General features: G+C 42.8%; 3 protein-coding genes across 4 annotated transcripts; all 3 read left to right on the top strand.

Moving 5' to 3' along the window:
- The first annotated feature begins 18,355 nt into the window (after positions 1–18,355).
- LOC115145289 (prothymosin alpha-A-like) lies at positions 18,356–22,450 on the top strand. 2 transcript variants are annotated; one of them, XM_029686747.2, is made up of 5 exons: positions 18,356–18,529; positions 21,034–21,102; positions 21,397–21,487; positions 21,683–21,759; positions 21,843–22,450. In XM_029686747.2, the coding sequence occupies exons 1-5, from the start codon at positions 18,485–18,487 to the stop codon at positions 21,882–21,884; spliced, it is 324 nt and encodes a 107-aa protein (XP_029542607.1). In that variant the 5' UTR covers positions 18,356–18,484; the 3' UTR covers positions 21,885–22,450. The 2 variants fall into 2 exon arrangements, with proteins under 2 accessions (XP_029542607.1, XP_029542606.1); XM_029686746.2 differs by lacking the exon at positions 18,356–18,529 and adding an exon at positions 19,816–20,293.
- A 43,272-nt stretch (positions 22,451–65,722) lies between these two features.
- On the top strand, positions 65,723–270,888 carry LOC115145287 (discs large homolog 1-like protein). The gene is made up of 21 exons (XM_029686743.2): positions 65,723–65,883; positions 84,166–84,471; positions 152,753–152,806; positions 169,745–169,795; positions 176,999–177,123; positions 180,777–180,946; positions 181,579–181,715; positions 190,476–190,620; positions 191,668–191,794; positions 198,755–198,911; positions 199,063–199,165; positions 239,482–239,596; positions 254,445–254,621; positions 256,275–256,332; positions 263,453–263,474; positions 265,447–265,497; positions 268,771–268,872; positions 269,217–269,389; positions 269,467–269,576; positions 269,735–269,826; positions 270,651–270,888. Exons 1-21 carry the CDS (start codon positions 65,782–65,784, stop codon positions 270,755–270,757), a joined length of 2,484 nt encoding a protein of 827 aa, XP_029542603.2. The 5' UTR covers positions 65,723–65,781; the 3' UTR covers positions 270,758–270,888.
- On the top strand, positions 133,703–138,716 carry LOC135561301 (myb-like protein I). Its single transcript, XM_065002740.1, has 2 exons — positions 133,703–134,419; positions 138,522–138,716. Exons 1-2 carry the CDS (start codon positions 133,703–133,705, stop codon positions 138,714–138,716), a joined length of 912 nt encoding a protein of 303 aa, XP_064858812.1.
- Positions 270,889–288,358: the final 17,470 nt, after the last annotated feature.

Here is a 288,358-nt window from a genome sequence, read left to right as displayed (position 1 = left end):
AAGAAACCAAGGGCAGTAGCCTGTTAATGTTGATAAAGTCCTTTAATTCCACTATGAGGGGAGTCTGTCAGTTCTCAATTCTACCTACCCGTCCCTCTTAGTTTAAGCAGAGGAGTGAGCCTGGCTCTCTGGTGCTGTGGCCTTAAACGCTTCACTCACTCATAGTACACAGGGGCGCCACCTAGGCCCTCAGCATGGAAATCCACATTTTTTGACGGACTCGAATAAACTTTCTGCTTAGATGCATTGTCTTTATCTGTTATTCTGTCCTTTGTATTGGTCTACAACAAAGACCGGATTCATGTTACACAATGATTCTGAAGGTAGCCTACAACACGAAACAAAACTTTTATGAGAGTGACCTAAATTCACTTGAATCCGAATCCTGTCAACAAAAATCATTAGAAGTTGTTGTTAGGTCATTGTGAGTAATATAGTTTTACAAAATGTTTTGTTCAGGTTAGGAGGCTTGCTAGGTTGTCCCCCTATTGGGCCTACCCTGTGCCTGTGAGATCAGTGGTAGGCTTACTATGGATAAAAGTTGCCCTTAGGTACAGATCTACACTCTTAGAAAAAAATAGCTGTTTAGAACCCAAAAGGGTTCTTTGGCTGTCCCCATAGGAGAACGCTTTGAATCAAATCAAAATCAAATCAAATCAAATTGATTTATATAGCCCTTCGTACATCAGCTGATATCTCAAAGTGCTGTACAGAAACCCAGCCTAAAACCCCAAACAGCAAGCAATGCAGGTGTAGAAGCACGGTGGCTAGGAAAAACTCCCTAGAAAGGCCAAAACCTAGGAAGAAACCTAGAGAGGAACCAGGCTATGTGGGGTGGCCAGTCCTCTTCTGGCTGTGCCGGGTGGAGATTATAACAGAACATGGCCAAGATGTTCAAATGTTCATAAATGACCAGCATGGTCTAATAATAATAAGGCAGAACAGTTGAAACTGGAGCAGCAGCACGGCCAGGTGGACTGGGGACAGCAAGGAGTCATCATGTCAGGTAGACCTGAGCCATGGTCCTAGGGCTCAGGTCCTCCGAGAGAGAGAAAGAAAGAGAGAAAGAGAGAATTAGAGAGAGCACACTTAAATTCACACAGGACACCGAATAGGACAGGAGAAGTACTCCAGATATAACAAACTGACCCTAGCCCCCCGACACATAAACTACTGCAGCATAAATACTGGAGGCTGAGACTGAGACAGGAGGGGTCAGGAGACACTGTGGCCCCATCCGAGGACACCCCGGACAGGGCCAAATAGGAAGGATATAACCCCACCCACTTTGCCAAAGCACAGCCCCCACACCACTAGAGGGCTTTCTTCAACCACCAACTTACCATCCTGAGACAAGGTTGAGTACAGCCCACAAAGATCTCTGCCACGGCACGACCCAAGGAGGGGGGGGGGCGCCAACCCGGACAGGATGATCACATCAGTGACTCAACCCACTCAGGTGACGCACCCCTCCCAGGGACGGTATGAGAGAGCCCCAGTAGTAAGCCAGTGACCCAGCCCCTGTAATAGGGTTAGAGGCAGAGAATCCCAGTGGAAAGAGGGGAACCGGCCAGACAGAGACAAGGGCGGTTCGTTGCTCCAGAGCCTTTCCGTTCACCTTCCCACTCCTGGGCCAGACTACACTCAATCATATGACCCACTGAAGAGATGAGTCTTCAGTAAAGACTTAAAGGTTGAGACCGAGTTTGTGTCTCTGACATGGGTAGGCAGACCGTTCCATAAAAATTGAGCTCTATAGGAGAAAGCCCTGCCTCCAGCTGTTTGCTTAGAAGTTCTAGGGACAATTAGGAGGCCTGCGTCTTGTGACCGTAGCGTACGTGTAGGTATGAGCAAGCCCAAGTAATGCTTTGTAGGTTAGCAGTAAAACCTTGAAATCAGGCCTTGCTTTGACAGGACGCCAGTGTAGGTAGGCTAGCACTGGAGTAATATGATCACATTTTGGGTTCTAGTCAGGATTCTAGCAGCCGTATTTAGCACTAACTGAAGTTTATTTAGTGCTTTATCCGGGTAGCCGGAAAGTAGAGCATTGCAGTAGTCTAACCTAGAAGTGACAAAAGCATGGATAAATGTTTCTGCATCAATTTTGGACAGAAAGTTTCTGATTTTTGCAATGTTACGTAGATGGAAAAAAGCTGTCCTTGAAATGGTCTTGATATGTTCTTCAAAAGAGAGATCAGGGTCCAGAGTAATGCCGAGGTCCTTCACAGTTTTATTTGAGACGACTGTACAACCATTAAGATTAATTGTCAGATTCAACAGAAGATCTCTTTGTTTGAAGAACCCTTTTTGGTTCCAGGTAGAACCCTTTTGAGTTCCATGTAGAACCCTTTACATAGAGGCTTCTACATTGAACCCAAAATAGTTCTACCTTGAAGAACAGCCGAAGAACCCTTTTGGAACCCTTTTTTCTAAGAGTGTAGGATCAACATAAAACTGACCTTCGATCAGTATCTTGGGGGAGCATCAGTGATACAAAGCGGGTTGATGGGAACAAAGGCCTTTCGTTGTGTCATTTGTGTCACACTGAATTAGACCTGGACAAAGGGGCCAGAGGCCTAGAAGCACACTGAATACTGCCTGAAGATGAATGGGGTATCATCACTCACAAACATACCCCCATGCACACGCGCAAACTCACGCACACACTCCTTAATGAGTGAAAACCTATTGAAATAATGCACCCACTAAACAAAAGCTTGGCTGATATGTATTGACCAATAGGATAACCAGTCTCATGGCATTTTGATTCCGTACTCTACCTACATGACATCTGTAGGTATATGTACAAATGTGTACAATTGTTCTGGTACTAAGTACAAGTGTGGGGGGAAAAAATTGCATGAAGCAGTACGGGACCACAAACAAACTTGAATCATCACCTTTCTTGTCTTTACATCTTTAAACGCATCTAAAGCAAAGGTAACCAGCAGTAAGTTGTCATATTTCACAAGAATAGATTGGATTTCATGAAATATTAGCATCTCACAATGAACTTTAACACAAACAACCACGTCTGAACAGTATACACTGAGTACACCAAACATTGGGAACACTTTCCTAATATTGCCCTCAGAAACAGCCTCAATTCGCCGGGGCATGGAATACAAGGTGTTGAAAGCATTCCATAGGGACGCTGGCCCATGTTGACTCCAATGTTTCCCACAGTTGTGTCAAGTAGGCTGGATGTCCTTTGGGTGGTGGACCATTCTTGATACACATGGGAAACTGTTGAGGGTGAAAAACCCAGCAGCGTTGCAGTTCTTGACACACTCAAACCGGTGCACCTGGCACCAACTACCATACTACCATACCCCATTCAAAGGCACTTAAATATTTTGTCTTTCCCATTCACTTTCTGAATGCCACACATACACAATCCATGTCTCAATTGTCTCAAGGCTTAAAATTCCTTTTTTTAACCTGTCTCCTCCCCTTCGTCTACACTGACTGATGTGGATTTAACAGGTGCCATCAATAAGGGATCATAGCTTTCACCTGGATTCCCCTGGTCAGTCTATGTTATGGAAAGATCATGTGTTCCTAATGTTTGTACACTCAGTGCAACCTCTACGTAACATTAGGTCACCCTCACAGGAACATTCCCTTGATGTTTGGCCCATTTCACACTCAAAACCTTAGTGGAAGAAGACACCTGGAGTGCGTTTGCTATCTCATGAGCTCCTTCCATTACATCGAAGGACACCATTTCCCCTGGATCAATATCCAATCTATCTAGGTCAAACATTACATTTACATTACATTTAAGTCATTTAGCAGACGCTCTTATTCAGAGCGACTTACAAATTGGTGCATTCACCTTATGACATCCAGTGGAACAGTCGTGCATCTAAATCTTTTAAGGGGGGGGTGAGAGGGATTACTTTATCCTATCCTAGGTATTCCTTAAAGAGGTGGGGTTTCAGGTGTCTCCGGAAGGTGGTGATTGACTCCGCTGTCCTGGCGTCGTGAGGGAGTTTGTTCCACCATTGGGGGGCCAGAGCAGCGAACAGTTTTGACTGGGCTGAGCGGGAACTGTACTTCCTCAGTGGTAGGGAGGCGAGCAGGCCAGAGGTGGATGAACGCAGTGCCCTTGTTTGGGTGTAGGGCCTGATCAGAGCCTGGAGGTACTGAGGTGCCGTTCCCCTCACAGCTCCGTAGGCAAGCACCATGGTCTTGTAGCGGATGCGAGCTTCAACTGGAAGCCAGTGGAGAGAGCGGAGGAGCGGGGTGACGTGAGAGAACTTGGGAAGGTTGAACACCAGACGGGCTGCGGCGTTCTGGATGAGTTGTAGGGGTTTAATGGCACAGGCAGGGAGCCCAGCCAACAGCGAGTTGCAGTAATCCAGACGGGAGATGACAAGTGCCTGGATTAGGACCTGCGCCGCTTCCTGTGTGAGGCAGGGTCGTACTCTGCGGATGTTGTAGAGCATGAACCTACAGGAACGGGCCACCGCCTTGATGTTAGTTGAGAACGACAGGGTGTTGTCCAGGATCACGCCAAGGTTCTTAGCGCTCTGGGAGGAGGACACAATGGAGTTGTCAACCGTGATGGCGAGATCATGGAACGGGCAGTCCTTCCCGGGAGGAAGAGCAGCTCCGTCTTGCCGAGGTTCAGCTTGAGGTGGTGATCCGTCATCCACACTGATATGTCTGCCAGACATGCAGAGATGCGATTCACCACCTGGTCATCAGAAGGGGGAAAGGAGAAGATTAATTGTGTGTCGTCTGCATAGCAATGATAGGAGAGACCATGTGAGGTTATGACAGAGCCAAGTGACTTGGTGTATAGCGAGAATAGGAGAGGGCCTAGAACAGAGCCCTGGGGGACACCAGTGGTGAGAGCACGTGGTGTGGAGACGGATTCTCGCCACGCCACCTGGTAGGAGCGACCTGTCAGGTAGGACGCAATCAAGCGTGGGCCGCGCCGGAGATGCCCAACTCGGAGAGGGTGGAGAGGAGGATCTGATGGTTCACAGTATCGAAGGCAGCCGATAGGTCTAGAAGGATGAGAGCAGAGGAGAGAGAGTTAGCTTTAGCAGTGCGGAGCGCCTCCGTGATACAGAGAAGAGCAGTCTCAGTTGAATGACTAGTCTTGAAACCTGACTGATTTGGATCAAGAAGGTCATTCTGAGAGAGATAGCGGGAGAGCTGGCCAAGGACGGCACATTCAAGAGTTTTGGAGAGAAAAGAAAGAAGGGATACTGGTCTGTAGTTGTTGACATCGGAGGGATCGAGTGTAGGTTTTTTCAGAAGGGGTGCAACTCTCGCTCTCTTGAAGACGGAAGGGACGTAGCCAGCGGTCAGGGATGAGTTGATGAGCGAGGTGAGGTAAGGGAGAAGGTCTCCGGAAATGGTCTGGAGAAGAGAGGAGGGGATAGGGTCAAGCGGGCAGGTTGTTGGGCGGCCGGCCGTCACAAGACGCGAGATTTCATCTGGAGAGAGAGGGGAGAAAGAGGTCAGAGCACAGGGTAGGGCAGTGTGAGCAGAACCAGCGGTGTCGTTTGACTTAGCAAACGAGGATCGGATGTCGTCGAACTTCTTTTCAAAATGGTTGACGAAGTCATCTGCAGAGAGGGAGGAGGGGGAGGGGAGGAGGATTCAGGAGGGAGGAGAAGGTTGCAAAGAGCTTCCTAGGGTTAGAGGCAGATGCTTGGAATTTAGAGTGGTAGAAAGTGGCTTTAGCAGCAGAGAGAGAAGAGGAAAATGTAGAGAGGAGGGAGTGAAAGGATGTCAGGTCCGCAGGGAGGCGAGTTTTCCTCCATTTCCGCTCGGCTGCCCGGAGCCCTGTTCTGTGAGCTCGCAATGAGTCGTCGAGCCACGGAGCGGGAGGGGAGGACCGAGCCGGCCTGGAGGATAGGGGACATAGAGAGTCAAAGGATGCAGAAAGGGAGGAGAGGAGGGTTGAGGAGGCAGAATCAGGAGATAGGTTGGAGAAGGTTTGAGCAGAGGGAAGAGATGATAGGATGGAAGAGGAGAGAGTAGCGGGGAGAGAGAGCGAAGGTTGGGACGGCGCGATACCATCCGAGTAGGGGCAGTGTGGGAAGTGTTGGATGAGAGCGAGAGGGAAAAGGATACAAGGTAGTGGTCGGAGACTTGGAGGGGAGTTGCAATGAGGTTAGTGGAAGAACAGCATCTAGTAAAGATGAGGTCGAGCGTATTTCCTGCCTTGTGAGTAGGGGGAAGGTGAGAGGGTGAGGTCAAAGAGGAGAGGAGTGGAAAGAAGGAGGCAGAGAGGAATGAGTCAAAGGTAGACGTGGGGAGGTTAAAGTCGCCCAGAACTGTGAGAGGTGAGCCGTCCTCAGGAAAGGAGCTTATCAAGGCATCAAGCTCATTGATGAACTCTCCGAGGGAACCTGGAGGCGATAAATGATAAGGATGTTAAGCTTGAAAAGGCTGGTAACTGTGACAGCATGGAATTCAAAGGAGGCGATAGACAGATGGGTAAGGGGAGAAAGAGAGAATGACCACTTGGGAGAGATGAGGATCCCGGTGCCACCACCCCGCTGACCAGAAGCTCTCGGGGTGTGCGAGAACACGTGGGCAGACGAAGAGAGAGCAGTAGGAGTAGCAGTGTTGTCTGTGGTGATCCATGTTTCCGTCAGTGCCAAGAAGTCGAGGGACTGGAGGGAGGCATAGGCTGAGATGAACTCTGCCTTGTTGGCCGCAGATCGGCAGTTCCAGAGGCTACCGGAGACCTGGAACTCCACGTGGGTCGTGCGCGCTGGGACCACCAGATTAGGGTGGCCGCGGCCACGCGGTGTGGAGCGTTTGTATGGTCTGTGCAGAGAGGAGAGAACAGGGATAGACAGACACATAGTTGACAGGCTACACAAGAGGCTACGCTAATGCAAAGGAGATTGGAATGACAAGTGGACTACACGTCTCGAGTGTTCAGAAAGTTAAGCTTACGTAGCAAGAATCTTATTGACTAAAATGATTAAAATGATACAGTACTGCTGAAGTAGGCTAGCTGGCAGAGGCTGCGTTGTTGACTATGTAGGCTAGCTGGCAGTGGCTGCGTTGTTGACACTACACTAATCAAGTCGTTCCGTTGAGTGTAATAGTTTCTACTGTGCTGCTATTCGGGGCTAGCTGGCTAGCTAGCAGTGTTGATTACGTTACGTTGCGTTAAAAGAACGACAATAGCTGGCTAGCTAACCTAGGAAATCGCTCTAGACTACACAATTATCTTTGATACAAAGACGGCTATGTAGCTAGCTACGATCAAACAAATCAAGCCGTTGTACTGTAATGAAATGAAATGAAAAATGTGATACTACCTGTGGAGCGAAGCGAAATGCGACCGGATTGTTGAGTGCGGAAGTTCTGTTCGGTAGACGTTGGCTAGCTGTTGGCTAGCTAGCAGTGTCTCCTACGTTAAGGACGACAAATAGCTGGCTAGCTAACCTCGGTAAATTAAGATAATCACTCTAAAACTACACACTCTAAACTACACAATTATCTTGGATACGAAGACAGCAAAGACAACTATGTAGCTAGCTAACACTACACTAATCAAGTCGTTCAGTTGAGTGTAATAGTTGTGCTGCTAATCGGTAGACGGTGGACTAGCTAACGGTGGACGTTAGCTAGCTGGCTAGCTGCAGGGCAGTGTAGACTGCGTTAGGACGACGAAATACGATAATTACGCAATTATCTATGATACAAAGACGGCTATGTAGCTAGCTAAGAAGAAATTGCTAAGATTAGACAAATCAAACCGTTGTACTATAATGAAATGTAATGAAATGTAATACTACCTGCGGACCGAGTGCAGATGCGACCGCTCGCTCCAACCCGGAAGTACGTTTGCTAGTTGTATGCCATGTGACTTTGGTGTGTCTTGGCCAATGTTTTAGTGATGTATTAAAGCTTTTCTGTAGTTACATTTTATTTTATTGTGTTTTACTTTGTTGCGCATATACCAGCTATGGAGAATTGGGCTGATTTTCTTAATATATCTCAGATAACGCACCATAGAATTATGCCTGGGTAACAACCTATTTCCAGGAAACAAATACTTAAGCAATCTGTGGTGTTCGGCAATCAAGTGCTTCAAATAGACTGTAAAACCATCTGATAACACTAGAGAAAATACAATGTTGACTATTCGAAGCAACAAAAACAGCAAATATCAGTGTTGATCATTTGGAGACACCAAGTCAGCAAAGATAAGTGATAGATTGCATAGTAGACACCAAGACTGAACGTCATTTAAGGCCAAATCATTGTAACCCTGAAGTAACTTCACTGCAGGGGGTCTGTTGTTTCTTTCCAGAAACCATAGTTGAAGCTCGATATTCTCATGTCAATCTCTTTTTAGGTTAAATGCTCGTTTTGCAAGTGCTGTAGTAGAAATTTAAACTCATGCCCAACACCCTCCAAGATGTCATGCATGATATCAACTGAAAAATTCTGACTTGCATGAACATAACTGTAATTAATTACATTTTTGAACACCCATCACATCTAAGAGTTTCAAAGTCGTCATAGAGGAGCTGAGCTTGTTTTGCACATTTCTCTTTTGAGAATAGAGCATGATTCTCAATGAACGCTCCATCATTTAAGTCTTTCTTTGGGACCATCCACAGGCTGGAACATTTAGTGTATGTGTGCATTTTTATAAAGACTCTAACGTCAGCAAAATGGGTATGTACATACATTCATCTGTAACAATAACCTGGTTATATGTTACAGTGGTTCTATTTGCGCTGCATGTCAAATCTTGTGCCAAGAACATATTCAACTGGATCCACAGTTCCCACTTCTCTGAGAAATATTTAAACCTTTTGGTTTCAGAATTCAATACACTGATAGGATTTTCCATTTTCCAAACAGATCTGTTTAATGCAACATTCTGGCCCTCAGCTCTGCTACCCTGGATTCACCTTAGTTGTTTCAACGTCGTAGATTGTCATTTGTAGAAAAGTGTACATGTTTGCCAGACTCTGACTGTATGAGGTACTGAATACAAAGTGAGCTTTGAAAAACTAATTAAAACAGCCCAGTGAGCCTATAGGGCTGTTGGGCTGCAAGCATATAGGGCTGTTGACTTCCGGTGATGCCATCCAAATGCTGCTGGATGCTGGTCCCTGCCTATTAGACAATAATATATTGTTAGAACACCTACTACTTATTCTCACAAGCCAGACAGTTTTTTCCTCCTAACATTGTAATATTTCTTGCTTTACACACAATAGTGCTCACCCATTAGATGTTTTACTTTTCTATGATCGCTCATGATCACTCTGACCACAAAACAAAGCACATATCTGATCCTTCCAGGAATATGAGCTACAGTATACAGCCTCACTATCGTGGAACAATCTGCTCCCTCTAAGGCAGGCACACAAGCCAGGGGCCTCCTGAGTGGTGCAGAAGTCTAAGGCACTGCGTCGCAGTGCTTGAGACGTCACAACAGACCCAGGTTCGTTCTCAGGCTGTGTCACAACCGGCCGTGACCGGGAGTCCCATAGGGCGGCGCACCAATGTGTATGTTTCCTCAGAAACATTGGTGCAGCTGGCTTCCGGGTTATGCAGGCGGGTGTTCAGGAGTGTGGTTTGGTGTGTCATGTTTCGGAGGATGCATGACTTGACCTTTGCCTCTCCCGAGCCCGCTGGGGAGTTGTAGCAATGAGATAAGATTGTAATTGGATCGCATTTGGATATCATGAAATTGGAGAAAATTCTCCTCTCCTCCAGGACTCCCCAGCCACTGAGGTGAGACACAGACAGATGGAGACAAACACACAGACCCACATACTGTATAAACACACACAGGCAGACAGGCACACACACACACCCACACACACTCACGCAGCCAGAGCCTCTTCCTGACTACCACGTGATATGATCAAGATATTGGTGGATCATGGGTAAACCATTAAGTTTTAAAAACATTAAGATCAATGTTTTGTCTTCATGTATTATTGGAAATCTTATTGCCAATCCCCCATGACATGTGAATGCAGTATATGCAAGAGGAATAGTTTCCTTGTTTCCGTACCTGGCCGACCCCAAAAGCAAAACTGACTATGTGATTATGAAATAAATCTGGGTCCCAATTCACTCTCTACCACTTCTCCTTAGCCCTAAACCATTGATGTTTGCAGATTTGAAGGATGTGGAAAGGTGTAAGTAGTGTACTTGGAGCTTTCTGTGATGTGGTGAGGTTGGACCCAGGTGCAGAGAAGAGACCAGACGAAGAATCAGTCGTTAAGGATATACATAATACTTTATTGGAAAATGGTAGCCGCAGGATCACAGTACACTTGCAAAACGACAAACACTAAGTCTCAAACTCACTCCGGAAACGAATACACACGGTAAACGATTCAAGCTCCTGCAAAGGACAACAGAAAACACACCTCTTTTTACAGGGAAATCAGAATAGGACACACCTGAGTGTCGTTAATGTTTCTAGGACGGTCTCTGCCGCAATGTGGTGACAGGTGGAACCATGACAGTACCCCTCATTCTAGGAGTGGCTCCAGCCACAGAGCCAGGGTGAGCACCACTTAGTTGGTTGAAGTCCCGAACAAGTCCCGCATCCAGGATGTCCCGGGCAAGCACCCAAGCCCTCTCCTCGGGCGTAGCCCTCCCAGCAGTCCACCAGGTACTACAGGGTGCCTGCCTGGGACCCGATGAGCCTCCAACAGACGCCGGACAGTGTAGGCCGGGCGACCATCAACAAGTCGAGGGGCGGAGGGGCAGGTGTGGGGAGAGAGAAGGGACTGGTCCTTACCAGTTTGAGACGGGAGATGAGGAAGGATGGACAGACCCTCATAGACCTGGGAAGCTGGACACGAGATAGGTGACCGGGTTGATGCGACTCAGGATCTTGAATGGTCCTATATAGCGGGAAGTGATATTCCGCGAGTCCACCTTTAAGGGTAGATCACAGGTAGACAGCCACACTCTTTGACCCGGTTGGGGGAGCCTGGTGTTGGTGTCAGGTAGAGGAGCAGATCAAGGAGGATCGGGCTCTGATCCAGGTGCGACGACATCGTCTAATGAACGCCTCGGCTGATGGCACCCCCGCTTCGGCCTCTTGTTCAGGAAAGGGGGGGGGGGGGGGTGAACTGACACTCGAACGGTGACAGAGTTCACCAGTGTGTTGTGAGCATACTCTGCTCAGACGAGGAACTTGCTCCAGTTGCTGGCCTGGGTGGAGACAAAACAGCGGAGGAACTGCTCCAGCTCCTGGTTGGCCTGGTCCACTTGCCCATTCGACTGTGGGTGGAACCCCGAGGAGAGACTCACCGACGCCCCCAACAGGAATCAGAAGGCTTTCCAATACCGTGTGACGAACTGGGGCCCACGATCCGAGACAATGTCCTGCGGAAGTCTGTGTAGTCGATAGACATGGGTAATCATGAGACCAGCGGTCTCCTTCGCTTAGGGAAACATGGGTCAGGCGATGAAATGGGCTGCCTTGGAAAACCGATCGACAACCATCAGAATAGTGGTAAGCCCTTGGGATGGGGGTAACCCTGTGATAAAGTCTACGGACAGGTGGGACCAGGGCCGGCTGGGGATTGGCAGAGGTTGGAGCAACCTGAGGACTTAGGACTCAGGTTTCCCTCTCCACCCCTCAAGGGCCCACTTACCTGCCAAGAGCTCCCGGTTGCCTTTATCGTAGTTAAGTTCCGCTGGCGAGAACCGCTTGGGGAGAAAGGCACATGGGTGCAGTTTCTTGTCCCACTCTTTCTGCTGAGAAAGGACCACCCAAGAGTGTGCAAATCTGTCATCAAGGCAAAGGGTGGCTACTTTGAAGAATCTCAAATATAATATATATTTTGATTTGTTTAACACCTTTTTTGGTTACTACATGATTCCATATGTGTTATTTCATAGTTTTGATATCTTCACTATTATTTTACAATGTAGAAAATAGTACAAATAAAGAAAATCCTGGAATGAGTAGGTGTGTCCAAACTTTTGACTGGTACTGTATGTATACACTGAACAAAAAAATTAACTTAAGATGTAGTGTTTTTCCCATGTTTCATGAGCTGAAATAAAATATCCCAGAAATGTTCCATTCGCACAAGAAGCGTAATTCTCTAAAATGTTGTGAACAAATTGCTTGCTGTTAGAGAAAATGTTTATTTTGCCAAGATAATCTATCCACCTGACAGGTGTAGCATATCAATAAGCTGATTAAACAGCATGATCATTACATAGATGCACCTTGTGATGTGTACAATAAAAGGCCACTCTAAAATGTGCAGTTTTGTCATACAACACAATGCCACAAATGTCTCAAGTTTTGAGGGAGTGTGCAATTGGCATTCTGACTGCAGGAATGTCCACCAGAGCTTTTGTCAGAGAATTGAACGTTAATCCCTCTACCATAAGCCACTTGTAATGGTGTTTTAGAGAATTTGGTAGTATGTCTAACCGGCCTCACAACCACATGTAATCAAGCCAGCCCAGGACCTCCACATCTGGCTTCTTCACCTTCGTAATTGTCTGAGACCAGCTACGCGGACAGCTGATGACACTGTGGGATTTCTTGATTGGCAGTGCCCACAAAAGATGAGAAATGAACCTAAACCACATCGTGAGCTACACTCACATATCTGAAATTACATGATGAATTGATGTTTACTGACCATGAAAAGCATGCAGTTAGGCCTACTTGCTAAATAACTCTGACAATAGAGCTAAATGTGCGCAATTGTTTTGCATGAAATGATCTGAAATTTGTAGTTGACTATGCTTTTCAAGAGATGATATATTACAACCAAATAGTTAACATTTGTTCAACAATTACCTTGATAACGGCACGCAGTTGTCAATGGTTTTAGTGGTGCTGGGGTCTCTTTGCCCCCCAGTAGGTAAATCGAACGCTCTGCAGCTTATTGTAACATTTTATTGATAACGACTTATACAGGCTTTATGACCATGTTTTCACAAATGTTCACACATTTGATATAATTAGGGGACAATATCTGGAAGTAAAGTGAAAGGGGCGGTTATTTTCACAGGGTAGCAATGGCATAATTCTCCAGAACCTGTCAGTCACCTGTATCAGACTCTTGATTTTCTTTAATCCTTGCACCTCTTATGTGAAATGTCTCTAGCAATCCAATAAAATACTACAGTCAGTCAACATCCACAAAACGACACCTTCCGAAAAGTATGGAGGATTGTCTACAAACATAAACAGTTGAAGTCTGAAGTTCACATACACTTAGGTTGGAGTCATTAAAACTTGTTTTTCAACCACTACACAAATCTACTTTGTGCATGACACAAGTAATTTTTCCAACAATTGTTTACAGACAGATTATTCACTCATTGTATAACAATTCCAGTGGGTCAGAAGTGTACATAAACTAAGTTGACTTTTCCTTTAATCAGCTTGGAAAATTCCAGAAAATTATGTCATGGCTTTAGAAGCTTCTGATAGGCCAATTGACATCATTTGAGTAAATTGGAGGCGTAGCTGTGGATGTATTTCAAGGTCTTTCTTCAAACTCAGTGCCTCTTTGCTTGACATCATGGGAAAATCAAAAGAAATCAGCCAAGACCTCAGACAAAAAGCTATAGACCTCCACAAGTCTGGTTCATCCTTGTACAAACAATAGTATGCAAGTATAAACACCATGGAGGAGACGGGAAGGAGACGTGTTCTGCCTCCTAGAGATTAATGTACTTTTGTGCAAAAAATGCAAAACAATCCCAGAACAACAGCAAAGGACCTTGTGAAGATGCTGTTGTTGTTGGGTTGCTTGCTGCAGCAGGGACTGGTGCACTTCACAAAATAGATGGCATCATGAGGGAGGAGAAATGATGTGGATATATTGAAGCAACATCTCAAGACATCAGTCAGGAAGCTTGGTCGGAAATGGGTCTTCCAAATGGACAATGACCCCATGCATACTTCCAAAGTTGTGGCAAAATGGCTTAAGGACAACAAAGTCAAGGTATTGGAGTGGCCGTCACAAAGCCCTGACCTCAATCCTATAGAAAATTTGTGGGCAGAACAGAAAAAGCGTGTGTGAGCAAGGAGGTCTACAAACCTGACTCAGTTACACCAGCTCTGTCAGGAGGAATGGGCCAAAATTCACCCAACTTCTTGTGGGAAGCTTGTGGAAGGCTATCCGAAACGTTTGACCAAAGTTAAACAATTTAAAGGCAATGCAACCAAATACTAATTGAGTGTATGCAAACTTCTGACCCACTGGGAATGCGATGAATGAAATAAAAGCTGAAATAAATCATTCTCCCTACTATTATTCTGACATTTCACATTCTTAAATTAAAGTGGTGATCCTAACTGACCTAAAACAGGGAATTCTTACTTGGATTAGATGTCAAGAATTGTGAAAAACTGAGTTTAAATGTATTTGGCTAAGGTGTATGTAAACTTCCGACTTCAACTGTACAATCAAAATTTTATGAAATCAAATAGACATAGTAGAGAAAGAAAGCTCATCGTGAATACTGTGTGTGTGTGTGTGTGTGTGTGTGTTTGCGTGCGTGTGTGTTTCTGAACAGTTTTCCTATGGGTTTCCAGTTGATTCTCATCCATTCACATCGACAGAATAATATAGACAGTAATACAGGACATAAAATGGCCACTAACTAGCCAGAAGTACATATAATAATATTTTTTTATAAATAGTTATATGGATGATCACACAAGCATGTGTTGTTTGTTGTAGGTGTTTCTATAATCTCATTTCTCTGAAAGAATATTCTGATGAAGGCTTTCATTTCAGATAGATAGCACACACACACAACTGCTGATAACACTTTGAGACAGAGAGTACGCAAACACTTTCTTATCAGTTGTTTGTTATTTATTGTTTGTCTATAGTATATGGTTTTGGCTGTGTGGAGTAGTCATTATGTAATCTGTTGTTGTTTCTTGTTGTTGTCCGTATAGTCATACTCAGTAACAATTACCCCTTGGTGACAAATCAAATGTATTGAATTGTTTTTTATTTTCAGGAGGCTGTTGCATACTGCTCACCATTGCAAAAATGTGTTATTAATGTGTAATAGTCAGATGAAGACAGAATTTGCAACTGGATCATTTCTAGAGTGCCCTGAAATTACTGAACACATCAAACCCAATACTGCTGCAGAACACGAACAGCTACAATTACGTTGATTACTGTAAAGCAATGCTGTGTAGGTGAGAAAGCCTATGCAGATTCTGTCTGCCCAAAACAATCTTTCAATATGCTTTGTAGATGCTTAAATCAAAACTATAAGATAGCGGCAAATGAAGAACTCACATCTTTCGGTCAATCTTGCATTGCTATTTTGCCATCTGTTTGAGGAGCTCCTCCAGTGTATTGAGTGTTCCACTAGAGGGCGAAGTGGAGAGAGGAGAGAGTAACTGTGGTAACAATAGCACAGAAAGATGAGACAGTAACTCTTTAAGGACACTTTGATGTTAAATATGACAGGCAGGCAGCCCATTGACAATCCCACAGCTTTTCTTTATGTTGTTCTACCACAGATAGTAATTCCATGTGTGCAGCATATCCAGAATGGTCACGTAATTGCCTCACATGAATTACATCGTTCTATGGAGTGTTTACAGAAATTAATCTAGAATGTCATCTAGGAACTCCAGGGCATGGAGCGATACTGTAATAACACTTCAGTGGTTATCCATTTACAGAGAAGGGTGTGTGTGGGGTGTGGGTGTGTGTGTGCGCGCGTGTGTGTGTGCGCGCGCGCGTGTGTGTGTGTGTGTGTGTGTGTGTGTGTGTGTGTGTGTGTGTGTGTGTGTGTGTGTGTGTGTGTGTGTGTGTGTGTGTGTGTGCGCGTGTGTGTGCGTGTGTGTGGGTGTGTACTGTATGTACTGTGTATGTGCCTGTGTGAGATAAGATCCCATCTCTGTAACAGGACAACACACATGTTCCATCCAGGACTGGATCCTCTCTGAAAGTCACAGCATGTCGAGTCCATAGGGGCCTCCTTAGGAAGAGATGTTTTCATTTCTACAACGTAACACACAGCAACCTGACACAAATGCCCTACAATTCCTTACAAATGTAACACATGCTTGCTTTGATCATTGAATACATACCACACATTAGTGCACATTTACAGCATGTAAGATTGAAAACATGCAGTCAAACACACAAAACTTTTTTCCATTCCCTTTTTCCTATTTTATTCACGACAGAAAATAACAACCACAATTATTGTTATGTGCAAATGCCTAATAAATATGACCCTAGGTACGTACAGCTGTTGCAACTAACTACTGACATCAGTGCCCTATGTCATTGGGATCATACTATATGGTGCATAGCCCAACTGTCTCAATAGGCCATTTAAAATAGATTCTTTATTCAAAATCATGAATTAACATATGTCAGCATCTAGTAACTTTGTGCTATCCAGTACTGCGGGTTTTAAATAAATAATTCCACACTCTCCAGGTTTTGCAAACACCCCTAGTGGAGTACTACATTTGATTGAAAGTCGGACTATCCAATCCATGGGGGCAAAGCGTCAGGTTTATGTTTGCTCCAGTTCATCTACCAATGAGGTTAGTTCTTTTACAATCACGACGACATATGGCACTTGGAAAAGGCCATCTTGGTGAGGTAAGTATCTCCTTTTATTTCAATGGCGCACTCATGCATAAAAGGAATCACTATGCAGCACTTTTACATTTGTTTTCTGACAATGTGCTAGATTTTTTTCTTTTTTTCTATATCTTTATAGTCCTTGACTCCTTGGTGTAGTAGGCTATAGGTTAAACTCATTATGACCTCATTTTTTCTTTGTGCCAAATGTCTGCACAGTGTGCATAAAGTATGTGCATAAAGTAGCATTAAAATTAATTTCCTGACTGGTTGCTATTTCTAAACAACGGATCCTCCAACAAATATGCTCTAAACATCTTTCTGAAGTAAATCTTGGTGGCGTCGACCTTCACTCACACAAACACACAATAATGTCTGAGCCGGGAAAGGGAAGCTTTTACCCGCGGAAAAGGGCGCATTTCGGTTTCCAGAGCGCGTGCGCGAGAGAGAGAGAGACATAGAGAGAAGAGAGAGGGAGGGGCGTAGATAGAGAAGGGGAGGGGTGCGGAGAGAGAAAGAGAGAGAGAGAGAGAGAGAGAAGAGGGAGAGAGGGAGGGGCATAGATAGAGAAGAGGAGGGGTGCGGAGAGAGAGAGAGAGAGAGAGAAGAGAGAAGAGAGAGAGAGGGAGGGAGGGGCATAGATAGAGAAGAGGAGGGGTGCGGAGAGAGAGAGAGAGAGAGAGAGATTTCTTCATTACATTATTTAGGCTACATTTATTCATATACAGAATATAAAGATAAGTATTTTAGCAAACTAGACCGTCTATCAGTCAAATGAAAGTGCAAGCAGGGTCAACCATCAACACCTCATATAATAAACATTACATAACCTTTTTAAGTAATGATTGATGTGTTATTACATATAACAACTGCGGATGTGTGTGTTACATGTTGCCCAATGCAGTAGTCTAGAACTGAATCCATCTGTCCACTATTGGACATATCCTATGTGGGAGTTGCAATTGAATATTGGCATATATTACATACTGACCCGAGAATCGTTCACTTTGACAAATGCCTGTTCACACCACTACCATCCAGATGGCGAGGTGCATCAAAGCTGGGACCGAGAGACTGAAAAACAGCTTCTATCTCAAGGCCATCAGACTGCTAAACAGCAATCACTAACTCAGAGAGGCTGCTGCCTACATTGAGACCCAATCACTGGCAACTTTAATAAATGGATCACTAGTCACTTTAAACAATGCCACTTTAAATAATGCAACTTTAATCATGTTTACATATCTTACATTACTCATATAAAATGTATATACTGTATTTTATACCATCTATTGCACCTTGTCTATGTCGCTCCACCATCCCTCATCCATATATTTATATGTACATATTCTCATTCACCCTTTTAGATTTGTGTGTATTAGGTCGTTGTTGGGAAATTGTTAGATTACTTGTTAGATATTACTGCACTGTCAGAACTAGAAGCACAAGCATTTCGCTACACTCGCATTAACATCTGTTAACCATGTGTATGTGACCAATACCATTTGATTTGATGTAATCTTGTGTTGACAGATAGTAGCCTATGCTATGGGGGTCATCGATCCCAGCGCGGTGGGGCGGACAACTACTCGTCAAAGCAATGATTCGGAGAGACTGGTTAGGGGGCGTGAGCGCCTCTCTGAAAATACTGTCCATTGTTCCCCTCGGACCAATCCGGGCTAGAAATGTTCCTAAATATGGACCAATCATAACGCACTGGTCGTCCCCCGACTCCACCCAGAACTGTATATTATAGGTTCCCCTATCGAGCCATATGCCACTGGCACTATTGGCTATCTTTTTTTCTTTTACAGTGGTCGGACTGAGTGGATTGTAATCATTATTTATAAATATTTTTTATGATCTCAACATTTGTTACATTAGGCTAAGACAGAAACATGGCTGACGCAAAAGTCGAAACTAGTACGGAGATCTCTGCCAAGGTAAGTGGACGGCAATTTGTGACCTGAGTGATGAATAAATGACAACTTCTACACTTTCTTTCATTTAAATATATTCCGGACTAAAGATTTTGAATGGAGAACAACTATCGGAAGCTGGAACAAGTGTTCAGCCGAGCTTCATTAAACCTAACTGGCTTTGGATGTGTCTTCTGTTGCGGATATTGGAATAGAAACAGTTTTATTGGAGATCTCTGTTATATTAGATCAAATGTAGGCAAACAATATTTTGAAAGTTGCACTCACTCACTAGTCTATTGAAACATACACGCCAAGCGATGCCTTTTTTTGCCCGGAGTATAACAGTCTGCGCGCGGTTCTTTGTTTATGCTAACGTGTCCGTCCTCTTGAACACCGATTTTCTGCTCTTTTGAATAACTCAATCACACACGCACGTCTGGTTTACCATTTCGATTAATTACCTTTGTTTACATCTAATATCATAGGCTACATTGCAGTTACCGGACGCAATCGCGGCTGCTACAGTGACTATTGATCTGTTCTCCGATTTTGTTCCACGCACCGGTCTGTCATAACTTGCTACTTGAATATATACCATTGTTTTTGGATGTGGTTTCATGGAGTATATGATATTGATATAGAAGTTTACTAGGAATGGCTCGGGCATAAAAGCATCGCGCCTTTTAGAATACAGAATGAGGTGAAAGGGATTTAAACAGCGCGTAAATGTTTAACAACGTAACCAACATAAAACAATGATACCCGACCTAAGTACGAGATGATATAGAGAGGGAGGTTTAAGACCGTAATTATTTTTGCATAACTGCAAACGGAGTAATGATAGCTGCTCCTGTATTAAAGCTCAGTGTTAATTTTGAGTGATTTACGGCTGTATTGACATGGATAAGCCATCCGATGTGTTCATTCCAGGCTTGTCTGCGCGCAATGTGACAGTGCCTCGATAGGAGCTCCGGAGCCTTCCGGTTTAAGAGCATCAGTTGAGTGTAATATGTGGGCTTTGGTGGCGCCAATAACGATAGGAATAACCAGTGTCAGACGTGAGTGCGAGCGAAAAGTTGAACTGTGTCCATTCTCTCTCTCTCTCTCTCTCTCTCTCTCTCTCTCTCTCTCTCTCTCTCTCTCTCACTCACTCACACACACCAGCTCCTTTACAGCGTAACCCTATTTAGAGAGAGAGAGAGAGAGAAAGAGCGAGAGAGAGGGGGCGGGGGGCGTTCACGACAAAAACCAACACTGCACTGCCTCTTGAAGGCATAGTTTCTACCTGCTGAACCAATGGCGCGCTACTTCTTACATTGAACAATTTTAGTAATTTAGCAGACACTCTTATCCAGAACGAATAACAGTAGTGAGGTTTCGTACTTTCTTCCCGTACTGGCTTACATTGAACAATTTTAGTAATTTAGCAGACACTCTTATCCAGAACGAATAACAGTAGTGAGGTTTCGTACTTTCTTCCCGTACTGGTCCCCCGTAGGAATCGAACCCAAAACCATGGTCTACCAACTGAGCCGCTAGTATGTTGATGTCTCTCTGTTAGCCTATCGGATGAAAAGTATGCTTAGTTTCCTTCGCTGTTGGAGCGGCGGCGCCGCTGTGCGTAGTTGCCTATAGGTAGGCTACAATACAATATTGGCATGTAAATGTATTGTTGAAGATGGAGGGTACAGGGAGATAGATGTAGTTGCTTACCGGCGTATGGGCTCATCATTACTCAGACTAAAGAATACATGTCCTTATAGGAAGATGTTAAAACTAATGACGGTAAGAAAATCTTTATTTTATTTTGGCCACTAAAAAGGGCTATTGGAAAAAGTGTTTTTGTCCTTCAAGTGAAAGGCCTAAACATAGCCTGCAACACCAACACCCGATCAGAATGTTTTTTGATTGATTACAAACCTTATTGTCTTCATTTGTAGAATGGAAAGTCAATCAAACGCATATCCATTCAATGCGCTATTGTCTCACTTCCCTGCAGTTAATTTAGTCAGCCTCCTTCTGGTAGTGTTCGTTTGCACGCTCTTATTGGCTGTGTTAAAATAACCTACCAGGGTTCAACGGGAATTGTAGTCTTTTTCCGGGCGTGTCTTCATAGCATCCCATTAGATGGGTCCTTGACTGAACTACAGTTATCGTTGAACTCAATTCCATCATGGTGTCAGGATGCAACACTTCTATTAGATCTCCAAAAGTTGGCGGGGAGTAAGAGCAGAAAAGCAACCAATAGGTTTAGGATCAAAGTGTTGCATTTCAAATGAAAAACGAAAGCATTCACATGTTTAGGTGAGGTTGGAGGGAGAGAGGGTGTGTATGTGTGTGTGTGTGTGCGTGTGACAACCTTCTCAACCTTCCGCTCATTTAGGTACAAGTCATCAAAACCACAATCAACTCTAGAAATAAATCTGAAGGCGTGAAACCTTGATTGAACCTGTGATAGATATTTTATCCAACATGTGACAAACAACACGACTTAAACATAGTCTCTCATTTTCACTTTTCCCTAGGACCTAAAAGAGAAGAAGCTTGTTGAAGAGGCAGAAAATGGAAAAGAGACCCCAGCCAATGGAAAAGCTGTAAGACTTCACCTTTAAGACTTTACCTTTTACCTTTAATAGACCCTTTTCCACATTTTACCTTTACGATGGAACTATCAGCTTCTTTTACACCTGTTCTCACCTGTCTTCTTCATTATCCTTATAAAAAGGTATTTGTAGAAGTAAATCTGAGGCAACTCATGTTTTCTTTTGTTTTTATTACTAACAAGATATCATCTGGTTATTACTTTCACTTCGAAATAATAGTGTCATCCAACATTTATTCTTCCCTGGAGACAAACATATCGGATGCATTGTATTGTTTTTCCACAGGAGGCTGAGGAGAATGGTGATCAAGACAATGATCTAGAGGAGGATGATGATGATGTGGGAGAGGAGGAGGATGAGGAAGATGATGCTGAGGGTAAGCGATCTGGTATTTCACAACGCTAAGATGACAGAGTATCCATTACATGTTGACATATGCACCTAGTGGCAGTGATGTGTATTTGCCTGTACTAGTCTGAGGCAGTCTGCCTGAGAAATTGTTTTGTTGGAGCGCCCTCTATGTGTCATAAACTGTAACTGCAAGAATCTAAACCTGCCTTCCTCTCTGAAGTTGATGAAGAAGATGAGGACGATGAGGTCGAGGGTCGTGCAGGCAAGAGGGTGGCAGAAGATGACGATGATGACGAGGTAATGCAACAACTTGAATCTATCTATTGCATTTACATGTAGAAACTGAAATGACTGATCACATATTGACTTGTTCTTTGCAGGATGATGTTGGAACAAAGAAGCAGAAAACCGCCAATGATTAAGAGTTGTGTGTTCAACCCCCTGGAAGCTGCTGCAACCTCTCTCCTTAAGCGCCAAACGTTTTGGAGGGAAACTGTGGTCATCATCAAGTAGAGTTCAACGTCCGTGTACACACACACAAAACTGCAATTTTTTTTAGAAAACCCAAGACTTCAAAGTTCTACCTTCTTAACAAGATACAGTACTTTAAAATGAGAATTTGTTTGTATTTTTATTTACATTTTATATTTTTGTACATATTGTTAGGAGGTCAGCCATTTTTCGACAGTGATCTCTGGTTACCAAACGGTGCTTTGAAGTTGATGCTTTTCTATGAAATAGACTTTACTTGTGGTTTGACCATGCCATGCTATCTCAACACAAACCTGTACACATTTCAGAAAACAATTCAATTTAAAGCATTCCAGTAACTTTGTAATTGTACTTTAGTTGTACCATACAAAGTTGGTTTGTATGAGATGGCAAGGCCAAAGAAAATAGGTTTATTTTCTGTCTGTTAAATGGCTGTCTGTTATGGTCTGTGTAATGTATGTGTGAATTTCTTGTATGACAATAAACCTGAATTTTATTTTGTGAGTTCTTATTTTCTTCTGATTCGTTTATTTTTTTTGTCTTGTATTTTTGACCCATCATAGATGGGGTTTCATAATGTTACAGTCAGCCACTTCAACTAGGAAAATCATCATGCAGCTTTTGGCTCTATAATCAATAATCTATAAAAGGATCGTTTTCAGACATGCTGTTCATTTGTTTTATTGGCCTGTTAGAACTGTATATCAATGTAAATGACTCATGCCTTGGCTTAAAGACTTCAAGATCTGGTCAATTATATTGCATTTAATAAATTTACCTGAGTGAATCCTTTTCCTTCCGATACACATTTCTTTGAACACCAAATATCACACATCAATACAAAAATACAGGAAGTGCTAATTGTCCAGTTCCACATGCATGCTCTTATGGGTTAATTTCGAGGAAATAACCAGGGAAATATTTTATGACCATTATTAGCCCAATGGACTGTATCTTTTCATTTGACATTAGAAGAGTAGATGTTGAAATCAAAAGAAACCTAACAGTATTAATCTGCTCAATGTATAAACTTCCATGTAATTACATCAATCAATTACCGTACTATGACATGATAATAACCAGACAAACACAAATATAATACAACTTCATTGTCCTCCCTCACAAGTTACATAATCACACATACATTATGTTAAAAACAGTACTACTACAGCTCATTCCTTTGCCTGCCACGTGTCTAGAGTCACTGTGGTTGCGCTTTATGTGGTAACATGGTTTCAGGTGGGATATAAACAGACATAAAACCGCTTCCTGTCACATTGTGCAGTAGTCAGGTGTTTCTGAGAGCTGTGGAGAGTCAGAGTGGAAATTGCAGCTGTTGGTTCTGTGGTTTTCCTGTGGGGCTATTAAGAACTTAAGCACAGACACAAACTAACAACCTCACTCCTTGACGAAAGCCATGCCGAAACGAGTCAGAGTTTTAAAAGTTGTTCCACTGAACATGCCATAGCAATAAAGGAACTTTGAAGAGCGCTATGAAGAGTGCCTTGGTTCTCCTTTTTTTCTATTGCAGAGCGAGAGAAGCAGCTATGCAATGCTAATAATAAGCCGTCAACCAGAGAGCAGAAAGAAACTGTTGCGGTTCCTCCTCCAATGCTGCTACTGCCTCCTCAACAAGTGGAAAAACGAGATGTTTTTCTATTTCGGGAAAACATCTCGCTAATGTTTTCTGTTTCCTTCTAGACGGCTGTGTCGACATAACTCATCTTTGATAAATAGCCTTGGAGGTTGTGGATTAATGAAGTATCTACCTATTCAGAATATCAACATAGGCTAAGATGTCAAAATTGTAAGGTGTAAAGCAGAAGGGAACAGTCTTTATTATGTATTGTGGAATACATGCAATATTATTCAATGGGGGGTACTGCTACGGAAAATTGTTGTTCAAATTAGACTACTACACATTCTGATCTAAATTATTTTAAATCAGAAACAGATTGGCGTGGATTAAACATTCATCTAATGAAGCATCATATACATATATATATATATATATATATATATATATATATACACCCTTTACCTTGATGACAGCTTTGCACTCTATTGGCATTCTCTCAACCAGCTTCACCTGGAATGTTTTCCCAACAGTCTTGAAGGAGTTGCCACCAGTGTCATCAGACCAAAGGACTAATGTCCATTGCTCGTGTTACTTGGCCCAAGCAAGTCTCTTCTTCTTGTTGGTGTCCTTTAGTAGTGGTTTCTTTGCAACAATTCGACCATGAAGGCCTGATTTACTCAGTCTCCTCTGAACAGTTGATGTTGAGATGTGTCTGTTACTTGAAGTCTGTGAAGCATTTATTTGGGCTGCAATTTCTGAGGCTGGTAACTTGAACGAACTCATCCTCTGCGGCTGTCAGGATTTGGCCAGGGTTGTTCCGGTTTTTGGTCACTAGATGCCCCCATTGTGCTTTTTGACCTTTTGTTTTCCCTTGATCCCCATTATTATTTGCACCTGTGCCTCGTTTCCCCTGATTGTATTTAAACCCTTAGTTTTCCTCAGTTCTTTGCTCTGTGTTTGTATGTTAGCACCCAGCCCTAGTATTCTGTGAACTCTTGTTGATCCCGGTGGACTCTCTTGTGGAATTCTGTTTTTTGTTCTTGTTTGTTTATTTATTTTTGAGTATCTTTTGAGGCTTTTTGTGCTATACCTTCCACCTTGTGGATTTACCTTTTTTTGTCTTGGAGGATTACCTTTGTTCTTGTGGAATTCCTTTTGAGGTTGTGGAGTTACATGTTTTCCTGAAGGACTTCACTTTTTACTTCATTAAATACACCGTCTCAAGTACTGCTGTGTCTGCCTCATCTTCTGGGTTCTGCCGACTATTCGTGGCTCAGTTGGTTAAGTGACTGTTTCTCACTCCGGAGACCCGGGTTCGTAACCGGGTCCTGACAGCGGCAGAGGTAACTCTGGGTCTTCCTGTCCTGTGGCGGTCCTCATGAGAGCCAGTTTCATAACGCGTCATGTTTTTTACGACTGCACTTTAAGAAACTTTCAAATTCTTGAAATCTTCCTGAATGACTGACCTTCATGTCTTAGAGTAATGATGGACTGTCGTTTCTCTTTGCTTATTTGAGCTGTTCTTGCCATAATATGGATTTTTACCAAATAGGGCTATCTTCTGTATACCAACCCTCCCTTGTCACAACACAACTGACTGGCTCAAACGCATTAAGAAGGAAAGAAACTCCACAAATTAAATTTGTGTTAGTCCAGTTAGTTACACATATGTGTGCGTGTGTGTGTATGCATATGTTTGTACGTTTGTGTGTCAGCTAGAGAGTGCTAAAAAAAGCAGTCAACTAGTCAGTGTGAGGCTGAAGGTTAGTGGCTCGCTGGTTCACAGATTAACACTGTATTTCCTCATGCATGCCAAGACACTGTACCACACGCACGCACGCACGCACGCACGCACTCACACAAACGCACGCACGCACTCACACAAACGCACGCACTCACACAAACACACGCAATGCAATGCTATCCTGTTCTACATATTTTGCTATGTCACAGTGATATTGTAGCTAGAGTGAGTTTTTGTACTGATGAGTGCAAACATATTTCAAACCTGATCCCTCATTGCTTTCCCAATAAAAAAGACAATGAAAAGCAAATGACACTGCTACCCTCACCAACATATGATTTGAAACACATCAATGTAGCTACACCAACATTTAGCTAACTCAAATTGCACACTCTAATAGTTCTCTAGCTCCATAACCCCAAATTACACACATAGTAGAATGTACTCCATTTACCGTAATTCACCCAAATTACACAGACCATTTCAGTTACTCACAAATCAACAAGTTCTTCCCAGAGCTGTCTGTCCGGCAGGGTGGAAAAGCTGCACATGGAAGAGAGTTGGGTGGAAAAGCTGCACATGGAAGAGAGTTGAATGCAGCCACTAAGTCACCAGTATTTTTGCTGCTGTGTTTAAGTATTGTTTCGAACCGGGCATCAGGCATGCACCAGGATCCAGAGCAGTGAACAAGTCCAAAAGGTTTGTTTGGCTCCTATGTTCTGTAACGATCTCTTCCTTTCAGTCTAGCGAACCCTACTGTGTCCTCTGATTGAACATAATGTTTGTGCCGCACATCCAAATGGAATGCCTTTGTTCTAGAAATCTCTCAATATCTCACCTCTCACTTTCTCTCTCTCTCTCTGTGTATGCAGAGGGAGCAGTATAATGTGTGTCTGTTCTGAACCCAGGATTTAGTTCCCTGGCAGACAGACAGAAGAGAGAGAGAGAGAGAGAGAAACACTCTTCACAGCACCTCCCAGAGAGCCACAATGCATGGTACTGTATTTCATACCCCTCTACTGCCACCTGGTGCTAAGGGGTACTGCTGCTCCATTTGACATTGCAGCCACCTTGGTAGAGCTGTCTTCTGTAGACTGCCTTATGAATAATAATCAACCAGTGCATCACCATAGCCCAAAATATATAAGATGCAATAGAAAATGGTAAGATTAGAGTATAAATGACTTTTTATTGCCTAAAGCCTTCCTCAAACCGTCTTTATCCCTCACTATGTTTGCCTTTTCTTATCTTATTGACAGCCAATGAGCCTACTGTTAGCCAGGTAGGGGAGAGTGGGTTATGTTGAGCCATTTTTTACTTTCAGAATCACTACATAAAGGGAAATATAGTATTCTTTCTAACAAAGATATATACATATCATTCAAGATGTTGTGAATCCCTGGAAATAATCAGAATTCACGTAAAAAATAAGTTTTGAAAAAATAGCTTGTCCAAAAAAAAAGGGGTCTATTGGCACGACCTACCCCGGATATGAGGTAAGTTAAGCATAGGGACAGGGTAAGTTGATCAGCTTTGGGGTAAGTGGGTGGTGGTGTCCTGTGACAGTGGATGATGGTGCTGGTAGGTCAAAGTTTAATTCATGGAATGGGGGTGTGGTATATTGTATATCTTAAATGTATGCCTACATTCAGACATAGATCTGTCTGTTCAATATCACTTACCCTTACATTTCTTGACCAGTTGTCTGGGACAGGGATGTTGTTTTGATGTGTCAATTCGTAGGAAAGTTCTCTGCATTTGAAGCTACTAAGCCCATTAAACTGGTCCGCAAGATTCTTAGCAAGCTCAGACTCCGTGTCATCAGATAAAAACTTGTGAGCCTCTGCTACTCTATCAAAGCCTCTCTTTCACACAGGTACATGTTTGTTTTGTTTTGTCTTTTAATTTTTTTGTTGTTACATATATTCAAATGGACTTCTTCCCTTCTCTCACTTCCTTGACTGCTCTCTCAAGAACCTCAGGGGGGTATAGACGCCTGCTTGTTTTATGTTTGTATACACGGGGCATGATGTCAACTTTCCCTGCTATGCGGAAGACACAGCTGTACATTTCAATGAAACATGGTAAAGCCCCACAATTGCCTACCCTGGAAGCCAATATTAATTTAACCTTTATTTAACTTGGCAAGTCAGTTAAGAACAAATTCTTTTTTACAATGACGGCCTACCCCGGCCAAACCCTAACAACGCTGGGCCAATTGTGCGACGCCCTATGGGACTCCCAATCACGGCCGTTCGTGATACAGCCTGGAATCGAACCAGGGTCTGTAGTGACACCTCAAGCACTGAGATGCAGTGCCTTAGACCACTGCGCCACTCGGGAGCCCAAAAGTGGATTGCGGAAGTTGAAGTGGATAGAGTCAAATGTACTTATAAACTTGGACAAAACATAGATAATAGTTCTACGTCCCAAGAAACAAAGAGATCTGCTAGACCCTGATCTCTCTTTTGATGAACATATCAACAATATTAGAGGGCAGCCTTTTTCCATCTTCATAACACTGAAAAAATCAGAAACCTTTTGTCCAAAAATGCAGAAAAGTGAATCCATGCTTTTGTCACTTCTAGATTAGACTAATGCAATGCTCTACTCTCCGGCTACCCAGATAAAACACACACAAAAATTAAGTTAGTGCTAAATACAGCTGTAGAATCCTGACTAGAGCCCCAAAATTGTATCATATTACTCCAGAGCTAGCCTCACTTCACTGGCTTCCTGTTAAGGCAAGGGCTGATTTCAAGGATTTACTGCTAACTTACAAACCATTACGTGGACTTGCTCCTACCTATCTCTCTAATTTGGTCCTGCCGTACATACTTACACGTACAGTTGTGGCCAAAAGTTTAGAGAATGACACAAATATTAATTTCCAATAAGTTTGTTGCTTCAGTATCTTTATATATTTTTGTCAGATGTTACTATGGAATACTGAAGTATAATTACAAGCATTTCATAACTGTCAAAGGCTTTTATTGACAATTACATGAAGTTGATGCAAATAATCAATATTTGCAGTGCTGACCCTTCTTTTTCAAGACCTCTAGCAATCCACCCTGGCATGATGTCAATTAACTTCTGGGCCACATCCTGACTGATGGCATTGCATTATCAATGCTTGGAGTTTGTCAGAATTTGTGGGTTTTTGTTTGTCCACCCGCCTCTTGAGGATTGACCACAAGTTCTCAATGGGATTAAGGTCTGGGGAGTTTCCTGGCCATGGACCCAAAATATCGATGTTTTGTTCCCCGAGCCACTTAGTTATCACTTTTGCCTTATGGCAACGTGCTCCATCATGCTGGAAAAGGCATTGTTCGTCACCAAACGGTTCCTGGATAGTTGGGTTAAGTTGCTCTCGGGGGATGTGTTGGTACCATTCTTTATTCAGGGCTGTGTTCTTGGGCAAAATTGTGAGTGAGCCCACTCCCTTGGCTGAGAAGCAACCTCACACATGAATGGTCTCAGGATGCTTTACTGTTGGTATGACACAGGACTGATGGTAGCACTCACCTTGTCTTCTCCGGACAGGCTTTTTTCCGGATGCCCCAAGCAATCGGAAAGGGGATTCATCAGAGAAAATGACTTTATACCAGTCCTCAGCACTCCAATCCCTGTACCCTTTGCAGAATATCAGTCTGTCCCTGATGTTTTTCCTAGAGAGAAGTGGCTTCTTTGATGCCCTTCTTGACACCAGGCCATCCTCCAAAAGTCTTTGCCTCACTGTGCGTGCAGATGCACTCACACCTGCCTGCTGCCATTCCTGAGCAAGCTCTGTACTGGTGGTGCCCCGATCCCACAGCTGAATCAACTTTAGGAGACAATTGACCAGCACTTGCTGGACTTTCTTGGGTGCCATGAAGCCTTCTTCACAACAATTGAACCACTCTCCTTGAGGTTCTTGATGATCCAATAAATGGTTGATTCAGGTGCAATCTTACTGGCAGCAATATCCCTGCCTGTAAAGCCCATTTTGTGCAAAGCAATGATGATGGAACGTGTTTCCTTGTAGGTAACCATGGTTGACAGAGGAAGAACAATGATACCAAGCACCAACCTCATTTTGAAGCTTCCAGTCTGTTATTCAAACTCAATCAGCATGACAGAGTGATCTCCAGCTTTGTCCTCATCAACACTCACACCTGTGTTAACGAGAGAATCACTGACATGATGTCAGCTGGTCCTTTTGTGGCAGGGCTGAAATGCAGTGGAAATGTTTTTTGGGGATTCAGTTTTTTGGGGATTCAGATGTTTTTTGCAAATTCAGTTCATTTGCATGACAAAGAGCAACTTTGCAATTAATTGCAATTCATCTGATCACTCTTCATAACATCTGGAGTATATGCAAATTGCCATCATACAAACTGAGGCAGCAGACTTTGTGAAAATTAATATTTGTGTCATTCTCAAAACTTTTGGCCACGACTGTATATATAAAATGCTTTTTATTTTTTATATTTGTTTACCTCTTGGGCCACCTATGGGCTTTGGCCCAGCCCCTGACTCACACAATTGACCAGTCACATTTATTTATTATGCAGTTTATTGAAAAATATCTATCTATCAGTTAACCAATCAAGGTAGGGCCCTCTAGTTACCCACGTGGGCCCCCTACCTCTTCTCCTCCCCCACCTGATGATCAGCAGAGCAGCAGCAGGCAGCAACAGCCTGTTGCAACAGCCTGTCTACCCTTATTGATAGCAGGCACCTAAGTCCTCCTGTGGTTGGCGGTTGCAGTAAAAAATACAAAATATATACTACTATAAAACTGCATTTTTTTTCTCTTTGCCCAGTAAGATGTTGTTATGATAATGTTATCTGGCTTAGGGCTGGCTAATGCTACCACTATTTTTCCCCCCTTTTTTCTATTTTGATGATTTTGAACCCCTGCACAGATGAAAACACTCTCTTGGATGAAACAATTCATCAGTCATCTCCCCCATCCTCACCTACAGGTCCTCCTGGCTGGCTGAGTTAGTACTGTATAGCTTATTTGAGCCAATGCAAACACAACACTATTTGGGATATCTAGTTTATTCTGTATACTCACTCGCCTTTGAAAGTGGTCCCACAAAGGATTCTGTTTATAGTATCTGTAGGCTATCCAGTGCCTAAAAACAACATCTAGACGTATCTACTAGACATACACAAAATTGTATATATTTCACTTCCATGCTATGCAAAGATAAGTAGCATACATGTTTCTAAACTATTGCACCTGTTACTGAAATGGTTGTTCCAGTTTAGATGTTAGGTAGTCTCATTTATTCATCTTTCTAACCCTGGCAGTCATTCTGAAAGCAGATTGTGGGTTTGCATCTATTTCAAGTTACAAAACATCCCCAGTCAAGCTGGATTCCAAACAGACATCACTTTGCAAGCCAGCATAATGTGACTTGATGCTGGTTTTGCGGGTGACCAGCATATAATGGTGACCAGCTTATGTGTCCAAAACACAACGAAGGCGTGTCTCCAGCGAAAACACAACAAAGGCTGGTCTTCAACGAAAACACAATGAAGGCGTGTCTCCAGTGAAAACACAACAAAGGCTGGTCTCCAGCGAAAACACAACAAAGGCTGGTCTTCAACGAAAACACAATGAAGGCGTGTCTCCAGTGAAAACACAACAAAGGCTGGTCTCCAGCGAAAACACAACAAAGGCTGGTCTTCAACGAAAACACAACAAAGGCTGGTCTCCAGCGAAAACACAACAAAGGCTGGTCTCCAGCGAAAACACAACAAAGGCTGGTCTCCAGCGAAAACACAACAAAGGCTGGTCTCCAGCGAAAACACAACAAAGGCTGGTCTTCAGCGAAAACACAACAAAGGCTGGTCTTCAACGAAAACACAACAAAGGCTGGTCTCCAGCGAAAACACAACAAAGGCTGGTCTTCAACGAAAACACAACAAAGGCTGGTCTTCAGCGAAAACACAACAAAGGCTGGTCTCCAGCGAAAACTCAACAAAGGCTGGTCTTCAGCGAAAACACAACAAAGGCTGGTCTTCAACAAAAACACAACAAAGGCTGGTCTCCAGCGAAAACACAACAAAGGCTGGTCTTCAACGAAAACACAACAAAGGCTGGTCTCCAGCGAAAACACAACAAAGGCTGGTCTTCAGCGAAAACACAACAAAGGCTGGTCTTCAGCGAAAACACAACAAAGGCTGGTCTTCAGCGAAAACACAACAAAGGCTGGTCTTCAGCGAAAACACAACAAAGGCTGGTCTTCAACGAAAACACAACAAAGGCTGGTCTCCAGCGAAAACACAACAAAGGCTGGTCTTCAACGAAAACACAACAAAGGCTGGTCTCCAGCGAAAACACAATGAAGGCAGGTCTCCAGCGAAAACACAACAAAGGCTGGTCTTCAACGAAAACACAACAAAGGTTGGTCTCCAGCGAAAACACAACGATGACTGGTCTCCAGACCATGCTGGTCTATGCTGTTTCTTTTCTGCAGGGACCCCTGACCTAGACACTAAGTCTACTGACATGAAAACAATAGGTAGTCAACAACAGTGACATGACAGCCTGACAATCATAAAAGAGACATTACTATTGGAAATATGATCATTTCCTTATGCAGTATGTTCTCGTGGGAAGAAGGGAGGATGTAATGGTTGCTTTTGTGGAAGAAAGGTAATATTTAAAAAATCGTCCTGTGTAGAAGTATTTTGCCCCAGAATCTGTGGTTTTTGGTGGTGTTTTGGATAACATTTGTAAAGAAGGCCCTCTATGGTAGGCATCCATCCATTGTTGGATTGTCATGTCCTTCCTGAGAAGTATTAAGGGCCTGAGGGAAATTTAGGTTATCTTTTTTGTTCACTGGGGTTTGTGTAGACTTTGTAACAACAGCATAAAAACAAGATATCCTAGATTGTATGATGCATCCCTTCCAGTGAGTGTATAATGTGTGAGAGCTGGAGGTGGAGGTGGTGCCGATATGATACACATGCAGCAACAGTAGTAGGCCTTTTAACCGCCACGCTGTGTAGGCCTAGGCTTTCCTCTCTGCATCTGATAAGCACCATCTGACACGGGGAGGGAAACATGTCACAAAACTGCCCACGCAGCACAGCCCTTCACTTCCTGTTTGTCATCAGGGTTATTCGGAGATCAGTTAGCTCCCTTTGAAGAAAAAAGGTCAGTTTTGGTCTGTTAGCGGTGAGTGACACAGAAATAAACACATTGGCGTTTGGATACCATCCTCATTAAAACATGAAATAAAGTGACAGGGGTATGTATTAAAAAAAATGAGGATAATGGAGCCTACGGTCTTGTCAGGGGGGTGCGAAGCATCAGGAGTCAGGTGCAAAATTGTGGTCTTTATTTACAGGTGCAGAAGGTGAATAAAGCTGGATCCAAAATATGTTGATGAACAACACTGAAATAGACTTTCAAAATAGTAACCAAATAACCTAAATGTCCAATTAACTGAAGCTACAGGCTTCTAAGGCAAAGCAACTTTAAAATAGGCAGAGCACCTAGCCTATAACTTTTTACAGTGTCAATCATTCCTCATGCAGATGAGTCTAAGAGAGCACAAGGACAACATGTCACTCCTGCCTAAGCTCTCCTGAACATCCGCATACTGACTTCCGGCGCCGACAGAGATGGCCGCCTGGCTTCGCGTTCCTAGGAAACTATGCAGTTTTTTGTTTTTTTTACGTGTTAATTCTTACATTAGTACCCAAGGTCATCTTAGGTTTCATTACATACAGTCGAGAAGAACTACTGAATATAAGATCAGCGTCAACTCACCATCAGTACAACCAAGAATATGTTTTCCGCGACGCGGATCCTGTGTTCTGCCTTACAAACAGGACAACGGAATGGATCGCATGCATCGACCCAAGAAAACGACTCAGAAAAAGAGGGAAACGTAGCGGTCTTCTGGTCAGACTCCGGACAAGGGCACATCGCGCACCACTCCCCAGCATTCTTCTTGCCAATGTCCAGTCTCTTGACAACAAGGTTGATGAAATCCGAGCAAGGGTAGCATTCCAGAGGGACATCAGAGACTGCAACATTCTCTGCTTCACGGAAACATGGCTTACTGGGAAGACGCTATCCGATGCGGTGCAGCCAACGGGTTTCTCCACGCATCGCGCCGACAGAAACAAACATCTTTCTAGTAAGAAGAGTGGCGGGGGCGTATGCCTCATGACTAACGAGACATGGTGTGATGAAGGAAACATACAGGAACTCAAATCCTTCTGTTCACCTGATTTAGAATTCCTCACAATCAAATGTAGACCGCATTATCTTCCAAGAGAATTCTCTTCGATTATAATCACAGCCGTATATATCCCTCCCCAAGCAGACACATCGATGGCTCTGAACAAACTTTATTTAACTCTTTGCAAACTGGAAACCATTTATCCGGAGGCTGCATTCATTGTAGCTGGGGATTTTAACAAAGCTAATCTGAAAACAAGACTCCCTAAATTTTATCAGCATATCGATTGCGCAACCAGGGGTGGTAAAACCTTGGATCATTGTTACTCTAACTTCCGCGACGCATATAAGGCCCTGCCCCGCCCCCCTTTCGGAAAAGCTGACCACGACTCCATTTTGTTGATCCCTGACTACAGGCAGAAACTTAAACAAGAGGCTCCCACGCTGAGGTCTGTCCAACGCTGGTCAGACCAAGCTGACTCCACACTCCAAGACTGCTTCCATCACGTGGACTGGGACATGTTTCGTATTGCGTCAGATAAAAATATTGACGAATACGCTGATTCGGTGTGCGAGTTCATTAGAACGTGCGTTGAAGATGTCGTTCCCATAGCAACAATAAAAACATTCCCTAACCAGAAACCGTGGATTGATGGCAGCATTTGCGTGAAACTGAAAGCGCGAACCACTGCTTTTAATCAGGGCAAGGTGTCTGGCAACATGACCGAATACAAACAGTGCAGCTATTCCCTCCGCAAGGCTATTAAACAAGCTAAGCGTCAGTACAGAGACAAAGTAGAATCTCAATTCAACGGCTCAGACACAAGAGGCATGTGGCAGGGTCTACAGTCAATCACGGACTACAAGAAGAAACCCAGCCCAGTCACGGACCAGGATGTCTTGCTCCCAGGCAGACTAAATAACTTTTTTGCCCGCTTTGAGGACAATACAGTGCCACTGACACGGCCTGTAACGAAAACATGCGGTCTCTCCTTCACTGCAGCCGAGGTGAGTAAGACATTTAAACGTGTTAACCCTCGCAAGGCTGCAGGCCCAGACGGCATCCCCAGCCGCGCCCTCAGAGCATGCGCAGACCAGCTGGCCGGTGTGTTTACGGACATATTCAATCAATCCCTATACCAGTCTGCTGTTCCCACATGCTTCAAGAGGGCCACCATTGTTCCTGTTCCCAAGAAAGCTAAGGTAACTGAGCTAAACGACTTCCGCCCCGTAGCACTCACTTCCGTCATCATGAAGTGCTTTGAGAGACTAGTCAAGGACCATATCACCTCCACCCTACCTGACACCCTAGACCCACTCCAATTTGCTTACCGCCCAAATAGGTCCACAGACGATGCAATCTCAACCACACTGCACACTGCCCTAACCCACCTGGACAAGAGGAATACCTATGTGAGAATGCTGTTCATCGACTACAGCTCGGCATTCAACACCATAGTACCCTCCAAGCTCGTCATCAAGCTCGACCCCGCCCTGTGCAACTGGGTACTGGACTTCCTGACGGGCCGCCCCCAGGTGGTGAGGGTAGGCAACAACATCTCCTCCCCGCTGATCCTCAACACGGGGGCCCCACAAGGGTGCGTTCTGAGCCCTCTCCTGTACTCCCTGTTCACCCACGACTGCGTGGCCACGCACGCCTCCAACTCAATCATCAAGTTTGCGGATGACACAACAGTGGTAGGCTTGATTACCAACAACGACGAGACGGCCTACAGGGAGGAGGTGAGGGCCCTCGGAGTGTGGTGTCAGGAAAATAACCTCACACTCAACGTCAACAAAACTAAGGAGATGATTGTGGACTTCAGGAAACAGCAGAGGGAACACCCCCCTATCCACATCGATGGAACAGTAGTGGAGAGGGTAGCAAGTTTTAAGTTCCTCGGCATACACATCACAGACAAACTGAATTGGTCCACTCACACTGACAGCGTCGTGAAGAAGGCGCAGCAGCGCCTCTTCAACCTCAGGAGGCTGAAGAAATTCGGCTTGTCACCAAAAGCACTCACAAACTTCTACAGATGCACAATCGAGAGCATCCTGTCGGGCTGTATCACCGCCTGGTATGGCAACTGCTCTGCCCTCAACCGTAAGGCTCTCTAGAGGGTAGTGAGGTCTGCACAACGCATCACCGGGGGCAAACTACCTGCCCTCCGGGACACCTACACCACCCGATGTTACAGGAAGGCCATAAAGATCATCAAGGACATCAACCACCCGAACCACTGCCTGTTCACCCCGCTATCTTCCAGAAGGCGAGGTCAGTACAGGTGCATCAAAGCTGGGACCGAGAGACTGAAAAACAGCTTCTATCTCAAGGCCATCAGACTGTTAAACAGCCACCACTAACATTGAGTGGCTGCTGCCAACACACTGTCATTGACACTGACCCAACTCCAGCCACTTTAATAATGGGAATTGATGGGAAATTATGTAAATATATCACTAGCCACTTTAAACAATGCTACCTTATATAATGTTACTTACCCTACATTATTTATCTCATATGCATACGTATATACTGTACTCTACATCATCGACTGCATCCTTATGTAATACATGTATCACTAGCCACTTTAACTATGCCACTTGTTTACTTTGTCTACATACTCATCTCATATGTATATACTGTATATACTGTACTGTACCATCTACTGTATGCTGCTCTGTACCATCACTCATTCATATATCCTTATGTACATATTCTTTATCCCCTTACACTGTGTATAAGACAGTAGTTTTGGAATTCTTAGTTAGATTACTTGTTGGTTATCACTGCATTGTCGGAACTAGAAGCACAAGCATTTCGCTACACTCGCATTAACATCTGCTAACCATGTGTATGTGTGACAAATAAAATTTGATTTGATTTGACTAGAGCAGGGCTGTTCAATTCCGGTCCTGGAGGGCCGAAACGCTTCTGTTCTTTTTCTTCTAGCTGGTAGTTAATTGCACTCACTTGATGTCCCAGGTCAGAATTAGTCCCTTATTAGAAGGAGAGGAGGAAAACCAGAAATGTTTTGGCCCTTCAGGACCGACATTGAACAGCACTGGACTAGAGCAACCTGAAGGAAAAAAAGCCCAACCCCTAACACTGGGATAATCCAAAATCCACTTAAACAGGTGTTTCATCATAATATTCCACTCAATAATCAATCATTTTTACTCATTTCAATATCAATGGCCAATACATAATACACTACATGGCCACAAGTATGTAAACACCTGCTCATCGAAAATCTCATTCCAAAATCAAATATGTAGTTGGTCCCACGTTTGCTGCTTTAACATCCTCCACTCTTCCGGGAAGGCTTTCCACTAGATGTTGGAACATTGCTGTAGGGACTTGTTTCCATTCAGCCACAAGAGCATTAGTGAGGTCGGGCACTGATGTTGGGCGATTAGGCCTGGCTCGCAGTCGGCGTTCCAATTCATCCCAAAGGTGTTCGATGGGTTTGAGGTCAGGGCTCTATGCAGGCCAGTCAAGTTCTTCCACACCGATCACAACAAACCATTTCTGTATGGAACTCGCTTTGTGCAATGGGTTATTGTCATGCTGAAACAGGTAAGGGCCTTCCCCAAACTGTTGCCACAAAGTTGGAAGCACAGAATTGTCTATAATGTCATTGCATGCTGTAGCGTTCAGATTTCCCTTCAGTGGAGCTAAGGGGCCTTGCCCGAACCATGAAAAACAGCCACAGACCACATCCACCAAACTTTACAGTTGGCACTATGCATTCGGGCAGGTAACATTCTCCTGGCATCCGCCAAACCCAGATTTGTCCGCCGGACTCCCAGATGATGAAGCATGATTCAGAGAACGCGTTTACACTGCTCCAGAGTACAAAGGCGACAAGCTTTACACCACTCCAGCCGACGCTTGGCATTGCGCGTGGTGATCTTAGGCATGTGTGCGGCTGCTCGGCCATGGAAACCCATTTCATGAAGCTCCGGACAAACAGTTATTGTGCTGATGGTGCTTCCAGAGGCAGTTTGGAACTCGGTAGTGAGTGTTGCAACCGAGGACAGATGCTTTTTACACGCTATGCGCTTCATCACTCGGCATACCCATTCTGTGAGCTTGTGTGGCCTACCACTTGGCGGCTGAGCCGCTGTTGCTCCTAGATATTTCCACTTCACAACAGCAGTACTTACAGTTGACCAGGGCAGCTCTATTAGGCCAGCAATTTGACAAACTGACTTGTTGGAAAGGTGGCATGCTATGGTGGTGCCACGTTGAAAGTCACTGAGCTCTTCAGAATGGCTTCTACTGTTAATGTTTCTCTAGGGAGATTGCATGGCTGTGTGCTCGATTTTATACACCTGTCAGCAACAGGTATGGCTGAAATAGCTGAATCCACTACTTTGAAGGGGTGTCCACATACTTTTTTGTATATTCAGGCAGGTAACCTCGAGGTTAGAGCGTTGTGCCAGTACCTGAAAGGTCACTGGTTCGAAATCCCAGAGCTGACAAAGTGAAGAACTGTTGCTGGGCCCTTGAGCAAAGCACTTAACCACAATTGCTCCAGGGGTGCTGTACAATGGTGACCCTGTCCATGACCCCACTCCCTGCGGGTGTCTAAGGGGAAGTTGGGATATGCAAAAACACATTTCAATCACATACGTGTGTGACAGGACAAATATAATCACCCACCCAAATTAATATTATTTATACATCATATAATCCAGAATATCAGGTCATAATTGAAACGTAAAGATATTAAGAAAACACAAACACCCAACATAGAAGATTTTCATTACTATGCTCACTCACCTGCTGGATGTCTATGGACATGACCGGCGCTCCCTTATCAGTCCACGGCGGTGAGTACAGGTCGGCGTCACAAAGTAACTTTCAACTATACACAATGTTACAATTTTGTATCGCCTGTGATCTTTTATGTAACAAATGTAATGCATGTTAAAGGCTCTATAACAACAGGATTATGCTTACTATACACACAAGCAAATGACTCACAGAAATGTTAGCAAACATTTTCAATATGTGTTTGGCACCAATGAGGGGTTAGCAATGGAGTGAAATGTCCCACGTGACAAGCACTCTTCAGTCAAGTCTGACTGTTACAGTCATCATCATTAGGCCTGGGATTAAATACACCCACTCTCACTGATCAGAAGACTTTGATAGAGATGTCTTTGTTGTTTCTTACTTAGAGTAAGTCCATGTGTGCAGTGCACCTGTCCTAGTGTAGAACATAAAAAAAATACTATTGTAATGCTCATAAGTGTTATTCAGATCCTCTTTAGCAGTGTCATATAGCCCTGGTCCAACTGGCACATTCACTATGAGGAACACAAAATAAATGCTTGACATGAGAAAGGTGTGTGTGTGTGTGCACAACTGCATCTATGTGTTTGAGAGTGCGTGTTTGTGTGTCACATGGAAGGACATGAGAAAGGTGTGTGTGTGTCTGTGCACAACTGCATCTATGTGTTTGAGAGTGCGTGTTTGTGTGTCACACGGAAGGACATGAGAAAGGTAGAAAGGAGTGATTCATAATTTGACAGGTCCTTTGTGACTAGAGACTTGGCCTCTAGGTTGAAAAGAGAAAAGAGGAGGGTCGTCTAAGCTTTCCATTCAAAGACAGAGGCTGACATATGACTGGACTGAATAGTCTTGAGATTTCTGTATGCCTCTTAAGCGGTTGCAAAGGTATACAATACTGTGTCACATTGACTGGCAGCTCTCTCTTTGAAAGGTGTTGCGTGATGTGTTTCTGTCACCATGTGCAAACAACATGCAAACATGTTTTCAATATGGATCAGATGATGGGGATTGGAAGTGTTCACTATGCTTATATAGGTGGGTTTGTTGTGTTCTGTGGTGTTATGACTATGCTGTTATGGGTTATATTATGTCATGCATTTATATCAATGTTTGTGTGATGGCCTGCCCTGGATCCATGCCAAGGGATATAGTGTTTAATTAACTCTAATAACTGAGCTCTGCATAGCTAAACTCAGGCTAGTTGTCTGGGAAAACCGTGGCTCTGTCAGTCTTGGCTCTGTCATGTTGTTGGTTTTACTGGCATTTGTCTCCCTCTTGTGGTCAATGGTATGTTTCAGTGAAACTTATCATCAGTCACAGTCCATAAACTGTCCAATCAGCTAATATACAGCTCTGACAGACATATGTACCTCACCAGGCATGCTACTAGAGGTCTCTTCACAGTCTCTAAATCCAAAACGAAGTGAAGGCAACGCACAGTATTATATATAGCAATGATTGCATGGAACTCTGCCATCTCAAATCACTTAAGCAAACAGCAAAATGAGCTTAAAAAAACCAAAACAAGCAGCCCAAAATACAACGCCTCTTCCCTTACTGACCTAAATAACTTATAGACCTATTATGTACTGATATATGTGTATGTGTGTAGCTGGTGGGGACTGCTGGGTATGAATGTGGTGTAGGGGAATGAAAATGGAGATGTAAGACAAGTTGATGAGGTAGAACCATTAAGTTTCAACCATTAAGTTGAAACTTTAGCGGGAGGAAACTCAACACGATTCAAGGTTGCTGCGTTCACGGTAGGGAATCTAACGGGAGTGATAGACCTACTTCGGTGCAACTCCATATGATTCAAGGCAAGGGTGAATTTGTGGTAGACAGGGTAAATTTTTTGGGGACATTTTAAAACGCATTTCCTGCTATTCTACACAGTTTGACATGATTTATTATTCCTCTCTTACGGGGTATTTTAAGGGGTACAGTTGAAGTCGGAAGTTTACATATTCTAAGGTAGTCATTAAAACTTGTTTTTCAACCACTCAACAAATTTCTTGTTAACAAACTATAGTTCTGGCAAGTCGGTTAGGAAATCTACTTCACACACCAGCATCACTGGCATGTTTTAGAAACCATTTCAACTGACTCTAGTTTGTAGATTTCTTAACCATTCGTGACATCCGGCTTACCGTGGCTCTCTTTGGCATAAAATGTTAATTTTGTCATGAGTGGTTTTATACACTTTTGGGAGAAGAGGCGGTTCATGACGCTGAGGTAATGTCTGTGCTCACGTGGGCGTGGCCACTGACTTAGTTAAGTCTTCATATGAACACAATTTTCTCATTTAGAAGGTTAACATCACATTACATCTTTTCACAAATAGTTTCATATTTAATCATATAGGTTTCACAAAATTTAGATGTAAACCCCATAATTGAGAAGTGTACACAACGAAAGACACAGTAATGCGTGTTTCCTGTCCTTCATGAGATCACCAAATGAAACAAACTCGACATGACTTAAATGTCCACGGACCATTTCAACTGCTTGGTATACAGAAATATGTTCAATTATTCAACCTTTTAATGTCCCAAGTGTCTCTCTGTGTTCCACAGTTACATTCTAATCTCAAACACTACAGAGCATAGAGGCAGCGTATTTTATGACCACAATAAAGTGGCCCCCTCCCCCTCTCCCTCTGTGGGAGAGAGAGAGAGAAGGCGCTGTGGAGCGGACCCACTGCAACCCGATCCTTCAGATCTTCACAGGAGAGTTATGACAGTAGGGTACAGCGGAGGTAAGCCCAGGCACTGAGTGATGATAAGAGAGGTTGTATCTCTGGATAAGATGGTTATAATGGGTGAGGTCACCGCATGTGTGGGAGGTATCAGAGGTATAATGAGTGGAACTAGGGGCTCCATTGTAAACTTAAACAATGATAACTAACCTAAACAACAGTATACAAGGCATATTGACCTATGAGAGAGACATACAGCGAGGCATAAAGTAATCCCAGGTGTTAATTTGGAGAGCTAGCTAAAACAACAATGGGTGAGACAACAACACCTAATCAGCTAAAACAACAACAGGTAAAATGGAGATGAATGTGCAGAGAGGGTCGGTGAACTACACACAGGGTCTGAGTTTGCGGCTGGGGTCGACAGATAAACAAATAAATAAACAGAATGGAGTACCGTGATTAATGGACAGTCCAGCAGGCATCAGCTATGTAGCCAAGTGATCATAGGGTAAAGGGGGCAGCAATAGATGGAACAGGGAAGCCGCGGAGTAGTCGCTACTGTGATAGCACGCGGGCGACACGGCGTTTAAAGTTAGTAGCCCGGGGCTAGTAGAAGCGGATGCTCCGACGGAGGCCGGTTGAAGGCACAGCGGATGGAGTATTCGTCGGCAGACCATATCCATATATCCATCGGGGAAGTCCGGTGCCACACGGTTACAGATGTCTCTTACTATATGCTTCACATTCTCACCCTGGTCCTCGGGGACACCGTAAAGCCGTAGCCCCCACCTTCTCTGGTATCGCTCTGCTTCCAGATCACCCGCTAGCGGAACCCCAGTCCTAGACAGGTATTAAGCATTTTGAAGTTTGGTCATTTTTTTGTTGATACTATTAGAACTCTGTTATAATGGTGGCAATAGCTGTATCGAACTCTGTCATGATTTGGAAAACTATTTAGAGTCATTAATACGTATACAAAACAAAATGTCAAAGAAATGTATTCCCTACATGTCTGTATTTGAATTGAAATAATATGGATTCAGGTTTTTTGGGGGGGGGTTCTCCTCTTATTTCTTTGTGGAATCCCTCTGGCTGTTCTGTTTAATGTTTTGCATGTTACTGCTTCATAAAAAAATATAAAAAATAAAAAAACATCTGCATGGCACCAATCGTGTCAAGCCTGCCCTATCTGTCACAAAGCTGTCCACTGTTGCTTTGGAAGTGTTAAAGGATGACATTAAAGGAAGCAGTACAATTTTATTTTCCAGATGAGACTTGTTCAGATGGCAAACACACTTTACTGCAATGGTACCAACTCCTCGGTTGGAATGATCCTAACCTACGGATCCACTGGAGATCTACCAGACAGTGTTGAAATACTTGTAATGATTGTTGTTCATGGTGAATTTGCTTTTACTTCCAAGTGTCAGAATGCTTGGTATAATGAGCACTTTACAGGGTTTGAGCTGTAATCCACACAGAAGCTTAAACGTCATTGAGCGAAAGGAATTGGCAGACATCTACCCACTAACAGCATACGCTGTAGGCCAAAAGCACATGGTAACCCTGACGCATTATATTTGCCTGCAATATTAGGTAAATATATTTTTTAATTAAATAGTTTTAAATGTGGTGATGCTCCAAATACTCAACTAGTCTGAAGAAGGCCAGTTGTATTGCTTCTTTATTTAGCTCAACAGTTTTCAGCTGTGCTAACATAATTGCAAAAGGGTTTTCTAATGATCAATTAGCCTTTAAAATTATAAACTTGGATTAGCCAACACAGTTGTGCACTGGGGCCTTCACACTCCTCTTCCTATTCTGGTTAGAGCCTGTTTGCGCTGTTCTGTGAAGGGAGTAGTACACAGCGTTGTACGAGATCTTCAGTTTCTTGGCAATTTCTCGCATGGAATAGCCTTCATTTCTCAGAACAAGAATAGACTCACAAGTTTCAGAAGAAGGTCCTTTGTTTCTGGCCATTTTGAGCCTGTAATTGAACCCACAAATGCTGATGCTCCAGATACTCAACTAGTCTAAAGTAAGGCAGTTTAAATTTTTCTTTAAACAGCACAACAGTTTTCAGCTGTGCCAACATAATTGCAAAAGGGTTTTCTAATGATCAATTAGTCTTTTAAAATGATGTACTTGGATTAGCTAACACAACGTGCCATTGAAACACAGGAGTGATGGTTGCTGATAATGTGCCTCTATACGCCTATGTATATATTCCATAAAAAACCTGCCGTTTCCAGCTACAAAAGTCATTTACAACATTAACAATGTCTACACTGTATTTGTGATCAATTGTCAATTCCTGTTTAAAAAACAGCTTTGTTTAACATTTTACTCCATATACACTACTGGATATCTGAGATTATTTGTCAGATGCAAGCTATCTGGATGTCACTTTACCTAAAGAGGCAAGGTGGAGTTATACCCAGAATGTTTATACCTGTCAAAATAATATGTCCATACGGGCTTCACTAGTGCATATGGAGTCAGGTTTAAGGGACAATTTGGCATATATTTTATAACAATATGTGCAATATATGTTTTGAAAATGTTTTCATTATTTTAAAACCGTTTGAATGAGGTTATATTTTGCGAGACAGTCTACAGAGGTGAAAGCTCTGGGTGTGTAGTGCCTGGAAAACAACCTCTCACTCAACGTCAACAAAACAAAGGAGATGACCGTGGACTTCAGGAAACAGCAAAAGGTGCACCCCCTATCTACATCGACGGAGTACAGTGGAGAAGGTGGAAAGCTTCAAGTTCTTTGGCGTACACATCACTGACAAACTGAAATGGATCACCCGCACAGACAGTGTGGTGAAGAAGGCACAACAGAGCCTGAAGAAGGCGCAACAGAGCCTCTTCAACCTCAGGAGGCTAAAGAAATGTGGCTTGTCACCTAAAACCCTCACAAACATTTACAGAGGCACAATTAAAAGCATCCTGTTGGGCTGTATCACCACCTGGTACGTTCAACTGCACCGCCCGCAATGGCAACTGCACCGCCCGCAACCGCAAGGCCCTCCAGAGGGTGGTGCGGTCTTCCCAACACATTAACGGGGGCAAGCTACCCGCCCTCCAGGACACCTACAGCACCCGATGTCACAGGAAGGCCAAAAAGTTCATTGAGGACATCAACCAGCCGAGCCACTGCATGTTCACCCCGCTATCATCCAGAAGGCGAGGTCAGTACAGGTGCATCAAAGCAGGGACCGAGAGACTGAAAAACAGCTTCTATCTCAAGGCCATCAGACTGTTAAACAGCCATCACTAGCACAATAGAGGCTGCTGCCTATAGGCATAGACTATAAATCACTGGCCACTAAGGAATGGAACACTAATCACTTTAATATTGTTTACATATCTTGCATTACTCATCTCATATGTATATACTGTATTCTATACTATTCTACGATATCTTAGTCCCTTAATGTTTACATATCTGGTATTACTCATCTCATATGTATATACTGTTTTCTATACTATTCCACTGTATCTTAGTCCGTTCCGCTCTGACATCGGTCGTCCATATGTATATAGTCTTATTTACTTTGCTGATGCAAAAAGTTACCAAAATGCTTTTAAGTAGAAGGGGCACAATATTTTTGTGTGTGTTCTTGTACACTGTACTTGTCTATTAATGTTATGTATTAAGTCATATTTGTGTGGACCCCAGGAAGAGTAGCTGCTGTTTAGCAGTAGCTAATGGGGATCCTAATAAAAATACTAAGTACTAAATGAAGGCCTTAGTGTCTGTTGGTTCTCTTTTCTCTTCACGCAGGGCTGTTAGTGTCTTTGCTGTAAATTATTCCATAAAGGTACAGGGTGTCACTAAGACCTGATAAGTGAGGGTGGGGGGAGGTAGTAGCTTCTGGTCAGCGGGGTGGTGGCACCGGGATCCTCATCTCTCCCAAGTGGTCATTCTCTCTTTCTCCCCTTACCCATCTGTCTATCGCCTCCTTTGAATTCCATGCTGTCACAGTTACCAGCCCTTTCAAGCTTAACATCCTTATCATTTATCGCCCTCCAGGTTCCCTCGGAGAGTTCATCAATGAGCTTGATGCCTTGATAAGCTCCTTTCCTGAGGACGGCTCACCTCTCACAGTTCTGGGCGACTTTAACCTCCCCACGCCTACCTTTGACTCATTCCTCTCTGCCTCCTTCTTTCCACTCCTCTCCTCTTTTGACCTCACCCTCTCACCTTCCCCCCCTACTCACAAGGCAGGAAATACGCTCGACCTCATCTTTACTAGATGCTGTTCTTCCACTAACCTCGTTGCAACTCCCCTCCAAGTCTCCGACCACTACCTTGTATCCTTTTCCCTCTCGCTCTCATCCAACACTTCCCACACTGCCCCTACTCGGATGGTATCGCGCCGTCCCAACCTTCGCTCTCTCTCCCCCGCTACTCTCTCCTCTTCCATCCTATCATCTCTTCCCTCTGCTCAAACCTTCTCCAACCTATCTCCTGATTCTGCCTCCTCAACCCTCCTCTCCTCCCTTTCTGCATCCTTTGACTCTCTATGTCCCCTATCCTCCAGGCCGGCTCGGTCCTCCCCTCCCGCTCCGTGGCTCGACGACTCATTGCGAGCTCACAGAACAGGGCTCCGGGCAGCCGAGCGGAAATGGAGGAAAACTCGCCTCCCTGCGGACCTGACATCTTTTCACTCCCTCCTCTCTACATTTTCCTCTTCTCTCTCTGCTGCTAAAGCCACTTTCTACCACTCTAAATTCCAAGCATCTGCCTCTAACCCTAGGAAGCTCTTTGCAACCTTCTCCTCCCTCCTGAATCCTCCCCCTCCCCCCCCCTCCTCCCTCTCTGCAGATGACTTCGTCAACCATTTTGAAAAGAAGGTCGACGACATCCGATCCTCGTTTGCTAAGTCAAACGACACCGCTGGTTCTGCTCACACTGCCCTACCCTGTGCTCTGACCTCTTTCTCCCCTCTCTCTCCAGATGAAATCTCGCGTCTTGTGACGGCCGGCCGCCCAACAACCTGCCCGCTTGACCCTATCCCCTCCTCTCTTCTCCAGACCATTTCCGGAGACCTTCTCCCTTACCTCACCTCGCTCATCAACTCATCCCTGACCGCTGGCTACGTCCCCTCCGTCTTCAAGAGAGCGAGAGTTGCACCCCTTCTGAAAAAACCTACACTCGATCCCTCCGATGTCAACAACTACAGACCAGTATCCCTTCTTTCTTTTCTCTCCAAAACTCTTGAACGTGCCGTCCTTGGCCAGCTCTCCCGCTATCTCTCTCAGAATGACCTTCTTGATCCAAATCAGTCAGGTTTCAAGACTAGTCATTCAACTGAGACTGCTCTTCTCTGTATCACGGAGGCGCTCCGCACTGCTAAAGCTAACTCTCTCTCCTCTGCTCTCATCCTTCTAGACCTATCGGCTGCCTTCGATACTGTGAACCATCAGATCCTCCTCTCCACCCTCTCCGAGTTGGGCATCTCCGGCGCGGCCCACGCTTGGATTGCGTCCTACCTGACAGGTCGCTCCTACCAGGTGGCGTGGCGAGAATCCGTCTCCACACCACGTGCTCTCACCACTGGTGTCCCCCAGGGCTCTGTTCTAGGCCCTCTCCTATTCTCGCTATACACCAAGTCACTTGGCTCTGTCATAACCTCACATGGTCTCTCCTATCATTGCTATGCAGACGACACACAATTAATCTTCTCCTTTCCCCCTTCTGATGACCAGGTGGCGAATCGCATCTCTGCATGTCTGGCAGACATATCCGTGTGGATGACGGATCACCACCTCAAGCTGAACCTCGGCAAGACGGAGCTGCTCTTCCTCCCGGGGAAGGACTGCCCGTTCCATGATCTCGCCATCACGGTTGACAACTCCATTGTGTCCTCCTCCCAGAGCGCTAAGAACCTTGGCGTGATCCTGGACAACACCCTGTCGTTCTCAACTAACATCAAGGCGGTGGCCCGTTCCTGTAGGTTCATGCTCTACAACATCCGCAGAGTACGACCCTGCCTCACACAGGAAGCGGCGCAGGTCCTAATCCAGGCACTTGTCATCTCCCGTCTGGATTACTGCAACTCGCTGTTGGCTGGGCTCCCTGCCTGTGCCATTAAACCCCTACAACTCATCCAGAACGCCGCAGCCCGTCTGGTGTTCAACCTTCCCAAGTTCTCTCACGTCACCCCGCTCCTCCGCTCCCTCCACTGGCTTCCAGTTGAAGCTCGCATCCGCTACAAGACCATGGTGCTTGCCTACGGAGCTGTGAGGGGAACGGCACCTCAGTACCTCCAGGCTCTGATCAGGCCCTACACCCAAACAAGGGCACTGCGTTCATCCACCTCTGGCCTGCTCGCCTCCCTACCACTGAGGAAGTACAGTTTCCGCTCAGCCCAGTCAAAACTGTTCGCTGCTCTGGCCCCCCAATGGTGGAACAAACTCCCTCACGACGCCAGGACAGCGGAGTCAATCACCACCTTCCGGAGACACCTGAAACCCCACCTCTTTAAGGAATACCTAGGATAGGATAAAGTAATCCCTCTCACCCCCCCTCCCCCTTAAAAGATTTAGATGCACTACTGTTCCACTGGATGTCATAAGGTGAATGCACCAATTTGTAAGTCGCTCTGGATAAGAGTGTCTGCTAAATGACTTAAATGTAATGTAAATGTTGATCTGGAGTGAATCTCTTTGGATGGATTACATAAGGAAGTTGACGAGTGTTAATATTCTGTCCCAAATTGCCTGACAATATCAGAATCTTATTCCCGGGGTACTTCCCCTAGACCAGAATGCTACCACGCATCAGGTAGATGGGATAGCTCGCTGCCTTGTCCTCTTTCACTGGAAGTCTGCAAAGCCGCCCTCCTTTATGCAGTGTGTTAAGTAGGTGATGTCATTTCTGTTCTAGTGGCCATTTCATCTAATATTTCCATTGTTTTTGTTTCTATTACTGTTTGTTTCTGTTTTTCATTCCTATTTAACTTACTTTTATAGATTCTTTGGAGGGTGGGTGGTTTGGGGGGAGGGAGGGAGGGGATGGACAGATGGATGGGAGAATGAGGGTTGGGGTTGTTCTGTTTTTGTTGTTATATCTGAAAATCTATAAGGTGAAAAAATAAAAAATAAAAATCTTTCTCCCAAATACAGATAAATACAGAATACAGATACAGATAACTACAGATAAATACAGATAACTGCTAAAATAAAGGAAACACCATCATAAAGTGTCTTAATAGGGCGTCGGGCCACCACGAGCCGCCAGAACAGCTTCAATGCACCCTGGCATAGATTCTACATTCAAATGTCTGGAACTCTATTGGAGAGATGCGAAGCCACTCTACCACATGAAATTCCATAATTTGGTGTTTTGTTAATGATGGTGGAAAACGCCGCCCCAGAATCTCTCATAAGTGTTGATTTGGGTTGAGATCTGGTGACTGAGACACACACACACACACTCACACACCCTTTAAACACCTTATGCTCTTATTACACCGGCCAAACCCTAACCCGGGTGACGCTGGGCCAATTGTGCGCCGCCCTATGGGACTCCAAATCACGGCCGATTGTCATGTATGACATACAGCCTGGAAACAAACCAGGGTCTGTAGTGATCCCTCTAGCACTGAGATGCAGTGCCTTAGACCGCTGTGTCACTCGGGAAGCAATGCTTTCAATGGACTTTGTATCCCTCATTTAATCAAGTGTGTATTTTGGCATTTACCTGTAGATTGTGATTTGACTGTTTCACTACACTGCTTTCTGTAATGTGTACTATCTTCCAGTAGATGTCAGCACATTATTACTGTTAGCCAGTACACGCATCAAATGACAACTCAAGTGTGTGTGCATGTGTTCTACTCAGGGCCGGCTCTAACCTTATGGGGGTCCTAAGTGGGATTTGTTTGGTTGGGGGTGGGTGGCACAGCAGAATGGCTTTCCAAGAGGTGTTGAGTGTTCCTGAATGGTCCAATCTCCATCCTGATTTAAATCTGCAAAACAAAATTAAATGTTATCCCTTTTTAGATTTAATTTTAAGGAAGCAAAATGTGTAGACATTGTGTGTAGGTAGACATTCAATAGCACCTGTGTGTAGGTTACAGTATAATGTGTTGTGGGCTGTTGGGTCAGGAAGCTTATAGTGGCTGCTGATCTTAGATTCCCCCAAAGCACACTTCACTGTAAGTAGCTCAGTGTCAAAGAGCACTGCCTGAGAGAGACCACTTTATCTGACATTCTATAGTGACACATGTGTGTGTGCGCACGCACACACAAACACACACTAAAGGCTTTGGATTAGGTTACTTTATACAACTGTCTCATTGTAAATGCATGGGGAAGTTTGGAACTGTAGGATTATAGGTTAATCCTTTATTGTCTGTTCCCCAATCCCATCACCTCTTCCTCTCTGATTACTCTAATAGCTCTATAATAAGCTCTAAATAAAGCTTTGTGATGGTGAATAATAGTGGTCCAATTCCCTTTACTATATGTATTTTCACTTCACCACATGGCTTTGTGTTTGTGCTTCTCTCAGAGGAAGCGGAGGTGTTGTAGTTGGCTGGTTCTCCTCTCTGCTCTGCTCTCTCAGTGGTTATACGGCTGTGTTGTAAAGGCTGATATTGTTCTGAGGTCAACCGATTATGATTTTTCAAAGCCGATACCGGAGATGCCGATTATTGGAGGGCCAAAAAAGCCGATACCGATTAACTTCTTAAGGTATAGGGGGCAGCATTTTCACTTTTGGATAAATAGCGTGTCCAATTTCAACTTCCTGCTACTCATGCCAAGAATATAAGATATGCATATTATTAGTAGATTTGGATAGGAAACACTCTGAAGTTTCTAAAACTGTTTGAATCATGTCTGTGAGAATAACAGAACTTATGTAGCAGGCAAAAAAAAACGATCAGAATTTAAATTTTTTGAGGTCTCTGTCTGTTCAATGAGGAGGTCTCATTGGCAAACGATATTTCTTAGGCACTTGTTTTCAGTTCCTACCGCTTTCACTGGATGTCACCAGTCTTTGGAATTTGGTTGAGGTTATTCCTCTGTGCAATGAAGAAGTACGGCCATCTTGGAAAAAGGTAACGCTGTTGAGAGTGCGCAAGACTTGAAAATTAACATTAGTTTCCTCTCGTCCTCTATTGAAAACAGATAGACCCGTCTTCAATTTGATCGATTATTAACGTTTAAAAATACCTAAAGTTGTATTACAAAAGCAGTTTGAAATGTTTTGGCAAAGTTTACAGGCAACATTTGAGATATTTTGTAGTGATGTTGCGCAATTTGGAAGCAGTTTTTTTTGACTGGAGGGAGACTCTGGAAGCGCTGGACAGGCAGGAGAACCTGGAGGGAGGAGACAGAGAGACAGCCTGGTCCTCGGAGGAAGCACAGGATAGACCAGGCCATGGAGGCGCACTGGAGGTCTCGAATTAAGGGCGTGCACAACCCGTCCTGGCTGGATGGTGACTTTGCCCCTGCACGTGCGGGGCGCAGGCACAGCACTGGGCTGTGCAGACGCACTGGAGACACAGTGCGCTGAGCCGGCTTCATCCCTCCTGGCTCGATGCCAACTCTAGCCTTGCCAATTCAAGGAGCTGCGATGTAACGTACCGTGCTGTGAACGTGCACTGGAGACACCGTGCGCTCCACCGCATAACACGGTGCCTGACCAGTATGACGCCCCACCTGGTAAGCACGGGGAGTTGGCTCAGGTCTCCTACCTGACTCCGCCAATCTCCTCGTGTACCCCCAGTCTCCTCCCATGTGTAGGATCCCTTGCCGTCCAGAATGTCCTCACGTGTCCATTCCTCCTTATAGCGCTGCTCCTCCTTAACATGCTGCTCGGTCCTTTGGTGGTGGGTAGTTCTGTAACGATTGTCATTGGGAGAAGAAGAAGAGGACCCAAGAGCAGCGTGGTACATATTCATAATGACTTTAATAAAGATGAATACTGGAACAAAAACAGCAAACCGACAAACGAACAATTCTGCAAGGTGCAACAAAAACAGGCAACATTTTCACAAAAACCATAAAACCATTCAAATAAAATCATTTACCTTTGAAGATCTTCGGATGTTTTCAATGAGGAGACTCTCAGTTAGATAGGAAATGTTCAGTTTTTCCTGAAAGATGATTTGTTTAGGATAAATCGCTCCATTTTGTGCATCACGTTTAGCTATTAAAAAAACCTGTATCCAGGATTGTGTAAATCTATCCGCAAGCTCATTAGCATAACACAATGTTAACTATTCATGAAAATCGCAAATGAAATGAAATCAATATGCTAGCTCTCAAGCTTAGCCTTTTGTTAACAACACTGTCATCTCAGATTTTAACCTCTTAAGTCGACCCTCTACTTTTTTGAACATTCTGTTAAAAATCGCGCAACATTTCAGCGCCCTGCTACTCATGCCAGGAATATAGTATATGCATTTGCTTAGTCTGTGTGGATAGAAAACACTCAGACGTTTATAAAACTGGTTAAATCACTGCTGTGGCTTTACCAGAACGGCATTTACATCGAAAAGCACAGGAAAAACTGATCACTGAAAATGGGAAAATATATCCATGCGCTACTTGAACCCATTGATAAAGGTGAACCACAATTAATTGACTGAGGTTGCAGTACCTACAGCTTCCACACGGTGTCTAGAGTCTTGTCATTTCCCTTCGAGTTTCTTCTTGGTCAAACACATGCAGGGCACCGTATCTCCTCGGGTCTAGGACCGGATATTTTCGTTGAGTTTCTAGCCGGACATTTTTCCAGACAGACAGCTAATGATCTTTACATCGCCTCCTGATGAATTTTATCGCTTATTAACGTTTACTAATACCTAAAGTTGCATTACAAACATATTTCGAAGTGTTTGTGAAAGTTTATCGTCGACTTTTTGAATTAAAAAAAATGACGTTACGTTTTGAAACAATGTTTTTTTCGTTTATCACACAGTCTACATATAACGATATCTAGGCTTTATATGGACCGATTTAATCGAAATAAAGACCCAAATAGTGTTTATGGGACATCTAGGAGTGCCAACAAAGAAGATGGTGAAAGGTAATGAATGTTTTCTATTTTATTGTGCGGTTTGTGTAACGACGAAATGCTAATTATTTTGTTTACGTCCCCTGTGGGTCTTTTGGGGTGTTACATGCTATCAGATAATAGCTTCTCATGCTTTCGCCGAAAAGCATTTTAAAAATCTGACTTGTTGCCTGGATTCACAACGAGTGTAGCTTTAATTCGATACCCTGCATGTGTATTTTAATGAACTTTTGAGTTTTAACTAATACTATTAGCATTTAGCGTAGCGCATTTGCATTTCCAGAGCTCTAGTTGGGACGCAAGCATCCCGAGTAGAAGCAAGAGGTTAAAAAATATGCTTCTCAACCATAGCAAAACTAGCATTTGTGTAACAGTATTGATAGCTATTGATAGCTAGCATTAGCATTTAGCGTTAGCATCAGCAGGCAACATTTTCACAAAAACCAGAAAAACATTCAAATAAATCATTTACCTTTGAAGAACTTCGGATGTTTTCAATGAGGAGACTCTCAGTTAGATAGCAAATGTTCCGTTTTTCCTGAAAGATTATTTGTTTAGGAAAAATCGGTCCGTTTTCTGCGTCATGTTTGGCTACCAAAAAAAAACGAAAATTCAGTTATAAAAACGCCGAACTTTTTCCAAAATAACTCCATAATATCGACTGAAACATGGCAAACGTTGTTTAGAATCAATCCTCAAGGTGTTTTTCTACATATCTCTTCGATGATATATCGTTCGTGGAAGTGTGCTTTCCCCTCTGAATCGCATGGGAAAATGGCTGCAGCTGAAAATTACGCACCAATTTAGACAAAGGACACCGGGCGGACCCCTGGCAAATGTAGTCTTATGGCCAATCTTCCAATGATATGCCTACAAATACGTCACAATGCTGCAGACATCTTGGACGAACGGCAGAGAGCATAAGCTCGTTCATGGCACATTCACAGCCATATAAGGAGACGATGGAAAAACAGAGCCTCAAAAATTATGCTCATTTCCTGTTTGAGGTTTCATCTTGGTTTCGCCTGTAGCATGAGTTCTGTGGCACTCACAGATAATATCTTTGCAGTTTTGAAAACGTCAGAGTGTTTTCTTTCCAAAGCTGCCAATTATATGCATAGTCGAGCATCTTTTCGTGACAAAATATTGCGCTTAAAACGGGAACGTTTTTTTATCCAATAATGAAATAGCGCCCCCATAGCTTCAACAGGTTAATGCAACCGCTGTGTCACATTTTTTTTAACGTTACGGAAAAAGCCTAACATTGCAATAATCTGAGACAGCGCTCAGACGTAACAATATTTCTCCGCCATGTTGGAGTCAACAGAAATACAAAATTACAACATAAATATTCCCTTACCTTTGATGATCTTTCATCAGAATGTAGTGCAAGGAGTCCTAGTTCAACAATAAATTGTTTTGTTTCATAATGTTCAATTCTAGTGTCCAAGTAGCAGCATTTGCTACCACTTTCAGCTCAAATGCCCAAAAAATGACTTCTGGTCCAGGATAACTTTGCATCAAAACTTCCAAATGACATATTACAGGTCGAAGAAACTGGTCAAACTAAGTGCAGAATCAATCTTCAGGATGTTATAATCATATAGATCCAATAGCATTCCAACCGGATCATTCGTTTTTATCTGGGGCTGATTGGAACAGCTGAGGCACTTAAAGGCAAACGCGCCTCAACAAAATGGAATCCTTTTGCGACACCAACTACTTTCCTACCCATTAGGTCAAAGTTCACAGCAAATGCTCCATTACACTTTCTACTGAATGAGGATATCTAGTGGAAGACGTTGGAAGTATTTCCAGATCCATAACTTGTTGGGAAGGGAGGGGGCGATGACGTCAAAGTTGCCCCAACTTTCAGGGTTTCAAAACTTGTTTGGAAGATTGCCTGCCCTGTGAGTTATGTTATACTCACAGACATAATTCAAACGGTTTTAGAAACTTCAGAGTGTTTTCTATCCAATATTAATAATAATATGCATATATGAACAATTTAGGACAGATTTTGATGCAGTTCACTATGGGCACGCAATTCATCCAAAGTGGAAATACTGCCCCCTATCTCTAACTGGTAATGCTAGCTAGAAACTTACCTTGGCTTCTTACTGCATTCGCATAACAGGCAGGCTCCCCGTGAGGCAGGTGGTTAGAGCGTTGGACTAGTTAACCGTAAGGTTGCAAGATTGAATCCCTGAGCTGACAAGGTAAAAATCTGTCGTTCTGCCCCTGAACAAGGCAGTTAACCCACTGAACAAGGCAGTTAACCCACTAGGCCGTCATTGAAAATAAGAATGTGTTCTTAACTGACTTGCCAAGTTAAATATTTTTTTTAAATTGGTGTCCAAAAATACTGATTTCCGATTGTTTTGAAAACTTGAAATCGGCCCTAATTGGCCATTCCGATTAATCGGTCGACCTCAAGTTCTGACTGTCAAGTAGCACCCACCAGCAACACTACTGTGTTTTAGACCTTGACTACAGTGTTAGTGTGTGTGCGCGTGCATGCATGTGTGTGTGTGTGCTTGGAAATGAGTGTGCTCTTCCCCACCCTCTTGTAAGCCCAGCACTGTGGCCATAGAGTCCTCGGAGGGATTAAGTGCTGTGTTGTGTTGGTGTCTGTTGATTGGAGCCTTCTAGACTGTGCATTAGGGTGGGATGGGAACAAAAGACACAAAAGCAGATCAGAACAAGGTGGAGCCATTCACCAGGCTATTACCACATCATAAATTATTTATTTACATCATCATGTAAGTCAGTGATTCTCAACTGGGGGGTCGTGACGCCCATGGGGGTCTCGGGAGGATTTTATGGGGTCGCTGGACTTATTTTGAAAGGATACAGCTGCGGCGCTGCTTATTGTTGCTGACTTTACATGTGCAGTGCGTCCGCATTGGTGAAATTTCAGACTCCAAGGCTTTTTGCGCTTCACTCACTCACTGACCAATACAATAACGTTCTCGCAGAGTAAACTCATGGACAACTTTTTAAAATGTGCAGCTCCATCTTCATCTACTGCTGTTTCCAATGTCAACAACAAGGCAGACAACTCGGTCCTTGTCAAGAAGAAAAAATTACGACCCTCACTTCATCAAATATGGTTTTACATAGGCTCGTTCGTAAATTGAAAACGGATGAATTTATGAATTTGTGAACTAGTTTTGGCCATTTAACATTAAACATCCAGAATCTGTGTTAACTGGATGAAAACTAGAATCTGTGTGAACTAGTTCAAACCATTTATGATATAGTATAAGACAGTAAGGTGCACCTGTAATTGTTTTAAACCTGTACCCCATTTTATAAGTATTGAAATATGGAAATGTATGAGTTGGATTATCCTAGGAACTAACCATGAGATAGAAATTAGAAAATATTCCTGCAGGTTAAAATATTATTGAAAAACAACTAATAACATTGTGTGACTGTGATATGAGAGTTGCATGAATGTGGAATTGAGTCTTAATCTGAAGTTTGGATAGTAACATATAGAAATATGCTTAATCAGATGATTGAAATTTGGATAATAAGCTTTGATATAACGTTATCTTGGGGTTCCATTCCTTCACTGCCCATCATAGAATATCACAGGGTGGTAATGAGAGCAGGATTATATTTTAGAAAGCAGCGGAAGGTCTATAGTTCCTGAGAGGCTTGAATTTTGCCGTGGTCTCTGGGAGGTTAGAGAATCGTTGAAGATCCCATGACTGGCCGGTCATTGTCCGGGAAACAAAAGGTACATTTTTTTAGTTCAGATGGCAGCATGTTTGGAGAGCTGCTTCGTAGCTGTGAAGTCCTTTAAAAAACAAATGGAATGGTTGTCGTTAGTACCTAAGGATTTCTTATGTTTTCTATGGATTCTGTGAAGATATGAAAATATGATGAATTGTATGTGTGTATAATCAATTACTAGAGATTTGATAAAGTAATATTGGGAATATAATTAGATACAATTTAAACCACCCATACGTAGCCGTACGTAGGTTTTGAGTTGGTATCTTTAATGGATTATTTTTTATAAAGGTGAGGTTTAAGCAACCCCTCACTCATGCTGCCAAACATACCCTCGTAAAACTGACTATCCTGACGATTCTTGACTTCGGCGATGTCATTTATAAAATAGCCTCCAACACTCTACAAATTGGATGTAGTCTATCACAGTGCCATCCGTTTTGTCACCAAAGCCCCATATACTACCCACCATTGCGACCTGTATGCTCTCGTTGGCTGGCCTTCGCACATATTCATCGCCAAACCTACTGGCTCCAGGTCATCTATAAGTCTTTGCTAGGTAAAGCACCGCCTTATCTCAGCTCACTGATCCCCATAGCAACACCAACCCGTAGCACACACTCCAGCAGGTATATTTCACTGGTCATCCCCAAAGCCAACACCTCTTTGGCCGCCTTTCCTACCAGTTCTCAGCTGCCAATGACTGGAACGAATTGCAAAAATCGCTGAAGTTGGAGACATTCTTAACCTTGTTTGAAGTCAGCAGGTCACATGACCAAGGAGCTATTGACATTTTTAAGTTTGAAAAATTCATGTAAAAACGTGTGAGATGAAAATTGACAAACTAAAGGGTGTGCAATATAGATGGGTAATCAGGGGACATTCTGAACCTTGTTTGAAGTCAGTAGGTCACATGACCAATGAGCTATTGAAATGTTTAATTTTGAAAAATTAATGTAAAATTGAGTGAGATGAAAATGGATGGCTAGTCAGTGGATATTCTGAAACTTGTTTGAAGTCAGTAGGTCACATGACCAGGAAGATATTGAAATTTAAAAGTTTGAAAAATGTATGTAAATAAATACGTGTGAGATGAAAATGGACAAACTAAAGGGTGTGCAATATAGATGGGTAATCAGGGGACATTCTGAACCTTGTTTGAAGTCAGTAGGTCACATGACCAATGAGCTATTGAAATGTTTAATTTTGAAAAATTAATGTAAAATTGAGTGAGATGAAAATGGACAAACTAAAGGATGTGCAATGTCTAGTGTTTGAAGTCAGTAGGTCATATGACCAAAGAGCTTTCAAATTCAAAAATGTAAATAAATAGTTTAAAATAGTGTGAGATGTAAATCGACAAAAAGAAATGTGTGCAATATGTGTCTATGCCATCGGGTTTGCCTCAACCAGTTTTGAAAGTTTTAGGAGTAATTGTTAAAGAGCAGGACAAGCCGAGCAGGACAACTTCCTGTGAAACTGGAGAGCGCGCAATTCAAATAAACAATCATAAAAATGATGGATATTAAACATTTAGGTACATATACAGTGTATCACAAAAGTGAGTACACCCCTCACATTTTTGTAAATATTTGAGTATATCTTTTCATGTGACAACACTGAAGAAAGGACCCTTTGCTACAATATAAAGTAGTGAGTGTACAGCTTGTATAACAGTGTAAATTTGCTGTCCCCTCAAAATAACTCAACACACAGCCATTAATGTCTAAACCGCTGGCATTTACAGTAGCTATTACAAGGAAAACATGCCATGCGATTTTTTGAGGACGGCGCCCCACATTATAATATTTTTCCACCAGCACAGGTTTTTATAAATTCACAAATAGCGATTAAATATTACATTATTTTTTGAAAATCTAAAACTGATATTTCTTAATCATTTTGTTAGTTGCATGCCTGAAACCTTGAAAATAGACTGCTGACACCCTGTGGAAGCCATAGGAATTGCATCCTGGGAGCTAATTTTCAGTATGCCCTTATTACTTGCCTTTGTAAGAGCATGGTCTCTCCAAAAAGAAAATTCTGGTTGGTTTTTCTTTGGATTTTCTCCTTCCATATCTATTGTGTTATATTCTCCTGCATTTGAATTGTTTTCTTTCCAATGGCCAATGGTACCAATTACAGTGGGGCAAAAAAGTATTTAGTCAGCCACCAATTGTGCAAGTTCTCCCACTTAAAAAGATGAGAGAGGCCTGTAATTTTCATCATAGGTACACTTCAACTATGACAGACAAAATGAGAAAAAAAACAGAAAATCACATTGTAGGATTTTTTAATGAATTTATTTGCAAATTATGGTGGAAAATAAGTATTTGGTCACCTACAAACAAGCAAGATTTCTGGCTCTCACAGACCTGTAACTTCTTCTTTAAGAGGGTCCTCTTGTCCTCCGCTCATTACCTGTATTAATGGCACCTGTTTGAACTTGTTATCAGTATAAAAGACACCTGTCCACAACCTCAAACAGTCACACTCCAAACTCCACTATGGCCAAGACCAAAGAGCTGTCAAAGGACACCAGAAACAGAATTGTAGACCTGCACCAGGCTGGGAAGAGTGAATCTGCAATAGGTACGCAGCTTGGTTTGAAGAAATCAACTGTGGGAGCAATTATTAGGAAATGGAAGACATACAAGACCACTGATAATCTCCCTTGATCTAGGGCTCCACGCAAGATCTCACCCCGTGGGGTCAAAATGATCACAAGAACGGTGAGCAAAAATCCCAGAACCACATGGGGGGACCTAGTGAATGACCTGCAGAGATCTGGGACCAAAGTAAAAAAGCCTACCATCAGTAACACACTACGCCGCCAGGGACTCAAATCTTGCAGTGCCTAGACGTGTCCCCCTGCTTAAGCCAGTACATGTCCAGGCCCATCTGAAGTTTGCTAGAGAGCATTTGGATGATCCAGAAGAAGATTGGGAGAATGTCATATGGTCAGATGAAACCAAAATATAACTTTTTGGTAAAAACTCAACTCGTTGTGTTTGGAGGACAAAGAATGCTGAGTTTCATCCAAAGAACACCATACCTACTGTGAAGCATGGGGGTAGAAACATCATGCTTTGGGGCTGTTATTCTGCAAAGGGACCAGGACGACTGATCCGTGTAAAGAAAAGAATGAATGGGGCCATGTATCGTGCAAGGGCATTGAAGATGAAACGTGGCTGGGTCTTTCAGCATGACAATGATCCCGAACACACCGCCCGGGCAACAAAGGAGTGGCTTCGTAAGAAGCACTTCAAGGTCCTGGAGTAGCCTAGCCAGTCTCCAGATCTCAACCCCATAGAAAATCTTTGGAGGGAGTTGAAAGTCCGTGTTGCCCAGCAACAGCCCCAAAACATCACTGCTCTAGAGGAGATCTGCATGGAGGAATGGGACAAAATACCAGAAACAGTGTGTGAAAACCTTGTGAAGACTTACAGAAAACGTTTGACCTCTGTCATTGCCAACAAAGGGTATATAACAAAGTATTGAGATAAACTTTTGTTATTGACCAAATACTTTTTTTCCACCATAATTTGCAAATACATGCATTAAAAATCCTGGGAATGTGATGAAAGAAATAAAGAAATAAAAGCTGAAATAAATCATTCTCTCAACTATTATTCTGACATTTCACATTCTCAAAATAAAGTGGTGATCCTAACTGACCTAAGACAGGGAATTGTTACTTTGATTAAATGTCAGGAATTGTGAAAAACTGAGTTTAAATGTATTTGGCTGAGGTGTATGTAAACTTTCGACTTCAACTGAATAATCAACTTCCTCCATATCCTGTAGTTTGAAGAAACTAAATTGAATTAAATAATATCCTAAAAATGCTCACCCAGCTGTCACTATTCATGTCAATCTCAATCTATCCAACAATGTCACCAACTCACCAAGATTCTTAATCCCACATGCGTTGTATTAGGTTCATTCTCTGATCCTTTGATGTCAGTTCATACTGCAAAAGCTTTGATTGGTTGGAGAACGTCCTCTGGAAGTCACCACAATTACATTGTAGGTTTATGGAAGGGGGTGAGGAGCACGAGCCTCCTAAGCTTTGTATTGAAGTCAATGTAGTCAGAGGATGGGAAAATAGCTGTCCTCCCGCTATACCGTGGTGATACCCTAGAGGTGCTGTTGAGACTACTGTAGAACATTGCAAAACAGTGTGTTTTAATCAGGTTTTTGGTGATGTGAATATATTTTGTATAGTTTTATCTAAAAAGGATAACTTTTTAAATGTTTTTTATTATTCTTTTATTTTTCTGAAATTCATTGAGTAGGATGGTCCTCCACTTCCTTCTCTGAGGCTTCCACTAACCAACCACACACAGACACTACACTCACTCACAGCAGTAAATGGATAGGAGAGTGATCTAGAATTACTTCTCATTCACTCAGTCACTCGCCCACTGAGGGAGGGGAGATAAGAGGGAAAGGAAGTGGCAGGAAAGAAGAGAAGAAAAGGAGAGAAGAAAAGAGAGGGAATGAGAGGTCTTTGTTACACCCATTTCTCTTCCACTGGGTAATTCATAATTCAATGCTATGTAGGATAATACTGCATAATTTAAAATAATTCTATATATTCAAGTCTTCACAATACAGCCATAGAAAGGCAATGATCAAAGTTCTGCTTGATGAACTTACATGCTAAATGTATGGAACTCTTGACTAATGTGTGGCTTTTTCACTAAACCATTTAGTACTCAACATTTTATAGATTTGTCAAAGTGAAGCATGTCCTCAATTATATGGAATTTTACAGCCAGGCTTTAAGCAACCTTGACAAACTTTCTGTCCATCCTTTGCTCTCCTTCTGCATGTGGAAATAGACAAACTTCACAGGGACATTTCTGCTGAGTAAGAAGATTATAAACCCTGTGAGGTACAGGAGAGGAAGTTGTGCTGAGATGGACTGAACTAACTCCTTCCTATTTTTCTGAGATGGTGGAAGATTTCTCTGAGATGTATCTCTTTGAAGATGTTATTTCTCCTTCTCTCTCTCTAATTTTATATATCTGTCTCTCTATGTCTCTCTCTCTCCCTGGCTGTGTATCTGTGGTGGCATCAATGTGGCTCAGCACTCTGTGATCTAGATAGAAGCTGATTGGTTGACAGGCCCAGAGCAGCGATTGGGATCTCCCCACACCTGCTTCCTATCTTCTAGCACTGTCATCAGAAAGAGGAGGACTGTATGCTGTGTATGTCTGTGCTGAATACACAAACACACACACACACACACACACACACACACACACACACACACACACACACACACACACACACACACACACACACACACACACACACACACACACACACACCCCTCTGAATGTAGCTTTGCCTTGTAACTTTAATTTCCCCCTCACTCAATATCCAAACTTATACATACAAACAACAACTTACAGGATGCACACAATGACTACAACGCATCTGCCTAGACCCCGCATGCTCACACTCACACCCCCATCCCTAGTGCCAACATTATTGTTTCCCACTTTTTGCCCATGGTATTTCAATAAGAAATCATTTGATTGTTCCATTGTGTTAAATGATGCCTGATTCATTGATTTCCACGTTTTTAGTTTATGTTTTGTCATGACGTGGCCCTTTTTTGGGTATAGCTAGTGGCTTCCTCCTCCCCCTCTCTCTCCTACATCCAGGTACTGTTATCTCAGGTCATACATTCCTGGAGGAGACTCTCTCCCCCTGGCCATGCAGAAAGAGACACAGAGAGAACAAAGGATTTCTAATTTGAACTCCAATATCACCAAAATAATTATTTGATACTCTATGTCCACTCATGAGAAGGTGGGAATGGTCTGTGGACACTTAAGGGACAGGGTATGATGAGTGTGTTTCCTTTGGTGACCTCAGAGAGGACAGGAAACACACATGACTATATCGCTGAATATGTACATTTCTCAATTAGGGGTTTGCATCTACTTGTATAAAATGAATGAGTAAAGATAAAACTATTTGTGAAATGATGTTACATCATGGAAATGATCTGGCATCATGGAACAGCCCTTTTCTACTGTTACAAATAAAAAAAACTCCTGAAGAAATCCTCTTCAGAACATGCTTACTTCGGTCAGCTAAAGGGGCAAAGGTTTGAGTAGAGACCAAAAAAACCTCAGTGTCTGCTAAGGTTACCATGGTTGTTGAATTCCTAACCATACCATGTGGAGCATTGGCTACACAGGTGGAAATGGTTCAACTCTGAGACTATCATTTCCGACAGAATAAGAGCAAATCTTAGATACTTATTACTAGTTTGCAGCTAGAAATTATGTCAACCTGGGACGCGAAGACCAACACCCGCCGGAACAACTATTTTATGAGAACATACTCTGAAGGATACATTCTAACCACCTATGACTTCAGGGAAGCAGCGAGAGAGACGCTCTGATGAACGGACTCTCCGCAGACTGCCGATTCCAACAGAGATCATGACGACACACTGGGCGTAAATATATATTGATTGCAGTTATTCCCGAATGAGTGAGCGTTCATGTGCAAAGGATTAGCATTTCAATGAATATAATTATCAACTGTGTAGTGACTCCTTTTGTCTTTCCCGCCCTTTTCAGTCCACACCCACTTCTCTTTTGTCCGCCAAGCCGTCATATCGGTTTAGCCCACTAGGGAACCTCCCCTATCATTTCCTTGTAATCATATCTACTGTGTTGTTTGTTTATGCATTTCTGTGATTATTTAGTTAGTTAGTAAATAAATGATTAAGACAAATGGTGTATGGATGACTCATAGTAAAGGCTGGGTTCGTGCAGATATCCAACAATTTACGACGTTTGGAATAAGACTAACGTGAGGTAAAGAATAATTCATTCATTAGAAGACTAATTTATCAAATATTAAAATATCTGATGAGTTATATTAGGAAAATTATAACTATGTAATCTGAAGATTTTCCTTGGTGCCCCGACTTCCTAGTTAATTACATTTACATGATTAGTTTAATCACATAATAATAATTACAGAGAATTGATTTGATAAAATAACAGTCTTCACTTTACTGATGCCAAAGACATGACAGTTTTTTTCAAGATGAGTGATGAGAAGAGAATCGTCCAGCCCATTCGATATCACCCCCATATGCCTTGAAATATGCATTGAGATGGATTAAAAGTAAGTTTACATTATAATACTTCTAACAGCCAACGCTCTAGCTCCGCCCACAACTTCTGGAGTTTATAGCATTCCCAGAATGCGTGGATTATTGAGTCATTATTTGTTTTACAATAAAGACAAGACATACCGTTGTATTGTATGATTTGTGGATTTTTTTCTCTTGTATAATATATTCTATACATTAGTTTATCCTGGACTAAACATACATTTTTTTTACTGTAATTTCGTTAGTTATGCTCCAACTTTTCCTCCATCTTGTGCCAACCTCAGTCATTTTTCAGTCTTTGTTCTAATAGTTCATATTTCTTCTAAGAGATTGTGAGTTGGATATGCTCTCAACAAGGTTTTGTACAGTTGAAGTCGGAAGTTTACATACACTTAGGTTGGAGTCATTAAAACTCATTTTTCAACCACTCCACAAATTTCTTGTCAACAAACTATAGTTTTGGCAAGTCGGTTAGGACATCTACTTTGTGCATGACACAAGTCATTTTTCCAACAATTGTTTACAGACAGATTATTTCACTTCTAATTCACTGTATCACAATTCCAGTGGGTCAGAAGTTTACATACACTAAGCTGACTGTGCCTTTAAACAGCTTGGAAAATTCCAGAAAATGAGGTCATGGCTTTAGAAGCTTCTGATAGGCTAATTGAAATCATTTGAATCAATTGGAGGTGTACCTGTGGATGTATTTCAAACCCTACCTTCAAACTCAGTGCCTCTTTTCTTGACATCCCCAAGCATACTTCCAAAGTTGTGGCAAAATGGCTTAAGGACAACAAAGTCAAGGTATTGGAGTGGCCATCACAAAGCCCTGACCTCAATCCGATAGAAAATGTGTGGGCAGAACTGGAAAAGTGTGTGCAAACAAGGAGGCCTACAAACCTGACTCAGTTACACCAGCTCTGTCAGGAGGAATGGGCCAAAATTCACCCAACTTATTGTGGGAAGCTTGTGGAAGGCTACCTGAAACGTTTGACTTAAGTTAAACAATTCAAAGGCAATGCTACCAAATACTAATTGAGTGCATGTAAACTTCTGACCCACTGGGAATATGATGAAAGAAATAAAAGCTGAAATAAATAATTCTCTGAACTATTATTCTGACATTTCACATTCTTAAAATAACTGACCCAGGACAGGGACTTTTTACTATGATTAAATGTCAGGAATTGTGAAAAACTGAGTTTAAATGTATTTGGCTGAGGTGTATGTAAACTTCCAACTTCAACTGTATGTTCTCATTTAAAAAATGATGCCATTAGACAATGTACAGTGGGGCAAAAAAGTATTTAGTCAGCCACCAATTGTGCAAGTTCTCCCACTTAAAAATATGAGAGAGGCCTGTAATTTTCATCATAGGTACACTTCAACTATGACAGACAAAATGAGAAAAAAAATCCAGAAAATCACATTGTAGGATTTTTAATGAATTTATTTGCAAATTATGGTGGAAAATAAGTATATCGCCCAGCCCCATGTAGAAATAAAAATGTTCAGCCTCTTTGGAGGCTCCTTAAGTCTTGTAACTTTCTGCAGGGTTTAACTCCAAGGTGCTCTGCTGGCATGTACTTGCACATTTCCGTAACTTGAGTTATTCTGGCTAAGGCTAGGTCTAGGTTTAGCTCCCTAGGGGTAGCTGAACATGTTTAACTACACCAAGGTTGTGTGCACAATTTGTTTGGGTCTACTATATCTTTGCAGTCCTCTCCCTTTCCCTCTCCATCCTTCTCTTTCTCCTTTCTACTCTTCGGGCTTCCAGTGTGTGCTATAGGGAGAGGTTCATTTCACTATGAGTGTGCTGGTTTGATATGCTCTTGGGCAGCAGCGGGTTGTGAGTGGATAGGTTTCCCTTGACTGCTGAGATCACATCTCCCTTTCCTGGGTAACTTTCTCCTCTCCTCGCTTGTTCAGTTTGTTTGTTTGGTCAGTCCTGTCCACTGGTCTGTGTAATGAGCCCCTTCCCCTCATCTACCCTCTCTCCTCTCTGTTCCTCTCCTCTGTTGTTCAGTATGTTTGTTTGGTCAGTCCTGTCCACTGGGCTGTGTAATAAGCCCCTCCCCCTCATATATAGTCTCTCTCTCTCTCTTTGCTTGCTGCCCATGTTTGTGTTTTTGTGTGTGTGTGTGTGTGTGTGTGTGTGTGTGTGTGTGTGTGTGTGTGAGTGCACAAGTCATGGCAGAGCCTCCACTGCAGCAGGTGGAGAGGTTGTGATGGAATGAGTGGAAACGCAGGATGAGCGAGAACACACACGGTCCCCCGCACCTCCTTCCACATCCATCCCCCCGGCCCAGGGCTCTCTTTCGCTCTCCCTCTCTCCGCCACCATGGTTCTTCCCTCTCTCTCTCTCTCTGAGCTCATTGATCTGACTGCCTCAACGCAAAGCACGAGTCAGCCGAGCAGAGAGCGAGGGAATGAGAGAGAAGTAGAGTGAGAGGCACAGACACAGCCTTTGATAGCTGAGCTGTGAGCTGGGCTCACAGAGAGAGAACTGGGACTGCTGTGCTGTGTACTAAGTAAGGAGAGAGACGGGGGAGACGGAAGGACAGAGACTGACGGAGGGAGGGAGAGAACGAGAGACTGCCTCTACCTTTGACTGCCTACAAGGATTAGGAGGATGGTGGTTGTGATGAAGAAGAGACAGGGGGAGCAGGCTGGAGGCAGGAAGAGCCAGGACTGACAGACCGAAAGAGTGACAGACTGACAGTTGTACAGAGGGTTCCTGGCTCGGGGGTGGGGAGGGTGGGGGTGGGGGGTGGGGGTGTGCAGAGAGAGAGAGAGAGATAGAGAGAGAGATAGAGAGAGAGAAACCATGATGGAGGTGCCCAGGCACTGACAACACTATGACACCCAGCATCAAGCACTCGGATTGTTTTACACCAATGTTGTGCCACTGTAAAGTAGCATGCACCAACAGCACCATCTCGCTTATGTTCGGATGCAAGGTAGGAGACACACACACACACACACACACACACACACACACACACACACACACACACACACACACACACACACACACACACACACACACACACACACACACACACACACACACACACACACACACACACTGTCTGAATACTCTCAGTAATGTAGGGAAACATGGATGAATGGTGGTCAGTATTTGTTTAAATGTGTGTGTGAGTAAGAGGGAGTCTCTGTGTAATGTACTGTAATAGTCAGCCAGATGCAATCTGTGTGTAATATTTGCCATGTGTGTAAAAGAGAAGAGAGAAAGAGATAAAAGGAACGAGAGAAAGGGAAAGAGAGAGAGGGAGAAAAAGATTGTGTGACAGAGGGAGAAAGAGAAATGGAGGAAGAGTTGACCCAAACAGAGCTGTGTTAACCCAAACAGAGCTGACGCACATGCTCCAACAACTCTCGTTAGGCTGCTCAGTCTGTGAGCAGAAGGAATCACCGTGTGTGTGTGTGTGTGTGTGTGTCTGTGTGTGCATGTATGTGTGTGTGTGTGTGTTAAGACCCTCATAGCTTTTAAGATCACATCAAGCATAAATAATGTTTGTATTTCCTTTCTGTGCCTTCACACACGCACACACTAGTGATGTGCTCACTTTAAGAAGCTCACATTGTTAATCTGGTTGGAGTTTAGTCATGTTTTTCTGGCCACGCTAGACTGAAGCTGAATCCTGACACACTGACATATGACAGCCTCTGTGTGTGTGTGTGTGTGTGTGATTAGCTGTTTTTGAGTCTGCTGCATCAAGTCAAGCAGACACAGAGAATGTATCACTCGCAATGTCCTCGCCAAACCAAGTACGCATGTACTGTAGGATGCTTGCTGCATCATAATTAACATGTCATAATATTGATGCACATAAAGCATGCTACCATGCCGTCAGTAGCGCCTCTTAAAATCATCCAAAACAATTATTCTCCATCTTATATGTTTTGCTGCCTTCCTATCGTTCTGTCTGTCTCCTATTTCTGTACATGTTTGTGCTTTTGTGTGTGTGTCCTCCGTGTGTTGTCATCCGCTTTAGAAAACTCACACAGTAAACCAAACAGCTACTTCAGCTGATTACGCAACAACCTCTCGCTCTGTTCCTCTCCTCTGGGGGGTTCCCTGCCTCCCCCATCCCTCCTCCTCACCCCTCTCACTGTCTTATGTCATAACACTCCAGCTAAAGCACTCTGGCTAAAGGCATCAGCATGGTTCAGTTTGGCTGGCGCCTAGCTGAACTTGGCTAGGCGAACCAAACGAGTGTGCTCACATACTCCCTTAAAAGACCTTTGCTTGAGAAATGAGAAAAAGCAGCAGTGGTACTGTTTGTCCATTTTGAGATGCTGTTGCCAATATACACTTCCTTAAAATAGTCAGAAATAATCAAAGATAACTCAAGAAATCGGTCATTAACCTGTTGAGTGTAGGGGGCAGTATTTTGATGTTTGGATGAAACACATACCCAAATGAAACTGCCTATTTCTCAGGTACAGAATCTAGAATATGCATATAATTGTCAGATTAGGATAGAAAACTCTCTAAAGTTTCCCAAACTGTCAAAATATTGTCTGTGAGTATAACAGAACTGATATTTGCAGGCAAAAACCTGAGGAAAATCCAACCAGGAAGTGCCTAAGAGAAACGAATCTCCCTGTTCCATTGCATGCCTTCCCTCTATTTAAAGGGATATCAACCAGATTCCTTTCCCTATGGCTTCCACATGGTATGAACAGTCTTTAGACACAGTTTCAGGCTTTTATTCTGAAAAATTAGCGAGAACGATCACATCGCGTCAGTGGATGGTTGGGTGCCAGCAGAGTTTTGCTTGGAGCAGACATTTTCTCTCTCTCTCTCTCTCCTATTGAATTGATTGATTATTAAAAACGTTTGACATGTTTCTACGAACTTTACGGATACTATTTGGAATTTTCGTCTGCCCCGTCGTGACCGCTCGAGCCTGTGGATTTCTGAACATAACGCGCCAACCAAATGGAAGTATTTTGGATATAAAAATAATCTTCATGGAACAAAAGGAACATTTATTGTGTAACTGAGAGTCTCGTGAGTGCAAACATCCGAAGATCATCATAGGTATTCGATTCATTTTATTGCTTTTCTGACTTTCGTGACCAATCTACTTTGCTGCTAGCTGTTTGTAATGTTTTGTCTACATAAACGCTTGGTATGCTTTTGCCGAAAAGCTTTTTTGAAATCTGACACGCCAGGTGGATTAACAACAAGCTAAACTGTGTTTTGCTATATTGCACTTGTGATTTCATGATTATTATTATTTTTTTTGTCATTTAATTTGAATTTGGCGCTCTGCAATTCAGCAGATGTTGACTAAAATGATCCCGCTAAAGGGATGGGTGTGCCAAGATGTTAATTTGGACTTTTTTGCCAAGGAGATCTTAGTTGCATAATTTTACATCCAACTAAGATTGTTCGTGCAGTATTTGTCATTGAAAAAAATTGCATGAAAACGAGTTGTCTCTCGTTGAACGACAACGAAGACTTTATTGACGAATCCCTACTATTGACCAATCACAGACGGAGGGGCACAGACCTTTGCTACTGACTTCAGCTTGTCTCAACTATCGAACTATCGAAAAAACCCTTTACTGTAGTCCAAAACAAACAAAAAACATCACAATGTGGTCATAATATATGCACAAACTCTTCTGAACTGTTTCTGCTGGGAAGCATGCGGATGCCTTAATTAACACACTCGCCTAGCTCTACACTGGAGAAAATTATCTCTCAGAAGTGTTAGTAGGAAGGCAGGCCAGTACAGTGGACTGGTGGTTTTATTTATGTGAGTCTAACTCTTTGTTTCCCAACTGTTTCAGTGAAGAAAGGACCTCCCATGGCAGAGTGATTACCAGAGCTGTGTGGGTAGGATCAATTCAGTGTTAGTCTTGGTCTCTGAAATCTAACTGGTAGGGTAGAGCTGAGCAAGGCAGTGTAGTGCAGACCAGAGTACATGTTCATGTAATGCTCTGTACGTAATTGGCTGCTGGGTTGGCGTATGTACATGGGAAGGCTCAGGCTGGGTTGGTGTATAAGGGAAGGCTCAGGTTGGGAGTTTGGCTTTTAGAGGAAACCTGAATATGGAATTGCTGAAGACAAGTAACTTAATTAATAGATGAGCCGAGAGACGAAACTCTTCTGTCTGGGTGTCCTCTGTCTGCTGCTGGAGGTTTCTAACTAAATCACAATTATTCAGTGACTGCAGGTTTACTCTTCCCTCTTCCTCCTCCTCCCATCTCATTGCTGTCAGTGTGTAGAGAGATTGGGAGGGGAGCTACTGCTCAGAGCGAACAGAGCTGGAGATGAATAACAGCGCAGAGAGACGAGACAGTTCGATCCATTGCCCATTTCTTACGTTCCACCAACTCCTCCATAGCTCTACAGGAAACAGACTGAGGCCATTCACTGAAACCAACTTACTGAACTGGGGTGTATGCAGAAAAAAGCTGTGTGTGCCTGCGTCCGTGCGTACGTGTGTGCATACGCATGTATGTACAGAACGTGCATATGCATGTACAGTTGAAGTCGGAAGTCTACATACACCTTAGCCAAATACACTTAAACTCAGTATTTCAAAATTCCTGACATTTAATCCTAGTAAAAATACGCTAGTTGGGATCACCACTTTATTTTAAGAATGTGAAATGTCAGAATAATAGTATAGAGAATTATTTATTTCAGCTTTTATTTCATCACATTCCCAGCGGGTCAGAATTTGACATACACTCAATTAGTATGTGGTAGCATTGCCTTTAAATCAGGGGTGTCAAACATACGGCCCGCGGGCCGGAACCGGCCCCCAAGGAGGTTCGATCAGGCCCGCAGGATAATTTGAAAGTGGAAAAAATGCATAAAAGACATGGAATTAATATTTTTAATTCGCTGCAATTCATGGATTATCCGCTAAGGGGCGCACTCTTTCCATCAGAGTAGAAGACAAGCCGCTTCACTGAGACAGACTGAAAACAGCAGACGGTATCAATGCGCCATCTGCTGCTTGTTACGACGTTGTTAATACCTTGGTCTCTACCTCTCCGCTACACCCTCATTAGCCAAAATGTCGTTATCCAAACGGAGAAAAGTAGATAAGGAGTGTAGAATTTTCAAAGAAAAATGGACCACGTCCTATTTATTTACAGAGATGCACGGAAAACCTTCGTGCTTGGTGTGTTTGCAACAAGTTTCGGTATTGAAGGAATATAATATTCGACGCCACTACGAGACTCATCACAGCGAAAAATATGACGGCTTGCAAGGACAACTGAGAAGAGATAAGATTAACGAATTGCTGGCGGGTCTGAGGAAACAGCAGTCAACTTTCATCCAGAGCCGAGAAGTCAGTGAAGCAGCGGTAAAAGCCAGCTACCTAATTGCTAGCGAAATAGCATTAGCATCGAAGCCGTATTCCGACGGTGACTTTGTTAAACGATGCATGATGAAGGCGGCTGAACTTGTATGTCCCGAGAAGCGACAAGCTTTTGCCAATATTAGCCTGACGAGGAATACTATAGCAGAGAGGATTTCGGAACTATCGGCAGATTTAGACAGTCAATTGAAACAGAGAGTCAAGTCATTTATTGCATTTTCCGTGGCAATTGACGAGCACTGACATCACAGACGTGGCCCAACTGGCCATATTTATTCGAGGAGTTGATGAGACATTGACTGTTACTGAAGAGTTTCTTGAGTTGGTGCCAATGATGGACACCACAACAGCCGAGGACATTTTCGGCTCTGTCGTTGCTGCATTGGACAGAGTTGGAGTGGACTGGTCCCGCTGTCAGCCTGGCTACAGACGGCGCGCCATCCATGGTCGGAAAGAAAGCAGGTGTCGCGACAAAGTTCAAAGACAAAGTACAAGCCCTTAATGGAGGAGATCGTTTCTGGACATTTCACTGTATTTTGCACCAGGAGGCATTGTGTTGCAAGTCGCTGAAAATGGACCACGTCATGGAGGTGGTTGTTCGCACTGTAAATTTCATCCGGTCCAGAGGTCTGAACCATCGTCAGTTTGACAAACTTCTCAGCGACAGCAACATTACCCACAGCCTGCCATACCACACTGAAGTGAGATGGTTAAGCCGAGGCGCTGTGCTGAGGCATTTCTTTGATCTACGAGAGGAAATCGGACAGTGCATGGAGAAAAAGGAAAACCGGTGTTGGAATTACAATCTCAGGAATGGCTACGGGACCTTGCATTCTTGGTTGATATTACTGAACACTTGAACAATCTGAACAAAATGTTGCAAGGCCGCAAAAAGTTGTCACACAGTTTTCTGACAACATACATGCATTTAAGTTGAAGCTGACTTTGTGGGAGATGCAACTGGCAAATGGCAACCCTGCTCATTTCCCCTGTCTGAGAGATGTGTGTGTGACCAGACCTGATGCGGACATGAAACGGTACAAAGACAAAATTGCAGGACTACTGCGGGAGTTTGAGAAACGTTTTCAGGTATTTGGTGAACTTGAGACAGAATTTTCAGTTTTTCGCTCACCTTTCACAGTTAAAGCTTCTGATCTGCCGGTCGAAATTCAGCTAGAGATAATTGATTTGCAGTGTGATGCAGATTTGAAGGGCAAATTTGCCTCTGTAGGTCTGGACAGATTTTATCAGTATCTACTACCAGGGTACCCCAAATTAACAGCCCTGGCTGCTAAAATTTTGTGCATGTTTGGGACAACCTACCTTTGTGAACAAATTTTCTCAGTGATGAATATCAATAAAACAAAAATGCGTTCAAGGCTCACAAACAAGCACTTAAATGACATTCTGAAAGTGACAGCTAGTCAGGACATGACACCTGGTGTTGATGCACTTGTACAGGCCAAAAGATGCCAAGTTTCAGGAACAAATACAAGTCCAGACTAGACTAACACCTTTAAAATGCTGCCTTAGATACTGTTTGCATTGAAAGAATACAGCTCTGTGAAGATGAATCCTTACTGTGGTGATTTAAAAAATTTGCACTTTAATGTTAGTCAGCAGCTTCAAAACAAAAGTTGTGTGATGGAATTCTACTGTTCATACAACTCCATACATTTTCAATTTCGTGGAGCAGTGTAGCAGAGTATGGTATAATTTTAATGGTCCGGCCCACTTGACATCTCCCTAGGCCGTATGTGGCCCACGATGCGAAATGAGTTTGACACCCCTGCTTTAAATGGTTTAATTTGGGTCAAACGTTTCAGTTAGCCTTCCACAAGCTTCCCACAATAAGTTGGTTGAATATTGGCCCATTCCTCCTGACAGAGCTGGTGTAACTGAGTCAGGTTTGTAGGCCTCCTTGCTCGCACACGCTTTTCCAGTTCTGCCCACACATTTTCTATAGGATTGAGGTCAGGGCCATTTAAGGATCAGGGCCACTTTTTTTCAATTTTCGCCTAAAATGACATACCCACATCTAACTGCCTGTAGCTCAGGACCTGAAGCAAGGATATGCATATTCTTGATACCATTTGAAAGGAAACACTTTGAAGTTTGTGGAAATGTGAAATTAATGTAGGAGAATATAATGCATTAAGATAATACAAAGAAAAAAACAACTGTTGCTTTTTTTGTTCCATCATCTTTGAAATGCAAGAGAAAGGCAATTATCTGATTTAGGACTAGGCACAATTTAGATGTTGGCCACTAGGTTACAGCAGTGTATGTGCAACGTTTTAGACTGATCCAATGAACCATTGTATTTCTGTTCAAAATGTTGTATCAAGTCTTTTTTCTTCTTCTTTTTTTCACCTTTATTTAACTAGGCAAGTCAGTTAAGAACAAATTCTTATTTTCAATGACGGCCTAGAAACAGTGGGTTAACTGCCTGTTCAGGGGCAGAACGATTTGTACCTTGTCAGCTCGGGGATATAACCTTGCAACCTTTCGGTTACTAGTCCAACGCTCTAACCACTAGGATACCCTGCCACCCCAGTCTGCCCAAATATGCCTAATTAGTCAATATATACATGTTTCATGTTTCTTTAAGAGCTTGAGGCCATTCTACTGCCAATGTTTGTCTATGAAGATTGCATGGCTGTATGCTCGATTTTATACACCTGTCAGCAACGGATGTGGCTGAAATAGCCGAATTTGAAGGAGTGTATAGTGTAGCTGCCATCTGATGGGCCTACCTACCGTACTGTACAGATCCCCCAGCATGCGTGTGCAATGGCAGAGTGGTACAACCTGCCATGTGGCATCCTGTCAAACAGCTAACCACCCACTCAGATGCTCTCAGGTTGTAGCTATAGCAAACCATGATACAAACTGAGCAGGCTACAAACAGACGTACCATTTCTATTCTGTCCTTTGTGAGTCTAGCTGGGCTTGTTTTGCCAGGCTATGTGACTGTGTGTGAGAGGCGGGGGCAGAAATAGGCAGGGTTTGCACGTGTGTATGTGTGTGTGTATGAGAGAGAGAGAGCTGAGGGGGGCGTCCCATAGCCAGAAGGGTACTGAAGGCCTCTCTCTCCTCTCTCTCAATCTCCAGTCAGGCAGCCCAAACCAGCCCTGGCACAATGACTCAAAACCTCACACATCATGTCTGCTCCAGTCGTTACACTCTACTGCATGACACTAATTTACATAAGAGCCTGAGCCTCCCACTCAAACATAGGTATATTTATGGCTTGTTTCCCCGGTCCTCGAGGTACAGCACACAAAACAAGTGAGTGAGTGAGAGAAATCCGGAGAGAGGAGTGAGAGGAGAGGAGGAAAAGTGAAAATGTATAGAGAAGGAGAAGATAAGAGAATGAGATGATTAGCAGCATCTGATGTGAGGCTCATTACGGAAGCCAAGAGACAAGGGGTTTTGCTCGCCTGAGATAGAGTATCTCATGATAAGCTGTAGATCACACTATTTACCAAGAGTTTTCATCTTTATTTTTCGTAACTGTCGACATATTACCACAAATGGATGCTGGCACTAAGACCGCACTCAATGAGCTTCATATGGCCATAAGCAAACAGGAAAATACTCATCCAGAGGTTGGCGCTCCTAGTGGTCGGGGACTTTAATGCAGGGAAACTCAAATCTGTTTGACATAATTTCTACCAGCATGTTAAATGTGCAATCAGAAGGAAAAACAACTCTAGACCACTTTTACTCCACACACAGAGACATGTACAAAGCTCTCCCTCGCCCTCCATTTGGCATATCTGACCATACAGTAGTTCTATATTCCTGATTCCTGCTTACAAAGAAAAACGAAAGCATGAAGCACCAGTGACTAGGTCAATAAGAAAGTGGTCAGATGAAGCAGATGCTAAGCTACAGGACTCTTTTGCTAGCACAGACTAGAATATGTTCTGGGAATCATCCGATGACATTGAGGAGTACATCACATCACTCACTGGCTTCATCAATAAGTGCATTGATGATGTCATCCCCACAGTCACCGTACGTACCCCAACCAGAAGCCATGGATTACAGACAACATCTGTACTGAGCTAAAGGGAGCTGCCGCTTTCAAGGAGTGGGACTCTAACCAAGTAGCTTATAAGAAATCCTGCTATGCCCTCTGACGAACCATTAAACAGGCAAAGGGTCAATACAGGACTAAGATTGAATCGTACTACACCGACTCCGACGCTCATCGGATGTAGCAGGGCTGGCAAACTATTACAGACTACAAAGGGAGGCACAGCCGCGAGCTGCTCAGTGACACGAGTCTACCAGACGAGATAAACTACTTCTATGCTCGCTTCGAGGCATTTAAAACTGAAGCATGCATGAGAGCATCAGCAGTTATGGACGACTGTGTGATCACGCTCTCCGTAGACGATGTGAGTAAGAACTTTAAACAGGTCAACATTCACAAGGCCGCAGGGCCAGACGGATTACCAGGATGTGTACTCTGAGCATGCGCTGACCAACCGGCATGTGTCTTCACTGATATTTTCAAACTGTCCCTAACTGAGTCTGTAATACCAACATGTTTCAAACAGACCACCATAGTCACAGTTGCCGATGACACAACAGCCTGATCACCAACAATGATGAAACAGACTATAGCAGGGGTGTGCAACTCCAGTCCTCGGGGGTCTGATTGGTGTCACACTTTTCTCCATCCATAGCAAACACAGCTGATTAATCAAATTGCATTCTAAACTGAAGATAATGATCAGGTGATTATTGGAGTCAGGTGTGTGTTAGCTGGGGTTGGGGTAAAACTGTGAAACCAATCGGGCCCCAGAGGACTGGAATTGCCCACCCCTGACCTATAGGGAGGAGGTCAGAGACCTGGCTGTGAGGTGCCAGGACAACAACCTCTCCCTCAACATGATCAAGACAAAGGAGATGATTGTGGAAAAGGAGATAATCTCATCGACGGGGCAGCAGTGAAGCAGGTTGAGAACTTCAAGTTCCTTGGTGTCCACACCACCAACAAACTATCATGTCGTGAAGAGTCGTGAAGAGGGCACGACAAAGCCTATTCCACCTCAGGAGACTGAAAAGATTTGGCATGGGTCCTCAGATCCGCAAAGGGTTCTACAGCTGCACCATCGAGAGCATCCTGATGGGTTGTCTCACTGCCTGGTATGGCAACTGCTCGGCCTCCAACCGCAAGGCACTACAGAGGGTAGTGCATATGGCCCAGTACATCACTCACTAGGGACAAGCTTCCCGCCATCCAGGACCTCTATTCCAGGCGGTGTCAGAGGAAGGCCCTAAAAATTGTCAAAGACCCCAGCCGCCCTAGTTATAGACTGTTCTCTCTGCTATCGTACGGCAAGCGGTAGTCTAGGCTTCTCAACAGCTTCTACCCCATACGACTTTTGAACTGCTAATCAAAAGGCTACCCAGACCACTCTTATATGCTGTTGCTACTCTCTGTTTATTATCTATGCATGGTCACTTTAACTCTACCTACATGTACATATTACCTCGATTACCTCGACTAACTGGTGCCCTCGCACATTGACTCTGTACTGGTACCCCCAATATATAGCCTCTTATTTTGTTTTAACTCATCAATTTTTTACTTAACACGTTTTTCTTCTTAACTTCTTAGCATTGTTGGTTAAGGGCTTGTAAATAAGCATTTCACTGTATGGTGTTGTATGTGACAAATAACTTTTGATTTGATTTGACAAAAATGACATTCTAGACGATTCTGCGCTCCCAACTTTGTGGCAATAGTTTGGAGAAGGGCCTTTCCTGTTTCAGCATGACAATCGCCCCATGCAGAAAGCGAGGTCCATACAGAAATGGTTTGTCGAGATCGGTGACCTCACCCCATCGAACACCTTTGGGATGAATTGGAACGCCTACTGCGAGCCAGGTCTAATAGCCCAACATCAGTGCCCAAACGCACTAATGCTCTTATGGCTGAATGGAAGTCCCCACAGCAATGTTCCAACATCTAGTGGAAAGTTGACCAAACTGCAGTCAGGTCAAGACCCTGGTGAGGACAACGAGCATGCAGATGAGCTTCCCTGAGACGGTTTCTGACAGTTTGTGCAAAAGTTATTTGGTTGTGCAAACCCAGTTTCATCAACTGTCCAGGTGGCTGGTCTCAGACAATCCACCAGGTGAAGAAGCCAGATGTGGAGGTCCTGGGCTGGCGTGGATACAAGTGGTCTGAGGTGTTGAAACTGAGTGGACTTCCCTAAATTCTCTAAAATTATGTTGGAGGAGACTTATGGAAGAGAAATGAACATTAAATTGTCTGGCAACAGCTCTGGTCGACATTCCTGCAGTCAGCATGCCAATTGCATGCTCCCTCAACTTAAGACATCTGTGGCATTGTGTTGTGTGACAAAATGTTGAAGGAATTTAATTCCTCTGTTTTAATTCCCAATCAAAATTAAACACTCTGTCAATTCATAAGGATTTGTATGACCCTTATTTTATAGGAATGGACAGAGTCCCGGTCTTAAAGTCAAGTAACAGTCTTTATTCAAGAGAGTACTGAGTTCATACACATTTTACCTCAGGTTATAAACTGAAAATGACGTCAGTGTTTTCTAAATGTTCCGTCTCTTCTTGACACTGGTAGAAAGGCCCTATAGTTCTCAAGCCTTCCCTCCTCGCCTAGAGCCAAGGTCAGTCAGTGTAGATAAGCTAGACAGTCTGGAGATTGTTCATTAATTTGTACAAAGGAACAGACCGCCATTGTTCTAACTTTTGCCCACGTTCACACACACACATTATTTTCACTACTGGGATCAAGAATGAAAACTCATACATATACAGTAACATTTAGTATTCTGATTAGTACATGTATAGTAACATAATAGTATTTGGATTAGTCAGTCCTGATTGAAATGTATACATAATTAGTCATCATTGATAACAATTCCCTTAACACAAAACTGCACAATTTTGAGTGTCCTTTTATTGTCCCCAGCACAAGGTGCACCTTTTTAATGATCATTATTGTTTAATCAGCTTCTTGATATGCAACACCTGTCAGGTGGATGGATTACCTTTGCAAATGATAAATGCTCATTTAACATCTTGACGCACCCATCCCGTTAAGCGGGATCATTTTCATCAACATCCGCTGAATTGCAGAGCTCCAAATTCAAATTGAATTACTAAAAATATTTAATTGTCATGAAATCACAAGTGCAATATAGCAAAACACAGCTTAGCTTGTTGTTAATCCACCGGGCATGTCAGATTTCAAAATAGCTTTTCGGCAAAAGCATACCAAACGTTTATGTAAGGACATCTCTCTCAGCAGACAAAACATTACAAACAGCTAGCAGCAAAGTAGATTGGTCACGAAATTCAGAAAAGCAATAAAATGAATTGCTTACCTTTGATGATCTTCGGATGTTTGCACTCACGAGACTCCCAGTTACACAATAAATGTTCCTTTAGTTCCATAAAGATTATTTTATATCCAATTGGTCCATTTGGTTTGCGCGTTATGTTCAGAAATCCACAGCTTGAGCGGTCACGACGGGGCAGACAAAAATTACAAATAGTATCCGGAAAATTTGTAGAAACATGTCAAATGTTTTTTATAATCAATCCTCAGGTTGTTTTTACAATATATAATCGATAATATTTCAACCGGACTGTAGCTTCTTCAATAGGAGAGAGAGAGAAAATGTCTGCTCCACTCTGTTGGCGCATGCAAAACGCTGCTGGCACCCAGCCATCCAATGACGCGATGTGATCTTTCTCGCTCATTTTTCAGAATAAAAGCCTGAAACTATGTCTAAAGACTTCACACCATGAGGAAGCCATAGGAAAAGGAATCTGGTTGATATCCCTTTAAATGTAGGGAAAACATGCAATGGAACAGAGAGCTTTCAGGAAAAATAGCACTTCCTGGTTGGATTTTCCTCAGGTTTTTGCCTGCAATATCAGTTCTGTTATACTCACAGACAATATTTTGACAGTTTTGGAAACTTTAGAGTGTTTTCTATCCTAATCTGACAATTATATGCATATTCTAGATTATGGCCTGAGAAATAGGCAGTTTCATTTGGGTACGATTTTCATCAAAACATCAAAATACTGCCCCCTACACTCAACAAGTTAACAGGGATTCAAGCAAATTTGCGCACAACATTTGAGATAAATAAGCTTTTGATGCATATGGAACATCTCTAGGATCTTTTATTTCATCTCATGAAACATGGGACTAACACTTTACATGTTAAGTTTATATTTTGGTTCAGTATATATATTTTTGAACGACTCTTCAGGTTTGTTTGAGTGCCTTGTCAATGAAGTCCCTCTTTTCTCTCTTGTCCTTCGAGCACATATTCATTAGGCCTAGTTGATAAGTGAGCGTAGTTTGCGACCAATGTTTTATATTAATACACTAGATGACTAACAGGGGGTGCTGTTTTTAAACCCCCATGCCTCCATCTTGGGATTCTCCCACCATTGTAAAGAATTATTTTGTATGCTATAGAAATGTATTTATTAAATGGATACTTTGGGATTTTGGCAATTAAGCCCTTTATCTAATTCCATAGAGTCAATGAACTCATGGATACCATTTTTATGTCTGCATTCAGTATGAAGGAAGTTATAGGTAGTTTCGCAAGCCAATGCTAATTAGCCGTCGCGCAATGACTGGAAGTCTATGGTATCTACTAGCATGCTTTGCACTAATGCTATATATGTATATAGAAAAAGATTTTCTTTAAAGTATAGTTTTTTTTAAAGTTCGAACGTTACTGTCCCCACTTCAACAACAAAATGTTTAAATACATGTAATTTTGATTTAATTGAAGTACTGTATAATTCCATTAATTCCTATGGAGGACTGCTCCTTCTGAGGAGTGCCAATACGTCCGACCAGTGGCTTCAAAGCCTCTCATTGGCAAATACATAGCATCAGCAAGCCAGGGTTCGTGTACATCATTGTTTGCAATTCATCAATTAATTAATTAATTCAGTCATGAGAATGCATGTTTACGCCTATGCCAGGCAGTGTGATAGTTTAATAAATCAACTCCAGCACCCCTGATGAATAGAAGCGTGAGAACTTCCCATTCCATTCTCTCTCATCTAATCCTTAAGGCATCCATCCGCATGCTTCCCATCGGTCTTCGGCAGAGAGTTTTTTCGGCTGTTCGTGCACATTTTTTTTTCTTGAAGCAAGTCAAAGTTCGGTAGCTGGAGTCTTTGCCCATTTGTCGGTGATTGGTCAACTGTAGGAATTCTTCAATTAAGTGTTTATTGTCATTCAACGAGAGATCGTTTTCATGCATATTTTTCACTTGAGTAATACTGATGTAAAATTGCGCGACTAAGATCTCCTCTGCAAAAAAATCAAACATTTATGACAGATTTCTTAAGTTATCTTTGACTAATTTGGACTATTTTGAGGAAGTGTATACCAGCTACGACGTCTGACGATGGACAAACAGCACTATTTTGTCTCATTTTTCAAGTGAAGATATTTTAAGGAAGTATGTGAGCACACTCGATCGGTTCGGGCTAGGTGCCAGCCAGACTGAAGCATGCGGAAGGCTTTAATCTGGCTAACATGTAATGCTCAGCTTCTGGCTCAGCTCCTGACTTCAGTCTGCAATGAGTCGGCACAATGCATTGATAATGAAGGGGGCTGTGCTTTTACTGTTTGGCTCTCCGCTGTCATTCTCACTCAAACACCCACAGCAACACACAGCCCCTGAGCCCCACCCCTTTACATTACAACGGTTGAATTTTCAAATCCAAACAAATCCAAAAATTACATTTTTTTTTCAGCTAGGTTATGCACACACTCTTTCAAACACAGATGTACAGTCTAACACAGTGGTATTTCCACTTTTTCAGCAGGGACACACCACCCCATATCTCTTCCACACAACCACACATTTTTACATCAACAAATAACCTTCAATTAATTACATTTTCATCTCTCTATTCAAAATGAAGAGAACCAATGAATACATTTACTCAATAGCATTTTATTTTTCAATGTTTTTTTTATGATACTTTTTTTATGTGCAGAACCCACTGCAATTGCCAGCGACTCCAACTTTGAATGCCTCTGCTCTAAAAATGGAATGAACATTATCTCACAAAGCTACAGTATCAGGAGCACCAGTCTGCTTGTGATAATGATGAAGCAGAATGTAAACAGCTCAACTGAGCATACACATTCCCATTCGAACATCAAGTAATTTAGCAGTAGTACACATCCCAGAACTAATGTACTGTATCTTTGTGGGGTGTGTGAATATACCAGGGCATATTACTGCTGTTTGTGCCCTCTGCTCTAAACCGGATTAGTACTGTGAGCTCACTGAGTCTTATTTTTAGATGATTGACAGGGCTGGGAGGAGGGGAGAAGAGGAAACTGGAATGGGTTGACCCAGGAAGCAAATACAATACTTCTACTTACATCCTCTACCATTTGTATACGCTTTTCCTTAATGGCATGCTACATAAGTGTATTTTTAAATGTTTTGGATGGCCATGTTCCCGTTGCATTTTGAATGTTCTCACAATCAAATGGGAGCCAGCCAAAATGGTTCTGATTGGGTTGTTTCTTATTAGCTGGCATAGCTAATCTGCATAGTAAATTGCATGTCTGTTGTCCATCTAAGCACAAATGGTGTAGTCTTTGGTTAGAGTGCCTTCTATTGACCCCATGAAGCCAGAGTAGCCTTCTGAGGGGTCAGTTGGTTAAAGGTCAGACAGAGTGGATAAATTGCAGTATGGCTAGAGGAGAGGGATGGGATGGCACATACTTCCTGAGGCTGGCAGCTGAGTTGACACCGCAGCCGTAAACGGACTGCATTAAGAGTGTGTTTGAGTGTGTATGTAGGGGAATTTTAAATAATTTCACTATTTTATATCATTTCCTAAGATGTTTTGGGATATCCGGATAGTTGATAGCGTGTTTTTTGTAACTTTGTTTATACTTGGACACTTGTTTGATGCGCAGCCTGCGCAACTCGAGAGAGACGGTGTGCGCTCCAGAATGGTGGGGGATGGGCAGGGGGCAGTGGTGTGTGTGACACCGGAGGGAGAGAGAGAAAAAGTAGCCACTGACTTCCGCTACAAACTTGTAAATGCAACAGGTTATCTCCACTACATGACCAAAAGTATGTGTACACCTGCTTATCGAACATCTCATTCAGAAATCATGGGCTTTCATTTCGAGTTGGTCCCCCGTTTTTTGCTATAACAGGCTCCACTCTTCTGGAAATACTTTCCACTAGATGTTGGAACATTGCTGTGTGGGCTTGCTTTCATTCAGCCACCAGAGCACTGGTGAGGTCGGGAACTGATGTTGGGCGATTAGGCCTGGATTGCAGTCGGCATTCCAATTCATCCCAAAGGTGTTCAACGGGGTTGAGGTCAGGGCTCTGTTCAAGCCAGTCAAATTATTCCACACAGATCTCGACAAACCATTTCTCTATGGACCTCACTTTGTGCACACTGGCATTGTCATGCTGAAACAGGAACGGGCCTTCCCCAAACTGTTACTACAAGTTGGAAGCAGAGAATCGTCTAGAATGTCATTGTATGTTGTAGCATTAAGATTTCCCTTCACTTGGAACTAAGGGGCCTTTCCACTGCTTCCACTGTTTCCACTGCTCCAGAGTCCAATGGCGGTGAGCTTTACACCACTCCAGCCGACACTTGGCATTTAGCATGGTGATTTTAGGTTTGTGTGCAGCTGCTCGGCCATGGAAACCCATTTCATGAAGCTTCCAACGAACAGTTCTTGTGCTGACGTTGCTTCCAGAGTCAGTTTGGAACTCGGTAGTGAGTTTTGCAAATGAAGAAAATACAATTTTCACGCTCTATGCACTTCAGCACTCAGCAGTCTCGTTCCGTGTGACGAACTGACTTGTTGGAAATTCTACTTGTTGCCATTCTATGACGGTGCCACGTTGAAAGACACTGAGCTCTTCAGTAAGGCCATTCTGCTGACAATGTTTGTCTATGGAGATTGTATGGCTTTAGGCTCAATTTTATACACCTGTCAGCAACAGGTGTGGCTCAAATAGCCAAATCCACTCATTTGAAGGAGGGTTAACATACAATACTTTTGTGTGTATATAGTATATCATCCCATCTGACAGTGCCTATCTTTACTGCATCAAATCTATTTAAACATGCTAGTTAAGATAGCCAGTTACCAAGACTAGCTGAGGGTATTTTGCTGCGCTCCCCATCCTTGTCTACAACAACTCCATTCAGATTAAACAACAGCCTACCTGTCGGTTGCTCGTTGTAGCCTACTCCTTTTCATTTAGCTAACTTAATTCCGTAATTGTAGTCCATCTTGCCATGCCAAGAGTTTGCAAAGGGTGGCTACGTTGAAGAACATCAAATATCAAATATGTTTTGATTAAAAGAAAAATGGGTTACTACATGATTCCATATGTGTTATTTCATCGTTTTAATGTCTTCGCTATTAATCTACAATGTAGAAAATAGTAAAAATAAAGAAAAACCCTTGAATGAGTAGGTGTCAGTTTGGACACTACTCATTCATTCAAGGGTTTTTCTTTCTTTTTACTGTTTACTGACTGTTACTGTTGATAATTGTATTTAATTGAGACAAAGCCTTTTCATTGTAAAAAAAAAAAAAAATTCTCAAATGAATACTATCTCAAGTATTCGTAAACTAACGTCCGTTCAGATATTCAAATATTAGAATAACCGTGCCCATCCCTAGCAATTGCTGATTTTGCTATTGTTCCTGGAATGTGCTTGCTAAAAACAAGCACCTTATAGTTGAAGGTTATTTTCTTGAGTCCTGAAAGTGCATTGAAAATATTTTGTAACTGTGCATACTTTGGAGAGATGTGTGACCACCTGGAGACACCAGTTTAGACCCCTTATTGACAAATGCTGCGAAAATAATGTTTGGATGATTTGGATGATGAACTGTTGCGTCCTCACCTTTTGTTCTGATAATTTCCCCATAATCTCCAAAGTGCTCCCTTTCAATTGCCACCATGGTTATGCCTATGCTTCTCATATTTCTTCTGTTTGAAGCATTTCAATTTGACCCTGTTCACATATGCCAATTCTCAAGAGTGTAAAGGGTTAAAAATCGCAATACTGCTGATTTCCATTTCTCCCTGGTAGTTAATTCATTGGCCAATCACTGGTCACTGATTGCCCAGAGAGTCCAAATAACTGGTGTTTTTTCCATGGTCTGAATAAATCCCACTACCTGTCTGGTAGTCCTGTAGCGGTGCTGTGTTGGTTGATTGGGTGGCTATGTGCTGTCCCAGTGAGAGGCAGTGGTCAAAGTGAAAGGGAAGGGTTTTAGATGTGATCATGCTGTGTATTTTCTCAGCAACATTATTTTATTATTATTTGTTATGGCTATATCATCATGGAACAATGGGAAACACTCCTAAAGCTATTAGCGCCACACTGGTCCTACACCTGGGCTGCCCTACAGATAAAAAAAACACACACACACACACACACACACACACACACACACACACACACACACACACACACACACACACACACACACAGAGAGAGAGAGACACACACACACCTCACACAGCGTGTATGCTCAGCGTGATGGAACAAAGTCTGTTTGATCTTCATACAGTTCTAGCTGAGTGACATTAAGCCCATTTAGAAGTGCTTAGTCCTCTTCCACTGTGACCTGAAAACTAACAGAAACCTGTCCCTCTCCCCTCTTTCCCCTTCACTTCTCTATTTTATCTTTGCCTCTCACTCCCTTTTTATCTCTTCCTTTCCTCTCACTATCCCATCTCTTGCCCTCTTCTCTCTGTCTTCCCCCTCTCTCTCCCCCCTTCATCTACCACTCTGCAGAAGTACAGGATTCAGGATGAAGATAGTTCAACCCCCCAGCAGGACCATGGTCAGTCCCAGGCCTGTCCTCAGCACCCCTACCCTGGCTTGGAGGGCAGTGAGAGGGAGCTGCCGGGTAGCCACCACGGGACCCTCCGCAGCCACCATGGAACCCTGGACAGGCACCACCACAACAGGGGAGAGAGAGAGGGCACGGAGGGCAGGGGAGAGGGACTGCCAGAGCTGGCCCAGGTAGCAGAGAAGAAACTGTCCCGAATAGAGAACGTTCACGGATACGTCTCCCATGCACACATCTCCCCTACGAAGGTAGGACACAGCTATGTACTGTACATGTGTGAAATGTTAACACAGAGAAACATGCAATACATTATTGCATGCAACATGAATGTGAAACGTAGCCTTTGTTGATGTACTGTATGACCCTGCTCCCCCTCCGTCCTCTTCTTCTTTCTCTTTATCTGGTCTCCACTTTCCTATTTACACACACTGTATCTTATCCCACACTCTTAGCACACACTCATACACAATATCATAATGGAATCCCCCTGCAGTGCTTGCATCAACACACAAAGCATAAGAGGAATGAGAAATTCTTCCATGACTGTTTAAACACATCTCAATGTTTGCATAGACTCCCCCCAGCAAACCGGGAACATTCCCAGAACATTAGCTAAGATTATAGTTAAGGTTTTATCAGATAATGGTTTTGACAACAATATATTGTTTTATGTTTTTTAATTTAAATATTCTCTTTTTTGTGCTGAATTTTACCCCTTTTTCTCCCCAATTTCGTGGTATCCAATTGTTTTAGTAGCTACTATCTTGTCTCATCGCTACAACTTCCGTACAGGCTCGGGAGAGACGAAGGTTGAAAGTCATGCATCCTCTGATACACAACCCAACCAAGCCGCACTGCTTCTTAACACAGCGCGCATCCAACCCGGAAGCCAGCCGCACCAATGTGTCGGAGGAAACTGTATTGTAGACTGTATTGAAGTCCCACTACAAGGTGTGAAAGATACACATGGCATTTTAATTTGATTCATATGATACTGAAAAGCATTTAATCATACAAACACAAGTTTTACCATTCATTTGTTGACAAACTGCACATTATTTCATGGTCCTCTGGGCCTCTGTACGCCTATGTAGACATTCCAGAAAAAATCAGACATTTCCCGGTACAATAGTAATTTACAACATTAACAATGTCTACACTGTATTTCTGATCAATTTGATGTTATTTTAATGGAAAAATAAATAGCTTTTCTTTAAAAAACAAGGACATTTCTAAGTGACCCCAAACTTTTGAATGGTAGTGCACATAGCAAGGCTGCCTTTCCCCTGGCCTTTTACCAGACCACCCAAAAATGGGGGAGTAGTAGTTCACAAATTGATTTTATCATGCAGAAAAAACATGAAGATGACAAAATTAAAATTAAATAATGTGCAGATTGTCAACATCTGTGTAAAAAAAAAATTGGTTGTGCTTGTGTGATTAAATGCTGTTCAAATGTCCTATGAAGGTGAATTGCCATTAAATCTGGAGAGAAACATAATAGGGATGTATTCCAACCTGCCTTGCTATGCTTTAGGGAGCTACAAATGTGCATGCTGAGAATGTTGTCGTAATATTTGGTAAAACGTATGTTCTTGCAATGTTCTGAGGACCTCCAAGACAATGTAAAATGTATATTGCGTGACCATCAATCAAATATGCTATGAACATCATAAAAACTGACTTTTTTGGAAATTGTGCAACATTGTGGGAATGTTCTGTGCAATGATGTGAATGTCACAATAATATTCTTGCAACATCCCAGACAACTCCCATAACTTAATTAACCTTAACCTTTAAAGAACCTGGACCAGGTGTTATGTCAACATTCTTACAGCATTATAGGAATGTCCTGTGCAACATAACTTAAACATTTTATGAAGATCACCACAACTGAGCATATTTTGTGTTTCGTGAACCTATCTCTTGTAATATACCCACACTGTTCCCACAACCAAATTACATGATATGGGAACATTTAAAAAAAAAACGAAAAACTCAGTAAGGCTGTTCTGTCAACATTCTTGCAACATCAAAGGAATGTTTTGTGCAACCTGATACAAGCGTTATCTGAATGTCAGCACAACTGGACAGTTTTAGTGTTGTGGGAACCTATCTCTTGTCATATCCCAACAATGTTGACATATCCTAAAGACACGTTCTGGGACCTGTTAAAGAACCGCCAAAATGTGTTCTGGGAATGTTCTTGTAACATCAGGTGAATGTTTTTTAACACCCTAAACGAAACATCGTAGAATCATCCGCACAACTGAAAAAAAAATTGTATTGGTATTTGTATTTATTAAAGATCCCCATTAGCTGCTGCCAAGGCAGTTATTTAAACAACTTATTATGGCTGCAATCCCGTTAAAATTAACGGGATCGATATGACAACAGCCAGTGAATGTGCAGGGCGTCAAATTCAAAACAACAGAAATCTCATAATTAAAATTACTCAAACATTTTATACCGTTTTAAAGGTAATCTTGTTGTTAATCCCACCACAGTGTCCGATTTCAAACAGGCTTTACAGCGAAAGCACCACAAACGATTATGTTAGGTCACCACCAACTCACAGAAAAACACAGCCATTTTTCCAGCCAAAGAGAGGAGTCACAAAAAGCACAAATAGAGATAAAATGAATTGCTAACCTTTGATGATCTTCATCAGATGACACTCATAGGACTTCATGTTACACAATACATGTATGTTTTGTTTGATAAAGTTCATATTTATATAAAAAAAATCTGAGTATACATTGGCGCGTTACGTTCACTAGTTCCAAAAACATCCAGTAATTTTGCATAGCCACATCAATTTAACAGAAATACTCATCATAAATGTTGATGAAAATACAAGTTATACACATGGAATTATAGATATACCTCTCCTTAATGAAACCACTGTGTCAGATTTCAAAAAAACTTTACGGAAAAAGCAAACCATGCAATAATCTGAGACGGCGCTCAGAATATTTTTTATTTTATTCGCCATGTTGGAGTCAACAGAAATCAGAAACATAACATTATAAATATTCCTTTACCTTTGATGATCTTCATCAGAATGCACTCCCAGGAATCCTAGTTCCACAATAAATGCTTGATTTGTTCGATAATGTCCATTATTTATGTGCAAGTAGCTACTTTTGTTAGAGCTTAGTAAGTATACAAATCCAAACGCTTGTGCAGGTCGAGCATAACGTCGGACAAAAACTTCAAAAAGTATTTGGGGGCTGGGTCGAAAGGGGCTGGGGCTGGGTTGAAAATCGACCAACCACAGATTTCTCACTTCCTGTTTGGATTTCTTCTCAGGGTTTTGCCTGCCATATGAGTTCTGTTATACTCACAGACATCATTCAAACAGTTTTAGAAACTTCAGAGTGTTTTCTATCCAATACTAATAATAATATGCATATATTAGCAACTGGGACTGATGAGCAGGCCGTTTACTCTGGGCACCTCTGGGCACGTTTTCATCCAAGCTACTCAATACTGCCCCTGCAGCCATAAGAAGTAACATTTAAGGAAGTTATATACACTTAAAAATATCACATGACATAACATTTCATAACACTTTTCACAAAACATTAAATGTGTTCACTCAGGCCACTACTCTACTAACACATATCTACAATGCAAAATCCATTTGTAAGTGTGTGTAGAGTGGGTGTATTATCATGTGTATGTGTAAGTGTGTGTCTGTGCCTGTGTGTGTCTCTTTACAGTCCCCGCTTATCCATAAGGTGTATTTTAATCTGTTTAAAAATAAATCTGATTCAACTGCTTGCATCCGTTATGAAGAGACCGCTAGTGGCATGTCTTGTGGGGTATACATGGGTGTCATAGCTGTGTGCTAGTTGTTTAAACAGATACCTCGTGCATTCAGCATGTCAACATTTCTTATAAAAACAAGTTGTGTTGAAGTCAATCTCTCCTCCACTTTGAGCCATAAGCAATTTGCAGGCATATGCACATTTAAGGACTAGCCGTTCTGCCCTGTTCTGAGCCAATTTTATGAGGTCCCTCTTTGTGACTGAACAGTAGTCCAGGTGTGAGAAAACTAGGGCCTGTAGGACCTGCCTTGTTGATAGTGTTGTTATAAAGGCAGTGCAGCGCTTTATTATAGACAGACTTCTCCCTATCTTAGCTACTATTGTATCTACATGTTTTGACCATGACAGTTTACAATCCAGGCTTACTCCAAGCAGTATAATCACCTCAACTTGCTCAATTTCCACATTATTTATTACAATATTTAGTTGGGGTTTAGTGAATGATTTGTCACAAATAAAATGCTTTTAGTTTTGGAAATATTTAGGACTAACTTATTACTTGCCACCCATTCTGAAACTAACTGCAGCTCTTTGTTAAGTGTTGCAGTGATTCCAGTCGCTGAAGTAGCTGATGTGTATAGTGTTGAGTCATCTGCATACATGGACACATTGGCTTTACTCAAAGCCATTGGCATATCATTAGTATAGATTGAAAAGAGTAAGGGGCCTAGACAGCTGCCCTGGGGAATTTCTGATTATACCTGTATTATCTTTGAGAGGCTTCCATTAAAGAACACCCTCTGTGTTCTGTTAGACAGGTAACTCTTTGTCCACAATATAGCCAGGGGTATAAAGCCATAACACATACTTTTTTTCCAGTAGCAGACTATGATCGATAATGTCAAAATCCACACTGAAGTCTAACAAAACAGCTCCCACAATCTTTTCATCATACATTTCTCTGTCAATCATCAGTCATTTGTGTAAGTGCTGGGCTTTTTGAATATCCTACCCTATGGGGCTTCTGAGTGGTGCAGTGGTCTAAGGCACTGCATCTCAGTGCTGGAAGTGTCACTACAGACACCCTGGTTCAAATCCAAGCTGTATCACAACCAGCTGTGATTGGGCGGCCCAGGTTTGACCGGTGTATATATATATAATATATATATATATATATATATATAAGCATGCTGGAAGTCTGTTGTCAATTTATTTACTGTAAAATACCATTGTATCTGGTCAAACACCATTTTTTCCAAAGGTTTACTAAGGGTTGGTAACAGGCTGATTGGTCGGCTATTTGAGCCAATAAAGGGGCCTTTAAGCTGTCATTGTAAATAAGAATTTGTTCTTAAATGACTTGCCTAGTTAAATAAAGGTTAAATAAAAAAATACATGTTGATGATTTCATTCCTGTGCTGTTTGTAAGTACCCTGGTAGGGTGATTGATAACCTGAACCAGGTTGCAGGCACTGGCAACAGTTTTAAGCTTTTTCTTGAGTGGGCAGCTTGATGAAAGCCAGTCAATATTTAAGATCACCCAGAAAATAAACCTCTATGTTGATATCACATACATTATCAAGCATTTCACACGTTATCCAGATACGGACTGTTAGCACTTGGTGGTCTATAGCAGCTTCCCACAAGAACGGGCTTTAGGTGAGGCAGATGAACCTGTAGCCATGTTACAACCGTATTTAACATTTTGTGATGTACCCACAATGTTCCCAACAGACCGTTCCCACAACCTAATGAAATATTCTGGGAACCTTTGAAAAACACATTAAATATGTTCTAGGAACGTTCTTGCAACATCAGGTGAATGTTTTATACAAATATTATATAATCGCAAGCATGACTGGACAGTTTTTGTGTAAAGAGAACATTTGCCTTGACCTAACGAATGTTATGGGAACTTTCAAAAATACAGTTTTGGTAAGCTGGGCAGGTATTACACATAGTAGACAGCCATGGTAAGAACCAGAGATAGAAACAAGCAGTAGCGTATATGTATTCACTTGTTAGTGTGTTTACCATAGACTGTATTGTGTTTACATACTCTGTTGACTATGGTCTCTCTGGAAACATTTAGTCTTCAAGCCAAACCCTTTTAGATTCCAGGTAGAACCCTTTCGGTTTCTATGTAGCTGGAAACAAAAAGGGTTCTTCAAAGGGTTCTCCTATGGGGACGGCCAGAGAATCTATTTAGGTTCTAGATAGCACCTTTCTTTCTAAGACTGTGGTGTTGTGTGAGGTTCATTGTCAATAATGGATGCCTTCTCCCACCTAGTGGATCATTCCCGACACTGCAGCTGTGTGGACAATACTTCTATGCAAGTGAAATACTTTGCTGAATCCCATATCGACCACTAGCACCTTGGCGCATGTAGTAGCTCGGTCAAGGTTGGATAGGTAAAGGAAATATAATAATAGCTCCACCTGGCCTTTTGAATTCTGGCTATATTCATTAAACTATTGACACAGACACTAAACATTGAAGTTCTGTACTAGATTTTAGCCATCAAGCTAATTCAGTAAACATACTGTCAGTGTTTTTATCAAGTAAACTATTCAATGATGCCTTTGACTATTTTTAAAGATTAATTGTGACTCGTGTTTTGTTCAGTCTGTGGTCTGTGTGTCTCTCTGTGTGGTTATTTTGGTGGGGCCGTAGCTGGTGTGTTTGTGTGTCACAATATCATCACAGTGGTCTGCTTGGCTCTGTAGGCCCTAACAGATGGAGCAGCCATCTTGTTTCTCTCCAGGACTCTGGTACTGCAGAGCTCTGGACCCAAACGTACCTCATGTACTGGCCAACACAACACACACACAGAGAAGCATAGGAACAACTCTGTCATTTGGGACACACATTTTGCTACGGGGGTCAGGGGACCAAATCTTAAATGCTAATTTCTAGTGACTTTTGAGAAAAGGATACAGACAAATATTAACTTACAAATGGGCAAATTTACAAGGCTAAGGGTGGCATTGCAGAGGGTCACTTACTCTGGTACAGTCCAATCAGTCTTAGGGCCATGGCCATTCATATTGTACTGAATTTCAGTGTGACTGTGAATGTGGATATATTCAATTAACCTTTTCACATGTGAGTTCCAAATACACTACCATTCAAAAGTTTGGGGTCACTTAGAAATGTCCTCGTTTTTGAAAGAAAAGCAGTTTTTTTTGTCCATTAAAATAACATCAAATTGATCAGAAATACAGTGTAGACATTGTTAATGTTGCAAATGACTGTTGTAGCTGGAAACGTCCGATTCTTTCTGGAATGTCTACACAGGCTTACAAAGGCCCATTATCAGCAATCATCACTCCTGTGTTCCAATGGCATGTTGTGTTAGCTATTCCAAGTTTATAATTTTTAAAAGCTAATTGATTAGAAAACCGTTTGAAATTATGTTAGCACAGATGAAAACTGTTGTGCTGATTAGAGAAGCATAAAAGCTGGCCTTCTTTAGACTAGTTGAGTATCTGGAGCATCAGCATTTGTGGGTTTGATTACAGGTTCAAAATGGCCAGAAACAAAGCACTTTCTTCTGAAACTTGTCAGTCTATTCTTGTTCAGAGAAACCTTTTGGTTACTTGTCTAACGCTCTAACCACTAGGCTACCCTGCCGCCCCTATTAGCTGGCAGTCGTGAACTATGTGGCCATTGAGGACAACAGTGTCGATCACATGGGGGAAAATCTTATACCAGTTGTGTGGGCGCATTCCACAAAACTGTTTATCATGTCCACCTTATTCACTGCCCCCATTTGGAGTTTATAGTCAAGCACAAAGTCCGGTTTGATCTTTCTCTCACTTGTCAGGTGGTTCACCTTCCATGTGACCAACATGGTTGCTGTATGGACAGTGGAGAGGATATGGACATCTAGTTTGTCATGCCACTTTACTGCCAGCTGTTGACCGTTCTCCTTGAACTCCACCTCCAGTCTCTGTGTCTTCTTGCTTCCAAATTCTAGCATCCCATTCCTTTTTCGGCTAGACTGTGCCACAGGCCCCTGTGCTGTTGGAGAGCAGATGCTGGAAAAGTGTGGGACTGCTGTACCAATTTTCCACATACAAAGTGTGTCCCTTCACGAGACGAGGAGCCAGTAAGCTCATCACCAAGCCCCTCATAATGTTAGATGTCAGTGGTGGACCCTGTGTAGACTAGACTATAATGACCTGGACAGATCCTGTTTTCACAAGACACATAACAAAGAACTAACAAACCTGGCCTTTTGGAGGGAATGTATAGATGGAACTCCAGCAAACCCTTCCATAACATGAGGGACTTGTCAATGAATAGGTCCTTGTATAGCACAAAGTGGCGGCAGCGTAGCCTAGTGGTTAGTGTTGGACTAGTAACCGGAGGTTTGCTATAGTTCAAACCCCCGAGCTGACAAGGTTCAAATCTGTCGTTCTGCCCATGAACAGGCAGTTAACCCACTGTTCCTAGGCTTTCATTGAAAATAAGAATTAGTTCTTAACTGACTTGCCTAGTTTAATAAAGGTAAAAAAGACCCGACCAAATGCTTTCCATGAGAAGGACTGTTACCAGGAAGTTATACATTTTGCTGATTGTGGTTGTCACCCATTTAGCAAGCTTCCCCCTCATTCCTGACTCTCTCTTCTCCTGTAGCTACAAGGCATAGCGATTGGTCTCCTCCTCTATTTCTCCCACCAGCTCCTCTGTCAGAAAAAGTTTGAAGCACTCTGCCTCAACGGGCGATGACAAGGGGTTTGCACTCCAGACTGGGACTCCTCAAAGCCAACAGCAGGGCCAGGAGGGGTGAAATGACTAGCGGCCTTCCAGCTACCTCCGTTCCCTGTATTTCACCCACTGTTGGTCTGCCTCCATCACCAGCATCTTCAGAGAGACCTGGGACTTTGTTGGTGGGCAAGGGGTCCTCCGATTCAGGGTTCTCAATGGCCACAAGGTTTGGGGGGGCAGTTCTTCACTGTCACTGTCAGAATCTGATTCCTCACATTCATACCCAGAATTTCAGCATTTGTGAGTTGTCTCCTTTTGAAACATTGCTAATGATACAGCTTAGCCCATTAGCTACATACATAAAACAACAACACTCGCGTAACCTCTGACCCTCACTCGGAGCCATTCAGTGCTGTTGTTATATGTATGTAGCTAATGGGCTAAGCTTTATCATTGACTGCCGGCACGTGCCAATTGTATCAATAAATGATCAGAAAATGGTTTGTGTGGTAATCATTTATTTATTTACTGTTTTATTGACATGTTTTCAAGTATTGGTGTTGACAAATAATGCATTCTGATTCTTGCATAGATTGTAATGGACACATACTGTATGATGTGTGTAAAACATTTTTTTTTTTTTAGGTTGTACTGATTATGATGAGTTAATGCTAAGGTAATTGCCAACTATGTGTGGAGCCATGTTTGTTGAGATTATACAAAGATGTTGTAGCAAAACGAGGTGAAGGGAAGGTTCACTCGTCTTTTGAGTAAGAACTGAATGATTCCACAAGTGAATGATTGTACACGACACACCCCCTTTAACATGCAAACTGCAAACAGACCCAACTCATTTTGTCGCCTCTTCTTTGGTTGAAGCGGAAAAAATAACAAGGCGGTTTGCACAAACTCTGGGATTACTTTAGACTTTTAGAAAGTGTTTTACTCAATTATTTCGTTCACTGGTGAGCTCACCCGTAATGTGATGAATTGTAAATAGTAATTGCTATTAGCGAATTCATATTATGGTTTCTGTCAGTAGAGAGTTAGCTAACTATAACCGCTTGTGTTATCGCACTCTTTCCTCAGTTAGCACTTGGACTAATGTAGCCTGCATTTTCCGATTTGGATGAGAATTGTGTTAAGCTGGTCCAACTTCTGTGAATGTCTGAACATTGTATCCAAAAATAAACTGATCACATTGAGGACATAAAGTTGTAAGGACTGTGTTTGTGCAAATTGTTTCTGTGAAAATAAAGTGTGGCCAGCTCGAACGCTGATCGTTGCGTCAATCGTATTGAGTAAATTGTTCTAATCACACCGGTTTGAGCATATGGTGCAGTGACCACCGTAGAATGCTCAAACCCTGTGCTCATATCTGCCAAAGGGTTAAACAACCACTTTGTACTCTCTCTGCTACTGTATGATTAATTTCCTAGTATTTTTCTCACTTCCCCCATATCAGGTTGTTACTACTACTGCTGCTCTACATACCGTATGGTTTAAAACTTATACTATTTTCAACTTATAATACAGTTATTATACTGTAATAATAACTAGCAACATACACAGCGAAAAACAGTTGTGCGGGCCACAAAAAAATCTGATCTCATCATGAGGGGCTGCAGTGGCTCTCCGGTCTGGGTAAAGTACCCACATCCATAGGGCGTAGAGAAAATGTTGCAGTTATAAATCAAGTTTGCTGCAATTTCTACACATTTTGCCATGTGGTGGAGAGAAACATGTGCCGTTTTACAGCTAATTTCCTGCAATTCTACACATTTTGCCATGGGTTGGAGTAAAATGTTTAATATGATATCTGAGTGAGAGTGACTAACAAAATCAATGGACCCCACCTTCCCCCAAGAAATGTTATTTGAGAGTATTGAAGTCTATCTGCTAATTTCATAGCTGATATGTCTCTTAAAAAATATATCAAATTAAATTCTAACATATTTGCAGGAAGTGGTTGTGTAAATTGTAAAGGCTATGTGGATACTCTGAGTGCATTTCCATTGGGATGCATTGTGCACATACATATCACACATTCATTTTCCTGGTGGCTCAACGCACATTTCTCATTCAACAAACGTTTCAGTTGGTTTAAAGCTCTCTCCATCTCAGGACTTGCACTCACTTTCATACCTGTTTGAGTGGCTACATGCTTTCGCTTTCATACCTATGGCCTGGAAATGCTTATTCCATTCACCATCACATTGTCTCTGTTCATCTTGCACACTCGATTCAATCTGTGTGGTTTTTTGCATGGAGATCAGTGTGTGTGTGTGTGTGTGTGTGTGTGTGTGTGTGTGTGTGTGTGTGTGTGTGTGTGTGTGTGTGTGTGTGTGTGTGTGCGTGTGCGTGTGTGAGTGGAGTTCATATGGTCTCTTTGAGCTCGGTGTTCTACACAAGGGAGAAAATCTGGCTTCTCTCAGTGCTGTGTTCATAGTATTGTCTTCAGCAGGCCTGGGCAAAGGCTGGCCCGGGGGCCATAGGCGTCCCGTGACCTGATTCGATACGGGCCCGCGGAATCATGCTCAGATCACAAGGAATTTGCGATAGTAAAGTTTTGAAAAACACATTTGTTATTCAAATTAAAAGCCCAAAGAATACCTGCCTTTGTGTAATGATTTAACACCCACCACTTGTGGAACATTTATTATGAAGTCACGTATAAATAACAACTGCACAAGGACAGACAGTGACTGACAGGCTGACACACACATCACAGTTACAAATAGTAGCTAGCTAGAAATGGGCAAAAATCAGTTTTTCAAAGATTTCTAAGAAATGGAAAGTAGACAATGAATGTAGGGTGTTCCAGCAAGAGTGGACATCCAAATATTTCTGTATTGAGGTATCAGGGAAAGCTGTGTGCTTAGTGTGCAAAGAGAGCATCGCTGTCTTGAAAGACTACAACTTGTCCTGACACTTCTAGACGAAGCAATGCAAAGAAATATAGGAATATGTCTTCTGAGCAGAGGGCAAGTGCATCGAAAGAGTTGCTTTCTCACTTGCAAAAGCAGCAAGGACTTTTCACAAAACTTCATTCAGCAAACGGCATAATTGCAGGAGCTAGCTATGTACTGTCCCACAAAATTGCTAAACATAGCAAGTCATTTGCTGAGGGTGAATTCACTAAAGAATGTTTAATTGACTCTGTAGCAAAACTTTGCCCCGACAAGAAAGATCTGTTTGAAAAAGTTTATCCTGTCAAGACGAACAGTGACACAGGGTGTTGAGGACATCACAAAGAATATGGAACAACAGAAAGACAAGGTGAAGGATTTCACCTATTTCTCCTTGGCCCTGGATGAGAGCAGTGATGCACATGACACGGCACAGTTGGTGATATTCTTACGAGACATAACCCCAGACGTTAAAATCACAGAGGAGCTTGCTTCAGTGCAGTCAATGAAGAGCACAACCACAGGGAAAGATTTATTGAAGGAGGTTAATAAGTGTGTGGCAAAGCTGGGACTGAGTTTTGAAAAGTTATCCAGTGTGACCACTGAAGGGTGCCCAAACTTGAAAGGAAAAAACATTGGTCTTTTAAAATGGATACAAGATCAAGTACCTGAGCTGAACCCAGATTTTTTTATTTTTTTCCTGCGTTACATTATTCATCAGGAGGTGCTCTGTAAATGTGTTTTTAAAATGAGCCATGTTGTGGATACGGTCACTAAAGTGGTAAACTTCATTAGAGCAAAATCTGTAACTTTTGGAAGAGACAGAGTCGGGCCATGCAGATCTCCTCTACCACACAAACGTGAGATACCCTCAACAAGATAAACAAGATAAACCATGGTTGGCTGATTTTGCCTTCACCGTGGACATCATCACACTCCATGAATGAACTGAATTCCAAACTACAAAGGAAGGGCCTTTTTGCACATCAGATGTACAGCCTTGTCAAAGCTGTCAAGGGAAAATTACTCCTCCTGACCCGCCAAGTAGAAGCCAACAATCTCACCCACCACCTCAAAACTGAGTCATGATCAGAAGATGTTTGTACTGTTTGGGTCAACCTATGTAAACTCAGAAAAAAAAGAAACGTCCTCTCACTTAACATGTGTAAGTATTTGTATGAACATAACCAGATTCAACAACTGAGACATAACTGAACAGGTTCCACAGACATGTGACTAACATAAATGGAATAATATGTCCCTGAACAAAGGGGGAGGGTCAAAATCAAAAGTAACAGTCAATGCAGCTGGTGGCCACACCAGATACTAAGTACTGCAGTGCATCTCCTCCTCATGGACTGCACCAGATTTGCCAGTTCTTGCTGTGAGATGTTACTCCACTCTTCCACCAAGGCACAGGCAAGTTCCTGGACATTTCTGGGGGGAATGGCCCTAGCCCTCACGCTCCGATTCAACAGGTCCCAGACGTGCTCAATAGGATTGAGATCTGGGCTCTTCGCTGGCCATGGCAGAACACTGGACATTCCTGCCTTGCAGGAAATCATGCACAGAATGAGCAGTATGGCTGGTGGCATTGTCATGCTGGAGGGTCATGTCAGGATGAGCCTGCAGGAAGGGTACCACATGAGGGAGGAGGACATCTTCCCTGTAACGCACAGCGTTGAGATTGGCTGTAATGACAACAAGCTCAGTCCGATGATGCTGTGACACATCTCCCCAGACCATGATGGACTATCCACCTCCAAATTGATCCTGCTCCAGAGTACAGGCCTTGGTGTAATGCTCATTACTTCGACGATAAACACGAATCTGACCATCACCCTTAGTGAGACAAAACCACGACACGTCAGTGAAGAGCACTTTTTGCCAGTCCTGTCTGGTCCAGCGACGGTGGGTTTGTGCCCACAGGCGACATTGTGCCGGTGATGTCGGGTGAGAACCTGCTTTACAACAGGCCTACAAGCCCTCAGTCCAGCCTCTCTCCGCCTATTGCGGACAGTCTGAGCACTGATGGAGGGATTGTGCATTCCTGGTGTAACTCAGGTAGTGGTTGTTGCCATCCTGTACCTGTCCACAGGTGTGATGTTCGGATGTACCGATGCTGTGCAGGTGTTGTTACACGTGGTCTGCCACTGCGAGGACGATCAGCTGTCCATCCTGTCTCCCTGTAGTGTTGGCTTAGGCGTCTCACTGTGCGTACATTGCAATTTATTGCCCTGGCCACATCTGCAGTCCTCATGCCTCCTTGCAGCATGCCTAAGGCACGTTCATATACGTCAGTAGAAAGGCCTCTTTAGTGTCCTAAGTTTTCATAACTGTGACCTTAATTGCCTACCGTCTGTAAGCTGTTAGTGTCTTAATGAACATGCACCTGTGGAACGGTTGTTAATTGTTTATGGTTCATTGAACCAGTGTTTAAACGCTTTACAATGAAGATCTGTGAAATTATTTGGATTTTTCTTTTTTTGCTGAGTCTATGTGAACAGACATTTTCAGTGATGAAATATAAAACATGTCAAGGCACAGATCAAATCTTACTGACTCTCACCTCTCAGCAATCCTGCGCATAGCAACGTCAGGAACTATACCTGACTTCTCTGTTCTAGTCAATGCCCATCAGAGACTTCACTCCTCACACTGATTGAGTAGTTTTAAATGTAATATTGAACTCTCTCTTTCTTGTGTTTTTGTGCATACCTGTTAACAAGAGTTCTGTCCGTGGTGCTGAATGCACAGTGTACTTTTCCCTCCGTGTTGTTCACTGCATGTTTAATTATGAAAATACCTACCAAAAGGAGGACATGGATGTGGTTTATTTCTGTGCATGTTAAAAAAAGTTAAATAAGTAGCATATATGGACATGATTTGCAGTAGATATATCTGTCAACATAGTCATACACATGATGTATAATCCTGTAATATGATTCTGGCCCGCAATGGCAAAAATATACTCTTTAGTGGCCCTCCATGGAAAATAATTGCCCAGGCATGGCCTACAGTATCCATCTGAGCAATGAACTCAAAGCAGAGCAGGCAGCATCCTGGCTCGTGTCGATTTCATCTCATCATACTGATCTTCATACTGGCTGGCTGCTCTATGCATGTGGCCCTCTTTCAGTTGTCTCTGTATGTATGTGTAGACTCATTGCAGTAACAGGTTGAGTCCCTGTCCTCTTTACTGTAGGTAGTGTCGTTGGAGTGTGTCTTCGACGCTGGGTCACCTGTAGGCTATGAGGTGGTCCCTTTTCCTGATTTCTCTACACTACCAACCACGCCCTTCTACAGGTAACACCCACCTACCAACCACACAGTTAGTTCGCCCCGGAATGATAGCATCACTGTCAATTCTGCTTCTCCATTTTGCTTTGTTTTTCTATTCAGTTTGTTCTTTCATTCGTTAATGATGACATTTCTACTGTAGCTCTTCTATTCTCAGTATTCCTGCAAAATGTTGCTGTAACATTTTGAAAGCTCTAGGTGGCACGGTTGCCATAGAGAGTTTGCCAGCTTTCAGATAGATAGAGCAATGTTATTTCTGTTTACATGGATGTTCTGGCTTTGGATTGCTCATTTGTGTGGCTTTGTCATCATGTAGCTGGCTGTGCTGTCAGCTACATCCCGCCACAAAGAGTCACTAGAGCGCGATGAGCAAGTAAAGCCCCCCCCCCCAGCCAAACCTTCCCCTAACCCAGACGACGCTGGGCCAATGGTGTGCCGCCCTATGGTACTCCCGGTCAAGGCCAGTTGTGACACAGCCTGGGATCAAAACTCGGGCCTGTATTGATGCAGTGCTTTAGACTGCTGCCCCACTTGGGGGGCCTTCAAAGTCATTTTCATCCAGGAAGTAGCCTAAGCTTTGCGTCATGAAAAATGTCCTCCTTGGAAATAGACCGATAAGCTGTTTGGCTGATGGTGATGATTTCAGCGAACCGGTAATTTTTGTACGATTTGTATTGCATGTTCCCTTCCCCTACCCATCAGTAGCCATCTCCTGTCCAGTGAGCCTAGTATATGTAATAGTAGAGGAGTCAGAGCTGTGATAATAGGACTGATGGCTCGTTCAGCTCAATAAGTACATTAATTCTCTTCAACTGCTCCATGTAATGCAGACTGGTGGAGGACACATTTCAGCAGCGCACCACCCTGAATTCCAACGAATTCCCTCCTATTCAACAGCCCTCTCTCTCTCTTTTTGCCCTCTCTCTCATTCTATGTTGTGCTCTGGGTCTGAGCCTATTAGGAGATGGTACTGATGGGCTGGGTGCTATGCAGAGTACAGAGAGAGCACTTAGTGATCCCAGCACCTCTCTCTGTGTCATTAAGCTATTAGGAACGCCAAAAAGATGGGCCAGTGCCTAATCAAGACCATAAGGAGAACCAAGGGACTGCAGCGGACCTTACTGGTAGGTAGGGAGGATGTATCTACTGTTTTATTGGTAGGTAAGGAGTGTGTCTGTGTCGTAGTGAGACTAACAGCTTGTCATTGACTGACACTCTTAGCTGATGAACTGTCCAGTGTTCACTGCCCACTTACTCTATATGCATGCAGTGAACACGTGGTTTCCAGGCCAGACCTCTTTGTTTTTTTTTCAACCACTGTGAATGAGCAAACCACAGTGGTGTTTGTAGCTGGGTTTGTTGACCGCTGTATGGAGGTTTGTTGAGTGTTTATGTGCTAGAACTGCTTTTAATAGTCTGTTTTCTGCTCTAAAAGACTACTTCTATGAAGCAGGCATGTTTGGTTTTGGAAACCACATTGTTACATTCTTATAGGAATGGTCATGCTTTTGCTAAATGTAAAGCAGATTTGTTTTAGCGTCATGACGATGCATTGGTTTAGCTCCCTGTCCTGCTCTCACAACATGAGAACGCTCTCTCTGCTTTTCTAACAACACACACCCACACTATACGCCAGGAGTACCACACACACACATCCCAATCCTTCCACAGTAACACAATGCTCCCATAGCACACAGACCTCAGCCCACTACCGTGGGTGTGATGCTTCTGCTGGACATACAGACCGAGACAGATAGACAGAGCTGTGCTGCAATGCTACGTGAGCTGAGCTGCAGTAAGTAAGTAGCCCTCTGAATGAATTCTAGAGAGCTAAATAAACCCAGTTCAGTGTGCCTATCTGTCTCTGAGGTATGCATGTTGATGGTGAAGAACCAGTAATAGCAGCAGGAAGTGAGGCTTGACTGGGTGATGGATACTGTTCCCGTGCTTCAGTGGCGATGACGTGATGCTTCAGCTAGTGATTGATTAGAAGCGAGAGAGAGAGAGATAGATGTTATAGAGCCACTATTTTTTACATGCTCAATTTACACTGAGTGTACAAAACTTTAGGAATACCTGCTCTTTCCATGACGTAGCGCAAGGGAATCCAGGTCAAAGCTATGTTCCCTTATTAATGTCACTTGTTAAATCCACTTCAATCTGTGTAGATGAAAGGGAGGAGACAGGTTAAAGAAGGATTTTTTTAGAAGGATCTTGAGACATGGAATGTGTATGTGCGCCATTCAGACGGTGAATGGGCAAGACAAAAGATGTGTGCTTTTGAACGGGGTATGGTAGTAGGTGCCATGTGCACAGGTTTGTGTGTTAAGAGATGCAACGCTGCTGGGTTTTTCACGCTCAACAGTTGTTTCCCGTGTGCATAAAGAATGGTCCACCACCCAGAGTATATTTACGGTATTATTGTTTTCACTCATAGAATTCCAACATTTTATTCACACTCCAAGTATTTGTATTCATTCAAATGTACTTGCTTCATTAAAATGAGAGCTTTGTCTTGAAGCGAAACCATTTCAGCACCCTGCAATATTATCAGTGAATAAGTGCATGGTATTTCCATGAACCCATAAATCCTTCCATGAACCCATAAATCATTATTAATACGGTAATCCCACCACCATAGCATGGACCCAAGGCTTTTCCCAAGTCATCTAACTGAGCATCCACCTTTGATTTATATAAATGTTTGTGAGGTGAGAGACAAATGATTGGTGTGAACAAGAGCTCTGATGTTGACTGACATTAGCTAATAAGGTGACAACGATGTACGCTGGGTGTAGCGGAGTAGCAGTTATGATAAGGTTAGGTTTGGAAAGTTTTTTTTCACCTGGTCAGACAGCTGTCGTGTACTGAAGTCCACAAGCGAAGGGAAAAGATGACGGGAGGAGACTGCGTAGATGCGAGAAGGAATTATACAACTAACAAAGTGATGATGCTGTTTTTATGTGGCTGCTATGAAAGTGAACTGTGTGTGCGGGTGATCAGAGGTGTATTTATTCCGCTGATTCTGTTTCTTAAACGTTTCTTAAATGAAAGCAAACAGGGCTAAACCTACCTGAATCTGTTTAATAGAAATTCTTGTTTGCAAATCTTTGGACTAATAATTACACGCTAGATGAGCTAGATGTAAGTAAGAGTGTTCAAGGCAGTGTTGAATGTGTCACTGTCTGCCACCTTGATTACTCCAATTTGTCTCTCGACCTGAGCACCTACTTCATAAACTAGAATTCATAGGCTAGGTTGTAGCAACCTCATGATGACTAAAGGGGAAAATGTTAGTATCATGTAGTATCCTAAACCTATCAATGTTACATTGAGCTGGGTGAATGGAATATAAGAGACAGTCACCCAATATGCTGTAATAGAAACGAGGCCATGCTCATAAAAAAATAATTGTCCTCCCTAATCTTAAACAACCCCGACTGCCACTGCTCTCGAGGAAGGCTCACCTCCGGAGGTCGCGCTCGAGACGTAAGCAATGTGGACGTTTACATTACAGTGATGTCACTCGTGAATATCTTGTGAATCTCCTTAACACTCGTCAATGTGAAAAGAGCCTAAGGCTGTAGACTGTTGCGCAGACCATTCACCAGGCAGGCTGTATTGCAGTGTTGGGCTGGGTTACATGGAACAGGAGATTGGAAGGTTCAACCTTACTGGTGTGCTGTACCGGAGTGCACGTTTCTCTGTTGGGATCACCTTGGAAATCTGACCAATTCGTATGCTAAAGCAATGGGTTACAGTCAAAACATGTTCATTATGTTGCACCTCCTTGGTTGCGCAGATACAATGTAGTTACACAGTTTACGTGGGGTACTTACACCGTGAACATAATTTGGCCAGCTTCCTTATTATTGTGCTGTATCTGCAACATGGATCAAAATCCTGCAGTAACAGGAAATATGAATTATTAGTGGATTCTAATTCATGGATATTTTTGTAGCGGTTGATACATGTCAAGTATGACATGTCCAAAGTGGAAATTCCAAAAATCAGAAGCCTTTTTAACATGTACTAACACACAGGCGTGATCTTTCTACAGTAGCCCCTGCACCGTACGCTCAAACCGGTGTGAATAGAACGCTTATTTAGAACGTCCAGTTTCGATTGACGCAACAGTCAGCGTTTGAGCTGGCAACACAGAAACATTTTGCACAAACACAGTCCTTACAACATTGTGTCCTGAATGTGACCAGTTTATTTTGGGATGTTCAGACATTCACAGAAGTGGTGACAGCATAACACAATTCGAAATAATTCTGCCGATGGGTAGTTTGTGCAGTGTTTATTTTTTGGGATCAACCAAGGATAAGAGACAAGATGAGTCAAATAAAATAAAAATGTTATTGGTCAAATACATATGGTTAGCCAATGTTAATAAACAAACTAGGCACATTTGGGCAGTCAAGATACAACATTTTGAACAGAAATACAATGGTTCATTGGATCAGTCTAAACTATGCACATACACTGATGCCATCTAGTGACCAAAATCTAAATTACACCTGGGCTGGAATAATACATTACATCCTTTCTCTTGCATTTCAAACATGGTACGAAAAAAATACAAAAGAAAGCTTTTTCTTTTTATATTATCTTTTACCAGTTCTAGTGTGTTATATTCAACTAGATTCCTTTCACATTTCCAGAAAGTTCAAAGTGTTTCCTTTCAAATGGTACCAAGAATATGCATATCCTTGCTTCAGTGCCTGAGCTACAGGCAGTTCGATTTGGATATGTAATTTTAGGCAAGAATTGAAAAAAGGGGCTAATCCTTAAGATGTTTTAATGTGAGCTTCCTGACAGTGCAGTAATATCTAACAATTCCCCAACAACTACCTAATACACACAAATCTATAGGGATGGAATAAGAATATGTACATAAATATATGGATGAGCGGCATAGGCAAGGTGCAATAGATGGTATACAGATATGAGATGAGAAAATGTAAGAGATGTTAACATTATTAAAGTGACTAGTGATCCATTTATTAAAAAGTGGCCAGTAATTTGAGTTTCTGTAGACAGAAGCTTCTCTGAGTTAGTGATTTGTGTTTAGCAGTCTGATGGCCTTGAGATAGTGTTTTTCAGTCTCTCTGTCCCAGCTTTGATGCACCTCGCCTTCTGGATGGTGGAGGGGTGAAAAGGAAGTGGCTCGGGGGGTTGTTGTCCTTGATGATCTTACTCAAAAGATGAGTGAATCATCCCTCACCTCATTTTGTTATAACATCTTTGGTCTGACAAACGTTTTCACTCAGAATGCATTGTATAATGTCAACAAACATGGCGCCACACATAGCTGGCAAATAGTTTAGCATTAGCTCATCATAATCAGTACATACAACCTTCAAAAAAGTATTTTACACAGATAATGTGTGTCCATTCCAATCAATGCAAGAATCAGAATGCATAATTTGTCACAAGCACTTGAAAACGTGAATAAAACTATTTAAAAAAATATGCTGCATACATACGGTATGCTAGAGGAGAAACGACCACACGATATACAGAAATAAGGCACTTACTTTTGATTGGAACACACACACACCCATGTCCAAAGTTGCCAGGGGGAAAATGTTTGTGCTAGACTGCGCAAATATCTGCATACTTGATCTGGGAAAACACTGGGGAGGTGCTTAGGCTCTCATCGAAAAGAGAAGTTTGTATGGTTTAGTAAAGCCTCTAACATAAATTGTTTGCAACAGTGAAATGGGCTACTTCTATGTGAATTAATGAGGAGGCGCAACACACCTCAATTCAAACTGTTGTTAGAAAATAAAACTTGTTAGAAAATAATTTCAAAACGACAAGTTGAAATATAGCCTATAGATAATTAGCAGGGAGCGTTTTGGATTGATGGCAGCATGGGTTAACTGTCCTGTTGAGTAACAATCACATTTTGGAACAATCCCATTCTGCAACAGGGAGATACAATTTTACTTTGCATAGACACTGAGTATACCAAACAATAGGAACACCTTCCTAATATTGAGTTGTAAATACCCGCATTTTGCCACAAGAACAACCTCAATTTGTCGTGGCATGGAATCTACAAGGTGCCGAAAGCATTCGTCAGGGTTGCTGGCCCATGTTGACTCCAATGCTTCCCACAGTTGTCAAGTTGGCTGGATGTCCTTTGGGTGATGGACCATTCTTGATACACACAGGAAACTGTTGAGCTTGAAAAACCCAGCAGCGTTGTAGTTCTTGACAGAAACCGGTGCGCCTGGCACCTACTACCATACCCCGTTCAAAGGCACTTACATTTTTTTGTCTTGCCCATTCACACTTTGAATGGCACACATACACAATCCATGTCTCAAGGCTTAACAATCATTCTTTAACCCGTCTCCTCTCCTTCATCTACACCTGATTGAAGTGGATTTAACAAGTGACATCAATAAGGGATCATAGCTTTCACCTGGTCAATCTATGTCTTAATGTTTTGTATACTCAGTGTATATCTCTGTCAGTGCTTACAGTGGAGAGCTGAGCTGAGATAAATACTTTTTACTCAGTCGGAAACACTCAGCGGTCTACAGCATCACTCTCATCAAATAAACATGCCCTGTGTACTTATTTAATTGGCAACGCATTATTTAACGGCTCCAATGTTTATAAGGTCAAGTAAGGAGGATGCAGAGATAGACTGTGTGTCAGAGTTTTGACAGCTGCGCTGTCTGCCTGAGTACAGTATGTAACTGATCATTTAGGTACAGGAAAGTGTAACGGCATGTATGCCTGTGTGTCATTCAAGTGTATTGTGTACTGGGCACGGATGGTCATGCATACTGTGTGTAAAAGGTTTCTAGAAAAGCCTCCTGTATCATAGAGGGAAGGACTGGGAGGTAGACTCCAATGACACCACCTGTAGCTGTGGTTATCAATGTGCTAGTAACATTTTTCGAGAACACATTAATCTAGCAACATTTTACCTCATATCCATGTACTGTAGCAGTGTATGGACCCAATCAGTGGCGATTTTAGCATGTCAATATAGATGGGGCAACCCCCCCCCCAAAAAAGATGTGATGTACTAAACAATGCTTTGGTAAAAAAAAAATAATAATAATAATAATGGTACCCACAAACTGTTAGGGCCTACATAAACCTGTCCCAACACCTTACTGCTACACCTGGCCATCAGCTGAGCCTTGTCTGAAAGCGAAACAGTTAATTCAGCCTCATTTGCTGCCTTTGAACAAATCATAGCTGATATGGCTGACTTGCTTAAACAAATGTGGTTTCTACTGACAATTGAGACGTACAAACTATGGCATAAGGGGAAGACGAGCGGATAAGAGGCCATCCTTCATTTTGATTAAGACATTAATGAGCGAATTAGGACCGACGTCGTCAATATATCTATTTGATCAGCACATTTGAAATGTACAGCGACAGGATTAAGAACATGGGTCATTCTTATGGTATTCTCCCTGTACACCCAAGTCAGAACCGCAGTATAAATAAAGCGGACATATACAGTGCATTCGGAAAGTATTCAAACCCCTGGACTTTTCCACATTTTGTTACGTTACAGTCTTATTCTATAATGGATACAATTATTATTTTTCCTCATAATGCCCCATAATGACAAAGTTAAAAAATCTTTTTGCAAATATATTAAAAAAATAAAAAATGTAATGGATATATTGGAATTAGTGGAACAGGCTTAAATATCCTGACCAAGTGAGGTATATACATGGTGTAGGGCTCAATCAAGCTAGTCGTCTTGACTACTTTCTTATGTCATTCTTGTTGGCACCAAAAGATTTTGATAGGGGATAGAATGCAGTCGTGCCATCAGATTAACTGTCCATAAAAGCCCAGAGATCATCTTCAAATGTATGTGTGTGGCAAGGTTATTATAGTAAACGAAAACTGAAAGTAAGTTAAAAAAAAGTTAACAACTATTTAGTCAATTGAAATAAAAAATATTAGTCGTTTTAGTTTTTTTCTTCTAATCTCTTTTCAAAAATCGAATGGGGTTTTCAAGTAAAACATTTTCGAATGGGTTTTTCGAACTTCTGAATCTGGTGGGTAAATCCTGCCAGTAGATGCCGATGTTTCAAATAGGCCTAGCTTGTGCATCACTATCACTAGCTAACAGGGAAGAAATCCGAGTGCGAGCACAGAGCGGGACTGGGCCAAGCTAGAACAGCTTGTGAAGTTCCTAGTGCCATTCGCAATCCATACCGACCAACTTGCTGACCAGTGACTGGACCAAGCTAGAGCAGCTTGTGAAGTTGCTGGAGCCATTCGCAACCCACACCGGACTTCAAACTGACAGCCAGTCAGCACTTGCTGGATTCATCGGGTTGGCATCTTGGTTACAGCGTCACCTCTCCAGTTCTGGCATACAAAGATGGCTGTTTATCCAAATCTGTGCCCTGTTTGTGGAGAGAATATTCTCTGTCGGTGGGCAACTCTCATCATGCTTGAGAAACCGAATGACCACCCCTCTGGAACGCAGAGTTTTCTTGAAGATTAAACAAGATTTTCTGGTTTGGTTATTAAACAGATTTCTTGTGTTTTTATTAAACCGATTTGAAGGGGTTAGTCAGTGATACAAAATATTACATAACATGTCAAATGTGCCATGACTTCATTTGTTGTTTCCAATTTTTCTGTGAGATAAAAGTGAAGGTACTTGATTCTTCCTCCATCTACTACTAAAGTTAAAAAGCATTGGATTGGTGTAAACATGGGCAAGAGAGTTTCCTTCCACCATATGTATTACTGGCCCCCAGTGGCAAGAAGTGACATCAACCAAAAAAGAACTATAGGCCTACAACCCAGGCTACTTTCTGTCCCTAACACTAAAAATAAATAATATAAAAACAAAATATACATGTTTTTATCAAACTGAAACTAAATAAAAACGAGTAAATCTAGTCTGAAAACTAACTTAAACTAAACTGATTTTCAAATAAAAATCAAAAAACGAATAGAAATAAAAACAAATATTGAATCATATTATCATCCTACCCACAATCCATAGGAATATAAAGAAATATGTAGGACATGACCTGCAGGATGGTTTGCCATATTCACCATAAAAAACTCCACACACAGGCCAATTATGTGTCTAAAGGCAAGTCTGTTTGTGACACCCCTTTCACAGACTTTCTTTTACAACCAGACAACCTACACAGAACTGTATAAATGGAAATTGATCACCCCACAACCCCAATTCCCCACCAGTCATACAGGAAGGATACTGACATTATCACTGCAACTTGCCCAGAATGACCAGTTAGCTGTGCAAACTGGTCAGGCCCCAGAACTACAACCACCCTGTTAAAATACACTAATTTCCCGGTCACCTCAAATACTTATAATCAACATTGCACACTTAGTTTTAGTGTGGAGAAGAGGGCTGTACATACAGTATACACTCCTAGAGAAGCAGACTGTTGTATTACGGTTGCTTTCCTATAACTTGGTTACGCTACTGTGTGATTGTGTTGTAAGAGGCCTGTTATTATATTTTGTGGAATTGCCCGTTGTTGATAAGTGTGTGAATGAGATTAAAACATGAACACACATTGAAAAGCTAGTTGGTTTAGGCAATTCAAACACAACAGAGGCATGGCAGTGCAACTTCCTAGATATACCAAGAACCTTATGAAACCCTTTTAAATACAGAATGACACAATACAAAATGAACATGGGCTACTTATATGCAGGCAAAGGTGTTTGAGTGTAATCATGTTGGCCATATTGGATTCAGAATACAATTGATTTACGCTAAAAGTCTTTATAGGCATGAGTGTTTTACACAATTCATTTTTACAATTGATTTAACCTCCATCAAATGTTATTATGGTAGCCGTATTGGATTTGAGACCGTATTGGATTTTAGGCTAAATATAAAGATAATTGGCCCCCTGACTTAATTGCAAGACTAGGGTCTAAATATACAAAATCATTTAAAGAACCTTGGACCACTAACATTTGTATTTCGATGCTGGAGCCCACTTGTTTTTCTTAGAGTGTATTACAATAGCCACAACATTTTAAAAATGGTGTAACTGTATGCATTTTTTTTAGGCAAAATGCATCAACAGCACTGAATGAGAGTTGTCTATTGAACGGTAACCAAAAACAAAAGTTAACATTCATCATAGATATTCATAGTTGATATTTCAGTCAATTGTATGTGTTTACAAGTCTATATATTACAAAAAAAATGCAATATTAGATTTTAGCAATACCAGAGCAATATTTGCAATATTGGCTTATATTGGCTTATATTGGCTTATATGAGTTTATGAAGGCTCTTACAATATTCAATGATTACATTTCTCTAACACAGGTTACAGGCTACAGTACATGCCTGCATCACCAAGCTAGAACATTAGGCAAAATTAAGAGGTGAAAATAGACCAAATTATTGAACACCGTTTGGGTCTTTGCATGTCAAAAAAGATGCACGTCATATAACACTATTTGACGCGTTAAATAAGCTTTTAATTTGACACGTAAAATAACACAATTCTATTCTAGAATATTGTGTGCTGAATTTGCACGTGCAAGCCAAGCGCCAACGCTACTAGCAGTAGCACTGTCTTGTGAAGGTGGCGTGGTGGTCCTTTGTGGGAGAATTTCGTCATCAAAGTCTGGCATTCTCTGGATTTATGGTGGGGACGAAAAAACACACAGCCATTCCATTGAATAGCAGACTAACGTTAGTGGTTGCTTTGCAATGATTTCAGTTAGCCACTGATTCCTTCCAAACGATTCATTTTTGAATTTGTTGTGTAATATTTATGTCCAATGGCCGATGAGCACCGATAAGTTTTATCTATAATTGATCTTAATTATTTATCTTCATATGGAAAGGATTAAAAAGGATTTACCAGTAGATTGTCGACTTGATTCATGATGACAGCTAGCTAGGACTTTGAAGTAAAATGTTGACATGATCAGTCCAATCAAAGCTACTGTACATATAACGTGATTTGACGTAATTTTATCTGTGGCCAATGACCTTGAGTCTTCTTGGAAGGGCTCTTGTAATATAACTCTATGGCATGACCCAAAGGGCTGACATTTTTTATGTCTACCCTTACTAAGGACTTAAACTTGGCGATGATGTACTGTCCCCATGAGTGACAAAACACTGAGTCGTTCACGGCTCAATGCTCCTATTTTCTACTGGCTCGTCCCACCACCACAGAAAGCAATGAGTTAGGCATAAACACCTGCATTTTGGAGCTGCCTTACTCAAGAAAACAAAAAAGAGACCATGCAGCTTTATTAGCTTAATGATATATATATATATATTTTTACATTGTTTGCAAACTGATATGTGAAACATATTAATGCCAAAATAACATGCAAATGTAATCAGGTAGTAACCAAAAACTGTTAAACAAATCTAAATACAGTATATTTTTTATTTGAGATTCTTCAAATAGCCACCCTTTGCCTTGATGACAGCTTTGCACACTTTTGGCATTCTCTTAACTAGCTTCACCTGGAATGCTCTTCCAACAATCTTGAAAGAGTTCCTACATATGCTGAGCACTTGTTGGCTGCTTTTCCATCCAAAACATCTCAATTTGGTTGAACTCGGAGGATTGTGGTGGCCAGGTCATCTGATACAGCATTCAATCACTTCCCTTCTTGGTAAAATAGCCCTTACACAGCCTGGAGGTGTGTTGGGTCATTGTCCTGTTGAAAAATAAATGATAGTCCCACTAAGCCCAAAACAGATGGGATGGCGTATCGCTGCAGAATGCTGTGGTTAAGTGTGCCTTAATGTAAATAAATCACAGACAGTGTCACCAGCAAAGCACCCCTACACCATGCTTAAGGTGGGAAATACACATGCACATCATCTGTTCACCCACACCATGTCTCACAAAGACACGGCGGTTGGAACCAAAAATCTCAGATTTGGACTCCTGACCAAAGAAAAAAATTCCACAGTTCTAATGTCCATTGCTCGTGTTTCTTGGCCCAAGCAAGTCTCTTCTTCTTATTGGTGTATTTAGTAGTAATTTCTTCGCAGCAATTTGACCATGAAGGGCTGATTCACACAGTCTCTTCTGAACAGTTGATGTTGAGATGTGTCTGTACTTGAACTCTGTGAAGCATTTATTTGGGCTGCAATTTCTGAGGCTTGTAACTCTAATGAACTTGTCCTCTGCAGCAGAGGTAACTCTGGGTCTACCATTCCTGTGGCGGTCCTCATGAGAGCCAGTTTCATTATAGCGCTTGATGGTTTTTGTGACTGCACTTGAAGAAACTTTCCATATTGACTGACCTTCATGTCTTAAACTAATGATGGACTGTCGTTAAGCTGTTCTTGCCATAAAATGGACTTGGCCTTTTACCAAATAGGGCTATCTTCTGTTTACCCCCCTACCTTGTCACAACACAACTGATTGGCTCAAACGCATTAAGAAGGAAAAAAGTTCCACAAATTAACTTTTAAGATGGCACACCTGTTAATTTAAATGCATTCCGGATGACTACCTCATGAAACTGGTTGGAAAATGCCAAGTGTGTGCAAAGCTGTTATCAAGGCAAAGGGTGGCTATTTGAAGAATCTCAAATATAAAACATATTTTGATTTGTTTAACACTTTTTTGGTTACTACCTGATTCCACATGTGTTATTTCACTACTCCATATGTGTTATGTCTTTACTATTATTCTACAATGTAGAAAATCGTAAAAATGAACAAAAACCCTTGAATGAGTAGGTGTTCTAAAACTTTTGACCGGTTGTGTATATATTTCAGTGTTCTGTAACTCATGGGGACAGTACGTCCACGCCAAGTTTAAGTCCTCAGTAAGGGTAGAAATTGAAAATGTCAGCCCTTTGGCTTATGCCATAGAGTTATATTATAAGTGCCCTCCCAAGAAGGCTCAATGTCATTGGCCACAGATAAAATGACGTCAAATCACATTATACTGTAGCTTTGATTGGACTGATCATTATCCTTTTTGGGAGGGGGGGCTAAAACTGTGGGGCTCAAAACAGGTGGGTCTCTGCCCCACCTGCCCTGAATGACGGGTCGCCACTGTGCTTTCTTCTACCTCGGGTAGGGGTATCTCAAAAGTTTGGGAGACTTGCCACTATCATAAAGTAACTCCCATGCTGTCAAGATCTCCCCTGGAAACGTGATATTTTAGCCTTACAAATAGATAAACATGTCTTAGTTAGCTAGCTACATTGATATGAAATTGCCCATCTCAGCCATTTGATCCCTGGTTAATCGAATGAGGGTATTATTTTAGAAAGACATAAGTATTTGGTTATTATTGTAATATTGCAGGGTGCCAACCTTCCTCTAGGAGAGCTACTTGGTGTACAGGCTTTTGCTCCATAGTATTTGACTTTGTGGGGGGTTAAGTGCCTTGCTCAATGCCACAATGGCAGGAGATATGATACATGGGATCAGCAGCAGCTTTCCATTGTCAATACCAGTGATAATAATGCATTTTTATTTTGAAGTGTTTCCTTGCATCATACAACACCATTTTCAGTAACTTTTTTGACTTATGGTGTTACAGACCATTGTTAATTGTTGGACAAGTGACTTGAGCTATGTCCTAAGAACAAGTGGCAAGCCTTGAGATGCATTTATTTACAGTACAGCTACAGCGAGGCTGATCTGATAATCCAGACCTGACTGTAGGTGTCTGTACATGTGAATACAGACAGCACAGTGATATGTGGAAGAGGAGTCCTATTTATACTCTCCCCCCCTCTTTGCTGTGCTCTGGATAATATATTTAGAGCAGGAGGAGCAGGAAAGGAGGCAGGGAGGAGGCAGGAGCTTTGTTGGTGAGGTTGCGGCTCTATTTGATGTGAAAGCTGATTTGCCATGGAGCTGGTCCCCAGGGAGTAGGAGCACAAGCTGTGACAATAGCTCTTACCACATTTGACACCTGTGGCGCAGGCTCCGGCTCTGAATGGAGAAGCAGAAGGATGCTTCTACTAATTCAGTGTGAGAAGAGTAAGAGGAGAAGAAGATAGGGAATCAACAGGCTTTCGCACAGACGTGGATCGTGAGTGTGTCTCTCCTTTTTTCTATCTCATATTGGCACAGCCTGTTGTTTTTCCATTCTGGATCGACGGCAGCAGTGTGTGTGTGTGGGAGACCAGGGAGCTGCAGTGTCTGAAAACACCTAGACTCACCATCACGCAGGACCAAAAGTCAACGTTTACCACAACTGGACTGGCTAACGGCTTATACTTCCTTCCTGAATGAAACACACTCACCTGGAAAGTGTCCGCGGCATCTCACTGACTCTCTTCTTCTTATCTTCTCCATCTGTCTCCATCTGTCTCCCCCTTCTGGACCTGCTAAGCATGTTTAGAAAGAGGTGTTGGGTTTCAGCGCTATGCAATTGGTCTGCTGGCAGGGGCGTCAACAGCTTCCGTAATCAAGCGAGGCTTGGGTTCTACGCCTGGACAATGGACCTGGAGTGGGCCCAATCAATGACTGCTCTCTGTGAAAGCTTTCCTGTGGCCACAAAGGTTTCTGATGAGTTGCAATAGAGTTAAACTCTTCTGGGACTAAGTTAGAGGAAGGAGGGTGGTGAGTAGAGGAGGAAGAGGAGAGGAGTAGAAAACCCAGCCCTCAGATCAGAGCTCGGGATGGATCTCTCTGTCTCTCTCTCTTCCCTCCCTCTATCTATATTTAATGTACGTGTGTAGGTTTAGAGGGGGAGTTTCAGAGATGTTCTTCTGCTCCTAAGGAGGTGCTGTGATTGAGTCCTGGTCATTTGATTGCACTTTACTGGAGGTCCACTTTACAACCAGGAAGCAAGGGAGAGGGAAGGAAAGAGAGCGAGAGGAAGAAATACAGAGAGAGCTCCCTACTCTGTCTCCAAGACTTGAGGTAATCAAGCCTATTTCCTGACTTTTCGACCGGCCCACTCTCCTGTGCTGTCATTCTTGAAAGGGAAGGAGACTCTATTTCTGGGGAGTTTGGGGGGGGGGGGGGTGCGATCTGTCTTTTTCGGTCCAGACTGCCTTCCCAGCTAGGGAAAGAAAGATGCCAATGGGGATGTTTGTCTGTCTGTAGGTTGCAAACTAATGGATTACCCTTTGGACTTTTACTCTCTCTTATTGCTCAATAGGATGCAGTGAGTAATCTTATCCTTGCCCTCACAGCCCCCCACCTCCTCCTCCTCTTGTTCTTTCTCTCCTCTCCTCTGTGGCTGCCCGGTTCAATTGCTCCATAGGCCAGCTGTTCTCTTGTTCCTGGCCCTGAGGGAAGAGAAGAAAAGAGGGGATTGTTATTCCTCTTCTTCATTCCTTCCTCTGCTCGCTCACTCCAAAGATGAATTTCATCTTCGGTAACAACACTCAGTTCCCACGGGGTGGGCGAAGCAGTGGGGGCGGGGGCCAGGGAGGGCCCAAGAAACAGAAGCAGGGGCCCAAGAAATGCTCCTCAGAAGAACTGCACTCAGGACACAATACGGGCTCACCTTCCTCCTCCTCCTTTTCCTCATCTCGCTGGCAGCAGCTCATCACCTTCATCTCAAAGAGAAACGCCTTCAGTGAATGTATCACGGCTGGAGGCACACAGGTAATACCAGCTCACATACCTGTACATGTACACCTGTAGTACCAACAGTGATACTGTAAATGTGATCGCAATGTGGAATCCCTGCTTTTATTGACTGGTAATACTCAGTGTTGTGGACAAGGCAAGGGACGATTCTGGTGTGTTCAATTGTTTGGGCTTGATATTTGCTGTGTAGACTGTGGTCTTTGCTACTTGTGTGGCAAACAAGGTGTCTATTTCTATTCCTCAAAGTTACTATGGTAGCTACTGAGAACTCTCAAAGCATGTAGACCAAAAATGCAGAACGTTTCCAAAAGCTGTAAGCTGTAAGCTGAAAGTGTAAAATAAGATGTCTGTTTCCTCAGTCTTCGAGAGAGGGATGTAGTAGAGCTGTCAGTGCTGGGAGCAGTGGCGAGAGCCCCACCCTTGATTGTCCACAAGGGTTCCAACAAGTCTTCTACTGTTGTTCTCCTCTGCCATTGTTCGGTATCCGGTGACTACAGAGTTATTTTTCCATTCATTCGCTCTGGAAGATGCCTCTTTGAAGATAGGCTAGCCAGCCGTGTCGATGGTTCCCAGTTGTGTGATGAGAATAGCATAATACGATGGTTTGAGGAGAGTAGTAGAACGGCTAATCAGCCATACCAGTGATTGTCCGGGAGGTGAGTTTGTCTCTACCTCATGTTGAGAGTCAGAGGTCAGACCACTTTAAATGTATTTTCCGGTCTTATATGCTCATTGTTAACCCATCATTTTATACAGTTTGTTGAAAAGGGCGGTTCCGTCAGGCTAACACGCTCTCTCACCTCACTCAGGGGCGTGACTTGTCAGTGTGCAACGTTAATGTAAAACAATGATCTTTTATGGCTTTTAAAATCATGTCCCTCTATTAACAAAAACACTTTAATAATTTTTCATACTTCGCATGGGATGGACACTTCATACATGTCATTATACTTTCCAAGTTACAGTTGTCATGTCTCCAGTATAATTAAATTAGATGGCATTCTATTTTATCAAATTGATTACCTAACGTTTAATTGATTACGCGATTGAATTAAACCATGCAACAACTAAACCATTAATAACCTGGGGCACCACAGAAACATTAGTTTATATAGAGCAGCTATGTCCCGAATCCACTCTTAAAAATCTGAAGGTCTTTTATATCAATAGCAGTCAATCATGAATTATTCTTTACCTTCTATCAGTCTCATCTCAACGTCGTAAAATTCTTGGTTATCTGCACGAAACCTAGCATAAATTATGAATCAGCAATATAACAATTGGCTTAATTATTTATTTACTAACTAATCAAATCACAGAAATACATAACAAACAGTAGATATTATTACTAACAATGGTACAGTGCCCTGCAAAAGTATTCATCCCCCTTGGTATTTTTCCTATTTTGTTGCATTACAACCTGTAATTTAAATAGATTTTTAATTGGATTTCATGTAATGGACATTCACAAAAAAAGTCCAAATTGGTGAAGTGAAAAAAAAAAAAAGTGTTTTTTTTTGTGTGTGTGTTTGTGTGTGTTTTTTTTTAACTGAAAATTGGTGCGTGCATATGTATTCACCCCCTTTGCTATGAAGCCCCTAAATTATATCTGGTGCAACCAATTACCTTCAGAAGTCACAGAATTAGTTAAATAAAGTCCACCTGTGTGCAATCTAATTGTCACATGATCTCAGTAAATATACACCTGTTCTGAAAGGCCCCAGAGTCTGCAACACCACAAAGCAAGGGGCACCACCAAGCAAGCGGCACCATGAAGACCAAGGAGACCAAAGTACAGATCAGGGTTGGGTTATAAAAAAAAATATCCAAAACATTGAACATCCCACGGAGCACCATTAAATCCATTATTAAAAAATGTAAAGAATATGGCATCACAACAAACCTGCCCACCAAGAGAGGGCCGCCCACCAAAACTCATGGATCAGGCAAGGAGGGCATTAATCAGAGAGGCAACAAAGAGACCAAAGATAACCCCAAAGGAGCTGCAAAGCTCCACAGCAGAGATTGGAGAATCTGTCCATAATACCAGTTTAAGCCATACACTCCACACAGCTGGGCTTTAAAGAAGAGTGACCAGAAAAAAAAGCCATTGCTTAAAGTAAAAAATAAGCAAACACATTTGGTGTTTGCCAAAAGGCATGTGGGAGACTCCCCAAACATATGGAAGAAGGTACTCTGGTCAGCTGAGATTAAAATGGACCTTTTTGGCCATCAAGGAAAATGCTATGTCTGGCGCAAACCCAACACCTCCCATCACCCAGAGAACACTGTCCCCAAAGTGAAGCGGTGGGGATGTTTTTCATCGGCAGGGTGTGTGAAAAGGGACAGAATTGAAGGAATGATGCATGGCGCTAAATACAGGGAAATTCTCAAGGCAGACCTGTTTCAGTCTTCCAGAGATTTGAGACTGGGACGGAGGTTCACCTTCCAGCAGGACAATGACCTTAAGCAGACTGCTAAAGTAACACTTGAGTGGTTTAAGGGGAAACATTTAAATGTCTTGGAATGGCTTAGTCTAAGCCCAGACCTCAATCCAATTGAGAATCTGTGGTGTGACTTAAAGAGTGCTGTACACCAGCGGAACCCATCCAACTTGAAGGAGCTGGAGCAGTTTTGCCTTGAAGAATGGGCAAAAATCCCAGTGGCTAGATGTGCCAAGCTTATAGAGACATTCCCCAAGAGACTTGTAGCTGTAATTGCTGCAAAAGGTGGCTCTACAAAGTATTGACTTTGTGGGGGTGAATAGTTATGCACGCTCAAGTTCAGTTTTTTTGTCTTGTTTGTTTCACAATAAAACATATTTTTATCTTCAAAGTGGCATGTTATGTAAATCAAATTATACAATTCCAGGTTGTAAGGCAACAAAATAGGAAAAATGGGGGGTGAATACTTTCGCAAGCCACTGTATGTTAGAAATATTATTACAGTATTCGCTTTAGAATGTGTTCGAGTTTCTACGGGAAAAGCCTGTTGCAACAAGACATTCCTCTGGTGTGCATTGGAGAGGGAGAGCTGGATGTCAGTGCTTTCTGTGGTGGTGGTGTAGGGGTTGGTAACGTTCTCTAGTTGCGCCATGATTGGCTCAGTGTTCTGTCACTCATGGGGACATTACATCACCGCAAAATCTACGGGGAGCGCTGCCTTAGAGTTACATTAGAAGTGCCCCTCCAAGAAGGCTCAAGGTCATCGGCCACAGATACAGTTAATTCAAATCACGTTATATCTACCGTAGCTTTGATTGGACTGATCATGTCAACATCATACTTTCAAAATCTTTGCTAACAAGCTAGCAGTCAGCATCATGAATCAAGTCGACAATCTACTGGCAAATTCTTTTCAATCCTTGTCATATGAAGAGACATTTTTAAGAGAAATTATAGATCATACGTATCAGTTCTCATCAGCCATTGGACATAAACATTACACAAGTTGGAAATCGCTAATTTAACAATTAGTTTTGCACGCCAGCAAAGCCACTACACAACACTAAACAATACATTAATTGCACTATAACGGCAACAAGCGGGGCCCACAAACTGTTTGGGCCAACATAAAGCTGTCCCAACAGCAGAGCTTTATTTCCAGCACAATGGAGTAAATCCTTACCACCACTACACATAGCTATCAGCGGAGCATTGTCTGGCAGCCAAACCTCGTTTACTGCAAATTTTGTCATCAAATAAAAAGGTTTACAATTCCGAGTTGGATGATCATTTAAAACTTATTCTCCCAGTCTGACATCCCAGTTGCAATGCGTGCGGTTAGCCACTGCCACCAATTCCTTCCAAACAACTCATTGTTGAATTTGCGATTTCCAAATTGTTGTGTAATGTTTATGTCCAATGGCCGATGAGCACCGATACATTTTATCTATATTTTCTCTTCATTATTTCTCTTCATATGACAACGATTAAAAAGTATTTGCTAGTAGATTTGATTCATGAATCATGATGATGACTGCTAGCTAAGATTGTGAAAGTAAGATTTTGACATGATCAGTCCAATCAAAGTTACTGGGCATATAACGTGATTTGTCATTTCTGTGGACAATGAACTTGAGCCTTCTTGGAAGGGCACGTTTAATCTAAGTCTATGGCAGGACACAGGAGGCCTCCCATTCTTGATGTCTACCTTTACTACAGGCGGGCGACATAGTCTCCCATGAGTGACAGAACACTGACTGCTGGCCTGCCCCAAAACCACATAAAGCACTGAGCTAGGCTGAAACAAGTGCATTTTGGAGCTGCCTGTTGGTATGCAGCTTTATTAACTCAATGATATATCTTTTTTTTTACATTGTTTGCAAACTGATATGTGACACATATTAACGCCAAAATAGGCAAGCCCACCCTCTGAAGTTTACATGCACCTTAGCCGAATGCATTTAAACTCAGTATTTCACAATTCCTGACATTTAATCATAGTAAAAATTCCCTGTCTTAGGTCAGTTAGGATCACCACTTTATTTTAAGAATGTGAAATGTCAGAATAATAGTTGAGAGAATGATTTATTTCAGCTTTCATTTCTTTTATCACATTCCCAGTGGGTCAGAAGTTTACATACACTCAATTAGTATTTGGTAGCATTTCCTTTAAATTGTTTAACTTGTGTCAAACGTTTCAGGTAGCCTTCCACAAGGTTCCCACAATAAGTTGGGTGAATTTTGGCCCATTCCTACTGACAGAGCTGGTGTAACCCAGTCAGGATTGTAGACCTCCTTGCTCGCACACGCTTTTTCAGTTCTGCCCACACATTTTCTATGGGATTGAGGTTAGTGCTTTGTGATGGCCACTCCCACACCTTGACTTTATTGTCCTTAAGCTATTTTGCCACAACATTGGAAGGATGCTTGGGGTCATTGTCCATTTGGAAGACCCATTTGCGACCAAGCTTTAACTTCCTGACTGATGTCTTGAGATGTTGCTTCAATATATCCACATCATTTTCCTACCTCATGATGTCGTCTAATTTGTGAAGTGCTCCAGTCCCTCCTGCAGCAAAGCATCCCCACAACATGATGCTGCCACCCCCATGCTTCATGGTTGGGATGATGTTCTACGGTTTGCAAGTCTCCCCTTTTTTCCTCCAAACATAACGATGGCCATTATGGCCAAACAGTTCTATTTTTGTTTCATCAGACCAGAGGACATTTCTCCAAAAAGTATGATCTTTGTCCCCATGTGCAGTTGCAAACCATGGTCTGGCTTTTATATGGTGGTTTTGGAGAAGTCGCTTCTTCCTTGCTGAGTGGCCTTTCAGGTTATGTCGATATAGGACTCGTTTTACTGTGGATATGGATACTTTTGTACCCGTTTCCTCCAGCATCTTCACAAGGTCCTTTGCTGTTGTTCTGGGATTGATTTGCACTTTTCGCACCATCTCTAGGAGACAGAACGCGTCTCCTTCCTGAGCGGTATGACAGCTGCTTGGTCCCATGGTGTTTATACTTGCATACTATTGTTTTTACAGATGAACTTGGTACCTTCAGGCATTTGGAAATTGCTCCCAAGGATGAACCAGACTTGTGGAGGGCTTGGCTGATTTCTTTTGATTTTCCCATGATGTCAAGCAAAGGCACTGTGTTTGAAGGTAGGCCTTGAAATTCAACCACAGGTGCACCTCAAATTGACTCAAATGATGTCAATTAGCCTATCAGAAGCTTCTAAAGCCATGACAGCATTTTCTGGAATTTTCCAAGCTGTTTAAAGGCAGTCAACTTAGTGTATGTAAACTTATGACCCATTGGAATTGTGATACAGTGAATTATAAGTGAAATAATCTGTCTGTAAACAATTGTTGGAAAAATGACTTGTGTCATGCACAAAGTAGATGTCCTTAACCGACTTGCCAAAACTATAGTTTGTTAACAAGAAATGTGTGTAATGTTTGAAAAACAAGTTTTAATGACTCCAACTGTCACGTCCTGACCTTAGTATTCTTTGTTGTTTTTATTATTTTGGTTAGGTCAGGGTGTGACATGGGTGATGTATGTGTTTTTGCCCCTGTCTAGGGGTTTTGTTTGTCTATGGTTAGTTGCCTGTGTCAGCACTATTTTTATATAGCTTCACGTTCGTTTTGTTGTTTTGTAAGTTAAGTTTCTTTGTTTCATTAAAGAAGATGTATTCTCATCACGCTGTGCCTTGGTCTCATCCATTCAACGAACGTGACACCATCCTAAGTATATGTAAACTTCAGACTTCAAATGTAAGTATGAAGATGTTAATCTTCATATCCCTTAAAAATAGACATGTAAAAATATGCTGGGGATGAGCACGCACATCTTCAAGTTGTGCCCATATTGGATTTAACTATATGTTGCAAATAAAAGTAGTGAGTTGATACAATTCCAAGCCTGAAAGATAAAAGACTTAGGAAGATGTAAAACAATCCTTTTTATTCTATACAATTTATTTGCCCATATAAGTTCTGTTATGACCGAGTATACTGTTTTAAAGAATGTCTTTGGTGGGTAATTGGTTATACCAAAAATAAATACAAAACTTTGGTATGCATGCCATTCTAAAGAAGTACGTTTTCCCATTTGATTAGATCTGCTTTCATATTGTTGAGTAATGGACTAAAGTTGTTTTTATGTATTTGTTGTTTGTCACTTATTAAGCATTTAATTATTTAGTATGTTTTGTGGTCCACTGAAAGGTTTGCTGTAGATTGTGAGTTATTATTTTTTGTTTAATTATTGCTATCATAACTCAAGGCGAGACCCAAATGCAGAGACACAGGAGGCAGATGGAGTCTTAAATATTTAATAATCCAAAAAGGAGTAGACAAGAGAATGGTTCGTGGACAGGCAAAAGGTCAAAACCAGATCAGAGTCCAGGAGGTACAGAACATAGTGTCAGGCAGGCTCGAGGTCAAGGCAGGCAGAATGGTCAGGCAGGCGGGTACAGAGTCCAGAAACAGGCAAGGGTCAAAACCAGGAGGACTAGAAAATGAGAAATAGCAAAAGCAGGAGAACGAGGAAAAACACTGGTTGACTTGGACATACAAGATGAACTGGCACAGAGAGGCAGGAAACACAGGGATAAATACACTGGGGAAAACAAGAAACACCTGGAGGGGATGGAGACAATAACAGATCAATAACAGATCAGTGTGTGACAATTGCCATTATTTTGGTTTTGATTTTATATCATGAGATTGTATAGTATTCTGAAAATATTTTTAGCCAAGGGGAGAATTGAGTTTTCAATATTGGTCAGGTATATCAGGAGATCTGCAAATAAGTTCAGTTTATATTCATGTTTACCATACATTTGGGTCCTGTCTACTTCTTTCTGCAAGCGGTTCAATTGCCAGTGCAAACAGGAGGGGGGAGAGTGGACACCCCTGTCTTGTGTCGCTGTCTAAAGCAATTTCATATTTCGATTACATTTATTATTTAGCTGGAAAGTTGAAAGCTTACAGTTTTGAATAGAAAAAGCTATTCAAGACAGTCATAAGGCTTTTCGGCATCAACAGCTATTATTGATAAATCTATATCTAGTTTTTTTGAGTATTGTATTATACTGAAACATGTCCTTGTATTTATTTGTAAGCATAAACCCAGTCTGGCAAGACTTTTGCCATTCTATTTCTTATAATTATATTTGTCACATTTTATTAAACTTATGGGTGGGTTTCTAATCAGCTGGGGACTCCAGATTTTTCTGGTTTTAATATAACTGAAATAATAGTTTGATACATGGAACTAGGAAGTACTGAATTGAGTGACGTGTGTTGTCATTTATGTAAATAGGGGGGCTACTTTGTCATGAAATAAAAGATCCTAGAAATTTGTGACCCAATTCATGAAACTAGGCGTATGTCGCAGCAGAGCCGTTTGAACGTAAAACAGCAGCACATCTTGCCCTACAATGCACATAGAGGGTTAATGTCAACAGTATGGATGTCACTCTCTCTTTGCTCAATGCAAAGTAGAAATTGACTGCATCAATTCTTGTTTTTGTGAGAAATATTATTCCGTTAAATTCTAAAATTGTCTGTACAATCAGCTTACATATAGGTCTGATGGACATATCCCACCAGACATGCCATCAGGGGTCTCTTTACAGTCCCAAAGTCTATAATGAATTCAAGGCAATATAAATCATTATATAGAACCATGATCACATGGAACTCCCTTCCATCTCAAATTAATCAAGTGAACAGCAACATTTGATAAAAAAAACTATAAAACAACACAACGCCTCGTCCCTATATGGCCTAGTCAACCTAGTTTTAAGGCATATGTATACATATGTATTAGGATCTTAATTTGAGCCAATTTGATACAGCAGGGAAATAATCCTGCAGAAACAGAAAATGTGATATGTGGATTATAATTCATGGTATTTTTTTGTAAAGGGTTGAATACATTTTTTGTTAGGGAAAATCAAGTCTGACATTTAGAAGCCTTTTTAAACCTGGAATATTTGGTATTTTATTAGGATCCCCATTTAGCTGTTGCAAAAGCAGCTGCTACTCTTCCTGGGGTCCACACAAAATATGAAACATGACATAATACAAAACATTAATAGACAAGAACAACTCAAGGACATATATTTTTTTTAAAGGCACACGTAGCCAAATGTCAATGCATACACACAATGTCACGTTCTTTCAAAATCGAACCCAGAAGCAGACCAGGACAAGGAGAGTAGGAAGAAGGTGAGTATTTATTTACAAGTGAATGTGAATGGGTAGATATATCCAGGTGGCGTAGCGGGCAGCGGTGGTGAGTTGATGGGAGTAAATAGGTGGATCCAATTGGGTAGCGGAATCCTCCGACGACCAGGCGGGAATGGGGTAAATGATCCGGGCGAGTAACTGAAGACAGAACAAACGGAGGTAAGTATAAGGCAAGCAATACGTAAAAAACCACAAAACAAATTCTATCCAACTTGAGGCTGATACTATGGCACAACATACTGTTCATGGCTAACGATCCGGCAGGGAATGGATGTCAGGTCAGAGCTTTTGAAGGGGAGAGGTGATGATCAGGACAGGTGTGCAGATTACTGATGGGATACAGGTGCGGGTGAACATCGATCTCCCAACAAGCTAATTCGCCCGGCAACCAGACAGGGTGCATTCCAGGACACCGGAAACACACTCCAGGACAGAAACACAGGCAAACACAGACTCAGGAAGCGGGATTCGTGACACACAAACTATCTAGGTCAAATAGGGGAGAGGCGTTGTGCCATGATGTGTTGCTTTATCTGTTTTTTTTAAACCAGGTTTACTCTTTGTTTGAGCAATATGAGATGGATGGAGTTCCATGCAATAATGGCTCTATGTAAAACTACATTTTCTTGAATTTGTTCTGGATTTGGGGACTGTGAAAATACCCCTGGTGTGGGGGGAAGCTTGCAATTCCCGCTGTGCAGGAAAATTCTCAGCAACAAAATAGTGATCAAATTAATATCCGACATCTGTATGTAGTAAGGTATGTATGTGTCTAAGTCTGTAATGTTTAGGGTAGTGTTTGTAAAATGTATGTAAAGTATTTTTGTCAGTAATGTATTTTTCATTATTTGTTGGAGCCCAGAAGACTAGCTGTCGCCATTGCCGTCGCCTAACGGGGATCCTAATAAAATCTCAATTTTCTTCCATTACACACTGATGGACAGAGATTCCCTTCATTACACACAGATAGCAGATGAATTGACTGAATGTTTGTGTTGACTTTTCACCTGGACAAGACAAGACCAGGAGTAACTACAAGCTTGATTTGTCTTTTAATGTTTCGGCAAACTCATTGTCATCAAGATCTGTTGAGCAAAATGTTGGTATAAAGATGCTTGAGGGTGTTCAAGAATAGGCCTACTAGTGAGCTGAAGGGGCTGCTCCCTGTGTGCTGATGTACTGATGCACAGGGCCTGCTGTCTGTATGCTGATTTACTGATGCCACAGCCTGCTGTCTGTGCGTGTGGTAGTCAGTGCTAGCAGCACTCAGTGCTCTTTTATCCTCTGAGAAAAGATGTAATCTTAATGGACTGGGCCTGGTGCTTCTTCCCAAGGTGTTATACAGGGCACTTAGCATTAACATAAATGCATCCTCACAGTCTTTTACTGAGGGAGGAAAGATGGAGAGGGATGGATGGAGACTTTTGAGAGAGGGAAGGATGGAGAAGGGTACAGGGAAGAAGAGTTTACTGTAGTGCTCACGTGTGTGTCTGTGTGTGTGTGTGCAGGTTGGTGCATGCAGTGTGTGAGTGTGTGTGTGTCTGCATGGAGCATGCTCTATACTTCTAGATCTCCTGTAAATCAATTATTTGTACAGGACTACAAAATGTACAGAGCTGTATGGTCATGCAGTATTGAATGATATGTCCATTGTGTAGAAAACTTGAAACTATAGTACTTTTTAATGTAATATTTAGTGCATCTCTTCTAGTGTGAGCTTTCTCATGTAACGTGGACTGTTGTGTTGGAGATTTATGTCTCTCTATAAGTGGTGGACTGGAGTGGAGTAATGTTAAATAGCAGAGAGGTAAATGGCTCTCTGTATCATGGTTGGGCACTGTAATAATGCGTGAGGGCATGAACATCTCTGGGGAGGAAACTTGTACACAAACTACAGAGTGTTTCTTAACAGACTATCGTGTAAAACGGAGGTAAAACACAGGCGAATTGCTTTGGTGGATCCTTCCCCAAACATGGAAGGGTCTTGAATATTAGGGATATAGGGATCCTTTCATATGAACCTGGTGGAGAGAAAGTAGTTTATTCTAGTGAAACTCTCCTCTCTCTCTATCCCAGAAGGAATCCCCTTTACGCCCCTGTATCTGTCTCAGGCGATGGGTCTAGTGTGTAGCCTACCTGAGGGAATATATTACATTCTGTGTGCACGTGTGCACACGTGGGTGTGCTGGAGTTCGTGTATAAGCATTAGCATCTCTAGCTACTGTTCATGACCATATCTCTCCACTGTCAGGGCTAGTGTATTTCCAGAGGCCCTGTGAATGGTGGCAGCTAATTTATAAGTCATTTGTAGTTTCAAAAGAGCAAAGGCTTAGTCTTTGTGAGCTCCTTTCAGCAACATGTCCATTATGCTCCAATGACAGCACCTCCTCTCCTCGCATGCTCTAGTTACAACAGCTCTTTATCACTCTATCACTCAGGTTCATATTCAAGGATCCAGTGGTTGGAACCGGTTCAGGGAACAGAAATGGAACCTGGAACGAAAGCAATCCATACTGTTCCGGAACAGAACCTTTATTTTAAAAGCATGGGAACTGCGTAATAACATTATTTTATGTTCCAGGCAATTTTCTAGTCCCACAAAAAAATGCAACAAAGCTCCTATGCAAAGCCCTGACTCAGTCAAGTTAGCTAGAGAAAAATGGGTAAGCTTTTTCGCTATCTAGCTCAAAGGACATTAAATGTTCCTCCATAGAAGCCGCTCCTCCGAGGTATAATTCTGTGGACCTAATTCAGATGATGCATGTCATAACAAGATGCCCAGTGCTTTAAGCTTCCTCAACCCTCTCTATCTCTCTCCCCACTCGCAAAATGTCAGTCGCATCTTGCGCCATAGGCTACACTTGTCTGTCCATCACGCATGTAAAAACTAGCTTGCCTGCTCTATCTGCACTAATTTGTGAAGTAATTGAATGAGGAACATGTAACTGTTGATTTCACAGGTTACAAAAGGAACAAAAAGGAACCATATAAACCTGGAAATAATTGTGGTTCTGTTCAGAATTTTGGTCAGAGGACAAACCATTCACAGAGACAAACTGATATCTTTCGGACAAATAAGATCTAAACCAGGCCAGAACTTGTCCTTGTAGACCAATTTGGGTTTCCAATCTCTCCAAATGAATGTGGTGATCGATGGTATCAAAAGCAGCACTAATGTCTAGGAGCACGAGGGCAGATGCAGAGCCTCGGTCTGATGCCATTTACCACCTTCACAAGTGCAGTCTCAGTGCGATGATGGGGTCTAAAACCAGACTGAAGCATTTCATATACATTGTTTGTCTTCAGGAAGGCAGTGAGTTGCTGCGCAACAGCCTTTTCTAAAAATGTTGAGAGGAATGGAAGATTCAATATAGGCCGATAGTTTTTTATATTTTCTGGGTCAAGGTTTAGCTTTTTCAAGAGGGGCTTTATTACTGCCACTTTTAGTGAGTTTGGTACACATCCGGTGGATAGAGAGCCGTTTATTATGTGTCAACATAGGAGGGCCAAGCACAGGAAGCAGCTCTTTCAGTAGTTTAGTTGGAATAGGGTCCAGTATGCAGCTTGAAGGTTTAGAGGCCATGATTATTTTCATCATTGTGTCAAGAGATATAGTACCAAAACACTTGAGTGTCTCTCTTGATCCTGGGTCTTTGGCAGAGTTGTGCAGACTCAGGACAACTGAGCTTTTAAGGAATACGCAGATTTAAAGAGGAGTCCGTAATTTGCTTTCTAATAATCATTATATTTTCCTCAAAGAAGTTCATGAATTTATTACTGCTGAAGTGAAAGCCATCCTCTCTTGGGGAATGCTGCTTTTTAGTTAGCTTTGCGACAGTATCAAAAAGGAATTTCGGATTGTTCTTATTTTCCTCAATTAAGTTGGAAAAATAGGATGATCGAGCAGCAGTAAGGGCTCTTCGATACTGCACGGTACTGTCTTTCCAAGCTAGTCGGAAGACTTCCAGTTTGGTGTGGCGCCATTTCCGTTCCAATTTTCAGGAAGCTTGCTTCAGAGCTCGGGTATTTTCTGTATACCAGGGTGCTAGTTTCTTATGAGAAATGTTTTTAGTTTTTAGGGGTGCAACTGCATCTAGGGTATTGCGCAAGGTTAAATTGAGTTCCTCCGTTAGGTGGTTAACTGATTTTTGTCCTCTGGCGTCCTTGGGTAGACAGAGGGAGTCTGGAAGGGCATCAAGGAATCTTTGTGTTGTCTGTGAATTTATAGCATGACTTTTGATGCTCCTTGGTTGGTGTCTGAGCAGATTATTTGTTGCGATTGCAAACAGAAGAAAATGGTGGTCCGATAGTCCAGAATTATGAGGAAAAACATTAAGATCCACAACATTTATTCCATGGGACAAAACTAGGTCCAGCGTATGACTGTGACAGTGAGTAGGTCCAGAGACATGTTGGACAAAACCCACTGAGTCGATGATGGCTCCGAATGCCTTTTGGAGTGGGTCTGTGGACTTTTCCATGTGAATATTTAAGTCACCAAAGATTAGAATATTATCTGCTATGACTACAAGGACCGATAGGAATTCAGGGAAATCAATGAGGAACGCTGTATATGGCCCAGGAGGCCTGTAAACAGTAGCTATAAAAAGTGATTGAGTAGGCTGCATAGATTTCATGACTAGAAGCTCAAAGGAGGAAAACGTCATTTTTTTTAGTAAATTGAAATGTGCTATCGTAAATGTTAGCTACACCTCCGCCTTTGTGGGATGCACGGGGGATATGGTCACTAGTGTAGCCAGGAGGCGAGGCCTAATTTAACACAGTAAATTCATCAGGCTTAAGCCATGTTTCAGTCAGGCCAATCACATCAATATTATGATCAGTGATTAGTTCATTGACTATAATTGCCTGAAGTAAGGGATCTAACATTAAGTAGCCCTATTTTGAGATGTGAGGTATCATGATCTCTTTCAATGATGACAGGAATGGAGGAGGTCTTTATCCTAGTGAGATTGCTAAGGCGAACACCGCCATGTTTAGTTTTGCCCAACCTAGGTCGAGGCACAGACACGGTCTCAATGGGGATAGCTGAGCTGACTACACTGACTGTGCTAGTGGCAGACTCCACTGTGCTGGCAGGCTGGCTAACATCTTGCTGCCTGGCCTGCAGGAGCTAGAGGAGTTAGAGACCTGTCTATGTTGGTAGATAAGATGAGAGCACCCCTCCAGCTAGGATGTAGTCCGTCACTCCTCAGCAGGTCAGGCTTGGTCCTGTTTGTGGGTGAGTCCCAGAAAGAGGGCCAATTATCTACAAATTCTATCTTTTGGGAGGGACAGAAAACAGTTTTCAACCAGCGATTGAGTTGTGAGACTCTGCTGTAGAGCTCATCACTCCCCCTAACTGGGAGGGAGCCAGAGACAATTACTCGATGCCGACATCTTTCTAGCCGATTTACACGCTGAAGCTATGTTGCACTTGGTGATCTCTGACTGTTTCATCCTAACATTGTTGGTGCCGACGTGGATAACAATATCTCTACACTCGCCAGTTTTAGCTTTAGCCAGCACCATCTTCAGATTAGCCTTAACGTCGGTAGCCCTGCCCCCTGGTAAACAGTGTATGATCGCTGGATGATTCGTTTTAAGTCTAATACTGCGGGTAATGGAGTCGCCAATGACTAGAGTTTTCAATTTGTCAGAGCTAATGGTGGGAAGCTTTGGCGTCTCCGACCCCGTAAAATATCAACAACAACTAAGAAGGGAGGAAGGGTCAGTGCAGAACGGACAGTTTGTGGTTGTATCACTGTGTCACTCTCACTGTGTGGGACGGAGACTCACTCTACCTCGCACATCAACTCTCCCACACGCACCACATACACATGCTCTCACTCTTTCCCATATAATCTCCTTGAATTCTCAGTACCAAGTTATTTCCACCAAGGCATTGCCATACTCTCAGAGAACTACCTCATGCCCAAAGGAGAGTACCTTTGCCCTTACCTAGGCAGGCCTAGATACCGTTGCCTCCAGTTTACTGTACATTGGATATATTACATTTACTGTGCCAGCACAATTCTACTCTGTGCAAACCTAGAACCCTGATCAGAATTGAGTTACAGTTGGCTCTCGATAAAGTTACAATATCACTTCTCCCAGTCAATCAGGGCAATGGGACTGGAGTAAGTGATGTATATGAAAGCTCTTCAGATTATGTGGAGATTCTCCTGGATCTATCAAAGGCTGATAACGAAAGTCATCAGGTAGCAGAAGTGGCCTTAGCCCTAGTTGATCGTCTTGACTCAGATGGTAATGTACCTGTAATGTAATATTGTAGTAATCTCATTAATTTCCATATACACTGAAACAGGGAGGGGGAGAAAGAGGGGGGCGGCAGGTAGCCTAGTGGTTAGAGAGTTAGGCTGGGAACCGAAAGGTTGCTAGATTGAATCCCCGAGCTGACAAGGTAAAAAATCTGTCGTTCTGCCCCTGAACAAGGCAGTTCCTAGGCTGTCATTGTAAATAAGAATTTGTTCTTAACTGACCTTTTAGTTACTAGCCCACTGTTCAACCTTTTGGTTACTAGCCCAACGCTCTAACCACTAGGCTACCTGCCGCACGCACTGGGTAGAAGTTGCCTATAGGCATAGATCTAGGATTAGTTTAGCCTTTCTGAATCTTAACCTTAACCATTCGGCAAGGGAAGCACAAAACTGATCTTAGATCAGTGTCTCTGAGAAGCTTCATCCTTATAGGCTAGTGTGAGTGCCGGTCCTTGTGGGCCTGAAGAGCCCCCTGGTGTTTAGTCTTGGTATGCTTTCTCCAGTGACTGCTAATGGGAGAGCCATTACTACAGTGGTTCGTTCCCAAAGAGAGAGTCCCAGCACATACAGCATAATGCTACATTGTGGGCAGTAATATTGGGTTGGTCACAAGACAATCTGAAAGGCCTCAGATGGTTCACAGTGCATGGAAGTTTGAAAACACTAAACCATACAGCCCCCTGTACATGACGTCACATAAAGTGCTACAGAAACCATCCAGGGGGGGGGTGGTTGGGTTGGGTTATCCCAATACTTTACAAGGTGCTTTGAGACCTTGGGTGAAAATGCTGTGTAAATGCAGTCCATTATTTGTTATTACCCATTCCTGTAGTAAGTGTATCTCTCCCTCGCTTGCCGTGCCTTTGTGTTAGGTTAATCTTTACACAGATTCACATGAAGATGTTATTTTCAGTCATTGTATTTGAAGGGTTCCTGTACAGTACTTCCAGTATATCTGACACACTTTGTCCATTTCTTTCTCTTTCTCCCCCCTCCCTTTCTTTTTAATGCAATTACTGGTCTTTCAGGGCTGTCCTTTGTCAGAGTGGTGTTTTTAGCGGTGAGATGCTAAGCTATTCTTCGTAGCCACTTTAACTGGCAGAATAAAATAGCCTATAGGGTTAGTACTTCACCTACAGTAGAGACTTCTTGCTCTTCCCCTTCTCTCTCTCACTTCCCCCGATTTGCAGTCCTCCCCTTTGTCTCTCTGTTTCACTCACTCTCATCTCTCTTTCTCACTCAGTCTTATTCTTTCTTACTCTGGGTTACAGTCCTCATTTCTTTCTCAGTGCCCTCAGCACTAGTGTTAGCTCTTTATAAAGACTCATGTACTCGCCTGTCTATGTGTCTCTCTGTGCATTACAATGGAACAAGTGAACAGTTCAAATTGCTCTGGTGAGGGCTAGCCATGATACACATTAATGCCATCTGCTTGCGAAAGTATTCACCCCATTGGAATTTTGTTGCCTTTACAACCTGGAAATAAAATAGATTTTTTGGGGAGGGTTTGTAATCATTTGACTTACACAACATGCCTACCACTTTGAAGATGCAAAATAGTTTTTATTGTGAAACAAACAAGACGAAAAAAACAGAACTTGAGCGTGCATAACTATTCACCCCCCCAAAGTCAATAGCTTGTAGAGCCACCTTTTGCAGCAATTACAGCTGCATGTCACTTGGGGAATGTCTCCATAAGCTTGGCACATCTAGCCACTGGGATTTTTGCCCATTCTTCAAGGCAAAGCTGCTCCAAGTTGGATGGGTTCCACTGGTGTACAGAAATCTTTAAGTCATACCACAGATTCTCAATTGGATTGAGGTTTGGGCTTTGACTAAGCCATTCAAAGACATTTAAATGTTTCCCCTTAAACCACTCGAGTGTTTCTTTAGCAGTATTCTTTGGGTCATTTTCCTGCTAGAAGGTGAACCTCCATCCCAGTCTCAAATCTCTGGAAGACTGTGAAACAGGTTTCCCTCAAGAATTTCCCTGTATTTAGCGCCATCCATCATTCCTTCAATTCTGACCAGTTTCCCAGTCCCTGTTGATGAAAAACATCCCCACATCATGATGCTGCCACCACCATACTTCACTGTGGGGATGGTGTTCTATGGTTTGTGCCAGACATAGCGTTTTCCTTGATGGCCAAAAAAGTCAATTTTAGTCTCATCTGACCAGAGTACCTTCTTCCATATGCTTGGGAACTCTCCCACATGCCTTTTGTCGAACACCAAACGTGTTTGCTTATTTTGTTCTTTAAGCAATGTCTTTTTTATGGGCAGTCTTCCGTAAATCCTAGCTCTGTGGAGTGCACTGCTTAAAGTGGTCCTATGGACAGATACACAAATCTCCGCTGTGGAGCTTTGCAGCTCCTTCAGGGTCATCTTTGGTCTCTTTGATGCCTCTCTGATTTAATGCCCTCCTTGCCTGGTCCTGCCTGAGTTTTGGTGGGTGGCATTCTCTTGGCAGGTTTGTTATGGTGCCATATTCTTTCCATTTTTTAATAATGGATTTAATGGTGCTAAGTGGTATGTTCAAAGTTTCGGATGTTTTTTTATAACCCAGCCCTGATCTTTACTTCTCCACAACTTTGTCCCTGACCTGTTTGGAGAGCTCCTTGGTCTTCATGGTGCCGCTTGCTTGGTGGTGTTGCAGACTCTGGGGCCTTTCAGAAAAGGTGTATATGTACTGAGATCATGTGACAATTAAATAAAGTCCACCTGTGTGCAATCTAACTAATTATGTGACTTCTAAAGGTAATTGGTTGCACCAGATCTTATGTAGGGGCTTCATAGCAAAGGGGTGAATATGCACGCATAACTTTTCAATGTTTTATTTCTTTTGATTTTTTTTAAACACTTTTTTTTTCATTTCACTTCAACAATTTGGAATATTTTGTGCATGTCCATTACATGAACTCCAAAGAAAGAAAGAAATTACAGGTTGTAATGCAACAAAAGAGGAAAAACACCAAGGGGGATGAATACTTTTGCAAGGCACTGTAGAGTATTAGTATAAGACTGCTAGAAGGGCACAGTGCTATATATCATTTTAATAAACATGAATGCCAAGTCTTTGCTTTGGTCATATGACCCGAGGTATTGTTTGTCCCATAGATGCTTGGGATTTACAAATATTAAATGCACATTGAGGAAATGTACCACATCGTGTATCTAATGTTTCTCTATATCGAATGGTGTACCCTTTAGAGATATGTGACCCAATATATGCAGAATTAGTACAGAGTGTAGGTCAGGAATAACTTATAGAGTTTCATTCTCTGTACAGTATGTACAGTACCACATTCATGATAACACACTTCTGTGCTCTTAGCGCCCGCTGTAGCGTGTTGTCTCTGTGTCGTCATACAGGGTAGACCCACAGCTGGTCATGACTGGTCACCTGTTGCCTTCCCATCCTGTTAAACACTATTGTATCTAGCTAAATAAACCTCTCTCTTAAGGATGGATGTCAGGAGGACAGACACACTGGAGAAACTGTGGGCTCTTCTTCTTCACACACACACACACACACACACACACACACACACACTGTTAAACTTCCCGTACTTTATAAGCGTTCACTGGTCCGCAGTGTGGGGGGGGGGGGGTGCAATAGCGCAGTCTCCACTGCTTCGAAATGAATATAGGGGAAACACTGCTAATGTTTTCATGAAAAGATAAACAAAAGCCTGTGAATGTAGATGTGAGTTTGACAGGTAACTATGGAGGGTCAGCCAATGTCCACCGACGAGTCCTGATCCCCATATCACAGTCCCACATTGATTATTCATGCCTGTGTGCTGTCATGTGCAGTGCCCACTGGATCTCATTAATTGGTGAGAGAGGGAGAGGGAAAGAGGGGTGAGAGGCAGGGAGATAGAGCAAGAGAGATGGAGAGGCAGAGATGCTGAGCGATCTGAGAGGGAAGCAGTGCAGAAGAGAAAGAGAGAGAGAGAGTGAGTGGAGAGAGGGGGCTGTAGCCAGAAGATAAGACTGTAGACTGGATATATCTGTGCTGTAGCCAGAGGATAAGACTGGACACTGGATATCTCTGCTGTACTGCTGTGCTGTGGTCTCTCTCACCGGTAGCACGCTATACACCGCTTGCTACGTGAGACCGAAGAGGAAGACCAGGCTTTCACCTGTACCTACTCCTCATCTCCATCTCCAACTCTACCATTGCTACATCTTTTCTTGGACCTACCTTGGACCTTTGTCTAAGCCCCAGCCATGATCACCTACTATCATAATCACGAGTACTGCTGCGGAAGCCCTGAGGGTTGCAGTCCCAGCCCAGGAAAGGTGGTCTCTGGGCGTGGTAGGTCGCCTGGCAACCAGGCCCTGGGGAACCAGAACCAGCCCCGGGTCCAACACACCCAACAGAGGCTCCAGCAGACCCAGAGCCAGCTGGGTCTAATCCACAGACAGCAACAACACCTCCAACAACAGCAGATCCTGCTCCAACAGCAGCTCCAACAACCACAGATGCAGATTCAACACCTCCAACAGCTACAGCACCAACAACAGCCACAGATTCATCACCACCAGCAGCTCCAACAGCAGGCACTACAACACGACCAACAACAACAACAGATAGACCACCATCAACTACAACAACAACAGCAGCAGCTACAGCGTCAGCAGCATCATTATCAACACTACCACCATCATCCTCACCAGATGGAGCAGACGCCCAACAGCCCTCCGTTGAACCTCCACCCGCTGCTCTTGCAACCGCTCCCCCTACAGAGCCCCCAGAGAAACTATAGCTCCTGCACGCTGCCCGCCTCCATGTCTAAGAGCCGGGGCAAGTTCACCAACCTGAGGGACAGCGTAAGGAAGAGTCCTACCAAGAGCACGGCCAAGGTCCGGGCCACACACAGGCAGAGTGGCTGGTGGTCCGATGACACCCCATGGGCCACACTGTCACTGGAGAAACCACCCCAGGTATGTGTGTGTGCACAGGGGACCAACGTGGGAGAAGCCCTGTAGGTACACTACCGTTCAGAAGTTTGGGGTTACTTAGAAATGTCCTTGTTTTTAAAAGTAAAGCAAATTTTTTGTCCATTAAAATAACATCAAATTGATCAGAAATACAGTGCAAACATTGTTAATGTTGAAAATGACTATCGTAGCTGGAAATGGCTGATTTTTTTATGGAATATCTATATAGGCGTACAGAGGCCATTATCAGCAACCATCACTCCTGTATTCCAATGAAAACGTTGTGTTAGCTAATCCAAGTTTATCACTTTAAAAGGCGAATTGATCATTGGAAAACCCTTTTGTCCTTCTTTAGACTAGTTGAGTATCTGGAGCATCAGCATTTGTGGGTTCGATTACAGGCTCAAAATGGCCAGAAACAAAGAACTTTCTTCTGAAACTCGGCAGTCTATTCTTGTTCAGAGAAATGAAGGCTATTCTATGCGAGAAATTGCCAAGAAATGGAAGATCTCGTACAACGCCGTGTACTACTCCCTTGACAGAACAGCACAAACTGGCTCTAACCAGAATAGGAAGAGACGAGGGAGGTCCCGGTGCACCACTTAGCAACAGGACAAGTACATTAGTGTCTAGTTTGAGAAAAAGAAGCCTCACAACTGGCAGCTTCATTAAATAGTACCTGAAAAACACCAGTCTCAACAGTGAAGAGGCGACTCCGGGATGCTGGCCTTCTAGGCAGAGTTGCAAAGAAATAGCCATATCTCAGACTGGCCAATAAAAATAAAATATTAAGATGGGCAAAATAACACAGACACTGGGCAGAGGAACGCTCCTCAGATCAGCCTCCATTTGCCGGGGCAAGGACTCCACAGGGATGATGGCCCACGTTGACTCCAATGCTTTCCACAATTGTGTTAAGTTCGTTGGGTGTCCTTTTGGTGGTGAACCATTCTTGATACACATGGGAAACTGTTGAGGGTGAAAAACCCAGCAGCGTTGCAGTTCTTGGCACAAACCGGTACGCATGGCACCTACTACTATACCCCGTTCATAGGCACTTACATTTTTTGTCTTGCCCAATCACCCTCTGAATGGCACACATACACAATCCATGTCTCAATTGTCTCAAGGCTTAAAAACCTTCTTTAACCTGTCTCCTCCCCTTCATCTACACTGATGGAAATGGATTTACCAAGTGACATCAATAAGGGATCATAGCTTTCACCTAGAGTCACCTGGTCTATGTCAAATGTTTTGTATACTCAGCATTTGTGCTAGAAGTTTCCTTCAATTACAGATCTAGGGTGGGTGGAAGGCAGGGGGATATCCTACTGTGTCAGTATCAGGGGCAACCTCTGTCTATCCCAGTTTAAGCATTACTGAAGGCCTTCCAGTCTGTAAACCAGATCTTGAATGGAAGTTAATAATGGAGATTAATGGAACATCAGCTAGGTTTGTGTTCTCGTCCAAGGCACTTAAATGTGAAGTTCAGTTCAACTTGTTTGGGATGTTGAGACAGTAGTAAGAGCTGCAGGCTCTATTTCTGGACTGGGCTCCCTGATCAAAGATAACAATCCATGCTCATTTTTGTGCTGTCATGCCGGCTAGGCAATGTTGTAACAATACAGCTCCATAACTAAAGTGTTATGTAGCGACCTCACCGTGAGGCGTGTATCAGGGGGCGTGTCAGGGGGGATCAGAGGGCTTTCATCTAGGAGGGCTGACACAGTGGCCTCCAGCCACAGGAAGTTAAGTGTGGCCTCAACCTGGCTCAGCCCAGTCCAGCTCAACTTAGCTCAGCACAGCGTGTGTGTTTAAAGTGCCTCCACCCCTTTCTCTCAGGGGGCCCTGGGCTCTCAGCATTAGGAATCTGCTGAGCAATAGTAAAAGAGTAATGCTGTGTGTGTGCGCATGTGACGTGTGTGTGTGTACTGTACTGTATGTGTTTGTGTGTGTGTCTGTCTACAAATCAAATCAAATTTCATTTGTCACAACCACATGGTTAGCAGATGTTAATGCGAGTGTAGCGAAATGCTTGTGCTTCTAGTTCCGACCTTGCAGTAATATCTAACAAGTAATCTTACCATTTCACAACATCTACCTTAATAATTAATAAGAAATTAATAAGAATTAATAAGAATATGTACATAAAAATAGATGGCTGAGCGATGGCTGAACGGCATAGGCAAGATGCAGTAGATGGTATAGAGTACAGTATATACATATGAGATGAGTAATGTAGGGTATGTAAACATATAAAGTGGCATTGTTTAAAGTGGCTAGTAATACATTTATTACAGCCAATTTTTTATTATTAAAGTGGCTAGAGATTTGAGTCAGTATGTTAGTGATGGCTGTTTAATTCTCCCGGATCCGGGAGAATTGTCATCAACTACACTAATTAGCATAGCGCAACAGTCAAAAAATATTACTAGAAAATATTCATATTCATGAAATCACAAGTGAAATATAGTGAAACACAGCTTAGCCTTTTGTTAATCACCCTGTCATCTCAGATTTTGAAATTATGCTTTACACTCAAAGCAAGACAAGCGTTTGTGCAAGTTTATCGATAGCCTAGCATAGCATTATGTCCAGCTAGCAGTAGGTAACTTGGTCACGAAAATCCAAAAAGCAATCAAATTAATCGTTTACCTTTGATGATCTTCGGATGTTTTCACTCACGAGACTCCCAGTTAGACAGCAAATGTTCCTTTTGTTCCATAAAGATTATTGTTATACCCAAAATACCTCCGTTTGTTGGTCACGTTATGTTGAGAAATCCACCGGAAATAGCGGTCACGACAACGCCGGGAAAAAAAACATCAAAATTATATACATAATATCGACAGAAACATGGCAAACGTTTTTTATAATCAATCCTCAAGGTGTTTTTCAAATAACTATTCGATGGGACAATTGGCTTTTCAGTAGGAGCGAGAGTAAAAATATTCATATTCATGAAATCACAAGTGAAATATAGTGAAACACAGCTTAGCCTTTTGTTAATCACCCTGTCATCTCAGATTTTCAAAATATGCTTTTCAACCATAGCTACACAAGCATTTGTGTAAGAGTATTGATAGCTAGCATAGCATTAAGCCTAGCATTCAGCAGGCAACATTTTCACAAAAACAAGAAAAGCATTCAAATAAAATAATTTACCTTTGAAGAACTTCGGATGTTTTCAATGAGGAGACTCTCAGTTAGATAGCAAATGTTCAGTTTCTCCAAAAAGATGATTTGTGTAGGAGAAATCGCTCCGTTTTGCTCATCACGTTTGGCTAAGAAAAACCCCGGAAAATTCAGTCATTACAACGCCAAACTTTTTTCCAAATTAACTCCATAATATCGACAAAAACATGGTGTTATGCAGGTGAGTGAGGACCCAAAAGCGGTTTAACAAAAACAGAGTCCTTTAATGTCAAAACACAGGGAAGACATAGATCCTCTTCAGATGTATAGAATGGCAAAATAGACAACCCGCAGAGAGGGCGACAAATAAATCATAAAGTCCTTCTGATCTTTACAGAAGAGTCTTAGCATTCTTAACAGCAGAGGAGAATAGCAGGGTTAGCGGCGACAGACTGCTGGTCTCTCTGGGTAGGCGCGGGTTGTAGAGGACAGAGGTACCTGATCACACGTAGCATCAGATGAACAGGCAGATTCCGACAGGACGAGACAAGGGTGAAGCAAACGAGACGATAGTTTGGTTCTGGCATGAGAAACTCAAACGAGAATCTGACAAAGACAGAAGCAGGAACAGAGAGAGAAATAGAGACCTAATCAGAGGGAAAAAGGGAACAGGTGGGAAAAGGGTGAACGAGGTAGTTAGAGAAGATGAGGAACAGCTGGGGGAAGGAAAGGAAGAGAAGGTAACCTAATACGACCAGCAGGGGGAGACGGAGTGAAGAGAAAGAACAGGAACAAGACATAATATGACAATACATGACAGTACCCCCCCCACTCACCGAGCGCCTCCTGGCGCACTCGAGGAGGAAACCTGGCGGCAACGGAGGAAATCATCGATCAGCGAACGGTCCAGCACGTCCCGAGAGGGAACCCAACTCCTTTCCTCAGGACCATACCCCTCCCAATCCACTAGGTACTGATGACCACGGCCCCGAGGACGCATGTCCAAAATCTTACGGACCCTGTAGATAGGTGCGCCTTCGACAAGGATGGGGGAGACGAGCGGGGCGCGAAGAACGGGCTTAACGCAGGAGACATGGAAGACCGGGTGGACGCGACGAAGATATCGCTGGAGAAAAGTCGCACTGCGACAGGATTAATGATCTGAGAAATACGGAACGGACCAATGAACCGCGGGGTCAACTTGCGAGAAGCTGTCTTAAGGGGAAGGTTTTGAGTGGAGAGCCATACTCTCTGACCGCGACAATATCTAGGACTCTTAGTTCTACGCTTATTAGCGGCTCTCACAGTCTGCGCCCTATAACGGCAAAGTGCAGACCTGACCCTCTTCCAGGTGCGCTCACAACGTTGGACAAAAGCCTGAGCGGAGGGGACGCTGGACTCGGCGAGCTGAGACGAGAACAGCGAAGGCTGGTACCCGAGGCTACTCTGAAAAGGAGATAGCCCGGTCGCAGACGAAGGAAGCGAAGTTGTGGGCGTATTCTGCCCAGGGGAGCTGTTCTGACCAAGACGCAGGGTTACGAAAAGAAAGACTGCGTAAGATGCGACCAATAGTCTGATTGGCCCGTTCTGCTTGACCGTTAGACTGGGGTGAAAGCCGGAAGAGAGACTGACGGAAGCCCCAATCAAACGGCAAAACTCCTCCAAAATTGAGACGTGAATTGCGGACCCCTGTCCGAAACGACGTCTGACGGAAGGCCATGAATTCTGAAAACATTCTCGATGATGATTTGTGCCGTTTCTTTAGCAGAAGGGAGCTTAGCGAGAGGAATAAAATGAGCCGCCTTAGAGAACCTATCGACAACCGTAAGAATAACAGTCTTCCCCGCTGACGAAGGCAGTCCGGTGATAAAGTCTAAGGCGATGTGAGACCACGGTCGAGAGGGAATGGGAAGCGGTCTGAGACGGCCGGCAGGAGGGGAGTTACCTGACTTAGTCTGCGCGCAGACCGAACAAGCAGCCACGAAACGACGCGTGTCACGCTCCCGAGTGGGCCACCAAAAACGCTGGCGAATGGAAGCAAGCGTACCCCGAATGCCGGGGTGGCCGGCTAACTTGGCAGAGTGAGCCCACTGAAGAACGGCCAGACGAGTAGGAACGGGAACGAAAAGAAGGTTCCTAGGACAAGCGCGCGGCGACAGAGTGTGAGTGAGTGCTTGCTTTACCTGCCTCTCAATTCCCCAGACAGTCAACCCGACAACACGCCCCTCAGGGAGAATCCCCTCGGGGTCGGTGGAGGCTACTGAAGAACTGAAGAGACGAAGAGAGATAAAGCATCAGGCTTGGTGTTCTTAGAGCCCGGACGATAAGAAATTACGAACTCGAAACGAGCGAAAAACAGCGCCCAACGAGCCTGGCGCGCATTAAGTCGTTTGGCAGAACGGATGTACTCAAGGTTCCTATGGTCAGTCCAAACGACAAAAGGAACGGTCGCCCCCTCCAACCACTGTCGCCATTCGCCTAGGGCTAAGCGGATGGCGAGCAGTTCGCGGTTTCCCACATCATAGTTACATTCCGACGGCGACAGGCGATGAGAAAAATACGCGCAAGGGTGGACCTTGTCGTCAGAAAGGGAGCGCTGAGAAAGAATGGCTCCCACGCCCACCTCTGACGCGTCAACCTCGACAACGAACTGTCTAGAGACGTCAGGTGTAACAAGGATAGGTGCGGATGTAAAACGATTCTTGAGGAGTTCAAAAGCTCCCTGGGCGGAAACGGACCACTTAAAGCACGTCTTGACAGAAGTAAGGGCTGTGAGAGGAGCTGCCACCTGACCGAAATTACGGATGAAACGACGATAGAAATTCGCGAAGCCGAGAAAGCGCTGCAGCTCGACGCGTGACTTAGGGGCGGGCCAATCGATGACAGCTTGGACCTTAGCGGGATCCATCTTAATGCCTTCAGCGGAAATAACAGAACCGAGAAATGTGACGGAGGAGGCATGAAAAGAGCACTTCTCAGCCTTCACATAAAGACAATTCTCTAAAAGGCGCTGGAGGACACGTCGAACGTGCTGAACATGAATCTGGAGTGACGGTGAAAAAATCAGGATATCGTCAAGGTAAACGAAAACAAAGATGTTCAGCATGTCTCTCAGGACGTCATTCACTAATGCCTGAAAGACAGCTGGAGCGTTAGCGAGGCCGAAAGGAAGAACCCGGTATTCAAAGTGCCCTAACGGAGTGTTAAACGCTGTTTTCCACTCGTCCCCCTCCCTGATGCGCACGAGATGGTAAGCGTTACGAAGGTCCAACTTAGTGAAAAACCTGGCTCCCTGCAGGATCTCGAAGGCTGAAGACATAAGAGGAAGCAGATAACGATTCTTAACTGTTATGTCATTCAGCCCTCGATAATCTATGCAGGGGCGCAGGGACCCGTCCTTCTTCTTAACAAAAAAACCCCCCCGCTCCGGCGGGAGAGGAGGAGGGGACTATGGTACCAGCGTCGAGAGCTACAGACAAATAATCTTCGAGAGCCTTACGTTCGGGAGCCGACAGAGAGTATAGTCTACCCCGGGGGGGGAGTGGTTCCCGGAAGGAGATCAATACTACAATCATACGACCGGTGCGGAGGAAGAGAGGTGGCCCTGGACCGACTGAACACCGTGCGCAGATCGTGATATTCCTCCGGCACCCCCGTCAAATCACCAGGCTCCTCCTGTGAAGAAGAGACAGAGGAAACAGGAGGGATTAGCAGACATTAAACATTTCACATGACAAGAGACGTTCCAGGAGAGGATAGAATTACTAGACCAATTAATAGAAGGATTATGACAAACTAGCCAGGGATGGCCCAAAACAACAGGTGTAAAAGGTGAACGAAAAATTTAAAAAGAAATGGTTTCGCTATGATTACCAGAGACAGTGAGGGTTAAAGGTAGCGTTTCACGCTGAATCCTGGGGAGAGAACTACCATCCAAAGCGAACAAGGCCGTGGGCTCCCTAACTGTCTGAGAGGAATGTCATGTTCCCGAGCCCAGGTCTCGTCCATAAAACAGCCCTCCGCCCCAGAGTCTATCAAGGCACTGCAGGAAGCTGACGAACCGGTCCAGCGTAGATTGACCGACAAGGTAGTGCAGGATCTTGAAGGAGAGACCAGAGTAGTAGCGCTCACCAGTAGCCCTCCGCTTACTGATGAGCTCTGGCTTTTACTGGACATGAAGTGACAAAATGACCAGCGGAACCGCAATAGAGACAGAGGCGGTTGGTGATTCTCCGTTCCCTCTCCTTAGTCGAGATGCGGATACCCCCCAGCTGCATAGGCTCAGCACCCGAGCCGGCGGAGGAAGATGGTAGTGATGCGGAGAGGGGGGCAATGGAGAACGCGAGCTCCTTTCCACGAGCTCGGTGACGAAGATCAACCCGTCGCTCTATGCGAATAGCGAGTTCAATCAAGGAATACACGCTGGAAGGAACCTCCCGGGAGAGAATCTCATCCTTTACCTCCGCGCGGAGACCCTCCAGAAAATGAGCGAGCAAAGCCGGCTCGTTCCAGTCACTGGAGGCCGCAAGAGTGCGAAACTCAATAGAGTAATCTGTTATGGATCGATTACCTTGACATAGGGAAGACAGGACCCTGGAAGCTTCCTCCCCAAAAACAGAACGATCAAAAACCCGTATCATCTCCTCCTTAAAGTCCTGATACTGGTTAGTACACTCAGCCCTCGCCTCCCAGATTGCCGTGCCCCAATCACGAGCCCGTCCAGTAAGGAGAGATATGACGTAGGCGATATGAGCTGTGCTCCTGGAGTAAGTGTTGGGCTGGAGAGAAAACACAATATCACACTGGGTGAGGAACGAGCGGCATTCAGTGGGCTCCCCAGAGTAACACGGCGGGTTATTGATTCTGGGCTCCGGAGATTGGGAAGCCCTGGAAGTGGCCGGTGGATCGAGGCGGAGATGGTGAATCTGTTTTGTGAGGTCGGAGACTTGGGCGGCCAGGGTCTCAACGGCATGTCGAGCAGCAGACAATTCCTGCTCGTGTCTGCCTAGCATCGCTCCCTGGATCTCGACGGCTGAGTGGAGAGGATCCGAAGTCGCTGGGTCCATTCTTGGTCAGATTCTTCTGTTATGCAGGTGAGTGAGGACCCAAAAGCGGTTTAACAAAAACAGAGTCCTTTAATGTCAAAACACAGGAAGACATAGATCCTCTTCAGATGTATAGAATGGCAAAATAGACAACCCGCAGAGAGGGCGACAAATAAATCATAAAGTCCTTCTGATCTTTACAGAAGAGTCCCCTTCTTAGCAGCAGAGGAGAATAGCAGGGTTAGCGGCGACAGACTGCTGGTCTCTCTGGGTAGGCGCGGGTTGTAGAGGACAGAGGTACCTGATCACACGTAGCATCAGATGAACAGGCAGATTCCGACAGGACGAGACAAGGGTGAAGCAAACGAGACGATAGTTTGGTTCTGGCATGAGAAACTCAAACGAGAATCTGACAAAGACAGAAGCAGGAACAGAGAGAGAAATAGAGACCTAATCAGAGGGAAAAAGGGAACAGGTGGGAAAAGGGTGAACGAGGTAGTTAGAGAAGATGAGGAACAGCTGGGGGAAGGAAAGGAAGAGAAGGTAACCTAATACGACCAGCAGGGGGAGACGGAGTGAAGAGAAAGAACAGGAACAAGACATAATATGACAATACATGACACATGGCAAACGTTGTTTAGATTCTCTCACGTCACCCCGCTCCTCCGCTCTCTCCACTGGCTTCCAGTTGAAGCTCGCATCCGCTACAAGACCATGGTGCTTGCCTACGGAGCTGTGAGGGGAACGGCACCTCAGTACCTCCAGGCTCTGATCAGGCCCTACACCCAAACAAGGGCACTGCGTTCATCCACCTCTGGTCTGCTCGCCTCCCTACCACTGAGGAAGTACAGTTCCCGCTCAGCCCAGTCAAAACTGTTCGCTGCTCTGGCCCCCCAATGGTGGAACAAATTCCCTCACGACGCCAGGACAGCGGAGTCAATCACCACCTTCCGGAGACACCTGAAACCCCACCTCTTTAAGGAATACCTAGGATAGGATAAAGTAATCCTTCTCACCCCCCTTAAAAGACCTAGATGCACTATTGTAAAGTGGCTGTTCCACTGGATGTCATAAGGTGAAAGCACCAATTTGTAAGTCGCTCTGGATAAGAGCGTCTGCTAAATGACTTAAATGTAAATGTAAATGTAATGTAGAATCAATCCTCAAGGTGTTTTTCACATATCTATTCGATGATAAGTCATTCGTGGCAGTTTGGTTTCTCCTCTGAAGCAAATGGTAAAATACACGCAGCTGGAGATTACGCAATAATTGCAACGGAGAACACCAACCGGAGCACCTGGTAAATGGAGTCTCTTATGGTCAATCTTCCAATGATATGCCTACAAATACGTCACAATGCTGCAGACACCTTGGGGAAATGACAGAAAGTGTAGGCTCATTCCTTGCGCATTCACAGCCATATAAAGAGACATTGGAACAAAGCACATTTCAAATCTGGGGCATTTCCTGTTTGAAATTTCATCTTGGTTTCGCCTGTAGCATCAGTTCTGTGGCACTCACAGATAATATCTTTGCAGATTTGGAAACGTCAGAGTGTTTTCTTTCCAAAGCTGTCAATTATATGCATAGTCGAGCATCTTTTCGTGACAAAATATCTTGTTTAAAACGGGAATGTTTTTTTTATCCAAAAATTAAAAGAGCGCCCCCTATATCGAAGAAGTTCAATGCTGAGCTGTAGTTGATGAACAGCATTCTTACATAGGTATTGTCCAGATGGGTTAGGGCAGTGTGCAGTGTGATTGTGATTGCGTCGTCTGTGGACCTATTGGGGCGGTGAGCAAATTGGAGTGGGTCTAGAGTGTCAAGTAGGGTGGAGGTGATATGGTCTCCCAAAGGACTTCATGAAGACGGAAGTGTGTGTGTGTGTGTGTGTGTGTGTGTGTGTGTGTGTGTGTGTGTGTGTGTGTGTGTGTGTGTGAGACACTACTAAGCTCCACTCATCATCATCATCATCATTATATACTGCAGTCATGCTGGGTTACAGCTAGAGCATGGTCACTTTTGTCAATGTCATGAAAATCGCAAATGAAATGAAATAAATATATTCAAACACAAGCTTAGCCTTTTGTTAACAACACTGTCATCTCAGATTTTCAAAATATGCTTTACAGCCAACGCTAGACAAGCATTTGTGTAAATTTATCATGGCATAATGCTATGCTAGGCTCTGCTGGCAGCAGGCAACATTTTCACGAAAATAAGAAAAGCAACCAAATTAAATCATTTACCTTTGAAGAACTTCAGATGCTTTCACTCAGGAGACTAACTTGGTTAGATAGCAAATGTTCCTTTTTTCCAAAAATATTATTTTTGTAGGCGAAATAGCTCCCGTTTCTTCATCATGCATGACTGATGAGAAATCGACCGGAAAATGCTACAACTATAACGCCAAACGCCAAACGTCAAAATTTGATCCATAATATCGACAGAAACACGGCAAACGTTGGTTAGGATCCATCCTCAAGGTGTTTTTAACATATATATTCGATAATATATCCATCGAGGCAATTGGTTTCTCATAAGAAACAATTGGAAAAATGGCTACCTCAGTATTTTACGCAAGGTTTTCTGCAGGAGACACCATGTTATATATCATGTTATATACATGCTATATATGGTCCCTTACAGCCATTCTTCAATGGAAATGCCTAAAAAGACGTCACAATGCTGTAGACACGTTGGGGAATACGTGGAAAACGTAAGCTCATTCGTAGCTCATTCACAGCCATATAAGAAGTCATTGGCATGAGGCGGTTTTAAAAAATGCGGCACTTCCTGGTTGGATTTTTATCTGGGTTTCGCCTGTAAAATCAGTTCTGTGGCACATCAGTTCTGTGGAAATGGCAGAGTGTCTTCTTTCCAAAGCTGTCAATTATATGCATAGTCGAGCATGTTTTCGTGACAAAATATCTTGTTTAAAATGGGAACGTTTTTCATCCAAAAATGTAAATAGCGCCCCCTAAATCCAAGAGGTTAATTGGTGCCAGTCCAGATGGACTTGTCAGTTCGGATTGCTGTGGAATCAGCTGTGTGGGAATCAAATGTCCTTTCTGACAGAAGAAACATCCTGTCAAACCAGGAGACGAGCATGGAGGAGTGAAATGTCTGGAAGCAGGAGATGATGGGATCCTTACCTTTAAAAACACACACACACACAACTACTACTACTACTGCTACTACTACATTCAATGCCAGATGAACACATGCAATGCCTTGTATGCAGACTATGTTGTTTGAACTGAAGCTGACATTTATATGGAAAGAATAGAGAGATGCTGAATTCCTTGAGAGGAATGCACTGATTGTTGACCACATTTAAAAAAATATATATATTTCACCTTTATTAGGCAAGGCAAGTCAGTTAAGAACAAATTCTTATTTACAATGACAGCCTACCCCAGCAAAACATGGACAGCACTGGGCCAATTGTGCGCTGCCCAATGGGACTCCCAAACACAGCTGGATGTGATACAGCCTGGATTTGAACTAGGGACTGTAGTGACGCCTCCTGCACTGAGATGCAGTGCCTTAGACCGCTGTGCCACTCGGTAGCCCCACTTCTTTATAGGGACATTTCTGAAATGTTCAACTTCATATTCATCAACTCTAGCACCACCCCAACATCAACATACGGTGCATTCGGAAAGTATTCAGACCCCTTCCCTTTTTCCAAAAATGTTTACGTTACAGCCTTATTCTAAAATAGATTCAATATTTTTATTTCCTCATCAATCTACACACCATAATGACAAAGCGAAAACGTTTTTTTTCTTTTACATTTTTGCAACAAAAAAATAATCAACTTAAATACCTTACATAAGTATTCAGATCCTTTGCTTTGAGACTCGGAATTGAGCTCAGGTGCATCCTGTTTACATAGATCATCCTTGAGATGTTTCCAAAACTTGATTGGAGTCCACCTATGGCAAATTCAGTTGATTGAACATGGTTTGGAAAGGCACAAACCTGGCTATATAAGGTCCCAAAGTTGCAATGCATGTCAGAGCAAAAACCAGGCCATGAGGTCGAAGGAATTGTCCATAGAGCTCTGAGACAGGATTGTGTCGAGGCACAGATCTGGGGAAGGCTACCAAAAAGTGTCTGCAGCATTGTAGGTCCTCAAGAACACAGTGGCCTCCATCATTCTTAAATGGAAGAAGTTTGGAACCACCAACACTCTTCTGAGAGCTGGCCGCCCAGCCAAACTGTACAATAGTGGTCCTTGGCCAGGGAGGTGACCAAGAACCCTATGGTCACTCTGACAGACTTCCAGAGTTCCTCTGTGGAGATGGCAGAACAGTCCAGAAGGAAAACCATCTCTGCAGAACTCCACCAATCAGGCCTTTATGGTAGAGTGGCCAGACAATCGATAATATATCAACCGCAAATGTCTTTCACAGTAGGAGAGGGAAAAGAAATGGCTGTCCGAATTCTGTTGCGCCAGCAAAACTCATGTGACCACTTGACGCGATGTTATCGTTCTGGCTAATTTTTCAAAATAAAAGCCTGAAACTATGTCTGAAGACTGTTGACACCTTAAGGAAGCGATAGGAAAAGGAATCTGGTTCATATCCCTTTAAATCCAGCAAAGGGAGGCTATGTAACATGGAGTTTTCAAAATAGAAGCCACTTCCTGTTTTCATTTTCCTCAGGGTTTCACCTGCAATATCAGTTCTGTTATACTCACAGACAATATTTTGACAGTTTTGGAAACTTTGGAGTGTTTTCTATCCAATACAAATAATAATATGCCTATATTAGCAACTGAGACTGAGGAGCTGGCCATTTACAATGGGTACCTCTTCATCCAAGCTACTCAATACTGCCCCTGCAGCCATAAGAAGTTAAGGATCTGACCTTTTTTTAAATTTTTTGCCTAAAATGACATACCCAAATCTAACTGCCTGTAGCTCAGGACCTGAAGCAAGGATATGCATATGCTTGATACCAGACACAACAGGGGTTCAAACTGTATAACCCAGTTCTTACATTTTAATATAAAAATGGATTTTATCAAACAAAACTATGCTACATTTTATATCTTGTACCCTCAGGATGACAAAGTAGAGCAAGATTACTGAATGTAAGTACATTATTTACCTTGCCATGAAAATTGTTTTGCTGTTGTGCACTCTCCTCAAACATTAGCATTGTATTTTGTCACAGTAATAGCTATTGTAAATTGGACAGTTAGATTAACAATAATTTAAGTTTTCTGCCCATATAAGACATGTCTATGTCCTGGGAAATGTTCTTGTTAGTTACAATGTCATGCTAATCACATTAGCGCATGTTAGCTCAACCGTCCTGATTTAAGATTTAAGTCCTGATCTGGAGATTACAAATGGCTGTGGTCTAAACTAGCTAATTTAACAGACAATATTTGCTTAGAATTCTGTGGCATTATTTTATAGTATGAAGAATACAATTTAACAAACCTGAATAAAATAGTAACAATATTTTCTCCAAACGATTTGCGGCTATTCTGTGATGAGCGGTTAACAAAAGAAATAGGCATTCCTATATGCTTAATTTAGAGTTATTAATGTAACTTTAGTTGTTCTACAAACGTTGGACTGTATGTTATATTTTTAATACATGGTAAGGATACATGATGTGACTCTGTTGATTTGAAAAACATTAGCTTGAAAGGCATGAACTCTGCTTAGGCTGTACATACTTTATTATTCTCTCATTCACAATTTGACAAGCATAATGCCTTGATAATGCCTTGAACTTCACAGCAGCATCCCCTTTTAGTGGCCGTAATGCACCCTAAAAAAATCCATGCCTTTTGTGGCCAGTGGCCATTGAGCCCTTGGCCCGGAGAGTTGCGTTGTGCCCTTCTCCCTGAGTGCACCACATGGCTCTCCATCACGTCTTTCTCACAGGCTACAAGTGAAGACCGAGACATGTCTGGTTAGACTGTAAACTCTCCTTCCAGACTCACATTAAGCATCTCCAATCCAAAATTAAATCTAGAATCGGCTTCCTATTTTCGCAAACAAAGCCTCCTTCACTCATGCTGCCAAACATACCCTCATAAAAACGGACTATCCTACCGATCCTTGACTTCGGCGATGTCATTTACAAAATAGCCCCCAACACTCTACTCAGCAAACTGGATGTAGTCTATCACAGTGCCATCCGTTTTGTCACAAAAGCCCCATACACTACCCACCACTGCGACCTGTATGCTCTCGTTGGCGGGCCCTCACTACATATCCGTCGCCAAACCCACTGGCTCCAGGTCATCTATAAGTCTTTGCTAGGTAAAGCCCCACCTTATCTCAGCTCACTGGTCACCATAGCAACACCCACCCATAGCACGCGCTCCAGCAGGTATATTGCATTGGTCATCCCCAAAGCCAACACTTCCTTTGGCCGCATTTCATTCCAGTTCTCTGCTGCCAATGACTGGAACAAATTGCAAAAATCTCTGAAGCTGGAGACACATATCTCCCTCACTAACTTTAAGCATCAGCTGTCAGAGCAGCTTACCAATCACTGTACCTATACACAGCCAATCTGTAAATAGCACACCCAACTACCTCATCGCCATATTATTACTTACCCTCTTGCTCTTTTGCACCCCAGTATCTCTACTTGCACATCATCATCTGCACAACTATCACTCCATGGTTAATGCTAAATTGTAAATATTTCACCTCTATGGCATCTTTATTGCCTACCTCCCTACTCTTCTACATTTGCACACACTGTACATAGATTTTTCTATTTTTCTTTTCTATTGTGTTATTGACTGTATGTTTGTTTATGTAACTCTGTGTTGTTTTTGTCGCACTGCTTTGCTTTATCTTGGCCAGGTCGTAGTGGTAAATGAGAACTTGTTTTCAACTGGCCTACCTGGTTAAATAAAGGTTAAATATATATTTTTAAGCTATAAGCACAAATGTTCCATTAGCGGGAAAACACCATTATCAAAAGTGACCGCAAATGTGATTATGCATATAATGCTTTACTATAAAGGTGCATTTTTATGGTGAAAATTAGTGGTGTAGAGCCTAACATTGGATTAATGTGTTTAATTTTAAGAAGTTATTTTGCCACTTTAGTTGTGATACAAACCTTGTCAAAACATATAGGCCTATCAGCTAGGCTACATGAGGTGTGCAACTATGATTTTAAACAATTGCAAACAGAAGGCATTGTTTCTTGCCTAATGCTGGGCATCATTCACAAGTGATAATATATCATTCAAGTGATAGGCTAATATCATCACCCGTCAGACTATTCTTGATTTAATTTTGTCTTTATAAATACTAAATATATGTGTGACATTTATTTTGATTTAGAATGGAAAATTATCATGAACCTGTCTTAAAACAGGGACAGCGGGAAAAAATATATGTCATCTATGCACTTAAATAGCGAATGGATGAGTGCTGAGTACCAGGCAGTTAGCAAGTTTGGTAGGCTACCAATTACCATCAGCTGCATCAGAGCTTGCAGAAGCCTAATTACCTTGACTAAATGGTCACGTAGAATTTGACTGCCTTCCTGACTTCCTGACAGCTCTAGTCACGCCAAGGTTCTTTGCACTCTGGAAAAGGGGACACTGTGGAATTTTCAACCGTTATAGAGAGGTCTTGGAGTGGGCAGGCCTTCCCAGGGACGAAAAGCAGCTCTGTTTTGTGGGAGTTGAGCTTGAGGTGGTGGGCCGATATCAAAGCTGAGATGTCTGACAGGCATGCAGAGATGAGTGTCGCCACCTGACTTTCAGAAGGGAGGAAGGTGAAGAGTAGTTAAGTGACATCCACATAGCAATGATAGAATAGACCATGTGAGTATATGATGGAGCCGAGTGACTAGGTGTATAGAGAGAAGAGGAGAGAGACTGGTACTGAGCCCTGAGGGACACCAGTAGTGAGAGCATGTGGTGCAAACACAGATCCTCCCAGATAGGATGCAATCAAAGAGTGTGCAGAGCCTCAGACACCCAGCTCTGAGAGGGTGGGGGCAGGAACGGTTGGTTCACGATGTCAAAGGCAGTGGATAGAACTAGGAATATGAGAACAGAGGAGAGAGAGTCAGCTTTGGCAGTGTGGAGAGCCTCCATGACACAGAGAAGAGCAGTCTCGGTTGACTGACCCATCGTTCTGAGAGAGATAACGAGAGAGTTTGTCAGAGACAGCATGGTTGAGTGTTTCGGAAATACAATAAAGGGATGCTGGTCTGTAGTTTTTGACATTAGCGTGGTCGAGTGTTCATCTGAAGAGAGGGGAGAAAGAGTTCAAAGCATAGGGTAGTTCTGTGTGAGTGGGACTAGTGGACTCAATAGGCATGAGGAGCGTCAATAGTGAATGAGGAGCGGATGTAGTTAGCCTTCTTCTCAAAGTGGTTGACAAAGTTGTCCGCAGAGAGGGAGGGGGAGGGGTGGAGGATTAAGGCGGGAGGATCTTACTAGGGACATGGAAATTAGTTTCCTAGGGTTAGAGGCAGAAGCTTGAAATTTAGAGTGACACAAAGTGGCTTTTGCACTGGATACAGAGGAAGAGAAGGTAAGCTGCCCGCAGCCCTGTTCTATAAGCTCGCAGAGAGTCATTCAGCCATGGAGCATGAGGGGAGGGTCGACCCGGCCGGGAGGAAAGGGGAGAGTGCGAGTCATGGGATACGGAAAGGGAGGAAAGTCATGTTGAAGACGCAGAATCAGGAGACAGGAGGGGGAATGATTCAGCAGAAGGGAGAGATGATAGGATAGAAGAGGAGAGAGTAGTGGGGGAGAGAGAACAAAGATTGTGACAGCGCACATAACCATCTGGGTAGGGGCTGATTGGCTAGGGTTGGAGGAGAGGGAGACAGAAAAGGAAACAAAGTAGTGATCAGAGACCTGGAAGGGGGTTGTAGTGAGATTAGTAGGAAAACAGCCTCCAGCAAAGATGAGGTCAATTGTATTGCCTGCCTTGTGAGTGGGAGGAGACTGGGAAACGGTGAGGTCAGAAGAGGCAAGGATGTTCACATCGTTCTTAGTACTCGGTCAGTAACACAGTAGTAAATACTGACTGCATCCTCAGTCGCACAGAACAACATACCAAATCCCCAAACTCTTATCAATAGATGCCCTTTGACATCCTCTCTGACGATAGGTGGTTCAGCCCATTCTTCTCTCTCCATTTTCTCCTCTCATCCCCCTCTCCATAATCTACGCACACATTTGAGCCCTCAGCAGCTGCCACTAGACAATCCTCCCTCACTACCACATTATCATCACTCAGAACATTATCATATTTTCTCTCTTTCAACTTCTCTCACCTCTCTCTCTCTCTCTCTCTCTCTCTCTCTCTCTCTCACAAACACCCTATCTATCTCTTCCTCCCTCCCTTCTTGCCCTTCATCATGTGATGTGTTGTGTGTAGTTGTGTATTGTGTGTATTCTGCCTGTGTGTCTATGTGTTGTACCCTGACGCTCAACCTCCATTGCCATTGTTTAGCAGCCAGATGTGGTGGTCCCGCCCCCTGCCCCCCGTACCCATAATCCCTGTGATCCTTATACCAGCTGAGACCATTCCTGCCATCGCTCCACCCTTCTCTCCACCCGTACCCTGGTCACCCATGTCACAGGTCATACTCTCTTCTTTTTTTCTCTCCTCTTATCTGTTACTGTTTTTTTTTTTTTACACCCCTCCCATTTGGATTCTGTTTTGGTGGGGGTGGTGGAGTTTGAAGGATGAGTGTTTCTGGAGAGATATTCAGCTTCGGGTGGTTGTTTTTACCTCCAGACCTGTAGGAGAGATCAGCCCAGTGAAGCGCCAGAAGGAGTTGTCTGTTATTAAGGCTGTAGTTGGGGGTGTTTGGGTCGACGCCATAGCTGTAGGCTTCAAGCTTCAGGAGTTCGGCACAACAGAACACCATGACATGTCGCATATGGACCCATTCTGCCGTGATAATCTCTAGCCGATGCTTTCAAAATGTTCTACCAAAACATGCGGAGAGTAAGTGATTATTTTGTCTCACAAGTTTTGGGGGGGGCTTTTGCCAAATGTATTTGTTTTTTGTTGTTGTCTGAAGCTTTTGCAACATACTACCAGGGTAATCGCGAGGTGAAAAAAAAAAGTATTTTCTCACTAAATATTTTGAAAAACAAAACTGGGTTAATTTTGTTTTTCTGTTGCAGGCAAACCCACCTCCAGTGATGGTCAACACAGACAGTTTGGACACCCTCGCATACGTAAGTCTACATTTCTTTTCACATGCACAGAAAAACACTGAACTGAAATTAGCCACAAATAAATGTATGTAGTTCTGTCCTTGAGCTGTTCTTGTCTATTAATGTTCTGTATTATGTAATGTTTTGTGTTGGACCCCAGGAAGAGTAGCTGCTGCTTTTGCAACAGCTAATGGGGATCCTAATAAAATGCAAAACCAAATGGTTATTAGAGAACTGTTATTTAATTACCATGTTACCATGTAATGTCGACGACGTAGGCTATGTACCAGGAAATAATGGACTACAAATAGAGTGTAACCATCCTGTCCTTTGTTTATGAAGCACAACGTAGTTGCTGTTAAAGCGAAATACCATGTCAAAGTTATAATCTATAATTGTTACCAGCCAGAGCTAGAAATCAAAGATGCACGCTACCGACGTTAACTATTATGTCTGGTTTATCTACTGGGTGATTTGAACCTCTCTTTGTACAGTATGCAGCAACAACATTGTACTGTATATTTTTCATTATAATTACTTTCTGTTAAATTTCAATTGCCAGGCAAAGTGAGCCTCCCGAATGTTTAGAATAGTGTATTTATCTGGGCTGGGGAAATGCCTTCCATTGAGATTGTTTATTGAGATTACAAGCCAATTTTTTTATTTTACCTTTATTTAACCAGGCAAGTCAGTTAAGAACAAATTCTTATTTTCAATGACGGCCTAGGAACAGCGGGTTAACTGCCTGTTTAGGGGCAGAACGACAGATTTGTACCTTGTCAGCTCGGGGGTTTGAACTTGCAACCTTCCGGTTACTAGTCCAACGCTCTAACCACTAGGCTACCCTGCCGCCCCAAATAAGGATGTGTGAAACTGAACTTGAACAGAGAATTTGCTTAGCTTCCCACAAACTTCAGACCATGCTTACACACAGTTTCTAGTGGTTGAAGTATTGCATTGCAAGCAGGTAAGTAGCCTAGTATTTTGTGCAAATAGACAGGAATGCATTTGGTATTTAAAGGCCTTAGAGTCACATCAGGGAGCTTAAAGCCTGGGTTACAGGATCACACCCAAACAGCCCAAATCATGGACAGAGCCTTGTGTAACACTGGCATGCTGGGGTTGGTTGGGAGATTAATTGTTGGGTGTTTATTTATTTTCCTTTTGCAACTTTAATTTAGGAACTCTAAACCTCTAATCCCTCCCCAGCACCGTCTGTGTGTATTATTTTATCCCTAACATTGTTATTCAACCAAACTGATTGAAAGAAAAAGTGGAAAAGGAAGTTTCTACTACACCAAATGTCTTTAATTGGTCCTAATTTGGAGCCTATATTGCTACCCTGGCAGAGAGAGAGGGAGCAAGAGAGTGAGAGAGAAAAACAGAGCGATGTTTCTGAGATTTACTCTAATTTGGGGCCGTATGGCTACCCTGGGAGAGAGCGAGCGAGAGAGGAAGGCCTTAGAGAGAGAAGGGGGGATTGTAAAAGGGAAGGGGGTACCTAATCAGTTGTCCAACTGAATGTATTCAACTGAGATGTGTCTTCTGCATTTAACCCAACCCCTCTGAATCAGCTGCCTTAATCGACATGCACATTTTCAGTTCCCTGGGACAGTGGGTTAACTGCCTTGCTCAGGGGAAGAACGACAGATTTTTACTTTGTCAGCTTGGGAGTTCGATCCAGCAACCTTCTGGTTGGTGGCCCAAAACTCGAAAGACACTAAACATAAAGGTGCATCTGGGTCTATAAGGGCACAGGGCGAGACCAAGATGCAGACACGGGAGGCAGATGGTTCGAGTCTCTGATATTTATTATAATCCAAGGGGCAGGCAAGAGAATGGTCGTGGACAGGTGAAAGATCATAACAAGGTCAGAGTCCAGGAGGTACACAGTGGCAGGCAGGCTCGAGGTCAGGGCAGGCAGTATGGTCAGGCAGGCGGGTTCAGAGTCAAGGCAGGCAAGGGTCAAAACCAGGAGGACTAGCAAAAGAGAGATAAGAAAAAGCAGGCGCATGGAAAAAACCGCTGGTTGACAAGACAAGACGAACTGGCAACAAACAAACAGGGTTTCACTGGAATAAATACCCAGGTACTAATGGGGAAAACGGGTTACACCTGGAGGTGGGTGGAGACAATCACAAAGACAGGTGAAACAGATCAGGGCGTGACAGGATCATTCTCACAAATTCTCAAGTGTAGTTTTTAATAAATTTCCCTTTGGATCACTGAGATTAGGATCTGTACTAATCTATTTCTTAATTATTTATGTTTTTTGATGAGACATTATGCATGTTAACACAATTTCTTCAACTACCCACTCAAAAATTATCGTTGCCGCAACAATTTTCAACAACATAATGAACAAATAAATGGTTGACATTGCGCCCCTAATGAAGAGGCCTGAGTAAAAAAATTAAATAAAATGTAATTATTAATATTTATTTCATAATTTATATCATTACCATAACACAACCTTTAAAAAAAATGTTTTGTCACATTCACTTGTGTATACATCTTATCTATTTGATTTATCTATACATAAAGAACAAAGGTCACACTACCAAATTAAGCCCAAAAGCGTTCTTTTAATATTTCTTAAATATTGGTGCATTACGGTAATGATAAACAGGTTTCGGTAATGAGTGTTGCATAGTTTGCCATTGAAAAACTGTACTCATCTCAGAGATTCAGTATCCCAACAAATCATCAAAGTGTGCAATTAATTAATCCCAAATTATTTGTGGCTTGAAGTAAATTAAATGGGGTTTATAGACCCCATATTTCACTGTTTTACAAAAAATCTATACAATAGGTTTAAGAAATGTTCTTAGTAATTAAATAAAGTTACCACTACAGCACACCCATTGACTATATATTAGAATTATCGTATTATCATTGCCAAAATGAACGCTCTCATTACCAAAATCGACCTAAAAAGAACATAGTAATGAGAAATGTGTGTTTCGGTAATGAGAGGCCATTAGCTCAATCTGCAGACAGCCATTATACTCTAGGTGACCGTTTTAATACTCATCATTGCATCCTGTATCAAAAGGTTGGCTGGTCCTCATTAAAGTCCTGTTGATCACTTCACTATTCCCTTTTTGTTTACAAAGCTCTACTACACAAACTTCTGACTTACCTAAGTTCATTGTTGAAGACTAAAAACATAACCAACCCTGTGAACGGGTTTGGTAAGTTATCTCTTGAGGTTCCTCGGGTCTCCACCGAATTAGCTAAATCTGTTTTTAGTTTTAATGAGCCTCACTGCTGGAACAATTTGCAGAACTCATCACAATTAGATGTTGTGGTGCTGCCGCTTAGGCAGTTTAGGGTGTTAAATAAGGACCTATAGCAGTAGCTGAGGACTATAAGTGTTTTTTTTAAATGTTGTGTTTTGTGTTGATTGCTGTTTAACATTGTGTTGGTTGTTGTATTGTTGTGATCAGGGCACCCTTGAGAATGGGACCATGGTCTTAATGGGGTTTCCCCTGAAAAAATAAATAATAATATGAGTCAGCAAACAATTGACCACATCACTAAAGCCCATTCATGCCTCCATGTTATTGTTCTCTGACTTTTTTCCAAATGGAGCTTTTTAGCCATTTCGGCTTTTTAGCCATTTTAGCCCTCAACACAAGGGGGTGTTGAGAATAAGAACCTCATTCTGAAGGCATATAAGCGAATACATTAACTGGTGGTCATCTAAGAACTACTACTCTAGATGATGCATGATGGGTGAATAAAACTCAATTGAATTACTGATTTTTACGTAATACATGTAATACATTAATGTAAACTTCAACTAGAATTTTAAAAAATATATGATTTACGGACAAACTGCAACAACATATTTATATATGTTTATATAAATATTTATATAAAATACAACATATATGTGTTTTTTACAAACAGGTTTTTCTAATTTATTAAAGTAAAATTGTATAACGTGACCAGAGAATTTAATCCGGACGCATTTCGGTAATGAGAATTTGGGGTAAAAAATGTACAAGAATACTATTTCGCACATCAGATGGGAGCCCCCACCACCGAGAGGTCTAAGGTTTCCACGGTTATTTCGCTGCTGACTGAGGGGCATTGGAATGGGAGAGAGGAGAGGAGGAGCTCGAGTCTTATGAGGGGTTCATGGATCTGTTTAAATGTATTTTTGATCATCCCGCGAAGGGAAGAGAGGGAGGTGAGCATCTGCTTCAGCTCTAGCACAGGAATCAGACACCTGCTGAGTATGTGCATACCTTCCGGACAGTAGCAGCTTCCAGTGGATGGAATGAGCCAGCGCTAAGCACGTTATTTAGAAGAGGTCTGGGCAAGGAGGGCCATCCATCTGGAAAACCTCCTCCGGGTGCGTCGGCATCTTCATCGCTTTTCTCCCTCCTTCGGCGAGTGTTCGGGATCAGAGGCTGAACCCATGGAGGTAGGGATGACATAACTCCCCGCGGCGGAATGACGCAGACGGATACAGCTGGGTCTCTGTCTGTACTGTGGCCAGGTAAGGCACAAGCGCCAGCGGTGTCGCAGAGGGACGATCACGGGATGTTAGATCCCCTGGACCAGGAGTGAGTATTCCATCTACTGCTCTTCCTGTTAGACTCTTTGTAGTACCCATCACTTTGGCTGACTGTCCCTCATGCCCTGTGTCTACAGCTCTAGTGGATTCAAGGTCTCTACTGTCGGCCTTTAGGATCTGGAACCATCACACACATCACCCAACCACTCACCTTCACCGTGGAGCCCAATCACCAGGAAAACATCCCCTTCACATCACCAGTGCACCAGTTCACAAGATCATTCTCGGAGTACCTTAGTTTCAGCTCCATAACCCTACCATCTCATGGTCGAGGATGAGAATCACCGACTGGTCACCTGAATACCGGAGGACCTGCCTCAGAATGGTTCCACGTCGGTTGAGAGTCGTGGTTGTTCTCCAGTCCAACAATCCCAGAGGAATAGCAGAATCTAAGGGTGGTATTCTCAAGACCCGTGCTACCTGTTTCCCTCTTCATCGCCCCTGTGACTGTGCATTGACCTGTTTTCCGGTGCTACACCTAAATGCAGACGTATCTACCCTCTGGCGGTGGCTGAGACCCAGACCATGGAGAAGTACAGTTTAAGTCTGAAGTTTACATACACCTTAGCCAAATACATTTAAACTCAGTTTTTCACAATTCCTGACTTTTAATCCTAGTAAAAATTCCCTGTCTTAGGTCAGTTAGGATCACCACTTTATTTTAAGAATGTGAAATGTCAGAAAAATAGTAGAGAGAATTATTTATTTCAGCTTTTATTTTTTTCATCACATTCCCAGTGGATCAGTTTACATACACTAAATTAGCATTTGGTAGCATTGCCTTTAAATTGTTTAACTTGGGTCAAACGTTTAGGGTAGCCTTCCACAAGCTTCCCACAATAAGTTGGGTGAATTTTGGCCCATTCCTCCTGACAGAGCTGGTCTCCTTGCTTGTACACACTTCTTCAGTTCTGTCCACAAATGTTCTATAGGATTGAGGTCAGGGCTTTGTGATGACCACTCCAACACCTTGATTTTGTTGTCCTTAAGCCATTTTGCCACAACTTTGGAAGTATGCTTGGGGTCCATTTGGAAGACCCATGTGCGACCAAGCTTTAACGGATGTCTTCAATATATCCACCTAATTTTCGTTCCTTGTGATGTCATAAGCGGCTCCTGCCGCTTCCCGTGCCTCAGCGACCTTGGTCCCATCTATCCATTGACTTTGTTACTGATCTTCCTCCTTCTGATGGTTTCACCACCATTCTGGTGGTAGTGGATAGATTTTCCAAGTCATGTCGATTCATCCATTTTCCTGGTCTTCCCATTGATCTCCAGGTCGCTGAGGCACTCTTCCAGCAGGTCTTCCGGCATTATGGCCTTCCGGAGGACATTGTCTCGGACCATGGCCTCCAATTCACATATGGCGGGCCTTCTTGGAGAAGCTTGGGGTCATGGTTAGTCTCACACCCAGGTATCAGCCTCAGTCTAACGGGCAGGAGGAGAGGATGAATCAGGAGCTAGGGAGGTACCTGAGGAGTCACTGTCAGGACCTGCAGGGTGAGTGGGCACGTTTCCTTCCTTGGGCCGAGTACATCCAGAATTCTCTACGTAACTCCTCCACTGGGTTGAACCCCGTCCAGAGTGTTTTGGGTTTACAGACGGCCCTGGCCCCATGGACACCAGGCCAGACCATGGCTCCTGTGGTAGATGAGTGGTGCCGGCGCGTGGAGGAGGTGTGGAACAATGTGCATGTGAGAATCCAGAGTGCCGTCAATCGTCAGAAGGAACAGGCAGACCGTCACAGCAGTGGGGGATCGTGTTTAGCTCCCACTCCGCCTGCCCTGCAAGAAACTGAGCCCCTGGTTTGTGGGGCCATTCATGGTTCTCCGGAGGGTCAATGAGGTGACATACATACCCTCTTTTTATGTTTATTTTTATTTTACCTTATTTAACCAGGCAGGCCAGTTGAGAGCAAGTTCTCATTTACAACTGCGACCTGGCCAAGATAGAGCAAAGCAGTGTGACACAAACAACACAGTTACACATGGGATAAACAAACGTACAGTCAATAAAACAACAGAAAAGTCTATATACACAGTGTGGAAATGTAGTAAGATTAGGAAGGTATGGCAATAAATAGGCCATAGTTGTGAAATAATTATAATTTAGCATTAACACTGGAAGTGATTGATGTGCAGAAGATGAATGTGCAAGTAGCGACACTGGGGTGCACCGGAGCAAAAACATGAATAACAATATGGGGATGAGGTAGTTGGGTGGATTATTTACAGATGGGCTATGTACAGGTGCAATGATCTGTAAGCTGCTCTGACAGCTGATGCTTAAAGTTGGTGAGGGTGATATACATTTCCAGCTTCAGTTATTTTTGCAATTCGTTCCGGTCATTGGCAGCAGAGAACTGGAAGGAATGGCGGCCAAAGTAGGAGTTGGCTTTGGGGGTGACTAGTGCAATATACCTGCTTGAGCACGTGCTACGTGTGAGTGCTGCTATGGTGACCAGTGAGCTGAGATAATGCGGGGCTTTACCTAGCAAGGACTTATAGATGACCTGGAGCCAGTGGATTTGGTGACAAATATGAAGCGAGGGCCAGCCAACGAGAGCATACAGGTCACAGTGGTGTGTATTATATGAAGCTTTGGTAACAAAACGGATGGGACTGTGATAGACTACATCCAATTTGCTGAGTAGAGTGTTGGAGGTTATTTTGTAAATGACATCGCCAAAGTCATGGATCGGTAGGATGGTCAGCTTTACGAGGGTATGTTTGGCAGCATGAGTGAAGGATGCTTTGTTGAGAAATAGGAAGACGATTCTAGATTTAATTTTGGATTAGAGATGTGTAATGTGAGCTCTGAAGAAGAGTTTACAGTCCAACCAGACACCTAGGTATTTGTAGTTGTCCACATATTCTAAGTCAGAACTGTCCAGAGTAGTGATGCTGGATGGGTGGGCAGGTGCGGGCAGCGATCGGTTGAAGAGCATGCATTTAGTTTGCTTGCATTTAAGAGTGGTTGGAGGCCACGAAAGGAGTGTTGTATGGCATTGAAGCTCATCTGGAGGGTTGTGTCCAGAGAAGGGCCAGAAGTATACCGAATGGTGTCGTCTGCGTAGAGGTGGATCAGAGAATCACCAATACGGAGAATCACCAATACGGCTGCACAGTATTGTCTTTTATCAATGACGGTTATGATATCGTGTAGGACATTGAGCGTGGCTGAGGTGCACCCATCACCAGCTCGGGAAACCAGATTGCATAGCGGAGAAGGTACGGTGGGATTCGAAATGGTCGGTGATCTGTTTGTTAAAACCTCTTGTAACTACCCATCCCGGATTCAGGAGAATTGTCATCAACTGACACTAAGTAGCATAACGCAAAGTACAAAAAATCTTACTAGAAAATATTCATATTCATGAAATCACAAGTGAAATATATTCAAACACAGCTTAGCCTTTTGTTAATCACCCTGTCATTTCAGATTTTGAAAATATGCTTTACAGCCAAAGCAAGACAAGTATTTGTGTAAGTTTATCGATAGCCTAGCATAGCATTATGCCTAGCTAGCAGCAGGCATTCTGATCACGAAAATCAGAAAAGCAATCAAATTAAATCGTTTACCTTTGATGAGCTTCGGAAGTTTTCACTCACGAGACTCCCAGTTAGATAGCAAATGTTCCTTTTTTCCAGAAAAATTATTTTTGTAGCCAAAAATTTGTTCTTCACGTTTGGCTGAGAAAACGACCGGAAATTGCGGTCACGACAACGCCGATATTCCAAATTAGCTTCATAATATCGAAAGAAACATGGCAAACGTTGTTTATAATCAATCCTCAAGGTGTTTTTCAAATATCTATTCGATAATATATCATCCGGGACAGAGCTTTTTTCAGTAAGACCGGGTGGAAAAATGGCTACCTTTGTCTTTTGCGCGAGAAATACACAAAGAGCCATCAGGTGGACACTGACGCAATGTTGTCGCTCACGCTCATTTTTCAAAATAAAAGCCTGAAACTATGTCTTGTGATACTAGACACATTACGGAAGCCATAGAAAAGGGAATTTCGTTGAAATGCCATTCACTGCTCAATAGGGAAGCATAGGAAGGGACTCTTATTTAGAAACCGCTGCGTTCCTGATTGGATTTTTCTCATTCTTTTGCCTGCAATATCAGTTCTGTTATACTCACAGACAATATATTTACAGTTTTGGAAACTTTAGAGTGTTTTCTATCCTAAGCTATCAATTATATGCATATTCTATTTTCTGGTCCTGAACAATAGCATTGGGAACGTTATTAAAAAAAGACCCCTAGATTCAACAGGTTAACTTGGCTTTCGAAGACTTTAGAAAGGCAGGGTAGGATAGATATAGGTCTGTACCATTTTGGGTCTAGAATATCACCCCCTTTGAAGAGGGGGATGACCCTGGAAGCTTTCCAATCTTTAGAGATCTCAGACGATACGAAAGAGAGGTTGAACAGGCTAGAAAAAGGGGTTGCAACAATTGTGGCAGATAACTTTAGAAAGAGAGGGTCCAGATTGTCTAGCACAGCTAAATTGTAGGGGTCCAAATTTTGCATCTCTTTCGGAACATCAGCTATCTGGATTTGGAGGAGAGAGAAATGGGGGAGGCTTGGGCAAGTTGCAATGGGGGGTGCAGAGCTGTTTACCAGGGTAGGGGTAGCTAGGTGGAAAGCATGGACAGCTGTAGAAAAATGCTTATTGAAATTCTTGATTATCGTAGATTTATTGGTGGTGACAGTGTTTCCTATCCTCAGTGCAGTGGGCAGCTGGGAGGAGGTGGTCTTATTCTCCATGGACATTACAGTGTCCCAGACATTTTTGGAGTTTGTGCTACAGGATGCAAATTTCTGTTTGAAAATGCTAGCCTTTGCTTTCCTAACTGCATGTGTATATTTGTTCCTTTCTTCCCTGAAGTTTTGCATATCACGGGGACTATTCGATGCTAATGCAGTACGCCACAGGATGTTTTTGTGCTGGTCAAGGGCAGTCAGATATGGAGTGAACCAAAGGCTATATCTGTTCTTAGTTCATTTCTTTTTTGAACAGGGCATGCTTATTTAATATCGTGAGGAAAGCACTTTGAAAGAATAACAAGGCATCCTCTACTGATGGAATGAGGTCAATATCCTTCCAGGATACCCAGGCCAGATTGATTAGAAAGGCCTGATCGCTGAAGTGTTTTAGGGAGTGTTTGGCAGTGATGAGGGGTGGTCGTTTGACCGCGGACCCATTACGGATGCAGGCAATGAGGCAGTGATGGCTGAGATCCTGGTTGAAGACAGTAGAGGTGTATTTAGAGGGCAGGTTGGTAAGGATGATATCTATGAGGGTGCCCATGTTTACGGATATAGGGTTGTACATGGTAGGTTCCATGATAATTTGTGTGAGATTGAGGGCATCTAGCTTAGATTGTAGGACGGCCGGGGTGTCCCAGTTTAGATCACCTAACAGTACAACCTCTGAAGATAAATGGGGGCAATTAATTCACATATGGTGTCCAGGGCACAGCTGGGGGCCGAGGGGGGGTCTATAACAAGCAGCAACAGTGAGAGACTTGTTTCTGGAAAGGTGGATTTTTAAAAGTAGAAGCTCGAATTGTTTGGGCACGGACCTGGATAGCATGACAGAACTCTGCAGGCTATCTCTGCAGTAGATTGCAACTCCTCCCTCTTTGGCAGTTCTGTCTTGGTGGAAAATGTTGTAGTTGGGGATGGAAATTTCAGAATTGTTGGTGGCCTTCCTAAGCCAGGATTCAGACCCGGCTAGGACATCAGGGTTGCCGGAGTGTGCTAAAGCAGTGAATAAAACAAACTTAGGGAGGAGGCTTCGAATGTTAACATGCATGAAACCATGGCTTTTACGGTTAGAAGTCAGCAAATGATAGCTCCTGGGGAATAGAAGTGGAACTTGGGGCTACAGGGCCTGGGTTAACCTCTACATCCCCAGAGGAAGAGGGTACGGCTAAAGGCTATAAGAACTGATAGTCTAGCGCGTTGGGGGCAGTGAATAAAAGGAGCAGAATTTTGGGCATGGTAGAAAAAATTCCAGGCTTAATGTACAGACATGGGTATGGTAGGATGTGAGTACAGTGGAGGTAAACCTAGGCGTTGAGTGACGATGAGAGAGGTTTCATCTCTGTAGGGACAAGTTAAGCCAGGTGAGGTCTCTGCATTTGTGTGGGGTGGGACGAAAGATCTATCTAAGGCATTTTGAGTGAGACAGTGAAATAATACAGTAAAAACCAGCCAAGACAGCAGTAGACAAGCAATCACAGGTGTTGATCAGGAGAGCAAAGACAATAATGGGTAAATGGTCATTCACACACACAGATTCACGCATCCATGCACTTTACATACACCTTACATTATGATACTTCCACACCTCATTCCTTTTTCTTAGTTTAAAGTTAATAGTTTTGTTTACAAGAAATAACATTTTTTAATTGGCCTATACCTGTTGTTCGCGTCCCCTCATTTTTGCCACAGGCTATGAGCCGGCCTGTATGTTATTCTTTTTTCTGAAATAGACTACATATTTTTCCTATCATGCTTCTTTAGACCTGTCTAAAATAAATAATGGATTTATTGTGAAGCTGTAGGCTATATTACATGGATTTATTTGACGTTTTTGTGTTGAAGCCAGGAGATGATCTTTCCCCCTTCTGATGACCAGGTGGCGAATCGCATCTCTGCATGTCTGGCAGACATATCAGTGTGGATGACGGATCACCACCTCAAGCTGAACCTCGGCAAGACGGAGCTGCTCTTCCTCCCGGGGAAGGACTGCCCGTTCCATGATCTCGCCATCACGGTTGACAACTCCATTGTGTCCTCCTCCCAGAGCGCTAAGAACCTTGGCGTGATCCTGGACAACACCCTGTCGTTCTCAACTAACATCAAGGCGGTGGCCCGTTCTTGTAGGTTCATGCTCTACAACATCCGCAGAGTACGACCCTGCCTCACACAGGAAGCGGCGCAGGTCCTAATCCAGGCACTTGTCATCTCCCGTCTGGATTACTGCAACTCGCTGTTGGCTGGGCTCCTGCCTGTGCCATTAAACCCTACAACTCATCCAGAACGCCGCAGCCCGTCTGGTGTTCAACCTTCCCAAGTTCTCTCACGTCACCCCGCTCCTCCGCTCTCTCCACTGGCTTCCAGTTGAAGCTCGCATCCGCTACAAGACCATGGTGCTTGCCTCACGGAGCTGTGAGGGGAACGGCACCTCAGTACCTCCAGGCTCTGATCAGGCCCTACACCCAAACAAGGGCTCTGCGTTCATCCACCTCTGGCCTGCTCGCCTCCCTACCACTGAGGAAGTACAGTTCCCGCGCAGCCCAGTCAAAACTGTTCGCTGCTCTGGCCCCCCAATGGTGGAACAAACTCCCTCACGACGCCAGGACAGCGGAGTCAATCACCACCTTCCGGAGACACCTGAAACCCCACCTCTTTCAGGAATACCTAGGATAGGATAAAGTAATCCTTCTCACCCCCCCTTAAAAGATTTAGATGCACTATTGTAAAGTGGCTGTTCCACTGGATGTCTTAAGGTGAACGCACCAATTTGTAAGTCGCTCTGGATAAGAGCGTCTGCTAAATGACTTAAATGTAAATGTAAATGATAAATGTTTTATGTTAATTAACAGTCAATTATCGTGAGACCTACAGTTAGTTGTTTGACAATCACCGGCTGAAATGTCATGACCGCAACAGCCCTAGTGGTGTATAGTTGGATTAGGGCAAGGACAGAGGCAGAGCAGTCGTAGTGATGATGGTACTGTAGTTAGGCAGGGACAGAGCAGCCCTTCTGTGATCCTCTCGTTCCCAAACATGGCTATCACCTCTAATCCCATGGAGATTATCCCCCCCGTGCCACACAGGAAGACAGCATTAGTGCTGTGCACTGCTCAGAAAGCCCTGCCGCTTCCCTGCCTGCCTGCTACAGAACGCTGCAGTATTCCCCACTGAGCAGAAGGGATTTCACATGGATAGCCAGCCTGCGCTGCCCTTTATCTGCTCTTCTCTCACCCACCCATTGTTTGTTATAGCTAAAGTACTGCTACATACAGTACCAGTCAAAAGTTTGGACACACTGACTCATTCATGTTGTTTTTTTTCAAATTTTTCAAATTTATTTTTTACTATTTTCTACATTGTAGAATAATAGCGAAGACATCAAAACTATGAAATAACACACATGGAATAATGTAGTAATCAAAAGACATTTTAGATTCTTCAAAGTAGCCACCCTTTGCCTTGATGACAGCTTTGCACACTCTTGGCAATCTCTCAACCAGCTTCATGAGGTAGTCACCTGGAGTGCATTTCAATTAACAGGTGTGCCTTGTTAAAAGTTCATTTGTGTTATTTATTGCAATCCTAATGAGTTTCAGCCAATTAGTTGTGTTGTGACAAGGTAGGGTTGGTATAGAGAAGATGGTATTTTAACAAATAAGGCTAAGTCCATATTATGGCTAGAACAGCTCAAATAAGCAAAGCGAAACAGTCCATCAACACTTTAAGACATGGTCAGTCAATACCGAAAATTTCAAGTACTTTGAAAGTTTCATCAAGTGCAGCAGCAAAAACCATCAAGGGCTAGATGAAACTGGTTCTCATGAGGACCGCCACAGGTAAGGAAGACTTACTACTGCTGCAGAGGATAAGTTCATTAGAGTTACCAGCCTTAGAAATCGGCAATTAACCTCTCTGGGACAGGCGGGACGCAAATGTCCCTCTTGGCCAATTGGCAGGTAAAATGCCAAATTCAAATAAAATACTATAAATTCAAACCTTCATTAAATCACACATGTAAGATACCAAATTAAAGCTACACTCGTTGTGAATCCAGCCCAGCCAACATGTCAGATCTCAAAAAGGCTTTTCAGCGAAAGCATAAGAAGCTATTATCTGATGATAGCACAACAGTAAACAAAGAGAGAATAGCATATTTCAACCCTGCAGGCACCACACAAAACGCAGAAATAAAATATAAATCATGCCTTACCTTTGACGAGCGTCTTTTGTTGGCACTCCAATATGTCACATAAACATCACAAATGGTCCTTTTGTTCGATTAATTCCGTCGATATATATCCAAAATGTCCATTTATTTGCCGCGTTTGATCCAGAACAAAAACAGCTTCCAATTTGCGCAAAGTCACGACAAAATATCTCAAAAGTTACCTGAAAACATTTCAACCTACTTTTGTAATACAACTTTAGGTATTTTTAAACGTTAATAATCGATCAAATTGAAGACGGGTCTATCTGTTTTCAATACAGGAGGATCACAAACTAATGCTACTTTTTTTAGTCTTGCGAAACTCTCACAGTACACATAACGTTACCCTGTTCCAAGATAGCCGTACTTCTTCATTACACAAAGGAATAACCCCAACCAATTTCCAAAGACTGGTGACATCCAGTGAAAGCGGTAGGAACTGCAAACAAGTGCCTTAGAAATCTAATTTCCCAATGAAAACTCATTGAATAGACAGTGAACTAAAAAAAGAAAATCTGGATGGTTAGTCCTTCCTGCCTGCTACATAAGTTCTGTTATACTCACAGACATGATTCAAACAGTTTTAGAATCTTCAGAGTATTTTCTATCCAAATCTACTAATAATATGCATATCTTCTATTCTTGGAATGAGTAGCGGGAAGTTGAAATTGGATACGCTATTTATCCAAAAGTGAAAATGCTGCCCCTTATCCCCCTATCCACCTCAGAGTGCAGCCCAAATAAATGATTAACTGAATTCAAGCAACAGACACATCTCAACATCAACTGTTCAGAGAAGACTGCATGAATCAGGCCTTAATGGTCGAATTGTTGCAAAGAAACCACAACTAAAGGACACCACTAAGAAGAAGAGACTTGCTTGTGCCAAGAAACACGAACAAAGGACATTATATCGGTGGAAATCTGTCCTTTGGTCTGATGAATCCAAATTTGAGATTTTTGGAGGAGGAGGTGTGATGGTGTGGGGCTGCTTTGCTGGTGACAGTCTGATTTATTTTGAATTCAACGCACACTTAACCAGCATGGCTACCACAGCATTCTGCAGCAATACGTCATCCCATCTGGTTTGCACTTTGTCCTGTTGAAAAACAAATGATAGTGAGACTATGACACAAAACACACCTCCAGGCTGTGTAAGGGCTATTTGACCTAGAAGGAGAGTGATGGAGTGCTGCATCAGATGACCTGGCCTCCACAATCACCGGACATCAACCCAATTGAGATGGTTTGGGATGAGTTGGACTGCAGAGTGAAGGAAAAGCAGCCAACAAGTGCTCAGCAATTGTGGGAACTCCTTCAAGACTGTTGGACAAGCATTCCAGGAGACTACCTCATGAAGCTGGTTGAGAGAATGCCAAGAGTGTGCAAAGCTGTCATCAAGGCAAAGGGTGGCTACTTTGAAGAATCTAAAATATATTTTGATTTGTTTAACACATTTTGGGTTACTACATGATTCCGTATGTGTTATTTCATTGTGTTGATGTCTTCACTATTATTCTACAATGTAGAACATATTGAAAATTATAGGTAGGTAGTTGTGTCCAAACTTTTGACTGGTACTGTATATACAGCTGAAGTTGGAAGTTTACATACACGTAGGTTACAGTTATTAAAACTTATTTTTCAACCACTCCACAAATGTCTTGTTAAATACTATAGTTTTGGCAAGTCGGCTAGGACATCTACTTTGTGCATGACACAAGTAATTTTCACAACAATTGTTTACAGACTGATTATTTAACTTATATTTCAATGTATTTCAAATCCAGTAGGTCAGAAGTTTACATACACTAAGTTGACTTTGCCTTTAATAAACAGCTTGGAAAATTCCAGAAAATTATGTCATGGCTTTAGAAGCCTCTGATAGGCTAATTGACATAATTTGAGTCAATTGGAGGTGTACCTGTGGATGTATTTCAAGACCTACCTTCAAACTCATTGCCTCTTTCCTCGACATCATGGGAAAATCAAAAGAAATCAGCCAAGACCCCAGAAATAAAATTGTAGACCTCCACAAGTCTGGTTCAATCTTGGGAGCAATTTCCAAATGCCTTAATTAAGGTACCACGTTCATCTGTACAAACAATAGTACGCAAGTATAAACACCATGGGACCACGCAGCCGTCATACCGCTCAGGAAGGAGACGCGTTCTGTCTCCTAGAGATGAATGTAGTTTGGTGCAAAAAGTGCAAATCAATCCCAGAACAACAGGAAAGGACCTTGTGAAGATGCTGGAGGAAACAGGTGCAAAAGATTCTATATCCACAGTTCTATATCGATATAACCTAAAAAGCCACTCAGCAAGAAAGAAGCCACTGCTCCAAAACCTCCATAAAAAAAGCCAGACTACGGTTTGCAACGGCACATGGGGACAAAGATCGTACTTGTTGGAGAAATGTCGTCTGGTCTGATGAAACAAAAATAGAACTGTTTGGTCATCGTTATGTTTGGAGGAAAAAGAGAGAGGCTTGCAAGCCGAAGAACACCATCCCATCCGTGAAGCACGGGGGTGGCAGCATCATGTTGTGGGGGTGCTTTGCTGCAGGAGAGACTGGTTCTCTTCACAAAATACATGGCATCATGTGGAACGAAAATGATGTGGATATATTGAAGCAACATCTCAAGACATCAGTCAGGAAGTTAAAGCTTGGTCGCAAATTTCTTCCAAATGGACAATGACCCTATGCATACTTCCAAAGTTGTGGCAAAATGGCTTAAGGACAACAAAGTCAAGGTATTGGAGTGGCCATCACAAAGCCCTGACCTCAATCCTATAGATAATGTGTGGGCAGAACTGAAAAAGCGTGTGCGAGCAAGGAGGCCTACAAACCTGACTCAGTTACACCAGCTCTGTCAGGAGGAATGGGCCAAAATTCACCCAACGTATTGTGGGAAGCTTGTGAAAGGCTACCCAAAACGTTTGACCCAAGTTAAACAATTTAAAGGCAATGCTACCAAATACTAATTGAGTGTATGTAAACTTCTGACCCACTGGGAATGTGATGAAAAAAATAAAAGCTGAAATAAATCATTCTCTCTACTATTATTCTGACATTTCACATTCTTAAAATAAAATAGTGATCGTAACTGACCTAAGACAGGGAATTGTTACTTGGATTAAATGTCAGGAATTGTGAAACTGAGTTTAAATGTATTTGACTAAGGTGTATGTAACTTCGACTGTACCTAGTCCCTCACACCTCTTTCTTTAACACCTCCAGTTTGGGTTTTGAGGAATAGTGTGCCATCAAAATGAGACGTGCAGTGGGAAAGACGTTTGATCTTTCCATCCTCTCCTGGGCCAATGGAGACAGCTCTCTTATGATCCCCACGATACTGATTGGCTGATGTCTTGTCTTTCAGGTGAATGGAACAGAAGCAGATTATGAGTATGAGGAGATCACCCTGGAACGGGTAAGTAGGAGGAACATCACATCGTAGTTGTTACTTTAAACCCATCATCCATGGCTAACGTTTTCATAAAATAGATGGCTCTTAAATTAAAGAGCCAATCACCAGTTGTAACAATAACAAAGTGAATTCCCTGCCACTGTTTTGGTAAAAAGCTGAGGGATGTGGCTGGAGAAATGTAGTCACTCTCAAATTCAAAGACAGAGCTAGGGATGACCATTCATGATATCACAATTATAGGTTTAACCATGTTTTAACGCTATACATTGTATGTTTACATTTAATTTGTTTCCCAAAAAAATGGCGTAAACCAAGCTTATACTTTGGGTTCTGATGGGATATGACAAAGCTCATGAGGCATTTGTAAGTTATATTCTTTAAGAATCAATGTGTACATATCATTAATTTGTAAGTCCAAAAATGGATGTAGCAACTGCTGATTGTCCCTTTAAGGTTTTAATGTAAATTAAAGGTTTAAAATAAATTGAGGGTCTATATTTAAATGTAAAGGTTTAAATTTGAATTAAAATGAATTTAAAAGGTTAACCATGCAAGATATGTCATTTATATTTTCATAGCTTCCAGGGCTCTCAGTCTTACTATATCATGAAAACGATGTGTGTAAGGGAGCAGGGAGAGGAGAGAGAGAAGGGAGAGGGGGGAGAGGAGCAGGGAGCTGTTTCTGTGTCTGCCTGTAAGGCTGCAGGGCTCTCTTTTCTTTCTGCTGTGACCTGATTAACTCTACATCAACTTCACTGTTAAAGACGGTGAGACACACATCAGAGACGCGCACACCACTCCTAACCACAACCACACACTAAGCCTTAGTGTAGGCAATAGAGTCAGGCCCTATACTACTGCTCTTAAATGTCACCGACCTCCTTGATTCAGTCTTATGTAGAAAAATTTGAAATTGTGTTTTTTTTACATTGGATAAAAGCAAAGACACAGAGCTACAAAATGGTATATCATATATATTGGTATACCAATTGTTCCATTCGAGGAACAATTGGAAAGTAATTCTGCTTTGAAAGTTGATAAACTTGTAATTTCACTTTTGAGAAAATGGCCTTTGAATGTTTTGGTACCAACTGGAGAGCTCTTCTTCGTCTACACCCATTCAACAATGTTCACACCCTCTTAAGCTTTAGCCCCACCCATCTCTTTAAGGGTTGATCTGAGCCTTCTGTACAAACAATAGCAGTCAAGCTCATAAGCTAACTGGCCAACTTGCTAGCTACTTCCAGACACATGAGAGAACAGCTCACTGAACAATACTCACCCTAGCAGAGCTGGTTAGGCTTTTTTCATGTTATCCAGAGCGTTGGTGACTGTAACTGGGCTGCTGGCAACAATTTAATTATACTTTTCTGACAACGTTTACTGACACCGGCCATATTCAACGGGGGTTGAGCGTTCGTAAATTCATCAGTTATTCTCTGGCACACTCAAACGAGAGTGCTCTGAAATCGAAGTAGAGGGCCAGACTGAATTTACAATCACAATCAAAAAGGTTACTTGCATAGTGGAGTCTTTTGTTAAAACATGTAGCTAGCTAGGTAAACAATGAACTATAATCCCAACTCATGACATTACTAACCTGCATGAATCTGCAGGTAGCTAACCAACCAGGATCAATGTTAGCTAGCTAACATTAGGCTATAACTAGCCAAGCAAATGGCTCTGAGATATGAATAATAAGATCATCCATGTAACGTTAGCTAGCGAGCCAGCCAGCTAACGTTACCTAGCTAGCTAAAATTACACTAACTTGGAATGAAAACAATTTTCTGTCAACATTAGAAATGTGTAATATCTGAAAATGTAGCTAGCTAAACTATCTTACCCTTATACATCATGGTTGGACACTTCTCCCTGTCATGGATGCCATGCATGGTTGCCCTTAGTTTGAAGATGTAATCCGGAGACAGGTGTTTTCGCCATCTCCTTAGCTATCATACTCTAATTCCACTGATTTCAAAACTCTGTCCTACAGAAAGTGGGAAGCAAGACTTATGGCGTTCCACTAAGCAATGAAATGAAATGTAAAGCCACTTTAGACAGGATTACCTATACATACTGACCAGCTCTAATAGACAGAAGCGTGCTATATGGCAGACCAATCCGAACTCATCTCTCTGCATTTCCAGCCCACTCATTATCTCAGCCAATCATGGCTAGCGGGAAGGTTGCCTGGCTTTTTCTGTGGCTAAACCAACTAGGCTCGGAATTTAATAATTTTATTCGTATTATAATGAAACAGCAGAGACCAGGTCTCGAACCCTCGACCTTCGAGCACGAGGTCGACTGTGCTGCAAAAGCATGCTCATGAGTCGATTTCCGCACTTATAAACCCAGGGTCGTTACGCTACTCCCTCCTTTCAAAGAGCGCTTCCTCGCGCTACGCTACTCCCTCCTTTCAAAGAGCGCTTCCTCGCGCTAGCTTACGACTCTACGTCTTACAGGAACGCGCTCACCAGCCAAGCACTGTCGTGGATGCAAGGTCCGATCATTTCTGACACCAATGTAATGAAACAGGCAGGGAGCAGGTCTCGAACCCTCGACCTTCTAGCCCGAGGTCTGGCACGCTATCGACTGTGCCGCAAAAGCATGCTCGTGCGGCAGGGTCGATTTCCACGCTTATAAACCCAGGGTCGTTACAGTATTTACAGATGGCATACAAGTTTGTTATAAAAGCACATGAAAGTTCAAATGTTCCAGAAGGCATTTCTGCCAAAAAAATGCATTTTGATAAAAACAAAAAAGATTACATTCAAATTGCTCTTGTGTGAAGTAGTGACCTTCGACATAGGCCTAGTTTCCTGAAACGTTCACAAATACACACTATACTACACTGCCACTTTGAAATCCACCCCACCTTGCCCAAGTATTCATTGTTGAGGAGGGTCCATCACATGTACTAATTGCCAAAAAGATCTTTCTTTAATTTAAGCGATATAATAAATGATCCGACTGATGGTTTCACCAACAAAATGATTTTTTTTGCCACTACATAAGTCAGGATGATATTTTTGTGTATTGATGACAATAAATCAAATTAATTTGATAAATAAATTATATTAATAGTTTCAATATCATGTTAAGATAATGAAATGCATTCTGGGATTCATTGTGCAAATACTCTCCAAAGAGTTGTTGTTTCTGTCATGTTTTAAGCGACAGTTGTCAAGAGACAATGGCCGAGAAAAACAAATAAAGAGAGAAAGTCGAGAATAGAAAATCACGGATTTAAAAAGCAACAATGTATCAACACAAAAGTGGAGGCCAAAAGAGGAAGGCCAAAAATTAGAAAGCTAAGGAGGTGTCAAAATGTGTTAAATTAGATTCATTTTTCAAACGCAGTTCAAGTGCAGCCATTGCTAGCACAAGCAATGTAGCGGGACCAGAATAGGATGTAGGTTTATCATCGCCAGCATCAGCTTTTAAGAGTCAAGAGAGCCAAGGCCAAGCTGTTCCACCATGCCAGAAGAAGCAACTTTGACAGAGGAGGATACAGGTTGTCAGGTATCAGCGGATATGACCCTGAGCACAAGCCAGGCCGGACAAGCTATCCCTGGGCCGGACCGGGAGGAAGAGGTGCGGGGCGAGGCTAGAATCGTGGCGTTTGAGGAAACAGTTGTAAGTGGGACAGACGGCCTTTTTACCTATCCAACTGACAGGGGAGGGGGAATTATGCAACAAATACGGATGCAAAAGTTAAATAGCACATTATTGCATTAGGCTCGTGTAAGCCTACTGGCCCATTCCCAAGAGATGACGAAAGGCGGTGTTTTTCAGAGTTGTATTGCACCCCTACAACCAAGGCTGGAATCAAATTACAATGTACTATGTTATTCGACCAAGCTAAATTGCGAGTAGTGTGAGCCTTGCTGGCTGTTCGGAGATCGGAGTGCCCCTAGTCCTGATGCGTGGGTGAATGGGGTGAGAGATTGGCGCCATCTAACATCCAAAATAGCATGTCACGAAACATCCCAGATTCACATGGGTGTCTGTTTGGTATATGACCAATGGAAGCCCAATGGTACTATTGACGCAGAGATGGAGAGAGGCGTGCGTACACAGCAAATTTCTGGCGACAGGTGTTGGAGCGCATAGTTAACTCACACTTGCATCATGTAATTTGGCTTTCAGAGGGCACCGTGAAAGCTGGGGCAGTCCAACAGTGGGAATTTCCTCAGTGTAATTGACCTGCTGTCATTTAACGACCCAGTTCTGATATAACTTTTAGAATGCCCGCATGGTCCTTTAACTATCTCAGTCCTCAAATCCAAAATGAGCTGAATTTTTCAAAATGCCGAGAGCAGGGGTATGATGGAGCTACTGACATGAGCAGGGTCTATTCGGGTGTGCAGGCCAGAATATCAGAACAAGAGCCGCTTGCTGTTTATGTGCATTGCGCAGCGCACAATCTTAACCTGGCTCTCAACGACTCTGTCAAAAATGTGCCAGAGATTAAACCGTTTTATGATACTTTTGAACTGTTACACACCTTCTTCTGGTATAGCATGAAGAGATGGTCAATGTTGAGTGGTACATTTTTATTTTGCATCAGAAAAAGAAAGTGTAACTCTAAAACGACTGTCCCACCCGCTGGTCATCTAGATATGATGACCGCCCTGAGTTACAGATATGTGGACGTAACGAAGGCCCTCACCAAGATTGTGCTTTGACGTGACAAGAAGGTCGAGAGGGATGATGCAGCAGCACTGAAAAGAAAAGGTTTTTAGACTTAAGGTTTTAGAAAATGTGAACGTCGTCTCAGCCTACTCAAGGACATGATGGAGGTCCTGTCCGGATTCCGACAGGATTTCGAGAAGGCCACAGTCACTGCAAAGACCCTTGCCGACAAATGGATAGCTCAGAACGCACTTGAAGACACTCTGAGAAGGAAAGCGAAGCTATGCGAGGACGAGCGACTGTCTGATGGGAGAGAAGTTTTAGAGTCAAGGTCTTTAATGCAAACCTTGACAGCGTTATTCACCAGCTGTGAAACATAAGTAAAAGTCTGCGGGCAACACCGAGTCTGTTTGACTCCATGCACCCCACTACCCTGGCCAACGCAGATGACGATGCGTTCTGCGAGACAGCCAGCCGGCTGGTAGAACATTACAGCAAATATATAAAAATAGCAAAGCACACTACAGTGAGAGACCTGGCCAAGATGATCATTGTGGATTACAATTCAGTCACTGCTACATTTGGGGAAGTAGTTACAGCGATGCTCCTCTTTATGACTGCATGTAACGGTAGCCAGGGCCGAGCGCCCCTTTTCCAAACTAAAAATAATTCAATCATACCTGAGGAGCAGCATGGGACAGGAGAGACTGAGTGGGTTGGCCATTCTGTAAATTGAAAACACCAGGGCCAGGACCATGGATTTGAATGCCATAGTCAACGACTTTGCAGAGAGCAAGATCTGTCGAATGCCAATCAAATGAGTGAGTAAGCTTGTATTTTTACAGGGCAGGCTACCCAGACAGTCTATATAAATCAAGCTTTATTGAGATTAGTTTATATTGCTTGTCAATCTACGACTATGCACGATCTGTCTTTGGAAACCATGTTCTGGTGCACGGCCGCTGAGCCATTTCAATGTCATCAAAGCCTATACGTTTAACTGGGCTATAAGAATAATAGTAAGCACATACGCATCGCATACTGTTAAAATACATGCTGCCATTTAAGCAATCTGTTTGAATGCTCCACTTGATTGATTTGCTGGTATTTTTGCTATAGACCTCTGTGGGAGGAAGACCATTTGAAATACTGGTCAGTTTTGTCAGTTTTGCCGCCATGCATGACTTCAGCGAGCATGTACTGGGTCATTAGCTGTGTTTCCGTGTTTCTGTCAAGAGATTGATCTACATATGTATGTTTTATTATTGCGGCCTCTCTGGTAACGGGTTCAAATGTGCCCTTAGATTAGGTTCTGCTCTGCTGTTACAATGCTTAGAAATATTAACACACAGACTTACCAACACAATTATTGACATTTTAAGGGAAATATGGGGGGTGATAGGGGCCCGTATTTTTTGGGGCACCTCGGGCCTCAGCTACGCTACTGGTCCTAGCTATGGAGTTTAATATAATACCATATAAGTAATATAGCCTGTATTTTTTATTATTTGAAGTAGACGTGGAAATACATGTATATACTTACAGGATATACCTCAGGTCAAATTATGAAATACAAATGATGGAATATAAATGTTTTATAATTGTATTTTAAATTAACTGAACAGTATACTCAATGTTGTACTTGAATGACTTCATTATAACATTGCAGTGAATTTACATACAGTACTGTTCAAAAGTTTGGGGTCACTTAGAAATGTCCATGTTTTTGAAAGAAGCACATTTTTTGGTGGTCCATTAAGATAACATCAAATTGATCAGAAATACAGTGTAGACATTGTTAATGTTGTCATTGACTATGGTAGCTAGAAACGGCTGACTACATAGACGTACAGATGCCCATTATCAGCAACCATCACTCCTATGTTCCAGTGGCACGTTGTGTTAGCTAATCCAAGTTTATCATTTTAAAAGGCTAATTGATCATTAGAAAACCCTTTTGCAATTGTTAGCACAGCTGAAAACTGTTGTCCTGAGTAGTTGAGTATCTGGAGTATCAGCATTTGTGGGTTCGATTACAGGCTCAAAATGTCCAGAATTACAGGCTCAAAATGGCCAGAAACAAAGACTCTTCTTCTGAAACTCGTCAGACTATTCTTGTTCTGAGAAATGAAGTCTATTCCATGCGAGAAAATGTTAAGAAACTGAAGATCTCGTACAACGTGTACTACTCCCTTCAGAGAACAGCGCAAACTGGCCCTAACCAGAATAGAAAGAGGAGTGTGAGGCCCCGGTGCACAACTGAGCAAGAGGACAAGTACATTAGAGTGTTTAGTTTGAGAAACAGATGCCTCACAAATCCTCAACTGGCAGCTTCATTAAATAGTACCCGCAAAACACCAGTCTCTACGTCAACAGTGAAGAGGCAACTCCGGAATGCTGGCCTTCTGGGCAGAGTTGCAAAGAAAAAGCCATATGTCAGACTGGCCATTTAAAAGAAAATATAAAAATTGGCAAAAGAACACAGACACTGGACAGAGGAACTCTGCCTATGACATGTAACAGTTGATTTGAACCAAACCCATTTCTCTCTTCTGCCCCTCTATGTAGGGTAACTCGGGGTTGGGCTTCAGTATTGCGGGGGGGACAGATAACCCCCACATTGGAGAAGACCCCAGTATCTTCATCACCAAGATCATCCCTGGAGGAGCTGCAGCTCAGGACGGATGCCTCAGGTTGGTAACACCACAGTATATGGTTACATGATCCCAATCGCATTTCAGCCTATGAACTGAATCACATTGCAGCTTATGGGTCCATGGTGTGAATCACATTAACTGACTCCTGTTGATTCTCCCTGTGGAGTAAATGACTAATATATTTGATTCTCCAGGGTAAAGAATGAATGACTGATGTATTTGAGTCTCCTGGCTGCAGAGTGAAAGATTTATGTATTTGACTCTTCCTGCAGAGTTAATGACTGATGTATCTGACCAAGGGTGAATGTAGAATTCATGTATTCCTTGTGTGCGACCTCCTATGTGTGCGTGCGGATGCACCGAAAAAATGTACTGGCATAACAGGCCCTGCCCTGGATGTTCTGCCGTCCATGCAAGACAAAACATTGCCACCCCCCTCCTATCCACTCTGAACTAGAAAGGTGTACAGAGGCAATTTTTAAAAATTGTTCTAATAGTCGGAAGAATAGAACATAATAGCAGCCCAATTCATATTCCTATGCTACAAATTAAAACATATTTAACACATCTGGTTAGTCAGCTATATAATGAGTTCAATGTCTGTAACATATTTTCACTGATTGCACTGATTAAATCACAAATGTCTCTATTAAATTTGTTTTTTATATTTCTTTGTGCGCTGAATGGGGAAAAACTACTTGCAATCAAGAGAAAAAGTCTCTCAGAAAAGTCTCACTAGAAAGGTGGATAATGAAAATAGAATTTTCAGGGAAGAATGGACTGAGAAATAGGCATAGCAGAGTGTGTTGTTTGCAACAAAACGGTTGTTGTTTGCAAATAATTAAATATGATGAATTTAAACATGGCAACTTCAAAGGTTACCTTTTCACCCAATTGTAAGCTTCAACGGCTGGCTACTCGTCCGTTGCTTAACCCAACAACAGAAGTGCCCATTAACCTGCCCATTAACATTGACGGGGCTGCGGTGGAGTGAGTCGAGAGTTTCAAGTTCCTTGGTGTCCACATTACGAACAAACTATCATGGTTTAAAACACACAAAGATAGTCGTGAAGAGGGCACCGCAACCCCTTTTCCCCTCAGGAGACTAAAACGATTTGGCATGGGTCCCCAGATCCTCAAAAAGTTCTACAGCGGCACCATCGAGAGCATCTTGACTAGTTGAATCACCATCCGGCATGGAAACTACTCGGCATCCAGAAGGTAGTGCTTACGGCCCAGTAAATAACTGGGGCCAAGCATCCTGCCATCCCGGACTTATATACTAGGCGGTGTCAGAGAAAGGCCCAAAAAATTATCAAAGACTCCAGTTACCCAAGTCAGACTGTTCTCTCTTCTACCGCACCACTGCGACCTGTATACTCTCGTTGGCTGGTCCTCACTACATATTTGTTGCCAAACACACTGGCTCCAGGTCATCTAAGTCTTTGCTAGGTAAAGCTCCGCCTTATCTCAGCTCACTGATCACCATAGCAACACCCACCCGAGCACACGCTCCAGCAGGTATATTTCACTGGTCATCCCCAAAGCCAACACCTGCTTTGGCCGCCTTTCCTTCCAGTTCTCTGCTGCCAATGACTGGAACAAATTGCAAAAATCTCTGAAGTTGGAGACTTACAGTATATCTCACTCACTAACTTTAAGAGTCAGCTGTCAGAGCAACTTACCAATCGCTGCAGCTGTACATAGCCCATCTGTAAATAGCCCATCCAACCAACTACCTACCTCATCCCCATATTTGTTTTAGTTTTTCTGTTCTTTTGCACACCAGTATTTCTACTTGCACATCCTCATCTGCACATTAATCACTCCAGTGTATTTGCTGAATTGTAATTACTTTGGCACTATTGGCCTATTTATTGTCTTACCTCCTTTTCTATTGTGTTATTGATGTATGTTTGTTTATCCCATCTGTAACTCTGTGTTGTTTTTGCCGCACTGTTTTGCTTTATCTTGGCCAGGTCGCAGTTGTAAATGAGAACTTGTTCTCAACTGGCCTACCTGGTAAAATTAAGGTGAAAAAAATGTAAAAATAAATAATAATAAAGTATTTTCTTAACTCTATTTGAACTGCATTGTTGGTTAAGGGCTTGTAAGTAAGCATTTCACGGTAATGTCTACACACCTGTTGTAGTTGGCGCATGTGACAAATACAATTTGATTTGATTTTGATTTGAATTGAACGCTTTATCTGGATACTTTTTATGCTTTTCTAAATATAAAGCTAGCAATATGTATCCTTTTTGCCCTTTTCTTTAACAAAAGGTATGACATACCTTCACTCAATTTGAGCCCTGTTTTTAAATGAACACACCAAGCCCTTCCCAGACACCGAGGTATTTAAGGAGTGCATGGCGAAAGTATTGGAGGATTTGGCTATACCGACAAAATCTATGCATTGCATAATTGCATCCATCAAACAGGTAAACCAACCTCTTATTTTTGTAGGAAAGAGTAGGCTTCAACAAAGGCATCTTGTTGCTAGTGAAGTCGAATTAAAATAAAGACAGTTGTTGAAATTAATTACTTTCAGCACCATTTGCTGTCCACGTCTGTTTGATTATGCCTCAGCAACTCAAAAGCTGATGTCTTCTCCTGCACACTCTCTCCTCAATAATAAGTTAATGATTGAAAAAGTGTCTCATGAAATTGTAATACATTTGGTCTCCAGTCTATGGGCTTCAGAAAAACCACATAGGCTACTACTCTTTCTACCGTAGGCTATATAATTTTGTTCAATTAATTTGATGGAGCGTGGTGGAGCGCCTAAGCTCTGAGTCTCTCCAATGGCACGCTGGGCATGGATAAGCTAAATATTTTGCACCCCTGCCTTTGGCAAAGTGGGCTCTGCTTATAATGGGGCGGCATCAACACTCACCTAACTGTAAATAGTCCTCATGCCACTGAGTGAGAGAAGTTATCACTGTTTTTGGGCAGAATAATATGCGGTGTTATGTGTTGTTGGAGGTCTTGGTCAGTTTAGCTCGGAAAATGCCTCCTTGGACTGCCTAATCCTGCCCGATGGGCAGGCAGCCCGTGGGGCCTAATCATGTAATTATATTTAGAATCCATATTAATTCAATAGCATTTCTGTGGGCCTAGTCATAAAGATGTGTCAACTTGTATTGTGGCATAAACACAATCAGTCATGACTGTCAAACAATCACTTCAAATGGCTCCTTTACTAGGCTACCCGCATACATTCATCCACTCGCAACATATTTCCAGCCTCCAAATAGTTGTTAATGGAAAGAGACATCTGTTACCCAAAACACCAAAAAGTGAAATGACATTTGGTGATTGTCATTAGGCCAGAATTAAATGCCTCCACTGCTGTCCGCATGCATTTCTGCCTTGGAAAATGTCAGTGTTCTCGTCTAACCACATCGCATTTTAGAACATAGGATATACTCTAGGCCGACCACCTGTTTTCAAGTCCATTCACTCATATTAATGCTTCTGCCATATGGTAATAATAAATAATGTTGTAATAGCCTACAGTTTTCTTAACATTTTGTTTTCATGATTGTGATATGCTTTACCGGTACAGCATAACCCCACTATTTATTTTACCGTGATGCTGTACAGGACCATACCGCTTTACTTTCACCCCTGTATCTGACTCTTCTGGCTGCAAAGTTAATGACTGGTGTGTTTGACACTTCCTGCAGAGTGAATGACTGCATCTTGAGAGTAAACGAGGCAGACGTGAGGGATGTGACCCACAGTAAGGCCGTGGAGGCCCTAAAAGTGGCCGGCTGCATCGTCAGGCTCTACGTCCGCAGGAGAAAAGTCCGCGCAGAGAAGATCATGGAGCTCAAACTAGTCAAAGGTCCTAAAGGTAAGAAAACCATGGAGCTCAAACTTGCCAAAGGTCCTAAAGGTAAGAAAACCATGGAGCTCAAACTAGTCAAAGGTCCTGAAGGTAAGAAAACCATGGTGCTCAAACTAGTCAAAGGCCCTAAAGGTAAGAAAACCACGGAGCTCAAACTAGTCAAAGGTCCTGAAGGTAAGAAAACCACGGAGCTCAAACTAGCCAAAGGTCCTAAAGGTAAGAAAACAATGGAGCTCAAACTTGTCAAAGGTCCTGAAGGTAAGATAACCATGGAGCTCAAACTAGTCAAAGGTCCTAAAGTTTAGAAAACCATAGAGCTCAAAGTAATTAATAGGTCCTAAAGGTAAGGGAGATTAAAGCTAGACACAGTGATATGATATCATCATACATCGCAGGGTGACTTCCTATACATAAGTCTACCTTAAAATGTGTTGAACTGATGGATACCTTTATGATGCTTGTTGTTGACTCTCTAACTCTCTGTGCTCCTAGTGATACCCTGAGAGGATTAATATAGTTCCAATACGCTTTTATTGTTGTAATACACTCCCCTCACTCCCCTTCTCTCTCTCCCTCTCTCTACCCTTCTCTTTTCCCTTTCTCTCTCTTACTCTTTTCCTCCCTACTTCTGTCTCCAGGGCTAGGGTTCAGTATTGCGGGGGGAGTATGGAACCAGCACATTCCAGGCGACAACAGCATCTATGTCACCAAGATCATTGAGGGAGGGGCTGCACACAAAGACGGGAGGTTGCAAATAGGAGACAAACTATTGGCTGTAAGGCCCTGTAACTTCATCTTCTCCTTACTGAAAGACAGTACCCACTGGGCACAGACGTCAGTTCAATGTCTAGTTTTGATTTATATTTAATTGAGTTGCCAACTAACGTGAATTCAACCTGAAATCAACAACAAAAAATGAACCATGTCATTGGATTTAGATTTAAAGTTGTGGTCCTCTGTAGCTCAGTTGCAACGACAGGATAGTGGGTTTGATTCCACCAATACGTAAAACGAATACGTAAAATGCACACATGACTAAGTCGCTTTGGATAAAAGTGTCTGCTAAATGACATATGATATTATTATTTTTTATAAAGTTGAGCGAAAAACAGACATTTTCCAAATTCCTTTACATTGATTACTTTTTGCAAATCCAATCTGTTTTCCACGTTGATTCTAGGGCTGGGAATTCCCAGTGAACTCACTATATGATATTCTCACGATACTTAGGTGCCGATACGATATGTATAGCGATTCTCATTATGCTATATACACTACCAGTCAAAAGTTTGGAGACACCTACTCATTACATGGTTTTTCTTTGTTTGTACTATTTTCTACATTGTAGAATAATAGTGAAGACATCAAACTATGAAATAACACATATGGAATCATGTAAAAAAAAAAAGGGTTAAACAAATCAAAATCATTTTTATATTTGAGATTCTTCAAAGTAGCTACCCTTTGCCTTGATGACAACTTTGCACACTCTTAGCATTCTCTCAACCAGCTTCATGAGGAATGCTTTTCTAACAGTCTTGAAGGAGTTCTCACATATGCTGGGCACTTGTTGGCTGCTTTTCCTTCACTCTGTGGTTTCATCTGTGGATTATCGATTCGATAACCCGACCTGGCTAGAACCACAGTTTAAACCACAGTTTAATTGTTCTCTGTATTTTACTAGGCACACACATTTATCTCCCTCCCAGTCCAACCTAGTTGGAGTTATGTTTAATACTTTAATTATCCCTTATACATGCTACATAAACTATAATCCCTAATGGTTCAATTTCAGGGTAGAATTATTTAATCATTATCTTTAAACATATAGATTGTTTTATCAATCCACCCTTAATGACTAAATAATACACACTGATATATCAAACACTATATGGAAACATAAATGTCATACAAGAATAAACCAAACCAATACCTGTATTTACATTCGATACTCATCAATGAATGTTCTATATCCAATTATAACTCTTCCTGTTAGGATTTTCATCATAATCTTCAGTTTGATCTAAATATTGAAGATAGTCTCATCTAACATTGGCTCCTCGTGGTTAAAAGAAACGGAGCCATCTCCTAGGCCTGGAGATCTGTATTCGTCCTCCCACTAGTCGGAGCTCGGAATCGGTCCGTATCTCACCATCTGTTGCATCATTGACTTCCCCAGAGTCCTGGAAATGAGACCTCGCATACACGGAATCAAACAACAGCCACATAATACCAACACAGTCATACAGGTGAAGGTTGCCCACAACACAGTGATTATGACATTTTTCCATTTCCCAATAGTTCTCTGCTAATTTGTGAGCTAATGTGGTTAAAACCTGTTATGGCAAGGAGTTCCCCTCAGGGAACTCCCCCCCCCCCCCATTCAGCTGAAAATGTGGCGCAGGGAATTCAAAAATATTCTTTAGAAATATTTAACTTTCACACATTAACCTCTTGCTCCTACCTGGCACGCAGGCGTCCCATCTAGAGCTCTGGAAATGCAAATGCGCTACGCTAAATGCTAATAGTATTAGTTAAAACTCAAACGTTCATTAAAATACACATGCAGGGTATTGAATTAAAGCTACACTCGTTGTGAATCCAGGCAACAAGTCAGATTTTTTAAATGTTTTACAACGAAAACACAACATATATTTATGTTAGACCACCACCAAATCAAGGGAAAACGCAGCCATTTTTTCCAGCCAAAGATAGTCACAAAAGCAAGATTAGAGATAAAATGAATCACTAACCTTTTGAAGATCTTCATCAGATGACACTCATATGACATGTTACACAATACATTTATGTTTTGTTGGATAATATGCATATTTATATCCACAAATCTCGGTTTACATTGACGCCATGTTCAGAACTGCCTCCAAAATATCCAGAGGAATTATAGAAAGCTACGCCAGATAACAGAAATACTCATCATAAACTTTGACTAAAGATACATGTTCTACATATAATTAAAGATACACTGGTTCTTAATGCAACCGCTGTGTCAGATTTTTTTTAAACGTTACGGAAAAAGCCTAACATTGCAATAATCTGAGACAGCGCTCAGACGTAAAAGTATTTCTCCGCCATGTTGGAGTCAACAGAAATACGAAATTACAACATAAATATTCCCTTACCTTTGATGATCTTTCATCAGAATGTAGTGCAAGGAGTCCTGGTACCACAATAAATCGTTGTTTTGTTCCATAATGTCCAATACTAGTGTCCAATTAGCTGCATTTGCTATCACTTTCAGCTCACGTGCCCAAAAACTGACTGCTGGTCCAGGACAACTCGCACGAAAACTTCAAAAAGATATATTCCAGGTCGAATAAACTGGTCAAACTAAGTAGAGAATCAATCTTCAGGATGTTATTTTCATATATACCCAATAACGTTCCAACCGGATCATACGTTTTCAGCTGCAGCCAAATGGAACGGCGGTGGCACCCACAGAGAAATGCGCCACAGGAAAATGGCATTCTGTCGGGACACTGACTATTTCCCCTCCCATTCGGTCAAAGTTCACAGCAAATGCTCCATTCCACTTTCTACTGAATGAGGACATCTAATGGAAGGCGTAGGAAGTGCTACCAGGTCCATATCTGGTTGGGAAAGGAGGGTGCGATGATGTCAAAGTTGACACACATTCAGAATTTCACTTTGGAAGATTGCCTGCCCTATGAGTTCTGTTATACTCACATATATAATTCAAACAGTTTAAGAAAATTCAGAGTGTTTTCTATCCAATAGTAATACTAATATGCATATATTAGCAATCTAGGACAGAGTAGGATGCAGTTCACTATGGGCATGCAATTCATCTAAAGTGAAAATACTGCCCCCTATCCTCAACATGTTAAACCAGCCAGGGCCTGGGCCACTGATCCATCTGAAGCTGTGTTATCGGGGATAAAAGTACAACATTCCGATCCGAATATCACACACACCCCTCCCTTCTCAGCCAGTAGCATATCCAATGCTATTCTATTCTGCCATTCCATCAAACTAGTTGCAGCTGATAACCCTTTTATAGCATCTCTATTATAGTTGATGAAACGCTGTTGGTTATAGTACGTATAATTTATCCAATATACAGTTTTATTGAGAGTTGACCACCAGAAGATGCTTGATTCCAATCCAGCCAATATCTGATTCCTAGCTTTGAACTCATCAGGCACCCCCCTTGGAACCCCAATGCTATCAATGTAAACTCTATTGTCAAAGGACCCTGACGGAGCAATCCTTCTCTCTCTTCTACCTGGCACTTGGTCTTTGTGTTTGATAAGGGCATAAAGGGCATGCCTAACTGTACAATTGCACAAATACCGGTCCAATTTGTAGGCAGGTTAGGCCACAGCTTCATACCTCCACACAACCACCAGACATCCGCTCTAGACCTTTTTATCTTACTAAAGTCCTCGGAACTCAACCACCCAGTCAGGTCCCTCATTGTTTCGTCGGTTGTAACATTCTCTGTCCTATTGCATGTTCTTACTTCCCCTATGTCCTGTCCATGTGTGTTGTATCGAGCCATACAATAATAGTTTCCTCCAGCAACTGTGAAAGGGGGAAGTCTGGTTGTGATGGGCACATGGGGATACAGATAATGCAGATCAGTGCAACTGTCATTGTCTGGCTTCGCTGCCTTCATGAACAGCTTTACCATATAGGCCATTCCCCTGGGTGAATTAATTCCATTGAGTGGAAACGGGATGGTTGTCTGAGGTTTGGCTGTGGTGCAGGCATAACATTCTTCTTTAGCTACTGATCTAGCTGTATACTGAATCCATTCCAACCATAGGTTGGAATCCCCAAACCCAGTCTCCACCTCAATCACTTCCTTAAGATCTTTCGTCTGAACTATCCACACCGGTCCTTGGCTCTGGATGACTACACTGGTAATATCCATTTTGTCAGGGGAACTGCTTGGACTCTGACTGGCCGTAGAACTATCACCGGCTCTAACCTCTGCTACCCGGAATGGTACCGTAGTGTCGAACAACATACCAAAACCAACATACCATAACCCAAGATCCTCTTTATTTACATTTTTAATGGTATTTCGTACCTTTATGCAATACAGCCCTTGCTCCGGATTACAGTCAAAAACCCTCACCTTTACTAAACTCCATCTGTTTCCATATTGGGAGTGTGGATTTACATAGCCTTCTCTCTCTGTGAGCTATGACCTGATTCCATGAATTACACAGGGACCTGCACAGATATCTTCCATAAAGGCCCATAGTTCTAGACTGCCGAGGGGTCAGACACCCCATTTGGTCTACATAGAACTCAACTGAAACATCCTTCCCTAGCTCAACTCTCACTTCCTTTGTACCCAGATTAAGTGACCTTTTGTACTTTGGTAATACAAAATCCTCATCTTCTACACTATGGGTCAAGTTACCACCTTCTGCCTTCTCAGGTGGGTCATGGTGTATTAGGAATATGGCTCCCACAATCAGACAGCTCAGACCAACCAGCACTCCTGTAAAGCCCCACCCCTTTCCAGAGAACATATCACTAGCTAGAGGCCAACCCATACTTCCACTTCTATTGAACGCACACAGTGAGGATCGGGCGGGTTAGGGAATCTTCGTTAGAGAGGTGACCCCGAACCCTATTGGTATTCGGTTCTTCTCCTACTCTGTGTTTGTTGGACAGTGTCAGGGTGTCTTACCCTCCTGCAGTGTGTAATATGGACACAGGTGGCTCTTTCCACTATTTGTACTGCAAAGGCTGTCACCAGTCGCACCTGGTATGGTCCTTTCCACCGTGGCTGTTTCCAGTCTTTTTTCTTGAGGGATTGGACCCAGACCCAGTCTCCTGGTTGGATGGAGTGAATCACCTTCTCCTGTAATTCACCTGTTGGACACAAAATCTTGGTTAACAAACAGTCTTCTCATGTGTTCTGCTAGTATATCTTAAACTTCTATGTCTACCTGTTCTGGTTTCTCTAACTCTGGCATTTCTTTATGGTCTACCTGATTAGCTGAAATGTAATCCATTGTTTAAAGAAATAGATCCTAGTAAACCAACTCTAGGGATAATATCTTGACCTAATGTGTTAGCTACCATAATCGTGTCCGCCAAGGAAGTTGGGAACGCTTCTACCCATTTACTATATTTATCTATTATATTAAAAAAAGATTAAGTAGTTCGTTATCTCATAGGCCACAACGTCTTTCCTAACCTGCAGTGTTTCCTAACCTGCTCTACCATCCTTGCTCCCTGTTGACACTTGGCTCCGCCCATGTGTCAATATCGCCGCATATCTAAACAGACTTAGGTAGGCTGATACTGATCAATAGTAGCCAATTTGAAGTGCATATCTCTTCACCTCTCCTAGCTCTGCTAGCCCCCACCCTACCAGGTTCTGTTTGATGGTACGGCTTATCCTTGGACGCAACACAGGGGCCCCTCATGTGTGTGTGTTTAGACCCTTCCTGTACTTCCTGTTCACCCACGACTGCGTGGCCACGCACAACTCCAACACAGTGGCGGTAGGCTTGATCACCAATGGCGATGAGACAGCATAAAGGGAGGAGGTCAGATGTCAGTAAGACCAAGGGCTGTAGTGGAGCGGGTCAATAGCTTCAAGTTCCTTGGGGTCCACATCACTAAGGACTTAATATGGTCCACACACAACCGCACAGTTGTGAAGAGGTCACAATAGGTCCTCTTCCACCCCAGGAGACTGAAGAGACTTGGCATGGGCACTCGGATCCACAAAAAGTTCTACAACTGCACCATCGAGAACATGTTGACCTTCTGCACCACCGCTTGATATGGCAAATGCACTGCCCTCGATCAAAAACCGCTACAGAGGGTGGTCTGGACAGCCCAGTACATCACCTCCATATCAGCTGAAAGGCCCAAATAAGTCACCCTTATGCTACCGTCCAGCAAACGGTATCGGAGCATCGGCTCTAGGACCAACAAGCTTCAAGACAACTTCTACCCCCAAGCCATAAGACTGATAAATAGTTAATTAAATGGTTACACAGACTATCTGCATTGACCCTATCTCAAATCAAATCAAATTTTATTTGTCACATACAGATGGTTAGCAGATGTTAATGTGAGTGTAGCGAAATGCTTGTGCTTCTAGTTCCGACAATGCAGTAATAACCAACGAGTAATCTAACCTAACAATTTCACAACAGCTACCTTACACACACACACAAGTGTAAAGGAATGAAGAATATGTACATAAAGATATATGAATGAGTGATGGTACAGAACGGTATAGGCAAGATGCAGTAGGTGGTATAGAGTACAGTATATACATATGACATGGCAGCAGCCACTCAGTGTTAGTGATGGCTGTTTAACAGTCTGATGGCCTTGAGGTAGAAGCTGTTTTTCAGTCTCTCGGTCCCAGCTTTGATACACCTGTACTGACCTCGCCTTCTGGATGATAACGGGGTGAACAAGCAATGGCTCGGGTGGTTGTTGTCCTTGATGATCTTTATGGCCTTCCTGTGACATCGGGTGGTGTAGGTGTCCTGTGTGTGTGTGTGCCATTCGAAGGGTGAATAGGCAAGACAAAAGATTTAAGTGCCTTTGAAATGGATATGTTTCAGGTGCACCGGCTTGAGTCTGTGAAGCACTGCAACACTGCTTGGTTTTTCATGTTCAACAGTTTACCGTGTATGAAGAATGGTCCACCACCCAACGGACATCCATTCAACTTGACAGAACTATGAGTAGCTTTGGAGTCAACATGGGCCAGCATCCCTGTGGAACGATTTTGACATCTTGTAGAGTCCCATGGCCCAATGAAGTGAGGCTGGTCTGAGTGGAAAAAAGTGGTGCAACTCAATATTTGAAGGTGTTCCTAATGTTTTCTACACTCAGTGTATATATACAGTTGAATTTTTTTTGAAAATTAAATACAGAAATATCTCATTTATCACACCCCTGAGTAAATACAGTTGAAGTCAGAAGTTTACATACACCGTAGCCAAATACATTTAATCTACATTTTTCACAATTCCTGACATTTAATCCTAGTAAAAATTCCTTGTTTTAGGTCAGTTAGGATCACCACTTTATTTTAAGAATGTGAAATGTCAGACTAATAGTAGAGAGAATGATTTATTTTTATTTTTTTCATCACATTCCCAGTGGGTCAGAAGTTTACATACACTCAATTAGTATTTGGTAGCATTGCCATTAAATTGTTTAACTTGGGTCAAACGCTAGGGTAGCCTCCCACAAGCTTCTCACAATAAGTTGAGTGAATTTTGGCCCATTCCTCCTGACAGAGCTGGTCAGGTTTGTAGGCCTCCTTGCTCGCACACACTTTTTCAGTTCTGCACAAACATTTTCTATAGGATTGAGGTCAGGGCTTTGTGATGGCCACTCCAACACCTTGACTTTGTTGTCCTTAAGCCATTTTGACACAACTTTGGAAGTATGCTTGGGGTCATTGTCCATTTGGATGACCCATTTGTGACCAAGCTTTAACTGATGTCTTGAGATGTTGCTTCAATATTTCCACATACTTTTCCTTCCTCATGACGCTGTCTATTTTGTGTAGTGCACCAGTCCCTCCTGCAGCAAAGCACCCCCACAACATGATGCTGCCACCCCCGTGCTTCACGGTTGGGATGGTGTTCTTCGGCTTGCTAGCCTCCCCCTTTTTCCTCCAAATATAACGATGGTCATTATGACCAAACAGTTATATTTTTGTTTCCGCAGACCTAATGTTCTGGCTGTGCCGCGTGGAGATTATAACAGTGCCGGGTGGAGATTATAACAGAACATGGCCAAGATGTTCAAATGTTCATAAATTACCAGCATGGTCAAATAATAATAATCACAGTAGTTGTCGAGGGTGCTGCAAGTCAGCACCTCAGGAGTAAATGTCAGTTGGCTTTTCATAGCCGATCATTAAGAGTATCTCAACCGCTCCTGCTGTCTCTAGAGAGTTGAAAACAGCAGGTCTGGGACAGGTAGCACGTCCGGTGAACAGGTCAGGGTTCCATTGCCGCAGGCAGAACAGTTGAAACTGGAGCAGCAGCACGGCCAGGTGGACTGGGGACAGTAAGGAGTCATCATGCCAGGTAGTCCTGAGGCATGGTCCTAGGGCTCAGGTCCTCCGAGAGAAAGAAAGAGAGAATTAGAGAGAGCACACTTAAATTCACACAGAACACCGGATAAGACAGGAGAAGTATTCCAGATATAACAAACTGACCCTTGCCCCCTGACACAAACTACTGCAGCATAAATACTGGAGGCTGAGACAGGAGGGGTCAGGAGACACTGTGGCCCCATCCGATGATACCCCACGGACAGGGCCAAACAGGAAGGATATAAGCAAGCATTTCACTGTGAAGTCGATACCTGTTGTATTCGGTGCATGTGACAAATACAACTTGATTTGATTCTTTAAGGGACTTAGATTAAGTTTTGTTGTGCCTTGTTAAAAATGCCAGCCTGTTTGCCTGCTATGTCAGCTACTGTATGTAACTACATGCTAAATCAACTGAAAAGCCAAATGACCACCTCTCTCTCCTTCCAGGTAAACAGCGCTTGTCTTGAGGAGGTGAGTCACGAGGATGCCGTGGAGGCCTTGAAAAACACCCCCGATGTGGTTTACTTGAACGTGGCGAAACCCACCAGTGTCTTCATGAACGACAGCTTCGCTCCGCCCGACATCACCAACTGTGAGGGCACACACATACATATATGCATACACACACACACGCACACATGGTGATCACAATCTTTCCACTCATCCCAGGGCAGCTGTGACAGACAGCAGGTTATTTGAAAGGAGCCATGTGGTGTGGACCAAACCACATGGCTGGCTGCTGTTGCTGGCTGCTGTCCCCCATAGCTACAGTAGTAATCCAGTAGTCAAAGTGAGGGAGTAGGCCTATATCTTGACCAATTACTGATCATCAGAATTGGGTTTACAGTAGTCGGTATAATGTGAGCCAATTTGATTATCGCTGAATATACTCCCATGGATGTCCCCCGGTCTGCACTGCACACTAAGAACTGAAATCAATCAATGACCAGTTGTGGTTTGATAGTAGCCTACATAGCAATATCAATCAACAAGGATGGCAGAGCAGAGCGTTGGTATTATTCACTTAAAACAATGCCTCCTGTCTCACAGTACTGGACTGATGAGGTTGTAGTTTGACTTTGACCAAACATAATGGGAAATATGACATTGGTGGAAAACATTGGTTTAATCACTGTTCAGGTCACATTCAAATAGGCTCTTTAAAACCTGTTTACCTATAAACACCTTTATCATAGATATTGGTCACTTTTCTCACTTCAAGAAACTACAAGCATTGCTTTTAGTTAATATACCTATGCTTATATTAAAATATCCTTTATTTTTTAGTAGCTCACTTCAGTTTTGCATGGTTGCCTAAGGAAACTCCCATATTGTAACTCCCATATTTTACCTGGACAACATTATTGAGAGTTCTGTTCTGGTGCTTATGCAATTATTGAAGATTGTGTTCAGTTAAGGAGATTACCTACCCCTGCCAGCCATGTGTTTTATAGTTTCCTGATCTACCTCTCTGTCTACACCAGGGAAGGCTCAAGTAGAAAGTGAGTTATTAGCCTAGTGTAGCCTAGCTCCTCCCTCACTAAGCAGCATTTTATTACAGTTTATCATAGCATTAGCCGTTAATGCTAACTTGCTATCTACACACTGAGGCCTGTTGTGTGTGTATTTTTTTCTTTAGCATATTCCCCTCACAAGGACAACCATATCACCCCATCCAACTACCATAGCCAGCCCCATACCCCCGACACACCCGGACGCTACTCACCCATCCCCAAGAGCATATTGGGAGACGATGAGATCACAAGGTAAGCTGTGTGATAATGAACACACGCCATTTGACCACTTTTACAAAGGGCTTCAAATCAAATGTTTTATTATAACATGTGCCGAATATAACAGGTGTAGGTAGACCTTACAGTGAGATGTTTACTTACGAGCCCCTAACCAACAATGCAGTTGAAAAAATACGGATAGGAATAAGAAATAAAAGTAAAAAGTCATTAAAGAGCAGCAGTAAAATAACATTAGGTTTTGGTACAGAGTCAATGTGTGGGGGCACAGGTTAGTTGAGATAATACTGTATGTACATGAAGGTAGAGTTATTAAAGTGACTATGGATAGATGATAACAAGAGAGTAGCAGTGGTGTAAAAGGGGGGGCAATGCAAATAGTCTGGATAACCTTTTGATTAGGTGTTCAGGAGTCTTATGGCTTGGGGGGGTAGAAGCTGTTTAGAAGCCTCTTGCACCTAGACTTGGTGCTCCGGTACGAACAGTCTAGGACTAGGGTGGCTGGAGTCTGACAATTTTAAGGGCCTTCCTCTGACACCGCTTGGTATACAGGTCCTGGATGGCAGAAAGATTGGCCCCAGTGATGTACTGGGCCGGTCGCACTACCCTCTGTAGTGCCTTGCGGTTGGAGACCGAGCAGTTGCCATACCAGGCGGTGATGCAACCAGTCAGGGTGCTCTTGATGGTGCAGCTGTAGAACCTTTTGAGGATCTGAGGACCCGTGCCAAATCTTTTCAGTCTCACGGCTTAGTTTTTGCCCTACAATGCACTGTCAACTGTGGGACCTTACATAGACAGGCGTGTGCCTTTCCAAATCATGTCCAGTCAATTGAATTTACCACAGGTGGACTCCAAATAATTTGTAAAAACATCTCAAGGATAATCAATGGAAACAAGATGCACCTGAGCTCAATTTCGAGTCTCATAGCAAAGGGTCTGAATACTTACGTAAATAAGGTACCTGTTTTTTTATATTTAATACGTTTGCAAAAATTTGCTAAAATGTTGCTTTGATTATGGGGTATTGTGTGTAGATTGATGAGGGGAAACAAATAATTTAATACATTTTAGGAAAAGGGTGTAACGTAACAAAATGGGGGAAAAGGGAAGGGGTCTGAATACTTTCCAAATGCACTGTACATAGGGCAGCAGCCTCTAAGGTGCAGGGTTGAGTAACCGGGTGGTAACCAGCTAATGACTGTGACTGAGTTCAGGTCAGGGTACTGGGTAGAGGCCGGCTAGTGATGGCGATTTAACAGTCTGATGGCCTTGAGATAGAAGCTGTTTTTCAGTCTTACGGTCCCAGCTTTGCTGCAGCTGTACTGACCTCGCCTTCTGGATGATAGTGGGGTGAGCAGGCCGTGGCTCAGGTGGTTGATGAGCTTTTTGACCATTCTGTGACATTGGGTACTGTAGATGTCCTTGAGTGCAGTCAGGGTACCCTCTCGAGAGCCGTGCGGTTGCGGGCAGTGCAATGCCATACCAGGCGTTGATACAGCCCGACAGAATGCTCTCAATTTTGCATTTGTAAAAGTTTTTGAGGGTCTTAGGAGCCAAGCCAAATTTCTTCCTCCCTCTGAGGTTGAGGAGGCACTGTTGCGCCTTCTTCACCACACTGTCTGTGTGGAGTGGACCATTTCAGATTGTCAGTGATGTGAATGCGCTCTGGAATATTGTCGGGTCCCGCAGCCTTGCGGGTGTTGACCTGATTAAAGACCTTTTTCACGTCGGCCTCGGAGAGCAAGATCACCCAATCCTCTGGGTCGGTAACTGCCCTCACACCCCGCACGATGTTGTCAAAGCTTGCATAAAATGAATTGAGTTTGTCTGGTAGAGAGGCATTGTTGGGCAGATCACGGTTGGGTATGCTTGCTTGTGGGTAGAATAACAGTGGTCTAAGACTTTATCGCCCCTGGACTGGTGCACTTCACAAAGTAGATGGCATCATGAGGAACGCAAATTATGTGGATATAGTGAAGCAACATCTTAAGACGTCAGTCAGGAAGTTAAAGCTTGGTTGCAAATGGGTCTTCCAAATGGACAATGACCTCAAGCATACTTCCAAATTTGTGGCAAAATGGCTTAAGGACAACAAAGTCAAGGTATTGGAGTGGCCATCACAAAGCCCTGACCTCAATCCTATAGAACATTTGTGGGCTGAACTGAAAAAGTGTGTGCGAGCATGGAGGCCTACAACCCTGACTCAGTTACACCAGCTCTGTGAGGAGGAATGGCCCAACATTCACCCAACTTATTGTGGGAAGCTAGTGGAAGGCTACTCGAAACATTTGACCCAAGTTAAACAATGCTACCAAATACGTATTGAGTGTATGTAAACGTCTGACCCACTGGGAATGTGATGAAAGAAATGAAAGCTGAAATAAATCATTCTCTCTACTATTATTCTGACATTTCACATTCTTAAAATAAAGTGGTGATCCTAACTGACCTAAGACAGGGAATTTTTACTAGGATTAAATGTCAGGAATTGTGAAAAAATGAGTAAATGTATTTGGCTAAGGTGTATGTATACTTCTGACTTCAACTGTATTTACTCAGGGTGTGGTAAATTAGATATTTCTGTATTTAATTTTCAATAAATTAGCAAAAATGTTTCAAAACATGTTTCACAATTGTCGCTATGGGGTTGTGTGTGTAGATGGGTGAAAAAAAATATTTCATCCATTTTGAATTCAGGCTGTAACAACAAAATGTAACATCAATCAAGGGGTATGAATACTTTCTGAAGGCACTGTATCTCCTCCTCATCTTTCGACTACTCCTCCTCCAGCCATCCCTTTCTCTGTCAGTCTCCAGCTATCTACCCCTTCTTTCCCTCACTCTCCCACTCTTGTTCTCTCTCTGTCTCTGCTAACTCTCTCCCTCTCTATGCCCCCTCTCTCCCTGTCTCTATCTCTGCCATCTCCCTCTCTCCCCTATCTCTCTGTATCTCTCTGCCCTCTCTCTCTCTCTTGCTCTGTCTGCTGCTGGAATTGGCAGATAAAGTTATGAAAGATGAATGGTGTTGAAGCTAGTGGGAGGCCAGCTGTGTAACTCCTAGGGAGATACGTCTGGGGGGCAGGGAGGTGAGCCAGACAAGCTCTGGTCACCTTGGGCGGCTTTCTCCTGCCACAGCAGAGAGCAAGAGAGAGAGACATACAGTGCTGTTATAAGTACGAACAGATTGCCAGGCCACAGCAGGGACCACAGCAGTCCATTTCTCAGTCTCTCAGCCTCAAACACATCCACTGGACCTTACAGACAGAGGCAGACACTAAGTATGATTTATATGTAGTCTACACACACACACACACACACACACACACACACACACACACACACACACACACACACACACACAGGATAGACACATACACAAACAGGCAGACAAACACACACACTGAAGTGTGCTGCCAATTGTCTTGTCACTCTGCTTTGCTCCCTCTCCATGCTCGCTGTTGCCGTGAGCAATGAAATGAGAAAGAAAACAGAGAGTGAGAGAGAGAGAGAGGCAGAATGTTTGCCCAAGTGAGAAAGAAAACAGAGAAAGAGTGGCAGAGAGAGAGGGAGAGAGAGCGTTAAGATCATAATGGTAGAGGTCATGTAAAAAAGCTTGTTCAGTAAAATTGTACAAATTTCTCCTCGTAATAATGCTTGGTTTTGCCCTATGAGTCCCAACATCTCTAATACAAACAATAGGCCAGTGATCACTAATATCCAGGGAGAAAACACCACTAGCCACACATTTCTCTGGAGTATTTGTAAACATAAGGTAAATTCTTGTTGATTTAGTATAATCCCTTTAGGTTATTACAAAAATCCTTTAAACAGTCTGTCTTGGGTTCCCCAGGACAGGTTAAAGTCACCTACGACCACCTCCCACGTATCCTAACCCATCTCAGAAGTAGAAAAGGAAGCTATTAAATCAGTTAACAAACATTTCTTAGTGGAGGAATGGCAGTAGACTTCCAGAACAGTTACTTTAGAATTATAACCTAGTTGAAGACTTAAAGCTATAAATTCAAATTGTTTAGGACTGGACAAAGCCTTTAAAAGAGACACAGAAAGGTTACTTTTTGTATTAGATAGAATGGTGTGTTGTTGAAATCAGCCCTGAAAACTTTAAAACCACCGATAGTAAACTCAGAATCCACAATTTTCTAAGATAACCATGTTTCTGATCAAAATTAAAATATCTGGATCTGCCTGAGAAGCCCAGATCTTGATGTAGTCCATTTTTGTCCAAAGGCTGCAAACATTTAGGTGCATGAATTTCAAACCTTGTCAGGCTTCAAAATGACGTGGTGTCAATAAAAGCTGGATCATTACCTACCAACCTATTATTGATACCAAAGGCTGCTTAGCAAGGGAAATTAAATTGTCAAAATGTACCCCAATCTGCCCTACATATTGTTTATCCTGTTTTCTGGGGGCGTTGAGATTTAATAATAGTAGGGATTACCTGAGACAGCAGCGGCTTCACTTTACAATATAAATTAGTACAAATGCTAATGGGGGTACCCTCCTTTCTAGCCATAGCAGGGCTAGTAAAAGAGCATAAGAGTCCATTTCTCAGAGCTAACCTGGTAGTGATTAGATAGTGTCCACGCGCCAAAGTGATTTGGGTGAATTCCATCATCCCTGAAAAGTGTTTTCTGTTTCCAAATGGTATCAAAATTGTCGCTAAAAGTAATGCCTGCAGATCGACAGACTTTCAGCCAGTCATGGTGCGCTAGCGGTCTACTGAATAAGCCACTTCTATGACCCAGTGGAGGAAGAGGGCCAGAGATGAACGGACACTTCTTTAAGTCTTTCATCTTGTGAACAAGGTCTATCAAATATTTTTAAGCTGCTCCGATCTGGCCAACTTAATGTCATCCAACCCCACATTAACTATGACGCACAGCTTCATGAAGCAACCTGGTGACATCCTGATCTTTGCCCCAGGTACAGTCTTTGCCCCAGGTACAGTCTTTGCCCCAGGTACAGATGTGTGCCTCACCATCGAACTCAACACAATCGCCGGAATGATCCGGCTTCTGTCGTGGCTCCAATCAGATTGCTAGGCCAGAGCCACAGATCTCACCTGAGAAGAGGGCTGAGACACAGGCTGCGTGCAGGCCGCAACAGCCAACAGCTGGAAGCATTTCAAAATGGCAATAGTCTCCAAGAATCCTTATTCCATTCAAGGTGCTCGGTCAAATGTTTTACTTCTTCATGAAGAGTAATAATCCTTTCTTTAGCTGCATCAAGTTCGATAGGTTTTTCACAAATAAAGGTATCCATCGGACCTTTCCCCGTGACAACTACGAACATGTCGCAGATTATACACTTAATAGCACGCAATCCCCAGCAGATTAAATTTGTTTTCACTGCTGAATGCCGACAGTCCAAGGAAACAAACATTTCCTGTTTCCGCCATCGTGAATCAATGAATGGGATGACGCTATAGCACAAAATCATTTTGTTGAAATACTTCAGTTTTGTTGAAATATATGACTTCTATGATGTGATGTGAGAAACGTTGTTGTTTGACGAGCAGGTGTCCACATACAAAGGTATGCTTGTCTTCAGCAAGGGAGTTTTTTAGGATAAAATTTAACTGAATAGGCCCAGGCAAAATCCTAGAGGAAATCCTGGTTCAGTCGGCAGGGTAGCCTAGTGGTTAGAGAGTTGGACTAGGAGCCGGAAGGTTGCAAGTTCAAACCCCCGAGCTGACAAGGTACTAATCTGTCGTTCTGCCCCTGAACAGGCAGTTAACCCACTGTTCCTAGGCCGTCATTGAAAATAAGAATTTGTTCTTAACTGACTTGCCTGGTTAAATAAAGGTAAAATAAAATAAATAAAAAAGGCTGCTTTCCAATAGACACTGGGAGACAAATTCACCTTTCAGCAGGACAATAGCCTAAAACACAAGGCCAAATATACACTGGAGTTGCTTACCAAGACGACATTGAACGTTCGTAATGTAAAATGGACTCAGGATAGTGAAGTAATGATGGTGAATATAAAGACGCAGCATAGCAGTGTCCTCTGCTGTCTATGTCTATGCTGCCTTTCTGAGGAAATAATGGACCAGGGGTACTCATTTGAGAAGGTCCAGTCATACAACTTTCCTAGGTGGCAATGGACCGGATGTATATTGTCATGTATCGGTGTTGTTATAAAATCCCAACCTCGCAACCCATGTGACCCCAGACTGTTGAAATTGTTCACACACCTCTTGTTGGTAGTTGTAAAGATCATTTCCTGCAATTGTACACATTATGCCATGGAGCGAAAGGAAAAGTTTGCCCGTTTTAAAACTAATTTCCTGAATTTCTACACATTTTCCATGTCTTGTGTGTGTTGATGTGATACCAGGAGTCGAATGCCGACCGAGTTCCCCCCCAAAAAGTGGGACCCGCAGTCCGTATTGACCACGTTCTGGGTCCGGATATTGGTCCGCCTTTTGAGAATGGCTGTAAAAGACCAGACAGACGTGTAATGTTCGCAATCACCACTAGAGGGAATGCTACATCCAAAAATAGGACTGGAGTAACTGAACTTCACCTTTTGGGTCTGGGCTTCGACTTTGTGTGTGTATCAGTTTGTAACAGGGTGTACCGTATGTAACATAGGTGTGTGTGTTCTGATTTAATGGGTTGTACTTGTACTACACTGTGGCTGTATAGTACCAACCTCTAACAATGTGTGTGTAATGCTGTGTATACGGCAGGTAGCCTAGTGGTTAGAGCTTTGGGCCAGTAACTGAAAGGTTGCTAGATTGAATCCCAGAGCTGACAATGTAAAAATCTGTCATTCTGCCCCTGAGCTGTCCCCCGGGTGCTGTGGATGTTGATTATGGCAGCCCCCTGCACCTCGCTGCTTCAGAGGGGTTGGTTTAAATGCAGAAGACACATTTCAGTTGAAGGCATTCAGTTGTACAACTGACTAGGTATCCCCCTCTCCCTTATATGTGTGTGTGTGTTTCAGGGAGCGCAGGAAGGTGGTGTTACACCGTGGCTCTACAGGCCTGGGTTTTAACATAGTAGGAGGAGAGGATGGAGAGGGAATCTTTATTTCCTTTATTCTGGCTGGTGGACCTGCTGACCTCTGTGGAGAGCTCCGGAAAGGAGACCGCATCATCTCAGTAAGAACACACACACACACACGGAAACGTGATAGTCTCTTATTGATTTCTTGTGATTTATGAGTATTATTGACAAGGTTAAATTGACTGTAGATCTCCATTGACATGCCTTGTTCATTTGCTGTTCATTGATCAAACTGTGTGTGTGCAGGTAAACGGGGTTGAGCTCCACAGTGCAACCCATGAGCAGGCAGCTGCTGCTCTGAAGAACGCTGGACAGACGGTCAACATCGTAGCCCAGTACAGGCCAGAGGGTGAGAATGACTAATACTCCTACAGCACATGTTTTGCCTGAGATCAAACAAAGACAGAAATTGACAAGAGGAGATATTTACAGATTGATTAAGAGAGAGATCGAATGACAAAATAGAAGCGAAAGAGTGAGAGCCCACTCATGGAGCCTGATGTGAGTGTGATCTGTGATGTGCGTTTGCTGTCCCCCGTGGTAACTGCAGAGTAAAAAAGGTCACAGCTCTGATAAACAGGTTACACACACTGATTGGGTTATCTACTCTGATGTCATGGCAACAGGACCCTCATGGCAACAGGACCCTGTTGGGGAAAGAGGTGAGAGTGGGCCTCCCTGGCAGGAGTGAAAGCTATAACACACACACTCACCTCACTCAGTGTCATGAGGGTGTGTAATTCCAGGGTTTTTCTTTATTTTTACTATTTTCTACATTGTAGAATAATAGTGAAGATGTCAAAACTATGAAATAACACATGGAATCATGTAGTAGCCAAAATAGTATTAACTATTTAAAATATATTTTATATTTGAGATTGTTTAAAGTAGCCACCCTTTGCCTTAATGACAGCTTTGCACACTCTTGGCATTCTCTCAACCAGCTTCATGGGGTAGTCACCTGGAATGCATTTCAATTAACAGGTGTGCCTTGTTAAAAGTTCATTTGTGGAATTTCTTTCCTTCTTAATAAGTTTGAGCAAATCAGTTGTGTTGTGACAAGGTAGGGGAGGTATACAGAAGATTGCCTTATTTGGTAAAAGACAAAGTCCAAGAACAGCTCAAATAAGCAAAGAGAAATGACAGTCCATCATTACTTTAAGACATGAAGATCAGTCAATATGGAAAATGTCAAGAACTTTGAACATTTCTTCAAGTGCAGTCGCAAAAACCATCAAGTGCTATAATGAAACTGGCTCTCATGAGGACCGCAACGAGAAAGGAAGACCCAGAGTTACCTCTGCTGCAGAGGATAAGTTTATTAGAGTTAATTAGATTCTCAGAAATTGCAGCCCATATAAATGCTTCAGAGTTCACGTAACAGACACATCTCAACATCAATTGTTCAGAGGAGACTGCGTGAATCAGACATTCATGGTCAAATTGCTGCAAAGAAACCATTACTAAAGGACACCAATAAGAAGAGACTAGCTTGGGCCAAAAAACACGAGCAATGGACATTAGTCCAAATGTGAGATTTTTGGTTCCAACCTCCGTGTCTTTGTGACATGCAGAGTAGGTGAACGGATGATCTCTGTATAGTTCCCTACGTGACGAATGGAGGAGGGGGTGTGGGGGTGCTTTGCTGGTGATACTATGATTTATTTAGAATTCAAGGCACACTTAACCAGCATAGCTACCACAGCATTCTGCAGCAATACGCCATCCCATCTGGTTGGCGCTTAGTGGGACTTCCATTAGTTTTTCAACAGGACAATGATCCAACACACCTCCAGGCTGTGTAAGGGCTATTTGACCAAGAAGGAGAGTGATGGAGTGCTGCATCAGATGACCTGGCCTCAATCCTATTGAGCTGGTTTGGGATGAGTTGGACCACAGAGTGAAGGGAAAAAAAAAAAAAAAAATCAGCCAACAAGTGTTTAGCATCTGTTGGAAAAACATTCCAGGTGAAGCTGCTTGATATTTTATTTTTAAACTAGGCAAGTCAGTTAAGAACACATTATTTACAATGATAGCCGAGGAACGTCCTTGTTCATGGGCAGAATGACAGATTTTCTTTTGTCAGCTCGGGGATTCGATCTAGCAACATTTCAGTTGCTAGCCCAATGCTCTAACCACTAGGCTACCTGCCACCCCATTGATACAATGCCAAGAGTGTGCAAAGGGTTGCTAATTTGGACAATCTAAAATATATTTGGATTTGTTTAACACTTTTTTGCTTGCTACATGATTTCATGTGTGTTTTTTCAGGGGGGGGGGTTCTCCAAAAAACCCTTGAATGAGTAGGTGTGTTCAAACTTTTGAGTGATACTGTACCTGAAAGTAAAGGCGTTCATCTCAGTCCAACTACAGGACTATCACATTTCAGGAGAAGACCCAGATGCAGATTGTGTCGAAGTCACAAAAGCGTTGGAGTAACAAAACAAAACGGCAGGCCGTCTCGGGGTCGGGGCAGGCAGAGATCAATAATCCAGAGTGGTGTGACAAGGTACAGAACGGCAGGCAGGCTCAGGGCCGGCAGAATGGTCAAAACCAGGAAAACAGAAACTAGAAAGCGACAGGCGCAAGGGGAAAATCCACTGGTAGGCTTGACAAACAAAACAAACTGGCAACAAACAAAAAGAGAACACAGGTATAAATACACTGGGGAAGATGGGGACCCCTGGAGGGGGGTGGAGACGAGCACAAAGACAGGTGAAACAGATCAGTGTGCGACAAGGACAACATTCCCCCTAACAAGGGCTTCTGTGCTACCTGCCACTGACATGAAAGTTCTTTCTCACTTCACTACGATTGGGTTACAGATTGGACACTGCAACAAGGCATGCTGATATTCCACTTGTCTACGGTACCTCAGCTCAGGTCATGTCTCTCACCTCTGTGGGTGTTCTGTTTGCTCTACATATCATTACCCTTTACTGTTTTTGGTCTGTCCACACTTGTTTCGGGCCCTTCAAAAGGTAGAGGGGTTTTAAAGGGGTTCAGTGATTGTCAGATCTGGCCCTGACCAGAGGTTCAACCTTGACCAGGCCTCATTAAATCACCATTACCATTATTACCCCATTTACCACTATTCTCTCTCTCTCTCTCTCTCTCTCTCTGAGTATGGCCCTTATGCTCATCGTGCACTGTTGAGGGGTTGTAGAGTATCCTGCTGGCTGTGTGGCTGGCTGTAGCCCCCCTTGCTGTAGGTTAAGGGTACTGAGGTGTAGTTAGTTAGTTATTTGCACATAGAGGAGTTAGTAAGTAGATAAGAGGCTTTCAACTAAATACTTCAACAGTAAAGAGTGGAGGGATCTTGGCATTATAATGTGTCAAAGATTCTGAGACTGAATGGGGAGTTGTAAGTACAGCTTGATCCCGATCCCGTTTCAGTTTCTAACGCCCATTTCTCTGCAGCTGAAAACCACGAAGGCAGAAAAGCCACACGGTAGGTGAGAAGACCAGACAACAGAGCAGAGCAGGGAGTGTGTTAGCAGTGATGTGATCGATGATGAATGGTGGAGATTGTTTGTTTGACCATGGCAAACGAGACACAAATGTATGCATTTTGTGCATGGTGAGCTGCCATTTTGGAACTACACAGGAGTGAGGGGTTGGGGGATTGTGTGTGTGTGTGTGTGTGTGTGTGTGTGTGTGTGTGTGTGTGTGTGTGTGTGTGTGTGTGTGTGTGTGTGTGTGTGTGTGTGTGTGTGTGTGTGTGTGTGTGTGTGTGTGTGTGTGTGAGAGAGACTAGGGTAAGAGATTGAGATCAGTAGAGTTCAGTATTTTCCAAGTAATATTGATACGTGAATCAGTGAAGTTAGATCAGGCACTTAAGTAAAAAAAAAAAAACTTTAAAGTACTACTTAAATAGTTTTTGGGGGTATCTACTTTACATTACTATTTATATTTTTGACAACTTTTACTTTTACTTCCCTACATTCTTAATGAAAATATTGTACTTTTAACTTCAAACATTTTCCCAGAATGCTTAGCAGGACAAGCACATATCAAGAGAATACATGGTCATCCCTACTGCCTCTGGCCTGGTGGACTCACTAAACACAAATGCATCTTTTGTAAATAATGAGTGTGGGAGTGTGCCCCTTGCTGTTCATACATTTTAAAAAACAAGAACATGGTACTGTCTGCTTTGCTTAATATAAGGAATTTTCAATTTACATTTACTTTTGATACTTAAGTATATTTAATACCAAATGCTGTACTTTTAGACTTGAATTCAAGTAGTATTTTACTGGCTTACTTTCACTTTTACTTGAGTAACTTTCTATTAAGGTACCTATACTTTTACTTAAGTATGACTTTTGGGTACTTTTTCCACATCTGAGATCAGGACACGTGTGGGTTTATTATGTTATATATTGTTTTATTTGGACCCCCAATAGATTTAGCAGAAGCAGCAGCTACTCTTCTTGGGTCCACAAAAGAAAACACAAAACATGACAATGAATTAAACATTGATACACTGATAGACAAGGACAGTCACACAATTTTTTTTTTAAACACAACGACATACAACAACAATCCCAAGAAATTATACGAACAGAAAGAGTTGTCTGTGTGTTCATGTGTTTGTCCCCTCACAGTCCCTGCCATTCCATGAGTTGTTAGGTCAGTTTTGAAAGGTAATTTTGCTGTTTGCTTGAGTACTTGGAAATGGACAGGAGTTCATGTGGTTATGGCTCTGTGTAAAACTGTGTTGCTGTGAATTTGTTTTGGACTTGGGGACTGTGAAGAGGCCACTGGTGGTATGTCTTGTGGGGAATGTATGGGTGTCTGAGCTGAATGTTATTTTATTATGGAGACAATATGGATTTTTCATCACAGTAATATTTCTCATAAAAACTAGAAGGGAAGCAGTCAATCTCTCATCAACCCTCAACCAGGAAAGACCGGCTTGCTTGTTAGTTCTGTATGTGCAGTTAAGGGCTCTTTTGTAAGGCATCTGCAGCTTTACTAGGTTTTTCTTTGCTGCACTTGACCATATTACCCAAGATGGGACAAGACCAGAGCCTGAACAACTAGTACAGTTGATTTCTGTATCAAAAACAAAGAACATATTTTTTTTATAACAGATGCAACATCTTCACAACAACTTTGTCAATATGACTTACCCATGATAGTTTACCATCCAATGTTATACCTGGGAGTTCAGCTTCCTGAACTTGCTCAATGGTCACACCCTTTATGCAACTCCAGTTGAGGTTTAGGTCTTGAAGAATATTTTGAACCAAATACAATGCTTTTAGTTTTAGATGTATTTAAGACCCGTTTGTTATGAATCACCCATTCTGATTCTGATTGTAACTCCTTATTCAGAATTTCAGTGAGCTCACCGCACTGTACATATATGATGTTAGAGAAGAAGCTTTCATTGAAAACACTCTCTGGGTTCTATTGGATAAATAACTCTCCAACCATGTGATGGCAGGTGATGTGAAGCCATAGCAAGTGAGTTATTTCAATAACTTTTTATGATCAATAGCCAGGGTTGGGTAGGTTACTTTCTAAATGTAATCCGTTACAGTTACGAGTTACCTGGCCAAAATTGTAATCAGTAACATAACTTTTGGATTACCCAAAACTCGGTAAAGTAATCTGATTACAAATGTTACCAACTGAATGACATATAGTGCAGGATAAATCAATGTTATAGTTTATATAGCTGGCCATATATGGATGTTACATTTTACTTTATGGGTTGGTTATGTAGACTTCTTCTAACCCATCGCTTTCTACTACATATAATAATATGATTAAATTATATCTTTACGTTGAAAAACAAAGTCTAGCAGAATTCCAATCATTCCAATAAATGTTACACCACTTGTTCTTCAAGAATAGGACTTGGAAATATGAAAGTATTTTTTTACCTGAGCATGACCCCAAAACTAAGGACTTATTAGCCAGCCCTACTCTGTTGTTTATGGTTTTGTTGTCATGGAGGACTGATTATGCTCATTGGTTCGAGTAGAAAAATAAATGCTGCGCTCATGGAATGGCAAGCTTTGCCAAGAGTTTGCAGAGCTTTCATCAAGGCAAAGGGTGGCTACTTTGAAGGATCTAAAATATGTTTTGATTTGTTTACACTTTTTTGGTTACTACATGACTCCTTATGTGTTATTTAATAGCTTTAATGTCTTCACGATTATTCTACAATGTAGAAAATAGTACACATAAAGTAGGTGTGTCCAAACTTTTGACTGGCACTGTATATATCATTTATAAATCCAAAAATAGATGTAGCAACTACAGGTTACCCCTTTAAGTCTATCAAAAGTGTGCGAGTTTGAGCACGTGTCCATTAGGCCTATGGATTAATTTTTTTTATCAGCACGAGTTAGATTGAGCAATGAAAGCCCCACTTTTATTCCATAGGCTTGGATCCATTTGCAGCTGTTGCAAGAGCGCATTTTTCACTGGCTGTCCACTGGTTTCAAAAAGGCAACTTTAAAACTTCTTGAATTCAACCATTATTGGGTTCAAATACACATTTAAATTTGTGAACAGCCATCCACAACAGCCAAAATCCGTAAGGTACAAACAACTAAATGAGAGAGCAGCAGTGTGATTCACATCAATGTAGATGTCAATAATAAATTATATCCGTAGTATTGCCGTAGACTACACCACTACTGTCATCCTTTCCTCCAAGTGTTTATTCAAGGTGGATAATCTTTGGATGCCGACAACAGTCACACCATTAGAAGACGTAGCTTGGACTGTAGCCTACAAAAGCCTATTCCTGCTCTTTTCCCGCGATCCGCCAAACACATTTGGTGTGTCATCATAGTGGTCTCTGACTTGTGGTCAGACTCACTCAGGTGGAACAAACTTAAACTTGCGCCTTTTTTCAATGCTGATTTGAAAGTCATTGAGAAAACCGAGAAGTGGCAAAGATTTAAAGTGATCCTGGAAGTAATCATCTAGTTTTTCAAAAGTACCGGTAATCTGATTACAATATTTTTGCTGGTAACGTAACCAATTACAGTTAGCGTTTAATATTTTTTATCTCTTACATGTAACGGATTACATGTAATCAATCTGTTACTCCCCAACTCTGTCAATAACATCAAAGGCTGCACTGAAATCTAACAATACAGCTCCAGCTATCATCTTATTATCCATTTCTTTTAACCAATTGTCAGTCACCTGAGTCAGTGCAGTACAAGTTCAGTAAACATCAATCGATCATGTAATTTCAGATATGTGAGTTTAGCCCATCCATTTGGCATATAGTTAGATAGCTAGCTTGCTTCATCAGGGATTAGGCTTTTGGAAAGAGCTTGACATCAAGGTAAGACCCAGATGCAGACAACGTCAAATTAACAACAGTTTATTAATCCAACAGGCGCAGGCAAAGACAGATCAAGGGCAGGCAGGGGTCAATAATCCAGATAGGTGGGGCAAAGGTACAGGACGACAGGCAGGCTCAGGGCCAGGGTAGGCAGAGGTCAGTATTCCAGATAGGTGGGGCAAAGGTACAGGAAGACAGGCAGGGTCAGGGTAGGCAGAGGTCAGTATTCCAGATAGGTGGGGCAAAGGTACAGGAAGACAGGCAGGGTCAGGGTAGGCAGAGGTCAGTATTCCAGATAGGTGGGGCAAAGGTACAGGAAGACAGGCAGGGTCAGGGTAGGCAGAGGTCAGTATTCCAGATAGGTGGGGCAAAGGTACAGGAAGACAGGCAGTGTCAGGGTGGGCAGAGGTCAGTATTCCAGATAGGTGGGGCAAAGGTACAGGACAACAGGCAGGGTCAGGGTAGGCAGAGGTCAGTATTCCAGATAGGTGGGGCAAAGGTACAGGAAGACAGGCAGGGTCAGGGTAGGCAGAGGTCAGTATTCCAGATAGGTGGGGCAAAGGTACAGGACGACAGGCAGGCTCAGGGTCGGGGTAGGCAGAGGTCAGTATTCCAGATAGGTGGGGCAAAGGTACAGGAAGACAGGCAGGGTCAGGGTAGGCAGAGGTCAGTATTCCAGATAGGTGGGGCAAAGGTACAGGACGACAGGCAGGCTCAGGGTCAGGGTAGGCAGAGGTCAGTATTCCAGATAGGTGGGGCAAAGGTACAGGAAGACAGGCAGGGTCAGGGTAGGTAGAGGTCAGTAATCCAGATAGGTGGGGCAAAGGTACAGGACGACAGGCAGGCTCAGGGTCAGGGTAGGCAGAGGTCAGTATTCCAGATAGGTGGGGCAAAGGTACAGGACAACAGGCAGGGTCAGGGTAGGCAGAGGTCAGTATTCCAGATAGGTGGGGCAAAGGTACAGGAAGACAGGCAGGGTCAGGGTAGGTAGAGGTCAGTAATCCAGATAGGTGGGGCAAAGGTACAGGACGACAGGCAGGCTCAGGGTCAGGGTAGGCAGAGGTCAGTATTCCAGATAGGTGGGGCAAAGGTACAGGAAGACAGGCAGGGTCAGGGTAGGCAGAGGTCAGTATTCCAGATAGGTGGGGCAAAGGTACAGGAAGACAGGCAGGGTCAGGGTAGGCAGAGGTCAGTAATCCAGATAGGTGGGGCAAAGGTACAGGAAGACAGGCAGGGTCAGGGTAGGCAGAGGTCAGTATTCCAGATAGGTGGGGCAAAGGTACAGGAAGACAGGCAGGGTCAGGGTAGGCAGAGGTCAGTATTCCAGATAGGTGGGGCAAGGGTACAGGAAGACAGGCAGGGTCAGGGTAGGCAGAGGTCAGTATTCCAGATAGGTAGGGCAAAGGTACAGGGTGACAGGCAGGGTCAGGGTAGGCAGAGGTCAGTAATCCAGATAGGTGGGGCAAAGGTACAGGAAGACAGGCAGGGTCAGGGTAGGCAGAGGTCAGTATTCCAGATAGGTGGGGCAAAGGTACAGGAAGACAGGCAGGGTCAGGGTAGGCAGAGGTCAGTATTCCAGATAGGTGGGGCAAAGGTACAGGAAGACAGGCAGGGTCAGGGTAGGCAGAGGTCAGTATTCCAGATAGGTGGGGCAAAGGTACAGGAAGACAGGCAGGGTCAGGGTAGGCAGAGGTCAGTAATCCAGATAGGTGGGGCAAAGGTACAGGAAGACAGGCAGGGTCAGGGTAGGCAGAGGTCAGTATTCCAGATAGGTGGGGCAAAGGTACAGGAAGACAGGCAGGGTCAGGGTAGGCAGAGGTCAGTATTCCAGATAGGTGGGGCAAAGGTACAGGACGAGAGGCAGGCAGGGTCAGGGTAGGCAGAGGTCAGTATTCCAGATAGGTGGGGCAAAGGTACAGGAAGACAGGCAGGGTCAGGGTAGGCAGAGGTCAGTATTCCAGATAGGTGGGGCAAAGGTACAGGACGACAGGCAGGCTCAGGGTCAGGGTAGGCAGAGGTCAGTATTCCAGATAGGTGGGGCAAAGGTACAGGAAGACAGGCAGGGTCAGGGTAGGCAGAGGTCAGTATTCCAGATAGGTGGGGCAAAGGTACAGGACGACAGGCAGGGTCAGGGTAGGTAGAGGTCAGTATTCCAGATAGGTGGGGCAAAGGTACAGGAAGACAGGCAGGGTCAGGGTAGGTAGAGGTCAGTAATCCAGATAGGTGGGGCAAAGATACAGGACGACAGGCAGGTTCAGGGTCAGGGCAGGCAGAAAAGGTCAAAACCAGGAAAATTAGAAACCAGGAACAATCGAGAGACAGGAACAGAGGGAAAACACTGGTAGGCTTAACCAAACAAAACCAACTGGAAACAGGAGATAAAGGACTGTGAGACATGGGTTTAACTCTGGACAAATGAAAGGTGGGGTGTATATGAAGGGTACGGGGCAACAGAAGACAAACAGCAGAGAGGCCAATAATTTTAGAAATGGGCCGATAAACCTGGGGGGGAGTTTGCGAGATTTCACCCGGAGGGGCAGATCCCGGGTGGATAGCCATACCTTCTGCCCAAGACGATACCGGGGAGCCGGGGTCCGATGGCGATCCGCTTGTCCAGAGCATTCAGGACCTCAGACTGGGGTGAAGGTTCACCTTCCAACAGGAAAGCAACCTTAAGCACACTCCAAGAAGACTAGATGCTGTAATCACTGCCTAAGGTGCTTCAACAAAGTACTGAATAAAAGGTCTGAATACTTATGTAAATGTGATATTTCCGTTTTTTTTTATACATTAGCAAAAATGTTTGTTTTGCTTTGTTATTATGGGGTATTATGTGTAGATTGAGGTAATTTAAAGAAAATATGTATTTTAGAATAAGGCTGTAATATATGGGCTATTCTTAACCTTTTCCTTGGTAGTTAATAAGAAATATAATATGGAATTGCACTCCACTCCTCTTTTCGTTTATTCTGCATGCACAAGCAGGTCCACGTCGTGTGGGACTGGAGATGCATCCCCAAGGCCTCATTTGGTTCAATTTTCACTCTGACACAAAATCTCACAGACACAAACCGTAGCTGGTAGTACAGATCTCCCACACAGCACACAGGCAGCTCATTAGGGTAGTGTTTCCCAACTCCAGTCCTCGAGAAGCCCCAACAGCACACATTTTTGTTGTAGCCCCGAAAAGCATACCTGATTTAACTTGTCTACTAATCATCAAGCCCTAAATGAGTTGAATCACCTGTGTGAGTCTGTGAGTCTTTTTTGCTCATTTTTATCAAGTGTGCCAATCATTTTTGACCTGACTGTACGTATACCATAGTAGCACTATATAAGGGGACTAAGAGAGAGAGAGAGAGAGAACTGTGTTTTTAAACTGAATGCCACGCGCCACGTCTGGAGAAAACCTGGCACCATCCCTACGGTGAAGCATGGTTGTGGCAGCATCATGCTGTGGGGATGTTTGTCAGTGGCAGGGCCTGAGAGACTAGTCAGGATCGAGGGAAAGATGAACTGAGCAAAGTACAGAGAGAACCTTGATGAAAACCTGCTCCAGAGTGCTCAGACTGGGGCGAAGGTTCACCTTCCAACAGGACAACGACCCTAAGCACCCAGACAAGACAACACAGGAGTGGCTTCGGGACAAGTCTCTGAATGTCCTTGAGTGGCCCAGCCAGAGCCCAGACTTGAACCCGATCTAACATCTCTGGAGAGTCCTGAAAATAGCTGTGCAGTGATGCTCCCCATGCAACCTGACAGAGCTTGAGAGGATCTGCAGAGAAGAATGGAAGAAACTCCCCAAATACAGGTGTGCCAAACTTGTAGCGTCATACCCAAGAAGGCTTGAGGCTGTAATCTCTGCCAAAGGTGCTTCAACAAAGATCTGAGTAAAGAGTCTGAAAACTTATGTAAATATAATATTTCAGTTTTTGTTGTTTTAATACATTTTTGGTATTGTGTGTAGCTTGATGAGGGAATTTAAAAAAAAATCAATTTTAGAATAAGGCTGTAACCTAACAAAATGTTGAAAAATTCTGAATACTTTCCGAATTAACTGTATGTCTGCTGTTTACTTTTTTCCTCTCACCTCGACACCATCACTTTGAAAGTACAAGGACGTGTCCAAATCCATATCAAGAACCGACATAGATACAGCCTCTTCCACAGTGTAAAGTCATGGCCACTTCGGCTCCGTCATTTGAAGTGGTTTAGTGATCTTTTTATTTTATTTTAAAAGTCAAATGACAGCATTCCCTGTTTCCGGTTTCTGGTTGATGACAACAGCTACACAAATACGACAACAGGTTGAGTTAATTTTATGATGTTGACGTATATATTATTTAGAGAAAAACAAGGCCGTTTGAGGCCGCTATAGTAATTAGAAAAAAGGCCATTGACGGCCGCTATGGGTTCTAAAGGGTTAAACCGGAATACACCATTTCCACATCCCCTATTATGTTTCAAGGCTGTGCCAGCCCAAATGATACAGGCTGGGGTGGCTGGGGTATGGTAATGCATTAGCAGACTAGAGAGTTCTCCAGCCCCACACCCGTCACTAGTCATACCCAGCCAAATGATTTGGAAGTAAAATACCAGGCAGCCTGTGCATATGTTGTGGCTGTAATGCCTAATTCCCTGCATGCATTAGCAGTCAGATGTGAGGGAATAATGGGGACTTAATGCTGGGCTGTGTTTGGCTGAGGCGGTTGTACTCACTCTCTCCTTCCCTGGTACTTAGCTAAAGGGCCCTACCTTTTGTCTGGGAAGGCTGTTGTGTGTGTTAAAGTGTGCGTGCTTGCGTACATGTGTAGGTTGAGGGTGTTCATAGATCATGCTGGTGTTTGGTCAGAGAGAGGGTCTCTTCATCTAGTTGACCAGAGGACCAGTGGGTTCCCAGTCCTGGTACAGTCTTGCTATAGTTACTTATTCTGATACACAGAGAACAGCACCGCACATGCCATGCCTGATGATCCACAGAGACTTGTTCTGTGGCCCAGCTGAAACAGCAGATGTGCTTAATGACTGTGTATGCAGGGGTGGGCAATTCCAGTGCTGAAGGGCCTGATTGGTGTCACAGTTTTGCCCCAGCCCCAGCTAACACACCTGACTCCAATAATCACCTAATCATGATCTTCAGTTTAGAATGCAATTTGATTAAATCAGCTGTGTTTGCTAGGGACGGAGAAAAAATGTGACACCAATCAGGCCCTCAAGGACTGGAGTTGCCCACCCCTGGGTAATGGGTTACTGGGTTCGCTGCAATGTGTGTGTCTGACTGAGCCTGCCGTGCTCAGTCAGGGGAACCAGGTATAGACTTCCTACACAGCGGCTGTGTCCCAATCCAAAGGCATCTGCCTTGTCGATTACCTCTCATTCTACCTTCCCTTCAGCCAAATTGAAATGAGATGAATCGACACAATGTTGGATAGTACTGTTTTCCTAAGTGCTCTTTCTAATAAAAGGACAATGATTTGACCTACAACTGGATCGTAATGTTGGAAGTTGGTTGTGTCAGTCAGACAGAGAGTTAAATCACTGTGCCACTTACAGTTCCTGTTGATCCACTCCAAAACAGCACACTTTGATCAGCACGACTTAAGTGAGCTCAGGGATCTGTGCCTAATGGTTGGAGGTGTGTGTGTGTGTGTGTGTGTGTGTGTGTGTGTGTGTGTGTGTGTGTGTGTGTGTGTGTGTGTGTGTGTGTGTGTGTGTGTGTGTGTGTGTGTGTGTGTCCTGTGTGGGATGGCTGCGGTATTAGTCAGTGTTATGTACACTGCACTGGAAGAGCTTAAAAGCAGACAGACATGCACAAAGACAGGCTGAGTGTTAGTCTTTCAGGAGCTGGGCTTAGGTGTTGCTGTAAGAGATTAAACATGAGATCTGCCTGCCTGCTCATGGTACAATAATCGCTAAACTCTTAGTTGATTTTGTCGCAAATCTGAGAGTGTTGATACTATACTCTCCTATATGGGGTTGCTTTCTCTCTCCCCTAGGCCGTTTGAACACAATGCTGCCTTTATTCCCTATTGTCCGATTTCCTTTCTCCCTAGAACATTACATGAAATTTAATTTCATTCAATTGTTATACTATACATCATTAAGCGGCAGCACTAATGGAGTCAATGGTCTGGATGTGAAATTGAATGATGATTGATGGTAAAGAGGAAACTGGAGTCCTGAGAAACAATCAATGTTTCACAGATCCTTTTGCCCTCTATTGATGTGCACAGAAGGAGCACAGACAGTACTTAAAGGGATACAGCCAGGCTAGTATAAGCATTGATAACCCTAAAGCAATGCCGTCCAATGTCACTCACTTCACGCTGTCTAAATTGTAGGCCAAAATCATCAACTCATAATAACTTTGCCCATCGCTTTCGCTAAATATAAGACAGTGTTGTAAAAATACTTGAAAGTACTACTTTAGTACTTTACTATTTATATTTTTGGACAACTTTTACTTCACTACATTTTTAAAGACAATAATGAACTTTTTACTCCATACATTTTCCCTGAAAAGTACTCGTTACATTTTGAAGGCTTAGCAGGACAGGAAAATGGTTTAATTCACACACTTATCAAGTGAACATCCCTGGTCATCCCTACTGCCTCTGATCTGGCGGACTTACTTAACAGGGTGAGTGTTGGAGCGTGCTCCTGCCTATCCATAAATAAAGTAAAATAGTGCCTTCTGGTTTGCTTAATATAAGGAATTTGAAATGATTTATACTTTTACTATTACTTTTGATTATTAAGTATATTTTAGCAATTTTACTGGGTGATTTTCACTTTTACTTCTATTAAGGTACTTTTACTCAATTATGACAATTGGGTACTTTTTCCACCACTGGACTTTGATATTCTGTGTATCAGAAACCCATACTAAGCAGCAGGGAGAGAAATGCAGTGAAGACACTCTGAGATAGAACGTTTCAGCCGTGTTAGGAACCAGGCCGTCAACCCATCAGAGGGCCGGCAAAGGCTTCAGCCGCAGCTGGCCCAGAATAGCTCAGGAGAGAATGGGTGTAAGGCAACCAGAAGTGTTTTTTAGCGATTACAGTTGATATCATCATTGTACCATGCTTGAGTTGGCATCAGTGTCGCTGCTGAGACATTGTAAGACAACCAGCGTGTGGCGTAAAAGCTTTCCCCCAGAGAGTAATATTGTTACTGCATGATCTTGTTTAAGACTGAGCTGGCCATTTATCCAAATGGGTGACACTTCCTTCACAAAAACAACAACATTGAACTGTGCAAAAAATAGCATAAAACTCACTGTATGCACTGCAGCATGATTTATGCAGTAGATTTTCTGTAATAATGTCCACGAGAGGGAGATTTTAGATTGTCTGTCAGTTTGTGGTGTTTGTAGACATGGAGGGATTGGAACCAGATCATAGTATCAATAAAACCATTGATCCAAACTATTGTCAGCCTAACCTGGAAGACATTAAGTATGAGTTGTTTTGTCAGGAAAGCCTTCCGTCTTCCCTGTTAATGTGTGGTGGGGAAGGACTTTAAACACATACTAGAGTACTATTCATTAGCTTCAACCTTCTATTCCTTCTCTCCTCGTCTCTCTTTCTCTCACTCACTCTGTAATCTGAGTAAGATTAGATATTCCCATCCCAACGCACTACAGAACAAACACACACACACACACATTCAAGGTTGTCATTTAAAAAATCTCGAAGTATCACTTTAATGAAAATATATATTTTCTTTTGTTTATTATACTACTTAATTTTAACACTTTAAAATTGACATCAATAATTGCAAAACTCAACCAATTGCAATACTCTAAGTTCTTAGATTGGAAATTCTTCATACACCCATGACTTGTATTACTATTCTGAACCATGTTATAAGATAGTGATGACTGTAAATTGCAGCATTGGCATGTCAGTGTCAGATTGGAGAGAGAGAGAGCACCATCTGTGTGTGTAAGATGGAGGCTGCCAGTGATCCAGGGCAGGGACCCAGACCCAAACTGGGGCAGGAGCACAGGGGGGCAGAGCTGGGCTCCGGAACAACCAATACCCTTCTACATAATTAACGGTGTGTGTGTGTCAAATCAAATTGTTTTGGTCACATCCATGTGTTTAGCAGATGTTATCGCGGTTGTAGCGAAATGCTTGTGCTTCTAGCTCTGACAGTGCAGTAATATCTAACAAGTAATATTTAACAGTTTCACAACATATACCCAAAATACACATAAATCTAAGTAAGAAATGGATTAAGAATATATATATACATATATGTCAGAGCGGCATTGGACTAAAATACCGTAGAATAGTATAGAGTACAGTTTACACACATGAGATGAGTAATGCAAGATACGGAGACATTATTAAAGTGGATAGTGTTTAATTTCCTTAAAGTGGCCAGTGATTCCTAATCTATGTCTATAGGCAGCAGCCTCTGATGTGCTGGAGATGGCTGTTTAACAGTCAGTGGTGTAGTATAGAATACAATACAGTATATACATATGAAATGGGTGATGCAATAGGTCTATAGGCAGCCACCTCTGATGTGTTAGTGATGGCTGTTCAGTAGTCTGATGGCCTTGAGATAGAAGCTGTTTTTCAGTCTTTCGATTCCAGCTTTGATGCACCTGTACTGACCTCGCCTTCTGGATGATAACAAGGTGAACAGGCAGTGGCTCGGGTGGTTGATGTCCTTGATGATCTTTTTGGCCTTCCTATGGAATCGGGTGCTGTAGGTGTCCAGGAGGGTGGCATGTTTGCCCCCAGTAATGCGTTGTGCAGACCGCACCACCTTCTGAAGAGCTTTGCGGTTGTGGGTGGTGCATTTGCCATACCAGGCGGTGATAAGGCCTGACAGGATGCTCTCAATTGTTCATCTGTAAAAGTTTGTGAGGGTTTTAGGTGTTAAGCCAAATTTCTTTAGCATCCGGAGGTTGAAGAATCGCTGTTGCGCCTTCTTCACCACACTGTCTTTGTGGGTGGACCATTTCAGTTTGTCTGTGATGTGTATGCCGAGGAACTTGAAGCTTTCCACCTTCTCCACTGTGGTCCCATCGATGAAGATAGGGGGGTGGTCCCTCTGCTGTTTCCTGAAGTCCACGATCATATCCTTAGTTTTGTTGACGTTGAGTGAGAGGTTATTTTCCTGGCACAATACTCCCAGAGCCCTCACCTCCTCCCTGTAGGCTGTCTCATCGTTGTTGGTAATCAAACCTACTACTGTTGTGTCGTCTGCAGACTTGATGATTGAGTTGGAGGCGTGCTTGGCCACGCAGTCATGGGTGAACAGGGAGTACAGGAGGGGGCTGAGCACGCACCCTTGTGGGGCCCCAGTGTTGAGGATCAGCGGAGGGGAGGTGTTGTTTCCTACCTTCACCACCTGGGGGAGACCCGTCAGGAAGTCCAGGACTCAGTTGCACAGGGCGGGGTTCAGACTCAGGGCCTCAAGCTTGATGATGAGCTTGGAGGGTACTATGGTGTTGAATGCTGAGCTATAGTCAGCATTCTTACATATAGGTAAGCCACTTGTTCAGATGGGACAGGGCAGTGTGCAGTGTGGTGGCGATTGCATCGTCTGTGGACCTATTGGGCTTGTAAGCAAATTGAAATGGGTCTAGGGTGGCAGGTAAGGTGGAAGTGATATGATCCGTTTCTCTTTGTGTGTGTGCGTACGCAAGCGTGTGTGTGTGCGCCAGTGTTAATTTGGTCAACAATAACTATGACAAAAAATGAAGGATGATATCGAGACGAGATGCACCCCCAAAAAATAAATATACGCAGTATATTATATATATATATAAATATACGCAGTACCAGTCAAAACTTTGGACACGCCTCCTTTCTTTATTTTATTTTTCTAATAGTGAAGACATCAAAACTATGAAATAACACATATGGAGTCATGTAGTAAGCAAAAAAGTGTTAAAACAAATCAAAATATATTTCAAAGTACCCACCCTGTACCTTGATGACAGCTTTGCACACTCTTGACATTCTCTCAACCAGCTTCACCTGGAATGCTTTTCCAACAGTCTTGAAGGAGTTCCCACATATGCTGAGCACTTGTTGACTGCTTTTCCTTCACTCTGTGGTCCAACTCATCCCAAACCATCTCAATTGGGTTGAGGTTGGATGATTGTGGAGGCCAGGTCATCTGATGCAGCACTCAATCACTCTCCTTCTTGGTCAAGTAGCCCTTACACAACCTGGAGGTGTGTTGAATCATTGTCCTGTTGAAAAACAAATGGTAGTCCCACTGAGCGCAAACCAGATGGGATGGTGTATTGCTGCAGAATGCTTTGGCAGCCATGCTGGTTAAGTGTGCCTTGAATTCTTAATAATTCAGACAGTGTCACCAGCAAAGCACCATCACACCTCCTCCTCGATGCTTGACGGTGGGATCCACACATGCAGAGATAATCCGTTCACCTACTCTGCATCTCAGAAAGACACGGAGGTTGGAACCAAAAATCTCAAATTTGGACTCATCAGACCAAAGGACAGATTTCCAGCGGTCTAATATCCATTGCTCATGTTTCTTGGCCCAAGCAAGTCATTTCTTCTTATTGGTAGTGGTTTCTTTGCAGCAGATCGACCATGAAGTCCTGATTCACGCAGTCTCCTCTGAACAGTTGATGTTAAGATGTGTCTGTTACTTGAACTTTGAAGCTTTTATTTGGGATGCAATTTCTGAGGCTGCTAACTCTAATGAACTTATCCTCTGCATCCGAGGTAACTCTGGGTCTTCCTTTCCTGTGACGGTCCTCATGAGAGCCAGTTTCATCATAGTGCTTAATGGTTTATGCAACTGCACTTGAAGAAACTTTCAAAATTCTTAACATTTTCTGTATTGCCTGACCTTCATGTCTTAAAGTACTGATGGACTTTTGTTTTGCTTTGCTTATTTGGGCTGTTCTTGCCATAATATGGACTTGGTCATTTAACATATAGGGCTATTTTCTGTATACCACCCCTACCTTGTCACAACACAACTGATTGACTCAAACACATTAAGAAGGAAAGAATTTCCACAAATTAACTTTTAACAAGGCACACCTGTTAATTGAAATGCATTCCAGGTGACTAACTCATGAATGTGGTTGAGAGTATGCCAAGAGTGTGCAAAGCTGTCATCAAGGTAAAGGGTGGCTACTTTGAGGATTTTAAAATATGACATATTTATATTTTTAAACACTTTTTTGGTTACTACATGATTTGATATGTGTTATTTCATAGTTTTGATGTCTTCACTATTATTCTTCAATGTAGAAAATAGTAAAAATAAAGAAATATTAGTAGATGTGTCCAAACGTTTGACTGCTACTCTAATTCTAACACATTACGAGAATTCTACGTGAGACTAATGGACATTCAATTTGACATGAAGCTTCTTTTCATCTGTTTTGTCCAATCATAAGCATGCATTTCTTTGCAGAATACTTTCTGCAATCCTCTCATTGGCCGATAACGTCTTTCAGTTGTGCTTCCATTTTAGAGCGGAGGTCACTGGGGACCTTCAATGCTGCAGAAATGTTTTGGTACACTTCTGTGCTCCACACAGATCTGTGCCTCGACACAATCCTGTCTTGGAGTTTGGCTTGGTTTTTGCTCTGACATGCATTATCAACTGTGGGACCTCTTGTAATGGTGCCGGAAGGGATGGCTGCTGTTGTATGGGCTCTTAACCAACCGTGCTGTTTTGCTTGTTTTTTTCACATTGTTTGTAACTTTTGTACATAATGTTGCTGCTACCATCTCTTAGGCCCGAAAAGAGCTTCTGGACATCAGAACAGCCATTACTCACCTTGAACTGGACGAAGAATATTTCTTTAATGAGTCAGATGAAAGGGATTTACTCCAGACACCAGAACAGGCCCTCATCCCCGTCAATCGCAGAAGAAAAAGACAGATTTCACAGAAGGAGATCAGGGTGCCTTGTAAGGATCATGCCTTTTCGATCGGTACTATTGGCCAATGTACCATCTCTGGACCTTAAAGTGGACTACAAGCACGTATATCCTACCAACGGGACATTAAAAACTAAAATCTTATTTTCACCGAGTTGTGGCTGAATGACGTACAGCTGGTGGGTTACACACTGTATCGCCAGGATGGAACAGCAGCCTCTGGTAAGACAAGGGGTGGTTGTCTATGTATATTTGTAAACAACAGCTGGTGCACGATACCTAAGGAAGTCTCGAGGTTTTGCATGCCTGAGGTAGAGTATCTCATGATAAGCTGTTTCTACCAAGAGAGTTTATCTATATTCTTCGTAGCTGTCTATTTACCACCACAAACTGATGCTGGCACTAGGACCACACTCAATGAGCTGTATACAGCCATAAGCAAACAGGAAAATGTTTATCCAGAAGTGGCTGGGGACTTTAATGCAGGGAAACTTAAATCTGTTTCATCTCATTTCTACCAGCATGTTAAATGTGCAATCAGAAGGGGAAAAAATAACTCTAGTCCACCTTTACTCCACACACAGAGAAGCGTACAAAGCTCTCCCTCGCCCTCCATTTGGTCATTCTGACCATAATTCTATCCTCCTAATTCCTGTTTACAAGCAAAAACTAAAGCAGGAAGCACCAGTGACTTGGTCAATAACAAAGTGGTCAGATGAAGCACATTTTTTAAATGTATTTTATTTCACCTTTATTTAACAAGGTAAGCTAGTTGAGAACAAGTTCTCATTTGCAACTGCGACCTGGCCATGATAAAGCATTGCAGTTCGAAACATACAACACAGAGTTACATATGGAATGAACAAAACATACAGTCAATAATACTGTAGGAAAAAAAAGTCTATATACAGTGAGTGCAAATAAGGTCAAATAAGGAAGGCTATAAATAGGCCAGGGTGGCGAAGTAATTACAATATGGCAATTAAACACTGGAATGGTAGATGTGCAAAAGATGGATGTGCAAGTAGAGATACTGTGGTGCAAAAGGAGCAAAATAAATAAATACAGTATGGAAATGAGGTAGATAGATGGGCTGTATACAGATGGGCTATGAACAGGTGCAGTGATCTGTGAGCTGCTCTGACAGCTGGTTCTTAAAGCTAGTGATGGGAGATGGGAATCTCCAGCTTCAGTGATTTTTGCAGTTCGTTCCAGTCAGTGGCAGCAGAGAACTGGAAGGAAAGGCGACCAAAAGAGGAATTGGCTTTGGGGGTGACCAGTGAGATATCTGCTGGAGCGTGTGCTACGAGTGGGTGCTGCTATGGTGACTAGCGAGCTGAGATAGGGCGGGGCTTTACCTAGCAGAGACTTGTAGATAACCTGTAGCCAGTGGGTTTGGGTATGAAGCGAGGGCCAGCCAACGAGATCGTACAGGTCGCAGTGGTGGGTAGTATATGGGGCTTTGGTGACAAAACGGATGGCACTGTGATTGACTACATCCAGTTTGCTGAGTAGAGTGTTGGAGGCTATTTTATAGATGACATCGCCGAAGTCAAGGATCGGTAGGATGGTCAATTTTACGAGGGTATGTTTGGCAGCATGACAGAAGGATGCTTTGTTGCGATATAGGAAGCCGATTCTAGATTTAATTTTGGATTGGAGATGCTTAATGTGAGTCTGGAAGGAGAGTTTACAGTCTAGCCAGACACCTAGGTATTTGCAGTTATCCATGTATTCTAAGTCAGAGCCGTCCAGAGTAGTGTTGCTGGATTGGCGGGCAGGTGCAGGCAATGATCGGTTGAATAGCATGCATTTATTTGTTCTTTGCGTTTAAGAGCAGTTGGAGGCCATGGAAGGAGAGTTGTATGGCATTGAAGCTCGTCTGGAGGTTAGTTAACACAGTGTCCAAAGAAGGGCCCGAAGTATACAGAATGGTGACGTCTGCGTAGAGTTGGATTAGAAAATCACCAGCAGCAAGAGCGACATCATTGATGTATACAGAGAAAAGAGTCGGCCCGAGAATTGAACCCTGTGGCACCCCCATAGAGACTGCCAGAGGTACGGACAACAGGCCCTCCGATTTAACACACTGAGCTCAGAGAAGTAGTTGGTGAACCAGGCGAGGCAATCATTTGAGAAACCAAGGCTGTTGTGTCTGCCAATAAGAATGTGGTGATTGACAGAGTCGAAAGCCTTGGCCAGGTCGATGAATACAGCTGCACAGTATTGTCTCTTATTGATGGCAGTTATGATATCGTTAAGGACCTTGAGCGTGGCTGAGGTGCACCCATGACAAGCTCAGAAACCAGATTGCATAGTGGAGAAGGTACGATGTGATTCAAAATGGTCAGTAATCTGTTTGTTAACTTGGCTTTCGAAGACCTTAGAGATGCAGGGTAAGATAGATATAGGTCTGTAGCAGTTTGGGTCTAGTGTGTCTCCCCCTTTGAAGAGGGGGATGACCGTGGCAGCTTTCCAATCTTTGGGAAACTCAGACGATACGAAAGAGAGGTTGAACAGGCTAGTAAATAGGGGTTGCAACAATTTCGGCAGATAATTTAAGAAAGAGACGGTCCAGATTGTCTAACCCGGCTGATTTGTAGGGGTCCAGATTTTGCAGCTCTTTCAGAACATCAGCTATCTGGATATGGGTGAAGGAGAAATGGTGGGTGTGCGGACGGGTTGATGTGGAGGGTGCCGGGCAGTTGACCGGGGTCGGGGTCGGGGTAGCAAGGTGGAAAGCATGGCCAGCCGTAGAGAAATGCTTATTGAAATTCTCAATTATAGAGGATTTGTCGGTTGTAACAGTGTTTCCTAGCCTCAGAACAGTGGGTAGCTGGGATGAGGTGCTCTTATTCTCCATGGACTTCACAGTGTCCCAGAACTTTTTTTTAGTTTGTACTGCAGGAGCAAATTTCTGTTTAAAAAAGCTAGCCTTAGCTTTCATAACTGCCTGTGTATATTGGTTCCTAACTTCCCTGAAAAGGTGCATATCACGGGGGCTATTCGATGTTAATGCAGAACGCCACAGGATGTTTTTGTGCTGGTCAAGGGCAGACAGGTCTGGAGTGAACCAAGGGCTATATCTGTTCTTAGTTCTACATTTTTTGAATGGGGCATGCCTATTTCATATGGTGAGGAAGGCACTTTTAAAGAATAACCAGGCATCCTCTACTGTCGGGATGAGGTCAATGTCGTTCCAGGATACCCCGGCCAGGTCGATAAGAAAGGCCTGCTCGCAGAAGTGTTTTAGGGAGCGTTTGACATTGATGAGGGGTGGTCATTTGTTCGCAGACCCATTACTGATGCAGGCAATGAGGCAGTGATTGCTGAGATCTTGGTTGAAAACAACAGAGGTGTATTTGGAGGGTGAGTTAGTTAGGATGATATCTATGAGCGTGCCCATGGTTACAGATTTAGGGTTGTACCTGGTAGGTTCCTTGATCGTTTGTGTGAGATTGAGGGCATCTAGCTTAGATTGTAGAATGGCCGGGGTGTTAAGCATGTCCCAGTTTAGGTCACCTAGCAGCATGAGCTCAGAAGATAGATGGGGGCAATCAAATCACATATGGTGTCGAGGGCACAACTGGGGGCAGAGGGTGGTCTATAGCAAGCGGCAACGGTGAGAGACTTGTTACTGGAAAGGTAAATTTTTAGAAGTAGAAGCTCAAATTGTTTTGGTACAGATCTGGATAGTAAGACAGAACTCTGCAGGTTATCTTTGCAGTAAATTGCAACACCGCCCCCTTTGGCAATTCTATCTTGTCGGAAAATGTTATAGTTAGGAATGGAAATTTCAAGGTTTTTGGTGGTCTTCCTAAGCCAGGATTCAGACACGGCTAGGACATCCGGATTGGTGGAGTGTGCTAGGGCAGTGAATAAAACAAACTTAGGGAGGAGGCTTCTAATGTTAACATGCATGAAACCAAGGCTTTTGCGGTTGCAGAAGTCAACAAATGAGAGAGCCTGGGGGATGGGAGTGGAGGTAGTCACTGCAGGGCCTGGATTAACCTCTACATCACCAGAGAAACAGAGGAGGAGTAGGATAAGGGTACGGCTAAAGTTAACAGAACATATTCAAGGCATAATGTACAGACAAAGGTATAGTAGGGTGTGAATACAGTGGGGGTAAACCTGTGCATATAGTGATAATGAAAGAGATATTGTCTCTAGAAATAGCATTTAAACCAGGTGATGTCACTGCGTGTGTGGGGGTGGAACTAAATTGTTTCCCGAGGCGTGTTGAGCACTGCTAGAGGCTCTACAGTGAAATAAAACAATAGTTACAAACCAGAACAGCAATCGACACGGCATGGTGACGTTAGGGAAAGGCATGCGTAGCCGGGTGATCATACAAGTCCAGTGGGTGTCTTCAGGCAGCTAGCGACACGGGGCTAGCAGGCTAACAGAAAGGCCTTAGAAGGATGACGCCACGGAGGGAAGTCTGTTGCGGCCCCCTCGTGCAGTTACATCAGCGGACGGATCAGCAGGGCTCCGTGTGGTAAACCAGGCCAATTGGCAAAATATGTATAGTGGCGGAAGAAATATGTCCGAAGGGCCTCCTAAGCCAGCAGTCTAATGTGCTTTAGATAGCTAGCAGGCCGCAGATTAGCGGCTGTGCGTTCAGGGGTCGTTAGCTGCTATAATTCCAGGCGGAAAAAAATATTTAAAAAATATCACTCTGGTTTGAGTCACGCTGTACAGACTGGCAAGAGTTGTCCGGGATAAATGACCGCTAGCAAAGGATAGCTGACTGCTAGCTAGTGGCTTCGGAATGTATTCGATGGGCCTCGTAAACCAACAGTCCGTTGTGCTCTAGACAGCTAGCATTCAGGGGACGTTAGCTGCGAAGGTCGGAAGGTGAGAAGGTTCAGAGCTTGCGATAGGAATCCGGGGATATGGAGAGAAAAATACGTCCGGTATGCTCTGGTTGAATCGTGTTGTACAAACTGGCGAGAGCTTTCCGAGCTAGAGGTCAGCTGGCGAGTTAGCTGGCTAGTTTATGTTGGAGAGATTCCAGTAAGAGGCAAAGAAAAATACGTTAGAGAAAAAGCAGGTCCACACAACATTGGGTGAGGCGGGTTGCAGGAGAGTATTTTGAAGTAAGCGTTTAGAAAAATATAAAAAGATATGCGAATAAAAATATACATGTATATACATAGGACACGACAAGACAAAGGACAAATACTTCTGACTGCTACGCCATCTTGGATAGTGAAGAAGATGCTAAGCTCTACGACTCTTTTGCTAGCACAGACTGGAATATGTTCCAGAATTCTTCTGCTGTCATTGAGGAGTATAACACATCAGTCACTGGCTAGATCAATAAGTGCATTGATGACTTCGTCCCCACAGTGACTGTACGTACATACCCCAACCAGAAGCCGCCATGAATTACAGGCAACATCCGCACTGCGCTAAAGGGAAAAGCTGCTGCTTTTAAGGAGCGGGACTATAACCCCCAAGCTTACAAGAAATCGCGCTATGCCCTCCGACGAACTATCAAACAGGCTAAGCATCAATACAGGACTAAGGTCGAATCGTGCCACAGCGGCTCCAACTCTTCGGATGTGGCAGGGCTTGCAAACTATTACAGACTACAAAGGGAAGTACAGCCGAGAGCTGCCAAGTAACACGAGCCTACCAGACGAGCTAAATTACTTCTATGCTCGCTTCGCCGCAAGTAACACTGAAACATGCATGAGAGCATCAGCTGTTCTGGACGACTGTGTGATCACACTCTCCCTAGCCGATGTGAGTAAGAACTTTAAATGGGTCACAATTCACAAGGCTGCAGGACCAGACGGATTACCAGGACGTGTACTCCGATCATGCCTCCTCCTCTGGACATCAAGGGAGGTCCAGCGTACTCGGTCCATGAAGTCCAGGATTTGAGGTGTCGAGCGGGGTTGTCTCCAGTACCTTATCGACTGGGAGGGGTACAGCCCAGAGGAGCAGTGCTGGGTTTCTGCGGTTGACATCCTGGACGCTTCGCTGACCAGGGATTTTCAGCTTTGGTGCCCTGACTGACCCGCAACGCGTCCCTGTGGTCGTCCCCGAGGTGTCCCGCTGGTGGTGCAGCGCATCGGGGGGGGGTACTGTCACGGATCCCCAAGGTATTGCTTCCTATTCCGTTAACCAGCTCCGGAGGTCTACATCATCTGCCTTCTAGGCATCACTGAACTGGATTCATTACCACCAACCCCCAGACTGTCTTGTCTCATTACACACGCTTCCCAATCCGCCTGATTAGTATGAATATATGTAAGTGCCCTGTGTTCCCCATTCTCCTTGTCGGTTACTGTTATCATGTCCGTTGGTCGTGTGAGTACCTGTGCTATTGTATCGGCTTCCATGCTACGTGTTATTGTGCACTTGTTTTACGTGTTTCGTCCCGTGTATTATTTAGAGGTTTACATGTTGGTCTTTTGTTTGGGTGTAGAACATTTTTTTTTAACTATTACGTATTCCTGCGCCTGTCTTCAATCAGTATACAATGTGACTACATGTGCACAGGCAGAGATTACATTTGGGACAACATGTAGCCTAATAGAACGAAATATGGCATAACCCTCAACCGTTGCAGTGACCAAACCCTACAAATATACCTAGGTAGGCAGATAGTACCTAGCTACTGCCAGAAATGTTTCTAGTAAAGCCAGTTTATCAGTTTTAGAAATGTAAAAACTGTAAATTGTTGTATTGTTTGGCCTCACTGTTAGTAAACTTAGCAAGCTAGTTTTCTGAATAGCCAATAATTGTTATTCACAGCTGTTAGGCATCATGCAAGATAGGACTCCAATCATTTTAGCTAGCTACCTGAGTTAGCAAACATCAAAATGTATATATTTCCCCCCACAATATCGGTTTCAGTAGATAAACTAAAAGCTAGCCAGCTAGGTTTCTTGCATGAAAAATAACTCACCAAGCTACTGTATTTGCCTGCATCTTCGTGCTGGCATTTGCTGTAGATGAGCTTCTTTTTAAATCCAATGCTGATTTGAATCCTCTTTGCTTTACAGGGCCTAAGGAAAGTATTCAGACCCTTGACTTTTACTACATTTTGTTCCGTTACACCCTTATTCTAAAATGTATCAAATAAAATAAAAAAACTCAGCACAGGCTGGAACGTAACAAAATGTGGAAACAGGGAAGGGGTCTGAATACTTTCCGAATGCACTGTATATGTATGTTGCACAGGGCAGAGGGCTGCTATGACTATGTCAGCCCTGAAGCAAGTTGCCTTGCACAAGGGGGAGGGGATGAGCGCAGGAGTGATAGGGGGATGGAGAGAGGGAGAAATGCAGTGGGAGAAAAAGAGGAGGTGGGAGAGTGTGTTAGCATCTGTTGGTTTTTAGTTCTGGCTGACAAAAGCTGGAAGACAGACAGAGCGTATAGTATCTCTACACAGACACATACATGCACGGGAGCCAACGTGGAGCAGACGCTAGAGAGAGCTCGTCTTCACTACCACACACTCACACGCCGGCACTGGAACACATACTCAGAGTAGCGACCAGGCGCTAATCCAGAGAGAAAAACAGTATTTTCACTCTTTCGCTCTCACCGGTGAGAAGCTATTCCTCAGCAGAGCAGCATGTAAGTACAGCCTTGTCTTTCAGAGATAAAACAATAGACATAGTACATTGGGCAGCTTGATTCCTTCCGTGTGTGTGTGTGTGTGTGTGTGTGTGTGTGTGTGTGTGTGTGTGTGTGTGTGTGTGTGTGTGTGTGTGTGTGTGTGTGTGTGTGTGTGTGTGTGTGTGTGGAGCCCCAGTACGATTGGATTACTCAGCCTTAATTAGATTTTGTGTACAGTAATGGCTTGGGGATGGGTAGTACGATACGGTACACGGCTATGCACAGACAGCAAAGTGCTCTGCTCAGCTCCTTTCTGCTGCCTGCCGCTATGTCTGAGATGAGAGAGGAGACAAACACACATGCTTTAGCACGCAACACAGCAGTTTTCTGTTTCGAAAAAGGCATTTTTAAGACTTGTTAGGAATTCAGCAGAATTCTCCCTCTTCTGGTGTTTCTATGTGACTGTTGTTTCAAACTGGATTTGCCCCATAGGGTTTTAGGGGGGGGGGGGGGGGGTTGTGCTTGCCTTAGTTTCACCTTTTAATACAACTGCCTGTGTGTGTGTGTGTGTGTGTGTGTGTGTGTGTGTGTGTGTGTGTGTGTGTGTGTGTGTGTGTGTGTGTGTGAACCTTTTATATAATCTAGGAAGGATTTTTAGAGTAAGTGTTTTTCTGCCTCCTATGTTTTAATGTTTGTTGCTGTAATAATCCAGGGCGTTTCTCTTGACAGTTGTTTAAAATATTACTGCACTGAAGACGGCTAGGAAACAAGACACGGTAATAGATTTGTAACCTTGGAAATGACATCTGTGGGATTTCTAGGTCAGTGAGATGTGTTTCACACATATGTGGCCACAAAGAGGGCCGGACTGGGCAGAGCGATGCACCCTATTTTTTTTTGGGGGGGGGGGCTTAAAATAATTGGATATATTCCTGTTTTGTGGCATTTCGCAAAGCCTCTATGTTATACCGATCACACTATACGTTTTTGTTGTGTGTAAACGTGGTTGTCCTTGTTTGATAGAGTCATTGGACGTCTTTCAGCGATTTTCCTATCGGCAGATTCATTGCTAAATACAATGTGACACACTTTTTCCAGTTTCAGAAAGACTACAACCCAAGATGGGCTTTTTTTGAAAGGGATGCAGACAAAACACACATTCCTCTGGTCAAAACTGAAATAACTGACCAGACCACAATGGCTTCAAATGATTCCTCTCATCAACACAAGTTCGGTATACAGTGCCTTAGGAAAGTATTCAGACCCCTTGACTTTTTCCACATGTTGTTACTTTACAGTCTTATTCTAAAATGTATTACATTTTTTATTTCCCTCATCAATCTACACACAACACCCCATAATGTAAAAAGCGAAAACCGTTGTTTTTACATTTTTGCAAATGTATTACAAATGAAAAAACTAACATTTATATAAGTATTCAGACCCTTTACTCAGTACTTTGTTGAAGCACCTTTGGCAGCGATTACAGCATCGAGTCTTCTTGGGTATGGCGCTACAAGCTTGGCACACCTGTATTTGTGCTTGGGGTCGTTCACCCCAGTCTGAGGTTCTGAGAGCTCTGGAGTAGATTTTCATCAAGGATCTCTTTGTACTTTGCTCCGTTCATTATTGTCTGGATCATGACTAGTCTTCCAGTCCCTGTAGCTGGAAAAAGTTTCCTCCAGACGTGACACTTGGCATTCAGGTCAAAGGGTTCAATTTCAATTTCATCAGACCAGAGAATCTTGTTTCTCATGGTCTGAGAGTCTTGAGGTGCCTTTTGGCAAACTCCAACCGGGCTGTCATGTGCCTTTTACAGTGGGTGGCCCGAATGGTGAAGTGCTGCAGAGATAGTTTTCCTTCTGGAAGTTTCCCCCATCTCCACAGAGGAACTCTGGAACTCTGTCAGAGTGACCATCGGATTCTTGGTCACTTCCCTGACCAAGCCCTTCTTCCCCGATTGCTCAGTTTGGCTGGGTGACCAACTCTTGGAAGAGCCTTGGTGTTTCCAAATGTATTCCATTTAAGAATGATGGAGGCCACTGTGTTCTTAGGGACCTTCAGTGCTGCAAAAATGTTTTGGTACTCTTCCCCAGATCTGTGTCTCGACCCAAACCTATCTCGGAGCTCTACAGACAATTCCTTCAACCTCATGGCTTGGGTTTTGCTCTGACATGCACTGTCAACTGTGGGACCTTGTATAGACAGGTGTGTGCCTTTCCAAATCATGTTCAATCAATTGCATTTACCACAGGTTAACTCCAATCAAATTGTAGAAACTTCTCAAGGATGATCAATGGAAACAGGACACACCTGAGCTCAATTTCTAGTCTCATAGAAAAGGATCCTAATACTTACGTAAATAAAGTATTTCGGTTTTTAATATGTATATATTTGCTAAAATGTAAAACAAACTGTTTTTGCCTTGTCATTATAGGGTATTGTGTGTAGATTGCTGAGTTTTTTTATTTTATTTGATACATTTTAGAATAAGGGTGTAACGGAACAAAATGTAGTAAAAGTCAAGGGTCTGAATACTTTCCTTAGGCCCTGTAAAGCGAAGAGGATTCAAATCAGCATTGGATTTAAAAAGAAGCTCATCTACAGCAAATGCCAGCACGAAGATGCAGGCAAATACAGTAGCTTGGTGAGTTATTTTTCATGCAAGAAACCTAGCTGGCTAGCTTTTAGTTTATCTACTGAAACCGATATTGTGGGGGGAAATATATACATTTTGATGTTTGCTAACTCAGGTAGCTAGCTAAAATGATTGGAGTCCTATCTTGCATGATGCCTAACAGTTGTGAATAACAATTATTGGCTATTCAGAAAACTAGCTTGCTAAGTTTACTAACAGTGAGGACAAACAATACAACAATTTACAGTTTTTACATTTCTAAAACTGATAAACTGGCTTTACTAGAAACATTTCTGGCTGTAGCTAGGTACTATCTGCCTACCTAGGTATATTTGTAGGGTTTGGTCACTGCAACGGTTGAGGGTTATGCCATATTTCGTTCTATTAGGCTATATGTTGTCCCAAATGTAATCTCTGCCTGTGCACATGTAGTCACATTGTATACTGATTGAAGACAGGCGCAGGAATACGTAATAGTTTTTTTTTAAAATTCTACACCCAAACAAAAGAGCAACATGTAAACCTCTAAATAATACACGGGACGAAACACGTAAAACAAGTGCACAATAACACGTAGCATGGAAGCCGATACAATAGCACAGGTACTCAACCGACCAACGGACATGATAACAATAACAATAACCGAGAAGGAGAATGGGGAACAGAGGGCACTTACATATATTCATACTAATCAGGCGGATTGGGAAGCGTGTGTAATGAGACAAGACAGTCTGGGGGTTGGTGGTAATGAATCCAGTTCAGTGATGCCTAGAAGGCCGATGATGTAGACCTCCGGAGCTGGTTAACGGAATAGGAAGCAATACCTCGCGCTGCACCACCAGCGGGACACCTCGGGGACGACCACAGGGACACGTTGCGGGTCAGTCAGGGCACCAAAGCTGAAAATCCCTGGTCAGCGAAGCGTCCAGGATGTCAACCGCAGAAACCCAGCACTGCTCCTCTGGGCTGTACCCCTCCCAGTCGATAAGGTACTGGAGACAACCCCGCTCGACACCTCAAATCCTGGACTTCATGGACCGAGTACGCTGGACCTCCCTTGATGTCCAGAGGAGGAGTCAGGGCAACACTGGGTCCAGCCTCAGTGAGGGGACCAGGCACCACTGGCCTGAGGAGAGACGCATGAAAAGTCGGGTTAATGCGGTAATCAGCAGAGAGTTGCAAATGGTACTTATCTCATTACCTCCTCAGGACTTTAAACAACCCAAAATAACCGCAGGCTCAGCTTCCGACAGGGCATGCGGAGGGTTAGGTTCCGGGTGAAGAGCCAACACATGGCCCACTGCAGATGAGTGTGCACAGCGTTCTAGGGCCGGCTGATACCCCAACACGCGCTGGAAAGGAGTGAGGTTAGTGGAGGAGTGGTGGTGTGAATTCTGCTTGTATTCAGCCCAAGGTAGAACATTTGCCCGCTTCTCAGTCCTGACAGTCACACCTCAGGAACCTGCCCACTTCCTGATTGACCCTCTCCACCTGCCCATTAGCTTGACGGTACCCAGAGAGGTGAGACTGGCTGTGACCCCCAGGTGTTCCATGAACGCTTTCCATACGTATGAGGTGAACTGAGGGCCACGATCTTACACAATGCCCTCTGGGGTGCAGGAAGACGTGCGTAAAAAGAGCCTCCACGGTTTGCATGGCAGACGGGAGCCCAGGCAGAGGAAGGAGGCGACAAGCTTTGGAAAACTGGTCCACAACTACGAGAATGGTGGTGTTACCCTTGGAGGGAGGAAGGTCAGTGACAAAGTCCACCAAGTGGTGAGACCAGGGTCATTGTGGAACCGGCAGGGGAAGGAGCTTTCCATAAGGGAAGTGTATGGGTGTTTTAGACTGGGCAAAGATGGAGCAGTTAGATAGCAAATGTTCAGCTTTTCCTGAAAGATTCTTTGTGTAGGAGAAATCGCTCCGTTTTGTTCGTCACGTTTGGCTACCAAAAAAAAACATTTACATTTTACATTTAAGTCATTTAGCAGACGCTCTTATCCAGAGCGACTTACAAATTGGTGCGTTCACCTTAAGACATCCAGTGGAACAGCCACTTTACGATAGTGCATCTAAATCTTTTAAGGGGGTGAGAAGGATTACTTTATCCTATCCTAGGTATTCCTGAAAGAGGTGGGGTTTCAGGTGTCTCCGGAAGGTGGTGATTGACTCCGCTGTCCTGGCGTCGTGAGGGAGTTTGTTCCACCATTGGGGGGCCAGAGCAGCGAACAGTTTTGACTGGGCTGCGCGGGAACTGTACTTCCTCAGTGGTAGGGAGGCGAGCAGGCCAGAGGTGGATGAACGCAGTGCCCTTGTTTGGGTGTAGGGCCTGATCAGAGCCTGGAGGTACTGAGGTGCCGTTCCCCTCACAGCTCCGTAGGCAAGCACCATGGTCTTGTAGCGGATGCGAGCTTCAACTGGAAGCCAGTGGAGAGAGCGGAGGAGCGGGGTGACGTGAGAGAACTTGGGAAGGTTGAACACCAGACGGGCTGCGGCGTTCTGGATGAGTTGTAGGGGTTTAATGGCACAGGCAGGGAGCCCAGCCAACAGCGAGTTGCAGTAATCCAGACGGGAGATGACAAGTGCCTGGATTAGGACCTGCGCTGCTTCCTGTGTGAGGCAGGGTCGTACTCTGCGGATGTTGTAGAGCATGAACCTACAAGAACGGGCCACCGCCTTGATGTTAGTTGAGAACGACAGGGTGTTGTCCAGGATCACGCCAAGGTTCTTAGCGCTCTGGGAGGAGGACACAATGGAATTGTCAACCGTGATGGCGAGATCATGGAACGGGCAGTCCTTCCCGGGAGGAAGAGCAGCTCCGTCTTGCCGAGGTTCAGCTTGAGGTGGTGATCCGTCATCCACACTGATATGTCTGCCAGACATGCAGAGATGCGATTCGCCACCTGGTCATCAGAAGGGGAAAGGAGAAGATTAATTGTGTGTCGTCTGCATAGCAATGATAGGAGAGACCATGTGAGGTTATGACAGAGCCAAGTGACTTGGTGTATAGCGAGAATAGGAGAGGGCCTAGAACAGAGCCCTGGGGACGCCAGTGGTGAGCGCGTGGTGAGGAGACAGATTCTCGCCACGCCACCTGGTAGGAGCGACCTGTCAGGTAGGACGCAATCCAAGCGTGGGCCGCGCCGGAGATGCCCAACTCGGAGAGGGTGGAGAGGAGGATCTGATGGTTCACAGTATCGAAGGCAGCCGATAGGTCTAGAAGGATGAGAGCAGAGGAGAGAGAGTTAGCTTTAGCAGTGCGGAGGGCCTCCGTGATACAGAGAAGAGCAGTCTCAGTTGAATGACTAGTCTTGAAACCTGACTGATTTGGATCAAGAAGGTCATTCTGAGAGAGATAGCGGGAGAGCTGGCCAAGGACGGCACGTTCAAGAGTTTTGGAGAGAAAAGAAAGAAGGGATACTGGTCTGTAGTTGTTGACATCGGAGGGATCGAGTGTAGGTTTTTTCAGAAGGGGTGCAACTCTCGCTCTCTTGAAGACAGAAGGGACGTAGCCAGCGGTCAGGGATGAGTTGATGAGCGAGGTGAGGTAAGGGAGAAGGTCTCCGGAAATGGTCTGGAGAAGAGAGGAGGGAATAGGGTCAAGCGGGCAGGTTGTTGGGCGGCCGGCCGTCACAAGACGCGAGATTTCATCTGGAGAGAGAGGGGAGAAAGAGGTCAGAGCACAGGGTAGGGCAGTGTGAGCAGAACCAGCGGTGTCGTTTGACTTAGCAAACGAGGATCGGATGTCGTCGACCTTCTTTTCAAAATGGTTGACGAAGTCATCTGCAGAGAGGGAGGAGGGGGGAGGATTCAGGAGGGAGGAGAAGGTGGCAAAGAGCTTCCTAGGGTTAGAGGCAAATGCCTCTAAAAACGAAAATTCAGTCATCAAAACGCCAAACTTTTTTCCAAATTAACTCCATAATATCGACTGAAACATGGTAAACGTTGTTTAGAATCAATCCTCAAGGTGTTTTTCACATATATCTTCGATGATATATCGTTCGTGGAAGTCTGCTCTCTCCTCTGAATCACATGGAAGAATGCTTGCAGCTGAAGATTACGCACCAATTTCGACAAAGGACACCAGGCGGACACCTGGTAAATGGAGTCTCTTATGGCCAATCTTCCAATGATATGCCTACAAACACGTCACAATGCTGCAGACACCTCACATTCACAGCCATATAAGGAGACAATGGAAAACAGCGCCTCAAACATTTGGCTTACTTACTGTTTGAAGTTTCATCTTGGTTTCGCCTGTAGCATCAGTTCTGTGGCACTCACAGATAATATCTTTGCAGTTTTGGAAACGTCAGAGTGTTTTCTTTCCAAAGCTGTCAATTATATGCATAGTCGAGCATCTTTTCGGCATCATGTTGTGGGGGTGCTTTGCTGCAGGATGGACTGGTGCACTTCACAAAGTAGATGGCATCATGAGGGAGGAGAAATTATGTGGATATATTGAAGAAACACCTCAAGACACCAGTCAGGAAGTTAAAGCTTGGTCTCAAATGGGTCTTGCAAATGGACAATGACCTCAAGCATACTTCCAAAGTTGTGGGAAAAGGGCTTAAAATAATATTGTCTTAAGGATAGGGGGCGGTATTTCCCCTTTGGATGAATTGCGTGCCCATAGTGAACTTCATAAAATTCTGTCCTAAATTGCTAATATATGCATATTATTATTATTATTGGATATAAAACACTCTGAAGCTTCTAAAACTGTTTGAATTATGTCTGTGAGTATAACAGAACTCACAGGGCAGGCAATCTTCCAAACTAGTTTTGGGATCCTGAAAGTTGGGGCAACTTTGACATCATCGCCCCCTCCCTTCCCAACAAGTTATGGATCTGGAAACACTTCCTATGTCTTCCACTAGATGTCCTCATTCAGTAGAATGTGGAATGGAGCATATGCTGTGAACTTTGACCTAATGGGGTGAAAAGTTGTAAGTGTCGCAAAGATTTTCATTTGCGTGAAAGGCGCGCTTGGGAAAGAGTGCTTCCTTTGTTCCAATCAGCCTCAGATGAACATGGATGTCCCGGTTGGAATGATATTCGATCTGTATGATTATAACATCCTGAAGATTGATTCTGCACTTAGTTTGACCAGTTTCGTCAACCTGTAATATGTAATTTGGAAGTTTTGATGCACAATTATTCTGGACCAGAAGTAACGTTTTGGGCATTTGAGCTGAAAGTGTTAGCAGATGCTACTACATGGACACTAGAATTGAACATTATGAAACAAAACGATTTATCGTTGAAGTAGGACTCCTTCCACTACATTCTGATCGAAGACCATCAAAGGTAAGGGAATATTTATGTTGTAATTTTGTATTTCTGTTGACTCCAACATAGCGGAGAAATACTTTTAAGTCTGAGCGCCGTCTCAGATTATTGCATGGTAAACTAATTCCGTAACGTTAAAACAAAATGTGACACAGCGGTTGCATTAAGAACCAGTGTATCTTTCTAATTATATGTAGAACATGTATCTTTAGTCAAAGTTTATGATGAATATTTCTGTTATCTGGCGTAGCTTTCTATAATTTCTCCGGACATTTTGGAGAATTTTCTGAACATGGCGTCAATGTAAACCGAGATTTATGGATATAAAATGCATATTATCGAACAAAACATAAATGTACTGTGTAACATGTCATATTACTGTCATCTGATGAAGATTTTCAAAAGGTTAGTGAATGATTTTTCTTTTAATCCTGCTTTTGTGATTGTATCTTTTGTTCTACAAAATGGCTGCATATTGTCTGTGTTTTTGTGGTGGTCTAACATAAATATGTGCTATGTTTTCGCCGTAAAACATTTTAAAAATCTGACATGCTGGGTAGATGAACAAGGTGCTTTCATTTGAGGTATTGGACTTGTTAATGTGTGGAGGTTAAATATTTCTAAGAATATTTTTACATTCCCTGCGCCACCGTTTCAGCTGAACGGCACGGGTGTAGTTCCCGCATGGGAACCTATAGGCACAACAGGGGACAATAAAGTCAAGGTATTGGAGTGGCCATCACAAAGCCCTGACCTCAATCCTATAGCAGAACTGAAAAACGTGTGTGAGCAAGGAGGCCTACAAACCTGACTCAGTTACACCAGCTCTGTCAGGAAGAATGGGCCAAAATTCACCCAACTTTTTGTGGGAAGCTTGTGGAATGCTACCTGAAACATTTGACCCAAGTTAAACAACTTAAAGGCAATGTTACCAAATAGTAATTGAGTGTATGTCAACTTTTGACCCACTGGGAATGTGATGAAAGAAAAGAATGCTAAAATAATAAATGTTCTACTATTATTCAGACATTTCACATTCTTAAAATAAAGTGGCGATCCTAACTGACCTAAGACAGGGAATTTTTACGAGGATTATATGTCAGGAATTGTGAAAAACCGAGTTTAAATGTATTTGGTGCATGTAAGTGTAGGTGCATGTAAACTTCCGACTTCAACTGAATATACACAACCATTTAAAAGTTTGGGGTCACTTAGAAATGTCCTTGTTTTTGTCAATTAAAATTACATAAATTTCATCAGAAATAAAGTGTAGATATTGTTAATAGAGTAAATTACTATTGTAGCTGGAAGCAGCTGCTTTTTAATGGAATATGGACATAGGCGTACAGGTGCCCATTATCAGCAACCATCTAACCTGTGTTCCAATGGCACGTTGTGCACGTTGTAATCCAAGTTTATCATTTTAAAAGGCTAATTGATCATTAGAAAAAACTTTTGCAATTATGTTAGCACAGCTAAAAACTGTTGTCCACCTTAAAGAAGCAATAAAACTGGCCTTCTTTAGACTAGTTGGCTATCTGGAGCATCAGCATTTGTCGCTTCAATTACAGGCTTGAAATGGCCAGAAGCAAGGTAATTTCTTCTGAAACTCGTCAGTCTATTATTGTTCTGAGAAATGAAGGCTATTCCATGCGAGAAATTGCCAAGAAACTGAAGTTCTCATACAACGCTGTGTACTACTCCCTTCACAGAACAGCGCAAACTGGCCCTAACCAGAATACAAAGAGGTTTGGGAGACCCCAGTGCACAACTGGCAGCTTCATTAAATAGTACCCGCAAAACACGAGTCTCAACGTCAACAGTGAAGATACGACTCCGGGATGCCGTCCTTCTAGTCAGAGTTCCTCTGTCCAGTGTCTGTGTTCTTTTGCCCATCTTAATATTTTAAGCGATATGGCTTTCTCTTTGCAACTCTGCCTTGGTTATAGACACAGCTGTGACTATAACCAAGGGAATTCTCTTTGGAGGTAATATGGTCGGCATTTGATTGTGAGGTATTCTTGGCCGGGTGAACAAAAGAACTTGGGTTTCTGTATGTTATCACAATCACACCATGAGTAATCAATCATGAAACATACACCCCTGCCTTTGTTCTTCCCGGAGAGTTATTTATTCTTGTCTGCGCAATGTACTGAGAACCCAGCTGGCTGTATGGACGGGGATAGTATATCACAAGGGATCCATGTTTCTGTGAAACAGAGCATGTTACAATCCCTGATGTCTCTCTGGAAGGAGATCCTCACTCAGAGCTCATCTACTTTATTATCCAGAAACTGAACATTAGTGAGTATTATACTCGGAAGAGGTGGATGGTGTGCACGCCTCCTGAGTCGGACTAGAAGTCCACTCCGAATACCTCTTCTCCACCGGCGTTGTTTTGGAGCAGCCTCTGGAATAAATTCAATTGCCCCGGGGGGTACGAACAAAGGATCCAAATCGGGAATGTCATATTCCCTGGTCGTAATGCTGGTGAGTTACCGCCGATCTGATATCTTAAAGTTATTTCCGGCTGTATGTAATAACACACAAAAAAATTGGGCTAATAATGTAAGAAATAACACACAAACAAAATACTGCAAAATTGCTTCGGAGCTAGAAGCCGAGCTTATGATGCTCTTAATGATCTATTATAGATGTGTTTTGATTTTGCTCAAAGCATTACAGAACTTCTACCAAGCCCTAAATCAGTTTATAACTCTCTCACCTAGATATGTCTGCATGGGATAACTGACTGATTTCAGTCTTAATAACCTGTTGGGGTAGGGGGCAGCATTGTCACTTTTTGATGAATTGCTTGCCCAAACTGAACTGCCTCCTACTCTGTCCCAGATGCTAATATATGCATATTATTATTAATTTCGGATAGAAAACACTAAAGTTTCTAAAACTGTTTGAATGATGTCTGTGAGTATAACAGAACTCATATGGCAAGCAAAATCCTGAGAAGATATCCAAACAGGAAGTGAGAAGTCGAATTTCAAAACACTGCCTATTCAAATCCCTGATAGTAATGGATTTGCATGCACTTCCCAGGGCTTCCACTAGATGTCACAGTCTTTAGATCCTAGTTTTAAGATTATCCTATAAAGGAGGGGCTCATGAGACCTATTTTAGTGCGTGGTCTAACAGAGCGCCTCGGTCTCATGAAGCACGCTCCCGAGAGAGTTAGCTCCCGTTCCAAAGCTTTTATTCAGACAATTAAGTTCTCCAGGTGGACCCTTATTGATGATATATGTTTGAAAACATCCTAAAGATTGATTGCAGCCATGTTTTGACTTGTTTCTACGACCTGTAACTGAACTTTTTGAGTTTTGTCATGGAGGAAATGGTCGCTCTTCCATGAAGATGGATTACTGGGCTGAACACGCTAACAACAAATGGGTAAATGATGGGCTTTATGGAACAAATCAGTGATTTATGGTCGAACTGGGATTCCTGGGACTGCCTTCTGATGAAGATCATCAAAGGTAAGTTAATATTTATAGTGTTTTTTCTAACGAATGTTGACTCCAAGATGGCGGAATTGTCTACTTGTTTATAAGCAGGTACTGAGAACCGTTCTCAGATTATGCTTTTTCCGTAATGTTTAAAAAAAATCTGGTACAGCGGTTGCATAGAGGATAACTCCATCTTTAATTCTGTGAATAACACTTGCATCTTTTATCAATGTTTATTATGAGTATTTCTGGGAAATTCACCGGATGTTTCGGAATCAAAACATTACTGCACGTAACGCGCCAATGTAAACTGAGATTTGGGGATATAAATATGCACATTATCGAACAAAACATACATGTATTGTGTAACATGATGTCCTATGAGTGTCATCTGATGAAGATCATCAAAGGTTAGTGATTAATTGTATCTATATTTCTGCTTTTTGTGACTGATATCTTTTACAGGGAAAATAGCTGTATGTTGTGCTTTCGCTGTAAATAATTTTTGAAATCGGACACCATGGGTAAATTAACAAGATGTTTATCTTTCATTTGCTGTATTGGACTTAATGTGTGAAAGTTACATATTTCCCAAAAATATTTTGCGGCTGCCTTTTCAGCGGAATGTTGAGGTGGAACGCCCGTCCTAGACAGGTTTTAACCAGAGTAAAAGCTACTGGTAGTCCTCTCCTATTCTCCTCTCCTGGTAGTCCTCTCCTATTCTCAGAATTCCTCTTATCTTCTCAGAAAAGACGAGAGATTTGGTCAGACGTTGCAGCCAGAGAGACATAACCCGTGGCCTTTCTCTCTCTCTCTTAGCCAGGCTCTCTGGAACACAGACTCAGCCACAGAACCGCAACTACACTAAAACCCTTTATATCTACTCTGCACAGCAGGCATGTTGACGCAAGGACGCTCTATTGCTCTCTTCTGCATTCTCTCATATTTACAGTGGCAAAGCAAGTGGAATAGATCAACTAACGTGAAATAAACAAATCAGAAATTAACAGTAAACATTATACTCACAAAAATGTAATTTCTCTCTTCATCCCACTGTCTCTCTCTCCCTTTAACTCAGAGTACAGTAGTTACATCTCTCTGCCGTAATGCATTCATCACGAGAAAATAATAAGATCTGCTGTATACCCAAAACAGTCATACACTATATATATATATATACACACAAAAGTATGTGAACAACCCTTTCAAATTAGTGGATTCGACTATTTCAGCCACACCCGTTGCTGACAGGTGTATAAAATTGATCTCACAGCCATGCAATCTCCATAGACAAACATTGGCAGTAAAATGGCCTTACTGAAGAGCTCAGTGACTTTTAATATGGCACCATCATAGGATACCTCCTTTCTAACAAGTCAGTTCATTTCTGCCCTGCTAGAACTGCTGTTATAAGTGGAAACGTCTAGGAGCAACAACGGCTGAGCCGTGAGGTGATAGGCCACATAAGCTCACAGAACCGAGTGTTGAAGCGCATAGCGTGTAAAAATCGTCTGTCCGCGGACTACCGGGTTCCAAACTACCTCTGGAAGCTACGGCAGCACAAGAACTGTTCATCGGGAGCTTCATGAAATGGGTTTCCATGGCCGAACAGCCGCACAAAAGCTTAAGATAACCATGTGCAATGCCAAGCGTCGACTGGAGTGAGTAGTGTAAAGTTTGTCGCCATTGGACTCTGGAGCAGTGGAAACGCGTTTTCTGGAGTGATGAATGACTCTTCACCATCTGGCAATCCGACGGACGAATCTGGGTTTTGGCGGATATCAGGAGAACGCTACCTGCCCCAATGCATAGTGCCAACTGTAAAGTTTGGTGAAGGAGGATTAATGGGCTGTGGCTATTTTTCATGGTTCAGGCTAGGCTCCTTAGTTCCAGTGAAGGGAAATCTTAATGCTACCCCATACAATGACATTCTAGACGATTCTGTGCTACCAACTTTGTGGCAAAAGTTTGGGGAAGGCCCTTCCGTGTTTCAGCGGGCAAAGTCCATGTATAAATGGTTTGTCAAGATTTGTATGGGAGAACTTGACTGGCCTGAACAGAGCCATGACCTCAACCCCACCAAACTCCTTTGGGATGAATTGGAGCGTCGACTGCGAGCCAGGCCAAATCGCCCAACATCAGTGCCCGACCTCACTAATGCTCTTGTAGCTGAATGGAAGCAAGTCCCCGCAGCAATGTTCCAATATCTAGTGGAAAGCCTTCCCAGAGGAGAGGAGGCTGTTATAGCAGCAAAGGAGGGACCAACTCCATATTCATGCCCATGATTTTGGAATGAGATGTTTGCTGAGCAGGTGTCCAAATACCATTGGTCATTCATTGTAACTTTCCTCTGCAGAACAGAGTGGAATCAGTCTTCTTTCCGTACAACAGATTTTGTCCGTCACTTATTTTCCAGACTATTGCCAGTTTTCAAATTTTTCATGTTGTTATTAATTTCCTCTTTTTCCCTGTTTTACAGAATACAGTCAGTTTGAAGCCAAAATCCATGATCTTCGGGAGCAGATGATGAACAGTAGAATCAGCTCAGGCTCTGGCTCTCTACGGCCCAGCCAGAAAAGAACGCTCTACGTCAGGTAATTACTACTCTATAAAACCTTTATAATTTCTTTGTCAGGTACAACTACTTGACAAACCCTTATGATCACGTCTATGACTTCATCTGTTAATGTCCTTCTCTTCATCTGCACTGATCCAACAAGATGACGCTGCAGTGGAGAGCAGCGGTTTTACGAGCTCCTGACCAATTCCTCTTTTTTGCGTGTTTTTTTTAATGCTGATCTTAACTTTTTTTGTACAAAATGTCTCCGCTATCATTTCCTATGACCGAAAGCCGCTTCTGGAAATCAGAACAGCCTCGATCACTAACCTCAATTTGGATGACAAGTTCTCCTTCAACGAGTCCGCAGCTCTGGACGTTCTGCATACTCCAGACCAGGCCCTAATCCCCAGGATTCGAAAGAGGAAGTGACGGCACAAAAGAGGCAGACGAGCCGGCATCCTGACGAGACTACGTTGGCGAGCAAATAAACTGCCTCTACCCTCCATTCTGTTAGTGAAAAAAACAAACTGGACGAGTTCCGTTCAACACTATCCTATCAGCAGGACCAAAGAACTGTAATATTCTCTGTTTAACGGCTGAACAAGGACATCGATAATATACATCTCACTGGCTTTTCGGCAGCTTGAGGGGGGAGGGGTGTGTCTCTTTGTTAACAACAGCTGGTGTGCGATTTCTAATGTTAAGTAAGTCTCAAGTTTTTGCTTGCCTAAGTTAGAATACCTCATGATAGGTTAAGGATCATACTATTTACAAAGAGTTTTTGTCAATTTTTTTCATAGCTGTCTATTTACCACCACAAACCGATGGTGGTACTAAGACTGCACAGGGCCAATTGTAAAATGAGGCCCCCAGAAGCAGCACTTTCATGGCTGGTGATTTTAACGCAGTGAAACTGAAATCCTTTTTACAAAAATTTTATCAGCATGTAACCTGCACAACTAGAGGCGACAAAATTGTAGATCACCTTTACTCCACACACAGAAACGCATGCAAGGCTCTCCCTTGCCCTCCCTTTGGAAAATCTGACCATAACTATATCCTCCTGATTCCTGCTTACAAGCAAAAACGAAGTAAGGAAGTGGTCCAACACAAGTTTGTTCATTTGCACAATTTCTCTCGTTCACTTTTGTTGGGGAAATGTCCACACTCACTGAAAATGACATTCGGTAGCTACTAGCTATGCTTGGATAACTTTATGAGCTGAATTTGCCTGTATTTGCAATTAGTTTGTTTTCGCTCATTAGCATTTAACTAATAGTGTCTATGGGATAACCCTATTAGGTTGTGCTAATTGTGTTAGCATTCTGGTTATAGCGGCCTAAGGGGATTTCTTGCATTTTTGGTGCCCCCTTGTGTGCTATGCCGGTAATCCCGTACATCCCCAGATGAGAGAGGGATGGTACGATACTGCCCAAGCCTAATTAGAAGGCAATATCCTCACTGAGCTAAAGGCTTGAGCTGCTGCTTTCAAGGACCAAGACACTATTCTGGACACTTTAAAAATCCCTCTACGACCTCCGCCAGCCATAAAACAGGCAAAGCATCAATACAGGACTAAAATCGAATCCTACTGCGCCGGCTCTGACACTCATCGCATGTGGCAAGGTTTGCAAACTATCACAGATTACAAAGGGAAACTCAGCCGTGAACTGCCCGAGCCTACCAGACAAGCTAAATTACTTCTATGCTCGCTTCAAGGCAAGCAACACTGAACCATGCAAGAGAGCACCAGCTGTTCCATATGACTGTGTGATCTCATTCTCCGTAGGCAATGTGAATAAGACCTTTAAACAGGTTAACATTCACAAGGCCACGGTGCCAGAGGAATTACCAGACACGTACCCAGAGCATGCGCTGACCAGCTAGCAAGTGTCTTCACTGACATTTTAACCTCTCCCTGATCCAGTCTGTAATGTGTTTCAAGCAGACTGCCATAGTCCCTGTGCCCAAGAAAGCCAAGGTAACCTGTCTAAATGACTATCACCCTGTAGCACTTACATCTGTAGTCATGAAATGCTTTGAAAGGCTGGTCATGACTCAACACCATCATCCCACCACACTGGACCCACTCCAATTTGCATACCGCCCCAACAGATCCACAGAATACATAGTGCCCTCGAAGTTCATCACTAAGTAGGACCCTGGGACTAAACACCTCCCTCTGCAACTGGATCCTGGACTTCCAGACAAGCCGCCCCCAGGTGGTAGGCAACAACACATCCGCCATGCTGACACAACACGGGGGCTCGTCAGGGCTGCGTGCTTAGTCCCCTCCTGTATTCCCTGTTCACCCATGACTGCGCACAACTCCAAAACCATCATTAAGTTTGCTAATGACACGACGGTGGTAGGCCTGATCACCGACATAGATGAGATAGCCTATAAGGAGGAGGTCAGTAACGTGCCAAGACAACAACCTCTCCCTCAACGTCAGCAAGACAAAGGACCTGATCGTGGACTACAGGAAATTGAGGGCAGAGCACGCCTCCATCCACATTGACAGGGCAGTAGTGGAGCGGGTCGAGAGGTTCAAGTTCCTTGTTGTCTGCATCACTGAGGAATTAACATGGTCCACACACACACACACACACACAGTCGTGAAGAAGGCAGGACAATGCCTCTTCCCCCCTCATGAGGCTGAAAAGATTTTGCATGGGCCCTCAGATCTTCAAAAAGATATACAGCTGCACCATTGAGAGCATCTTGACTGGCTGCATCACCTCTTGGTATGGCAACTGCTTGGCATCCGACCGCAAGGCGCTACAGAGTGTAGTGTGAATGGCCCAGTGCATCACTGGGCCCTAGCTCCCTGCCATCCAGGACCTATGTACCAGGCGGTGTCATAGGAAGGCCCAAAGGATTATCAAAGACTCCCGTCACCCAAATCATGGACTGTTCTCTCTACCGCACAGCAAACAATACCGATGCACCAAGCCTGGAACCAAAGGACCCTGAACAGCTTTTACCCCCAAGCCAAAAGACTGCTAAATGGCTAATAACTAAATAGCTGCCGGACTATCTGCATTGCCCCTTTTTGCACTCTTGACTCATCACATACGCTGCTGCTTATGTTTGTTATCTATCCTGTTGCCTAGTGCCTTTACCCCTACCAGTATGTACATACTGTATCTACCTAAATTACATCGTACCCCTACACATCGACTTGGTACTGGTACCGTCATGTTGTTCATGGTGCAGTGCAATGTTTTAGTTGGTGATGTGGAGACCAAGGAACTTGAAACTCTCGACCCACTCCACTACAGCCTAACACTGTTGTGTCGACAGCAAACTTAATGGTGTTAGAGTCGTGTTTGGCCACACAGTCGTAGGTGAACAGGGAGTACAGGAGGGGACTAAGTATACACCCGAGGGTCGCCCGTGTTGAGGATCAGCATGCCAGGCATGTTATTGCCTACCCTTACTACCTGGGGGTGGCCCGTCAGGACTCCAGGATCCAGTTGCAGAGGGAGGTGTTTAGTCGCAGGGTCCTTTAGCTTAGTGATGAGCTTCGTGGGCACTATGGTGTTGAACGCTGAGCTGTAGTCAATGAACAGCATTCTCACATAGGTATTCCTTTTGTCCAGGTGGAAAAGGGCAGTGTGGAGTGCGATTGAGATTGCGTCATCTGTGGATCAGCACTACAGCACCACACCTCTGCCCATGTATAAAGCTAAGTTATCGTTAGTCATTGTGTATTTATTTCTCTTGTTATAATTGTTTCTATTATTTTTCTGTTTTACCTCTCTGCATTGTTGGGAAGGGCCCGTAAAGTAAGCATTTCACTGTTAGACTACACCTGTTGTTTACGAAGCATGTGACAAATAGCATTTGTTTTGATATGAAGGAACTTGACAGGTGAAAAAGCAGACCCCTGATAGACATGCACCATACTGCTTCCATCTGTCTCGTCAGATCAGCAAAGATGAAGTTACAGAGATGAGCAACTTTAGATGATATGTGCTATATAGAATATATCCAATTGTCTGGAGGCTGTCGTCTATACTCTTTGGTCACTTCGACCACCACATTTACCTGCATGACGCTATCAATGCACTTGACCACCACTGTGGCTTTCAGTCCGAGGAGGATAGAAAAAGGAAACATTTATTGTCCACAAAATGACAATATTCAACCCATATGGATGGAGCACAGGAGCACTGACCCTGAGATCGATCGAGTCTTCTCTGCATCTCTGTCTGTGTTGACGCAGGCACACGGACAACAATACACACGCACACACTCAGGCCTTTTCACCACCATCTGAAATGATCTGATCTGCTGCACTGTTGATTAATGGCAGAGAACCCATTGTCCTTTAAGTTGACTGGAGCCCCGATATGGCTGGCCTTCCTCCATTATTATGCAGATAGCATGATAATAGAGACTAGGTGTATCAGGGCTAGTTTGACTGGGCCATTCAAGCCTTATCTGCATCTGCCCAGCCTGCCTCCTGTACACAGCAGGCCCAGGAGAAGGGAGAATGTCACTGTTACATGCCCTACCCTGGTCCACAGGGAGAACAGTGGTGTATAAGGACCAGAGATAGAGAATGACACCCAGATCTTTAACCTCGTGTCACAATAAGATATTAAATCAGCTGTCACAAGACCTTTATCACACAGACTCAGGCAAAGCCGAGTGTCTCCAAACACTGATTTTATTTGAGTAGTAATTTTGGACATGGAGTTAAAATATCATTATGGAGTAAGCAGATCCAATCTGTTGTAACATTGTGTATTTCCGGTGTTATACAGTACATAACGCACAAAATTGTTTACTGCAAGAAGCCACACTGAATTTCTTCAACAGTATGTACACAGCGTACCACATTTTGTACCCTACCCTGTCTTTGCCAGTGGGCTCTGATGCAGTCTTAAGTTATCTCTTGTGTGTTCAACAGTGCACACTTGAACAGTTTCATGGGTGCTAGCCAGTGCACACTGATGCACTCCTCCCGCACTCTTGACCTCTCTGGAGCACATGTGCAGTCTTATTATTGGCCCTGAGAGGGCTGGAGGTTGACTCATTGACCCAGACCGTACTGTAGTGAAGACTTCACAGTTTTCTCCCAACCTGAGGAGCTCCTGTCAATCAGACCCACATGACCTGCTCTACTGGAGGAGAGTTTAAGGGTTAGAGGTCAGGGACAATGAAGCGTCCTGGGACTACAGTATATACTGGTTAAAACAAACTGGCTCCAGACTAGAGAAACTCTGATGTGACAGCAGTCGTTATACCTGCAGTACAAACATACACTCTGGAAATGCATTTGATTTGATTATATACAATTGAAATCACCAGATACAGTAATCATTATTCCTATTTGCCAAAGTGAATGCCCATCTATGAATCAGAATGTTGACGGTGTATTGTCGAGAATCTTGGTTTGGCCGAGGTTTGTTAGAAAACAGAGCAGTGGTACCAAACAGGAGATCAGCAGACTGGGTGTGACATATTGGGGCTTAGTGAGGCCCCTGGGCAGTAGGCAGCAGGCTGAGAAGAACTGTGGAGAGGACAGATGAAGAGACTGGCCATGACATCAGGGCTGTGTTAGGCCACTATAACCTTTACAAAGAGGAAATGTCTTGTGCTTGCTGGAGCAGGGCATTGGAAGGGCAGTGTGTTGAGTGTTCAGTGTGTGTGTGTGTGTTGGACTGCCCTTTGGGTTCAGAGCTGGCAGCACTTGATTTGAAGGTCTGCTTACAAAGACGATTGTGACATGGCTTTTCAGTGGTGTCAGTTTCACTCAATGCGATGGTTTTGGTACGCATGCACTCCATAAAAGGCCTCGCTCACAGTATGCCAGAGAAGGATATATAGAGGGATACGTGGAGAAGGATGTAGTCCCAGTGGTTTTGATTCCCAGTTTCCCGAACAGGATTAGTCTCTCTGCTGGTGGATCTTTAGGAGATTGAAACCGGAACCAGTCCCTAAAACCCTCCTCCTTACTTTTGCATTGACACATACTTCCAGAAACAGAATATCTACAGCATTATGGAAATCCAAGCTTTGCAGCATTATCTCCTTTACAGCCGTCTAGAACTGCATGCAGGAAGTCATAACACAGACAGACAACTGATGACATGCAGACACTAGCATTCCACTGCTCAAACATCTACCCTGAGTTATTGTGGGTTTTATTAACAACACCTCCCGCTCCACATTAGAATAGCTCATTCAGTGATCCGTTTAGCTAGAACTATAGCTCAGGGGCTGTGGTACACTATAGTATCCCCTAGGGGGCAGCCCTAAATTATACTCAAGGGGCTGTGGTTCCCAAGGGGCTCTACAAAGGCCAGGATTAGCAAAAAATGACAGCAGGATCATTTTGGCCAATTTGCCGTTAGGCAGCCCTGTGGATCTGGTGTATTGTAGCTTTTAGTATCCTCTCTAATTTGTGCTGCCTTCCATCTCATTACAGCAGAGGAGAATCATTCTCTCTACTATTATTCGGACATTTCATATTCTTAAAATAAAGTGGTGATCCTAACTGACCTAAGACAGGGAATTTTTACTAGGATTAAATGTCAGGAATTGTGAAAAACTGAGTTTAAATGTATTTGGCTAAGGTGTATGTAAACTTCCGACTTCAACTTTACCTGTCTCAAGACATTTATTTCACACAGAGTGCAAGTGTTTGTGCTCAGTACAAAGGTGTGACACACTTGAGAAATTCTTATTATCAGACTAAAACTTCTTCAGGCTAGGGTCTATTTTTCTCCACTTCCTGTCTGACTGACGTGCCCAAAGTAAACTGCCTGTTACTCGGGCCCAGAAGCCAGGATATGCATATAATTGGTACCATTGGATGGAAAACACTTGTTTGTAGAAAGTTTGTAGAAATGTTAAAATAATGTATGAGACTATAACACAATAGAGAAAACCAGATTTTGTATTTTTTTTGAGAGCCCATGCTCTTACCAGAGTTTTTTTTTAGAGAGAGCCCATGCTCTTACAATGGAAAGTATAGGGGCATTCTAGCTCTCAGGATGCAATTCCTATGGCTTCCACTAGATGTCAACCGTCTTTGTTCAATGTTTCAGGCTTGTTTCTTCCCAAACGAGGAAGAATTTTGAGTTTTAGTACTGGGATACAGACTTGGAAATCAGTCTGTGCACGCACCTGCTAATATTGTTTTCCTATTGAACATACTACTTTCCGTATGAAATATTATAGTTTAATTACATTTTTGGGTACCTGAGGATTAGATAGAAACGTATTTTGACTTGCTTTAACAAAGTTTAGCGGTAGCTTTTTGGATTCCTTTCTCTGCATGTTGAATGAGTGAATTACTCAAATCGATGGCATCAACTAAAATGACTTTTTGGGATATAAAGTAGGATGTTATCTAACAAAACGACACAACATATTTTAGCTGGGACCCTTTGGATTGCAAATCAGAGAGATTTTCAAAAAGTGAATATTTAAATCTCTATTTGTGATTTTATGAAGCCTGTGCCGGTGGAAAAATATGTTGATGTGGGGCGCTGTCCTGAAACAATCGCAGGGCATGCTTTCGCTGTAAAGCCTATTATAAATCAGACAATGCAGTTAGATGAAGAAGAACTTAAGCTTTAAACCGATATAAGACATTTGTATGTACCTAAATGTTTAATATCCATAATTGTTATGTTTATTTATTTGAATTGCGCGCCCTCCAATTTCACCGGAAATTGTCAAAGAAGAAGTACATTAAAATGATGTAACATTGGCAGGCACATTACTGGTTATTGCTGCTCGTTGTTCTCAGTCATTTGTTTTTACCTGCCATGCATATCTTTAATAAATACAAAATATTATACCATCATTTAATTACGGCTGTTACTATAGGATTATTACACTAGAAAGACACTGTACAGTACAGTAAGTGTGATCGCTTCTGTTTTTCCTACAGTACCTAGAGTATGTGGACCTGTAGTAGACACTGTCTAATGTTTTTCCTATTTTAGTATCCTAGTATTCCCATTTCTCAGTGCTGGAGTACAGCCCTGTTTTATTGATGAAGGAAAGGCATGGGGATGGTGCAGCCGGGACACTAGGGGATGGCTGTTACTTCAGCTCCAGTTCCTAAGCAGGCAGGCAGACACACACACACACACACACACACACACACACACACACACACACACACACACACACGTTCGTGCTCTACTCAACATCCTGGATCTCTGTGGGCTGATTTGTCTCAGGAAAGCCACGGTTGCTTAGTCAGAACACACACACACACAATGTAAAGGTTATGCGGTTGGAAAATCTCTCCTGAGCTGTCTATAGTGTGCTGCATATGTTTATTATTGCATCTATTCAGATATGGATCACATATTCCATGCACACCTGCTCAGTGCTCTGTATCTGTATATTTTTCCATCCATATTTATCATATTTCTTCCGTCTCTCACAGACAAAAATAGTAGCTACAGACTCTCTGACCAGGGCTTTTTGGACCTGTAAAACAATTACATTTTTGCTCAATTTAAAAGCCGACTAATTAGCTTGCTGCCAGTTCTTAGCAAACGTATGGAAGTTATTGTGTTTGACCAGATACAATGCTATTTCTTTGTGAATAATTTAAGAACTGACTTTCATCATGCTTTATGGGGAAGGACACTCAACATGTACTGCACTGACACAAATTACATGATTGGCTGAAAGAAATTGACAAGATTGTGGAAGCTGTATTGTTAAATTTAATTTAGTTACATTTCAGTGCAGCCTTTGATATTATTGACCATATTTGTTATTGAAAACAAAAGTGTTGTGGCTTTATGTGGGAACTCCTTCAAGACTGTTGGTAAAGCTGGTTGAGAAAATTCCAAGAGTGTACAAAGCTGGCAAGGCAATTGGTGACTACTTTGACTACTTTGAAGAATCTCAAATATAAACATATATTTTGATTTGTTTAGCACTTTTTTGGTTACTACATGATTCCATATGTGTTATTTCATAGTTTGGATGTCTTTGCTATTATTCTGCTATGTAGAAAATAGTACAAAATAAAGAAAACCCTGGAATGAGTAGGTGTGTCTAAACGTTTGACTGGTACTGTATATATACATGTATTTTAAATTGAAGTTCAATAGAAATTCAAATGAAATTGTATTTCATCTTTTCAATAATTTGAATGATCTTGTGTTTTTATTTCTTCAGTTTTTGTACTGAAGAGAAAAAATATCCAATCATGATTTTTCTTTGGTGGTCTGAAAAAAAAATGTAGTTAGCTCAGTCAACCATTGGCTAGGCCTTCAGAAGGTAGACAGGAGGCCTCTGCCATTCAACTGTATTAGAGTAGAATTTTTGAGTGACCAATCACATTTTGACTTGCAATAGGTGGGACCTCGCCTGGGTACCAGTCACTTTAGCTAATCTGTACTCCATGTCATATTCAAATATGAACATTATATCATTAATGAGCGAGGAGAACAGAGGATTTTATCCCGATTCGATCACCCTCACAGCTATCACAACGATTATGCAAATATTGGACTATCACTTTTTTTTCCTCCATAGAAGAGGTGTTTTATGTTTGTCCAGATGAAACCAGTCTTTCAAAAGTTGCGAGCTCGTGTCTAAATTCTCAAACCAAATATATACTGCAATTTCAACCATAAAACGTCTTAGTCTCAAAATGTCGTAGCCTCAAAATACAACAACTTTTTGAGGCTCCACGTGTTGTCATGGAAAATATTAAATTATTTCCAACAACCAATGAACAACTCCGCCCTAAATCCAGTGCATATTGAACGTTGAGATTGCCGAAAGTCCAGTTTCAGTGGCAATGACAAGGAGTGGCAAGGAGTGGAATATTAGCTAAAGAGACTGGTACTCAGAATAAGGCAGGGACCATAGCTTAGTGTGTGGCACCGTTCTTCTGGAAGGCCTAGATATGTCACTGACAAGCCTAGTTTTCCCATGCTTTTGTTGTAGTGCAGGGTTCCCCAACAATATTATCCCCCCCCCCCCCCAAGCCCCTCAAATTAATCATGAATAATATTTGTTTCATTAATCCAAAAAACTCACAAATGCAATGTCTCAAGAAGGATGTTACCCTACCTAAATAACTTCACGAGGAGAGAGAATGCAGGAGACAGTCAACTAATAAAACAGGCAGCGGACCATTTTGTGGTGCTGAAATGTAAAGCTACAACTGCAGTGCAATCAATTAGGAGGGGAACAGCGCCTGGTGCTGAAAATATAGCTAACTTGTTATGCAAGTGTTCCACAGCAACAGATGGAGAAAACCTACACCAGTCGAGTAATTCATTTTAACAATAATCTTCATTTTAATTTGACTTTCCAAACAACAAGAGGGCTTAATTGGAGTTTATTTCTTCTGATCCTAGGCCTATATAAAATAAATTAACTGGCTGAGGTAGGCTGAGGCTTTACAGCATATTTCACAATAACAAAAATATATGGCCTAATAGAAGTCCGAATTTTTTTATTAGGCCTACTTACAGTTGCAACTGGCCAAAAATGTAGCATCCTACATAAAACAATAATTTAAAGAAAAAAAAGGTGATGTCTGTATCGGGATCGCCTGCTTCTTTAACGACAGAACAGAACAGCTTGAGACCTAAATATCCATAGATAACCACTCACAATAATGTTAGTATTTACTAAATACAGTCATATAGGCCACTAAGTGACTTACTCAATGGGAAAAGTGTATTTTCTCCTCGGACACGATCTTGTGGATGTCGCATGAGATGGGTGTGATTTTGATGCGCAGGCTGTCCTCGATTGAAAGCCGGTTCCTGTCGTGAGTCTATTGCGTTCATAGAGGAAAATGAGTACTTGCAGGTGTAAGTCGATCCTAACATTGTTAGCACATACTGTATAATGCAAGTTCCTTTATTGTGCTGTAGTCCTCTGAGAATTACACCCAAAACGCACACAAGGAGTCGGCACTCCTGAGCTCATCCTTGATTTGGCTCGATGTCTGGAATTCAATCAGCTGAGATTGAATTGCAGTCTCATCCAGCGAGGGTATCATTTTCTTAGCAAGGGAGGAGAATTCTCCACCTGGGTGGACTGTGAGAGGTTCACGTACAAACGCAATGATATCCTTGGGCATGTCGTAGTCTTCAGATCTGGTGGAGAAGTTGTGCCTCAGCTGCTTGATGAAATCTTCCATCAGCTCTGTGACAATGCTGCGGCCTGGTCCCTCTGCCTGTCATTTCTTCAGTTTGCTGAAGTGCAGTAGCCTTCCAGATGGCAAGTCCAAATCGAACAACTCAGGCTTCCTCGTAATGGCCTCAAATTTTTCCACCATGTCCACGACTGTTTTCACTCTTCCTTGTAAACTGGAGATTTAACCCGTTTAAGTGACAGAATATGTCAGCCAAAAAAAGCAGTGTTTGTAGCTTGCAGTTAACTCTTCAATGATTTCTGCGTCGAGCCTGTCTGGGGCGGGAAGGCCACTGAAATTTCCATGGTTAGATTTATAATGACGTCTGAGATTGAATCCCTCGCAAACGGCGACATTTTCATTGCAATTTTCATTGCTTGGCATTGGGAATTGATGGTAAGATGAACGCATATTTCTCTGTACATTCTTCCCTGAAACATTAGTGTCTAGTTTGAGAAACAGACGCCTCACAAGTCTTCAACTGGCAGCTTCATTAAATAGTATGCGCAACACGCCAGTCTCAACGTCAACAGTGAAGAGGGGACTTCGGGATGCTGGTCTCCCAGCATACCCTAGTGTCCCGAGAACCCCGCAGGGAGACGGGAAAACATGCTGGTAAGACAAGACAAAATGGCAACAGACAGAGTACACCGGTTTAAATTCACTGGGGATAATGAGGAAGATGGGTGACACCTGGAGGGGGTGGAGACAAGCACAAAGACATGTGGAACAGATCAAGGTGTGACACTTTTTTAACATCACATGCAACCAAACATGTCCTGCAAGCTCTGTTTTGCCACATCTTGAGTATTGCCTAGTTGTCTGGCCAGGTGTGGAAATAAAGACAGAGAAAAGCTGCAGCTGGCCCAGAACAGAGCAGCATGTCTGGGCCTCAAATGTACACATAGGGACAATGTCAATAACATGCATGTCAGTCTCTACTGGTTCGGAATGGAGGAGAGATTGACAGCATCACTGCTGGTCTTTGTAAGAAGTATTGATGTGCTGAAAGTACCAAATTGTCTGTTCAACCAGTTAACCTTTTACTGCAGTGGGCTAAATTAGGGTCACACAGTGTGTGTTTCTTGGTAGTCTTAAACAAATATACTTTGAAACAAAAGTGTACACCCGTTATGGGCTCAAAAAAGAAGACACATGTACCATGTCAGATATTGAAGTTGAAATGTATTCAATGGAGTTTGCATTCCAATATTATATATACCCATCACAGAGACTGAAATCTAGCAAAACCGTTTGACATAGAAAAACCGGATTTTCAGCAGTTTTTTCGTAATGTTTATTAATTATTCAATTATGGAAAATATAACATTCCACCCATGAGGCCACTAGAAGGTGATTTGGTCATTTGACTGTAGGAAAGGAGTATCACACAGCTGAAAAGCCCATACATACCCCACAAGACAAACAATCAGGGGTCTTTTCACAGTCCCAAGTCCAGAAAAGAGGCTGGGAGACGCACAGAACTGTATAGAGCAATGACTACATGGAATTCTCTTCTACCTCAGATAATTCAGGTAAGCAATACATCAGTTTTAAAAACAGATAAAACACCACCTCAAAGAGCAACACGGACTGTGAAGACACACACACACACATTACTCTGAGTATTTTTCATTTGTTATTTTTCTTTATTTTAAATAGTCGTATTGTTCTTTAGTCGTAGTGTTCTTAGTTTACATTTGTGTTGCTGTTTCCTGTCCATTAGTGTTCTGTATTTCGTCATGTTCAATGTTTTGTTTGGATCCCAGGAAGAATAGCTGCTACTTCTTCAACAGCTAATGGGGACCCGAATAAAAATCATGAAATCATCACACAATGTCGGGTGTAAAATCATGCTCACTCACTTTGACTTCCCTTCCCTGTGTGTTGTGTATATATATATATATATATAAAATACCTACACTCACCTGATGCAGACAGTTTCTTATGAAGCTTCATGCAATCCTTGTCTTAAACACAAGGCTCCTCCTTGACTAATACAGTGCCTTGCAAAAGTATTCACCCCCATTGGTGTTTTTCCTATTTTGTTGTATTACAACCTGTAATTTCAACTTTTTTTAATTTGGATTTCATGTAATGGACATATACAAAATAGTCCAAATTGGTGAAGTAAAATGAAAAGTGCAAAGAAATATTTTACTGAAAAGTGGTGCGTGCATATGTATTCACCCCCTTTGCTATGAAGCCCCTAAATAAGATCTGGTGCAACCAATTACTTTCAGAATTCACATAATTGGTTAAATAAAGTCCACCTGTCTGCAATCTAATTGTCACATGATCTGTCACATGATCTCATCATATATACACCTGTTCTGAAAGGCCCTAGAGTCTGTAACATCACTAAGCAAGGGGCACCACCAAGCAAGCGACACAATGAAGACCAAGGAGCTCGCCAAACAGGTCAGGGACAAAGTTATGGATAAGTACAGATCAGGGTTGGGTTATAAAAAAATATCCAAAACTTTGAACATCCCAAGGAGCACCATTACATCCATTATTAAAAAATGGAAAGAATATGGCACCACAACAAACCTGCCAAGAGTGGGCCGCCCACCAAAACTCACAAGGAGAAGGGCATTAGTCAGAGAGGCAACAAAGTGACCAAAGATAACCCTGAAGGAACTGCAAAGCTCCACAGCAGAGAGGGAAGTATCTGTCCATAGAACCACTTTAAGCTGGACACTCCACAGAGCACAGAAGAGTGGTCAGAAAAAAGCCATTGCTTAAAGAAAAAAATAAGCAAACACGTTTGTCATTCGCCAGAAGTCATGTGGTTGACTCCCAAAACATATGGAAGAAGGTATTCTGGTCAGGTGAGACTCAAATTGAGCTTTTTAGCCATCAAGGAAAATGCTATGTCTGGCACAAACCCAACTCCTCTCATCACCCCGAGAAAGAAATCCCCAAAGTGAAGCATGGTGGTGGCAGCGTCATTCTGTGGGGATGTTTTTCATTGGCAGGGAGTGGGAAACTGGTCAGAATTGAAGGAATGATGGATGGTGCTAAATACAGGGAAGTTCTTGAGGGAAACCTGTTTCAGTCTTCCAGAGATTTGAGAGGGGATGGAGGTATACCTCCCAGCAGGACAATGACCCTAAGCATACTGCTAGTACTGACATTTAAATGTCTTGGAATGGCCTAGTCAAAGCCCAGATCTTAATTCAATTGAGAATCTGTGGTATGACTTAGATTGCTGTAACCCAGCGGAACCCATCCAACTTGAAGAATCGGCAAAAATCCCGGTGGCCAGATGTGCCAAGCTTATGGAGAGATACCCCAAGAGACTTGCAGTTGTAATTGCTGCAAAATGTGGCTCTACAAAGTATTGGCATTGGGGGGATGAATAGTTATGCACGCTCAAGTTCAAGATTTTTTTTTGTCTTATTTCTTGTTTGTTTCACACAAAATATGTTGCATCTACAAAGTGGTAGGCATGTTGTGTAAATGAAATGATACAACCCCCCAAAAAATCTATTTTTATTCCAGCTTGTAAGGCAACAAAATAGGACAAATGCCAAAGGGGGTGAATACTTTCGCAACCCACTGTAAGCTCCCTAATAATGTGAAAAATTTATTTTATACAGTACTGTGATTTTTCTCTCTCTGCAGGGTCGATTTGACTATGCCAAGACAAACGAGACAGTTCCACCCTCATCTATTGTAGTTGTTTGTCTGCAGGGCGTTGTTTGATGTAATGTTGGTTCTCCTCCAGGGCCCTGTTTGACTATAACAGGACAAAGGACTCTGGGCTGCCCAGCCAGGGGCTTAACTTCCACTTTGGAGACATCCTTCACGTGGTGAACGCCTCCGATGACGAGTGGTGGCAGGCGAGGCACATGACCCACAAAGAAGAGGTAGATGAGGTCGGAGTCATCCCCAGCAGGAGGAGGTGAGGGTTCAGGGTTGCTCAGGTTAGAAGCTGCCGACAGGCACAGATCTAGGGATGGGCAACTGATCAACACTAGACTTCTCAAACTTAAATCTTATTCAGTTAGCATGGTATTACTTTAAATAAGCCCTCTTACTCACCAGACTCAGCCGTTTGGGGAATTCAGTTTTAAAACCCTATTGCATATCCTGTGCTTGCTCAGAGTGCTCAGTGTATGCGTGTGCATGTCAGCACAGCCCAGTGCTGGTCTTATCCCTGGACACAGCATGGTGCCACTGCAACTGGCAATGCACCATAAGGCCATCATGGGGGCCAGAGAGTATGTTAACATACAACCACTATTTTTTTTTGTTTAGCCAAGGATTGTACAGGGGGGTTTTACAAGTCTTTCAATACAAATTTTTAAAATAAAGGTCCATTTGAAACAAACACACCCATTAGCCTTACACTTCCTATGTTAAATCAGATGTTTCATTATAGACTTGAGTCTCTCTCTGTATTTCTCTCTTACTCTGTCACGCTTCACCTCTATTTCCTCCCTCCGTCGCTCTCACCTGGAAGTGAGGAGTGATGGACAGATAATTGACTTCTCACCTGACTCCGTTTCATCTGTCTCCTTGGAAGCTGGATATGATGAGAAAGGCAGCAGTTGCAGGGTGTTTTGTAGGAAGTTGAATATCATGAGAGTGGGAGTCTATGTCAAAGCATGAGTCATTGTGAGGATAGGCCAACAGGATTGTAGATTCATACGATAGGGTTGCAGTGTGAGCCTATTTACCTTGAGCATGGCAATGTAAAACTGTTTCCGATACTTGCTATTGTAAAGGAAATTATGATGAATATAACCTGTAAAAAAAAAATATATATATATATATATATAAAGGAAAAGAGAGCCCGTAGAAGACATTGAACGTCCGTGCTTTGGAGAGTAGCTTGTGGCAGCTGTTAACCCACGTGAAGGCTTAAAGGAAAGCTGTGCTACACTAGCTGTTGAGGGCAGAGCAGAAGACAGTTAGAAGACAGTTAGCTTTTCTTATCTGGAGCTCTGAGTTCTTTTACTCTTCTCCCTCCTGCTCTCCAAGGCGTTGACACATTCTCCCGTGATGTCCTCATTTAATAAAGGGAACTAGGAAGTAGGAGGGAAATGATTTACATTCTAAACTAAAGCTTTATAGAGCTCTGTAGAATTGCCTTGTAGGATGAAGTACAAAAAGAAAAGGCCATGCAAAGAGTCCCATTGTTTTCTAAACGTCTTTAAGAACGATTTTGGATTCTGGAAATATTTCCTTCGGGTGTCTCATTTAAGTGAAATGAAAATGTAGCAGGGACTTAATTACTGGTAGATAAAGTCTCTTCGGGTGCTGTGTTGTAATGTTGCGTCCAAGGCTCACTTAGCAGGAAATAAAAAAGGTTGCCCTCAAGGCAACTGTTCTTATTCTTCTGATTACTGAATCACCCCTTTCCTCTCTACTCATCAATCTCAGCAGGGTACTGTGGAAGTTACTATAGAGATGGAACCGGGATTTGAGTCTTCACACACAAGCAATATCCCGTTTCAAGGCACAATTATGTTAAATGTTTCATCAGTGACCCCAGGGGTGTAGCCCTCACTCCCTCGCTTTTCAGCCTCTCTCTCTCTCTTCTCTCCTGCAGGGTAGACAGAGCGCGGTTAAAGACTGTCAAATTCAATGCCAGGTCTCAAGACAAAGGGGTGAGTTGATCTCTGTTACATTATCAGTGTTGTTAATGAAATATTGTTTACAATGTAGCAGACGGGGGCCCACAAGTGACGAAAGTGTGAAGTAGCACAAGCTTAGACCAAGATGGACCTTTCTCCAAGGAAATAACCCAGGACTTTTATTCAGGAAATGAAACAGAATGCTCCACAGAGCTGGGTAACAATAAAACCAAACCAAAAACCTAGCTCCTCTTTGAGCCAGGTTAAACAGCCACCACCCAACCTCCAAGCTAATGATATTCAGGTGTGTGTAATTAAGCTCTTACCCTTCAGGGCCATCCTCTATTCTGGCAAGCAGATGTAGCCAACGAGCAGGAATATACCGGCCATCACACACCCGCACTCTCACTCCATCACAACAATAACATACTCTTCAAGATAGTTAGGTTTGGAAACATTTTTAAGTTGGTTTAAGGTTTGTTAAAATCCATAAACACTTCAGTAAATATGGTTCTAAAACTAAATCTCACATCATTACAAACTTCATCCCATCTAATATTATCCCAGGTGTTGTTCAGAGCAGCATAATTATATCTCCATTCCTTCCCTATATAGATATAATTAATATGTTACCTGCTCAGAAACCATAGTCTAGTCACAGTTCGGGGCACAATCACTATCATCAGAAAGAACACTGACCTCTCAAAACTGAACATGCAAGAATTCTTCTGACTTAATTTTGTATGTTTTTAATATGGCCAGAGTACTAAACTTGAGATACACACAGATTTCAAGTCAGCGTTCTATCCATCATTTTTGTATAATTTTGTACATTTTATTTCACCTTTATTTAAACAGGTAGGCTAGTTGAGAACAAGTTCTCATTTGCAACTGCGACCTGGCCAAGATAAAGCATAGTAGTGTGAACAGACAACAACACAGAGTTACACATGGAGTAAACAATAAACAAGTCAATAACATAGTAGAAAAAAATAATCTATATATATTGTGTGCAAAAGGCATGAGGAGGTAGGCAATAAATAGGCCATAGGAGTGAATAATTACAATTTAGCAGATTTACACCGGAGTGATAAATGATCAGATGAACATGTGCAGGTAGAGATACTGGTGTGCAAAAGAGCAGAAAAGTAAATAAAATAAAAACAGTATGGGGATGAGGTAGGTAAATTGGGTGGGCTATATACCGATGGGTTAGCTGCTCAGATAGCAGATGTTTAAAGTTGGTGAGGGAGATAAAAGTCTCCAACTTCAGTGATTTTTGCCATTCATTCCAGTTGCAGGCACCAGAGAACTGGAAGGAAAGGCGGCCAAATTAGGTTTTGGCTTTAGGAATGATCAGTGAGATACACCTGCTGGAGCGCGTGTTACGGGTGGGTGTTGCCATCGTGACCAGTGAACTGAGATGAGGCGGAGCTTTACCTAGCATAGACTTGTAGATGATCTGGAGCCACTGGGTCTGGCAACGAACAAGTAGCGAGGACCAGCCGACTAGAGCATACAGGTTGCAGTGGTGGGTGGTATAAGGTGCTTTAGTAACAAAACGGATGGCACTGTGATAAACTGCATCCAGTTTGCTGAGTAGAGTATTGGAAGCTATTTTGTAGATGACATCGCCAAAGTCGGGGATCGGTAGGATAGTCAGTTTTACTAGGGTAAGTTTTGCGGCGTGAGTGAAAGAGGCTTTGTTGAGAAATAGAAAGCCGACTCTAGATTTGATTTTGGATTGGATATGTTTGAAATGAGTCTGGAAGGAGGGTTTTCAGTCTAGCCAGACACCTAGGTACTTATAGACGTCCACATATTCTAGGTCAGAACCATCCAGGGTGGTGATGCTATTCGGGCGTGCGGGTGCAGGCAGCGAACGGTTGAAAAGCATGCATTTGGTTTTACTAGCGTTTAAGAGCAGTTGGAGGCCACGGAAGGAGTGTTGTATGGCATTGAAGCTCGTTTGGAGGTTAGATAGCACAGTGTCCAAGGAAGGGCCAGAAGTATACAGAATGGTGTCGTCTGCGTAGAGGTGGATCAGGGAATCGCCCGCAGCAAGAGCAACATAATTGATGTATACAGAGAAAAGAGTCAGCCCGAGAATTGAACCCTGTGGTACCCCCATAGAGACTGCCAGAGGAAGCTATTATTTTCTATCCATATAACCTAAATTGATGTACTAATATCTGTCTGTAAGAGTCTGAGGCTGCATGTCTACCGTGATCACTGTTCAGTTCTCCTAGCCACAACAATTTTGTTATATTTCCCATCTGACTCAGTGAATCTCCCAGAGGAAAACTGTGCTGCGTTGAAACAGTGGTGGGTTCCAGCACAAATTCTGTACAGCTCTAATCAGTGCCCAAATTCACAAAGCGTCTCAGAGTAGAATTGCTCATGAAGGATCAGATGTTTTTTCCTAATCATCGTGATCTAAAAAGCTAAACTGATCATAGATCAGCACTCCTACTCTGATTGCTCTAAATTCAGGTGGTGCAAGTGTCAATCGCAGGTAAATTGCACTTTCGCCATATAAAAACTTGGGCACTGGCATTTTCTACCCATTAGGCCAGGTTCGGCAATTTGCCTGTCTAATATCAGCTCGCTTGTGCTGAGGTGGGAGGGGGGCTCTCTGTTCACAACATTGACATCAGCAACTGCTCGCCCACACGACGCCATACATCTGCCATCTGCCCGGTACAGTTGAAAACAGGATTCATCCGTGAAAAGCACACTTCTCCAGCATGCCTGTGGTCATCGAAGGTGAGCATTTGCCCACTGAAGTCGGTTCCGATGTCGAACTGCAGTCAGGTCAAGACCTTGGTGAGGACAACGAGCATGCAGATTTGCTTACCTGAGACGGTTTCTGACAGTTTGTGCAGAAATTCTTCGGTTGTGCAAACACAGTTTCATCAGTTGTCCGGTGGCTGGTCTCAGATGATTCCGCAGGTGAAGAAGCCGTATGTGGAGGTCCTGGGCTGGCATGGTTATACTTGGTCTGCGGTTGTGAGGTCGGTTGGATGTAATACCAAATTCTCTAAAATGACGTTGGAGGCAGCTTATGGTAGAGAAATGAACATTCAGTTCTCTGGCAACAGCTCTGGTTGACATTCCTGCAGTCAGCATGCCAATTGTATACTCCCTCAACTTGAGACATTTGTGGCATTGTGTTGTGTGACAAAACTGCACATTTTACTGGCCTTTTATTGTCCCCATCACAAGGTGTAATGATCATGTCATTTAATTAGCTTCTTGATATGCCACACCTGTTAGGTGGATGGATTATCTTGGCAAAGTAGAAATGATCACTAACAGGGATACTAAATTTGTTCTCCAAATTTGAGAGAAATACGCTTTGTGTGTATGGAATATTTCTGGGATCTTTTGTTTCAGTTAATGAAACTTTACTTTTAAATGTTGCGTTTTATATTTTTGTTCTGTGTACATCACCAATATTTTATTAAAATATCACCAGCTGATAAACCGTCAACAGACGTTCCCCTTTGTTTATATTAGACATTATTTTTGTCTAGCTTTTGTGACCGGTTTGGACACATTATGTGCAATGCCCATTGCATGAAAGGTGTAATTGACTGTAGGAAGCCTGTTTAGCAACATTAACTTTGTCTAGCAACATCCTTTTGTCAGATACATCTTCCACTTCACTCTGTTGGACCCAACTGTCAAAATCGTGAGAATGCCAATCACTGTCTGTGGTGCTGAACAATGTTACTTCTAAGCTGATGGTGCCGCAGTAGCCCTGAGACTGTCCCGGGACAGCCGCACAGAACAAATATTAGCCAATTTCCCTTTTAACACTGTCAACGTTTCCCTTTACTGTGGCAATTGTGATTGAATCAATGTAATATTAGCCGCTTTAAATGCAACATACCGAAACAAAACCAACTATGCAAGACTCAGTATGCCAAACTATGCAACTATTAGTGTTTTGAGACAGGCTTGAATAAGCTAAGTAGGCAGAGGGTAGCATCATTTAGGCAGAGGGTAGCATCATATAGGCAGAGGGTAGCATCATATAGGCAGAGGGTAGCATCATATAGGCAGAGGGTAGCATCATATAGGCAGAGGGTAGCATCATATAGGCAGAGGGTAGCATCATATAGGCAGAGGGTAGCATCACATAGGCAGAGGGTAGCATCATTTAGGCAGAGGGTAGCATCATATAGGCAGAGGGTAGCATCATATAGGCAGAGGGTAGCATCATATAGGCAGAGGGTAGCATCATATAGGCAGAGGGTAGCATCATATAGGCAGAGGGTAGCATCATTTAGGCAGAGGGTAGCATCATATAGGCAGAGGGTAGCATCATATAGGCAGAGGGTAGCATCATATAGGCAGAGGGTAGCATCATATAGGCAGAGGGTAGCATCATATAGGCAGAGGGTAGCATCATATAGGCAGAGGTAGCATCATTTAGGCAGAGGGTAGCATCATATAGGCAGAGGGTAGCATCATATAGGCAGAGGGTAGCATCATATAGGCAGAGGGTAGCATCATATAGGCAGAGGGTAGCATCATATAGGCAGAGGGTAGCATCATTTGTCCGATTCTCTGTAATAATGCTATTGGAATAAAAATGCAGTTTATTTTGTAAAGTGGGGTTTCAAACACAACATTTTCAGTCACTTCCTTGTCTAAAGGACATGTCAAGCATGTTTTTTTTTAAAGTACTATGGAATGTAGGCCTACATTGAACACGACATTGACTGCTACTGTAGGCTGAAAGATAAAACAGCTATTTCCATGTTAAAATGTTATGATGCATTTTCTCTTTTTTTGTTGTTGATGGTAGGCCTACATTGTGATCAAATAGCCACAGTAGCCTATTTGGACTTAGTTTTAACAAACGTAAAGCTGGTACAGGCTTAGTGTTCACAGTAAATGTGTGCTGGAAGTTGCATAGAATTTAATTTGTGGTCAGCAGACCTGAAATTGGAGCGACTACTGTCTAAATCTAAATTAAATTATTTCATACTAAAAGATTTTGTTTACCAAGTAATTTTTTTTTTCTCAGGTTGGGGGTCAAAATGATTGATACCACTAAAAATGATCTACATTAATGTGGATGCTACCATGTGGATGATACAAATGATTACGGATAATCCTGAATGATTTGTGGAAGTTACGGAGGTCAAAGATCGTACCCCCAAGACATGCTAACCTCCCCTGTTATTGGTAAGAGGTTAGCATGCCTTGGGGGTATGATCTTTGATCTTTGTAGCTAGCTAAGTAAACAATGAATCCCAACACATGATGTAACGTTAGTTAGCGAGCCAGCCAGCTAGCATTAACTAGCTAACAGTAGACTTGAACTTGAAATGAAAATACTTTGTCAAAATTAGACGAGTCTTCTGTAAGACATGTAGCTAGCTAAACAATGGACCATAATCACAACTCATGACGTTACTACCCTGCATGAATCTGCAGGTAGCTAACCAACCAGGTTCTATGGCTATAACTAGTCAAGTAAATGTGTGATACGAAGAATAAGATCATACACATAACATTAGCTAGCGACCCAGCCAGCTAATGTTAGCTAGCTAACAGTACACTTGAAATGAAACTACTTTCTGTCAAACTGAAAGTAGCTAGCTAGACTATCTTACCAGTATACATCATGGTTGGATGCGTCTCCTGTCTGATGCCATGCATGGTTGCCCTTAGTTTGACGATGTACTTCAGACTGGTGTTTTCTCCATCTCCTTAGCTATTGTTAGGTTCTTATTTTTCAAATGACTCACAGACACTAGAGAAGCTTTAACCAAGTTTAATCATCCCCAAAGGTTCTGTACAGCTGTGATCAGACAACAAAAGATTTCAGACTTCACAGTTTATACGCATCCTACTTAAGACACTCCCCTTTCTCTCCAAGCCTTACATTTTATGATTCTACAGGAAGCTAATAAAGAGGGTAACAGGATTCCAAACATTTATTACTCTTAAGAGAATCTGTCCTCACCTCAACCCCTCTTTCATCTAATACACAGATGTCCATCGGTCTCCCCTGTATCAACACATCGCTCTCCTCTCCTCCATCAAACACATTCCAAAGCCTTCTTCTTTCTTCTGAGAACCATTAACTTCTAACATAACCCAGTCTCTTTCATTTCATATCATTCATTTAATATCTCAATGTTCAAAGTTTAGCCGATTCCAACACTATCATACTCGAATTCCACAGATTTTTCAAAACTCGGTCCTCCAGAAATTGGAGAGCTTACACAAAAGCTAGCTAACAGTACACTTTAACTTGACATTAGGTTTAAGCAGTTTTACTACGCACTGCATTTTCTTAAAAGCCGCATTCAACACGATTACCTAGACATACTGACCAGCTCAATAGACAGACCAATTCAAACTCACCTCAAACTCACCTATCGGCATGTCCAGCCCAATCATTATCTCAGCCCATCATGGCTAGCGGGAAGGTTGTTCACTTTTTCTGTGGCTTAACCAACAAGGCTCGTAATTTAACAATTGTATTTGTATTTACAGATGGCATACAAGTTTGATATGAAGGCACATGACATGTTCAAGAAGGCATTTATTTTTTACATTTGCGTTCAAACGGCTCTCCTGTGAAGTGTCATACGCCTAGTTTCCTGAATCGGGTTACAAATGCATCCAGCAAGTTTGTAGAGTCACAAGCTTGTTGCAGTCATTGCATGCTAGAAATATGGGACCAAATACTAAACTTATGACTACTTTATTTATAAGAATCTTTAGGGGTGTCAAATCACCCCACTCCTCTGCACCCCACTCCTCTGCACACTCCACTGGCTTCCAGTCGAAGCTCGTATCAAGACCCTGGTGCTTGCCTACGGAGCAGCAAGGGAAACTACACCTTCTTACCTTCAAGCTTTGCTCAAAGCCTACATCCCAACCCGAGCACTCCGTTCTGCCACCTCTGGTCTCTTGGCCCTACCACCCCTACGGGAGGTCTGTGGACTGAGCCTGAGTCTCCAGTAGCTTTGCTCATTGGTTTATCAGTTAGTCAGTTTGACCATTTGGCTTCAGTGCAGCACTGCGGTTGTGCATGACGGTTGAACAGCATGATGTGTTCCAGTAATGAATAACTCTCTTGTGGTTGTGTCTCCTGTTGCTTTGCTCTCTGACGACTACTTCACAGGTCCCTGACAACAAAGCACTGAGTAAGTCACAAGGATTTCACTGTCACACAACCATCTGAAGCTTGTAATAAATTCTATAAATTGTAATTTAAGCCTTAGCTATGACATCCAATGCATTGTCATCAAAATCTCTCTCTGGCACCCAGCCTCTATTTTGACCATTGGCTTAGTTTGATTACATAAAAACATTTATACAAAACAGTGTGCTTTATTTCTATTCTGTTCAAAGCCCAAACAGTACCTCTAAACATACATTGCATCCATGTAACACGACCCAAACACTCATATTTCTAACACATCATCTTGACATCGGCCTCTGTACACTGATCAGCATTTACACTGTGGTTAGCATTACATTATGACCAGCACACTGAGTCAGTGTGATGTCACTAAATCAATGGTGACTCGTCGGTGGGTATTGTACTGCAGATCATGTATGCTGCTTTAGCATTGTTACAGCAGGCTCCTCAACACTATTGGTATTTGTTTCCCCTTACTCAGCATAGATAGGCCAGTTTAGAGACACATAGTCTGTCGAATAATGTACTGTAGGGGACATAATCGACAGTCCTGACTCCTGTGTCTGATGATCCAAAGTTTTAATCTTAAAACTAATATAAAAAAATGTTTTAAAGAATATAAAATCACAAAACTACAATGTGTGTTTGTTACAGAGGTGTCAGAATCACCTTTTTGTTGGGGATCTTTTCTGTTGAAAATATCCCTATTCTACCCCCTTGGCATTGTTAAGACCCTTCAGTATGGTTTCAACCGTAATTTAAAACACATATTTTTAGTTCACCTTTATTTCTTCACGGTATAATCTTTTACAAGAGACCTGTTTCCGAGATAGCCACAGTGTTGGAAGGAAAAACACACATTAGCATGGTGTATAAAGCTCTATGACCTTGACATGGCCACGACATGCACCTTGACGTGATTCGATAGGATGACCTGCTCTGATCAAATTTTAGGATGAAAGAGGAAGGTCTCACAGATTATACCGTCACGCTGCCCTTCACAAAACCTAACTTGAGAGGGTATCGTTTTTAGAAAGTACAATATTCACACCTCCATCCTCAAAACGTTCCTAGCACTGCCCTCTCCTGGTGATCCTGTGTGTCTTCATGTTGTGACCTTGCATCTGTATCTACATGTTTCTGTGATGCTGACATTCCCTTTGTTATACTTTCAGAGCATGCAACCTCTAATGCCAGCGATAGTGAAAGAAATTACCATATGTCCTGGTGTCCCTCCTTCCCTCCCTCAATCCCTACCTCCGCCGACGGGCTGCCTGTATTCTTTCACTTGTTTTGCATGTCTCCGTCGTCTGTTTTATGATCTCTTCTGTTTGTTTGGTCTGAGCAGCATACTCCGAGGATCACACATGTTAGAGCCCCCAAGCTACTTCAGGGATGCATGTTGAAGTAGCAGTCGTATTAGGACAGTGGTTCTCAATAAGACTCATGAGACCATAGGCTTACTGGTAAAATTCCCATGCAGGGTTCTTCAGGGGTACTCTGGACAGAGCTACTGTAAATGTATTTGGTGGTACAGCAACCAAAAAAGGTTGAGAACCACTGTATTAGGACAGTTGCTGGATTGATATGAAAATAATGTAGAGCTTTACCAGTGTATTTGTGTGAGAGGAACAGAGTCTGCTGTTGTGACTATACAGCGCGTGTTCTGCTTTCTCTACTGCAATTAAATACTTTTTAAGAAAAGCAAATCTGCTCATGCATATTCACAAGCTTCGTGGCATGCATGCACATTAGCTACTATTTTAATGTTCTGTACAGATGGAGCGAAGGGTCATTATGTTAACTCCATTTTGATACGCACACTTATAACAGGGACAAGGAGAATACTGACCCACACACACACACACACACAGCTTGCCAACAGCTGGTCTGACTCCTAACCATAATCACAGTATCTACTGCATCGCCACTATCTGTCTAAACATGGCCGCCTGTTCTGTCCGTCCTATCAGGTGGCCAGGAGGAGTACGTCCTGTCCTACGAGCCGGTCACACAGCAGGAAGGTAAGACGCAGCTTACATTATCATCTCTGTCACACATCTGACAGCAGCAGTATCACAGGATAGCTCAGCTCTCACTGCCCCATTAGAGTTAGTTATCTCACTTGGTTACGGTATCTTAGTTGGTTTGTTATCATAGTTAGTTATCTTAGAATTAGTTACAGTGGCTTGCGAAAGTATTCACCCCCTAGGCATTTGTCCTATTTTGTTGCCTTTACAACCTGGAATTAAAATAGATTTTGGGGGGGTTGTATCATTTCATTTACACAACATGCCTACCACATTGAAGATGTAAAATGTTTTTTGGGTGAAACAAACAACAAATAAGACAAAAAATCTGAACTTGAGCGTGCATAACTATTCATCCCCCCCAATGCCAATACTCAGTGGAGCCACTTTTTGCAGCAATTACAGCTGCAAGTCTCTTGGGGTATGTCTCTGTGAGCTTGGCACATCTAGCCACTGGGATTTTTGCCCATTCTACAAGGCAAAACTGCTCCAGCTCCTTCAAGTTGGATGAGTTCCGTGGGTGTACAGCAATCTTTAAGTCATACCACAGATTCTCAGTTGGATTGAGGTCGGAGCTTTGACTAGGCCTTTCCAAAATATTTAAATGTTCCCCCTTAAACCATTCAAGTTTTGCTTTAGTAGTATGCTTAGGGTCATTGTCCTGCTGGAAGGTGAACCTCCAGAGATTTGAGACTGGGATGGAGGACTGAAACAGGTTTCCCTCAAGAATTTCCTTTGTATTTAGCACCATCCATCATCCCTTCAATTCTGACCAGTTTCCCACTCCCTGTCGATGGTGTTCTCAGGTTTGTGCCAGACATAGTGTTTTCCTTGATGGCCAAAAAGCAACATTTTTGTCATCTGACCAGAGTACCTTCCATATGTTTGGGGACTCTACTACATGCCTTTTGGCGAACACCAAACATGTTTGCTTATTTTTTTTCTTTAAGCAATGGCTTTTTTCTGACCACTCTTCAGCAAAGCCCAGCTGTGGAGTGTAAGGCTTAATGTGGTCCTATGGACAGATACTCCAATCTCCGCTGTGGATCTTTGCAGTTACTTCAGGGTTATATTTGGTTGCTTTTTTGCCTCTGACTAATGCCCTCCTTGCCTGGTACGTGAGTTTTGGTGAGTGGCTCTCTCTTGGCAGGTTTGTTGTGGTGCCATATTATTTAAAACATTTTTTAATAATGGATGTAATGGTGCTCCGTGGGATGTTCAAAGTTTTGGATATTTTGTTTTATAACCCAACCCTGATCTGTACTTCTCCACAACTTTGTCCCTGACCTGTTTGGCAAGCTCCTTGGTCTTCATAGTGTCGCTTGCTTGCTGGTGTTGCAGACTCTGGGGCCTTTCAGAATATGTGTGTACAGTTGAAGTCTGAAGTTTACATACACTTAGGTTGGAGTCATTAAAAATCGTTTTTCAACCACTCCACAAAATTCTTGTTAACAAACTATTGTTTTGGCAAGTCAGTTAGGACATCTACCTTGTGCATGACCCAAGTAATTTTTAGAACAATTGTTTACAGACAGATTATTTCAGTGTATCACAATTCCAGTGGGTCAGAAGTGTATATACACTAAGGTGACTTAAAAAGCTTGGAAAATTCCAGAAAATGATGTCATGCCTTTAGAAGCTTCTGATAGGCTAATTGACTCAAATGGTATCAATTGGAGGTGTACCTGTGGATGTATTTCAAGGCCTACCTTCAAACTCACTGCCTCTTTTGCTTGACATCATTGGAAAATCAAAAGAAATCAGCCAAGACCTCAGAACAAATATTGTAGACCTCCAAGTCTGGTTCATCCTTTGGAGCAATTTCCAAACACCTGAAGGTACCACGTTCATCTGTACAAACAATCGTACGCAAGTATAAACACCATGGGACAACGCAGCCATCATACCGTTCAGGAAGGAGACTTGTTCTGTCTCTGTAATTTAGTGCGAAAAGTGCAAATCAATCCCAGAACAACAGCAAAGGACCTTGTGAAGATGCTGGAGGAAACGGGTACAAAAGTATCTATATCCACGATGAAACAAGTCGTATATCGACATAACCTGAAAGGCAGCTCAGCAAGGAAGAAGCCACTGCTCCAAACTGCCATAAAAAAAGACAGACGGTCTTTTACGGTTTGCAACTGCACATGGGGACAAAGATCATATTTTTTAGAGAAATGTCCTCTGGTCTGATTAAACAAAAATAGAACTGTTTGGCCATAATGACCATTGTTATGTTTGGAGGGAAAATGGGAAGGCTTGCACGCCAAAGAACACCATCCCAACCGTGAAGCATGGGGGTGCCAGCATCATGTTGTGGGGGTGCTCTGCTGCATGAGGGACTGGTGCACTTTACAAAATAGATGGCATCATGAGGAGGGACAATTATCTGGATATATTGAAGCAACATCTCAAGACATCAGTTAAAGCTTAGTCGCAAATGGGTCTTCCAAATGGACAATGACCCCAAGCAAACTTCCAAAGTTGTGGCAAAGGACAACAAAGTCAAGGTATTGGAGTGGCCATCACAAAGCCCTGACCTCAATCCTGTTGTGGGCAGATCTGAAAAATCATGTGCGAGCATGGAGGCCTTTACAACCCTGACTCAGTTACACCAGCTCTGTCAGGATGAATGGGCCAAAATTCACCCAATTTACTGTGGGAAGCTTGTGGAAGGTTACCCAAAACGTTTGACCCAAATTGAACAATTTAAAGGCAATACACTCGATTAGTATTTGGTAGCATGTAAACTTCTGACCCACTGGGAATGTGATGAAATAAATCATATCTGAAATAAATGATTCTCTACTATTATTCTGACATTTTACATTCTTAAATAAAGTGGTGATCCTAACTGACCTAAGACAGGGCATTTTTACAAGGATTAAATGTCAGGAATTGTGAAACTGAATTTAAATATATTTGACTAAGGTGTATGTAAACCTCCGACTTGTGTACTGAGACAATTAGATTGCACACAGATGTGGACTTTATGTGACTTCTGAAGGTAACTGGTTGCACCAGATCTTATTTAGGGGATTCATAGGAAATGGGGTGAATGCATATGCACCTACTTCTTTTCAGTTACATTTTTTTGCACTTTTGAAACAAGTTATTTTTTTCACTTCACCAATTTGAACTATTTTGTATATGTCCGCTAATCCAAATAAAAATCTAATTAAATTACAGATTGTAATGCAAAGGGGGTGAATACTTTTGCTTATACAAGGGCAGTATTGATACAGTAGATCCGTCTTGTCTGTCCAGTGAACTACACACGACCCGTCATCATCCTGGGGCCAATGAAGGACCGTATCAACGATGACCTCATCTCAGAGTTCCCTGACAAATTTGGATCCTGTGTCCCACGTGAGAACCAACATTTTTGTTACATACACAATTTTATGTTTTTATTTACAATTTAGTCATTTATCAGACGCTCGTATCAAGAGCAGGTTACAGGAGCAATTAAGGTTAAATACCTTGCTCAAGGGCATATTGACAGATTTTTCACCTCGTCGGCTCAGAGTTATGAACCAGCAACCTTTTGATTACTGGCCCAACGTTCTTAACCACTAGGCTACCTGCCATCCTATGTTGACCCTTGTCTTGTACCTAGAGGTGTGATAACGAGTTTGCAATAGTTGTCGATAATTAAATGTATCAAACAAAGATAACTACATTTCCATGAAACAATCTGTTGTGTTTTCCAGACACGACCAGACTAAAACGGGATTACGAGGTGGATGCCAGAGACTACCATTTTGTGGTGTCCAGGGAGCAGATGGAGAAAGACATCCAGGATCACAAGTTCATCGAGGCAGGCCAGTACAACAACCACCTGTATGGAACCAGCATCCAGTCTGTACGGGAGGTCGCTGAGAAGGTGAGTAGAGGAGGATGTGTCAGCATATGGCTGTTGTGATGTGATGAGTTGTCTTATCTATTGCTCTTTATGTCCAGGGGAAGCATTGCATCCTGGATGTTTCAGGCAACGCCATCAAACGACTACAGTCGACCATGCTCTACCCCATCGCTATTTTCGTCAAGCCCAAGTCTGTGGAGAATATCCTGTAAGTTGTTTTGATTCAACATGTCATTTTCATATTAAGAGGCCAAAGCAATGGCAATTAAGAGTTCAGACTCAGTGTTTTTTTATTCAGTCACCTATTAGCTGTACATAGGGCAATGTCTTAGTCATTCTTTCTTGCGCTCTCTCTCCTCCCTATAGAGAGATAAATAAGAGGCTAACAGAGGACCAGGGGAGGAAGACGTTTGACAGAGCCATAAAACTGGAGCAGGAGTTCACTGAGCACTTCACTGGTGAGTCCAGCCCCCCACACCAGTCCATTCTCAACCTGCTTCATGCACTACATCTATTTCTGCACTTAGCATGATGACACGTGTCTGTAGCAGATCCCTGAATTAAATCATGGGCAAAAATATATTCCTATAATATATACTGAGTATACAAAACATTAAGATCACCTCTTTCCATGACAGACTGATTCGATGAAGCTGTGATCCCTTATTGATGTCACTTGTTAAATCCACTTCAATCAGTGTAAATGAAGGAGGCAGGTTAAAGAAGGATTTTTAAAAGCATTGAGACGTGGATTGTGTATTTGTGCCATTGAGATGGTGAATGGACACGACAAAAGATTCAAGTGCCTTTGAGCGGGATATGGTAGTAGGTGCCATGCGCACCGGTTTGTGTCAAGAACTGCAACACTGCTGGGTTTGTTTACGCTCCGCTGTTTCCTGTGTGTATCAAAGGTCTGTCACCCAAAGGGCATCCAGACAACTTGACAACTGTGGGAAGCATTGGAGTCAACAACAGACAGCATTCCTGTGGAACGCTATCAACACTGTGTAGAGTCTATGCCCCGTGAATTGAATTTGTTCTTAGGGCATAATGGGGTGGTGCAACTCAATGTTAGGAAGTTGTTCCTAATGTTTTGTGTACTCAGTGTATGCATTTAGTATCTTTGAGATGTAGTGCGAGACGGAACGGCTCATACGATCAGGAGCCTATATCCTGTTTCTGTAGCATGAGGCAGCTTAATCCTAAATTCCTAGACCGAACGCTAGTCTATCACTGCGATGTAGTGATGTGTTTAATGTATATCCCCTCTGTGTCGCTGCAGCTATAGTCCAGGGGGACTCTCTGGAGGAGATCTACAACACGGTGAAAATCATCATCCAGGAGCAGTCAGGACCCTTCATCTGGGTGCCTGCCAAGGAGAAGTTGTGAAAGGAGGACAGAAGAGAGTACCCTTATTTTCTTTAAGTGGTCTTCATGTCTTCTCTGATTCTACGTCTTTTTATTTTTACCAACCTGGCCTGCTGTGATCGCTGGCCCTCTTGCCCGGAGCTTAGCACCCCCCCCACCCCCCCCCACCCCCCCACGTATACACACACGTCTCCATCTTTCTCTCACACACAAACACCACCCTGCTCCCCTCTGTCACACTGGCTAGAGAGCTGATCACGCGTTGGAGTTGATGATCTATCTTTCTCTTTCTCACACACACACAAAATTATTTAATGCTGTCTCTTTCTCTCACACACAAACATTCACTCTCTGGGGTTTTCTTGGGCTGTCTCTGACTGGTGTCTGGACCTTGTCTCTGGATGTTTTTCATGCTTATGGGGGGGATTTGTTTTTGGTACAATTCCTTAATGTTTAAGGAACATGATTTTAGATGCAATATTAATTATATATTTTTCCCTTTTTTTTCATGTATAGGTTCGTCAAAGGAAATGACATGAGGCAAAACTTAGCACGGTATAGCTTTAAAGAGCATGTTTCGGACATGTTTTCTTGTCACGTTTTTGTTCTTTATTTCTCATTCGGACTTGTATCTGAACTGCATTACTCATCGCCATTATTTTTCACATGTTGTATATCCCATGCACACCAACGTACGTCTCTGCTCATCTGAAGCAGCCATGCATACCTGTTTTAGTCTTTTCAAACTGCGCAGAGGTAACTAGGTGAGTAGTTTTCTATCATTAGCCGCCTTCGTTCACTACAATCCATGATGGTTTTAATCTATTCATGTCACTAAGCTTTTGGGGGGGGTTCTACTTCCCGACCAGAAATAGAGTGAATGAATGAATGGCTGTTTTTGAACTGACTCCAGGTGTCCATGTATTAATATTAGGAGCAAAACACTGATGCAAAATAATGAATTGTACACTGAGATTTTAACTGATATTTAACCTTCAGTCTACTGCCTATTTTGTTATAATAAAATGTCTATATTGAGCTTTACTTAAACTCTTACAGATATGGGGAATTATTTTCTTTGTTGTTGAAGGTACAGTTTATGAATATTAATATATAACAGCACCAGTCAAACGTTTGGACGCCTACTCAGTCCATGGTTTGTTTTATTTTGTAATATTTTCTACATTGTAGAATAATAGTGAAGGCATCACAACTATGAAATAACACATTGAATCATGCAGTAACATTAAAGTGTTAAACAAATCTATATATATTTGAGATTCTTCAAAGTAGCCACCCTTTGCCGTGATGACAGCTTTGCACCCTCTTGACATTCTCTCAACCAGCTTCATGAGGTAGTTACCTGTAATGCATTTCAATTAACAGGTGTGCCCAGTTAAAAGTTAATTTGTGGAATTTCTTTCCTCAATGCGTTTAAGTCAATCAGTTGTGTTGTGACAAGGTAGGGGTGGTATACGGAGGATAGTCTTTTACCAAATAAGGCTAAGTCCATATTATGGCAAGAACAGCTCAAATAAGCAAAGAGAAAGAACAGTCCGTTACTTTAAGGCATGAAGGTCAGTCAATCTGGAAAATTTCAAGAACTTTGAACATTTCTTCAAGCGCAGTCACAAAAACCATCACGTGCTATAATGAAATTGGCTCTCATGAGGACCGTCACAGGAATGGAAGACCCAGAGTTACCTCTGCTGCAGAAGATAAGTTCATTAGAGTTACCAGCCTCAGATTGCAGCCCAAATAAATGCTTCAGAGTTCAAGTAAACGACACATCTCAACATCAACTGTTCAGATATGATTGTGTGAATCAGGCCTTCATGTTCAATTTGCTGCAAAGAAACCACTACTAAAGGACACCAATAATAAGAAGAGACTTGCTTGGGCCAAGAAACACAAGCAATGAACATTAGACCGGTGGAAATCTGTCCTTTGGTTCCAACCACTGTGTCTGTGAGACGCAGAGTAGGTGAACGGATGATCTCTGCATGTGTGGTTCCCACCGTGAAGCATGGAGGAGGTATGATGGTGTGGGGGTGCTTTGCTGGTGACACTGCCAATGATTTATTTAGAATTCAATGCACACCTAACCAGCATGGCTACCACAGCATTCTGCAGCAATACACCATCCCATCTGGATTCTGCTTAGTCCCACTATCATTTGTTTTTCAAAAGGACAATGACCCAACACACCTCCAGGCTGTGTAAGTCCCATCTGACCAAGAAGTAGAGTGATGGAGTGCTACGTCAGATGACCTTGCCTCCACAATCACCCGACCTCAACCCAATTGAGATGGTTTGGGATGAATTGGACCGCAGAGTGAAGGAAAAGCAGCCAACACAAGTTTTCAGCATATGTGGGCACTCCTTCAAGACTGTTGGGAAAGCATTCCAGATGAAGCTGGTTGAGAGTATGCCAAGCGTGTGCAAAGTTGTCATCAAGGCAAAGGGTGGCTACTTTGAATAATCTCACTTTGAAGAATCTCAAAAATAAAATATAGGATAGGAATATGGGTTACGTTTGGTAACCAGACACATGTAAACCCTGACTCTGAACTCCAGTGACTGGCTGAGGTGTAAACTGTGTGTTGGTGAAGCAGTGTAAACTAACCAATGTTGTGGCAGCTGGTTCTTTCCCCCTGTCCATTCCACTTCCCCGTTACTTTTCTTTTTCATGTGATGTGCATGGTTTTTAAAAGCAATGGTCTTTATTAAATAAAAAGACAAGGGAAAGAAAAAAAAAGGAGCCTGTTCACCAAGGATTGTGACAAGGTCATATCTTCAAGCTCTGCGTGGGGATCATCCAGACAAACACGGCAGAATTGTGTACACACACAGCAGTAGACAGTCCTCAAGTGTGTTCGTATCTGAATGGAAAAGAGCTGACAGCGCTCTCCAAAGCGCAATGCCTTTACATGTCCTCCGGATGGCGCCGTGCTGGAATCTTCCCGCTGCTTCCACAAAGATGATTGTTTTCTATACAACTTCTTCTTCATCAGCTCACCACAGCTTTCTATCTCACTTTTGGATTCGAGTATGTAAATAAACCCCTTCCTGATTCATTCCATTTGTTATGAAAATAACTGCCAATAAACCCTTTCTCCTAATTTGCAGTGTTGTGTGACTACATTGCGGTGTGATGTGTCTCTCTCTGCCTCTACTGATACTCTTAAGCTAATGGTGTCCTGATTTTTAATTGAGTTAACTCTACTCAGACAGAAACACTCTTGTCAGTGTAATTCAGAGAGGTTCCAGTATACACAAAAGCATTAACATAAACCAAAAGTGACAAATTAAAAGCAATAATACTTTTTTCTACTTTGTGGAGATAAAAACACTTGCTATAGTATGTGCTTAATATATTCTTCGAATTCATTCATCGCAGGCATTTTATCCACTGATTCATAATCTCCTTGGGAAAATGTATAACGTGTATTCTATTTTTATTTTGTGCGTGTGTGACATGAACATGCCTGTTGTGTGTCTGCTGTTTTAAGAAATGTCTCAGTCTGCTAGTGTGATTGGCTACAAAATATAATCAATGAGAACTTGGCACACAGACTCTCTCGGGATGTTAACGGGTTCATGTCCTAACTGTAGGGTAAGCAACATGTATTTCCTGTTATGAACAACTGAAGTTTGATGGGGCAATAAAGTACAGGAATCTGTAAGAGGTCAAAGCTTGTGCAAGGCTACTTACTTATCTGTAAGGGGATGCAGATGGATGGAAATAAGTCAGGTAGTTGGTATGTAGTACCACCGGACAGGAGACATCTGATTATTTCATGATGTAGTCTGTTGTTGTCACGTTCTGACCTTTATTTCCTTTGTTTTGTCTTTATGGTCAGGGCGTGAGTTGGGGTGGGCAGTCTGTTTGTGTTTCTATGTTTTTTCTATTTCTGTGTTTGGCCTGATATGGTTCTCAATCAGAGGCAGCTGTTTATCGTTGTCCCTGATTGAGAACCATATTTAGGTAGCCTGGGTTTCACTGTGTGTTTGTTTCCTGTGTCAGTGTTTGTGCCACACGGGACTGTTTCGGTTCGTTTATATTAACTTGATTGTTTTTATATTTCATAGTGTTCCGTCTTTTCTATTAAAACATGGACACTTACCACACTGCGTATTGGTCCGATCCTTGCTACACCTCTTCAGACGAAGAGGAGGAAATCTGCCGTTACAGTTGAGTATAACATTCAGTAACTTTTTGTTCAGCTCACTGTGCAGAACATCTGGGGTTTCTCCTTGTACCCTGAAGGGACTGCCGATCCGACTTTTGGAACACCAGCTCTGAACTGATCTCTATGTCCCCAAAATACAGTGCCTTGCAAAAGTATTCAGACCCCTTGGATTTCTTCACATTTTATTGTGTTACAAGGTGGGATTAGCATTTATTTAATTGTCAGTTTTTGTCAACAATTTACACAATACTCAAAGTGGAAAATTATTTTTTTATATATATATTTTTTAGATTAATACAAATAAAATATAGTCATTGCAAAATGATTCAGCTCCCTGAGTCCATATATGTTACAAACACAACACCTTTGGCAGTAATAATAAGCTGTGAGTCTTCTTGGCTATGTCTCTATGGATTGTGCAATATTTTCCTATTATTATTTTCAAAACTCTTCAAGCTCTGTCAAGATGTTAAGAATCATGGCTACTGTATTTAAGTCTTGCCATAGTATTTCAAAGCTGTAACTTGTTATCTTGGTAAGCAACTCCAGTGTAGAATTGGCCTTGTGTTGTACAGTTGAAGTCCAAAGTTTACATACACTTAAGTTGGAGTCATTAAAACTCATTTTTCAACCGCTCCTCAAATTTCTTGTTAATAAACTATCGTTTTGGCAAGTCGGTTAGGACATCTACTTTGTACATGACACATGTAATTTTTCCAACAATTGTTTACAGACAGATTATTTCACTTAGTTCACTGTATCACAATTCCAGTGGGTCAGAAGAAAAAACAAAAGTATCAATATCCACAATGAAACAAGTCGTATATCGACATAACCTGAAAGGCAGCTCAGCAAGGAAGAAGCCACTGCTCCAAAACTGTCATAAAAAAAGCCAGACTACGGTTTGCAATTGCACATGGGGACAAAGATTGTACTTTTTGGAGAAGTGTCCTCTGGTCTGATGAAACACAAATAGAACTGTTTGGCCATAATGACCATTGTTATGTTTGGAGGAAAAAGGGGGAGGCTTGCAAGCCGAAGAACACCATTCCAACCATGAAGCACGGGGGTGGCAGCATCATGTTGTGCGGGTGATTTGCTGCAGCAGAGACTGGTGCACTTTACAAAATAGATGGCATCATGAGGGAGAGAAATTATGTGGATATATTGAAGCAACATCTCAAGACATCAGTCAGCAAGTTAAAGCTTGGTTGCAAATGGATCTTCCAAATGGACAATGACCCCAAGCATACTTACAAAGTTGTGGCAAAATGGCTTAAGGACAACAATGTCAAGGTATTGGAGTGGCCATCACAAAGCCCTCACCTCAATCCTATAGAAAATCTGTGGGTAGGACTGAAAAAGTGTGTGCGAGCATGGAGGCCTACAAACCTGACTCAGTTACACCGGCTCTGTTAGGAGGAATGGCCCAACATTCACCAAACTTATTGTGGGAAGCTTGTGGAAGGCTACCTAACATGATGCAGCCACCACCATGCAAAAATAATGAGGCAGTTACTCAGTGTGTTGTGTTGGATTTCCCCCAACATGGGGCTTTGCATTTAGGCCAAATGGTGTATTCCTTTGTCATTTTTTTTTGCAGTTTTACTTTAGTGCCTTGCTGCATATAAGATGCATGTATTTCGTTAATTTGTGTTACCTTTTCACTTTGCCATTTAGGTCATTATTGTGGAGTCACTACAATATTATTGATCCATCCTCAGTTCTCTCCCATCACAGCCATTACACTGTGTAGCTGTTAATAAATCCTCCAACAGTTTGATTCCTGTCCTGCAGCTCATTCAGAAGGACGACTGTACCATTCAGGTGTCTGGGTGGTTTAATACATAAATGTCCTCACTATTATTCTACAATGTAGAAAATAGTAAACAATAAATGAGTAGGTGTATTGAAACTTTTGACTGGTACTGTGAAAATCTCTCTCTTCTCTAGGTTACTCAGGTGAGTTGTGGGAACTTGACCTACAGTCTAAAGACTTCCAGCTCCTATGCCCCCAGAGCTCCAGGGTGGAGGTGACCCAGTATGGCCACTGTAACCTGGCCCGGGTCCCCTCCCACATCGTCATGGTATGGCCGACACCAACATCTACACACTCTAGGGCCTGCTGGACAAAGCACATGTAAGATGGACTGGGCCATTGTTTGGTTGACTGACTGTACACATGTAGCATGACATATAGAATCAAATAAATACCCCAACGCAGCTTTCCCCGTTTCTAGTGAATAGAATAATCAACTAAATCAGTGCTAAGAGGCTAGCAAGCGCCTCATACAACACTGTTGCACGGGACATTCGCACCGCCTTGTCATTATTTTTTTATATTTTTTATTTTACCTTTATTTAACGGTGACGGCCTAGGAACAGTGGGTTGCCATGTTCAGGACAGATTTTTACCTTGTCAGCTCGTGGATTATGCTAGCTAATTGCCATGTCAGGGTGAAATCCAGATGGTAACCAATACTACAAGTTACTTATCCTCGCCCATTGGAATAAACATTGTCGTGGGAATATTGGTTCAATAATATCTCTCAGGTACCGGAGCCTGTGAATTCAAATAGACTTTATTACAAAGTAACAAGCCAAGTTGGTCCATGGAGCAACTCAGACTTTATTACAAAGTAACAAGCCATTTGAATTCACAGGCTCCGGAGCCAAATCAGAGCAAAATCAGAATATCACTGCACAATGCAGTATGACCCCAACCAAGACCCTTTATTAGAACAACTTTGGATAATAAATGCCAATGGAAAATCAGTACCAATTGTCTCAGTACATAATTATAGGGAAACAGGGGACACCAATGGGTGTAATGGACAGGGATGGTTCAGACTTTGGTGGACAGATTTGATCATATTTCTGATTCCGTTCCACATATTACATTGCTAGTAAATAAGGGAGCTATATCAAAGGATTTACGTCCCATGATGAAACAAGCAAAAAATAAGCAAGTGGAACAAAACAGACAATCTGTTATCACTCTAAAGATAAGGCTTTTAGTCAAATACTGGCCACAACAGTAATGAATGGGGACCCAAATGAGGTAGAAGTTACAGCTAACCAGAAAGTACAATTGGGAGAAGGGATAGCACCAGACAACCAGCAAAGGCAGGAAATGGAAGAAAGTGTACCGAGTGAGGCATGGTCACAACATGATACTGATGTTGAATTGGTCAAATCAGCAAGTCATGTCTGCATTAAAGTAAAACCAGACGCTAAACCCCCCTGGAAAGCCCAATTCTATATGAAACCAGAAGAAGGTATAAGCATGACTATTGAAGAGCTAATAGAAGCAGGGGTATTAATAGAAACACAGAGCTGCTGTGATACACCTCTATTGCCAGTCCTTAAAGCAGATGGAAAGAAATGGAGACTGGTACGTGACTTTAGAGCTGTAAATGACATAGCACAGGACTGGCTCGTGGAAGTTCCAAGCCTCACACGCTGCTGACCAATGTTCCCCCAGGTGCCAAGTACCTTACAGTGATTGATTTATGTGGAACATTTTTTAGTGTGCCCCTGGCGGAGGAGTGCATACCTCTGTTTGCATTTACGTACTAAGGAACAGTAAACATACATACTGACTCAATGATGGCATTGATATATCCTAAAAGGTTAGTGATAACAAAAGCCCCAATGATTATCGTTGAATCTATACCTCAGCCAGATGACATAATTAGAATACAGGAACAAGCTGGGCTCTGTGAGCAATCCATGTGGCACCAAAGGGGGGGCAATCAAAGATGGCAAGGGACTATGGAGATCCCATGAAGGAATCAAAATAGCACCCACTATTTTGCTTAATTAGCTTATTACTGATGCACATGGTTTTGACCATTGCACAAGGGGGGAAGTGATAGGGGGGAAGTGATAGATAAGAAAAATTTAAAAAACAAGGATACTGGTCACCATATCTACAGGCAATGGTAGATGATGCACTAATGAGATGTTAAGTATGTATGCAAAACAATGCACGAAAAGGGATAACCACACCCATAGACACATACTGGGTCCCAGAAGGACCATTCCGACATAGAGTAATAGACTATGTGGATATGATAAAGAAGGTAAATGGTAAAAGATACACGTTGGTTATAATAGATAGATTTAGAAGATGGGTAGAAGCAGTACCATCAGCAGATCAGGAACAGTGATACAATTTTTTACCAGAGAAGTAATACCCAGAATAAATGGAACCCTCAAGGCTAAACTGAATCAAATCTGTGCTAGCGCAAAGCTTAATTGCTCTAACACTTGCTCTAATGAGTTACCGCACTAAACTAACAGAAATAAGCATCTAACCCAGCATGAAATGCTTACGGGTCGACAAATACCAGTGCCAGTTCTAAGAGGGCCCTATAAAGGTCCCTCATTAGAGTGATTAGAAATGGAGTTGAAAGCATATGTGAGACAACTTCTATACATGAAGTTATTTATCTCTATGAAAAAGAGCGAGAACCTACACCAGGACCAGAGGTTCCCGGTCCGATGATCCCAGGAGATCGGGTCTACAGCCGAGTGTTCCGGAGGAAGTGTAACGAGCCAAGGCGAGAGGGTCTCTACAAGGTGGTCCTAGCGACACCAACAGCCATCCAGGTGGAAGGAAGCACTACGTGGTACCATCTAAACCACTGCACCAGAATTCTGGAGGGAATCGGCACACCAGCGAGCCATGAGGAAGCTGAGGATATTGATACACCAGGCAGAAGCCAGGAAGAATCAGAGGGAGAAGAGGACCAAAATGCAATTACCGAGAGTCAACAGGCACACTTTCCTGAACACCCAGAGAATCGGAGGAGGGGGGAGAGTGACATGTGCACTGTTATTGATGGGATATCTACTCTGGCAGACTCCCCAAACACAGGCGATGATGCAGGAGAAGGAAAAACAACAGGAAATGGGTGGGATTTCCCCACCATCGACTTCTCTGCCCTCTCACGGTCCTCCTAACAGGGATCTGGTAAAATAACAAATATGGAGGGAAGTAGTAGAAAACGACTGGTATGAATGGGCTCAATAATACAGCATCTAAATTAAGACAGACAAATTGCTTACTGTGTGCGCCTTCTCCACTGAAAGAATAAGCGGTCGTACCTAATCCGTACGATTATAGGGACTGTGCTGACTTTAATCAAAAACCTTTGCTATTTGAGAAGATCATAAAGGTGTCATTGTCCAGTTGAATGTGTGCCATATTTGGGTAATCCACACTATCAGAGATATGACAACCAAACAGGCTAGGGAAAATGGTGTCAAGAATTGGATGTACAGGTGGAAGCACGGAAGTTAGAGACCCTACATGAGTATTGAATAGATTATAAACAACCTTATGAATGTTTTAACAGCACAGAAGGACAGCATGTGATGGGGAAGTTTAGAGGCATATGACACTTAACTAAATAAACACCAATTGGAATGCAAACGCAACAGAAAGGGCTTACGTATCAAGCAGCCGGGAAGTTGGGTGGGAAGAGTAATTACTCACGATAATTGTCAAAATCATACTCTAGCACGACCATTAATTGCACCATATGAAGAACAGACTGTGGTAGTGGCAGATTTCTTCTGGATATGCGGAGGGAAAAGATGAAGGGCAACATTACCGAAGGGATGAACAGGCCTTTGTGCAAGGGTTAGGTTGATTCAACAGATAACTGTCACTGAATGGAATTCTAGTGATACTAAGCAACGAACTACAAAACATAGAGTAAGGAGAGAATATAAGTCTGACCACAAGGTCTATTTAGATGCAATAGGACAACCTAGAGGAATCCCCAAGAAATACAAAGCAAGAAATTATGTTAAGTCAGGATTTTAATCAATATCTCTGGATAGCATCAAAGAAAATCTAGAATGGAATAATTATATTTACTATAACCAACAAAGATTAATTAATTATACCGACTCTGCATTGACAGCTTTGGGAGAACAAGTACAGGCCACAAGCAGAATGACATGGCAGAACAGGCAGGCAGGCCTTGAATTGGCTTTTAGCAGAAAAAGGTGGAGTTTGTGTTATGTTTGGAGATGAATGCTGCAACTTCACTCCCAATAACACTGCCCCAGATGGTTCATTTACTAAGGCAATGACCAAGCTGAAAGGACTACGACAGGAAGTAAAGGACAATGATGGATATGATTCCCATGCTTGCGACTGGTTGGACTCAATCCTGGGAAAATGGGGAGCAATGTTTGCAAAAATGGCAATCATGATTGCCATAGTGGTGATGGAGAGTGGTATTCTGTTGTGTTCGACCTTTTCTGAAATCTCTCCTGATCCAAACCACAGTAAAACAGACTGTACAGAGAGTCATTACCAACCCACCTGTGGAGGTGTGCCCTTTCCCTAGAGCTCCAGGACAATACACCAACAAAAAGGGGAAACCGTGTAATGCTAAAGGAGGACCATTGGACTGTCCATTTGGAAGTCCTGAATGCATATGGAGAGTAGCTCCAGGTGGAGGATGGGCTTGTCATGTCTATCCGGAACAACATTTTCTGGAAAAAGACAGAGATGGTGATCTTCTGGACACATACCTAGTACCCGAACTATATCAAAGATGATGAGGACCCTAACCCTGATCACAGGTTCTGACCAAATGTAGGAGTACATCTAGAGCATAAACCATGGCCAAAAAGAGGGTATTGTAAGTGGTGCACAAAGGGATGCAAAGAAAGAGATTGACATCATCATCCTCTTGAACCATTGGATTGTGCAATGTGTCAAAGCGGTGATTTCCCCATTGTGTTGTGATGAAGAGTGTGTTTAGTGAATATACATCTATTCAGTATATCAATTGTTGAATGATACTATAAATGCTGTTAGACCTTCTGAGTATTTGCTTTGTCTAAACATGTATGTAACATAGGCTTTTTCCGGCTACAAGAGTCCACGGACCATGCCCTTAATCCTCCGACAGGTTTAACACTTGTGCTAAAATGGTTGTTGGAGAGGTGTTCGTGAAGGAGGGCCACATGTTTAGGTGTCATATTGAGAATGATATTATAAGGATTTGCGAGGTTGAGATGATTGTTTTTATTGTATTCTACATAAATGAGAAAACCTCTGGCAAAGCAATGCATGCACATGCTTATACACAGTATGATAAAGGACAATTGTCTGGAGGATGGATCTGTTACTTCTTTCTAGCTATATGTGAAAGGAGAGGTTCGGTCCTGATTCCCCAGTATGGATGAGGAAGAGGAGCAACGGTTGATAAGGAGAAAGGGAGGCAGATTGTCTCCATAGCAATACATACAGAAGGTGCTTCTCCTTCTCACTTGTACTGGATCAACTTGAAAGGTTTTACTTAGTAAGTCCCAAAGGGGAGGAACATATGGGTGTTTTCTGTTAAGAGAATGTGTTTCTTGTTAAAAGGCTGATCAGCAAAAAAGGGAGTAATCAAAGGCACTGTGTAATCTGGGATTAAGTGTTTTATTGGTATAATTCTATAATAGCCTATAGTTATCTGTACTTAATCCTATAATGGCCCGAAGTAATATTATAGTCCGATAATGGCATGTAGCAATCTTAGAATTGCCTATAGCAATCTGTACTTATTATTTGTTGGAAATAATGTATAGGCGCACCACCAATATAATTGATCCAAGGAACTGGAGGGGAGGGGAAACCCCACCAAGAGAAACTTAGATTTGGAAACAATGGTGGAGTAAAGACGAGGGGAAATGGTTATTAGCATAAAGTGGAGGGACTATGAAACTTGAATAAAGCATGAATCTGTATAAAAGGAGTGGACTGAGACTGAGTCCGGCAGTTGCTCCATGGACCAACTCGACTTGTTACTTCGTAATAAAGTCGATTTGATTTCACAGGCTCCAGTATCTGAGAGATATTATTGAACCAATATTTCCACAACAACATCACTTTCTTTTACAAGTTAACTAGTGCCATGCTGATGTTGTTGCCAGCTAGTCACCATAAACTAGAGTGCCTTGCAAGAGCATTCATCCCCCTTGGCATTGCATTACAACCTGTAATTTAAATGGTTCAGTTCATTTCTAAACATGTCAAAGAGAGTAACAAAACATTAGGTAGATGTATTTTTTTAATTGGCTCAAACTCCCCATCACACTGTCAACTTCATCACAGCGTCAAGGGATCAGAAAGTTAGACCTCTAACCCATCGGGAGAAATCCCAGTAATCCAGCAGACCCAATCTGGTGAGATTTGTAACGAAACAGAACAAAACAAGCAACACAACAGTACACTCCTACATGTATCACTCGATACACTCCTTCATATCACTATTCCTCCATTTTTTACACAAAACTCACAATGTGAGTAATGTGTTAAAATAACAAAACACCACTACTGGTTAAAAATAAAACAAAACACTTTCAAATAACAAAATCAAATTAGAATCACTACCCATAATAACTCCATAAAGACATGGCATTAGTAGTCTATCCAAAAACCACCAATAACTAATAACATATGTCCATTCAAATTATTAAAAGCCAATGTCTTCATTTCAGTCTACCCAAACACTATTACTCTATATTATTAATAACAACCTCTTTCACACTTATTAAACATCCATGACTTTGAAATTAACATGTAATGCCCAAATAAAATCCATCCGTCAATTCATAAAGGGAAAAAAAGACATCTAATAGTTCACAATGATAGAGCCTCTTTCTGTCCACAACATCAATCCATTGCTGTTGTAGCCTTGTTATCATGCAATAATTAATACCCATACTTAGTTATCAACTATGATCATTGTCACAGATCCATAGCAATTTCCCATCTGCTATTATTACAATTAATTAGATTTAGTAACTGTCCCTTCTGATTTGGCTACAGGTAATAAAACAAACACTTGCAATTTGTTAACAAACATATATTCAATGCATATCTATATCATTATTATTTGATTCAGTGATTTAAATGACGACATCATTCCTCGGAGCCTATTATATCAGGCGATTAAAGAGTCATTCAAAATCGAACTAAGGAAGCTGTAAAATTGTCCAGTTTATATCTTAAAACAAAACACAACTTTCTCAAGAAAAAAACATCCATTAACTCAAAACCAGATCTTGCGCCTTGTAATAAAAGCAAATTATATTTTCTCGTGCAACATATTTAAATGAATTTACTGCGTCACATTAGCTCTGCAAAGATAATTAGCTTGATGGAAACCCTAATTTGGCGTTGTATGACCTATAAGTTACGTCAAGATTCCATCTTAATTCACTGTAACTGTAAGGGAAAAGCATATATTCAATAAATATAGCAACTCATCTCTTACTGCAAAAAAAATACATTTTCAGGCCTTACGGCCAGTTTTCTCTAGTTGTATTATCCGGATGGAGAAAATCCCATAAGCATTTAAAAACAGTCATATAATGCTTTCATAACCTTATCTCTTATCAAACAATCCATAAAGGGGACCAACCCAGAAAAAACGTGTATTTACTATTTTCGCACCCGATGTATGTCTACATCTGGGGGAGCAAGTTAGCATAATTTCATTTCATTCTTCATCAAATCTCTAGTAATCGATTATACACAAATATTTTTTTCAATATTTTTTTCTCGTATCTCCACAGAATCAATATATAACGTAGAAATCTTAGGTACTCACATTAATGAACCACTCCATGTGCATTTCCAAATGACTCTCCATCCATACTACTCCCAGCAGAACCCAAAATGTTAGTTTCCCGGCGGATTATAGGAATAATGCTCCACTCGTATCCTCAACGGTTCTCTAGACTTCCAGAAATTACAGACTTGTCGCTACTGTCTAAAATAACATGGCACGCTCAATACCACCCTGTGATATTCTATGATGGGCAGTAATGGACGGAACCACAAGATAACGGCATAAATCAAAACTTATTATTCACATTTAAATCAGTTTATTATACAAATTCCATTCTCTTATAACGCAATGTTATGTTATTATCCAAACTTCAGATCAACATTTATTTCTACACTCACACAACTCTCATATCACATTCACAACCCTCATATCACAAATCTGACGTGTTTCCACTAGTCACAAGGGATCCCACAGCCACAAATATCGTAAAAATTAATGAAAACAAAAATGTGCTTTTTAGTGTTAATTTAAGGTTATGGTTAGGCAGTGGTGGAAAAAGTACTCAATTGTCATACTTGAGTAAAAGTAAAGATACCTCAAGTAAAAGTGAAAGTTACCCAGTAAAATATTACTTGAGTAAAAATAATTTGGTTTTAAATATACTTAAGTATCAAAAGTAAATGGAATTGCTTAAATGTACTTAATTAATCTTGATACTACCCATCCCGGGTCCGGGAGCGCAATCATCAGCTGACACCAATTAGCATAACGCAACGGACATAAATATTACTAGAAAATATTCCTATTCATGAAATCACAAATGAAATATATGGAAACACAGCTTAGCCTTTTGTTAATCACCCTGTCATCTCAGATTTTGAAAATATGCTTTACAGCCAAAGCAAGACATGCATTTGTGTAAGTTAATCGATAGCCTAGCATAGCATTATGACTAGCTAGCAGCAGGCAACCTGGTCACGAAAATCAGAAGAGCAATCAAATTAAATCGTTTACCTTTGATGAGCTTCGGATGTTTTCAATCACGAGACTCCCAGTTAGATAGCAAATGTTCCTTTTTTCCAAAAATATTATTTTTTAGGCGAAATAGCTCCGTTTGGCTGAGAAATCGACCGGAAATTGCAGTCACTACAACTTCGAAAAATATTCCAAATTAGCTCCATAATATCGACAGAAACATGGCAAACGTAGTTTATAATCAATCCTCAAAACAGGCTTTCCTCTTTTCCTCTTTCCTTTGTAGTCCGTAATAGTATTCAAGCCCTGTCACATCCGATGAGCATCAGAGCCGGTGTAGTAGGATTCAGTCTTAATCCTGTATTGACGCTTTGCTTGTTTGATGGTTCGTCTGAGGGCATAGCAGGATTTCTTATAAGCGTCTGGATTAGTCTCCCGCTCCTTGAATGCGGCAGTTCTAGCCTTTAGCTCCATGCGGATGTTGCCTGTAATCCATGGCTTCTGGTTGGGATATGTACGTACGGTCACTGTGGAAATGACGTCGTTGATGCACTTATTGATGAAGCTGATGACTGAGGTGGTGTACTCCTCAACGCCATTGGATGAATCCCGGAACATATTCCAGTCTGTGCTAGCAAAACAGTCATGTAGTCTAGCATCCGCGTCATCTGACCACTTCCATATTGACCAAGTCACTGGTACTTCCTGCTTTAGTTTTTGCTTGTAAGCAGTAATCAGAAGGATATAATTATGGTCAAATTTGTCAAATGAAGGGCGGTGGAGAGCTTTGTATGCATCTCTGTGTGTGGAGTAAAGGTGGTCTAGGATTTTTTCTTCCACTGGTTGTACATGTGACATGCTGGTAGAAATGAGGTAAAACTGATTTAAATTTTCCTGCATTAAAGTCCCCAGCAAATAAAGAGTGCCGCTTATGGCCTTCTATAGTTGGTTGAGAGCGAGTGCAAGCTTCGTTCTGTGGTGGTAAATAGACGGCTACAAATAATATAGATGAGAAGTCTCCTGGTAGATAGTGTGGTCTACAGCTTATCATAAGGTACTCTACATCAGGTGAGCAATACCTCAAGACTTCTTTAATATTAGACATTGCGCAACATGCTAGAAACATGATGTCATGTTGCTAGCTAAACGGTTAGCATAACAGGCTAATTAATTCCTACCTTGCTTGCCATGGCTTTAGCTAACCAAGCAAAACAGACGATTTGCCGATCAAAGGGCGGGGGAGGGCCTTGTATGCGTCGCAGAAGTTAGAGTAGCAGTGATCCGGTGTTTTGCCAGCCCGGTTCCTACAATCAATATGCTTGTAGAATTTAGGTAGCTCAAATTGTTCTCAAATTTCCTTTGTTAAAATCCCCAGCTACAATAAATGCAGCCTCAGGATGTATGGTTTCCAGTTTGCATATAGTCCAGTGAAGTTCCTTGATGGCCATCTCGGTGCCTGCTTGAGGGGGAATGTACACAGCTGTGATTATAACTGGTGAGAATTCTCTTGGTAGGTAAAATGGCCAGCATTTGATTGTAAGGAATTCTAAGTCGGGTGAGCAGGACGACTTGAGTTCCTGTATGTTATGATTACACCATGAGTCGTTAATCATGAAGCATAACCCCGCCCTTCCTCTTCCCAAATAGGCGTTTCTCTCTGTCGGCGCAATGCATGGAGAAGCCCAATGGCTGAACTGATTCCGACAACATATCCCGAGAGAGCCATGTTTCCGTGAAATAGAGAATGTTATAATCTCCGATGTCTCTCGAAGGCAACCCTTGCTCAAATTTAATCTACCATGTCAAGAGAATGAACATTTGCTAGTAGAATACTCGGAAGCGGTGGGCAATGTGCAGGTCTAGGGAGCCTGACCATGCGGCCGCGTCTGCCCCTTCTGCTGGGGTAACACTAAGAAATAATACATAAAACAACTAAATACTGCAGTTTCCTAAGAACTCGAAGTGAGGCGACCATCTTAAGGTGGGGACACTGGGGAGCCAGGCCTATGCCTGTGCCAAGATCCAGTGGCCCATTGTCGTAAAATGTATCCGCCTCCATCACCTCATATATCAGCATGTTAATGCATGGCCCCATATTGCAAGGATCTGTACACAATTCCTGGAAGCTGGAAATGTCCCAGTTCTTCCATGGCCTGCATACTCAGACATGTCACCCATTGGGCCTGTTTGTGATGCTCTGGCTTGACATGTACGGCAGCGTGTTCTAGTTCCCAACAATATCCAGCAACTTCGCACAGCCATTGAAGAGGAGTGGGGCAACATTCCACAACCAACTATAACAAAGGAGATGTGTCATACTGCATGAGGCAAATGGGGGGGGGGGGGGGGGGGGGGGGGTCACACCATAATACTGACTGGTTTTCTGATCCACGCCCCCTATCTTTTTTTTTTTTTAAGGTATCTGTGACCAACAGCAGCACCATTAAGGGCTTCCACCATTTTAAAGTAGTCAACTGGGTAGAAATTCCTATGGGTTGTAGCCTTAATGTTGCTGCCCATACTGTCACAGAAGCTATAATGGCACAGAGAGATAGGACTTATCTTTATATGGCCACACCCCCTCTTGAAATGCCATGCCAATTGGCCACATGGTGGCGCTACATAAAGCGATTGAAGATGCACATTTTGAAAAGGTCACATCCCCGTGTGACCAAGTCATGAAATTTGGTACATAGGTCCTTTTCACATGGAACACATTTGCCTCAAGGAGCCATAAGGTCCACGATGAATGATATTCTGCCATTTAGAATTTTGTGAAACACTTAAAACACTAGTCCTCTGGCACCAAATGATCTGCACAAACCTGATATATGGCATCTATGGACCAAGGTCTGTAAACACAC

This window comes from Oncorhynchus nerka, linkage group LG17 (assembly GCF_034236695.1).
Source record: "Oncorhynchus nerka isolate Pitt River linkage group LG17, Oner_Uvic_2.0, whole genome shotgun sequence".
NCBI lineage: Eukaryota > Metazoa > Chordata > Actinopteri > Salmoniformes > Salmonidae > Oncorhynchus > Oncorhynchus nerka.
Note: the sequence above shows the minus strand (reverse complement) of the source record. Positions and strands in the feature narration are given on the sequence as shown.

Excerpts from the sequence above, each read along its gene's own strand:
- LOC115145289 (XM_029686746.2), top strand. The coding sequence starts at position 20,228 with ATGGGCTCATCATTACTCAGACTAAAGAATACATGTCCTTATAGGAAG. Across the intron at positions 21,103-21,396 it reads CCCCAGCCAATGGAAAAGCT|GAGGCTGAGGAGAATGGTGA; the intron begins GTAAGACTTCAC and ends GTTTTTCCACAG. Across the intron at positions 21,488-21,682 it reads TGAGGAAGATGATGCTGAGG|TTGATGAAGAAGATGAGGAC; the intron begins GTAAGCGATCTG and ends TCCTCTCTGAAG.
- LOC115145287 (XM_029686743.2), top strand. The coding sequence starts at position 65,782 with ATGACACCCAGCATCAAGCACTCGGATTGTTTTACACCAATGTTGTGC. Across the intron at positions 65,884-84,165 it reads CGCTTATGTTCGGATGCAAG|AAGTACAGGATTCAGGATGA; the intron begins GTAGGAGACACA and ends ACCACTCTGCAG. Across the intron at positions 169,796-176,998 it reads AGGAGATCACCCTGGAACGG|GGTAACTCGGGGTTGGGCTT; the intron begins GTAAGTAGGAGG and ends CCCTCTATGTAG.
- LOC135561301 (XM_065002740.1), top strand. The coding sequence starts at position 133,703 with ATGATCACCTACTATCATAATCACGAGTACTGCTGCGGAAGCCCTGAG. Across the intron at positions 134,420-138,521 it reads CACTGGAGAAACCACCCCAG|GTACTGATGACCACGGCCCC; the intron begins GTATGTGTGTGT and ends CCAATCCACTAG.